Source organism: Anopheles ziemanni, chromosome 2 (genome assembly GCF_943734765.1).
Source record: "Anopheles ziemanni chromosome 2, idAnoZiCoDA_A2_x.2, whole genome shotgun sequence".
In the NCBI taxonomy this organism is placed as follows: domain Eukaryota; kingdom Metazoa; phylum Arthropoda; class Insecta; order Diptera; family Culicidae; genus Anopheles; species Anopheles ziemanni.
In genome coordinates this window covers 39,387,201-39,643,482 of record NC_080705.1, presented here as the reverse complement: position 1 = coordinate 39,643,482, position 256,282 = coordinate 39,387,201, and the positions used below count along the sequence as shown (strand labels likewise).

Sequence of the window (256,282 nt, the reverse complement as noted above, 5' to 3'; positions counted from 1 at the left end):
TATAATACTTTGCATTGCACTAAGCTGTTATTTTACGAATTTTTTGATAAAAATATTCGGTATTCAAAAGACTCAATAACTAATTAGATTAAAATGTAACACATTAAATTATTCATCAATTTTGTTAATAGAAAATACTATTTGTGAAAAATGATTCTCTTGGATAGTTCGCAAATATGGTTTGGCGTGAAATATGATTTTGAAAACAAGGCTTTTAGCATTTAAAACATGGGATAATATTGAGGAAAATGTTAGTTTGTAATGTAGTTGAAATATAATGTTGAATGGTGAATGCAATGTTTGCTTGTGGGGCCTTCAACTTGTAGCTGCTTGAGGCCTCTAGAACACTGAATCCGCCTCTGCACACATGCCATATGACACCATCAGACGCCACGTGTACCACCGGCAGGCACCACGCGCAGATAGAAGACGCCGACTCAGCGGAACCACCGGGACGCGCACCACGGGTTGCCAGGGCCAGTTAGGGAATAAGTAGTTCAGTTTAAGCAACTCCTGAGATAGGACGTAGTCAAGTAAGAAATAAAGATTATTATCTTTTGTTTTTAATTGAATTCCTCGTTCATAAATCATAATATATATCTCTCCGAGACCTAACTTTGATACTGCAAAGATCAAAAACGACCTCGAAAATCTTTGTACTAGACTACAAACACCCTTTTATATCTTAGGCGATTTAAACGTCTCAATCATCATGACCTGTGTGATAAGTTCAGACTATCCATGCTCAAAACCGGGGAACATACGAGAACAACATCACCCACGGTTCCAGGTAGTGCCCTAGGTATATCCGTATGCCCTGGACACTCAATTGAAGGTCTCCAAGACCAATTCGGCAGCGAATTTGGAGGTCATTTAAGATTGCAATGCCGAAGGCTTCCCATCCAACCAATCCGACACTAATGACTCTCGGCCTAACATAAAAGATAGACTGGGTCAAATGCGATAAACTTATGACCGAAAAGTTCAGTATCGCGTCTCCAAACTCCTCCCTAGCGGAAGATTGTAGATCCTTTGGAATAGTTGTAAACGTATGTGCAATTGCATTTCAAACAATTGAACAATCAACAAAAAATAATTTAACAATACCTTCTAACTCCCCGGTGGGACCTAGAGTAAGGAGATATTCTCAGCTAAAAATAGCTACTGGTCAAAAAGCTCCACATAAAAAGAACGGTTTGTTTTAGCTGTGAACGACTTATGATTTCTTATAAGGAGCACATTTTAAACACTGGCTATAATTACTTATGGATTATATATTGAAGTAGCTTTAAGTTGGATTAATAAAGCAATGGTTCCAACCAAACGAACTCCACATAATCATATATAGAGAAATAATCCGTGGATATCATGACACCCACGAAGAACATACCTGCTGTGCCTGCAACGGTTGTTGGTCCTGCTCTTGTTGCTCCTGGTGTGCTTGCAACAGTCGCTGGGTTTGCTCTTCTATTTGCTGCTGTTGTTGCTGAATCTGCTGCCATAGTAGCGTATGAGCCTTCTACTGGATGCTGCGTTCTTGGAGTAGTTGTTCAATTTGGTGTTGTTTTTGAGCAACTTGTTGCAGCAGCTCTTGTTTTGTCAGCCGATGAGCCTTTTGCTCTTCCAAAAGTTTCTGCTGCAGTATTTCCATTTGTTTCTCCTTTTCAGAAAGTTGTTTCTCTATCATTTTTATTTGTTTCTACTGCTGTTCTTCTTTAGTGAGGCAGTGAAGCTGCTGCTTTTTAGTAGGCGAAGCCCCTTGTGCGGCCGAAGTGGGCACTCGCTTCTGCTGTACATTGGGAATTTGTGGAGACATATTTTCTGAAAAGTAAAAAACATCATCAGAAATCCGCAAAGTGTCAAAACGTAAATTTAACAAGATAAATTTTAAGATGAAGCAACCTCGGGGGCTTAACAGATTTATGAAAAAAATTAAGGAAGCATTACCACATCCAGATTAATAGTCAGTAAGTGTTAATGAGTGTGTAGAAGTTTTTAACAACACTAACGTAGGCTTATAGCTCATTTCACTAAATTATTCATCTCGAGGGGTTTTCATTCCATTTTTCCCTCATACTACCCAAAGAATGAATTTAAAAATATTATGTACCCAAGTAATTTTTATGTTTTATCATGGTTCTAAAGATGCCGAATCACTTAGTATAATTTTAAGAGTAAACATTCTTATTAAAAGCTGTGATAAAACCTTTATAAATTGACCAAATATGGTTATTGATCCGATACAGAATAAGGAACCTGACATCACCATAAAACTTAAAAAGGTTTTTCACACTTTAGTTGGTGCAAATCGGCCCTAAAATGTTAAAAATGAAAAAAAAACAAACGGAGAACCTTATTTACCACAGAAAAACTCTTTAGTATACGAATTTAACTAATTCGTTTCTCGGTTTAGTACTTACAAACGACTTCCACGATTTGTCTCGTCGGTGGTCAACTAGAGTCGACGCGGTCTTAGCTTTAAAACCCGGGTTTGGAGAAATCAAAAATGCATTGCTTAAAATTTGTAACGCTAAAGATGAAAAAGCAATAACAATAGATGAAACAAACACGCTTCTCCATCAAATGAATAAATATGAGGTTGTTTTAATGGCCGTAATTTGGAACACGCTGCTTCAGAAAATAAATGCTACAAGCAAGACGCCTCAAACAGTTGAATGTGAGCTATTGCAAGGATCAGTGTTCATCCAGAGTTTTCCCGCAGATTTTGCAAATGTAGGAGTAACAGCTAATGATTCATCTTATAGTTCAGTTATTTCAGAAAAAAATCGTGTGCGTAAGCGAGACGAACACAAATTTTCTATCAATTAGGAATTTGTAATTAATACATTCTATGTCATTTGTGATAATGTAAAATCTCTAACATTACACCGGGCTAAGAAACCATTTAAATATTATATAGAATCTGTCCTTTGATGATAGAAAGAAAATGTTAAAACTTTTGACTTAAATTTATAAAATGTCATTAATCACAGCATGCTTTTCATTGCAAAATATAACAATAATATAATCATACAGTAGATATTTAATGCTGGTTAATATAATGTTATATATTAAGGTACCTTGTAAATTATACTACACAGGATGGGCAGCATGAACCAATGAGTTTGGCCGCAAAAATGAGTTTGAAACGGCGGCGCGCCCGCATCGAGCGCAGCGAGCGGACTGCGCTAGGTCTGCGGTTGTTGTTCGAGTTGCTGCTTATGCAATTGATGTCATTGCAGTTGCTTCTGTTGCTTTTGTTGCTGCTGTTGTGTTTGTTGATGCTGTTCCTGATAAAAAAAGAAAAACAAATTAAACTTAATGTAAACCACCATTTTCAATGAGAAATCAAACTTAAATTAAACTACAATTTTCCTTAATGCGCGATTTTCAAAGCCTTATTGCATGCGAAACCATCAATACCTTTCCAAGAGAATCAATTTCCTCATAAATTCAAGTTAGTGCATCAATCTTCATCAATTCAATTTATTCAATGCAGATAAGTTGGACTACTCTCGCAATTTTAATATTCTTCATAGACGAGTATTTGTTGGAAAGTGCCGAATAAAAGTGTTCGATAAAAATAAAAAAATAGAAAAACTTAATAATAAAACAAATTAAAAACTAATAAGTTGATATTTTACTAGCACAAAAGTATTCATCTAAATTTACCGCCTTCCTTTGGACTTTTCTGAATCTAATTGATGGCAGATTGCACATGTGACATATTTCAATTTGAATGAAATCTAGTATACCACGGCCCACGGGAAATAGCGGAACCGACAGAGCCGTTTTTGTTGGGAAACCAGGTCCCAATGGGACCGACAGTACTTTTGTTAAGGAGGCGTCGGGACATGAACAAAAAATTGACAAAAAAAGGCATTATTTTACCACTTTTTTGCATTGTTCTGGAAAACGGAAACAAGGAATGTTTGAACATGCAAGCACTGCTCACTATCTACCGTCGATGGTCTATGACGAATTAACGACTTAACGGAAAGTAGTGAAAATGAACGGAGCGCTTAATGTGTTAACTCGGAATGTCCAGTTAGTTCACATCATAGATCGAAAGGCGTTAGAGACAACCTTTGAAGAGAAAAACGAATCGTTCGATTGCATGATGTATGCAAGTCTACCAATGAGATAGCAAAACTTGTGACCAGACCTCGTTTTAAAGCTCAATCGACAATTGATCGATCAAAAACATTCGACAATAAGTAACGAAAAAGTCGGCCACGAACTTTAACCATATAAAAATTGTAAAACTGTAATGCAAACAAAGAACTTGGCTCCAGCGATGAAATATGGTGATGGTTCTGATTTGGTGTGGAGGTGCATGAGTGCAGCAGCATTGGGGCAGTTGCACTTCATTACATTCAAATTTTGAAAGACAATGGCAAAAAAGGCTCTAAGAATTTCGTACTTGAAGAAAGATTCACAACTCGATTTGCGGAGATGATTCTATTCGTAAACGGACAATCTCTAACAAGGATGAATTAAAACACGCAATGCAAGAAGAATGGAACAGAATACAACCCACCGGTACGGCAAATTAGGTCAATTCCATGCAAAATAAATTTTCCTCTACAGGGATACTATGTGGACTCACTGTACTTTCATTCACAAACGAACGAACGAAATTTCACAAACTCATCACGCTTGCCATCATCACGGGCAAAAGGACCTCGGGTCCCAGGGATTGCTCCTCGGGAGCTGCCACAAGCAAACTGCTTACCGTATGAATCCCCTCTGCCTCCGACTGGATAGTGAACTTTTTAATTTTTTCTCGGGACATTATCTAAAAACAATAATAAACACAATAAGTAAACTCTCACTCCTCCGTGAAGGTGCTACGCAAAAGGACACCAACCGGGATTGATCCAATTAACTTTAACTTTAAACTTAAAAAGGCACGGTGACGCAATCGTTTTTCAACAAATTGTTGTTCTATCAAACAGCAACAAATGTATACCGGAAACACCGTTTCGGTGTAATAATGCAAGCATTTGTTTGAAAAAAAAGTCGGTGGAGGAAAGTTTCATACTCGGTGAGAGTGTGTGCGTGGAAACTGAAAATTCGTTGAAGAAAGCTGAAATATTTCGAAATTTGTCATTGCCACGCAACAAAATGTTTCCGCCTTGTGGCACTGTCCATAATTGCAAATTCTCGCATAACTTGCTAGTTTTTGAACCGATTTTAACAATTGACCCCTCAAATGAAAGGTCTTGCAAAGACAAACATCTTGTATCAACAAAGATTCCACCTTTGAAGAAACGAGGTTTTTGAAATAAACTTTTGAATGGGACGAAGGTACCTAGATACCTTGGTTCGTATTTTCTGCTGAAATAACAAATTTGTTAATAACTTTACAACTGCTGAACCGATTTGTACATGTGACCCCTTAAAAGAAAGGTCTGCTCAAGACACGCAACTTTGTGTAACAATAGATCACTCTATATTTTCTAGTTTTTGAGAATATTTATTTTTCGAAAAGCTTCGGAAATCTATCGGTTCCGGTGGAACAAGGTACTCAATACTTCGAATAGTCATTTAGGCAAAAAATTGCCAAATTGTTAATAACTTTTGATTCTTTGTACCGGTTTTCACGATTGACCCCTCAAATGAAAGGTCTGCTCAAGACACACAACTTTAACGATAGTTAGATTTTCCAGACTACTTAGTTTTTGCGAAATGATTTTGTATGGGAAAATGGCCGAAAACAGCCAATGTGCCAATAACTTTTGATTCTGTTGACCGATTTTTACGACAGACCCCTCAAACGAAAGGTCTTTTGCAGACCAACAAGTTTGCAATCCCAGGAAAACAGAGTTCGAAAGGTCCCGATGCGCAATCTCTCTCTTCGAAAGAGAGATTTGGCGATGTTGCGAGAGCATTTTCAATGCTCTTTTCTCTCTCAAATTGTGCGCATAGTGGTGAGTAGTTTCTTCGGAACTGAAATGAAACAGCTCCCCCTGGGAGCGGATAGTGATAGCGATCCAGATGGTCCTGGGGACCATTCACAAGCTCGATTTAGCCTTTGGATCAATTCAACCATTGATTGTACAATTGTTAAAGTAACACATCATATGAAAAATCGGTAAAATTGGTAGGCACGCATGATATGATGGATTGGGACTCGGATTCGAAGATCCGGATCTCAGAATGGATTTGAATCGAAAGATTCGAATCCCACAGGGATTCAGTTTTTCCATCACTAATTCAAACTTTATGACAGTTATCCAGGCGGATTCATTTTTTCCAGCTGACGTTAGATATTGACAGTTAACTAAACTTCAGAAGTGAAGTTGAACTGTTGATAAATAACTATACCTCCGATAAATAATTCTTTTTATACGCTTTTTCCAAGGTGTATAAATTAGAAGGTGAAGTCGTCCAGTGTAAAATGACATTTCATGACTTGACATAACACTTCTGGGGTATTCATATGGATTTTGAGGGGGGTATCGGAAAAGGATTGGGCTTTTGACATAACTCTTCTCAAATATGGCACCCCTTCTAAAGCGACATAAAGTCACCTTCTATATTTATACACCTTGCGCTTTTTCTACACTTCTTTCAATTCCCTTTTTCATTAATGTAATGATTTTGTAATTTTGAAAAGTCTATGACAACCAAGTTCAAGGTTGTTAGTTATTGTGTTTGTTTGCACACTACTCCTATATGAATCTTGGGTAATGTCGTGATTTGTCAAAGCGTATCTAGCGTACAAAGTTCAAGTGAAAATATAGGGGTTCAATAATTGTGCAGCAAAACATCGTAGGAAATTGAGGGATTTGTGTGACTTTTTAGACAACCCAGATCTTGGGAAAGCCGTGACCATGGTTTCCAATTTCCGCAACCCAACACTCAACGAGGAAAGGATATTTGGCAATCCCAATATGATAAGTACACCATCAGGTATGATTCCGACGAGCCATCCACCACCCTTACCACCTAGACCACAGTTCCTCGGTGGTGGGGGTGATACCATGTTTGGCAATCGGTACGGCTTCGCTGGAACATCCGGATATCAGGGATACAGTCCCTACGGTGGATATTCTTCTATGGACTATTATGGGCACAGAGGCTACGGAGGATACATGGGACAGGGCTATGGTGGCTACGGAAATCCGGGAGGGTTTCCGTATCCCGAGCAGAGGTATGCACGATGTTTATGTTTGAAAAAAAGTGTTTGATGTTTTTCGTTTTTGAAAACCAATCCATAATTGCTTTTGCAGATTTATTCAACTAGCTGAAGAAAGTTCTCGACCAGCATTCCAAATTCTCGAGTCGTTGGTTGGTGCAGTTGGAAATGTAGCCACGATGCTAGATTCAACGTTCTTTGCCGTAACCAGCTCGTTCCGTGCTATTTTGAGCGTTGCAGCTAACTTGGCGCACCTGAAAGGCACATTTGCACAATTCTGGTCTTCTCTGGCAATTGTACGAGCAGCTGTGTGGTTGTACAAAAAGTAAGTATAACGAAATATGTTTATTTTTTCTTTTGGATGTTTATAAGCTACCACATTTTTTTATAGATTGCTGTATAAATTACGGATAACTAAAACAGACCCAACAATGGAAGCTTTCAAGGAGGCTTTCCACCTATCAAGCAGTAATGATCCTGCAGCCATTTCTAGTGGAAAACGTTCATCATCGCTGGTAGCTGCACTTTTCATGGGTTTCATGCTATCAGTTCCTTATATGTTAATCAAGCTTTTCGCTCCTAAATTGAAAGAAGACAAAGGTAAGACACGATGGCGTAGGCCAACATTGAAATCCCTTTGCTATAGGTTCTTTCTCTTTCATTAGAATTAGCAAACGCCAGCTTGTGGAGTAACCCACTGGAGGTGCAGGTGCTACACAACTTCGAAGCGTCCAATGCACAGGAATTGTCGATCCGAGCTGGACAAATGGTCCTCCTGGCACCTAAGCAAATACAGACAGATAAGCAACTTCTGAATACCGGCTGGGTGTTGGCGGCAACGATGGATCGAAAAACATCCGGAATCATTCCACTAAACTATGTGCAGGCTATAAAACAACCTTTAGAAACACAATAACCTCCATATCCTGTTGGTTCGGTATAATTTTATGGGTAAAAATAAACGACAAAAGTAATCTACATATCCTTCTTGTAAATTTGATGAATTTGTTAGGTTAAACAATTCTGATGGAATCATTCCGCTTTATCTACATTCAGAGCTATCCTCAAGGGATGGTTAAAAATTGACTTAATTACCGATCCAGCGTGTTATCTGCAAACCCAACATCAGACGCGCTTATCAGATACAGGATAAATTTATTAGACACAGTCGTCATTGTCATTTGCAAAGTTTGTCGAGTGGAAGTGTAGTTTTATCTTAATTAAACAAATTGTTTCCTAAAGCCAGTAAAAGGCACGGGCACGTGAGTTGTTTTTAAATCTTCGTCGAACATTTTCTTCTCAAAAGTTGCAAAGGCTTTATTTGGGACATTTTTGTGTTTATCGTTGCTAGAATAATTTGGTACTTTTGGCAACACTGGTTCGCAAAAAAAAGTCGACAAATGTGACAGTAACCGCTGGTAAAGCGAGAGAGAGAGAAAGTTTATTCGTATAGAGTGCAAGCTAAACAGAGACGGCACTATTTTATCAATGTTATTATATATTTACCGTTCCGTAAGGCAGAGATTGCTAGGATGGTTAACGCGTTATTTTAATGATTTTTTTGTAAAACTACTCAACTTATCAGAGAAAAGTGACACGGGGATTGAAAACGGAATCGCTAATCGTACGGTGAACTAGAAGATGTCCATGCAAACTAATGCAACGGCCGAAGGCTTTACACTGTGTTCACTGCTAGCAAGTGCCGACAAGTACCATCCGGATACGCTGGATCTTAATCAGGATCTTGAAGCAAAGCACTACTGGTTCGGGTGTTTCACCAACATGGTAATGAAGTTTGAACGACAAGCATTGGCTAGCCAACCCAAGGATAACACCGCTAAAGAGCGTGCACAGGCTTTCCGGGAAAGTTGCATCGATGAATTTCACCAACTGCAAAATAACCAAAGGTGATAACAAGTCTCCTATCCTACGGCAAATCCAATCAATGAAGAAATCATACTTCGTTTTCAGTGGGTCCACCTCGTTAGGAATCAGAAATCTTTTGGAAGTGATGGAAAGCTCTTTGCGAAGGTATGGATTCGATGATCCGTGGAAAGAGCAAAAGACGATTGAGAACAAGGCATCGGTTGGTTTGCTAAAGCAACGACTATTGCAGCTAGATACCATATCCAACGATCGGGAAAAATGGATTGAGGTCGTCCGAGGAGTTCTAGCTGGTAAATCGATAAATTTTTCTGAGCTATGATGTAAACTTAATGTATTTTACCATACTTTTCGCATTTATTTCCAGGAAATATGTTCGATTGGGGTGCCCAGGCTGTGACAAAGATTTTAGAAACGAACAATGGCTTTGGACTACAGCAGGCACTGGAACGAATACAGAAAAGACCGTGGCTTATAGATGATTTGGACTTGTGGCTAAAAAGAATAGAAGTGTGTAGTCGATTTTGCATTTTAAAAGTGAAGCCTATGTTCAATGTTTATCTTGTTTTACCATTTTAGAATGCGCCACATCAGTGTGCTATCATTTTTACCGATAACGCTGGTATAGACTTTGTGCTAGGCATTGTGCCACTGGTTCGGGAGCTTTTGAAGAGAAACACTAAAGTGCTGCTGTGTGCCACAGTTAATCCTGCAATAAACGATATCACCTACGCCGAATTATTCACCGCTATCGAGGACTGCTGTAAGCAGTGTGATATTCTGCGAAAGGCTTACCATGTGGAACAGCGGTTGTTACTACTTGGTAACGACCAGATTGGACCGTGCTTGGACTTCCGGATGCTCTCGAGAGGTGAGCCAAATACATGGGCTAAAAATCGGTTTTGAGTGGAAAGTAAAACTTGATTCATTTTATAATTCTAGATTTGTACGACGCAATACAGCAGAATAACGTAGACCTTTTGATCATTGTTGGGATGGCCCGTGCGCTGCATACCAATCTCTACGCAAAGTTTACGTGTGAGGCATTGAAATTAGCCGTTGTGAAAAACGAATGGTTGGCCAAACGATTGGGTGGAGAAACATTTTCAGTTGTTTGTAAATACGAAAGGTAATAACGGTTCCCCGAAGTAAACTAAATAGATAACAGAATAGCTACGCTGTAACATAAGAAATTCAGAACAAACTATAAATAAATATTAGACACGTTGTTTATATTTTAACTTGCATATTTTAAAGCTACATTTTCAAACAGGTCTAGTCCAACTTAACTGCAAACGAAGCACCACAAGAACAGCCTTGTTCTGCCTTTGGATTATTGATCACCCGAAATCCGGAACGTATGAGCTCCGTATGATAATCGATCGTTGCACCGCTCAGAAAATCGATCGATGCGTTATCGATAGCCACCTGTACCCCATCCCGCCGTAGAACGGTGTCGTCTTCGGTAAGTTGCTTATCAATTGAGAATTTGTATTGAAATCCCGAACATCCGCCTCCTTCGACCGACACCCGCAGAAACGCATCATTTTTGCAGATTTCCTTTAAACGGCTGATGCAGGTGTTGCTAAGCTGTATTTGATTGGCTATGGCTGCAGCTTCAGCGGCTTTACTTGAAAACATTCGCCGAAAGCCTTGCCTCGCGACAAATGTACCTAGGCTAGAGAAAAGAAAAAGTTATTCTGTTGCTATTGCCGTAGCGTTTGTTGTCATTTCTGTACATACCACCGCTGTGCTAGAGCGTTCATCATGCTTCGACTATTCGACAATGATCACGGGATAAAACTAACAATTTTAGATCATATCATGGCAAAATTGCATAAGTTGGCCAATTCGGCAAGTGCACCGATTATTGTTTACTACGCCGCAATTGTGTTATGACAGAAGTCAAGGTCTGTTAACATAAGGCTTGGTTATAACTTGTTGTCGAAGTCGATTGTCAAACCTTAGATTTATTGTTCACAGCCGGTTCTTTCATCATTTTTTTCATTTCCGTTATATTAGAATAATTGGATTGTGAAAAACATGCAAATGGTTTGTAATATAATAGAAAACTTGGAATAGAGCTGACCCAATTGAACACAAACAAGCAAATAAAGCATACCATGGGAACCGTGCAGCGCGCTTAAGCAGCCTCCAGTACAAATTTTCATGCCTTGTCGACTGCAAGCCAATTTGTATTGCAATTCAATTTTTTTGTTTACAGAAGGAGTTGGTTCCTTCTTTATCAAAACCTACCATCTGCTTAACATCAGCAATGGTGTAGCAGTAGGAAGTAAAATAATGCACCATTCTTCTCCGCGAATTAGCTGTTTCTATGCAATACACTGTCGGATAAGTGCAATAATTTTATTAAAAAATGTTAACGAAAACGAAAACACGCATACCTGGTGTTTCGTATAATCAAAAATTCCAGTTCTTTTTTACAAAAATCTTAATATGTTATCAACCTGCCAAATCTTTACGAAGTCGAACAAAAAGTGCTTACAATAGAGCAGGGGTAGGTAAAGTCCGGTCCGTAATAAAATTTTAGTGTTTCATTCAAAAACTCTAACCTAATAATCTAAAAATTTTATAAGATTTGTCCACGATGTCAGGTTTGTTTTCCAAAAAATGAAGATTGATATTTTTCAACGAGGTGGTCCTGTTATATGTTGAAAACACATCAAAATGCAACGAAAATAAGAATGAAAATGTTTAAAAAAGTTTAATGATAAAATTTCAAATATGTTATCTTACCACTTTTTATGTAACTTTACTATTTAGAAAGATGATACTCCATAAACAAGGGTACTACTTTAAAAACATTAAGTCATTGTTTAAGGTAGCCGGCCCGTGGTATCGGTTTTGTATTAATCATCTGTCCCTTTTTAAGAAATGTATGCCGATCCCTGCTGTAGAGAGTTAGAAAAATTAATTATTGCTTTGGATTGAAATACCTTTTGAAGTTGATAATCAATAAAAGTGCGATACGTTAGATCTGTTACTTCCTAAAAAAAACGTTAGGTTTCCTGAGGCGTTACATTTAAAAGGCACCTGGCGTCTCCATCAATACTCATCGCCGTCCTTAGTCAGTGTAATTTTTATATGGATGATAAACGATTATTTAAAATGCTTGAAATGTGCAATGGTAAGGTAATACATGAGATCACTGTGATCAATAATTATTTTGGTGGCAAGGATAGCTACGATGCAAAAAATGTGTAATTTTAGGACAACTAATGTGAAATAACGGCAAAATCAATTGGTCCGTTACTAGCCGCCCGCGGTAGGCGGCAATCAGTGCTGGTACGACAAGCCGATCAAAACTGCCTTAAATGTTCTTCCACATCCAAAAAAACGACACCGATCCGGCCCTTGTACATAGCAGTTATATTTATAAAGTAACGGTTTGGTGACGCATGCGCACCGATCCCGAGTCCCTCCGTAAACTTAGGTCACTAGAGACATTCCGGTGGTCGGTCGGTGGTTCGGGATTGTTAGAAAATTTCGCTCGTTTATTTTGACCAGTAACAAAGTTATGTAAGTTTTGTCCGCTAAAAAAACCCACCCATACCGTAAACTGTTGCGCTGCCGTAGGTAAATTCGTTGACATTGGCCGCGTTTGGTGGCGGACAGTTGTTGATCTGGTACATGTTTCGGGGCTGCCTTCAGCCCCAGATTGGACCGTCGTTCACCGTACCCGCGGGTGCAGAGTCACCATCGGAAAAGGCTGGTCCCCGTTGATCATTGTTTGCTGCTGGTAATTGGTGTTTTTTTTTGCCGCTCCTTCTTCTACGTCTCTTCCTCTCTCTGTCCGTCGTTCGAGTGTGCTGGCCATCAGGGCTCGGCAAAATGCGATCGGTTGACGCTGGAACGCCTTGTTGCATATATTTTCAACTGTTGCAGGTGCGAGTGTGCCAGATGCAAATAATTAATGCTGCAACACGGGCTGAAACGTGATAAAACCCCCACCATATCAACAGTCTTTTGACATTTCACAAAGTCTCTCACTTTTGTGCGTTTCCTCTGCACGGTTGGTACGGTGTTAGTATCAGTTCTGACACTCTGATTCATCGCCAAAATCCATTATTTTTCGTGCGACTGATAACCGTGATATTTTGCATAAAGTGCACAAATGTGTCGTTTGGTTTCGCTTGCGAATCGTTTCGTTAATGAAATTCTGTGTTTGGAAAACTAAAATACGATGCAGAAAAAACATAACAAGCCCACTTTTCTCGTATCGTTACAGCAAAGATATCAAGCTGGCGCATCAGTTTTGGTTCTCCTTTCCGCCACCAGGGGCTGCTGGTGGAAGTTCTTCAAGTAAGTTCTTTCGCAGCCTACCCGGTTTTGGCCGGATTTGCAACAAATCTAGCACGGCAACTTTCCCGTCGAATGAAACACGTGAAAAACCCAAGATAGAAACTAACTGGCTACATTTGTTTTTCTTCTGAAACAACATTTTCTCCCTCATGTGTACCATTTTGGGACACTTTGCAAGCAGGGCAAGCCGATGAGGAGAAGCAGAAAGAACGGGCGAAAAATGAGTCCTCCGATCGAGAGCAACACCACAAGCAACAGAAGCTCGACGCCGCCAATTGCAAGGTTTGCAACGGTAGCAAGGTGCTGCCTTGGTCTACCATTTTTGACCGCTTTTCCTCGTTCTCCTGTTGCCCTCTTTCTTTCTCGTTCTCCCTGCAGCGTGAAGCAAGGGAAATAAGGCAGCTTGATAACGAGCTGCTGAACCAGCGGCGGGCCCAGGAGAGGGAACGTCAGGCCCAGCTCGGGTCGGAACGACAGGCCGCCGCCCTAGCGGCTACAACGTCCGCCGTGACGGTCCTAGCCACCTCACCACCGCCCTCAAGCAGCTCGAGTGAACGGACGTTGCGACAAACTGGCGATTCTTACTACTCCGATGGCAGCACCGTAACGATCCCAGGGCGGATGCCACCGAGCACAAGCAGTACGGAGGAAAAATCACCGCTGGTCATCGGTGGCAAGTCGCCGCTACTAGAGGAGACGGTGTTCGGTGGGCAGACGCTGACGCTGACGGAAAACTTACACTGCAGCACGGCGGTTACACCGAAGGAGGTAAATGATGGGGGACGCCGTGTCGTAAATATCGCTGCGCTCCTACAGGTGCACATGCACACCTGTTGGTATACGGGTTGCAAGGTCGTCCTGTACGGAAGTTCTGACCGCGGAGTTTCACCCCTGGTATGCTGAATGCCAGTTCTGCATACCATACTTTGCAGGAACACACTTGGAATCGATTGTCTGACCGTCGTTTGTATAAATTACACCTTGACTAACCTGTTCCATTGCCTACTCACGACACATTCCGGCAGTCGAGTGTCCTGGTGGGCATACAGTACGCAGCCAGTCGGCTGGTGAGGAGCTGTTTTAGTCCACGCTATCCATTGTGAATGAGTGTACTGCATGTTGATGGAGTAGACCGCATGTTTGCTTAAAGTGGGCAGCCTGCCAGACCGATGCTCAATTATGGATTCCAGTGGTGGCGTTTCGGATGGCGCACAGCAAAGTGAAAGCAAGAGTTGTACTAGAGGTTTTGTTAAGCACTTATGTATCGTACGGTTGGTACGGCTTCATGTTTTGCTATCGATTTACATTAGCAAAGGACCTCTTGACAAACACTAAAATAAAACAATGTTTGTTTTATTTTCATACGTTCCTTTTTATTTTAAATACCTTCCCATATCTGCATACTAGTCTAATTTTTTATCATCAAAATTAATCGGAAAATGTTTAATGCTTTGAACACAATCATTGCATAACTTTTCCGTTATTTGTAAATACTTTTTATACTTGAAATGCAGCCAAATCCTGTTAGTTTTAACTTTAAAAAAATCTTGTAAGCTTTTCAGTATGCTTATGAATTTAAGTTACAGCTGCCAATTTGAAGTATTTAATATACAAGGTTCAGATACAAAAAACAAAGTGTCTTGGTAAATTTGAAATGCACAGTTACTAAAAAGTATACGATTTGAATTCGTTTAAGGAAAAATAATGGTATTTTAGAGGTTTCCATGAGAGGCACCAGGCGCCTCCATCAGGCAGCTTTTGTGTCTAGGGGAACAATTCATTTTTGGTCATGAAGCAAACGCTTCGATCTAAAAACTACCATTTGTTTGTATAAACTAAATAACAATACAGTCGGAGTTTACATATAAAATATAGAAAACTGTTTGAATTATTGGTTAACATATACGAACACTGACACCCAGCAAACTACTGCTACTATTTTACTAAAAATTTTATCGAAAGGTTTTACTTTTCATTGTGCATTGCAGTACACATTTATTTTATATTAACTTATGTCATAATTAACAACAGAAGGACAAACAAATCGCATCCCGCGCTCTATTGGGAAGTGGGATGAGACATAGGAGTTGGGCATAAAGATGTTGTACGCAAACAGGTGATACAAATAGTTGAAGGTGGACAGTGCACCAAGAAACGGAACATTAGTATCAAAACGAGGGATTTTAAGCTATAAGTGCAAATAATATTATTATATGTTAAATATCTATAGTTTAATTTTAAAGTTTTGAACGAATGAAGTGTGTGTAGAATTTCTATCCAGCATCTTCAGGTAAAAATCTAAAAACAAAGCTAATACAATGGAAGGTGTAGCTTAAGGCAAAGAATAGTAGAAATGAGAAAACTAAACTGTATCATAACTACAACATTATACTCAGAACAATCATCCTAGCTAAATTATTGGATTGAACCGCCAATCTGGGCATTTCACCCATCTAATCCTCAGAGCCGAAAAAACTACCTTCAATTTTGTACCTTTTTTTGTGTTCTTTCAGGAAGAGCAACGTATCGCTTGCTTGGCGGCAGCTGCATTGCATAAAGTGCAGCAGGAAAAAGGCTTTCAAGAAGCGACACGGTTGCAAGAATTTCCCAAGGGACGACAAGACTCAACGGAAAGCGAAATATCGACAATATACTCCCAGTCCCAGTCGGACGCCTGCCATAAAATGCTGTAGGTTCAAAGTTTTACATACATTTTGCACCGGTGAACATTTTCAATATCGTATTAATCGGGTTTAAAAGTGTCGAATGGAAAGTATGAGCCACGATTATCAAAACCAAGTATTGGATCTTGGGAGGTTCATTTGAAAACTAAGCCCCAAGATCTTTGTGATTAAGGAAATATTGCTAAAAGAATTCTTTTGGCTAAATTGGCGTCTGAATGTTCATGGTTCAATTTAAATGTTCTTCTCAGTGCGGAATTTTTGTATGTGTTTTGTTTGTTTTAATTTAACAGCTTTAAATTTAATAATTTCCCTGCTGTGCGCCTTAAGGTGTTCATTTCAATCAATTCTTCCTTGCTTTCTTGCACATCAACGACACGTTTTCCTTTCCCGCTTTCCTATCTCTTTCTCTCTATCTCTCTTTATTGTTTTACCGGAGTTTCGGGACATTTTCTCTCGCCAGAAAAGCTCCAACGCAAACTGACGTTTTGGAACCGTGCATTAGTTGTGATTTTCAGTGGAAAACTCGCTACATTCTCGGCGCTCGCCCGAGCGATGTCCTCGGATCGGTTCTTGCTCTTTGTTTGCTTTCGGCAAAACGGCAGCACTTTTCCGGCGCTCTCCAGAAGGTCTCCAGTGGCACTGGACGCTACCCGCAGGACACCCGACCATGGCGAGAGCTAGAGAGCGGGAGCGAAAAATACCGAGGGTGGAATAAACATGATGGAGCCGCTAAAAAGTCAATGCGTTTGCAGCCGTCCGTACTGCCGCAACTTTCGCGTGTTCGCTTCCGTCTTCACAGTGTGTTATGTAAAGCTTTAATTTATCATTTGTTCCGTTCCGGTTTGGTGTCTAGTCGTCAATTAAATCGTGCGAACAGTGCTGTACACGTGCGAACACGGTGTTTCTGGCCCCGGTACAAGAAGCACGGTTCCCGATCGAGTCAAGTGTGTGCGGAAGAATAAGAAAATAACATCGTCCTGGATACGTCCTTGTTCTGGTGTAGTGCAAGCGTGTGTATCTCGAAATGTCTATGTGATAATGTAGTGGCATGTACCGAGAGGCAGAAAAGGAAAATGTGGCCAATACATTGGCGTACGGTGTGATGTAAAACGGGAATGCTAGCGATCGAAAGGAATATCGAACACCTCCGCCAGCTATTATCCTTTGTTGTTACATAAGCATAATTACATCGAGTTATTATTCATTAATCATCGCCAGAGTGAGACACCTACGCGTGGGAATCGGTACGGTGTGGGCTGCGTGATACGATGCGGTGGTTTTCGCACTTCCCGGGACTAGTTTAAAAAAGTTCAGACTTCCTTTGTCACTGGCGCAGTGCGAAATTAACAAGAGAAAAAACAAACTTTTTTTCCAGAGTGTCGTTTGCGCAGTGAACGCTCGTGGTTCGTACTATCATTAGGCCAATAAAATAAAGTGCACAAGAAAATGTTCAACCGTTTGAAAAAAGTGTGGCACATTGGATAATAACACAATACAACACAAAAAAACCCTCGTGTCATGGCTAAGTAGATCGGAAATATTGTCTAAAGTGTTTGCAGCTCTTTTCTAGTGTAGCTGCCGTAAGAAATGCAAAAGAACAAAAATCTTGTGTCCAATATTGCCGCAGAATCGAGGGAAGGGAAAACGATGAAAAAGAAAATATTTCTGAATGACAACGGAATAATGTACTTATCACAAAAGCATACCACGTTTCACACCTGGCCCACTCTTTGTCTCACTTTATCCACCAGTGTGCTGTCCTGTCAAGATACACTAAAACGTGCCTTTTACTACTCGCTCCCACTTATCTGCATCCCTTTCGCTTCCTTCGTCTTCCGTTTTTCAACTCCTTTATCTCGTTTCCATTCCTTGTATTCCTCCATTATGTCAGTGTTATTATCTCTCACGATACTGTTTGACTCTCTTTGATCTATTTCCTCTGCCAACTCCTTTTTCCTTTTCCTCTTGTGTTTGTTGTTATACTTTTCTCTTCAACCTTTCATCGCATTCACAACTCGCACAATTCTCTCCGCACAGCAGCGTCCATTTTTTTTAATTTTTGACTTGTTTGTCCGAATTGTATTCGCTCTCTCTCTCTCAGCATCGTCTCACGTCCGTGCACGCAGTGTAGTGTAGTGCACTAAGTGTGTCACACTCTTGCTCCTATAGCGCGGTCCAACAACTATACAGCAAGCATGCGGTCTGGGATCGGTTCTCGGTTCCAAGCGGAACCGTTTGCCGCGGTTCGGAAAGTAGTGCAGTTTTACTCGTATGCGACATTTCGGGTCTCCACCCCGGCGGTCCTGCAGTGATGCTCCTGCTCCTGGGAACTACTCCTATCCAGCATGCGAGCAGATCCGATAGATCAGTGCCCGCGTCAGAGTGCTCGGTTTCACACACATGTGTATGTGTTCATGTGATTAAAGGTGTTTTGTTATTTTTTTTTTATTCTAATTGAGCACAGTGGATAAGTGGACAGTTTGAATATTTCCTTAAAGGCGACGGGTGCTCGAAAAACTACACTTTTATCACAACAACAACAACGACACTGTAGTCATAGATATTTATACATTTTCCTCTTCCTAGTGAACACCTCCGGATAGTGCTAACAAAAAAAAAATAACGAAAAGAAGTGGTGAAACAGGAATTGAGTAGCCCATAAAAAGGACGTTTCCGGTATGTCGATCGTGTTATGTAATGTTGCTTCAAAAACTAATAACGACAATAACGTTAACAATGACAATATTAGTGAAGATTCCAATCCGGTTACGATCTACAGGTACAAACTCCGACGGAATGGATGTCCGATGTGGTGCTGCGGGAACCAACTCTTCCAGCAATGCCACGTTTTACATATCGCGTTTATTTCAGACGGAAATAGATAGTGTGGGTCAAGTGCAAATTCATCAATAGGCTCTGATGGGAAAAATACGTCACTCGTAATTTCTTCAGAAACAAACGAAATAAATAAAATAAATTGAAGTGTTTGAAATAAGCCCAAAATTAAAGAGCCATGATATTCTCCTTCTATTTGGGATCCATTTAGGTTAGAATTCTTTTTTTTCTCATCAAGCACGATTGTTGTGTGTTCGTTGACGACAATTCTCCGCGTTGACAAACAGTTTTTGGGGTTGAATGCTCATCATTTGTGCTACCTTCGGTGTTATAATTAGACCTTCCTAGCCCGGCACGGCACGGCACCGCACGCGAATGGCATCGGTATGGTTAATATTAGCCGGTGCAAGAAGCCGTTGGGTTTCTTTCCGTTTTTCAATGCTTCGAACGAACCGCACATTGGTTGGCAACATTGTTGTTCGTTGGTGAACCAGAAGCGTCGATGTTTCAATCGATACTGACCACCCGAGTTTGAGGTATTTCTTGAAGATGGAGCTAACATTGAAACGATAAAGTTTGAAAGGGCCAGGAAAGCTAGTGCCATTCTTATTGTTTATTTCTGCCAGGATATTTTATTTTTGAAAGTGTAACGGCACTTGCGCAGCAAGTTTAAAAACTTTATGAGCTCTTCAAAAAGAATGTGTTGAAGTGGGAAAAAATCATAAATTTTTGCATGTGTAAACGATATTAAATTCACTGATAGAAATCCACTTGACAAAGTCGTTCATGATGTTTAAAAAAAAAACAAAAAACGTTACACAACGCTGGCTTTGATTTTCCTCTGTGTGTTCGATGCACCTCGCGCACGATCTCCTGAAGGCTTGCGAACAAACACATCCGCCACTTGCAAACGGGAACAGCATGATTTAGTGTTTTCATAATCAAAAATCGATCGGCGTGTCCAATCTGGACTACATTTGTAGGTCAGCCGCTGGCCAGCGCAGTCTGTAGATGTTTGCCGCCAGTTGGCACTGGGCTTTTTCCATCCATTCGCACTTTTATTACGATCTTGGTGTGCTCTCACCGTACCTCACTTAATTATATGACCAGTGGCAGTAATTAATTGGATTCCTCTTTGCCGCCCGCTCTTATTCCCAAGGTGCCGTGCTCCCATAGCTTCTCTGGATTGCATGGAGGAATTCAGTGGTACGACCGCTCAACTTGATTTCGGTAAGTAGTCTGACCCGAAAAACTCTCCTACCACCTCCCTGGGGTTGATGGAAGTTTCGTAAGCACTTGGACGGCGTGAGTGTTTTTTTTTTGGAACCACGTTGGTGTAAATATGATTATGTAACAAAATTGTATCGGAATTTAAAGAAAAGTTTGACCTTTGTTCTACCATCAGGTGGGAACTAAATTACTCTACTTCCTTCGGATCTGTCGATTGTTTTACCGATACACCGAGAATGAATATGTTGCTTGCTCATCCGGTTTCAGGTCGCTCCACGAGCCTCGGGTCGAATCCAGGCATTCAGATACGCACCCATGCCACCACGACGCCCGGGCTGCGTTACAAGAACCTCGGCAAGAGTGGGCTACGTGTGTCCAACGTTGGCCTTGGCACATGGCCCATCTTCTCGCCGGGCGTTTCGGAGGAGCAGGCTGAGGCGATCCTCCGGTTAGCGGTGGACAGCGGCATCAACCTGTTTGATCTCTCCGAAGCGCATTCAGGTAGGTGCCGTGAGTTGGGCCCTGGGGCAGAGACAAAAACCAGACACGAGCTAACCGCCTTTCTACCTCCATTCCCCATCCATTCGTTGCAGGCACGCGGGCGGAAATCGAGCTGGGGAAGATCATTCAGAAGGCCGGATGGAAGCGAACCAGCTTCGTCATAACAACAAAAATATATTGGAGCACCAAGTAAGCGAACCGTGCAACCGTGGGGCCGCGAATACCGCGCTGCAGATGGTTGCGTGCATGGAGATCTATTTTTAATGTTTTTCGCCACCCGTTACACTCTTGCCGCCAGGTCCGAGGAGCGCGGATTATCGAGAAAACACATCATCGAAAGTGTCCAAGCGAGCCTTCAGCGGTTGCAGCTGCCGTACATCGACGTCATACTGGTACACAAGGCGGACTCGATGTGTCCGATGGAAGGTAAGCTGTTCAACATCAATATGTTACACATTTTTCTTATGCAACAATTGATCTGCGATTACAAAGCATGTGTTGTTGCCGGGTTTATAAGCCTTAACCATAAATGTTTGAGAGGTTCAAAAGCATTGGTTTATTAAAATTATTTTTAATTGTGGTAATTTTGACGACAAGGTATTTATTGTGGGATAAATACGAAATTAAAGTCAACTATAATATGACATTCCAATCTGATGTCTTCCACAATTGTTTCAGTTTGGAAAATATCCCTCCCCAACGAAAGTATTTATCACACTACAAGAACGCTTCTCATCTTACTTGCAGAAATTGTCCGAGCAATGAACTACGTCATATCGCAAGGATGGTCGATGTATTGGGGAACAGCCAGGTGGTCGCCAGTTGAGGTGAGTTGTCTGTTTTACTCAATGCTCCACTATTTCAACTAACCATGGACGCTCGTTTTATTGGCCCTGAGCCAGATTATGGAGGCCTACACCAACTGTCGCCAGTTCAACTGCGTCACACCGATCGTGGAGCAGTCGGAGTACCATATGTTCTGCCGCGAGAAGGCCGAGCTGTATCTGCCGGAGATGTACAACAAAATCGGCGTCGGCTTCATGGCTTGGGGACCATTGTCGATGTGCCTGGGCGATGCGCAAGGCGGCGACAAGCTCTGGATTCCGAAGGGTTCGCTGAAGAGTAAAAGTCAGTCCTACTCCTGGATCGAGGATGAAGTAACCCGAGAGGTGAGTCCAGTAGATGCGCGATTGCGTTGCAGCTGTGCCGTATATATTAATTCCCTTCACTCTACTACTGGAACATTATTACTCCGCAGGATGAAGTGCGTCGGTTGTATGACAAAGCACGGGACATTAGCAATCTGGCGGAAAAGTTAGGCTGCAACACGATCCAGCTGTCTATTGCATGGTCCCTCAAGCATGAACCAGTCCAGTGTCTGCTGCTCGGTGCAACGTCTCCAGAACAGCTGCATCAAAGCTTGCAGGCGCTGCAGGTATGTGTCCCATGTAGGAAAATAGTAGACATTGACTAATATTAAAACTCGGAAATTTTGAAAAAGAACTCTACGACGAGATTAACGATATTATGATGAAAAACGAGTATATTGTTACGGAAGCTTATAATGGAGGACAACTCATGTCGTTCGTTTCAATGTTGAAGATCCGTCAAGGGGATGTAGTTGACATCCATCAGTTTAGTTTGGAATATAGTTCCATCCGATCCCTTATCGTACTGCATCAACTGTTGCTTTCCGTCATCGACACAAACCGGGACAATAAGTCTTCCGCCTGGTTTCAGCTGATTGATAAGCTGAAAATTACCCAGAAGAAAAGGACTTGCCCGTACTGAAGATACCAATTGATGTTAAACTGCAGCCTTACTGACCTCTTGTGGTGTTTCGGGTGCAGCCGCTCCAACGTGGATGCAGTCGTACGGTGCGTGCTGTTGGTATCCCTGACGACCGTCGCCTTCTGCGCAGGAGAACACACAAATTTAGTAAACAAGCAAAATCGACTATTATCGCCCGACCTACCGACGAGAATCACCTTCCCGGTTTCGATCAACGATTGATCATCTTTTCCAATATTCTTGCGTCCCAGCTCCACCAAACGTGGATGGTGTTCGATACCGACCACGAATCCAGTAGCGGCTGGCTTTTGATGAATGTATCGTGCCATGCAAGCGGTGAGGTAACCGGACCCGGAGCCCACATCCAATACTTTACTATTCGGGGTCAAATTCAGTCGGAGAAGTTCCATTGCATAGGCATGCTTTGGGCGATATTGGGAAACATATAGTGAAACGATTGAAAAGAACGCAGATTTTCTACACTTTCACATACCATGTGCGGTGCACTAATAGTAGCGCCATAGCCAATGAGTTGTGGCGAATCCAGATACGCCTTCGAGCGCTCCGGAACGTAATATTTGCGATCAGTTTTCTTCATTGCTTGAGCCACCAACTTGGATCTGATAAACCTATTTTCTATTAACGTAAAGAGTGCCCTGTAAATTAAAATTCAGAAATCGAAAATCTCCTGTGTAGAAGAAAACCAATGTACCTTGAAGTTGTCTAATGAGGTCAGCGTTATTCACTCCTTGCGATCTCCAAGCCATGTTTCCATATAATTGAAGGATCCGATGGTTAGCACACTATAGATTGCACAATATAAGTTTCAAAACGTTAGACACTCTAAGCTTGCTTTTCTGTTAAACAAGCCATGGCTACTTTGTAATTATTAAAATTTAAAACTTGCAGAAATGCAAACAATTCTAGTATTTGGGACATAAATTGTCTTTAGTCTGCTAGACTTATTAGTTCGGAAAATATTTGTTTTTGAGAAATGTTGTTTTGGAGAAGTTTGGCTCCAAAGGCAAATAAATTCGGGTTTCATGATATAATCACCCAGTTTACCTGTTTTTTTCTGGTCTGGGTAAAACTTAAGCAAACAAAACTTATTATACATGCTTTTTTACCTATAACTTCTAAAGTAATCTTAGTACGCTTAAAGCGTTTTAGAAAGTAGTACTTGAATATCTTATTTAAGAGCTCGTTTAAAAACTTCGCTTCTGGGACTCTTGGGTCATCAAATATTCTTTCCAGTCAATTGTTTTCATCCTCTTAAAATATTACTGTTTGCGAGTCTTGGGTTTTGTGCGAATAAGATATAATTTAAGAATTTGTTTGTACTTTATTCACTCGTTAAGAGTGAAAATATTTGTGGTTGAAAAATGGCTTTCGATAAATCTGTAAAATTTATCTTTTTCATGTGTAAGTAAGTTTAGATATTCACGTCCGTTTTTTGGTTCATGTTCTTCCAGCTACTGCCACGGTTATCGACCGGTGTGATGCTGGAAATAGAGCGTATCCTCGAAAACAAACCAGTGCGTCCACCGCCGATATCCACACTTGCCCTACGGTGACAATCAGCCTGCCCTCCGGGGCCTCTTAGCGAAAGCGGAGTGCCTTGTGGGGCAGAATCACCCAAGGAGGAAGACATCAGCATGGGTGAGGAGCAGAAAGAATCGCAAAAGATTAGCTTCTGCGAAATTCAGTGACAAAACGAGAATTTAGTAACCAGTAACCAATTTGTAAACGTCGCCACTAGTGTTACGGAACGTGGCTCAGCACTAGCGCTGCACGGCTGCTTGCAAACGCCGTCGCAGCATCAGAAGCAGCACAAGCAACAGCAGCAGCAGCATCAGCAGCAGAGACAGCAGAAACAGCAACCGTCGTATCCAGCTGGTCAGGCTCAGCCCCAACAGCAGCAGCAACAGCAGCAGCAGCAGCAGCACAAGCAGCTGGTGAAGCTGAAGAATGCACACTCTAAGCCGTGCAAGCAGCAGAAGCAATCGCGTCGAGGCATGTTGCAACCGAACCTGCTGCATCTCAAGTCGCTGAGCGTCAGCTTGGAAAGTCTGCTGTTCGAGCAGGCAGCTTTAGATAGCAAATTTAACAATTCCGCCACGGCAACCGGTACGCTCCAGTCGACGAGCAGCACAGTCAGCACCACCAGCGGGCTGGCGAACCCTCCCCAACCCGGCACCGGTGGCGAGATCCAGGCACAGCAATTAGTGAACTGTCTGAAGTCAATTGACACCACGCTGTTGGGCGAGAAGAAGTTTAGATATAGGATTTCCTGCAGTTTCCGGGCGTTCGACAGCAACTGCAAGTCGCTGTTTAACTTTCTGCGCGGCAAAGGAACGACCAACGGTGTGGCACCGGCCAAACCGCTGACCGTGGCGAGCTCTGCTAAACCGAGCTCCGCTGGTCAGCAGCCGCAGCAGCAGCCGCAGTCGCAGCAGCAGAAACAGCAGCAGAATCAGGAAGTTCAAGAGCAGAAGCCCCACCATGGCTTCCGCATGCTGCTGAACCGGAAGCCGCTGATGAACGACAGCGGGGACAGCGTGCCGTTGGCGGCGAATCAGAGTGCCGTGGAAGTGGTCGATGCGTGAATCCAACTGTCACAAGGTAATCTCCACCCCCGATGTGACTGGCTCAATCCTTGAAAGCAATGGGAAACGTAGCAAAACCCTGTTGCGGAACAGAACGAACCGTTTCCGTTAGAAATAATTCCGTTTTGCATCTGTTCTGCCACTTTTCTGCTTCAAAAGCTCTGACCAACGTTATCACCAAACCGTCAGCGTCAAATGCTTCACAGTGAAACGATTGGCATTTATAGCGGTCTTACAGTAGCAACAAGTATCAATCTTATGTTAGTTTTGCCGTCCTCCCATCGGGAAGGGAAGAGTTTCTTGTATTGGCCAAGAGAGACCGTTTATACAAACGCAACCGGTAGCGCAAATCAAGTAGCGAACACGCAATATACAGTCATAATTTTTATGAACAGAGACACCTTTCCAAACAAAAAAAAAACAAGTTTCTACGTAACTCTTAAGCAACAATTATACTCGGTGCAAAGCGGTAACTATCTCACAGAACAAAAAAAAAAACACTCGACGTACCGCTACTCTACTTCGCTTCTGGTTCTGCTACGAAAGGCTCGTGATTGATAACAAAAAAAATGTATGTATATTAAAACTACACAATTAAAGCATAACTATGGTGAAACAAGCAAGAAACAAATAAAACACAGGCGCTCTTCGGCAGCTCTCTTTCTCTTTCGGGATTTCAAGAGCACCACAAAAAACCAAACCAATAAAGATGCGTATTAAAAATAAAATACCTAGGTTTAAAGTCTAGCCAATACACTAACCACAATCACTCAGATCGCGATCGGGGCGGTGAAGAGAATGGCGTATAAACTTTCTATTTTTCAACTAGTAAAACTATTCAAAGCAATTTAAAGTGCGCAGCATATCATCAATAGCTAGGTGGAGATGGCAACGGGGATGGAAACGGTCTGGGTTCGGGCCCCCCCGGCTTCCCGTTCGTCAGCGAAGACGTTTTTATCATAGCAATTTATTGGAAACTATATTTGCATAGTTTATTTACTTCTTTAGAACCGTTAGTGGTTGAGTTTCACAACTCGATTGTTCGCAAGGAGATCATAAGCGGATCGGGGTTGAATTGAGAGGAGACTTTAAGGAACACAAACTTATCGATGGCGTGCAGCGACCCACATGCCAGTGGGGTGAATGTGTGTGCGTGTGGGTGTGGATAAAACATAACTCACTCGACCCCTACAAACAAGCAAACAATGGCACGCGATGATATTGTTGTGTACCTACGGGCAGGAGAAGTAACACAACTCAAGTTAAGCTCATGGATCGCTAATCTCTATAACTCTACACTATGCTTGCGGAAACTTGAAGCAAAAAATCGAAAAACGAAAAAAAAAGATTTAAACGTTTATAACGGGTAAGCACACTTACCAGCAACTGGCGGTGATAACAGCTAATAGAAACACAGAATCAAACATTAAACGAAATCGAAACCGTTTTGCCAATCGGATTAGCCGAGCAGCCTCAAGTGATTTTTACCAGCATCAAGCTAACCTACATATATATACATACATATATATATATATAGATATATTACCGATTAGTTAGGTAACGATGGACATTTAAGGGGTAAGGCGCTAGGAAATGAAACATGCTGGTGATACTAATCGTTGCGTTGATTTACTAATTTTGATCGTCTTACTTAGTTCTCTTGAACGTTCTCTTCTTCGCGAACGTTACCCGTTGCAATCATTGCCATTATTGTTAAGACACTTATTTTTGTCGGAAGGAATTGGACACGTAGAGCACAAAGGGTTAAAGTGAGAGTGGAATAAAAGTAAAACATATTTTGGCCACCTTGAAGCGCCGATTGACGTGGAACACTTTGTAATGGTAGAAAGGTAAAACGGTGTACGCCAAAAAGGGGCGCAAACGTGCTAACGCCCCGTTCGTAAGGCACGGATGTGGACCACAGTTGGAGTCGAAGCCAGGTTGCAACTGGAGCAGGGCGGTGAAAAATGGCTGCATTTCAACTATTTTCGAGCAAGCCTATTTTCAGAATCTTTCCTGCAACCTGCAACGAAGAAAACGAACGCTCTTGAATGGATGTGCACGAAAGTGCAGGCAAATGAATAAGCAAAAAAAGAAAAAGCATTCGTTAACTTGAAACATAAAATTGAAAAACTATTCCATCCTCAGCGAGCATTTTGCTCGTTCAAATCGGCGGGTCCACGGTAGCGCCCCGCGGATGCAATCTCTTCACTGTTCATAGAAAGTGCACCTGAAATTTTTATTATATTTGAATAATTCATGTAGACATTTAATGGAAACGTCGGCACGGCGGCATCACACCTTAACGTAACGGAAGCAAAGTACTCAAGTACAACCACAAAAAAACAACAACAACAACAACAAACGAAAAACTCAAAAACAACATTAAAGAAGCAAAACGCTCACAGCTACCAACGTAGCATTTGCCGTCTCTAAAAACGTTTAAACTACTAGAAAGAGAAAAGCGAAAAAATACTACAATCTCGTACGTTGAGCGTGACAAACAAATGTATTGTACGAATCGAAGGGCGCCTTCGGCGGGCATGTAGATAATTTAGCAATATCAATCTTACAGCAATGTAGTACGGTTAAGTTTCAAGTTTTCCCTCGTCTTCGATATTTCGTAAACCAGCAAACGCTCGTCTGCTGCGACACGACAAAGCCGCATTCAGCTGGGTAACATATACACATGGAAACAACATTTAAGCAAACAAACAATAATTTACTATCTTCTGCTCTGCCAAAAGTGCATCTTTTAGAATAAATATAAATCAAATCAAACCAAAGGAACATATTGCATTGTGAACGAAGACGCGGTAGAAGCGAACGTTCTTAGTACCGAACCTACAAAATCGAAGCAATGTTGCATAGCAGAACAAAAAACAAAAAATGCTCGTACTTACAAATGAAACCAAAAACAAACAAAAAAAAAGAAAAAAGAAATACTCTAGTAGATACCTTAAGCAGCACACATTTACACAGACGTATGGCGGACTAGCGGCGTATGAAAACAAACAAGTAAACAATAAACGATGAAAATTCATCTCTCTTATGAATGATTCACTAGTATTTGGTAATTTCAAGAAGAAAGCAAATAATACTCAAATCAAGCTAAACCACGATTGCGACTTGCAATTTGTTATCGTTTTCAAAGTTCAATCGTCAAAACTCAAATATAATAAGAACCACAAGACATCCGTGTCCTTTTAAGTTAAAGGAGGCATTAGGGGTAAGGCAACCGGAAGGCCAGTTTGCGATACGGTGGATGCAAAACATATAAGATATATATACTGCTGCAAAAAAAAAATCACAATCCTAATTCGGGACGCTAGCGAGCACGGAAGCAAACGCTAGAAAACATAAAAATTAGCAAACATATTAGCAGTAGAGGCAAATAAGCAAAACAAAACTAACGACACCAATCGTAGCAATTCGAAGTGTTCGAACACGTTTGAGAAACCAAAAATGAAAATTGATAGAGCGAAATAAAGAAATACTGAAACCAAATGTATTGTAACTGAACAGCGCTAAAAGCAGAAAAAATATCTTTAGAAAGCTCTTTCAGCGAAAGGCTTTACGGAAAATCAGAACATTTTAAACTAATTTACTAATGTTTTGAGTATGTGCGGCTGAAGGATAGTTAGCTTGTCTCTAGATAGCATAGGTTTTATTTACTCACGCTACACTCAGTTAGGAGATAGGGCAAGGCAAATATTGCGTGAATCATCATTAGGATATATTTTCGTTAGCAGCTACTGGCCTGTCTTCGCGTACAGTGGAACAAAAAAATAAACACGATAGCGGAGCGAGGAAAGCTCATTTTCATGTAATGGGAGTAAAAGTGAGAGGAAACATAAGTTACTGCTAGAAAGTGAAATAATAATACCAATAATATTTAAAAGAAATCACTAACAAAATTAAAACCAAACTAAGTGAAGCATCTAGTTACATGCCATTTCAAATTTTATAACCATTCTCTGATGTAAGAGGGTTTAAATCTATGCAAATGCGTAATAATAAAACATTTAACAATTGTGATAAAGAAACAAAAAAGAAACACTACAAACTTGCTTGTACATCGTAAAATAATGTTTATGCACACCAAGATTCAAACCAAATGATAACGAAAAGCGAATCAATTTTCATAGCAAACATTATTGCTAACAGCAAGAAGTTTTAATTGTTTTATTTCTTTTGTTCCCTTCGGTGCTTTGAAAACTACGTTTGACGTCCATCAAGAATATGTTTTAGAATGAGAAGCTGGAATTTAATGAACGAAGAAGTAATGCAGGCTGCTTAAGGGAAAATACTTTTATTATTAGGAAATATCTTGTAATGGTGGCATGTGTAAGCATGCATACTTCCAGTTGACCAATGGTAAGAATCTGCTGCTGTGAAATACACATACACACGCTATTTGGAAAAGGTTATTATCACAAACAATAAAAAGTAAAAAATAAATCAACAGGAAAATGACTTTATGTCCTTTCAAGACCGCCTACCCCAAGCACTCAATCGATGGAAACTATCATTTTTAATAGGTTTAGGATTTATTTTCTACGAAATGAATAAATCAGAAAAACACAGTCGTTTAACTGTACTCCATCGGGCGTCATGTGCCCGAAGCAGGAAGTTAATGCTAAGTTAAGTTCAGTAGAGTGATCAAATCAAACAGAAGTTTATTTAAGTACCAGCAAAATCAAGCTAGAGTATTTATCTATCAAAGAATATTTATACGCACATGAATATATACGTGTATAAATTGTTGTATTTGTATATATTCATGTGTGTAAAGAACTAGGAAGTTTCTTCTTGACTCCAAGTTTTCTAAGTTAAAACAGAAAATTTAGACTATTACAATTATGACATCCTACTACTGCTTTAAACTTGTTGAGAATAATAAAAAAAATCACCTGGAAAATGCTATCGTGTCACATATTCTTATTATTTTTTTCAAACAGGGTTCGTTGATTTGAATGAATTGAAAGTCAAATGAAAAGAACACTGCGTCATTAGAAGGTTCTTCTTCTTCTTCTCCTTGGCGTAACGACCTTGTTGGTCAGGCCTGCCCCAATAAGGGCTTACGAGACTTTTACTCTGTGTGTAAGTGGATAGTCAGTCCTCTCATACAGGGGAGGGTCCGGTCTTGGTTGGGATTCGAACCCACGTCGTCGAGGTGGCGAGCCCCGGCGCTCATGCCCCAATTTTGTACATATATTGCTTTTCAATTAAAAAAAAATACGCTTTTTGCTGATTCGTTTCTGATCCTACAACAAACCGTTTCCCTTCAGATCTGTTAGTCTTTTGAAAACTGAAACTGAGGTACATTATAACATTTTGTAACTCAGACTGACCATTCGACATTCGATTTAAAAACAATCTTTAGTATACAATTAATCCTGCTTTTCTATTTTTGTCCCTGATGTATAATACTAACATTTACTAGTGTGCATGTTGTATGTTCAAACTAAATTTTATATTTAATGCGATTCTACATATTCAAATGAAAATATTCTGGTTCAAGAGTCGAAATTACATTTTTTTGAATGTAATGTAATGAAAATATTAAAATTGAGATTTGCTTCGGCTTCATGTTAAATACAGTGAGGCGCTGAAATTGTTCCGGCACTGTACGGCGTGTTTGCGATCAGCTGTGAAAAAGATGCGCGCGTGGAAAACACGGTACACCGTTTTCACACGAGTCACACGAGCTTATGTTAACGCTTATTTTTAACTCGCATGTGTTTCCGTCGTCGACGTCATCGATTTCGCCTAGCAGGGGTCGAGGACGAATTCATTCATACAAAACCAACATCCGTTCGTGCAGACGACGACCTGTGCAAAGCTAATCAATGTGAAATGCGTTCATTTGCCGCATCAATGAAATTATCAATCGTAGCAGTCGGGTAGGCAACGCTTTCTTGGGATGTTTTGTGAAAAACCTTACCGCTACAACGAAACGACTTCACCAGTGTTTTTACTTTTGCACCTGTGTGTGGTGGGAGATCCTGTTAGTGGTTCTTCGCTCGCATGATCGATGTCGTGCCAAAAACGTAATTTTCAATGTCTACGTTCAAGAACATAGCGATTTTGCTGCTCGTGTAGTACGGTTTCGTCTGTCGTTTGTTGCATTTGGACACGCGCGGGAAGAATACCAGGACGTTTTATCTGATAGTTTGAATCACAGAAAGAAAGCGAGAACGAAGTCTCTGTGTTGCGTACAGTAAGCGGAAGTAGATAGTCTTCCAGTGCGGTTCAAATTAAAGTTCAAATGATATCTCGTTCACTGCAATGGATAAAACGATATCCCGTTGTAAGGGGCATGATTACGTATAGTCTTCTATGGCCGACGGGATGTTTCATACAGCAGAAACTTGCCGGCAAAAAGATGAGTGAGTTCAAAGTGACTCCGGTTTTTTAAATCATTTATTCACATGTTTCCGTTATGTTTAAACTGTACAGACGAAATCGACTGGAAAAAATGTTGCAGATTCCTCGTTTACGGTGGATTCATAGTTGCACCTTCGCTATATTGTTGGATTCGCGTTGCCTCCATCATGTGGCCAAGACAAGATTTGCGATCAGCCATTGCGAAGGTAATTTTCGATTCAATCCATAGGAACTCCAACTGATACGCGTAGCTCAATTTGTTTCTACATTTAAACTCGCAGGCCTTGACGGAGCAAATTAGCTATACACCGATGGCAATGACGGCATTTTACTTTAGCATGAGTTTATTAGAATCAAAAACCGTTAAAGAGTCATTGAACGAAGTCCAAGTAAAATTCCTTCCGACTTACAAGGTAAGCTGAAGTTTTGATTTCGTAAACAGAAATTCCAAATAAGACCTTCCACATATACTACTATATATGGCATTTGTTCATGAGATGCAAAGTCATTTGTACGAAATTATAACAAATATCGTATTGTTATTTCTTGTAACAGGTGGCGCTTTGTATTTGGCCCTTGATACAAACCTTCAACTTTTCTGTAGTACCCGAAAAGAACCGTGTTCCATTCGTCAGCATGTGCAGCTTACTTTGGACAATATTTCTAGCCTACATGAAACAGAAAGAGCAAAAAGATTTGGAACGTGGAATACTAGTAAAATAATGTTACGTGAACAGCTTTAGGCAGCAAAAGACACAAACAACAAAATAAAAAACAAACATACCAGAGAGTTTCATTTCATGGAACTTGTAGTTCGATGTTGAATCCGTAGTAATTGTACCAAAAACGATACTTTTTTCTTTTCGGACTGTAGTTCATCAGTTTTAGTATATAATACTAATAGTTTTTCTTACTTTTTATCACAAATGTAATAAAACAAACAGATTTAACCGTTCAACCGAATGAGCCACCTACAATTCTGCCGGAAGTATCGTCCGAACTGTCAATTTGGCTAGGGGTGCGATTGGATCCGATTTTGCGGAACTATTTTACGAGGAACTGGCATTGGAGCCGTACTCAAGGCCATTAAAATTAAATTAGATGGAGTAAATCTTAAAAATCGTTCAATGAGATATGTTGTTAAATTTTTATCTTTTAATGTAATTATAATAAGTGAAGAGGAAACAATGTAACGTGTATCTGTAGCTTTTGCCCTGGATTCGATAAGAACGCCACTGGGAATCAGCGTTAACTCCCGAACCCATTGGGTGCACATAGCAACGTCCAACACTACCCTCCATCATTTCCGGCAACTGTCAATGCTTCTGTCTTCTGCTCTCTCTTTCCGGCATCTTTACGCCCGAGTGTGAACACACTTTTGATAGTGTTCAATAATTTTGATTCCGACGCGTCTTAGAACTTTCCAAAATGCCGCCAAAGTTCGACCCGAACGAGGTTAAGCAGGGTAGGTTTCCTGGAGTGAAAATTTGTGGCGTAAAACAATCCACACGGGCCGTTCAAAGTCGTGTTTTGCACCACTGTTGGCCCTTCAGTGCAGTTCCACGTATTTGTAGATTCCGTCCCGGGCATGTCCGTTTATCATGCATTTATGGGAATTTATGAAAAAGATCGACGTTGAAACATGTGAACATGTGCTATGCAGTTAGTTTTACATTAATGTTATTCCGTTTCTGTTTGTTTGCAGTGTACCTGCGATGCGTCGGTGGTGAAGTCGGTGCTACCTCTTCCCTCGCCCCGAAGATCGGTCCCCTCGGTCTGGTAAGTGCGCATACGAATGCTCATTTGTGCAATGGGCATGTAAACAAAAGGAACCAGCATTGATTTCATTACTCTCTCCATCATTTACAGTCTCCGAAGAAGGTTGGTGATGATATTGCCAAGGCTACCGGCGACTGGAAGGGCCTGAAGATCACTGTCTGCCTGACGATCCAGAACCGACAGGCCACTATCTCGGTTGTACCGTCAGCAGCATCCCTGATCGTGAAAGCCCTCAAGGAACCGCCACGAGACCGCAAGAAGGTGAAGAACAGTAAGTGATTAGTTGCAGCAAGCAACCGCAGCAGCAGGGTGTATCCGAGAGTGATGAATGTTATTAACTCACTGTGTACTGTGTGTGTCTGTTTATCCATCGTTTTTGCTACAGTTAAGCACAATGGTAACATCACCTTCGACGAAGTGATCAGCATTGCGCGTGTTATGCGACCCCGATCCATGGCCCGCGAGCTGGCTGGAACCTGCAAGGAGGTGCTTGGTACGGCGCACAGCGTCGGATGCACCATTGATGGACGAGCACCCCACGAGGTCATCGAAGATATCTCGAGCGGAGCCATTGAAGTCCCGTCGGAATAAGCCAGAACAACCCCATCGGCTGCGGTGCCGAGCAATGTTCGTTTCCTCGTTACATCTAAAGGCGAACGTATTAAATAAACATTGCTGTAAAGAACGCTAATAACACACGGTGTCCGTTGTTTTCGTGGTTTGGCATAATGTTGCCCGTTTTATTAGAATGATACACTTGATTTATCAACACACAAGCCGGTAGGAGATGTATCGTCCAGCAGTTTCCGAGGGTCGAATGATTTTTACCACCTGTCCACGTTTCAATCCGAAGTAGCGTGCCACCGGATCGCCAGCCTGTATCCTCATCAACATGTTCTCCTTCAGTTTGTATCTTGCAAGTAGTTCCTGTTTCTCTTCCGGTGTCATAACCACATGCTCCGGCACAAGTTCGTGCTCGGTAATGTTGATGAGCAGCTCAGACTCGAGGAATTGTTCCAAAATATACTTCGGAGCCATGTCCACTAAAGATTGCTTTGCCGACGGTGTCATGCCGGCCTGTACCACTACGATGGCCCGGTGAATGTTTTCCTCTTGCATGCGGGTACAGTATGTTTTGATTGTTTTGATTCCAATCTTCGGTTCATCCGGAAAGAACACGAACATCTGATCCGTAGGATCATCGTTGTGTGCCACCAGGACGATAAGGTCAGAGCGTGCTGGTCGCTTTTCGCTGCAAGTAAAAGTGCGTTTAAAACTCAAACCCAGATCCAACATTCTTTTATTGTGGAGAACCTACCTAGGTTTATCACCAAATTGTTCCTTAAACTGTTCCAACGTTTGATCCAGTTCATCTTGCGTTACGAGGTAGCCCCGGTCGTGACTAAGCTGCATCACGGTCTTGCGAATGCGCCAAAGTTTGTAGGTTTCCGCATCATCATCCATGTTTAGGAATTCTATAAGTATTTCTTTACAAAACTTTTAAATTAATTCAGTCACGTTTGTCTTCTCAGCGGCTTCCAAAATAATAAAGCGCTTTGTTGTATTGACAGAACGTGTAAAACAGTGTTGGCAGAATTGCGATTCGGTAGATTCGGAAGGGTCGACCGATGACGGATTCTAATCAATTGTATTTCGTTTATTCGGAATGGGATAAGATCGGAATGGGACATGAATCAGATTTGGTTCGTTTAGGACTAGATTCAATTCGATTTTGACTTCGCCAAAATCAGCTTAATACGAAGTACACGTGTGATATGACCGTGCGGGATTCGGATTCGGAGATCGGAAACTCAGAACGGATTTGAATCGAAATATTCCAATCCCTCAGGGATTTGGTTTTCCCACCACTAGTGTAAAATTAAGTCGACCCTAGACAGGCAGTGTTGCCAGGAAAGATTTTTTAAATCACATGATTTTTAATATTATTGTTGTTGTAGATGCATACCCATTTTAACATAATAATACTGATTTTTGTTTCTTTACAGATTCAATAATTCCGGTTTGTCAATATAAACGTGTTCAACGTCCTGGTTCAGCCGAAATAAATAATAAGCATAGCGTAGGGTTGTACAATAGTCCATACCGAAGAAGTTGTCAATTTTTTTCCATTACTTGTCAGCCCTGCACCTTTCAGCTTGATTCTTCAGTCCTTCGAAACGCTGTTTGTTTTTGATGGTTTGCTGATTGAAAGTGAACAAATTCGCGCCTTCGACGGACGGTACCTGTGGTATTTTCATTTTAATAGCTCGCAGCAAACAGATCCGCGTCTGCCGTGCGCTGAGGCATTACATTCGTCCTGGGAACATAATTATTACCGAAGTAAATCGCGCACTTGCCGCGAAGTGCGTCCTTAGCTGTATGTGCTCTTAGTGGAGACAAATGAAGATGTCGAGCCAACAGCAATATTCGCTAAGATGGAACGATTATACCACATACATTACGGGTGCGTTCGATGCGCTGCGCTACGAGGAAGATCTTGTAGATGTGACACTGTTTTGTGAGGGGCGCAAAATACGCGCCCACAAGGTGCTGCTTTCTGCCTGCAGTTCCTACTTTAAGGACATCTTCAAGGAAAACCCTTGTCAACATCCCGTTATCATATTTAAGAATGTAAAGTATGCCGACCTGCTTTCGCTGGTGGAGTTCATGTACCAGGGCGAGGTAAGCGTATCGCAGGAAGCTTTACCTTCGTTTCTGCACACGGCAGAGTTGCTGTCCATACGTGGCCTAGCCGATACTAACAACGACCAGCAGCATACCGCCATTCCGGATCAACCGACGTCCTCGCTAGCGCAGCAGATACTGCAAACGCAGGCGCAAACATTGGCCCCAACTGCTACGATCACGACAGAACCGGTGTACTTTACTCTTCCCTCCAACTCGTCTATCGTGCCGCAGATAAAGGTGGAATCACAGCAGCCCGGTACCACTATTCAGTCAGGACCACAAGATTTCAAGTTCATCAACAAAATTACCCTGAAACCCGCTGATCTGGCCAGTGCCCTTTCCGTACCGCTCGGGCAGCAAACGCTACAAGGGCAGCAGCTACAGCAGGTGCAGCAAGTTCAACAGGTACAGCATGTGCAAGTGCAGCAAACGCAACAGCAACAGCAACAGCAGCAACAGCAACAACAACAGCAACAACAACAGCAACAGCAACAGCAACAACAACAGCAGCAACAGCAGCAGCAAGTTGTGCATTCGCAAAAGATCATGATAAAACCTGTGCAACCTGTAGCGGGAACCATAGTCCAGCGAACCGTGCAGAGTCAGACCACTGCGAATCAAGCGAACCAGTCGGCTAATGCGTTGCAGGAACTGGTGGAAAGTGTCGTCTCAGCAGCCCGTCCTAAGCCAAAACCGAAGCGCATCGTAAAGATAACCAAAACGCCAACCAAGCAGCCATCGGAGGAAGGTAGCAGCACCAGTGACAAATCGACCACAAACTACACCACCCTGAACTCGGCCAACACTTCCGTTCAGTCGGACAACGGTATGGGACTGTACGGGCAGACGCAGCAGGAACACGAGCAGGTAGCGGTTTACGGGGATTCGGTCAACGCGGAGAACAACGACGTGAAACTGCAAATGACAGAGTACATCAACGTAGGGGAACCGATCAATCCGACCAGCGGTGATAGCGGCACCTACACGCAACAGGAAGGGTTTGAGCTGGTCGACGAAAACATATCCGACCGACAGGACACTGACGAGCATATGGGACAGAACAGCTTCGAGATGGAGATTGTCGATATGGACGTGAATGGCATGTTTCCGGAAGATACCAATGAGCAGCAGCAACAGCCGCAGCAGCAGCAGCAGCAGCAGCAGCAGCAGGACTCGAAGGCGGAAATTCTCGAAAGCAGCGCGCGGGCCATGAAGGACGTGGTGAAAAAGTACAAGTGCAAACAGTGCGAAAAGAGCTTTGCTACCTGGAAATCGTTGGCCATGCACCGTCACATCCACAGTGGCCGCACCAAGTGTAATATCTGCGGTGCGGTACTGTCGCGCACGGCCAACCTTAAGCGGCACATGAAGTTGAAGCATGGTTGAGGTGTGCTGCTTTCGGCAACGCAACATCAGGACGCCGCGTAAGAGCAAATCTTCAACGGCAACATGGTCACGTTATCATTATACATTTTTGAATTCAATGAATTCAAACGCAATTTAAAATTCGCAACTGAAACGTTTATTCCGCGCGTTTACTGTAGTCTCTTGGGTGTTTATGTATTGTGTTTTTATTTTTACGCCTGAGTATGTGACGAAAAACAAACAACAATGTCTTAGAATTAGGTAATTTTCGCATTAGCATAAAAAAATAAAATTATATTTTGTTAGGGAAGACAGAGGTAGATCATACCAAGGTACAGTAAAGCTAGTGCACGACGCTAAAAAAAAACGCTACACCATCCTTACATATGCGACTGTAAAAGATTTATAATTCTCAAAATTTTGTAACTGAACACTAAAGTACATTGAAATGTATACACAAAAAAAGAACCCTTGTAGAACGTCTCGTTCAGTTCAGCAACTCCCATGAGTATGTTTTTGAAACCCAACATAATTTTAACAAACGGAAAAGTTAGCCATAAGATATTTACAAGCGATTGCGTTTGTCACATAAAAGAAAAATAAATTGAATAATTGTATAGACGAAAGATTGCAGTAATATCTCACGAACATTTAGCACTTGAGTAAGAAAATAGTTTTAAACCAGATTGTTTCCTGCGAATATTATACAAATACTATAGTTGAATAAACTGAAGATTAAAAATGTGTGTTCGTGATAAACAGTTCTAATCATGCTACATTTCTTTGTTATGTCGTGAATTGGAGAAAACCTTTTCCTTTTTCCTGCAATCGTATTTTTCTGTGTATAACGACCCCCAAAAAAAAAATATTCAATGTTTATGAAAAAAATGAAAATATGTTGTATTTGACGGATGCTTTTGGCGGGCTTGAATTATAGTTAACGTAGTACGTTCAATTCTAGTTATGTGTTAACTTAAAAACCATTTGTTATTTACGATGGATGACTCGACTAAAACTGCAGCAAAACATCCAGGCAGGGTGTATGTGAGGCCAGTAAAAATATTGACCAGGATTCCGCGCTAACCATGTCAATCGAAAACGCTGTAGACGCCGATTTGATATCTGATTTTGATGAGTGGCCCAATTTCTGCGACCAGTTTGAGGACGTGAGTAAGCAAAAGGACGCCCGTGAAACGGATATCTAACTAGTATTGAGTGGCTTACGTTTTAGGAATGTCAGCAATACACATTAGACCTAACTAAATGGCAACGGTGCAAAGTGTTGACCGTAGAACGGTGCGCAAATCACAAATTGCTAGTACTTTTGGAGCATAAAAGATCAAAGGAAAAGGCGAAATGTTTTCTTGCTTCTCCATGGTAAGTTCACATTGTTCCAACTGTACATTGCAACAAATGATTTGACTGAAGACTACGACTGAAACCGGAGTTATCTTTGCTTCAGGAACACGCTAGAACACATTACGCCGGATCTTACCGTTTCCGTGCAGACCGTTAAGGACGAATCTAATTCCGGTCATTTTATCGTCAACAGCACCGATGGGTTTTTCGTCACCAATCCAGACCAGCTCATATCAGGAACAACAGTACTAGGAGCGATGTTTTGCCGGCGTCGTGGGGTCCTGCAGGAAATGTTTCGTGCAGTTGATGAGGCTAATCAGCTGGTCAGTTTTTGTGGAAACGGTGTGTTAAAGAAGCATACATCATTTTGAATTCTTCACCGTCGTAGATGCACATCGGAACTTTGGCGCATGAAATTTTCCAGCAGTGCCTCACGGACGAGCAGTGTACTTCTCTCGAGCATGTGCGTGAAAAAGCTGATAGTTGGCTCACATCAAGCAAAATGGTATCTACACTGTACGCCTTTAAGCTAAACACTGCCGAAGCATTCGACATACTCGAACCGTACATCAAAGAGATTGCAATGTTTTTGGCGAAACATGTTCATGGTAGGGAAAGACGCACCCCGTTTGCTCAAGAAGGTGGAAAACGGGAACAAAACGATACGCTTACGATAGTGAGGATAAATGATATCGAAGAAAACATTTGGTGTCACCAGCTGGGGATTAAGGGTCGAATCTATGCGACTGTTTCGGTTACGAATCGCGAACCGCGCACCGATCCGACGGCCGAGGTGGTACAGTAGTTATTATAGGCTATGCGTTTAGCTATGTTACCCGCCGGCCAGTCCCTATCCCACCAGGGCTTAGGCGTCCTCTTGAAGGATTTCGGAATATGTGTACGACCTTTTTGTGCCTTAAGGGCGCACTCGACTACACAAGCAGCAAAGTTCGAGTAATCTTCAAAGATGACGCCTGATCCGGTTCTCGGGTGAGCCAAGCGGTATATTTTCCCCAGTCTATGTTTAAAGTAAGGTCTCCTTTAAAAACATCCCATGCCGTGGTTCCAGTTGGTTCCAAGAGTGTAATGAGGATAGACAAATGATCGCTGTCCAGTTTGTCGGCTATTACCTTCCATTTGATGTCTTGTCGCATAGTTGACGTGCATAGCGAGAGGAATAGAGCGATTGGACTAAACATGGGAGTTTGAATTTTCGTCGCTTCTCCAGAGTTTAAAATTTTCAATTCCTGGTTATCCACGCAGTTTAATAATGTGAGACAGGGCATCATCCCTATTTCCTCCCCAGTCATAGCTGTGCGAGTTAAAATACCCTAGTATGAAAAACGGTGGGGGGAGGGATTTTGCCAAATTTACATTTGTTCAGAACATTGGATTTTGCTCTCTTTCTATTATTTCCAGTCTGGTTCGGCTAACGGTAGAAAACTGCGGGACATAGACCGAAGAAATAGCAATATCTTGATCTTCTATCCTTATTCTCACGGCTACTGCTTCTATTTTTCCATTGCTTGTAATAAGGATCCGGGAGAAGGTCTGGTTTATTTTTATTCCAATCAGTACGCCTCCTCCCCATGAGCTTCGGTCCTGACGTATAATGTAACCTGCGAATCTGAGTGTAGTTTCCGGTGTTAACCATGTCTCACAAAGTGCGAATACATCGCACTAGTGCTCATTCAATAGGGCCTTGAAGAGGTCTATCTTGCCAAGGAGGCTCCTGCAGTTCTATTGGACAATGTTTGCCGTATCAAACATCGGTCCGTACAATCCTGCTTATGCATGGCCATTATATCAGCCACTGATGTAACACACCCCTTCGGGCAAAGCGCAGGCTGCCAGTCCCGACAGGGGTGGAGGGAGATTGAGAATCCAGTAACGTCTGAATGATGTCAGTAAGGAATGGAGCAGGGTTATTGGCGATCGAGCCAGGCTCTCTAGCAGAGGGGCCAGGTTTGTTGGTATACGATGAGGTGCTAGGAGCAGCGGGTGGGATGGTCTGTCTAGGTGTGGATCGGGGAACGGAAGGTTTTGATTGTTCTGATCTGGCGCCGGGCCGGTAGCTACCGGCTTTGAGAGTTTGTTATGCTTCTTCTGTGCTACCTTCTTCTTTGAAATTACTTTTTTTTTCGCAAGCTTGTACCGTATCGCAAAGCTTGTAATTGTTTCCTGTTATTACCTGCCCGGGGGGACGTGGTAGGAACATTCTCAACAACATCATTCTCTAGACCCTGTTCCAAGATGTCGAATTGGTTTAACAGGGTCTGAGATTGGGAGTCGGGTGACTTTTGGAGCGCTTGGGCGTAGTCTTTTTCTGCTGCTTTTGCAGCTTGCGGTAGACGGGGCACTCGGAGGGAATGTGCCACTCGTTCCTGCAGTGCGAGCATTTTTGCTGCGTCGAGTAACAATCCACTGTTCGGTGGGCGCCTTTACATTTACCGCAACACGTGTCGTTTGAGCAAAACGGATCCGAGTGCCCAATTCTGCTGCATTTGTTGCAGATTGCCACCTTTGGAATGAAAGGTCGACCAATCGGGACTCTTAGTCCGTCCAAAATAAGGTATTTTGGTAGAACAGTACCTTCAAACACGACTTTCGTCCAGTTTGTTTGTATTCCTTCTTTCCGTCAACAGTTATGCCAGCGAACAAATTTGTAACCTCCAGCACCTTTACTCTGCCTCGACCGAGCTACCGGGGATATATGCTCGATAATATTCGGATAGATCAGGATCAGCCGCAATTACGTTGGCTTGCGTCCGATCTTTTGCGGTGACCTTAACTTTGTTCGGACGCAGACGGGCCACGTCCGATACTCCTGGGTACTTTTTAAATAGTATCCCGGAGATACCTCGCAAGTCCAGAGGCTTGGTTTTATGCATGATACATACCACCGGTTTCCCCTCTCATCCCGGTGGGTACATCTTCAACCGGGGTTCTAGGTCCAGCGACTTTAACAGCGCTGAGGACAAAGCCTCGCACCCACACAAGATGACGCGTTTAGAAAACTGGATCTTTATCGCACACCGACGGTTTGAACCTCTATCCTATCCGTGAGAGCTCGTCTCACATGCACCTGGCATCCGCCTAGCCTGAGCTTGGCCGTGTCTGACCGATCGTCTCTTTTCTCTTCTCCAATAATCCTTTGTCTTCGCCCACTCGTTACGATCGAGCCGTTAGATTTAGCGATAGCCGAAATCGGACCTGCGTCCTCTCAGATCGATGATTGGAAGCAGAATGGTGTGTCGTACCATCGTATTAGGAGAAAACTCGTGTACCATTAGAGGCACTTGTACTGTTGGAAAACAATTCTCTTAATTCGTTGTGAGCTACATTTGAATAATGAAGAAGCAAGGCAAACTATCTCTTTCAAATTAATTTCATTTTATTGCATCTTGAATGTTTCAATAGCTTAGTAGTTTGTCTTCCTCGCTTGGTTAAATGGCAAGTTTAAATGATTTACCACTACGCAAGTTTACGACTGCCGTACTTTGTTCGCACGATTTGATAATATTACACATTTGTTTCCTTTCTTTCAATCACTTCCACTCAAACCCGTTTGTTTTATTTTTAGATTGTGCATACCCACACGTTTATGATATATTTATGCATGCATATCTTTGTTTTTTTTTTTTCGTTCAAATTATTTTATACTTCTCATTTTCCTCTCTATTTGTCTTGTCTCGTGCAGATTCACGTTAGCTGTCTTTGCCAGACTTCGCCTCATCTTCGCTCACACACCTTTTTTTGTTATCTTATCTGCATCCCTGTCTACGAGATGCGATTAGTTTACTAGTTTGTTAATTTACCAGTCCTGAGATTTCGTTATACCCTGGAGTCCAAGTCGCAAATCTCATTCCATGGGATGTGTTTTGTTGTATTGCTCTAACACTGGCGCAATGGGAATCAATCTTTGTAACTTGCGTTTGCATGCACGCTGAACTGTTTCTTCTCGTACTATAATGATAGAACCATGCGTTTGTTGTTATTATAGCTGTGATTAGGCTTTATCATTTGTCATTATCATAAGCATATTATTTGTATTACTAACATTATTTTTTTTTATTTATCATCTTATTTAGCTATCAATAGCACTAATGTTTCTGTAGCGATAGTAGTTTAGCTTTGATGGTAATCATACAGCTCTGTATGTCCTTTGGAACCTGGTTAACTGATAATTGTTAGAACGGAGCAAGCCCAAGCCCGAACCGAAGCCTGGGACGGGAGACTATGTTGTTAACAATCGTTGGCATGTCTCAAAAATGCTAGGTCCGTTCGCATTACAACCCTATGATAATCGATACAGAGAGTACAATGGATGGCAAACTAGAGATGGTTTTTCTTTACTATTGTTACACGATATTGTAGAGTTGAGATCGGCAAAAGTCGCCCCATCCTTTTGTGATCCATCTGAACTATATTAACCTGCCCTTCATTTCTGTCTGCTTGTTTCTTAAACGCTGGATGTGGAAATCTTCGGATCGGTTGCTCTAATGACAGAAGACATGTACAACAAAACTACGCGAACAAAATCGAATCATCATACGTACAAAACCGAAATTAGGCTACCTAAACTGCTAGCTGATAAATCGATTACAATATTTTCTTCAGCCCACGTACCCTCTTGTCTTGATAATACTGATAAAACACGTTGCTGGGAAGTTTCCTTTCCAGTGTTCCGACGAGTCCTGGTGTCGTCGTGTGGTCCTTTGAATAAAGAAACACCATGCTCAAACAAGGCCAGTTCTACATTTGATTGCAATCCAATGTCAAGTGAAAAGACCGTCTATTTTCGTTTTATGGCAGTGGATATCGAAAGTGCGACACTTCTTTTTTACAATGATCACTAAAACTTGTATTTAAATTTGTTTTTCAGTCCGATCCTACACAGATCCAGGACAACGCCATGCACCGTTGTTTAGAAAAACGGGTACTTCTTCGCATCTATTTAGCAGACGAGTTTAATGTTGTTCTGTATTTAACTAAAATAGGTATGCTTAATGCGTATGTCGTTACTCGATAAGTAAGCCTGTATAACTAAGAGGTAGATATAAAGTAACAAAAAGGAAAAAAAAACGGTACAATAATATAAACTAAGAACCATTCAAAGTACGTAGCCTGAAAACCAGAACGGTTCTGTGCACAACAACATCATTAATCTTTTTAATCTCACTGTTTCCGACCTGATTTGCTTTTCACTTCGGGGGGTGGGGACCTGACAATTACTTCGTGGGATGCTTAGTGGCACGTAAAATAAATGCGATTATACATGTCCTCACCGATTATGCTTTCCATGCGAATTGGGTTTTACTTTCGCCGAAGCGGTTTGCTAGACATTTCATTTTCTAAAGGACTTTTAACGCGGATGTGGAGTATTAAGTGTTGTGTAACGATGTTGCTTCATTTTTAAATTATACATATATTTATATATATATATTTATAGAGGGCGGCAATACATCCCGTGGCTGGGCTGCCTTTTGTCTATTTTTGATGGTTTTTAGTTTTATTTTTCATTTGGTTTTTTGGCAATCCTGTTTCGATAAATTATTTGCTATTCATTTCTTTATCTTTTATCGGGTTTTTTTTATAAATTACCTAATGATTGGCATGATCATCGTTCTTTCACTCGCTACGGTCACTACATATCTCGCACTGAGTAATTATCTATTTCTTTGTATTAATATTTTGGGATGAAACGTATGGTTGCATATTGGAACCTGGCGCCGCGTACTACAGCGTCGGTCAATGACGCTGGTAGTTCCTCCATCCGGAACAAAAGAACCTGAACTGCACTGAAAATTAATGAAAAGTGGATGCATTTTGACTGCCACTTGATAATGTTTATCGAAACACTGAGATCAATTCCTAGTAAAATGTATTACGGTGTAGTATGGTAGTGGGTATGTATGAAAATCAATGTATATATCTCGCTTGCATCGGTTATTAGGCAACAAGAACCGGGAAATAATGATTCCGAAATACATTCAACAGAGAGCCTTGAAAAGGCTCTGAAAGAGCCGGAGTAAAAAGAGAGAGATAAAAGGAAAGCACTGGCCGCAAAAAAAATAGTGCACAAAACACGTGCCGAACTGTGCTGTGCAGAGTTCGATTTCGAATAAACTTGTTCTAAATAACAATCAAATGAACAGAAAATAGATCAAAAAAGTCACAAACGAAACAGTAAAACAGTAAAAGCGTAAGAGGAAATGAATCATACTACATAACGTTATAATACTGCTACACTTAATTTTTACAATTCTTTTCTACTTCCTTACGAAATCATTATATGTTTTGCTTTATGTCCAACCTCAAAATCAATAGATAGTGGAAAATGTATTTGTCGCGGAAAATTTTCACTTCAGTAAAAGGTAAACATGTTGTTATGTTTTACGGAAAACTAGTGAAAGTGGCAATAAATGCCTCGGAATTAGTTATTCTAGCTAATACTTAAATCACTGAATTTGTGAAGGAAATTGTAAACCGACCGTTGCGTCTCTTGCAACCGGAGATTAAGCCGAATTGCTCTTTACATGCTGAAAGGATTGATAAGGGTTGTTCATACGAACTGAAAACGCTGCCGCACTTGGCGCACGAGCTTCTTTTTGCCTTTGTACGCGATTGTTATGTTCTCGATGAGGCGCGAGAAGTGGGCCGGACCGTCACGTGCCAGCATAAAGGTGTCGCGCGCTTTGCTGAGAAAATCGATAAAATCACTGTAATGGCGCGGCGAGATGTGAGAGAGCCTGGGAAGGAAAAAAAAACGAGAGGGAAAAATTCAAGATATAAAATAAAGAACAGTACCATGATTTAAAAACAGTCAGACGCGCCATTACCTTGAATGTGTCGTGTTGACGTAAGCCGAAACAGCCGCTTCAAGCAATTGATTTAGCGGTTCCCGATCGTAGCTCAGCTTAATGCACTGTCTCAGATTGTTACCTGTAATGGTATGAACAGAAAACATTTCTTCTATTAGTTCCATTTGCAAAGCACAGGTCGCACAGCAATTGCAGTTGTGGCCTTGATCGTCGCTACCTCTACCGTGTGTTCCAAAGTTGTGCAGTCCAGGCGTCGGCACGCTGCACCGCCGAAGGATGTCCGACAGGACCGTCGCGCACTGAACGTTCTTGATCACCAGTGGGATCATCTTCGACAGTTCCGCCTTGCCGAGCGAATGGGACAAAGCGCATGCCCAATGGATATCGTTGATGGCCGGATGGGTGTCCTGGTTGTAGGCCAGCTGAACATTCTTCATTGCCAGCATGGCCAGATTGTAGGCACGTGCCGGATAACCTCGGTGCTCCATGTAGCTGCATTGAAAAAACGGTAAATAGATTGTTGTTATCCAATCATCTGGAAGTCAGAGATAAAAACAACATACCGAGCGATCGTAAAGAGCTGGCTAGAGGTCATGATGTGAGTGGCCGCATCGATTACAATATGGTATGCCGTTTCGAAAGCCATTGCGTCGTTCTCGCACAACGTGAGCGCATTCAGGGCACAGTTTGGTGGATCTTTTGTGGCGCACTGGAGGGCCAGCGTGCGGGCACAGTTGGACAGCTCATCCTGCTGGCGAAAGTTTAAGTTCAGTCTCATGATAGTCGAGTGTGACATGATGGTCGTCGCAACCGGGCCCGTCGCTTCCGTTGGAGTAAACAGATGGTACCTTTAAAGATAAAAAAAGACAACATACAATATTAAAGCCGGAGGGAACATAGAATATAGGCAGAACATCCCATCGATACGTACCAATTCTGCATGATGGACATCAGTGCATCTATACCGACGTGCGAGGCACAAGTTACTAGCCATCGGACCATTTCACGGCGACGCCAGTTCAAGCAGGTTAAAGTCATTCGCATTACCTGCAGGCCCAATTCGAAGGCCACACCGAGAAGTGTCTGGCTGCGTGGGCCATTTTCGGGCGTTGCAAATCGAAAAGCATCTTGTGCGAGCTAAAAAAAGAACGGACCGATCAATTAAAATTACAGTCAAACATGTTTAATTTCATTTAATTTAATAGGTACATCAGGAAAAATATTTAACTAAAAAATGTTAAATATACAAACAAGAGTAGTTTGTTAATTAGAACCAACATTTTTCAAAGTAATGGATCAATTTTCATTATATATTATAATATTGCCAAACTTGTTTTGATCACATAAGAATTGTTATTCTTGATTATGCTTTCAAAAGGAAGCTCTTTAGAATTTATTTTTTCGCAAAAAATAATCGCTGAAATTTGTCTTGTGTCACTTTTTTATGCGAACTATTAGGAGATTAACCGACCGATTCCAACTCAATTGGAATGCGGTAAATGAACCAGATTTTGAAATTATTGTCCCTAAAGTTTGATATATTGCGTTATTTTTGTATCGAAATCTGTGTTTCTAACTTACCCTGAACAGATGCGACGAGCTGTGAATATTCCGGCGTGCATTCTGCAACACGGCCGACAATCGCTTTGTATCGCCCTTGGCCGCGCTCAGCATCGTCGAGCTGAGCGAGCACTGCTGCGTCTCCAAGTGGCCCAGCGTCCACCAGCGTGGATACGGCGAGTGCATGAAGTTGTTGTGCTGCAGCTCGATGCCGTTCACCGATCCTTCGTTAATGTTCTCCAGTATCGGGAAGCGCATCGCGCGCAGTCCTATCTCGAACGCCAGATCGGGATACTGGTTCAGCAGCGAGGCGAAGAGGAACCGAGCGAGCGTATGCATCGGCACCGACTCGGGATGGATCATTTCACCGAGCCCACTGGTAGGACCACCGTCGAGCAGTTGCAAACTCAGCATTCGCAACACGCTCACCAGCATGGTGTCCAGATCAATACTGCGCAGTCGCTGTATCAACTGATCTTGCTGCTTGCAGATTACGTGCTGTGCGTAGAGACCATGGGGCATGATGCGTTGCTTGCTAAGTGCTAGGATTGCCGCTTCAAATGCCAGCGTCAGGTAGGTTTCCTGCCGATCGGCCGAGTCTGCAATCGGTAGGTGCCGGTACTTCGGTGCAATGATGTTGACGTCTTCGGGAGCGGCCGCTCCATTGCCGTTGCTGCCACCGCCAGCACCACCGGCACCCCCAGCACCTCCATTGCCAGCGTCGTACGCTATACGACTCATTTCGTTCATCTGAACCGTGACGGCTTCCGGTATCAGCGATGCCTCCGTAAGACAATCGAATATGCACGCAATGGCGTCGAGCGGAAACTCCACCTCACATCCGACGCTGCAATCGATGCACTTGGAGAGGCAGTTGGGTTTCCGATTAACCTTGATCGGTTCAAGAAAAGCGGTCGAAGTCGATGCAGCATTCGTGTCGACTGCGGATGTGGATCGGTTTGAAGAACCACAAACGTTACCACCACTATTTGAAAAGGAACTTCCATGAGCCTTTGCCTTTCCGAAGGCCATAGGACAATCGTCTTTATGTTGATTCGGCTGCCCCATCATATCGCAATCGGTAGCATTGAACGAGTTCATTCCCGCAGACCGGTCGAAAGGCTTCGAGCTCGAGCAGGAAGGCATGCTGGAGGAAAGTGAGGATGATGGACCTCCATACAGACCACCGTAAATCGCTCCTGGCGGTGGTGGTGGTCCTGCATGTAAAGCACAACCACCGCATGGTGCCATCGTTGCAGATGCTGGAGGGGCATAGGAAGTCGGAAGATGTTGATGCTTGTGGTGTTGTACAGGCATCGCAAGAGAGCAACAGATAGGTTTGACACAGCACGATACCGTGCCAATGGAGGATGAACCTACTCCATCGATCGTGTTGCACGGAGGGGGTGGTGGAGGAACTGGAGCTCCTAGTGCTACCGATGATGAATGCCCAGAGGAGGATGATGCGGCCGATTGTTCTTCCTTGTGAATGGGGCAATTGCACTTTGGTTGGAAGGAAGATGTCGATGTCGATGCCGACGCAGCGGCCGATGAGGGAGCCAACGAAGAACTGGACGTTGATGAGCCGGTGGCGGACACTCCTCCCCCGCAGCTGGTTGATGGAGCTGGAGGTAGGTTTACCGCAGAGGAACCAGCCGTTGTTGTCGTCGTAGAAGCGGTCGATTGTGTGGAAGACGTTGCTGGCAGCGGGGGTGGACCAGCAACGATTTGTCCGATTTGCGCACGCGAAGTCGAAGGTGTTGGTTGCTGCACCGGTCCCGAAGGTTGTGGATGACGCATGCCACTAACTGGAACGATCATCGGTTTACCCCGCACAAAGGCAAGTTTCATGTAAGGATAATCTCGACTGCAGTGCGGTTGCTGCTGCTGCTGTTGGCCGCTACCTGATGGTTGTGGCATTTGCTGGGAAGCTGCCGACGGGCAGTGCATCATTTTACGATACATTTCCGGCGCCTGCTGTGGTGGCACACCACATCCAACCGATCCACTCGATCCACCCGCAACGAATGGACCACATTTTGAGGAGTTACACATAATACCACCAGCGCTCGAGCTACGGTGGATACGTTGCTGCTGTCCCGAAGTCGACGGCATGGGCATTACTCCTTGGGGTGGCTGCGGGGGCGGTGGTGGTGGAGGTGGTGCCGGTGGACCCATCGGATGGTGATTGTGATGAATTGCGGCACCTTGCGCCATCTGAGAAGGGCCAGGACCACCGCCACCACCACAGCCTCCCGGTGCCAGATTGTTGTGCTTCGTCGAGGAGGAGGAGGAACTGGAACCAACCATTTCGTAGTAGCATTTTATTTGTAGACACTTCGAACAATCCTTCTTTATTGTCGACGGCATGGGAGCGATGGCCGCGTGATGGTCCGGCAGCATGGGTCCGGAAGGAAACATCGGTGGTGGAGGCTGATGCTGATGCTGATGATGTTGATGCTGATGCTGGTGACGGTGCAGTTGACATTGGCATCCTGATTTTCCTTCTGATGAAGTCGATGGATGTGGTTGTTGTTGTTGGTGATGCTGCTGGTGGTGGTGATGGTGTTGATGATGATCTGGCAGCATGCCCGGTGCCTGAGCTCCCGAGGGAAAGCTAACCGGAGGATGATGTTGCTGACGGTGCGTCTGACACTGGCAGCTGGATTTTGCCTCGGATGATGTCGATGGTTGCGGATGATTGTGGTGATGGTGGTGCTGGTGCTGGGGGTGGTGTTGTTGATGCCCATAATGTTGCTGAGCCACGGAGGAAGACGGCCCGGAAGATGATGGCAGTGACATTGATGCTGTTTGCTTTGATGATGAGGGTTCCGTAAGCTGCAAACCCTTTGAAATGCAGTTACATCGCTGACCAGAGGATGTACTGCTGCTACTGCTGCTTCCTGAACCCACGGTGCTTGTCGAAGGTTCGCTAGAGGAAGACGCTCCGCCCTGTTGCTGCTGCGGCTGCTGGGGCACCTTAGGTTTGTGACGCAACCAAAGGGCCTGCGCTTCGCGCTGTATTTCGCGCATCGTACGTACAACACTTACGGAAAGCCGAAGGGCAGCTTCCATGTGTCCGTGGGAACGCAACGAGTCGATCCGTGCCGCAGTCATTGAAATTTTCTCGTGCCACAACGGTTGCCCATTGGCGTTGAAGTTTGATTTTGCACTCGGGTGATTTGCGACTGGCGCCTTGCTGGAACCGGCAATCTGTACCGAGTTGCGGCTCGATAGCTTGTAGCTGTCTGACTCAAGGATTCGCTTTAGGTGCTCATTGTCCCACGACATGCTAACCGCGTCCAGTGCCTTGTGAAAGATGGTGCGTGGAGCTTTGTTGTTGTTTTTGCTCACCCACGAGCCATTGTTTAGCTTAAGGCGCTTGCAAGGTCTCCCGCCCGTCCCCGCGTTACCACCCCCATCACCAACGTTAACCAGTTTTGCACGACCACTTCCACCGGCAGCCACCGCTGATGGAACATTTGCGCCTGCCGGGCCGGCTGCCGAGGCTCCCCCCTCTGTGCTGGCTCGTCGCGAACTTGGACCTGCGTCTGGATCGAGACCGGCAGCTTCTGGATCAAGTTCGTCCTTTTGCGCATCCTTTTTCTGCTTTTCGATGCAGAATGAGGAAATTCCGCTAGGACCTGGGACTTCAGCATCGTTCGGTTTGTCGCAAGGCGGCTTATTTTTTTCGTCTTCGTCACAATCTTCATCGCAATCCTCATGACCGCCGCCGACTGGAGCGGAGGAAGTGGAGGGTCTGGCGCCATCATCCGCGATTGACAACCGACGATGCCTGTTCAAGCCGGATGGACCAGGTTTTTCAAAATCAAGCTCCTCCACCCGGTGATGCGTCGAAGACGAGGAAGATGAAGATGACGAGGATGAGGAAGAAGAAGAGGATGGTCCAGCAATGGCTTCAATAGCTTCATCACTTGCGCGCCGCTTCGAAGTCGTGGCTGATGATAGTTCTCCGGCGATTACCTCCGACTCACTCTCTTTCGCGAGTCCAATGCACTCCTGATTGGCATCTTCGCTAACGTCAAAATTGGGCACAACGGACCCGGATTCCGTTACCATACTCGTTCCAGCAGAGCTGCTTCCTGCACCACCACTGCTGCTACCCCCACCGACCGCTGCCGCCGCGACACAGTCGAAAAATTTCTTCGGCTTGATGTCATCCAAAAACACCGGTCGATTGCACTCGCACTTGTTTTCTCCGCAGATGCAAGGACTCTGGAAGAATCCTACGCCACCGGAGGCCCCTTTCGGACCTGTTCGGCCAGGTCCAGCGCCATCGACAACACTCACGGAACTCCCACTCACGGGGCCACCAATCATCCCGGGCTCATCGACATCCATCGATTCCCGCGAACTGTCGTCATTTTCCGGCAGCATCTCCGGCAAGCGATGCTCTTCTTCCGGCACGTTCAAAAGATTCAAGTTCATAAACTCCCTGACCTCGCCGTCTTCGTCGTGGTGGGCTCTCCTGCTGCCATCCACTCTCTCAGCCTGCTCGACTCCATCGACGAAGTTTATGTCCTGCAGAATGTTGTGCACCTGATCGACGACGTCCTCTTCCATGCCGTCGTCTCCACGGCGTCCGCCAGCACGAACAACGTCATCCTCGTGATGATCCTCTTCGTCGTCACCCAGGCGGCGCCTGTGGCCGTTAATGTTTCCTCCCTCGTTCTCATTCTCGTTCTCGTTGCCCTCTTCCTCATCTTCTTGTCCATTGCCCCCGCCCCCACCCTCTTCGATAGCTTCGTCCATCTCTTCGTCCGAATCCGAGTCCGTCTCGGAGCTGTCGTACTGTTCGTTCAGATGATGGTTGTTTCCACCACGATTCCCATTCCCGTCTCCGCCGAGCCGGTTTCGCATCACACCACCATGGCGATGGTTGTACTGCATCCGGTACGGATTGTCTTGCAAATGGCCCAGACACGCACCACCACCGTTCGCGTGATTGTTATGTAGCGCTGGCTGATGCTGCTGTTGCTGCTGATGCTGCTGCTGCTGTTGGTGATGATGATTGTAGTGCATCATATTGCGTAGGTTGTTTTCCCGGAAGAACCGATTCCTGTCGCGCTCCCGTTCACGGTTCGAGCGATCACGAACACTCTCCCGATTGGACGAGGAAGGCGAGGTGCGCAGATCCGGATCCTCTTGGGGGCACACATCGCTCTTGGACCATTTCTCGAGCAGTGTCTTCCAGTGCATCCGTTCGGCATGCGTCGACTTCGGGTTCAACACAATGCACACCCACAGCGCACCGAGTTGGTCCCACAGCTGGCGACACTTTTCCGTCATGGGGGTCCCGTGGTTCTTCCACAGTACCAACCGCGGATCGTTTAGGAACTGCTCCGTGATGAGGGTCAGCATGCGCGCACCGTTCGAGTCTTGGGCTCGTAGCATTTCCCGCACTTTTCCGAACAGCGAGTTCAGGTGCTTGCTGCTGTAGTAATAGCTGCCCTGGCCGAGGTATGTTTTGACCGCCTCGCAAACCTGCGTCTCGTCCAGATGCCACGAGTGGTCGTCATCCTTCGATGCGCCAGCCGTTGGATCGGGCGCACCGCAGATGGAGTTGATTTCCGACCGTTGCTGCAATATTTCGTCCGCCAGACGCTGCGCGGTCGGTAGCACTTCCGTGTGATGCTCGGCGATGAGATATTGGATGAATTTTTGCAACTGCTGCCGGTTCATCTGCAACAGCGTCTCGGATATAGGAACTCGTAGTTTCACCGTCTCGGCATTGCGTATCCGGTAGAGGGCCAGCGCGACGACGTGATGACACCAGAAAATGTCCTTCGTATCACAGCTACACGTTACCGATGTAATCTTACATCTGTAGGAGGAATGAAAAACAGGAATGAACTTTTTTCTCTATTTTAAACGTACAGAGCTAGAGTGGAAAAAGTAAACGCTAATTATATTCGATTCGCTATCGATATTAAACATAAATTAACATTAAATAATGAAAGATTGTAAAAAATATCTAAAATGTCGTTATGCTACTTAGTATACGGTTATTATTTTGCTTGCAACAGTGAGTTATGTGACCATTTAGTTTTAATATCTCAAAATTACTATAATCATCAATGTATTGTATAGTTAAGGTTGTTTTTTGTTTTTTTTTTAATTGATACACAACACTATTTTAATAATCAAAATTGTGGACAAATGAGATGAAAATCATTTTTGGATTATGAAAGATCCAAAATTCGATCACCGATATTTATTACGTCAGCTTTAAAAAATTGATATATTGACCTTATGTTTCTTTCGTATTAATAGGTTTTGAACATATGCATAAATAAAGTTTAATAAGTGGATAATTTGTAAATTATATTGAAACAAATCTTTAGTAAACGATCAAGCAGGAGCGCTACAATAAAATATTACGTGTGAGCACAATCTACTACTGTGTCCAAAAAGTAAGGTGACTTTGGTGCTCAAATTGAGCGCGTCAAAGGTATTGGTGGATTGTTATTTTTTTATTGTTGCTATATGTGTTTTTGATTTTTACAGCAAATTTCATGTAAAAATATTCATCTGGATAGGAGATATGATTTTTTTTGTGGCCTACTACACGTATGACCCTCGTTTGGCTAGTTTTTTGGTGCTGGCTTATTCCTGGCACGGTATTTATACGATTGATTGATTGTTTTACAGTCTGGAGCATAGTTACAAGTCTCGTCTACAGTAATAATGCACTTCGTCTTGTCAATTTAGTCGGATAGCGCTGTTTCACCCACTTCAACGCAACACCTTTTTTCAAAAAAATTCAACGATTTTGGTACCAGTCGAGTTCCAGGCCCAAAACCTCCTCTAAAATGGTATTTACTGATACTTTCGATATTTCAATATCATCGGTGAAGTCTCTAATCATCAATCGACGATTATTTAACATTGATTCCTTAAAATTTTGAACGTAAGCTTTGTCGAATGACGAATCGTTGAGGATGATGTGTCCCATGACGCCTTTTTGGCCATTGTGGCCATGGCGGCCATTTTGGAATTCACTAAACCCCTCGTAAACATTTTTTTTCGACATTACTGCATCGCCAAAAGCTATTTCAACGAATCCGCAGCTAAAAATTAGTTACGCATACAAAATTTTAAGCAAATTCTTTGCTCCCCAAATGTGCCCAGGGTCGGGTCAACGAGGGTCATACGTGTAGTAGGCCACAAAAAAAATCATATCTCCTATCCTGATGAATATTTTTACATGAAATTTGCTGAAGAATTCAAAAACACATATTTCAACAATTAAAAAATAACAATCCGCCAATATCTTGGACGCGCACAGTTTGCGTACCAAAGTCACCTTACTTTTTGGACACAGTAGTATGTGTTGCTTACTTTATATCCTCATCTAGTTTCAAGTAGTTTATACAGTAGGGCTTATTCCGAAAGAAGTCGTCAACGCTAATCGATCGTATAGCAAATAGACGGTCGTCTAATAAACGGCTCGAAAAAGGTATCCCGAACGAATTTCATGAACGATCGTTAATATGATATACGATCGATAATACAATAAGCTCGAGCAATTTTAATTCCCCTCAATGCTCACACATAGCTTTTTGGCGACTGTGCTGCAACTAGAATAGCGACTATTTCATCTCCTCTCTTCTCGCCGGGCCGTGGAACATCCAACACTGGGCAAAAATATCGGTTAGCACTAGTGTGTAATCTTTACACGCTTTCCAGACTGCACCGTCGCGTAACGCGACGTCGCCTGACAGGCGCTGAACTCCATGCAAAAAAAACCTAGCGCGATTCGCGCGACATCGCGCAAGGTTTTTTTTTATATGGAGTTCAGCTCCTGTCAGGCGACGTCGCGCTGTAGTGTGGACCCCGAGTTAGATTCATCGTCGCGCTATTGAACATGTTCGTCGTGGGTAGATCAATGATCAAATCGGACGCTTTCTCATGGACAGGTTGGCGTTATCGACTGCTCTTTAGTCATCGACAACTAAACGGTCGTCATTGCTGTAGATTAAGCTTATGTGATACCTATAACGATCGTTAACTCAACTGCTCGACAAATTTACTCACAGATGGCAAAGCTCAAAGGATTTTATTGACGATTATTTCGACGATCGTTTGTTTGAACGGATGTGATAGGTTTGCAACCGATTTTACTCAAAACGATCGTTTATTTTTAGATTAACGATAGTTTACCTTTGACGATTTCGTTCGGAATAGGCCCTAGTGCTTTTGAAGGATTTATTACATTCACACAGTGAAAAAAACTACATAAAAATATATCACTTACCGATCAAAGCTCACGGACACCTTGAATTTCTTATTTTCGTCCAATCCACTACCTCCACCACCACCACTACCTCCGGAAACTGACCCAGCGATGGCAAGGTTGTTAAATGCATCGCCCCGATGATGGTCGATATTTCCCGCATTATACGGTTGCCCATTCGGTTGTATCGGTCCGGGACCGATCGCTGGCGGCACCAGCACATGTCCGGGCGGGAAACCGGCGGCAGCTGCGGCCACCTGAGCACCACCGGCGCCTTGTGGTTGCCCCAGCGCGGCCACTGGCGGCGGAGGAGAGATGGGTGGCGCATGATGATTGTGAGGAAGTTGTTGCTGATGATGATTGTGATGAGGATGGTGTTGTTGTTGCTGTTGTTGTTGCTGCTGTTGCTGCTGCTGTTGTTGCTGATGCGGCTGATGATGATGCTGGTTGTGATGGTGATGGTGATGGTGATGATGGTGATGATGTGCCTGCTGCTGTTGCTGATGCTGATGATGATGATGATAGTTGTTGTTCAGCAGGTTTTGGTTTGGTGGAAGTAGGTAGCCTATGATTTCATTATTACGGCTTCCGGAAGACGAGCCTGCATGGTTGCCGCTGCCATGGCTGTGGCGTTCGCTTTGGTTCGGTGGATGCGACCACACGATTCCACTCAGGTGGAAGCCAACCTGAAGGACGTTCTCAACGCATCCCGTTTCCACTAGCTTGAGCCCGGTGCAGAAACTAAGGCTTTGTGATTCCACCGAGTTGATCGAGGAAACCCTTTAAAAAACAAACGCACGCATAATTAATTACACTCTCATCTTCGCAACCCCAGTTAAATCTATTCGCTTACGAGTATATGGTGAATGACTTAGCTATAAAACTTACCTTGATAAGGAACTGTACATACAGATGTCCTTCTCATTGCGCGGAAAGGACCAAAATACGATCCGCCGTTGTACCGGCTCCGGTATTCGATCGTACCGTTCCTCAATCTTCTGAAACGGCTCATTTTGCGCAACAATTCGGGCAGTGATGTCCAGCAGGGAGTAGGGTTGATGGTATGGTCCATGAGCTTTCGCAGATGTACTACTACTTTTGCTACAGTTCGATGCCTTCGCCGGGTCTCTGTTGCAGTGGAACATCCTTACACTGCTGCTTCCGTCAGGAGGACGGAATGGGGTAATGTTTTTATTGCGACACCACTTGGCCCCCTCCTTCGACCCAGGCCTGGTACAAAAAGCGGGATTTTCTACATACGATAGCCAAGGCGCTGCATTTCAGCAATAGTTGTAATCACTGTTTTGCCAAAAACAGTTAATTTTTAGTAATTAGCTCCATAGGTTTGCCACTATCATGGTTGTGAGCTGGAAATGAAAAGCATAAAAACGTCTTGTTGCTTAGTCATGTCAACCTTAAAAGCAAAAAGTGGGTGATACAGCAAATTACGCTACTAAATTTAACGGTTTTCTTTTTTAATGTAGCGTTATCCATTTTGGATAAAATTGCTACTTTAAGCGTACAAAATGCATACAAAATATTGTATCATTTATTTAACTTTCAAGGTAGGGACACAATGCAGTTGAATTGAAATTCGGAGCTGACAGTTTACTGGACTTTACTTGTTTACTTGTATCTATTTAACACCTGGTCTGCTATGGCTATCATGAGTTCTAGAATGTTGCTTCACCGAATTAAATACATGTGTAAAGAAACATAAAAGCTGTAGTAATATCGAAACTTGGGAATGATTAGGGAAGCTAAGTTTTTGCTTGGCTTTCTAAAACCGTTGGATTCGGTAAACCGAATAAATTTTGTGAACAATTTAAAAAAAAAATATACTAAAAAGGAATAGTAGAAACAGGTTAGCAGTTAAGTTTTTAATTAATTTTTTTTCATGGTAAAATATTAAAATTGAACAGTTTTGGGACCTTTTACGGCAATACGCACAAGAAGCTATGCATTTCTTGTCTCTTGAGTAATACTTTCGGAAAAGACTTTAAAACTATAATTTAAAAAATGTAGAAAAAAACATTTTTAAATAACAATACAATTTTTTAATGTTGGCAGCATATTAAAAATTACCCTACAATCAGGAATGGACCTTAATATATTTGATAATGTTTGAAAAATATTTTGAAATGTGTGTCTTGTTTGATTATAGACATCTCGTGTTCGTAATAGATTGTGAAACATTCTTTCCAACAACCAACCAATCGTTTGCACACAGATAAGAATTTTTCTGGTGGCGTGGTAAAATCGATCTACTAAAAATCTACCCACCGCCCCCTCCCGTTAACACTACTAAGTGGGAGAAATTGAACACCGAGATATGATTATCTTTTCCCTGTGCGTACTCCACCCGACACGAGTGCCAAGCCGTAATCCCATTCCATGGCTCATGGCCTCCCCCCCGAGGCGGTCCGATTCCGTTCGGCATTTGCGTCGTTCGACGGGCTCTATCTGTCCGGAATGTCGTTGCCGGACGGAGGTAAAAAGCCACCGCAAACAACTTGTACTCCTTTTCTTCCCTGTTCGATCCTTGTGCGGTGGTGGTCCCCCACACGGCCTGGTGGGTGGTTGGTGGTTTTCAAATTTTATTGATGACCATACTGCGCACGATTTCCATCTGGGTTCACTCCAATCCACTCTGGAGTGCCCCTGGAAACTGGTGTGTCGGCGTGTGTGTGGCGAGAGTTAGTATTATAGTGTACCCCCCGCGTGCCGTTGGTTCGATTTGGCCGCGCGCATGTAATACTATTATTTTTTAATAGTAATAAACCACCTACGTACTTCGACGGCTTTTCTCTGAGCCGAGGCCCGTGCCTGGGTCGGTCGGTTCGAATGCCACAAGATACATGCTCCTCTGCCCTTCGCGCTCTGGACGTCCATCCGGTCACAGGTCGACTAGGAGAACGAACCGAAGGGGGCAAAACAAGAAAAGTTTTTTGTGCAAGAACGTACCACCAGCGCCGAGAGAAACATCCTCCTCTTGCTATGCGGACACACACACACATACACACCCAGGTACACGCGTCGTAAAGATGAAGCCCCGTGTGAGCCATAATCGTCGATGGCGCGGGGGCCCACCCCGTTCCCCGTGCCAGATCCTACAAAAATAATAATCCCGGTCGCTCCGGTCCGTCGGTTGTTCGCCGTCGTAGCCGTCGTCCTACAAAACACACCTAAGCAGTCATCGTCATCGGCGTCCAGTGGTGGTCGCATTCCGTCTCGGTCGCTCTCACCGGGTTTCCCCGAAAGTGCTTTGATTATTCCCCGACACAGATGAGTCTCAGTCTCCGTCATCGTCATCGTCGTTTTGGGCTGGTTTTTTTTCGTTATTGAGTTCGGTCGATTCAATTTCCACTTGCACGCGTGCTCGTGTAGTTGTGTGCGACAATGCGCCGTCGAGCAAAGTAGGCATCGTCATCGTCATCGTCGTCGTCGTCGCCGTCGCCATCATCATCCTTTTGCATTCAGGACGCGTGTGGTAACACACAGGATCATTAGAAAGAATCCCCTTCCGTTGAATGTGTGTGCACTTTTGGCACCGCACCGGGGACGCGCACACTATTGGCAGGCAGTGCAGCAGCCGCTGGAAGGCATATTACTTTTTATGAGCACATGGTGGTAAAGAAGCCGTGTGCCAAAGGCCAGCATCGTGCTGCTGGTAAAACGGTTCCTTGCACACCGAGTAGGCGGCGACGTGAGCATATGAGAAAAAGCATTGGTCGCACGCTCTTCGCTTGCCCTTTTCCATGGGGGGGAAACACGTGGGAAGAAGGGAACCAAGAGGATAGGAAGAATATTGGATTCTGAGAGCATTAGCAGTCGGTTCAAATTGCATTGCGACGGCGCAGTCGATGTTTACACGGGAAACTTTTACAGAAAACAAGCGCGGTTTTGGTTAAGCGCTCTCTAGTGGGGAGAAAACGAGCGAGTGACGAAAACGGGCACGATGAAATAAAACCCATTTAAGCCAACAAACGGCTAATGAGTAATCGATGAAACTTAAGGCTCAATTGTCATTTGAGATTGATTTTTACAATACTTTGATTAAAAGTTGCTCATTTTTTCGATATTTTTAAAAACAATAATGGGTAGGATTACAAAAAAGTTAAGTGCTTAGGTTTTCCAGGAAAATTAATCTTCTCGGGTGTATAAATTTACTTTCAAGATAATAAATGCAACGTAATTTTAGGCTTGAACCACAGACCGGGACTGATACGGACACAAGATCGCATACCATACTGAATCGAAAGAAACAGACGGATAATCAAAATGGATTCGGGATCCCCATCGGTCCAAACAAAAAAGGAACGGAGAGAATAACCTATCATCATCAACTTCATCTACGTCTCCTATCCAGGATCATGCTGGGCCTTTTTTTCGATTCTCTCCAGCGATCAATCCTCCGCTGTCGGCTGTTGGCATGGATTCCGTTCCTGGCATCGTAAACACATGTTCTCATCCGTGCCCTGCTGTTCAATCATTCGTTTGTATTTGTTTTTCTCCATCTCTTTCCTTCAGTAAACATGAGCGCAAGAGAGTGAAGCAGCGGCACGTTGAATGCGGGAGCGAAACGGCAAACGAAACGCCATCGCAGACATTGCTTTAGCTAAACAATCAACGCCGCATACACACTCAGAAAGGTTGAAGCAAGGGAAAGTAGAATAAAAAACCATTTGTGTATGTCAAAGATTAAAAGCTATCATTTGATCACATTCGTAAAGGAGTGTGAGACCGGATGGACGATAGTGCCGTACTGTTTCACCTCCGGTTCTATTGCTACAGGCACGTTTAAAACGCCACTTTCAAGCTGGCTTCAAAACCAGAACGACGGCGACGACATCGGTAGATATTCGTCCACCGCGATGACGATGATGGTTCGACGAAACTCAATTTTGGTTCGATCCTAGCACGCCAAGTTGCCCGTTCTCTCCTTTTTTCGTGGTCGCAAACACGTTTATTTATGTGCGCCATTAAACCTAACGACAGCGGAAAAAGCGGGCGAGAGAGACGGTCGGACAATGGACCACATTGGCCCTGCCGGCAGCCTGAGGACGAACAAGGACGGAATCCACCCCACGGACTCGCATACATCGAGCAAAGAACCCCGACCCGGCGGCAAAGGAGCCGCCGACCCCCCAAGGGATTGCCTTGCAGGAAAGGTACACTCGTTGCCGCTTACCCGGCCGCTTTCGACTCTTAAACCGTTCTTCACAGATGGCACACAACATCAGTGTGCGGACCGGTGCGGTCGGTAGTTTCGGTTGTGTTGGTTGCAGGATGCCTCATCCGCAAACAAATTTAATTTCCTCTTGCACCACACACTATCACCTGCAGCCGGGGAGTGAGTGTTGTGTTGTGGGCCTTTTTTCGGGCGCAGGTGGCTTCCGCCGACCGTGCGCTTCTTCGAGAGCGGCTGGAGCGCAGCACCGATCGTTATTCTGTAAATTTATCTCAATCATTGCACGAAATGGGCAGGTCCCGCAGTAGGAGAAAAAGGTCGGTAGATTTTTTAGGAGCATTGAGGATCATTAAATTAATGTTCCGTATATTATGAAAGGAAAAAAAACATTCAGACGGTCGTCTCATTCGTTCGGTTGAAATAACGGCACGAACGAAAGAAAACAAAATTCACAAAATGACACGAGGAAGCTCATTTTTCCCTTTTTAAGATATTCCACTAATATCCATATTGCGATTGTCGTTTCCTTTTCCTGATCCACTGGCGATAGCTTAAACAGAGGGTACACCGGGCTAGGATGGAAGCGCGCAGTAAAGGAGAAGTATCCCCAGACACGCCTAGGAAAGCATACATAATTGAATTTGAAATTTTGAATTCAATTTATCCTCTATTGTTGGCCGACTTCAAAGCAATTAATATCTGTCAAGACTGGTATTATTTGGGCATGCGCACTACTGGCCCTGCAAACCTTTATTGGACATAATAACACGGTTGCTGCCGTTGCTGTCGGGGCCCGTGTTCGTGCTTTGGAGAAGGAAGAAAAATGGGTTGATAACGAGAAGGGAACTTTTTGCGCCTAGAAAACCTCATTCGGGGCGGCCGAACTGTAGGCCAGATTTGGCCAGTCTGGCCTTTGCGGGGCACAGGGCTACGAAGAGCTTAATCATTGATAAACAACAAATGAAAACAACAGGACAGTTGACAGACAATCGACAAAAATGACATTTGAGCTCCATAAGTTCGCATGCGAGGAAAAGAGATGGAACCGAGGAATGGATAAAGTTCGGTAAGAAAATTCATATTTCATTCGTGTTTGCTAGTGTGAGTACGTAAAAACACCGTCTCGTTTTACACACTTGCTCTATTGTTGAGTGCTGCTCCTTTCTCGCTCGACCGATGATTCTGTCATTCCATTAGCAAGTCGGTGTATTTTACTACCCTCAGTCACGCATTCAATACTACCACACGCCGCGCGTGGTGCAGAGCATCTCTTTCACGCAGCACAATGCAAACAGACCTTGTGTTTATATCACCTACACCACTACAAGCAAGAGGGATTCAAAAGAAGATTATAGTCCATTGCACAGTGGGAAACTGCGAGCAAACAAAGGGATAAAATAACTTCTGATTATTTCCCATTGCGACTGAGGAGCACTCGATATGAATGTTCACGCGTACGTACGATAAAACAAAGACCGATAGTGCAGGACACACCCAGATGACGTGAAATATGTTACATACATAATAAATAATATATAATAAAGCAAAGCAACCACACCACTTGGACGGCGTGGGTTCAAATCTCAAGCGAAACCTGACCATCCCCTGTACGAGAGGACTGGCTATCCACGATGGTCGATACGACAAGAAAGAAAAAGCGAAGCAAATGATAAAACTAGTGTGACACATTTATAACCATTGCGGACATTTCGTACAAAAAGTATTTCCTTTTTGTAATATTTTCTCTAACTTGCATACTATCTGCAGTTGCATGCCTTTTTTTCTAGCACATAGAACACAATCGGATTTTTCCGGAACGCCAAAATAGGATTTGTTTAGCTTGAATTATTATTATTTTTAAGGTCGGGTGCAGGTTTACCATCTAACAACCAAACTTTCACGACCAATCCTCTAAAGATTCTTATAGGGGTGGATGGGGTAATACGCACCCCTTAAGAAAAACTATAAAATTTTCTATTAAGTTGGCTCTTGATTGTTGATTTTATCACTGAATAGGATTCATAAAGGTTCAAACTAGTTACCAGTTCAAGAATGTTTGCTTTTTTAGCTAAGAAAATCGTATTTTTTTCAGTTTTGAAAAAGTTCAATTTTTGATCGATCTGTATCTGGTTGAGGCAAAACGCACCTGTGCTAGGGGTAATACGCACCCCAACAAAGGGGCAATACGCACCACAACAAAGGGGCAATACGCACCATAACAAAGAGGCAATACGCACCACAACAAAGAGGCAACATCCAACGTCAAATAAAGATAGTTTGTTTACAAACTGGTGCATTTTACCCCGACATACTGGGTGCATATTGCCCCCATTCATAGTTGAACACATTTTCAACTAAAATATGAGTATATCTGCATTTTTCCAGAAATTTTCATGAACAGTCTCAAGCACTGATTCTCAATTCACTAAATTTCGTATTCCTCGTGGGTAAATATAGGTTTTTGCACTTAATATTCCTTAGCGGAATGGTACGTCACATTATAACAAAAACTGTCTGAGCTGAGAATGATTTTGTTTTGCGTTTATTTCGCGTTTCTGTTGATGTAGAGCTGCCAAACTCACAGGGTGACCATATTTTAGATTGATCTTACAGGGTGACTACTTTTTACGCGTTAAAAACTCGTCTTTCAAGGGAAATTGGAAGGGGTGCGTATTGCCCCAGGGGTGCGTATTACCCCAGCCACCCCTACCAAGTTTTATTTATTTAGTTATAAATTACATCCATCGGACAGTTTCTGTTAGGTGGCAAGGTAGCTTAGAAGCTTGAGAAATGATAAATCAGATATATTAAAATCAAAAAGGTCTGCTACGTCGTTAAAAGCCAATATCATAACATTTTAAAAACCGTCCAAAACTGGTGAGGTAAAATTGCGTTGAGATGTCGAGTCCTAAGAGATCTGAAGTGAATTGATATATTAATCTGTGCTAATAACGTAGCTTTTTGAAAAACTATATTGCAATTCACGATGGTTGTTCCTAATAGGAAATACAATGCTAAGTGTAGCTACAATTTTATGCTTTTTCGCAAATTAGTTGCATATGAAACCTTCGATCGCACGAACCTTACGTGCAAGTTGCATTGTTTGAAGTTTGTAGAAATTTGTCGGTATACGTGACACAAAAATTAATGTTCTAACGTAGATCCCATCAAATGCCCACTGTGCAGTGGCGTGGTGCTCATAAAACCTCCTTTTTATACACACAAGTTTACCTGCGAAGGAGCAAGTGAAACCAAAACACCACATCAAAGCAATCGAGCTCGCACTCACACCTTCAGCCCAGCTTTGAAACGTGCAATAAAGAATTATTTACATAAATTAAAAAATAAAACACTGATCAAATAATCATAAATTTTTTCCCCTATTTCGCCCTCCGTTTGCTCAAACTTTCAGGGGATCTATTCAAAAAAAAAAGATGATTTGAACAGGGTAGAGAAAAGTGGAAACCAGTGGGAGAACATAATAATGAACGGAAAGACGAGTTTTTCTCCTCTGTAAAAAGAAAATGCATTTAACAAATTCTTCACGTTCGCTAGTGGAAACAATCGTTGTTTCAACAGGAGCGAAGGCAAAATAGAATATCAATTGGCTCTGGTGATTGGCCAGTGGGGAAAAGTTTTCAACCTCAACCACACTGCATTCATTAGCCAGCAGGAAGAGATGGTTTTCGTTACCTTCTTTATTCTGCACCAAAAGCAGTTGTGTCCTCATTCTGGAGCGACCGACCGGGGGGAGGTGGATTTTATGAGACTACGATGCCATTTATTAACAGTTTTTATGGGTAGCAGGTATGTTTCGCTGTGGCGTAGAACTTTACGGGGTTAGATTTTCCTGTCCGCGATTGGAAATACACCTACCTGTTCTGATTGTAGCATTGAGTGCTCGTGAAAAAATATATCGCCTGACCAGTTGTATCAATTTCCTCGAAATATAAGGCTTCTTTTCCGCAGCACTTAAGAATCATTCGCATCGTGCTTTTACCAGCGATCAGGAGAAGCGCTCCATGACATAATCAATAGCATTTTTCTTTCCAATCCCATTAATCGTCGGAGTACTTAAATTGCTGCGATTAATCTTTTCCGGATGAATACTGCACCGACAGCACCGTTTGTTGTTGTCGTTTTTTTCACTACCTATTTCATCACTCCGTATAGCTTGCTCTCACTCATTCTTCAACTTTGTGATTGCGGCATACATATTCTCAACAAACACCACATACTTGCAGCGGGCTGTGTGAAATCACTCCGGAAATGATTCTTGAACAATCATAAATTTGTCACCGCACACTACTCACAGTAATCACTTTTTAGGTAAAAACTTTACTAGCCAACCCCTCATCGATGACTGTGCCACCCGTTTGGGGTTCAATTTTCAATTCTTTTCCGCACACCGCAACGGTATATTGGTAGCTCTAACGCTCAAGTGTCGGTCTCCAGAGAGATCTCGATATTATTCTACTTACTTCCTACTGTAATCTTGAAACGACACTGCTCCTCGCGACATGAACGGGCGGCTCCTTAAGCTCCAAGTAGCGCCGTTGAAGTTCAACAAATAACTGAAATAGTGTTGGCAGAATCGGGATTGGGAAGATTTGAAGATTCGAAGATTCGAGGGATTCCAAAGATTCGAATCCCATTTGACGGATTCTAAAGATTCGAATCCCATCTGACAGATCCTAAAGGTTTGAATCCCATTTGACGGATTCTAACGATTTGATTCGATTAGGATTCGAATCAGATTTGATTGGTTTGGGACTCGATTTGATTCGATTCTGACTTGTTCCTAAACTGTTTGAATCGATTCACAATGATTTGAGTCAAATTAGTCACATAAATAGTCGATCTAGAGATTTCCTGACTGGTCGATCTAAAGAGAGAAAAATTCCTGGAACCTATTTTTTACCAAGAAATACAGTAGAATGTCCATTATTCGAGTTGTTCTACCCAACCAAACCCATTTCATCAGGACCAGACCATTTTTACCGAATTCTGAATCGGATTCTGGGGATTCAGATTAGGATACACAATTTTCAGACCGATATTGATTACCCCTACATAGGTTTGAGAGGGACGAAAGTATCTTGAGATATTAAATATAAATCATCAAACGAGAGGGGGCATTGGGGCAATACTCTCCAGAACAATCGCATCCAACTCTGCTGCCATTCATACAACGGTCGCCATCGATTGCACAAGGGGGTACATCTTAGATTTCCCAACAAGCAAAAGGAGACCACTTTCCGGAGTAGGGCAGGTATTTTCGCACAGTTTTGGTTAACACCGCCAGCTATCAATGGTTGATAGTGTGGAGAAATCCACCAGTACTACTTAAAGGATCTCATCTTGTTCCTTCCATATAACGGCCCCGAGCAATCACCTCGAAAGGTAAATCGCCGAGTCCCCCAGGGTTAACGGGGCACCACTTTCCGGAGTGTAAGAGGATATTTCTGCTCTGTTTGTAGTTCCCCCCGCCAATTACCATTGGTTGATAATGTGGTGCCACAATCAAGAACAGAAAGGGACCCAACTACAGCGAGATGTGTAGATACTATTAGTTCTTTTCGTACAGCCATTACCACCAATTGTCCTCATTTACGCGCGCGTGTCTCAAAACTATGTAGACTCATTCATTCTATTAAGTTAAATTACAACATTTACTAAATACATTGCAAGCACAGCATCAGACTACCCGCTTTACGAATACGGCGCATAGGCGTTTGAACTCCCTAAGATTTCACGCTTGTTTAATCTCTCTCGGCATCCTGTTGTACCATTGTACTCCTTTGCAAAACAACGAATTTCGGGCGTTTCCAGACCTTAGCCGGGAAGTCTTGGCTCACCGGCATTAGGACTGTGAGTCCTAACTACTATCCTTTCCCCCAAATACGCTGTTACGAGGCGTTTCAAAATTTTGTACACAAAGACCACAGTTCCAAAGGAACACTATCCACTGCTTGGACTGTTCCAACTGTTTCTTGGATTGGGATTCGGATTTGGGGATTTGGTTTACCCACCACTACGAAGGAAGCTGCGCGCCAAACTTTGTGCAACAAGCTTGGAAAACCATCTAATTTCTCTATAACTTTTTAGTGGCTTGGCCAATTTTAGCGCCAGACCCCTCAAATGAAAGGTTTTTTGAAGACTGTAACTCTGTGCAACAAAGACTCTTCCGTAATTCTTAGTTTATGAAATTCTGAGGCGTAGGTGCAGAAACCTTGGTTGGTATTTTCTGCTGAAATAACTATTTTGAGAATAACTTTACAATTGCTGATCCGATTTGTACATGTGACCCCTTAAATGAAAGGTCTGTTCAAGATACACAACTTTGTCTTACAATAGATCCATTCATATTTTCTAGTTTTTGAGAAAACTAATTGTGTGGAAAAGAGACAGCAATCCACCGGGATCAAGGTTGATAAACCTCGATTACGGAAACGCAAAAAATTGCCAATTTGTTAATAACTATTGATTCTCTTAACCGATTTTCACGATTGACCCCTCAAATAAAAAGTTTTTTCAAGACGCGCAACTGCGTTGTAGGTAGATGTTACCGTACTCTCTTGTTTTTGATAAAAAACACACCTGGAATGTTTTCGCCCGAGGGGGCGAAAAGGTAAATCAGGTTGATTGTCAATTTAGGTTAAAAAAGCCAATTCTCGCTTGTTACACGCTTTCCAGACTGCACCGTCGCGTAACGCGACGTCGCCTGACAGGCGCAGAACTCCATGCAAAAAAAACCTAGCGCGATTCGCGCGAATCGCGCAAGGTTTTTTTTATATGGAGTTCAGCTCCTGTCAGGCGACGTCGCGCTGTAGTGTGGACCACGAGTTAGCTCTTTAACCGATTTCCACAAATGACCCCTCAAATGAAAGGTCTTGTCAAGACGCGTAATTTTGTCTCAAGGAACATATTACATTTTGTCCATCTTTTCTAGTTATTCTACCAGCTCACGTCGAGAGAAAAGAGGAAATTTCCTCTCGCGGAGACCAAATTTGGTCACGTACACATTTGCATTTGTTGCACCAACACATGCGCGCCGCGTGTACAGACACAACGTGTCGCCCGAACCGGTTTACCGATTCAGCGTTTAGAGGTCATTTGCTAGAACAAATTCTGAATAAGATTGTTGATTTTTGAAACATTTTCGTCCGCTTTTGAAGCTGTGGGGAGCCCAGAACGAGGTTGACCTCTGTTTCACTTGGCCATCTCACAAAATCGCCGAAAACACTAAAACCGTTACAATGAAAAAATTCTCAAAGACTAGCGGATGCACTCACAGAAATTAAACTTTGCATACTGATCAAGAACATGTTAAGCTTTAAAAAAAAAAAAGATTGAACCCGATCCCCTTTTCCCCCTCTTCTCCCTACAACCCGATTCCCGTTACTTTTGGGTCCCCCCACGTATCAGCCATGTCTGAGGCGCTATTTGTGAAGAATGTTATCAGAACCTCAAACATGTTCGTTCCGCGATAAAGTACCCGCCGAGGAAGTGCGGAAAAACATCAAAACGACTTGCTTCACTGTTTCAGTGACCCACGATGGATTCAATTTGAATGATAACGCTGTCATAATTGTTTTTAAAACATAATAAATGCTACTCTTCTTGGAAAGAACTCGGGTAAATCAGTTAGTCTGCATATTCCCAAATAGGACTAAATTGGTCGTGTTGTTTGAATACAATTAGAAGAATAATGTCAACTATATTGATATTCCTACATAAATCATTCATTGAATTAAACACATGATATGAAAAATCGGCATTAGATGAGCATGTATGATATGACGGATTGGGATTCGGATTCGAAGATCCGGATCTCAGAATGGATTTGAATCGAAAGATTCGAATCCCTGTAGGGATTCAGTTTTCCCATCACTAAACTGAAAGCAGAAGTCTAGGAGCAGAGCAAAGCACTAGTCAAAGAGGTGGTGTCTATAGTGCTAACTTTTTGACAGCTCTTAATTTTGACAATCGTCGGGAAAGTTTGCTTCATTTGACGTTGATAATCACACATTTAAATCGGATAAATTAAGTTTAGTGCTTAAGAAATTGAATATCTTCATAAGTAGTAAGATGGGAGAGTATTTCGTTTAAATATAATGCGTTGCTGCAGTAGTGGTGGTTTTTATAAAAGAAGCTCACCAAATGGAACATGTACGTCATCTTGCGATTGACAACAGATATGATAGCAGGTTACTACAACCCTGAAATTGTGTTGTTGTCATTTCTACATTTTCATTTCGTTTGTGATTATCGAGACGAATGAAAAATTGTATCGTTTTGTAGCTCTCGTGGAAATTCCCGTGCTCCACGAGAATCGCTTGTCCGATGTCGATAAGAAACAAGTGCAGTGTTTTACGTTATCTGCGCTACCCCCCACACTAGGATACGGGGGCTCGATCGTCGTAGTCCTCGTAGTTTTGTATGCCCCCGTAGTTTTGTGTGTCCCCGCAATCAGCTTCCACTTCTAGGATGTACTTCTCTATTGGATGGCCGCGGGTGCTCAATAGTGGGCCACACGGCAACATTCAGAAGGTGGTATGCGATCGCGTAAAGATTCTGTTTGCGGTGCTTACGGATGATGCGATTGCCATTTGGTACTCGAAGGTATGCATAGGTGGAGGTGGAGTAAAAGGAGCTTGGTGACCCATTTATCTAACCGTATTTCGATTCGCTTTCTAGCCCTGCGTACCGATAACATCCAAAATTAGGAGTGCAGAATGTCTATCAAAGTACGGAGCTAACACGAACGTGGAATGGAAACCGGACTCAAGTATGCTGCTGGTGGTAACCAGAGGCACCGAGCACGGCGATGGCACGTTGTTTATGTACACGCTGATCGTGAACGATACTCCAAAGGGTGTCTACAATCAGAATGATTCTCCGTTTGCCAACCTGCGCAGGGACAGTGCCGAGCTGTTCCTGAAGGAAGCTATTCCTTGTTTGAAACTATCTCTGGTAGGAGGAGGAAAAGTGTGGAGGTTTTGCCAACTTTGTGTTACTAACTGTTGCCTTCAATTGCAGACGCACCGGATATGCCTGTACGTTCCGATTTGCTGCGTGTCCTGTATTAATGTGAATCAAATTGTTATTGCCACCCAAGAGGGCCGTATAGTTCGTTTAAACTGGGAGGGTGTAGAGGAACGTGACTATGCACTCGACCTGAAGCGAATCCCATTTAGTATTAACCAGCAAGTAAGCTATGGTAAGAGCATTTCAGTTTGAGTATATCATAATTTCGATGCATCCGGCATCTGATTCTATTACATTCTCCATCTCGCAGCCGTCCCTATTTTGGAGAAAAATGTATATGTTGCATCGATAGATTACTCCCCACTTTTGTGCGGGTTCGGTATAACGTTGAGCGATGGCCGAGCCGCATTTCTCACCGCAAACAATACAAAGTTTGATCCAAACGTAAGTGGCTTTACATTACAATCGATTACAACGGTAAATTAATGATCACTCTCACTTGATGATCCCAATAAATCATTAGCAAGTACAAGGAATCTGGTGCCAAAACGTGGATGATGCGACGTGTACCGTCATCAATCACAAGTACCGCCTGATAGCGTTCGGGCGGAAGAATTCGCAAACGAATATGTACGTCATCGATGACCTAACCGGTGGGCTGGAACTGTCGCATCGGTTGTCGCTGAGTGCAAAAGACTTTCCCGGTTCACCGGGTTACGTGCGCGATATGAAATGGACCCCGGACGGTTGCGCTATCATTGTGGCTTGGGCTAACGGTGGAATATCGCTGTGGAGCACGTTCGGTTCTCTTCTGCTCTGCTCACTCGCCTGGGACTATGGGCTCCATGTGGATCTGGCTAAAAACGATCCTTTCAATGTGATCAGCATGGTATGTATTCCGACCAGCTTGGTGGGAAGTTCCTGTTGTGAATTTGGACAACACACTTTTGATTGTTTGTTTATTTGCAGGACTGGTCCACTGAAGGATACCAGTTGCTAATGGTACGCAAAACGAACGAAAAAGTTCCTTCCCCGACGAGCATGGAAAAAGATGAAAAACCCGTTGGGAATGCGTCGGATGCTACTGGCGAAACATTACACGAAGAACAATATTTACAGAACACTGTACTGGTGCAATTGGACTTTGTTAAGAGTATTTTAACCATCAACCCTTGCATGGTATGTTAAGTGCACAAACCACAAACCTATATTCATAGAATGATAAAAATATTGTATTTTCATTATTTACAGAGCAACAATTCGTTTTTGCTTCTCCAAGGGGACGATAAACTTTACATAAACCATGGTGATGTGTTGCAGAACATTTATCCCTCCCTCAAAGCAACCTATGATTCCACCAACGAAAATGATTCTTCATATTCGGGAAAAACGGATGATTTCAACAAGGGTAAGCGATAGCTGTGTACGAATGGGCTTCCTTGTTCCTACAATCCTACATGATTTTTTTTAGATCCCGCATACATAGCATCCGGTGAACCAGATCCCGTGAACGTTAACGGTGATAGTTATCTGAAGTTCAACAGTGTGCTATCGGAAAGCAAACATTGGGTCGTTCTGAATCTTCCTACCGCTTACATCTCTTCCAATTGGCCTATAAGGGTAAGGAAGCTTAGTAGTATTTTTTAGTTAAACAAACTTCCTTACAAGATTTTTTCTAACGATACGTATTAACAGTACAGTGCAATTGATCACTCCGGAACCAATGTTGCCGTGGCTGGACGCACTGGTGTGGCTCTATACGCCTTCAATACTCGGAAATGGAAACTCTTCGGTAATGAAACTCAGGAGAAAGATTTTGTCATTACTGGTGGTTTGCTGTGGTGGAAAGAATTCATCATAATGGGTAAGTTTTACTTATGACTTCAATCCAAAGAGCAGTCATTTTGACCGCTACTACACTTTCGTTTTTGCAAAACTGGCTCTCGAAAATGGTTAAATATTCTTTTGAAAAAATTGAAGCTTTTGTTTAAAATCAACGTTTCATTGAAGGAAAAAATCAGATTTTGCCGTTCAACCATTTCCGAGTTCAAAATTTTACACTCTTTTACTTCGTCAGTTTTGAAGACGTTTCTACCAAAACCGTAAAAAGATAGTCCGGTAGATAGTCCATAGAATATCCTATGTTCATAATTTTTATTTACAATACAAACAACCAACCCTAACCAACCTGCATTAGTTTAGACCATGAAAATTGTGACTCGGGCAAAACTGTCGAAGGTTTAATGACTTTATCATGAAATACAATTGGTAATAATATAGCTAATTATCTTGTGTCTGTGTCTGTATTGTAGGTTGTTACTCACTAATAGGCTTTCACGATGAGTTACGGATTTACTCAAAAGAAACCAAATTGGATAACCGATTTGCGGTAATTACGAAGAGTGCCAGTCCGGTGATGTTGATAAATCTTTTCCGCGATCAATTGGTAAGACGGACACCGTTACTGTTGCTTTAAGAATTATTTGCTAATCTTATTAACGGGTTTTTTTTCGATGGCTAGGTTGTCTTCACTTCCGATGGACATGTGTCAGTGTTTGCCCTAAAACAAACTGAGGAAGCGTACGATGGAAATGATCAGCACCGGGTAGAACTGGTCAAGATGCACATCTACGACATCAAGAATGTATGCATACACCCAGCGTGCGTCATTTCGGTGCTCATGACGAGCCTGAAGCACGAGGGCATCGGTTCCGGTAGTATGATGAAACAGAGCAACAGCAGCTACGAGAATTCACTCTCGGAAACGCTGATCATGAACGTCTCAGGACGTGTGTTGATGGTACAGACGGATCACCATCATCATCATCATCACCACGGCAGCGGCGGTGTCAATAGTCAGCTTACGTCCACCTGCCTGGCCTCGTCGGTCGAGTGCATCTGGGTGTCGGAGTCGAGCAAGACGCACATTAAAGAATCTCTGTGGCTGTACTGCGGCGGGTATGGTATGCGCGTTTGGCTCCCGGTGTTCCCGCGCACCGGTGAGACCGGTTCGCGCAGCCTGCGTCATACGTTCATGAGCAAACGAATTATGTTGTCGTTCACGCTGAAGATCTACCCGCTGGTGATATTGTTCGAGGACGCAATCATACTCGGGGCGGAAAACGACACACTGCTCTATACAAGCGATCCGACGGTTTACTTTTCGTTGCCGTACAATGCACTCAAACGGACGGTAGGGAACCGGCTAGAAGGTGTTTCAAAGTAGATTGTTTTAACGTTTTGGTTGTTTATGTTTTCATTTTAGAGCCAAGTATACCTGCATCAAATACTCCGTCAACTCATACGCCGCAATCTCGGCTACAACGCGTGGGAAATTGCACGATGCTGCACCGATCTTCCCTACTTTCCACATTCCCTGGAACTGCTTCTGCACGAGGTGCTCGAGGAGGAGGCGACCAGCAAGGAGCCGATCCCGGATGCGTTGCTCCCGAGCGTACTCGAATTCATTCAGGAGTTTCCGGTCTATCTGCAAACGGTGGTGCAGTGCGCCCGCAAAACGGAGATCGCCCTCTGGCCGTACCTGTTCTCGAGCGCTGGCAAACCGAAGGAACTGTTCCAAAAGTGTATGGCCGCGAGGCAACTGCACACAGCCGCCAGCTACTTGATCATCCTGCAGAATCTTGAACCATCGTCGGTCAGCCGGCAGTACGCGACACTGCTGCTGGACACCGCGCTCGAGCTGCGCGATTGGCCGCTCGCCAAGGACCTGGTGCGGTTTCTGCGCGCCATCGATCCGAACGATGTTGAGTCACCTCGGTCGTCGTACGTTTTTGGCAACAAGTTTGGTGGGCTGATCGCGGCCGGACCGCCAACACCGAACGCCGAGGACCTCAGTCTCATCCTGGGTAGCAGCATGGCGAGGGGTCGTAGCTTTTCGACCACCGTTCCGTACCCGAAACCGACCGACGGTGCCGCCACGGTAGTGAACAAGGAGAAGAACATAATGTTCAACTCGCCGGCACCGGCGGTGGCGCTGCAGCAGGGAGGCTCCGGGCTGAGCGCGAACAATGAATCGGCGGTGAACGGGCAAGTGCTGCGAAGGAAGAAAAGTGTGCCAAATACACAGAAGGAGCGGTAAGTTTTTCAGTACCTGGTTTTATCCATGGAACTTTTCTGTTTGACTATACCATATTTCTTATTTTTATTCTAGTGATTCGTCATCTGCCGAAGAGTTCTTCATCGATGTGGTACTCCAGCGTCATGCACGACGTTTTCTGCAGCTGCGCAAGCTAGAGGACCTTGGCTACATGAGCGCTACGCTGGACTTCCATCTCGTTGGTTGGCTGAACCGCGAGAAAGATCGTGCTGCAAGGATCGAGGATTTTGTGACTGCTCTCAAAAACCTGCACGACGAGCTCGATTGGCCAAAGCCATGCCTCGATTTGACGCTGCTAGTGAATCCACTAAGTCCACCGCCAACGCATCCGGAATCGTCACCATCGCCGTCCTCGAATCAATCGAACAAATCGCCCCTCTCGGAGCTCGCAACCCGCCGTACGGTCGATTCGGGGTACAACAGTCTATCGTTCGTGCGACCGGGCGATGGTACAGTTTCGGGAACCGTGACTGGTGCGTTGCAGGAACACCCGGCGTCGAAAGAAGCCAAACAACTATCGGCGCAACAGGACAAGGAGCAGGTTAACGGCGCGTCGATCGTAGACGAATCTTCGACAGCCGAGGCAAACCTCATGCCACTGAACGACGCGGCCAGCGTAAGGTCTGAAACCGCGCAACCGAACTGGCCGGACGATATGCCAACGGTTTGCGGGACCAGTGGTGGCCCCATGGCCAGCCTGACGCTTGGTGATCAAAGCTTCAACCAGGCGCTGGAGAAAAACATTTCCAAGCAGAGCAAAACGAACCGCCGCAAGGAGCACAAGCTCGAAATTCGGATGCGCTATCTGCTGCAGATTTTCACCGAAGCGAACTGCTACGAGTTTTCGCTTCTCCTTTCCGTCCTCCTGCTCGACGTGGCGTCCGTTGGTCGGATAACGAATGCAGCAATACGCTCGAAGTCGCTGGTAGTGTGCCGCCAGCTGCGCAACGGACTGAAAGACATGACGCGCTGGAGTTTTAACGAATGTCTCGCCTATCGGCCGTTTATGATCGCCTTGCAGCCACAGCTGGCCGTGTTGGATAAGTTTGTCATACAGCAGGAATCGATACCGTCGCTCATACACCCGACCGGGGCCGCCGCTGCCCTATCGCCACTCGCCACGGTCAACCACATGCATTCCTACCGGCATGGTACAGATTCGATGGGTAGCGGCGGTGGTCCGGTGGGCGGAGGGCCAAGTGCCATTGGTGATCCTCGCGGATCGGGACAGCACGACCGAGAGCTGGGTAAAGCCTGTGCCGGTACGAGCCTACATGGAAGCGTTCAGCGCCAGAACTCTGGTACTCTCCCGGGTGGGACTGGCAGCAGTCTGGCCGGCACGAGCCAGCGTAGTAACGTCCAGCGCGATATACAAGGACCGAGGTACACCATGCCACCGCATACTTTCGCCCGGTCGGTATCGGACCTGGAGGTTGCCAATATAAGGAAGATCGCGCAAGGAAAACCTGTGGCAGATAACCGCTCGGTTGCTTCCGCTGTTATTACGGAAGAACCGGAAAGAACATGCAGTGTCATGTAAAATGTAGCAGAATGGGGGATGGTCAAACGGGAACATACGACCGTAAAGTGGCAAACCAGGATGGTTTATGTATTGGTCTGTGGAGCAGATTTAATTTAATATACTAATAGCCCAATTTAAAGTATCGTAGATATAATCATTGTTACTGATACCGGGTTCCGTCCGCCGACGGTGCTATTTGAAATTCTCGTACTGTTTTTTCGTACTAACTAGGGAAAATTAACTTAAATAAAAGACAACCTGCTTTACACCGGGTGTCATCCACATATGGTAGTCATAGACTAAATCACATTTTAAAATTTTTGAACTGGATGGTTTTTCTTTTCTTCATTTGATGACAAACTGATACATGTTTCCCTTACCGTTACTTATTTTAACAAAGAACGATTATGTGTTATTTGTACATGCGGCATGGCGGTTTTGGTTGTCCTAAATCACTGTCCAGCGTTGCTTTCATCGAGCATGTCTCGATCGATGGTCAGGAGGGGCCTTGTTAAGCGGTATTGCTTGATTGCATTCTGAGAGACAGTAACATAAAATAAAAAGTTCCGTAAAGTATTACGCAGACAATGGACGAACAATAAAAAGTCCTACCTTCCATTGTGTCCAGTTTAGCGACAGAATAGCTTGAATATTATCATCGCTGCTCTTGCTTTGCTTCTTCTCGAGGTCGGTGGTGGGTCGGGCACGTAAGACGTTTCCGACCGTTTCCAAAGCGACGGCACCATCGCGAATAAGAAAAGAGATCTGAAATGCAGTATCCACAGTGCACATGTAGTCAGTCGGGTCCGTCACAAGCTCGAAGTATGGAATGGATGAGCCTCTTTCTTCGTAGATCTGAGAAACAGAAATCGTGAGCGTAAAATATGTGATGTGTTTGAAGTTGCCAAATATGTTTGGACTGAATGTTACGTTTTTCAATTGCTCCATTATGTCTTGCAGTTTTCGTGCATCCGCCTCCTCTTGGTTTAGCTTATGAACCGTTTCCGGTTTGCGGGCTTCTCCCAGCTCTTGGCGTTGTCGTCGGCGACGTTCTTTCACTACTTTTTCCATCGGAACCGACTGAAAATTAAATGTACCGAGAAGGCAGGGGGAATGTTTCGACATGCGGAAGGCTGTTATTCCTCCCTCGCCGATCGCTTCCCATCCTTCCTGGCTATCGGTGCTACCGACATAGGTCATCTGCAAGGTAAAGAAATAATTTAATACTAAGGGTCGGGGATCGTGATGAACTCATCCTCACAGAAGACCTACTATGGCGGCAGCGAATTCTTCATCGCAGAACTGAGAGCTTTCGTTCTGTTGTAGAGCAGCTCCAACCAGGTCGTGGCTCATTTTTACGACCTGAACGTTCATACACACTTCGGACGCATTATCCATCCGCTCATGTTCTATGCCCTGCTGCATGAGACTGTTGGTTTGCATGAGAATCGACGAAACGCCCTGAAATATGTCGATGGCTTTCTGGGTTTGCGTCCTCAGGGCTGGGGGCAAAATTAGTCATGATAATGGATACCAATCGATCAGGTTTTGTTTCCGCAGTATTTACCTAAGTCATGCCCTTGATCTATCAGCTCCTGGTAACGTTTTCGACGCTCCAACGAGTTCATCGTTCGCCTGTTTGATGCTGTGGTCTGCTGCATGATGGAATTCAAATTAAACTGATGCTGTTTTGTTGATGTTTAGTTTAGTTTTGTGTCGGCAGAATTGTGATTAGGAAGATCCAAAGATTCGATCTCTTGACGGATTCTAAAGGATTGGATCAGATTTGATTTGCTTGGGATGTGAATCAGGTTTGATTTGTTTGGGATCGATTTTATTCGATTCAGACTTTGATAAAATCGGCAAGCTACGATGTGCACGCATAATATGGTGGGTTAAGATTCGGATTCTGATATCTGGATCTCACAACGGATTTAAACTCAAAGATTCGAATCTCTGTAGGGATTTGATTTACCCACCACTAGTTCAGTTTATCCCGCCTTTTTTGTTATCATTTTCCATTTAGCAGAAGCGAGGTGTCTATATAAAACGTTTCACAATGGGCAAAGTACAGTCTTTCCCCGACTAACGCGAATAATGCGTGCCGGAGGCATTCGCGTAAGTCGAGTTTTCGCGTAAGTCGAGTTCCGCTTGACACTTGGTTTATACCTGGTGTTAAGAGATCGAGTATTTAATATCATCATTCAAAACATATTCAAAATAATACGAATACGTTAAGTTCCTCTTTTTATTAAGTTTATTCGAATTGTATTCTATACCAAATTCATTGTTAATATTTTTTAATTTACAAAGTTATAACAAAATTGTCCAACGTCAACTGTTTTGCAGTTTTTTTTTTGTCATACGTCATTGTTTACGTCATAAACTCAATGAACTGTCAAAATTTGAACATTCGCGTAAGTCGAATTCGCGTAACTCGAGTGTCGCGTAACTCGGGGAAAGACTGTAGTATTATTCCCAAAATGAAAAACGGTCGGTGTATTGTAAATATTGTGATTGTTTTTGTAAATGATAAACGATTAGAATTCTAGTTGTATGTTTTTGAATTCATCACATAGTTTTCAGCCATTTTGAATATGTACGATTCTACCTACCATTTGTTTACTTTGCAGATCCTTGTGCAACATGTTTGTGTATCAAAAACACCGGCACTGCATCGCCGGACCGGTGAACAAACATCGTTTGTAAACCTTTCTCATTGTAAGATTTTCATTCAGTTGTGCTGATCGTTCAAAGTTTCAATTATGTCGAATGTAAAGGATACTCCAGAGGCAAGTAGTAACCAGTGAGAAGCACATGATCGATTTGACGCATAGAATTGTAAATGGGTTTTTGGTGTTTGATTTCTATTTCCCTGTCTGCAATTTAGCACATTCAAGCCCAGAACATCATAGTGATTCACCCGGGATCCCACTATCTGCGTATAGGTCGAGCATCCGATGTGGATCCGGTACGGATACTACATGCAATCGCACGTCGACGCAAACCCGGTGGAGCCGTCCATCGGGACTGTGTTTTACCACGGGTCGCCGAGAAAAGTCCCGAGTTGCTTCAGGAGCTAGAAGACTGTCGTTTACAGATAACGCACACGTTGCTGTCCTGCGTGCAATCAAACGGTCAGCGTCGTTACGCTACTCCACCTCAGCAAATAGCAGCATACAATAAGCGGTCTCAGCCGGAAGTGATACCGGACAGTGCTACCGAGTGGCAGGATGCGTCCTTTAGCGACGTCGTGATAGGTGAGGAGGTGCTTCAGCTGAATCCGAATGGAGAGTACAACGTCCATTTTCCGATTCGTCGAGGTGAACTCAATCTCCACGACGGTGTCGGTGGCTCTCTATTCGGTGTCCTATCGGATTTGCAGGCCATCTGGGGGCACGTACTGCAGACGAAGCTGCATATCTCACCTAAAAAAATGGCCCAGTACAGGGCGGTGTTGGTGATTCCGGACATTTACAATCGGGCACATTTGTGTGAGTTTATGACACTTCTGCTAAGGCAGCTAGGTTTTGGCTGCTGTTTTCTAGTGCAGGACCACGTGGCAGCAACGTTCGGCGCCGGACTGGGGTACGCTTGCGTCGTAGACGTGGGTGATCAAAAGACGTCCGTATCGTGCGTCGAGGACGGCATATCCCATCCCAACACGCGCGTACGGTTCGATTATGGCGGTGGCGATGTCACGCAGGTACTGTATTGGTTGTTGCAAAAGTGTGCCTTTCCGTACCGCGAGTGTAACGAAGCACACCCGCTCGACGCCATTCTGTTGCACCGGTTGAAGGAGGAGGTAGGCCACGTAAATCTCGATGTTTGTGGCTCGGTGGAGAAGGCCTTTACCGTCCACCAGCCACAGATGCCGAGAAGAAACTACACGCTGCAAGTGGGGGACGAAGTCATGGTGGCCCCCCTAAGCATATTCCATACGGAGCTTCTAGTACTCACGGGGGCAAACAAGGCACCTCCCAAAACACAAAAGTCACGCTCACTACAACCACATCCCGAGGATTGCTTTGATGCAGAATATCTGAGAGAAACGGGGGTAAGTTCTCACACGGTTTGCGAATGGGCTAAGTTACTTTCAATAATTGGCGATTTTGTCTGTCGTTCTTTGTAGCGGCGTAACAAGGAAAATTTGGAACAATCAGCGATGGAGAGCGGGACGATACAGAGCACGGAAAATCCCGAGGATGATTTGGTCGTAGACGGGTTGGATCCGGAAAAGGAGGCCAAAAATAATGATCGAGATTATTTTCTTCCCGGCGGACAGTTGGTTGGTCTCGATCATGCCATCGTTCAAAGTATCGAACGTTGCTGTGAGTATCAGAGCGATGCGATATCCGTTTGAAGAAATCATTTTCGCGACAGTTTGTTTAATTCACAGCAAACGATGAACTGAAGCGGAAGATGTATGGATGCATTTTGATCGTTGGTGGTGGAATGAAGTTTGCCGGCATTGGCAGCTGGCTGCAGAATCAAGTCGCACGAAAGATTCCGGCCATGTATCGCTCCGAGCATAGTATTGTTTCCAGCCCGAAGGACATGGATCCGGAAATTACTAGCTGGAAGGGTGCCGCCGTTATGTCCTGCCTCGAAAGTGCGGTTGAGCTATGGCTTACCGAATCCGAATGGACCAGGTATGGTTTACGTATTCTAAGAGAAAAAGCTGTTTTTATGTGGTAAAAATAACTGAAGTAGCCGTCTGGGTGCAGTATAAAGAATAAAATAACATATAAAATCAGTTCGTGTTGAATAGTGCCTATTTTTATATAATTTTATTTGAAAAAGGATTCAAATGATGATGTATATTACTAACCTTCCTACGGTATACAACCTAACCTTGTCGTATGTATATAATTTGATATAGAAAAAAATGATTTCAAAAATAACTAACCGGATTGGTTGCCAATGTGTTAACGCGTTCCTGCATCCTTATACATAAGTTTTATAAGACATAAGACTAGCCCGCGACAGCCGAGCGGTAGCGCCGGTTAGAAAATCGGCCCATGAGCGCCGGGGCTCCCCTGTTACGCCAAGAAAGAAGAAGAAGAAGACTAGCATATAACTATTATGAATTTAATTATTTATTCATTAATAGTTTTTCACAAATGTGGAAGCATTGCAATCAACAGAATGGATACAGTATTCCTTTTATAGGTTCTACTACTTGGATGAGGTCGGAGGCGCGTTTCTAGCACAGTTTTGGCGAGATACCAGTACCAGCTTCATTTATAAATATGGCGACAGTTGTTGCTTCTCAATTCTTTCCTCAAGCTGTTTGCTTTGGCAGCAGATTGCAGAGCATAATGGTGTAACAAAGAACGCAGCAAAGAAACATGAGCCGATCCATAAACGTAGCTACTAGGGTAGCATTCGCCACGATCGTACTGCCCGATCGGGGCTCACTCTCCGGTCCATCGACGACCAGGTTGACGGTGTCTCCATCCGCACTGCTAGCACCCGTGTTGTCCTCAACGCCACCAGTTTCGCTCGAAGCAGCTTTTGTAGCGTCCTGGTTGGCCTGGAGCAGTACACGTCCCAAGCTGGTGGATGCCACCTTGACCGCTAGCCTATCGATGGCACGTTCAGTTTGGTCGACTCCCGTTCGCGTGTGCCGCAGGATGATAGTGAAGGCCAAAATTAGCACGCTTATGATCAGGGAGTCACGGAAGAAGATCACTACGATCAAAAGGGATTACATATAATAAAAAGAACTGTTTAGTACCCCAAGGGTCGTCGGTTTGGATTCAGTTTAATGGCGTTGCCTTACTCATTTTTGGCACCTGATCGCCGTGATACGGTACGCGCCAGTACAAGTACTCCAAATAGGTGAAGTGGCCCATGCAGGTTGCGCAAAGAATGTACAGCCGCTCGTTGTTGCCATTGTTCATCCAGAGTACTACCAGATTGATGGCTAGCAACACTGTACGAGACGAATACCAGTAAGAAAGAAGAGTAATTGTTGACCAAGATAAAAGATGAGGTAATTATATCAAACCCACCGAACCCTGGTGTTAAAACGACGCCATAGATCGCGGTATGACGTTCCAAGAGGAAAGTGTACATGAGCGAAGGATAGGTGGCATTTTCCGGTATTGAGACACGTTTTACCGTAGCACCGAGAAACTTCCAGTCCCCATCCGGTACGGTCACGTCGTCTATCACCTGGGAGTTTTCCGTGAAGAAAATTTTGTCCACATTGTTCACCCACATGCCCATGTGTAGCGTGCAGTTCAGGATATCGAACGGCCATTCGTGCGTGTTACTCTGACAGAGCGCCTTGTAGTTGCACGGCGGAACGCAGCTGACAGCGCCAGATCGCCTCAATTCGCACTTGTGCGATGTACAGGCAGTTGCAGGATCGTCGTTGTCGAGGCTGGAACAGCGAGGAAAATGGAGGGGTTTGAACGGATTGAACAGACTTTGCGAGCGATCGCAGCAGTGCTGCATACTTGGAGAACGGGACGATGGTTGGCCTCCACAGTTCACTCGAATCAACGATGAGTTTTTCCATGTCGTACTCCGTCCGCTCCCAGTGGAGAAGCTCGTCTTTCCACTCGAAGGTCATCCAGACGTACAAGTTGAGCTGCAGTCGGGATTCGTACTAGAGGGTGGACAAGTCGTGTTCGGTGCAATCAGGGCATCACCAAGGCAAAATACATACAAACACTTACTAAGTCATAGTTCTGGATGTGCATGGACATGGTCACGTTCACCGACGAGGTGTGGTTTTTGACCGGTCGTTCCGTTTTATCGTAATCGTAGCAAAACAGCTTCTTCATCAACTTCCCCTCGGTGGAGGATGGTTCGCCATCGCAGTTGACCGCGGCTAAAAGGATTTCGGAACAGGGCACAGGAGTTGGGTAAGCGCCCATTTGTGTGGTTCCCAAAGCTTACAAACACATACCACTGCCTTTACAGTACCACATCAAGAGCAAACACCACAGCACATTCTTTGCGCAAGCCATTAGCCGGGACTAACTGTTGGAGGGCGATCGAGTTGTGTCTCTTCACCGAGCCGCACTTGCCGTGAAACTGAACCCGTCTGGTTCGTTTTGGGTGGGTAAATCAACTATCTTTACAGCAGAGAGACTCATCGCACTCTTAGGACGTCACAGACGCCCACTTTTGCCTGGATACAGTTGGAAATTCGATAAGGAGCCACTCTCCGGCACGATAATGTTGACCGCCATCGGTAGCGAACAGACGATCGGTTTGCTGCGCCGTGCAGGACTGATTTAGAGCAGGGGTCGGCTTGCATTCCCTAAAAAGGGTCAGATGAATAAAAAAGAAACCGAAAGCGCGGGCCGGATACCTTAACCGATGATTTAATGTTTTCAAAGTAGGGTAACACTGAATGGAGTATCAACGTTCTAAATAGTAAAGTTACATAACAATGTGGTAAAAGATAAAATGTTTCTTTTCGTTACACTTTTTTAAACTTTTTCAACATTTATTTTAATTGAATTTGTTTTTTTTCTACTTAAAAATTTTGGTTTGTTGTGCTGTTAACTCTCTCTTTTAATTGTATCTTGGATTTACTGCCGTACTCTCAGTTACTAAAATAACTTAGCTTCGAGAAGTTTTCAGTAAAGTGCGCCTTATTTTATTTCGTAATAGATATTGAAATTGAATTCCTTGAATGTAGCTATTTTGAATGCAAAGTAAACGAGTTATTGCCGCCGGAATTCGGACGAGACTCACGAAACTAGGAAATTTTAGAACCATGAATAATGCAAATACGATAGAAGAAGTTGAACAAAAAGTATACGAGGAAGTCACCTGGTATTGAAAAATGGTTATCTTTATTTTTGGGAAGAAAACAAAACTGACATCGTGAACAAATCCAATAGAAATTATGATGGGTTATTTGTATGAAGCATCTAATTTTTTTACGGGCCGGATAAAATCTGTTGATGGACCGGACTTTGCCAACCCCTGATTTAGAGCATGAGCATCTTCTGGGAAATAGTTGTTGCGTCAATCGTGTTATATTTATTTACAACATTTTTAAAAATTGAAGAATTTCTGGGGAATACCAACAACCAGATAATTAAAAATATCGTTAAATTAGTAAACTTCATATTTGCGAAACGATTTTATTTAGAAAAATTCAAATTTGAAATTTTTTATGTTCTTCTTTGTCTCTATATAATTGTCGAACGCACTTCATAATAAGTGATTATGGTTTTAAATCCTTTCGTTGAATATTCTTACAGTAAAATTGTTCCTTTATCATTTTAAGATTTATATATGCAATAAAATGCACCGTTTCGCCTTATCCACATTTCTGGTTGCAAAACGATTATACTTATGTAAGTACAGCGTTTCATTCCATGTGTTACCGTATATTTGTTACAAGAGTTATATTTCGGACTAAAAACGAATTCTTATGTAATGTTTACGAATTCTTACAATAAAAGTTATCTTATACTATCTTGCATTAATATATTTTAAAGATTTCAAATCTCTTGCTTAATGGAAAAGAACATATTCAATCTCGCATCTCGTATCAAACAAAATGTTAAAGATCGCTAGGAATTAAACTTACTAGCCTAATATGAGTTGAGGTTTAGACTATCATCAATGTTCTAAACTACTAAAAATTAGAACCTATTTTTTTCGACCAATGGGCACAGAAGCGCGAATGCTTAACGTAGACACTGGCACAAGCACGGGAAATTATCACTGGATCACGTATTCGCCTACCCTCGTAGTATTTCCTTTCATCACATCGTGTCGGAACTGTTGGTGCTGTCCGACGAAGAGCGCAGGAACAGATCATGGTCGGAGTGGGGAGTGGAGTCGTACGTCGAGTAGAGCTGCTCGTAGAACGGATCGAGCAGGTCTCCTGGCGCGAAGGACTGCGCATCGTCGAACGGATATCCGATCGTTTGGTTCGTGTAGTCCGACGACTGATCGTAGCCTAGATCGGTCTGCAGGAAGCAATCGGTGCCGTTTCCATTCCGACTCGTGACGTTCGTATCGAAAGTGGGCTGGAACGGAAGGAATTGGCCGATATCTTTCGCGGGACATGTTTCCTGCACAAACGTTGCCAGCTCTGGTACGGGGTCGTTCTGCACCACCGGAGGAATTGATTGTAATGCTCCGTGGGGCGTTTGCTGAGGTACGTGGACGTGTTGTTGTGCATGAGGAAAACTAATCCCATGCGTCGGTTGAGCTTGAGTTCTCTGAGGAGGTACTGTAGCCGGTTGGTATTTGGCAAACGATCCCTGTAGGTCGTTGAGTTGGAGATTTTGAACTTCAAAATCACTGCAATGTTGAAAAGAAGATGGGAGAATGATGACAAGCTTCAAGGTGCATGTGCTTCTCTGTACCTACCTCAAGACATAGTTAACGCTGACGACGCAATGGGGGCGTGAGGATCGCGTGTTGTGTACTAGCGTAGCGTGGGACTGCATCCATCGCCAGCCTCCACCTTTGGTGAGAAACCGGTAGTATCTGGTTGTTACCTGCCCTTTGTGTAGCACTGGAAATTGAAAGTAAGAAAAGGATATAGGACACCATTTGTAGAACTTAACGCCAGATGCGCACTTACATGTTTGATGGGCCTGCCGGATGTGCCCGATATCCGCCGAATGAACGTGTTGATAGAGCGTTTTCTCGATAAGATCCTGCGGCTCGTAACCGGTTAGCTGTGAAACTCTAGAGACAGTAGAAAAAAGATGACCGATGTAAGTCCCTTATTGCTCTCTAGGAAACGGCTTTTAGCAACTTGACTTACTTTGCGTCGAGAAAGATAAGCTTCAGATCGAGGCTGGAGCGGAACATGAACATGTTCTGCTGCAGTTTCACCTCTGTTGCGGCCGAAGGGGACAGTGCGTGACCGACGGCGACTAGGCCGAGATTTTGCACGCAGCAGTACCCAGGTACGTCGGGTGAATCGTGGGGAAAGACACGAGCCTTTAGATATCCGGAACAGTTGATGACCTGATGAAGAATGATTGGGGATGGGATGGGAAACACGTTTATGAGTTGAAGTCAATAGTTACTAAACGTTCTGAATAAATTGAGGTGTGTTCTAAATGTAGCCTTACATTTGTGGTATAGGTATCTTCAATTCTACGTTTGATCCCTTTGCTTTGGAAGTGGAAAGTTTGATTTGAAAAACACGTGATAGTAACAATCAAAACATGAATGTGACCAATTATTGAAACGCTACAGGAATTAGTGGAGTCTAAAATTGTGTAAAAGAAAACAGTATACCCATTTGGTGCTTCACTTTGAATTAACAAGCTGAAAGTGTACCCTTCCAATCTTTGGATTTGTATTCTTGTAAGTATTGCAAAGAAAAGAACTGCAAATAATGAATTGAGAAAATACAAAACAGTTGCTGCACAATAACAGTAAACTAGAACTAGCCAATATGTTAAAGCAATTGAACGAGGATGCAAGTTCCTTTTGAAGTAGATAAATTGTTGGGAATATTTGATATTGAACAAAGTTTACTGAATGACTTATTCGTTTGTGTTTGTTGATGCTTATATTCGTACGCTTTTATATTGAAAACCGATATGATGTGTTTATCCGCTACTTTATCCATGGAGACCTTGGCACGTAGTAAGAGTTGGTAGCTGTTGTTACCACTAGGATTGCTCTCTTACCTTGTAGCCGGCGGTAGTAAGGCCAGCATTTCGCTTGGCAAGCACACACCTCATACGCAAGAAGAAGGTTCGCTCCATCTCGATGACGTGCGATCGTTGCTGCTGGCTGAAGGTGTGTCTGTGTTCTCCCGTCGGGGGAAACGCTGGAGCCGCACAGTTGGGTAGCGTTTGCTGGAAACATGGTTGCGCCGACATCGGAGGACTGGTAGGAACGTTTCCATTGAAACCCTGCCCAGAATGATGTCCAAAGGAAGATGCGGATGGCGATGGATAGTGGGGTTGGATCGGTTCGTTGGATGCCGCACAAGAAGACGGTTGCATCGTCAGGATGGTGGCCATCTCCTCTTGGTCGTACGCGTGGATGTACTCGTAGATAGAGTTGCCCGTCAGCTCGACCTGGCTCAGCCCAAGGTGTACCGAGGCAGTTTCGGAGATGTACATCAGCTTACCATCCGGTGCCACGACAAAGATGAACCCATCGAGTGTTTGCAGCAGGTGCGATCCGAGTTCTTTGATGCTTGCCGTTGCCGGTTCCCGTTGATTCGCTCCCCAGGCCGTCCCCAATCCTTCGCCGAAACGGGAAACAAAGAAATCCGTCAACATCCAGTAGGAGGTAGAAGAAAGGATCGGCCAGCAATTAACTTACCGTCGGGGAAAATCTGGCGCATCTTGAGATAGGACGTCGTCAACCGAATGATCGAGGCTTTGTCGAGCTGGGACGTGATGGCGATCGGAAGAGGCAACAGTTTGGCAAGCTCGAGAAACTCCACATTTTCCTTCTCCCGGCGCGACCGGGCCGCGTTTTTACTCTTTTCCTTCATGGCACAGCGCGCGGACAGACCTGGAGACCGTGCAAAAATTCAAGAAGATGGATATACGAGGGTTAGAATGAATCAAAATCCACCAGAAAACACGCAATCAGGGACATTTCTCTGCATGTTTAGGATCTGACAATTCACCCTTGATAGTCGAACACGATTGATGTCGATCTTTCGCGGACTTTAAAGGATCAGCAAACGGTCAATTAGAAGGGAAAATCGTCTACAACACCATTCCTGCGCCGGCTGTAATCTAACACTTCCCGACACTAATCACTTGAACGAACAAAGCTACCGACGCCAACAGAAAGCCGTTTTAGGCAAATTTCTCCTTGCGGCTTGCTTCCGTCAATTTACACCTTCTCGTTCGATCTCGCTCTATTGCGTGTGAGTGTGTGTTTTATTCTTCCTCACGCCTTGAAACGCAGCGCGCGGCCATCTTTGATCGATTTGTGTACGATCATCTCGCGCCATCTCGCGCTCGCAGTCAGCTTCCTTTCTTTATCCTACCACCGCGGCCAAGATGGACCCCATCAGTTTCAGTGTTTCTCAGTGCCCACGCTTCCAGATTCCCGAAACACGTACGGCGAGTGATCGCTACGTGATCAAGACACGAACCGCGCTACTAGAGAACGAAGAAAGCAAATCACAAACTTACCCAAAATGTTTTGGTTGGAGTCGGCACACGGCTTCCGTAGGACTTTCATGGTGGGATCGGTGAAAACTGTTGTTTGGCTGCTAATGGGTACGGGGTAAACAGCTACCATCTGTCCTATCGGGGCCTATCGCAGGAGAGTTGAAGGTGCTATTTGAGAAATGTAGACACTTGGCCCGACACTTGGCTCTCCCAGTTCCAGTACACCTTGCTCGGCCAGTGGCCAACGTATTATTGTTATCACCCTCGACACAGGTCCTGTGGAAAGCCACGCCGTACAGGTGTGTTCCACGATCCGTCGATCGCCGATCTTTTTCACCTTTTTTGCCTGGTTTTCCTGCCATCCCATTCGAGCCCGTCGATGGCGGTCTAAATTAGGGGCGGGTCGAGAGGACCGCACGAACGAAGGGAAATAGTGGAGGAAAAGGATGGGAAAATGGCACCAACGGTTCTCTGGCGGTTCGTTTTCTTCGCACAATTCCTTTTCGTGTACTTAGTTCGTTTTCCGTAAAATGATCGTGGGCGTTTTTGTGGATGAAGCTGCCATTTTCCAACCATCACCTTGTTTAACCTTACGGAACGCGTATTTTTCTTAAAAATCACGGTAAAAATACTAACGAAATGTCAAAACTAACCCCCGGCCTGTACGTTGACCTGTTTCCCGAGCTAATGGCTATTGTTTCCGCCACTTCGGGCCGAGGATTGTTTTAACCGGCCAAAAACAAACAAATTAATCCCGGCTGGACAAAACCAAACCCAAATGCTAAACAGGTTGCCGAAACCATGTGTTCGCCAGACGCTTCGAGAGGCATTAGAGCCCGTTACCAAAGCAAACAGTTCGGGGTCCTTGCCGGATCCTTGGTCAGGCCTTCGGTGCGCACTTTACGGCTGTTTTGCATAAATTTGTTCACACCATTTTTCCACCGGCTCCGTCTCCGGTTCCGGCCCCGGGTACGTGCGAAACGTGAGAATCAAGTAGCATGTTCCGGGAGTGCCGGTGCGGGAAAATCCGTGCCAGCGTTCATTCATTCCCACGCTTTTGATGGGCTGATTTCTTTGCTTCCCACCCAACAGAACGAGCGCTCCCTACCTGTGGCACCTTTTTATGGTGGGGACACTAAACATCGCTCGTTATACCGCCGTTCCTGGGGTTCCCTAACCTTTGGGCGATCAGCGGGTGATCGGGCCGTTGCAGGGATGGCACCTCTTCAAGTACGCAGGACATGCGAAATGCAGATCAAGCATTATACATTGAAGTTGGCCATAAAAGGAAGAAAAACTATTTACGATATTAATCCTTTCCACATGTTTAGCTTGTTGTTCGAAGACGTAATCGATTGTTTCACTTTATAATTTGAATTTCAAATCATTGGATACGTCAACATACGTAATTTAGTTATTACAATATTTTTTTTTAGCATTTACACCAGGGATTTAATGACACTATTGTTCGTTTTTGGTTATATATGAAACTATAATATTTCTCTGTGTTACACAGATTCCTTGGTCGGAGAAAGCGTAAACCTGACGTTGGTAAACCTTTTAAGTATAAGGTATTTTACAAAGATGTGAAAATCATTTCGGAAGATAATGTATTAATGTTATGAATTTAAAACTTTTTTTATATTCATGTTCATATTTGTATTTCAATTTTGAATTTTTGAAAGTAAAAAAAATCAATATGAAAATGTAAACATTCTGTATTGCCCGTTAAATTTATTTCGAATATTTAAAATGTGGATTGAATACGTTTGTTGATGGCAAATACTTCATAATACCGAAAAATATGTAAATGAAAGAAGTCTATCGATTGAAAAATATGTTATTTTGTCTAGTTGTACTGTTAAATTTTTTTAAAATAAATAAAATAAACACTATAACAACGATACGTCGAGGATTTCGATCTATAATCAACTAAACATGATCATTTGATCATTTGAACCTTTTCTAGAAACATGTCACGTTCATCATTAGTATCATTTAAAATATTTTTTTCATTCTCGTTTTTCCGGCCGACGTTTTTCCGTCTCAATCAGATTATTGCGAACAATTTAGACAGAGAGGGGTTATTGCTTTCGGGTGTTTCATCAAGGTGTGTATTTAAGATCAAATAGTAAATACTGAAAATTTCAATTCTCATTCAAAATCATTCAAAACGTCATGCGGCGACACCGGTAACTAAAAACAAAAAAATATTATAGATGAAGACACACAAGTGTTTCTTTCCTTAGCAGTGAACATTAATAAAAAAAATCTTGAAAAAAGACAAAAAGCCTACGGAAATTTTGAACAACACCCTTTACTGTTAACCTAAATGGTTTGATATGCTGAGGAAGGATCCTTTATTACACTGCATTTTAAAGTTGAAAATCGATGCGTTTAAATAAAAAAAAATCCAATTGTTGCATTAAAATCTAATATATAAATTGACCTTCTTTTTGGGTGCATATCAATCTAGGGACAGTGCATATAAATCTAGGGACCGGTCAAAAGCAAGATTGTTATTTTACCGAATTGTAACATCAATTTATCAATCCTATTCAGCGTTCTTACATCTACAGAAAAACGGTAAATTCACGTTCCTGACATGCTTGTCTCGTAAAATGTAACCCTCACAGAGGTGCTGTTTATGTATTTATACAAAAAATGGGAATGGCAGTCAACGCCCTACGCAATTGATGGATGATCGGTACTTATCTGACCTAGCAAAAAAAAAAAACAGAAAAACACACCACTCAGTACGATTGTTTGAGGAGCTTGAGCTTGTACCCGGTAGAATAATATTCGTCACTCTCTTGACCGTAACGAGGACACAAGTTATTATCGGCGGTTATCGTATCTGGTAGGAGGATTATTTGACCGTTTTACGCCTACCAAAAACCATTGGAAGCAGTCGCAACATCGAAACCGTTCGAGGTCGATCCATCCATCATTCGTCGATCGTGTAAGCGCGCCAGAACATGTCCGCCGGCCGTTTCGTTCCATCGATGACGTTCGTCCTGCTGGGCTCGGCAGTAGTATTGCTGCTAAATCACGTACTACCAGCGGGTATGTATGAAAAAGGAACACGAACTGACCCGTACGTGACATTCCAGCGTGTCGGTGCTCCGCAGTTCGATTTTCCTCTGGCATTTTTCTTATTTACCTCTTCCCAGCACCACTCGATTGCAGCACGGACTCGGCGAACGTGGAGAACCGGCTCAAGAAGTCGCTGCTCTGCAATGGCTACCGGGCCGACACACGCCCAAGGAAGGACCGGTCGGAAACGGTCAACGTGACGGCTTCCTACCTCGTCCTCAGTTACGAATTCGTGCGTATTGGTACTTCCTCCGCCCAGGAGTTTGTTTTCATTTGCTTCCACTTCCGTTTTCATCTCGCTTCTTTTCTTTTCTTCCCTTTGTTTGGTGTATGCTTTCTTTCCATCCAGGACGACGTGGACGATATGCTGGAAATGAACGTGATGTTGAACATGGTAAGCTGTCAGCCTGCCTTCGATCACGTTTATGTAATTAGCCCTTGGCTGTGGATTGGCCTTTTTCACAAGCTCTGCTTCTTCGTCTCCTTCGAACGAAAACTCAGCACTGGTACGACGACTACATCCGCTGGAACAGCTCCGCCTGGGGCAACATCGATCGCGTGGCGATCAACGCGGACGAGCTGTGGCTGCCGGACTTTCGCCACTTTTCGTCGTTCCTAAACCCGGTATCGCTCCCGGAGTGCACCAATCCGCAGTGTCTGGTTCGGTCGGATGGGCTGGTGACGTGCGGGCCGGTCTGCAGCCTGAACACCAAGTGCCACGCCGACTACTCCCGGTGGCCGTTCGATATGCACGATTGTGGCATGTGGTACGGAATGTGGGCTCACTCGATGGACGAGGTGGATGTGCACGGGCGGAACATCTGCCTGGCGCATGGCGACATCATCGTCAGCCCCAAGTGGCAGGTGGTTTCGCTGGAGCAGGACCGCGAAACCTTGAAGTCGGGGCACAACTTTGAGTACTCGGTGCTGTACTTCCGGCTGACGGTGCAACGGCGATCTAGCTTCGAGACCGTGGCCGTCCTCAGCCCGATTCTGGGTAGGAAGTTGGTTCGCTTCGCCAGAGTCAGCTCTAAAGTGTCAGTCTTTTGCCTTCTACAGTGCTCGCGCTGCTCAATCTGTACACCGTGTGGCTCCGCTCGGACAGTCTCGAAAGGAAGGCGCTGCTGGTCGTGTCTATCTACTGTCACTTTAGCTTCCTCCAGTTGATGGAATGGGCGCTTCCGAACAATCGCGGTTCGCTTCCAGGATGCAGTAAGGATCCTCCACCGTAAAACCCTTACAAGATCATCGTTCTAACTCTTGATTTTTGTTCTCCCCAGTGATATTCTTCACCAACTCCCTTGTCCTGACCGGACTGATACTGTTGCTCACGCTGTTCAACTGCTGGATCCGATCGGGACTAAACGGAAACGCCATGCTGAACCGGTTGACGGGATCTTTATCCGATAATCGCGTCGCCGAGCTCATTCTAGCGGCCGACTATCTTGGGCTAAATTACAAGGTACCGAAAGAAATGCCTTCGCCAACAAACACTGATTCTTGTTGTGTTTTCCAGGTTACCAAAAATGAAACCGAAAACGGTTGGGAAAAGCGAGCGACGTTGTTCGATCGTATGCTGGCGGTAATGAGTTTGCTGTTCTATTTGGCACTTTGTTTCATGTATCTTACGTTTAACCACAGACCGGTGGTAGATGATGGTATGTGTATTCAACAGCGTACGAACTAGAAGGAAACTGCGGGGACAAAAACTATCTTAAAACAGGTGACAAGTCTAGTGTAGGCAATATGAGATTTAAAAATAAAATGAACCCCCAAACATTTGTTGAACAGTTTTTCGGAATTTTCGTATGGTTTAATTTATTTTGCAGTATAAATAAAAAAAAACCAATGTTCTCAGTTCCAGCATTACATGCCCTGGCAGTTTATGCATACATGGAGCCATAGCTCCATGTAATAACATATGTCATGTTCAAATCTCTATAATGATTAAAACATCTCTAATCAACCAAAGTATCGTTTTTAAGCATATGTAAACAATATCTTACGTTAAAACAATCATGATTTTCATTCAGTATTTGTTTGCTCAGATTTATTTCGTCATATTTCAATAGAATGAAAAAAAAATATGTAAAACTCAAGGTATTGCTTTTGATTGTGCAAACGAACGCGTAGAACAAATGAATAATCCGAAATGTGCGTTCTATCGAGGATGTTGTTGGAACACGTTTTCAAAACTCCATTACATAACATGTAAAAACGAAGATGAACGAATTCAAAGACAGCATTCTTCGAATTGATTTATTACCGATTGTCCAGTAAGTTTAACACGTTCCGTACCGCGTCACCCAAATATGGGTGACAGCATTTCTAGTTCTAAAAAGTTTTTGACCCATAAATAAATGAAAATGCAACATAAAAATTATTGTAATATTTTATATAAATTTTTGGGAAGCTAAGTTATTGCTTGGCCTTCGAAAACAATCGGTTAAACAAATTTTAATTTGAAAAATTGTACTAAAAATTGTGCTAAAACGCTTGGTACGCAACGTGTTAATCGACATTCATTTTTTGTAGAAAAGTATATTTCGTAATGGTTGTGATTTTTTATGTGATGTTTTTTATATATATATTTGGACGGCCAGGTCGTTTTATACTTAATGTACCAAAACTTTACATTTTTCTTAGCCTAAGGCTAACCATAGCTGTAACCTTATCTCGGGTTAATGTTGGCGGGTTGTGCTGTGGTCTGCGCGTGCGGTCTGTGTGTTGGGTCTTGTGGTGGGGTTGGTATGATGGTCCATTGGTTGGTATGGTTGGAGATCGCATGTGTGGTGCTCGGCAGACGCAAGCGTTGCAATCCTCTACCAAACGCTATCCCCTCCTCGAGGTCGATTGCATTCGTACCTACACATTCATGTATACAACAAAAAAGAAGACAGTGAGTCAATTTTGAGTTGCGAATATTAGAAGTGTATAAATTTCCGGCTGCAAGTCTTTGTAGCGAAAATCTTCTACAATTTCTTCTTTTCATTCTTCCTTTCCTATTCCTTCCATGCCTATTTCTACATTTTTTTGGTTTTGTTTTGCAAAATGTAACCAGGGTAGAGAAAGGTCTGAACAATACTACAACTTTAACCGCTGTTGCATTAAGGGTTGACAAGGAGGTACAATTATGTAGCTGCGTGTTGCATACATTTTGGCGCAGCTAACGTAACGCATGTTTGTTCCGGTAACTGTTGGTTTGTTCCAGCTGTTTTATGCAGTTAATTTTACCAATTTATTTTACAAATTAGTCTTCGCATGCAAAAAAAGGTGTGCTTGATGCTGAACCACTTTATTTGTATAATATTTATTTGCCTTTAACGGTACAACAAGTGCCAATGCAGTCAATTGTGTTAGGGGTGGATGTATGTTAAGAATTGCAGGGTTATCTTTATAGACAGAATCCTGGACCGTTCGGGGGTTGTGCCGGAATGCCCCGATGGTTCATGCGGCAAGTGTGCTCCTCCAGCCGCCGGGCAGCCTCGTCCGCATTGTTGACCGCGGCGGACGACCAAAGCTTCTCGGCGGTGGCCGAAACGCGCGGGAAGATACGAGGCAGTATGTTGTGACCGTTTACCACCTCGGACCACATGCACGCTTCACCGCCCAGCACCAGCGACTTCTGCGCTCCAGTACCGACAAAATCGTGCGGATCACAGTTGTAAAACTTGCGCCAGTCTCCGCCGGTGCTGAGGTGATCCAGGTACCAGCAGGAAGACAGCAGAGCCGGTAATCCATCGCGTGTGATCTAACGAGTAGGTGAATCAGAAGTGCAATACTTAGTATGTATGGACAGCAACCGAGTTGTCTTTGTACTAACCCGGCTTAGCAGATCCTGTCGATTGCCCGTCCAAACGTGCACGACCGTTCCGTTGGGCAGGCGAACCCCGTTGACGTACACCTCCTGCCAGACGAGTGAGCTACGGTTTAGCGCGTCGATTTGGTCCACGATGCGCTGGATGAACTTCTCCTCCAGCATCTCGAACGAGTACAGCCGGTTCTGCTTCATGTACTCCAGTATGTTCGGGTTGCTGGCCCAACACTCGAAGCCGACCTCATCGCCACCGAGATGGACGTACTGATCAGGGAACACCTGGATCACCTCCCGGAACAGGTTCTCGAGGAAAGTGTACGTCGATTCGCGCGTCGGATCCATCGGTCCGAGTTTTCCTTGGTACTGATCGTAGCACTCTGTCAGCAGCTCCGGATGCGACACGCCCCAGGATCGTGTGTGCCCTGGCGTATCGAATTCGGACATCACACGGATTCCACGCAGTCTGGCCTCTTCGACGATCATCGCTACGTCGGCTTGCGTATACACCATCGACGGGTGATACGCACCCTGTTTGCTCAATTCTGGGAAGGTGGAACTTTCGTACGGAAAACTATGGTCGTCCACGATGTGCCAGTGGAACACGTTCAGCTTGTTGTACGCCATTCCGTCGAGGATCTGCACGAGCGTGCGGGTGTCGATAAAGTGTCGCGAAGTGTCCACCAGTAAACCCCGGTGTGAGAACCGTGGACCGTCGTCGATGGAAGTTGCATTGATAAGTAACTGCAAGGGAAAACAAAATCTCTTTCAATAGTGGCTCTTCTAACGGATTCCTACCTACGTACCGTGCTGCCATCGTCGGCAAGGACGACCATCTGTGCAAACGATTCCAACGCCCGAAGCATGCCCCAAATGGAGAACGAAGACAGTAGGGCCTTTTGTTCATCGATCACAATGGTATCTGTTGAAACCGAGAAAGTGGACAGATTTAATTTATGTTATCACGGCTTGTGCATAAAAGAACATTCCAACTTACAATCCTCATCCATGGCGAGATGCGGTAGAGTTTCGCATGGTGCGTTGAGAGACACCGAAGCGACATCCAGGTATCCCTTTAGAACAAACATATGTTCAAAAGGGTAAGTAAAAATACATTTGAGACATAATACTTAAAACTTACATTGAAATTCGCATTCGAACGCCACGATCGGTGATTTCTGGCGCGATGAACTGAGTTTACTTCAGGCCTCACCGGGAATGCTTGGCTGGCTCTCGCTCGCCGTGTGTTGTTCCCGATGGCAACCACAATCTTTTGGTAGCGCTCAAGGGCTTTGCTCAAGATGTCACAAGTGTAATTGGTGGACTGCAAGAGGTTAAACCAGTTATTTGAATTTTTACATAATACTTTTGACCAGTACTCAGACAGCAAAGAAAATCCCTCTTAAAAGAACGTCAACCCATAAGAATTCTTTCAATAAACTATAACGGTCGCATTAAATTAAATAAGATAAAAATACATGAAACAAAACAAAACATTTGTTTCTGTATCAAATTTCCTGATCGCAATATTCATCAACAACGAATTAAAATATCCGCACCATCTATATAAAATTGAAGTTCAACTTTCGCTATCTGTTTGATAAGATAATTACATTTAAATGTTAAGGCATAATCTTATTTAAAAAAAAGTTCTCTTTATTTTTTATAGGATACACAATTAAATGAAGTAAACTACGATTTTGTAAACAAAAAATCACATTACAAAATTAAAAGGCAATTACCTAATTATCTTTATTTGTTCTCTGGACATAGCTGTAACTTAATTTCTGTTTCATGTTAAATAAAAAATAAAGAGGCTGTGTTTGAACTAAAAATGTTTTTTGTAGGGCTTTTGAGATTAAAACATCAACGCCAACAAAGAAAAATACTAGTAGAAGTACTCTTGAACCCATTATTTGCGATCGAAACACTTGAAATTCAAATATTAAACGGCCATTCTTCTCGTGGCTTTTGATTGTAAATAAGCTTGATTAATTCAAGGTATTAAAGTATGGCCGTTTACATTCTTCTCGTGGATTTAGTTTGTAAATAAGTTTCATTAAGACGCTAGATTGGCCAGAAGGTTGATCCGCACTAATACCACTTGGTAGAGTGTTGGGAATTGATACGAGTCAGCCAATTAGACGAACACTTGTACTCCTCAAGTGATTCTTATCACTCCGTGGCAGTTTAAATTACATGGTTGGTCCCCTGATTGGAGATTTCGTAACCCAATGTATTAAGCCCTAATGTTTAATTGTTTAAGCATTTCACGAAGCCATTATAGTTTCACGGTTGATCTGAGAGATGTCAGTTATCATTCTCAAAACAATTAGAAACCTTGAAAATTTTAAAGCTCAAATTCAAATCTTTTATGGTAAAGTCATGCTCAAATGCATCGCGAATGTTTAAAATGCATAATTCTGGCAATAAAAGCGACTCCCAAAATCGACTCCAACCAATCTAAAGCATAACGCACACTTCACCACACGAGATCGCATAACACCGCCGCTTAGCCTATTACCTGAAACTGGAACGTCCCCGGCTTGATTGCGCTGAACTGGTTACTCGTGACTTGTTTCCTCGCTTTCGGCCATAGTTCCCCTGGAGCGAAAGGGAATCAAAAAAGTGAGGATCACTATCATCGCGATCACAAAAAGAAACAGCGTCTGCCGCGGTCAATGGCATCTGAATGTCTACTCCAGCTTCTCTCCAGCTCCCGCTAGTGTACCTTTGGTGGCCTTCACGACCGGACCCGGATCGACGATGTAGCTTTCCGTCGGTGTAATCCTGCCCGCGAAAAAGGCAACACACACCAAACACCACCACACCAGCCAAGAGAAAGCTTTCATTTTCACCTAGAATGCACCGAACTCCGACAAGCAGGATCCACACAACTCAGGCTCCACACTTCTATTCCGGTCGATCGACCGAAACGCACTGAACCCGAGCGGGCTTGCGCACGCTCATCGATCGCATCTCGGCGACATCTTCGCCATCCAGAAACGGGGATCTTTTTGTATTTGACGTATTCTTCTGTCTTGTAATCTTGCTTCACTAGGTTGCTGCTTCTCACTTTCGCTCGATCGAGGAAAGCGCTGCCCCGACGTCTTGCCCTGACCTTCTCGTTCTCACTCTCTCAATGGCGAGGGGGGGGGGGGGGGGGAGAGAGGGGAGAGAGAGTGTGGGTTTAACTTCTTGTCGTGCGTTGCTCCGTCATTGATGTTCTTTAATCGTTCGTCTACAGGCGATTTCATTGTAGTTACAAGGCATTATCACACCAAACCGTGAACAGGTTGTTCCGGCTATCTCAACAATGTTTACGCTGCACTGCTGTTTTGCTCATGGGTTCCCACAAGCTGTCCGATTGGGTTAGATTTGTAGATCTTACTAATTAATTACAAAGTGTCATGTTTGCATAGTTTTTTGAATAACCCGGTTCGGTGGTGAAATTGGGAAGATAAACCATAAATGAGTATGCATTTAAATAACTTTATTTATTTAAACCATTTGGCTTTGGTTTAACAGAAGGTGCTTAAAATATGTCATGAAACTAAAGTTTTACATTTTATACACATTTCTTTGAAAACTTGTGCTGTGCTTCATTATTTCAATTTTTGGTCAAATTAATTAGTTTTGTTCACATTTCTGTTTACAAATAATAATTATTTTGTTAAAACATGTTAGGTGACCAGCTGAAAATGTAAAAAAAAACAAATATTTCTGAAATAGAACCATTCAACAACCTTTGAAATTGAGGATGGGTTATTATAAAGGAAGAGACAAAAGCAACCTTCTTTAAGCTAGAAATGCGCGAGTAAAACCAATTTGTCATTTAGGAGTTTTATGAACCCTACGAGAGTTTGACAATGTGCTTCTAATTTTGTTAATTTTTCAGATAATTTACCTTTGCTCGTGGGCAAAGATTATCCAATTTATCATCATTATTTCGAATGAATGAACAAGAGATTTCTGACCATGATACTCTTGTTTGAACTAAAGACCTTAAAGGCTCTAAGGGAAACATTTCAAAATCCACCAAACGAAACATAGAGCGTTGTATATTAGGAGTTGGGAAGGTCATTTTTATATTTGAGGACGATTATCAGCCTCAGCACGGACTTCGATTGAATTAATGCGATCGTATCGAGCTGTCAATTTTCATGCATATCACGTCGAAGAAACAGCACCTTTGGTAAACTCTTATTCGGTCCAATCGATAAGGCCTGGCCGGTTAATCCAAACATAAAAATCTTGTTATACATAAGTAACAACAACATTTTTGTTATTCTTTCGTTATTTGTTTCTCGTGTTCGAATGAACTATAAATTACTAATCGTACAGGATCGAGAACGTATCATGAGTATCACACTGATGTGATCGATATTTGTTTAAACTTAATTTGATAAATAATATGAGCTAAAAATTACTTAATCTACCAAAGAATACCAAAGCACAAAAAAGATACGCGCAAACAGGATCTCAATTTTTTAACAGTTATTTCAAAATGATTTGAATGCTACATTACACGTATAACTAAAGAGTTTTCATCATCACATTTTAGAGCAAACGTAAGAGCACACTTTGGAACAATGGAAAACTGATTTAATGTTTCGATTCATTATTTTGTATGTTCATATGGTTTTAGTTTTGGCGTTTTGCCACAATCAATAGGAAAAACATATGTGAAAAAATATAAATATTAATAGACTATAGATCTTTAAAAGACGAACAGTTTGTAGAAAAAGGTAAACTTTATTAAATCATTATAAGTTCCTCGCATTGTTGAGTAAATTTTCATTAAACTAAGGCCCAGCGAGCCTATCATTGACGGTCAGAACGGGACCGTCCATCTCAACGGTCACACATGCCTACCCGTTGACCGCTGGGAACGATTATTTAAATATCAAAATTCTGTAATATCGCGCGCGAGATCGGATAACAATTCCATAAACATCTCCGATTGCGAATCGTCGACGTTGTGCCCTGGTTTCTTTGCATGGCCTTTTTTATGTAAAACTCGATTGATGACGGCAGAAACGCGGTCAAGTGTGGGCTAAAATGGAAAATGTGAAATAGAAAGATGGTTTAGTGCATGAACGAGCAATTTATGCTTCTCACTCACCTTTGGCCACTCCTCATTGAATATCGCGACAAACTGTTCATTTAACAAACTGATCGTTATCAGCTGTGCGTTTAGTAATCCCGTGATAAACTCAGCGTAAGAGTTATAGTTTGCGCTAGGATCGGTATTCTCTTCCAACATTCTTATAATTCGATTACTAACCAGGTGAGAAAAAATGTAATCTGCGTCTGCAAAAAAAAAAAACCAAAGAAGGAATGCAAATACCGCATAGTTAATATTAACAATTACATAACCTAGCCTTCCAACTAATTACCTTGTTGCCTTTGCTTTTGGCGGAATTGTTCGATTTGTGCAGGATACCCGAACGACCGTTCGTGCGATGGTGAAACTGGTAAGGTTGATGTCTCCTCCGGTTCGGCTAACGGGGGTGAACAGTGCTTTGCCATCTTGGGATGTTTCCAAACGGTAATGGCAGCTTGAAGTAGCTCAGGTACGCTCAAATCACAGCGCGATTTTACTGAAAGCAATTCAGACGACATTAATGGCTTGAACGGTGAGAACAAAACAAAACTTACCTAACAGTACAAACAATTGGAGCAACATATAAGCTAACATGCGGTTCATCGCTGGTGTCATGGTGTGCCCCGGTTCATCAAGAAAAGCTAGCGTTTCGGCAAGCAACTGGGAAAGCTCGTCCAAGGTAAGCAGCGTCGGTTTGCATGACGCATAATTTACGAGTAGCTGCAGTTTTCCGTACAGTACGGACGGTACTATGGTACTATTTGCCGATATCGAGAGGCCGATTTCATTGCCGACGGTGCCGGATGCTGCCTTTTCCGCCGGTTGCTGCTGTTCCCTGTTCTGTTGCGTTCGACTGGCCATAATACTGTCCGCTTCACTTTGCACGCTGCTTCGGCAAAATAGTTCTGAAAAGGAAAGCTTCCGGGTATAGCAACCAACTCCGTACACATTTCTCCAGCATACGTACCTAAATCCGACATGTACGACTGGCGCCATTCGTTCGTTTTTTGCAGACTTTTGTCCAGGGCAATGTTTTTACACATCGTCCGCACGCTGGCGATGGTTTCCGCCGGGAGCAATGCGTCAAGCGAGTCCTAGAACAGCGAAGGAATCTTTTATTCGTCATGTTTAGCGTTGGGGAATTTGGGACCACTTACCGAGATTCGTTTGCTTAGCATTTTCGGCACGTTGCCCTCCCAGGTGCCGTTAACGCTAGCGAGTGCCTCGCTGCAGATGTTGTAGATCTGTTGCCTCACATAGTGCACGTTACCCGTGCGTACCGTCGCTATCTGGTCGGTGACCGCTTTCTTCTTAGGCAGGAGATGCATCATCTGGAAGTCCTTTATGACGGCCGAAGTCGTCCGTTCGACGATGAATTCGACGGTTCGGCGTACGGAATGGCTTTGCGACTGCAGGAACGCTTCGATCAGCCGTTGCTGGACGTTCGCCGGTCCCGACTTGGAATGATTGTGTCCGGACTGGCCGAAGCTTTTCGACGATAGGTTGGCGGTGCTCGTTTCCAGTGGTGGTGTTGGTAACGCTTCGCTGGCCGTCGCTGCCTGAGGTGTCACAACTCCGGAATAACGCGTCGTGATGTGGCGATAGCGACCGGTCCGGGACACGGCCTTTTCCACCTTGGACGGCATCACGGAAACGCGAAAGTCGGCTAAAAACGGACAGGCAGCGCTGAGTACGGCTTCCAGCAGCGGATTGAATACGACTTCGGGGATCGTTGGGTCGTTTGGTTTGATGCTTTTCCGATTGGCAATGGGTGCTACGTTTGCGGACGATTCGGTGAGATGTTCCACCGTACCGTACCGTTCCATGGCCAACTGTTCTACGTGCATGGATGGCTCGTCGGACGACTCGGAAGAGTTAAAATACTCCTCGGGAACGTTGGACTGATCGAACAACCAGTCGAGACAGGAGCGCACGATGAACTTGGAGGTAGGAATGATGAACAGTTGGCGATTCGCGGACAAGCCGCACATGGCCGTCGCCTGGTAGATATCGCGCAGCATGTGGAACAGTTCTTCGTAGTAGCGCAGCCGGAGGGTAACTGCATCCAGCATGCTCAAATACTGCACGAGCCAGGGAACGGTGATGACCAGCTTTCGATCCACGACCGAACGTAATAGGATGGGCTTCACGTCGAACAGTGGTAGTAGCTGCAAGGAAAGCAAAAGATTCAGATTAGTGGATGATGAATGAAAACTACATTTTGCTCAGGTTAATATTGCATACCCAACTGCAGAAATAAGTTTGAATAAAACAATTAAGCGAGGCTCATTGCGCAACACTTTCGACTAACAGAAAGATAAAAGTAATGTCGGAATGGAAATCGCCAATCCAGAAGAACTTAGCCTCAACCGAAACTAATATACACTTACTCCAACCGATATACTAATGGCGAACACTTTTATTAAAACGTTTTTATGTTTTTTATTCGATTGACTCAATTCAAAAATGATTGTCTTTCATGAAACTTTTCAGAACTTCGTCAAATTTGCAAGTGGCTAATGTTTACTAATAATGGCGAGAAAATATACAATTTTTAAATGATAGGTATTGATAGGTAGCGTTTAGCACTTCAACTTCTTTTCCTAAATGAAAAATTTCCAAATGGCAGCGTCATACAGTTTGGAGTTGCTCTCCTCTGTGGTGAGAGTTTCAAAAGGTCTAAGTCTAAGATAAAATCTGTCCGGTGACTTATTTTTTAAAATTTTACAATAAATTTAACCAAAATATACAAATTAAACCAAAATATATTCGTATCATCGCTTCAAATTGATGGAAAATTCAATGTTATTTCACAAATTAGAAAGATTATATATTCTAGTTTTTTTATTTGAAATTATCGAGCGTACTTTCGAGTTAGTGTGGAATGACGTGCGAATCAACCTTGGATTTATCTTTACGACCGTACATACTGAAAACAAGGTACAGGAGACACATCTCACTACGAGATTGATCCCTTCGAATAACGTTTTCGTAGTTTAACTTCCATGGTGCCGTCTGCCGCCCACGATTTTCTACATTTAATCGATATGAAGCGTGAATTTTCTTTGTGCCGGAAAAAAGGGAATGCCCTCCCGGTTGGATTTTTCGAAAACAAAAATAACATTCGCAATAATAACAAAACCAACGTCATCGCCTACAGGGAAGACGGCTCAAGGATGTTTCCCGAGAGCAAAAACTTGTTCGTCCCTTTTCGTCGAGTAAACCTCCAGATCACCGCATCCATTGGAAGGGGGAGGGTGAGCGGATTGAATCCAATCGGAGAGGTCGGCCGATGTTCGGCGTGCCCGGAAAAATTACCGTAATGGTATCTTCTTACGATAATGGTTCTCGTAAGACATGCAACAGCTTTCACATCGGCGCCATCCTCCCCCCCGCGTATGTCGAGCTTTATCTCCCTGTCCCCCTCCTTCTCTTCCGTTCCCCTTCATCCACCCCTCGAGTGCCCCTTCACTGGGACCAACGCAGACAGCCATAAACAAATGCAAACGCACCCATCACCCCATCTCGACCAGGCGCGTCCACCATCAATCGGGATGATGGAAGCGAGCGCCTAAGACAGAGGAAGTAGACGTACGTCCCGGAAAATGGCAAGAAACATTATAACCCGTCTTGCTCGCGCAGACAAAGGCTATCGGACGTATCTGTGTATGCGTCTATCACAACACCGAGCCCTGGCTTTACTTTCCACTCCTGCGGGGCACGTTTGTCCTTTTCGTGCCGAAGACAACCGTTTCCCTTCGTCGGCCCGTAACCGATTCCCGGAGGAAAAAGAAGACATAGCGGAAAAGTAGCACATTCTGCGGCTTAGCAGTTGTTGTTAATGACGGGAGGGAAAGGAAATGGAACGCTACGAAGGGGGCTTTTCTTTGCGACAGGTTGAAATTGAATATCCTCTTCCGATCCACCCGTTGTATATTTAATGGGAGGAAGCGATTTGAAAGCTGTGTGCGCGCATATAAGCCTCGTGGCTCGAGGCGTGAAAATGAAAAATCAACAGTTGTGTTGCCACGGACGCACAGGAGCGGCTCCGAAACCTGACCCGAAGGGGACAGCTCCAAGCGGCAGGCGAGGAAAACAATAAAATCCGCCCTCCATATTACCGGCGTGCTGGCACTAGCAGCGCTGGCCGTTAAATAAAACAGTGAAGTGCTTCATCTTCAAAGAGGTGCCGTCGCAAGATTGAACAGCAGCGGTGTCCTCGCTTTTCGCCGTTGATATACGAACCCGGCGTATGTCATTCGGCGGAGTGACACTCAAAAAATGCAATAAAAATGTTGCTTTGAAAATGTGCCTCGTGTCCGTCCGTTCTCGTCGTCGCCGTTGGTTGCCGGTGAACCGGGGTTTTCCCAACCACGCAATCTGTCAGTCACATGGATTTGCCAACAAAGAATGAATGTCGCTTCAATGCCCACGCAGTGGAAATCCGTTGGCTCTCGGAGGCTTCTGCAGAGGCAAAGTTTTGCGCGGTGGATGCGTACGCCTGGTGAGGACACTTTGAGCAAGGCTCACAAACACATTCCCAAGCCCCTTACCATCGACTAACTGTTGCGGCTGACACAGGGATGGAAGGTGTTTAAATGTGCACAACACACCCCGCAGCTCGCACGCACCGAAACCACAGCGCAAACCCAGCTTCGGCCGGGATCAGGACCTTACGAACACCACCCCGGAGTGAAGATGAACGATTAGGACTGGACTAAAATAAAAAAAAGGTGGTTCGAATAAAATAACAAATAAAAAGACAAAGAAAGAGCTGCACACATACACCGAGCCTCTAATTCGTCCTGTAAAGGCACGTGAACCATACTGCCGATGGACAAAGGGGGATGACAGTGGAAGAATTTTCATTCTCATCTTTCATTCACAAGGAGATTTCCTAATGTGCTCAAATTTTCTGCTTTGTGTGTATTGATTTTTTAAAATGCAATTTATATTCGAATTTTAAAACCAAAAACTGCTAGATTAAATTTGGAATTAAATAATTACTTTTGAACAACTTTGAAAACAACAAATCTTGATTGAAATAAATGAACAGACAACTAAACCACGATTAATTTTCGATACCACAATGATACTGCGGCACTACAGACAGTTCTAAAACATATTATAGAAGTTTTTTTAAAGAAACAACTAAAAACTTATGGATCGTGGTTATTTGATTTAATATGCAGATGTCGTATTTCAATTCATGAAATTTTTACATTTTTGTTCTCGATTTTGCTCTTCATACAGTATCATCAAGTAGTAGAAGAAAATCTACTTAATGAATTTTATAAAAGGACGAAACGATATCAATTGTTTTTGTTTTTCATGCTCTATTTCTGCGGATGGGGGTGTTCATGGTGCAGTGGTAGCGCGAGGAAACACCACGCCACAGGTGTGGGATCGAATCTCGAGTCTGGCACCCCCCCTGGTATTACGAACGGCTGTCCACCGATCTATATAATATACCGTCTTTTCGGTCACCGAAAAATTCTCTTCGGAGAGAGAGAGGCCTTGGGGATGTCGTGCCACACAAAAACAATTATGCGGAATGTTTGATATAAGTTTCCAAAGCATTTCTAAAACAAAAATACAAATCTTTTCAGTAACCCGTAGACATTAAAATGAGAAAACTGTAATTTAAAATGTTTTTTACTTTAGCACAATAATCTTTCCCAACATTGTTATATTAGAACTGCACTTAGTTGAAATCTGCTAAATGTTTGTACATTTTAGTAAAAGTGACGTTGAGGAACATAATAGTTTGCCTGAAACATGCTTGTTTTATGAAGGAAAACATAATTTTTAGATATTGAAAATAATTCATTGGAAAACCTGTGTTCTTGCAGGAGTTGAATTTCTCTTGTTAGAAAATGGAAAGAGAGACAGCTGGGCTTTAAAAACCCACGGATTCAAATGCACAAATCAAAATTCAGCATGTGACTGGGTGAATTGTTCGCGCCCTATCATCATTTAATAAAAAGCCCAAACAAAGAGGCACCTCGTGCGCTTGGAGCCATGCAGTGGAAATGGGACCGGCGAAATTGAAATCAATTGCAAAACCGGGCCAAACGAAAGGGGCTGGGAGCAGGAAGAAGCCCGTGGCATCGGCTGGGAGCATCGGCCATTCCGTAGTCGGCCCATCACCAACACAACCGTACCGCGGGGCACACTTGTGCTAATAACGCACAGCGGCGCAGAAGTGCGCGGAGAACGCTGCCGCCGTTCGTGGCATTCCGGAATCGCACTCCCAGGAAGCTGAATGGGGTGAGCGGGATGGCCTCCAAAACAAACAGTAGTGGAGGGGTGCGGCGTGGCAACAGTTTACCGCTCTCCCCACGCGCCCGCCGTGCCCCACGTACCAAGCGATTATGCGCAACAAGCAGCAGCGTCCCGGCGAACCGGGCCGATACGTATGTATGTATGTGTTGGACTTGTTGGAAGTGCCGTCCTGGAAGTGAGTGTGGAAAATGTGCTCGTGCGTTGCTGCTTCCGGCAACGGCAAGAAAAACAAAACCCCGCAAAGCGACCGAACCGAAGCGTCGAGAGAATCCGCATTCGAGAGCGCATCCCGAGGTGATTCTCCCGGAGACGGGACACGGCGTGGAATGCGACACGGAAAGCCCATCCGACTGGCGCTCCATTTTCCCCCACAAAACGGGCCAACAGCTCGGGCTTCGGGCTCCCGCGCGTGGTTCTCACCAATACACACGCCCACCAGGGCCGGACGCGGCACTTTCTGCGCATGGTGGCATGAGCAGGCAATTTTCTTTGTTTTCACACTCGGCCCGGATCGGATCGGGCAACAAGGCCACCGAGCTAGACCATTCCGGCCAGCAGCCAGCTCGTGCATCGGCGGTCCCTACGTCCTGTTGCCCGCGTGACGTTTCACCAGAGAAGATGGAGAAAGTTCCATCGCTCAAAACTCGAACCAGACGGAGGTTGGACTCCTCCACCCCGCTCACGCTAGGCACCGATCCGGAAGGTTCCCAATGCGTCATACGGTCTCCGGCCTTGCACGACGGTTACCAGGATGATAGAAGAAGTGGATGATGCTCGAACCGGGTCCATAAAGCGACCAGCGGGTCCTCCGCTGGGTCATGGTTTATTATCACAGCAGTCGGGCATGAATGGCGGGATGAAATCAAAGGACCCCGCCATGCCCCCGTTGGCCACCTGCCGTTACTAATAATCCGGTATGTGCCCACTCTGCCTACAGTGAAAATGGGCAATAAATAATCGAAGCAACCAACCGGCCACCTACTCACCGTATTACGCAGCTCGATTTGTCGGTTTTCCACGATGGTGCTGCGACATCCTTCGTACTGGAATGGGCGCGCGATGATGAAACCGATGAATTTCGCCAGCACACGCATCGTTGCGATTGTTTCCGGGCGAACCTAGCAGGTGGGAGAAGGGAGAGAAACAAACAGACAATGTTTATGCAGAGAAAATTGAATGATTCATACCGACGGAAGGAATTTAGATGAGCGATTCATTCTAAAGCGAAAAATGTACTTTTATTCTAAAAAGAAACTTTGCCGCTGCATGATACGAGCCGGTCTCGTGTGCCGAGATAGCTCGATGGAGACAGATGTTTGAGGCGATTCGATGGAGACGCATGGTGTTTTATAACCTTATTCAGGGCGCTATTCACAAAACATGGGTAACTTTTCTATACGTTCTCAGTTGCATACGATAATACGTAGAAAAACTAAATTAAGCTTCGGTTTTCAAAGAAAGCTTGTTATAAAGTCCTGTCTAAACGCAATCCTCAAATTTCAAAATGATGTTATATGAAAAGCCATAGTACTTTACTAAAACTCAAACGGTAATTGAAAAAAAATTACATTTTCAAGACACAAAAGAGCTGAAAATTGAAAAAAGTCTGAATTGTAAAATAGAAGCATAACTAACTAATAAATACATATATGACCGAGTACCTTGAAAAGGCTGCGGAAACTGAAAAAATAAAGCTGTCTTTTAAATTCCTTGATTCATCATGAATACCTCCGAAAGATGTTTAATAACAAACAATAGTTATGACTGCAATCATAATTTCGTTACAAAGGGCTGATCAATTAACGAAAGTGGTTATGTCATGGAATTAAATTAATTTAGAATATTCTATGGCATTCTCACTGAGGTTGCCTTTTCAAGCAAATATGTTTATATTAGCTGGAATTTATTAATTATTTCACATGAGCACAAAAACATGAGTCTTGTCAAATGCGAGCTATTTGATATTTTTGCTAATAACTCATTCACTCACATAGATTAGATATTTGAATTGAACTTGTAACAATACAAATGTTTTATAAGTCGAATAAAAGATGAAAGAACTTTCGTTTACTTTTGCAAGTGTGTTAATTTAAAAAAAATTAAACTCGTTTTCAGTGAATACATCGCATTACGACGATTTGAATCGAGATAAATTGAATTGTAAAACCCTAAGCGACTTTATGCAGATTTGACTAGAGCCGTTGCTTATATCCGCAACACCCGTGTCACGCACAGTGAGAAGAGTCCGTAAAACCATCGCCCTTTTTGCGTTGTTAGAATTTCATGGCGAAGCGAATCAAGGGGTTCATTGAACTCTTCCCGCCATCGGTGCCACATCCGTGCTGCCCGGGTAAGGCCAGAACTCGTGAGGCTGTAATGGCGAACACAAGGTGGCATCACTGGTGTGTCCCGCTAACAGAAAGCCTCCAGCCAGTGCAAAATCCCTGCATTCCATTTCCGCCGCTTGCTGAGCGCCTGCCTCCACCGGCGAGGGTGTATTGAGAGAGCGGGCTTTGTTGCGCACAACAACGGCCGGCGGATGTTTATCGATCGGTTTCTGCTGCCACGTACCTGCACGCAGACACGTACAATTATAATTTCAATCGAGGGGTGCCGTCCCTTCCATGGTGTTTGATGAAAAATATTGCGCGCAATACCGAATGGCGAGTGGGTAAAATTTGGTGAACCCGTGTTTGTGGCGCAATCGGCTGAATATCCATCAAAGTAGTTTAAGGAAAAGGGATGCGCGTACGGCACTTCAAAGACATTTTAAAACGGAGCCTAAAATGTCGGTTCATTACGAGCGACGCAGTGCTTTTACTGCCTTCCGTTCGAACGTTTCAGCGTGTCGGTTACAGTTTTCTCTGTTTGTAGTCGCACGATGCGTTGTTTGTACACCAGACCACCCTCTTAAATAGGGAAACCATCGTGAACATCCGTCGTGCATCACCGGGGTGCGGTGATAACGAAGTTTTATCAATATTTGCCCCAAACACGCCCGTCGTTCGGTTGCGGTACACGCGTGTGGAGAGGGAAACCCAGTTTTCCAGCCCCATTTCCCACCGCCGGGGCGGATCGGGTACGTACCACATATTCGATGCGGTTTTTGTTCGTCGCGTCGGCGATGCTGAAAATGTCGTACGATGAGCCGTTCATCTGCAGCAGCTCGTGGATGAGGACCGCCTTCAGCTGCTCGATAAACATCGCATGCTTTTCGCTGGCCACGATGAAATCACGGAAGAACGTCTGGCTCCCCGGGAACAGGTACTGCGTGGAGAAGATGCTCGGGGCCACCAGCCGCTGCCGGAGCTTGGACAGCTTGGTCAGATCTATGCTCGGCAGTACCATCTGCAGCTCGCTGGCCGAGTTCTACAAGGAGAGCGAGAAAATGTGGGGAAGGAAGTTATCGTGCGGGTTCATAAAACGCACCGTTAAACGGGCCGCATGGATCCCCCGGCCCGGGGACGGTTTTTCTCCGTGTACTCACGTCAAAGTTGAACGATATTATCAGCTGGGCACTGAACAGTTTCGCCAAATGGGCCATGTTGATGGGATGCTGCAGAATGTCCAGCATGGCCCGCACCTTCGGGCCGAGCTTCGCCTCGAACTCCCAGCTCGGGCTGAGGTGCTCGCTTTCCCAGATTCTGCAACACGAAATTAGGTGGAACGATAAAGCAAAAACAAAAAAGGAAGGGGATGTTAATCACGAGAGAATATAGATTACAATTTAGCGACGTGTTGGGTAGCGGAGATTTGCCACGATTATGATGACTAACTGCGCCAATGATGCCATAACAAAGGCCCATTTGGGCGTAATTTGCAATTAGAGCGGGCGAATTTGATTAAAAAAGTACACTCGATTATCCGCAACTGATAGTACATTCGCTTGAATAAACAATGTACTAACCGTTTTATCTGAAAATGAGGTTCAAGAAATTAACTGGAAAAGCCATAAGATTTAATCAATATTTGATTTTAACACAAGCTAAATTGTAAAGTTTTAGTTTTATGTCTTAAAATTCATTTAGATTCGATGGAATTAGTCAGGTTGCAAAAAACGCCAAAAGCTAATACGTGACAATAATGTTACGCTGTAAAACAGTAAGAAGTAAACTTCTAAAGGGTTTATGATGAAAAATCCTCTTATGTTGTGATTGTGTTGTTTCGGTAAAAGTAAAATTCATCATTCATTTGGAAGTAGCTTTAACTTGGGAGGTGATAATTGACTAGAAGAGATGATGTTATGCACGGGAATAAGTCATACTGCATTATTTTTCTGGGCCAATTTCTGTGTTCGTGTCATTTAAAACATATCTTTTCCTTTTGTAAAATGTTAAAGAATTTAACTTCTTTTCATCCTAAACGAGGAACGAGAGAGTTGCAAACAATTCAAAATGGTATCAAAACCATGTGGGAACTGAAATTTGTTTTTTGTAATTCCCAATAAACAAAATTGGGTTATTGATAATTTGTGATGAAAGTGGCATAAATAAGCACAATACAGGCATTGAAATCTGAATATGCTTCTAGTAGTGATAAAATTCTACAATATCTGTTGTGTATATCGTAAGACTATGGAATCTCGAATCCCTGGAATTACGAACGGCTGACCACCGATCTATAATAAATACACAATAAAATACAATTTTACAGCACACAATTTCCAAACAGTACAAATTATTTCACAACTTTCTTTTTTACTTAGATGTAAAATATTTTACCCAGTCTCAAAGGAAATGACAATAAATTAAATTAAAAAAAGTTAAAATAATAAAGGATATACGCATAGAGGAAAGAAAAATATAAACCCTGGAGGCACAGGCATGTTACATACTTTAAAAATATGCATATGAAAAAAAAGTAGTTAATCCTAAATAGCACTTCAAAATGTGAAGGTATGTTTACCTGAGGATGGTGTAGAAAGAGTCCCGTTGCTTGTTGAACGCACCGAACTCCTTCACGGAAGGAAAGTGATCCTTCGTATCGTTTTCCTGCTGGTAGAACACGTTCGTGATGCTGCTGTTCGCCACCAGATCGCTGCTGTTGGCCGCCTGCTGGAGCGCAGCCGTCTCGAGTTTCACCTTTTGTGCCAGCGCTTCCCCCAGGAAGCCGTTCAACTTCGCCTGGAGGGCCGCCAGCTGCTCGTTCTCGACCACAACCCGCAGCGAGGTGCTGTCGAGCAGGGCGAGCAGCATCCGCTGCCGGTATAGGACTTCCGCTGCGAAGTAGACGCAATTGTGCGGGCAGCGCAGGACGCCGGTGAGATCGGTATCGGCGGGCGGGGGCTCGACCGGCGCGAACCGTTCCGTGCTGACCAGATTGATGAGGTACGCCAGCTCGTTGAGCACGTTCGGTACGAGGTTGAGATCCATCAGCAGGGCAAAGACGGCCACCAGGCGATCGATGGTGGCTTTCTGCGTGACCTTGGCGAATTCGATCACCAGTAGGTTCCTCGAGCTGGTGTCTGTGTGGCTTTCGTTGCCACAGGTCGGTCGGTCAGCCGCGGGTGGTTCTACGAGCGGGCTGATGGCTTCGAGCTGCCCGAACGATGACTGCAACGACTGCTTGGCACGCACCGCCCGTCGCTGTTGGGCCTGTTCCGCTTCGAAATCGGTTCGGATCTCATCCTTCAGCCGGCGCAACATTCCGCGAGGATCTTCGACGGTGGGCTCCTGTTCCGTGCTGGCGATCGACACGAGATTGTTTTCCGACTTGAGCGACGACGAGGTGAAATCGTGCCTGGCGGACACGGTCCTGCTGACCGTGGTGGGTGCGATGCGTCTTCCGCGGGTCACTTTCTTCCCCGTCGACGTGGCTTCCGAAGGCTCGGATCGTTGCAGGATGGAAACACGTCGCTTCTGGTCCTCCTCGATGGGATCCTTCTTCGGCGTGGATGTGACCGAGGCCATACTTAGCTGCGGGAAATCTTGCTCCTGAAACAGCGAGCTGTTGTGGCTCTGAGTCGAGGGTGATGCCAGCCCCTGGCCACACAGTTCGGCGCTGAGATTGGCCCCGGTTAGCGGCGACCGGCGGTGGCTTTTCTGTGACTTCATCGAGTGCGTGACGATGAAGTCGCCCAGGCAAGGTGAGCCGGTTTTGCTACGTCGTCCTCCTCCACCACCACCACCACCACCATCGCTGACCCCGCTGACCTCTGTGCAACGCTGCGATCCGTTAGTCGCGCTCGGTGAAGGTTGCGAGACCTCCAGACTTCCGTTGCGCGACGCTCCGTACTGTGCCGTTGGTTTCCCACGGCCGCCACCGGAGTGCTGGATGGGAGTGCTGGTGTAGGACGTCATCAGGTTGCTTCCTCGCGAGACATCCGAACCGGTTGGAGGTGGTGGAGTGGAGCAGATCCCGGCCACCCTCTGGAGGCTGGTTCGGGGCGTGGAGCATCCGTTGGCCGGCGGTCCTTGGGCCAACGGACAGCGTTTCGGTGTGGTGCCGGTCGCGCCAACCCACTGCCGCTCGTCCTCGCCGGCGTTCGATGGACCACCGCCGTGCTGTTCGAAGAGTTTGCGCGCTATCAAGTGTCCTCCTTCCCGGCTTCCGGCGGTGTCGGGTTCGCCCAGTGCCCGACCTTTGGCGACCGGGGTTGAGGTGTGCGATACACCGGACGCTGCGTAACCGGAGCCGTCGATGATTGACGATTTCCGCAGCGAACCCATCGATTCGCCCTCGAACGCGGTGGGCACCTTTCTCGGCGTGTCGCATTTCGCCGGCGGAGCGTACCGGGACAGGCTGGAACGAACGAAAGGAAAAGGCAACCGATAATTAGGCCACGGGGAAACGCAAGAGTACGTGAGATGAATCGAACGCGGGAGCGCACGATGGAGCGAAGCCGGGATAAAAATCAAAAATTCATTTTTGGATTTAAGAAAAATGACATATGTTTTCTTAAACTACAAGATGAAACTAAGAAATGACCCAAAAACTAGAGCCCCTGTTCTTCCAGGTTCTGAGAAACAGCCCGTCAAAGTCAAGATTTGTGAAAATATTGCGTGAAAAATTGAAAAAAATCCATCAACTTTGAAGGTTTGTAACTCCTATAATAATGGTCGGAATCGAATTTCAAGTACAGTTTTGGAAAGCTATATTATCAAGCTTTAAAATTGTTGACAGTTTAAGTAATTTGAAATTGAAAGTCACAAAATATTAAGCATTGTTTCGCAAAACTCCTGGAAATTTTTTCAATTTTCTGTCTTTAACCTTACGCCATCGCTAAGGATTGTGAAAGATTGTAATATGATGCATACCCACTTATAGTCTAGAATGTTTTGTAACAATAAATGATAGTTTTTTTTGCGCATACGCGCGCATCTTTACGTTATTCTGTACTTTATATGTGAAGCTTATAGTTTATCACCTACTAGGCGTCTCCATCATGCCATATGCAACATCATGTGTGGTAAGAAATATATGAAATTCTCATTCAATCAAATATAGGTCGATGATCGTATCATAAAAATGTGAAGCAGGGTAGTGGTTGAACATCACGTAAAAGGGGAAAGACAAGCCAAGTCAATGGCAAAGAATGAAATTTGGTTTGGTTTGCTTTGAATGTATTAGGTCGCTTTTTCTTGTTCTACAGCTCACAAACCCATCTTTTTATACCCACAATTCCTATTAATAATGTACCCTACACTAACATTCTGTTCTGTTTGTACCCTTACCTGTAAAAGTTGAAGTTAATCTTCAAGAGTTGGTGAATCACACTGCGTGTAGAATAATTGAAATGCAAAAAGTAGAAATCTTGCTGCACTTTTCATCTTCTTTGTGTGATTCACTAAGCGTCGTATTATTGCGCTCGTGGGGCATTGACGGATCTAGTGGACACAGCATTTACAATCAACTGATTCATGGTTCCGGAGAAAATACTGCATCAGACAGTGATTTACTAGTATATCTAGTACTAGTAACTCCTATCCGTCTTTCATTTATTAGTGACAATTCAGATATCATCTGGATAAACTTGATGCCCCAAAGTGTTAGGTTTTGCAGGCTAATTGTGATCAAGTTTGCGAAAGATTCAAAAGAAAAAGTTATACAAACAGTAGATGAAATCAAACGCCAAGTAACCAGGTTAGTTCCTTTTACAATTCAGCTTAATGAAACAAGTTATGTGACGGTAAATTATTCATTTTACATGAGTTGAATTGAAGGAAAAATTTTGGCATATTTAACCGACACTATGTATACGCAAACATGTTGTATATATGGTGCAAAACCAACAGAAATGAACAGTGTAAAGCACTTATAAAATGGATTTAATCAAAATCCTGAGAATTTATCTTATGACTTATATTCTACTACACTGCACTGTTGGATGAGATTTTTCGAATGCTTGCCTCATACTTCGTACAGAATTGAATTTAAAAAACGGAAGGTAACTTAAAAATTATAAAAACATGCACAATCATCGAAAAAAATTGTATTGGAAAAGATGTACAAGGAATTTGGTGTTAAAGTAGATGAACCAAATATTTGTCGTCGGGCTTTTTCAAACATAGAAAAATTGAGCGATATATTGCAAATAGAAACAGAACTTATAGAAAGGTTTCTAAATATTTTAATAGCCATCAACTGTTCACAGCCTTCAAATCCAAAAACTATTAGTATATATTACAAAGACACATACATGTTTTACATACATCATTACAGTTGGTACAAAATGCCTTCTACTGTCCACAAAGTTCTTGCGCATGTAAATGTCCCAGCAAAATTGGGATCCTTAGGAGAGGAAGCAGCAGAAGGTAGAAATAAATAATGAAGAAGGTATAGAAGAGAACACATCCGTCAAATGTAACGAGAATTCAATATTAAAGACATTTTTATGAGAGCATTACAATCATCCGATCCATACATTTCAACAATATCTCTGGCTAAATCGTTAAAAAATTAAAAATAAATCCCATACCCAGACGCAGTAAAACCCTTTTTCGTAGATTACAGATCCTCAAATAGTAATAGTCCCTTGCCAATTCAAAACCAAGAAGATAATGGTACAAGTTCAGAATATTCAAATAGTAGCTCTTCGTTAGGAGACGTTATGTCCACGTTAGATGCTTTGAATATCAATTATATTCCAAATGACAATATTTTGAATGAAAGTTTTTAGTAAATTTAGTTTGTTTTGTATCAAACTTAAAAAAATCTTTAAGTTAATATAAAAAAGAAAATTGAAAAAAAAATGCACCCAAAGAAAATTCCAAAAATTTGTGGTTTTTGCAGCGCCACCTGGCGGGATTGTCCTGAAACATCATAATTTCATGTAATATAATAGTATTACACGATATTACAATGAAAAAATTGCAAAACATTTGATTCCGAATTTTATCCCGGCAATTTGCTCTTTTTGCTCCATAGTGGAGCGGTCGGAAGAAATATGCTGACAAGTAATGCTAGTGTAAATAAAGGAATAGCTTAAATATAAGGACCTTCCTGAAGGATGTTTGTAATGTAAGTCTCAAAGAGTTTGTTTTAAAACAAATTTGATCGAAGTATGATAGAGTATTACGGTGAAAATTAAAAAAAAATGAAATATGCACCAGACATATGAATACAAAACAGAAGAATTTAATTAACAAGAACGAAGTTATTTCTTTTGAGAGATTTAAGTTAAAGTTATTATCTGATGAAATAATGTTTATTAATTTTAATTAGGTTTGAAAGCATGAAATACTCATTAATATATTTGACGAAATTGGAAAAAATTAGAATAAAATACGATGAAACGCAATTGAAGTTGAACCAAAAGGTTTATTCTGAAAAAAAAAATCGTTTAAAATTTCTACAAAAAGAATTGCCATGTATTTAGTAGCACCCCAATCGTTTCAATAAAAAAATGGAATAAAAAGGATTTTATGCTCTGCAAAGTAACTTAGAATACGAAAAGTAAACTAAAACCACAGATATCCAATGGATAGTGTTTTTTTTTTAAATTGGATAACATAGCAACATATTTGACTATCATAGAACTTATGTTTGTATCTCTTTTGCTACGGATCGAATTGAGCTTAGTTGATACATCTTTTTTTTAAAGATAGTCTTACACAGCATGCAATCGTCCCTGCTGCTTTTGAAATAGACCTGAATTTAATTTAAAATCCATAAAACTTCTATTGACATTCAGTTTATCGGATTGACATGCGTTTTGTAGATCGATAATAAAGCTAGAACTTACAGATAATCGTCTCCCGGTGTGCACACAATAATAAAAACACGCAGCTCCAAGCAACAAGTTGAGTCCACGTGTTGTTCTTAAGACACGGCGAGGCGGGAAGGGCTGAGAGTAGCCACCCATCAGTCTTCAGCGTGTCAAAAGTTATGCTGATTATGTGTACGCACATTCTCACGGGATCAAAACAAAGACGAGGTAAGCGAACGGAAAAAACGTGCTCAAACCGGCCGAACGGCGGTACGACGAACTCATTAAGATTAGGTCGCCGCGATAATGACATAAAAAGGGGCCACGGGCAAAAGCTTCCCTCCTCGCCCACCTTGCGTGTAATTAAACCCCCGAAGACCCAACACTTCCGTAACGATCAACGCAACGATCGGCGTTTGTTGTCGGCACAGGTTGTAAAGTTATTGCTGATTTTTTTTTCTTCTGACTCAACTTTATTCTGCCTCTTTACTGTTTCGATCTGCTTTGTCTCCCGGTGGGGTGGTTTCCCCCCTAGGTTCCCCTTTTTCTTTCTATTTGCTTACGAGATTGGTGCTGCCTCGATGCCTCTCTACCTCTCTCGCTCTTTCTGTCTCTCTCTACCTCTCTCTCTGTGGGCTCTTCGGTTTTCTTTTTCCTTTCCGTTCCGTTTAATCACGAGGCTTAAAATAGAAATGGTTCGCGCACCAGCGCGCACAAGAAAGTTCAAGGTCGAGCAAAAAAGCTCTTCTCACCGTATGACAGGGTGGCCCGGTCCGGTCGCTGCCTCCAGCTCTGTATGCTCCCCCCCCCCCCCCCCCCGCCACCCCGTTAACTTCCGCCACCCTCGTATCATCATCCCTCGCCGGTCGCACCGGCAGATCGTATCGGTGGAGGGAGGTTCGCAACACGCAGCATACTTTAGCGGTGTGTGCACATCTCACAAGAATGGCAAAGAAGTCGTTGAACGCGCGGCTGAAGAACGCTAAGCGCTACATACATTGCGATCCTCGCTTTTAATCCTCGTTATCGAACGTTGCTTGCCCCTCGGACAGGATGATCCGGCTTCCTTCACAATAAGTGAGTTTCTTCTTCGTCCGCACCTTCGTTCTGTCGATGACCTAGCTTTTTTCTCCACCAATGCCGAATTACACGGATTGGATAATTGATACATTCCAACGATAATGGCAATCTAGCCACCTTAGACCTGAATTTGCCTTCGGCCCGAAACTTACGAGATTAATTATTCGAGTTTTGAATTAGCCAACACGTGTGAGCTTTATTGGATTTTTTAAAAGTTTATATAACTTTTAAATAAGAAAGGGTACCAATTATTAGTTAGTATTTAATGTGAAAATCGTTTTCACGATAAGACGTCAGTAATTCCTAGGATGAGAATACAATAGAAACAACAACCAAGAAAATCTATAGAGGGAAACCCGTTTTTCTTACTTTTACAAAAGAGGTTGCTCTCAAGGTAAATTACATTTGAAACGTTCGTAACTCTACCCAGAAAAGGTATGGAATGCACATCTATTAACAAGATAAAGTCATTCTTTCTTTAAATCCTTGGATTTCGAAGGTCTTTTGTCTTATCGATTACTACACGAAGTCGCAATTTTAACCATCTTGGCGAGAAACGATTCCTTTCTGAAAATGATAGAGTCAATCCATCTCGCAGGGAAACTGATTCAGGAGGAATTGTCGCAATTTTTAAGAGACATCCATTTAAAAAAAAACTATCTCAGGGAGAAAGTTAAATGCCAATTGAAATTGTTTCCGCCGTATGTAGCCATTTGCATCTCTAAAGTTACCTAGGTTACCCAATACTTATAGGAAAATCACAGGAAAATACGTTGGAAGCAAGCCTGGAAGAATGGTGGTGAGATTTAAAAAAATATGTTGTATCGAAAACTCTAATAACTGGTGTAAATCAAGATTATTAACTACTATGTAAAGATAAATTTTGTATCACTTTGATAAACGGAGTACAAAAGTTTTAATTTTAAATTCACTCATCTTGCTCTCGTACGCATATTTGTACGATCTCCAAAACTATAAGAATAGGAGTTTTCAGTTCTTCTCTTACTGCGAAGCAGCGATGTGGTAAGTACTGAAAGACAAATCTGAATTTCTTTATTTAATTCATAACAAGCACATGTGAAATTTAACTTATATAGAGTTTTAAATAAATTTATAAAAAGAATCGTGAAAGATACGCGAACAGTTGGTTTTAAATGAAATTCAATTAAATCATCAGCCAAAACATGGGATGAAAGAAACATAAAAGCTCGGTTTTAAAGTCCGTATATGTGAGTGCTTCAATGTTGCACAAAAGGCCCACGGGACGGAACAGTAAGGCATTACGGTGCGCGGGAAACATTTGCCGCACTTAAAAAGTCAACGTTCTGCAAACCATCCAGCAACCTCGCATCGGAAGAGGAAAATGAATGGCTCGAAATGGCACCGCAATTCGGTGGAATATGTAACGGGCAAAGGCCTAGGCACCCCAACCCGTCCCGCCTATGGCCCCTTGGCATCGGGCCTGCAGTGGTTCTTCTGCACGTTGCCAGCGCATAACAACGGCCGCCTGCTTCGCCTCATGGTCACGGCCGCCGCCCCCAGCACAGCTCAGAACACCCTGCGTTCCTTTCCACTCTCCGCTGTCGCACGGCATCGTCTCCCGCTCGGTCGCACTTTGTCCGCGTTTGCATGGGGCTTCCTAAAGGCCCATTGGGTGAACGCAACGAAGCGACTAACGTCGTCGTCGCACTATAGTGTGTGCGCTGCCGCCCCATCCAACCCGGCTAGGCGAGGTTGTAGTAATCGCGCCGGAAACTTGTTACTCGCGGCGCGACGACGCAACCCGTGTGAATCCGGTGATCAGTCAAGTTCAAGTTCGAGATCGTTTCCTTGTACGGGAGAAGGGGGGGCGAGACGAGCGGAGGCGGTGGGCCGCGGTTCACAAGAGGCCAAAGAACTTTCGTTTTTATGCGGGCAGCACACCCGGTTCCCGGCGGCATTTTGCTTGCAGCATGTTGCTAGGTTCTCTTGCGGAATATAGCAAGTGCATTTCATTAATTTTATTTGGAGAATTTTTCGAAAGTCTCCAAAGTGTGAACAAAAACGAGTTAAAATAGCTAGGAGTTGTTTATAAACAAAAACTCTGATAATTGCGCCACACCTCTTGTAAAGCATATAACAAATCAAGAACATTCCGATAGTAACAATTATCAGCCAAAAAAAAAAACATTATTGTCGAATTGCACGTAACAAGTACAACACATTCAACATAATTCAGACAGCTTGAGACTTGTAGTAAATTTTTGAATCAAAAGAGACTTAAACATTTCCAGAGTATACATTCTGGGTATACATTTTCGAAGTGTTTCTAGGTTAATGTAAGATAGGATGTCATTCTAGTAAAATTTAAGAAATAGAGCCTGATCGATAGGATTTCAATTGTCCGTAGGTTCTAGCAATACGTTTACTAAACAAATTTATAGAAATTTCTTTGATGGTTTTTTATTTAAAAAATATTTAATTAATGTTCACGTAGGTTAGTTTTATGATCTACAAAACTACGATTAGGAGTTCAAAAATAAAGATTTCAGTAAATCAAAAAGTTTTGAATTCTACCTGAAGAATACTAACAATTTCTATCTTCTGTTCAAATACGGCTTACCGCAGATCTAAAGAGAGTTAAATATGTCATAAATGCTGTTTCTTACAACGTTATATCCGGCACAATCTTTATTTTTTAGCAATAATATTGAGAGATCAATCTGACATTTATCCAAAAAAGAAATATGAATATGAAATATTGTGTAATGATATGATGCGTGTACTTACTCTTCCGTTTGCGCGCGTATAAACCCGATGAAATAGTTGGCGAATGACTCGATACTGTGCTGTTGTGGTTCATGGTTCTGCTCCACCGAAAAGATCGTCGATCGCCGGCATCCGTCAGTCGTGATCGGGCGAATGAAGAAACATGAGAAGAAAGAGAAAAAAATAGAACGAAAAAACATTAGGGAAATGGCGGTAAGGAACATCAAAACCGGCGATTTCTAAAGCGATCATTATTATTGGCTGGAAGCGCGCGTGTGATCGGGAAGGTGGTGGTTTTTTGCGTTCCACGCAAAATTCTGCTGCCTCACCCTACTCTGCAGCAGAGCGGAGCTATCGAAGCAAACATTCTCCAAGTACGTCCGGAGTTCGTTCGTCCGCTCGGGGACCTGTTCCCGATCACGATTACCTTCGGATTCGCGCGAATGTGGCGTTCATTGACACGCGGGCTGAAGATCAAGATCAACCGTCAAGAGCCTTCGTCATCATCGCCATCGGCAGCAGGTCCAGCAGCAATTGGACCGGTTAGTGTGCGAATCGGCTGACCGAAGCTGACCGAGCCATCGATCGAGCCGTATTGGCAATAATTTGTGCTTTGTATTACCGCCTTTTTAGCGGGCCACCTTGCTTTGTGAGTTGCTGGCTGTATGTCGAGGACTTCCCTTTCCCAGAAGTGACCCTCCCGGACCTCGTCCTCCAACCGGACGGCCTTCCTTTCTCGGGGCCGATGGATTCCGAAATATCGCAACTACTGTCACATTTGCGCCCGCCGAGGAACTTGATCTTGTTGACACACATGTGCAGACACACATGGCAGCCTTCGCGCTTTTTCATTGCCTCACACGATTCCGGGGGTACCATCGCGAGTTGAAGATTCTTCTTCTTTCCTATTTTTCTTATCTTACGTTCGTCTACGGACCGGTGTTGAACTTGTTGCTGTGTATTGTCACCGGTCCGCATGGTTAACCCTTGAGGGATCCCACTTTCAATTTTCCTCCTTTTTCGTCTTTAAAGAAACAACTTTTCATTTATTAGGTACAAATAGTTTGAATGTGCAGTAAAATTTTTAAGATAATAGTTTTTAGATTGTATAGAATTATAAAATGCATGTGATTATAAAATGACGCTTAAATAATGACATTTTTAATCTTATTTGAGGTCCCTGTATTTGGTAGCTACAAATAAACTGATAAATTCATATTGTAAAATATTTGTCATATTTTCGATGACCAACTATTTTAAGACGGTCTGTAAAACTAGGAATATTGTTTGAAGATTTACGGAACGCTAAAAATAAATGCGATCATATGTTCGACAAAAAAAAACATAACACAATTAACAACATACGAGAAAAACTAGGAACAAACAAACACTGATAAAAAACTAGACGAAATTCTGCAAATGGTAGCGTTTAGCTGTTCAAAAGCAACAAAAATATAATTTGGGAGAGCGTTTAAAAAAGGAGAATATAAAGGCAAAACGCTTAAACCTATCTTATTTGATGTGAAACAACTGTGAAATTGGCACCCCACGAAAAAAAAGTAGGGAAAAAAGTCTAGGCAAAACAAACGCTGATAAAACACTAGCCGAAATACTGCAAATGATTGCATGCAACTGTTTAACAGCAGCAAAAATATAGTTCGGGATTGTGTTTAAAAAAGGAAAACACAAACGCAAAGTGCTTAACGCGGTCTTATTTGTTGTAAAACAAATGCACGAGACAAAATATATAAACGAATCAAACGGCCGTTGAAAAACAAAGGAAAACAAGTGTTCATGACGTTGCAGGGGATTTTGGCACGCAATATCGACAAACCTTCTTTCAGCGTGATTGTAAAATTGAAGATTGAAAGATTCCTAAGCTCTCTTCGCAAAACAAGCTGCAAAATTCGGTTGGACCACGATGTTAAGGGTTAGCCGGTCAATGAAACCGAAAGCATGCGGTTGCGGTAGCGCCCATCCGAACAGCAGCGAGTAGCGTGGCCCTGGAAGCTGACGATCGACGGTGACAGAGTGGCATACTAAGCACCCCCTAGACAGCGTTCCCACCGATCAAGAAAAGCAACTGAACGTGCTCACCAAGCAAACTCATCGGCCCATCGCTGATCAAGTTGTGGCGGCAGTCGTCAAATTCTCCTAATTGCGCCCAACCCCCGTGTGTAGTTTGGGTTCCTGCCCACCAGCCAAGACCAACGGCGAAGTCGAGCCATCTCCAGGAACCTCGCGAGGATGGTGGAAGGCGCAGAAAGAGGCGGAAGAAGAAACCTTGAACTAGCATTAACCTCCAATTTGAAACGGAGGAAGTCGGCCGTCTGCAAAACGGCGGTGCGCTGGCATCCCTCGTGGCGAAATATCGTTTCCTGACCCGGGGATATCCTGCCTAGAACGTGAGATGGCAGGGACTCTGGTGTGGTCGTCCGATCGATTCCGGAGGGGATCTTCAGCTGTGGTATTCGGCTATCGAGCTATCAACAGTGCGTGTGTCGATCCGTAAGATATTCCTCGCACCTAGCAGCATGTGGTCAACAGAGCCCTCTTTGGAATTCACAAGAGGATGTGTAGTCTTCCCTAGCTCTTAGGAGGCACGGACTAGAAGGCGACGAAAGCAAGAGTGGTTTATCATTCCACGGGCTCGAGCAGTCGATCGAGAGGAAGGTGGTACCGCCATCAGGTTGTAACTTTGGTCTTCAAACACATCTCTCTCGATCACCAAACCTATTCTTCGCGTTCGTTGGCCTCGCGATGGAACGGAAGTCCCCGATTTATGTCTTCTTCAGCCGCTTTAGCGGCTTCTTCAGCTCCAACAGCTCATCCGAACCTCACTTTTTTTTACCGGTCGTCCGCTTCGTGTCGCCCCCCCCCCCCCGCCCTTCTTCCCGCCCTCGCCACCCCTCCGCCACGTACGTGATCGTTTTGTTCGGACAACTTCCGCCCGGACACAGAGCCTACAGCGACCGGAGAGCAAGCAACAGCGCTGCCCGGTTTAGAATGTTTTTCGTTTTGTCTTTCGCCAGTTTCCCATCCATGCTAATTCATGTGCGGTTTTTAAGGTACTTGTAAATCTTCGCTCCTTCAGCCATTCGCACGCTCCGCCGTGGTTCAATGGCCTTCCCCCTCCCCAAGTCCGCAAGCGCCAACACTTCGTGTGCTGCTCTCTTTCAAGTTCGAGAGACTTGCCTGAAGATCAAGGTCTCTGCGTCCCTCACGCGCGCGCGCCACCGTTTTCGCCTCCGTTGTCCATTCACGTACGGCGGTTTCCTCTCCTCCACTCCCCGAGCCGACCGTTCGGGGTGGTTCTGCCCTTTCTACTTCTTCACCTCGCCTCCCATCACCCACAGCGGGTGTCGAATGGCCGGTAATGGCTGTTCTGCACGTTTTAACAAGTTTCGCGCAAGGCGGCAAGCTTCTCGCACGGTTGGCAAGGCAGGAGGCCCTTGGGCCCCCGAGGGCCGTCTTTGGCAGCACAGCAAGGGTTTTAATTACTTTCGCCGTTTCGAAGAATCGGAAGGAAACAGCAACGAGCTCGGTGATCATGTTACGTCCACATTGAGTGCCAAGAGAGGCACGTTTGATTGTTGGCTTTTGGTGTGAATTATGTTTATTCCGCATAAGCCTAAGCCAGTTTCGACTGATGATCATCTTTTGACGAGGAACTACTTTGATGGGTTATCCGATAAAGCTCCAATGAGAGAAAGTATGTCCAAGTTTGCTATCGGTCAAAAATGGAAAGATACACGGTGTCACAGGAACAGTTAAATTGATAAATGATGTAAAGTAAGAAAAAAAAAATCAAATAAAATGATTTAACAAGAACCATACCAAGAATTAGGATTTTTTTAAACATTTTGAGTCCATCGTGAATCGATTCCTTCGCCAAATTTTCACTAATTGTTAAATCTGCCTTCGTTTCAAACATAAACTAATCTAGTTAAATAAAATTTACAAAATTAATGAAATCAAAATTGGTCTAAATTAAAATCTTTTAACACATCAAAGATCATGCTTTTGTTTTAAGTTTTTGTAAATGTCAATATTATCAAAGATAAACCCGCTTTAAAAATAGGCGAAAACCTAAGTAGAGTTTTGGAAGAAGGTTATCTTATTTCTTCTGATTTTTTAGTGATTTCGTACGTTGTTCGTACCATGTTATAGTTTCGGCACATGCAATAAATAAAAATCTGTGTTATTTAAACCTGTTTAACATTAACTTCACTTCGGTTTCAAATAAAATAAAACCGAAAAACAAGTCTGTAAGAGACATGAAGCAATGTTCCCATTTGCTAAACTAAAATGCATTTACAAACGGAACCGTGTACTGTTGCATCGGAGGTGCATACGTTCAACCTACTTTTTTAACAGTAATAATAGTTACAATAAAACACCGCAAAACTGCCCCTTGCTTCCGTCGCTTACCATTCCGCCCCGCTGGTAAGGTGTCAAAATGTTTACCACTTCACAACCGCGCGCGCCTTCGTGTCCGAATGGGGATCTGGGGAATCGTTCCTTATCGTTATGTCGTTCCATGGGTGTGAACACACACACACTGCACTTGGCCGTTTTGATCGAAAAACGACAGAAAAACGCGGCATGTTTTGCGTGTCTAGAGCGCGCGAGCGAACGACAAACGACACACAGCATATCACCTTCGCCACCCTCCGGTTGCGTTACGGAGGAAAGCAGGCAAACCACAAGCAAAACAACAGAAAGCGAACCTTCTTGGGGGCGATGTGCAGGGAAACAAAACATAACACCGACACCGCACGTTGTTGCGTCCTGCCAGCGATTGCGAGGCGTGCTGCCCACGGCGTTACACAACGAGCGCTAGAAAAATCGCGGTCCGCAAAAGAAAACGGAGCCACATTTAAAGGCACGCGGCATAAGAATGGGCAAAAAGGCAACTGGAAACGCAAAAGGACCGCTAACGATTAACCTATAACTAAGCGGCGGTCGGTTGCAGCGCGGTTTGCTCTAATTTTTGGCCTCACTTCCTCGGTCGGGCGTAAATGTAAATAAACAATTTGTTGGGTGCAGCATACGGGAAAAGAAACAATAAAAAAAACTGTCGCAATCGACCGCATTCGAAAATAATATTTTATACCGGTTGTCGGTTCGACAAACCGATTAAAAGTGTTACATGTTTGATAATGCAAGATGTGTGGTATCGGTATACAAAAAATAATTTACCACCGTACGCAATTGAGGTATTTTTATTGCCGATCGACAAAATTGGTTTATTTTCCAAAAGCGAACAATTGTTAATCAGTTCATCAAATTGTTTCCGTTTAAATAAAAAAAGAATGTTTTTGTCGTATCATCCTCAAAACCGGTGGTAAGCCTTTGCAATGTGTTTCAAAGTCACTTTAGTCAAATGTTAATTACTGATTTGTGTTGTAAATTACTTGAGCATGCAATTTAGGAAAGGTATTTTTGGTCGTTTGTAATTTAAAGTATGAAATAAGATATTGTTTTCCTCTGGCAGCTATTAAAACTGAGCTAGTAAAATGGAGACAATCGATTTATTTTTTCTTCGCAATAACCATTTTGATTGATGGGAAGGCATAAACACAAACATTATTCCAAAATCAAGGTTGTAGAATACTTTTACATACTTCTCAAGCAATGGTAAGATTTGATGGTCTGATTTTCAAATATGCGTAATATAAAACAATATTAGCCATGAAAGTAAAGTCTCTCCGTTTTTTTCAACACACACATCTAATTCTGATGATCATTTTATATCGTACAATATAACAGTTAGGACGCTTCTTGTGCCAGATGTGGACGATTTAAATTTAAATAAAATTAGATTTTGCTTTCATCTATTCAAAAGCAATTTGAACTTAATACGTTTTCTTCAGAATTTTCCTAATATTCTGCACAGGAAAGCCTCGGGCACACCAATTACAGTAGCATTGATCTACTTCGCAGTCCGCAGATGTTTCCTTTTAAAAATCCATTCAAATTGCACAAACCGCGGCGACGAAATGTGACTGGCACTTCCGCCCGGCTGGCGTGCCTCGCCTTCCATCCCTACCCTTGAGCGCCATTTTGCAGCACACACTTCAAGGTCCCACCTATTTGGAAAGCCACCGTTCGCCGCCGAAAGGGAACGTGTTCCGAAAAATGAGTACCGCACAAAGTACGAATTAATGGCACGATCATCACGTGCAGCCCCCGCTGCCCGATCGCTAAGAAAATCCTTCGGTTCGATCACCAAACGCCATGCCCTGCATCGCCACCCCACACTCTCGCTTCGATATCGGAAACCCATTCCGATGGCCAAAAAACACCCGCGCACCGTCGTTCCATGCCAGCAACACCGGTAATCCATTTCGGTGCGGGTGCATTTCGTAATGCCAATCGCAATCGAGCACGCGGAGCCCCCGCTCGCGAACCACCCATCTCGCACCCTCGTACCCACCCCCCCACCCATACAGCCGATCGCGACCAATCGTGCATATGCACTCGCCGCGTGTATGTTTGCTGCTGCTGCTGACCGGCACTCGATACGCAATGCAACATATCGCGGGGTTTTGTTTTACCAGCCGTTTTCTATGTTCGATCGCCCATTTCCCTGCCCATTCTGTACTCGCGTTCTCTCCCTTTCGCTTTTGCTCAAAGAAACACCCAGCCAAGGTAAGTGCAGCCCGCAATAATCAGTCCGCGCGGGGGCTCCAAATTTCGTTACTATCCCGTACGGCGCTGGCCTTAAACAAGGCCCAGCGTCGAGTGTGCAATCGGTGTTTGGGGGCCACGATACGTTTCCGTCACACGCCCACCACATGTTGGAGGAAGGATGTTTTTCCTATTTTCTTACGCTACGATTAGCCCAGGCAAGCGTTACTCTTTGATGTAGTGCAGTAAGTCCCTTTGATGTTCTGTTTTGTTTTCCGTTTATTTTGCAAAAGAATACAGCTATAACCGCTGGATGTGATGATAACAGAGTAAACAGTGATGGGAAATAATATTGTGTTGGGAGGGTTTGCTTTTCTTAGCCATCAATACGATCTGGAATGGTAAAGAATTCGAACACCGGTTAAAAGTAAAAAATAAGTATTTATTGTAATGTCGTATATTCTTATTTGTAAAACAGTTGTATGATTTTGTTAAAGTAAAAATTCAGCACGGCAACTGACTCGGTAAACGAAATATGCACCTTTTGATGGCACAGAAAAATGTAATAATTCATCATGTATTTTAATACAGTACAATAACAAGAGTATAGTAAACTCGTAGTCCCAGAAACTTTCAAACTTTAAAATTGCAACTTAGCAACTTTTGGTTTTGAAGAATGAACTTAGATGTTTTAGAAAAAGCAAAATGTTTTTAGTAAAATGTATTTGATTCAACATTTTACAGCAGATATTTTAAATATTATTAAATATCTCTGACCGCATAATGTAGAAATCGAAAAGTTTTTAAAATAAATATATAAAAAAGAAAATTTGAAGTATTTGCTCAGTGTTATACTGAAGCAGAAAAAAGAAACAGAAATTTATAAATGTAGGTTTGTGTAATGTAAAGAATGGTTTATTTTCCATCGATGTTCGTAAAGAGTAATCTATCATGTACAAATAGTTGTCTTTTATTCAATTAAGTTTTATAATCTTACCTATAAGATTGACAATAGTTTTGCTACTGCCTTTCCAATTCTTACGGACTATTTCGGACCAATGGAAAAATTAAAACGCTCAACACCGGGCGAATTAAGAATAAATTATTTATTTGCGAAATTTTCATGTAGGATAATACAAATAATACATATGTTGCTACGTTAAAAAAGGATAACCCTTTCTTCTCGCTTTAGTAGGTAGATAATTAGTGTCAGTACAAAAATTAATCGATTTTCCCCGCATGCCTCACATTCCGTGCATCGTTTTCCGGCTGGTTACGTTTCTTTTTTCTATCGTTTTTTTTGCCATCGCGATTTGCAACGCGTGAAGATATATCGATTTTTCGCTCCATGATCAAGAGTTATGTCACTCTCATCGTTAGCTTCGTATCGTATTTGCATCGAGTACGGCTTTCGTTTTCCTTATTTCCTTCTTTGATCAGGTTGGCTTACGTTCTCCTTTGGTTTTATATTTCTCTTACTTCTTGCTTGCGTTTTACACTTTGCGCCTCTTTACAGCATTATCAAAACGTTCATTTCAAACTACCTTGTTTTTTTTCTCATTTAAAAACTGTTAAACATAACAATAAAAATATTGAAGTGAGTCAAAAGTAAATAGGTGCAAAACATTTCCCGAGCCCGAGAGGGATTTGCTATTCTTCTGAATATGCGTGTTGTTGTTGTGTAAAAAAAAAGGATAAAAACGACCGTTTAACAAACCACAATATTGTTCATTCTTCTTATGACTTTTTTTAAAGAATATGACTAGCTTCTTACATGTGCCTTGGTTAAGGGTGTTGTGTGTATTTCTAGCGGCTTCGCTCAACCCTTCGACCCTGGTATATTGCGATGCAGGGAAAACAATTAAATTATGTTTATAAAATTATCTTAAGACAGCATTAATCATCAGTAGCTCTTTCTCTCCCGTATAAAGTACGCCCTCGGGGTCAGATAGTAGATATTTTTTTTGTTCTTCTTTGTAACCGTCAACTGCCTACTGCGTTCAAACACAATTGCGAGCTAATGGAAAACTAAAACACTCATGTAGTAAACAGTGTACGTAAAAAACGGTAAAACAATATCCATGTGTATCAAGAATGTCGATAGTAGATAGTAAAACGTATCTTATATAGTATTTCAATAATCAGTCACAAATAGTAATATGTAAGCCATGTTGTTGCCGATCACCCATACGCTGAAACAGATCGACCGACCAGGAAACATCGTCGGCATGCCGGCTCAATCTTAACTAATCTTACGAACGAGTAAAGAACAATCGGAAATGAGTCAGTCATCGGCACCGGGGGTAGCAGGGGAGGGCTATATGGGGTTCCTTAGTTCTTTCCCCGTCACCCTACCCCTCCCTTCCCCGCTGACACTGGCCGAGGCTGTCCTTTCCGTACACACTAACACACATTTTAACCTATGCCCTTCTTCGTCCGTCAGTTCCGAAAGGAAGAAATATATTTTTTGTTTTATCAATAGTGTATTTTTTTTTTCGTTCGAAAGCAATTCTTCTCAACCCAAAACCCAACCGGTGTGGTAACGCCGCTTCCCTCCCCGTCGTTCTACGCCCTTTGCCAGCGCTTGTAACAACTCTCAAAAGACGGACTTACACAGTAAAGGTAGCGCTTAGTTACGAGTCGATTCTTCATTTTCATTTCTATTTTCACCCTTCCTCTACTTCAATGTACGCGTCCCTCAAATCACCCTCCCAGTTTTGTGCATATGCAGTTCTCCTGCTCCGGGGGGTGGTTTTGCTATTCCCTTGCATTTCCGTTGCACAACCTTCGGTCTTCGTTCCTGTTGCATATTTATCCACCTTTCCTACAGTGCAGTGTGTAGGGCAAAGCGGAGCAGAAGCCAGTTAGAACATTTGAAACCATTCTCAGTGTAAATATGCTGCACCGTTCAAAGGAAGCGCTGCACAAAATCAAATCAAATACGGTAGGTTTACATTCTATGGGCAACTTGAAAGAAAGTAAAAACCCCTACCAAGAACAAAGAGCAGAACCGAGGACAACTGGCTCAGCGAGATCGATGAACGCGATAGTGCTACTTTTGGGAAAAAACTAAAATGTCACATGTTTTTTTCATTTGACTAAAATATTGTTAAAAAATTATGCGTGTTTCGTTCAGTGCTAAAATTGATGAATTGGGTGGAAGTGACTGGTGGTTAAACATTTAATTTTTAATCAGACAAACATAACGTATCCCTATGTTCACATACACACAATCGCCATTAGAACACGTTGGGTAACGCGCATTAGGTGTGTGTAGCTTATGGACATGCGTTTCGCTACATTTCAACACTTAAAAGCACTATTGCTGATGCGACGGAAGGGTTTGTCTCGGTTGTTTTTCTAGTCGGACGCAAGAAGCAATTTTTTGTTTTTTCTTCTCATTTTACATAAAATCAAAATTTTGCTTGAGGAGCAAATAAGAATGCACATATTTTTTCACTGCCCCTGCAATCCACTACTAGTCTTTTTGTTTGCTTATTCCAATGACAAAGATCGTCGGTTCGATGCGCGTCCCTTGCCTACCTTTCGTGTACTACTTTTTCCCCCCCAACAATCCACCCGGAAGCATTCTTTTGTCCTGCTTCACGTTTTATCCCCACAACTGCTGATTGTTTAGCGATTACAAGTGTACACAGAAAATAGTCAACAGTATAAAAAGATTTTTAACATGTTTCGTGATTTTTTTTTCCTTTTTTTTTGTTTTGCTTTTCTGGTTGATTTCCTTTTCCTTTGCGTATGTGTGTACTGGGCACGTGTAGTACGACGGAAAGAGTGCCAAAAATGAGTCCCACTTTCGTCCCACAGCTCTCACACACCGCGCATTTTCAGATCCTTTCACAAGTTGCAGCATGCAGTAAATAATTGATTCCCATAGTTGCAGCACAGTGCTTTCCTCACTCGCTATCCGTCACATTTTCCTTTTTCTCTCTCGGTCGCACATACGTTGCACTTCCTTTTTCATTTTCCAACCTCGTTTCCCTACCTTTACTGGTTTAGTTTAGAATGTTATGACCCATCTTGAAGCCTTTCCACTTCCACCTTCGAATTTATGTTCATCTTCATCACCCATCGTCATCGTCATCACCATACTCAGCGTTAGCAAGGGTTGTTTGCTTCCGGTTCATTTTTACATTTATCATCTACGCACACACTCTCACTACGATCACTAAGAGCATTGTTTTAACCACTAAAAACCTTCAAACATTCCGAGATGGTGTAAAAAGATCAAGTAACAGTGATGATTTGCTTATACGAGTTTTTCTTTTTTTTTTGTTGTTGTTTCATTTATTGATTTACTTTACCATTATAGTTTACTTATTATTGTTGCAGTTGATGATTATTCTTGATTTGAAAGATTTATCCCTTTTTCAGAAAACCCCGTGTCTACCGTTCTTCTCATCCCTTGTCTCTTGTGTGTCTCTACTTTTCTTTCAATTTTCTTACGTTTGCTTGTCGTTCGCATTACCGTAGTTGAGTGTTGATTTACTTATGAGTTTTTCTTTTTCTCTTTTGTCCATTCAAGAATGAAATGTATTCTTCAACTTGACTTGAGTTCTTTCTTTTCTAGTTTTTGTTCCTTTTTCCTGTTTGCATAATTCACTACGACAACATTTCATTTTGCTATGTAAATTCAATTCAACTTCAGTGGGACCAGTAAAATACTTCGTTCCACAGTATGTTTATAGTTTTTTTTTTGTTATTTTAGTTTTCCCTTGCTCATTTGTTCTTATCGAAAAAGATATCCAAACGAAACGACTCACTACGCGATAAACGGTGCAAATTGGAACAGATTGGTTAGAAACTTTGTTTTTGGTCCATTTTGTATGCTCATCACCAAGAGAGATAGAGGGAGAGGGGGAGAGACACAGTGCGAGTTCATGGTAAATTTATGTAACTGGCAAGCAACTTATTTCTCTAAGTATATGGTTTAGTTGTGGGTGACGATGCTAGTAGTAGCGATAATACTTGCGCGACAAACTTTCCAAGCTATCATATGCATTTCATTTCAGTTACGTATTATCTTTCCCTTGCGTCGAAGGATTAAACACATTTTCAATAGTACTAATAAACACGCATTAGAAAGTTGGGTGTTTATGAAAATTTCCACCGGTTACGAATTTGGTTAAATAAATTTCTCTATCGATCACTGCGTCAAATTTTAAATTAACTTTATTTTTGGCTAGCACAACACGAGAAAGGTGCCTAGAGTGCCGGTCTAGAAAATCCCAGCACTCAAAACACAAGTAAGAAAAACAGTTCCATTCTTTCGAAGAACGCACCCGTTCTGAACGGGTGTTTGCTGATTGATTGATCCACTTGCAAATCTCGGTGGAGATCTGTTCGGAAGCCGGTGGCAGGCAAACGGAAAATTAGCAGCCCTATCCACGGTGGGCTTCCTGCCGTGGCCCCAGGTGATTAACTTTAGGAAAAACCGTACAAAAAATAGTCTTGTCCTCTTTGTCCTCTCCTATTTCCCTCTGGCAACGGTTGCTCTTCAGTGCACTATAGGTTCAGGCAAATAGAAGATTATCGGGAGGAGAAGGAGGGAGCATGTTTATGGTGTGTTCTCATTGTTGTGTATATATTTTAAATATTAGTTCCTACAATAATTCCCTAGTTCACTCCCCGTTACGACATCGATAAATGTCTAGCATGGCTTTTGTTTATTAATTGACAGTTCACTGTTGCAACACACTTATCTTTAGTTATCAAAGTAGTTTCCATCTTACACGATAGTATTATTTATCAAGTTGCGTATGTAATGTTTCTTTTTTTTTTTTGGTTTCTCCGCATCGTTGCAGATGCAGACACAGGAAATGATACAAAAAATGCAGTTATATTGATAATGCAGTGTCCTAGCAAGGAGAGCCGCTCTATGCTGGGTTACAATTGTCTCCGCTATTCGCGCTTGTCTGTTTTGATAAGGAAAAAAGCACACATATCCTACAAATCTTTCAATAGCGGCTTTCCTTTGACGATAGTTTTAGCACAACTGTTACACCTCTAAGTTCATAGACGGGAAAAGAAATGCCAAATAATTGCAGTTGCTGTTAGGTCTACCAGAGTCTAATGCCTACGTTTCAACCATGTTACAATACAACGGACTATAACATACTTTAATACTATTTCGCCCCGGTCCGGTTAACTGTGCTCTGGTGGAGTTTATGCTTTGGATGGCGGACCAGTTCTCGTCACCATCAGCGACCAAATTAAGCTTATCGAGAATGATTATATTCACCATTCAAACGGCAACATCGACAAAACAAATAATATTCTGCCAGAAACGCTTGAAAAGACATGTTTTCTGTCACGTCGTGGAAAAACCATCCCGATTAAAACTGTGGCTAGATAAAGGGTGAGAAAACACACATGAAACAACACGTTTTCGTGTCCTTTCTCGTGCAAACCTGTAACGTGTGTGTGTTTTCCTTTCTTTGGGGTTTTGGGCAACTACAATAACGACTTGGCAACGTAGAACGCAGTACACGGTGCAAATTTTCCATTTTCTCTTATCGCAATACACTGGTAGCTGATAACACGTCCTTGCATCAACGGCTACAGTTTTTATTTTCCCCTTTCACCTTTACCTTCACACGATCGCACAGTTAGTTCAGTTCACAGATTGATTAGGTTTTCCTGTGTAATTTCCCTTCCCATGTACATCATTTTCGACAAATCCCTAATGACTTTTCATCGTTAATTTTGCTGTCTTTCGTAAAAAATTGTTCCCAGACAAGAAATACTACTCAATAATCATTAATATTATTAGGTAAATACAATTTTTAACAATTCATTTCGTAGTTTCAATATTAATTCAAATACCATCATTGTTTTCAATTTAGGGACAGTGTATAACATGTTTTTTTTTCAATCCATTTCTCCTTTTCTTGAAGCTGATTGATGTGTTTGGTTTTAGATTTCATTTGTGCCTGCGCACTTGTTTGATTTATAATTCTTGCTGCGCCAAGAGATAGTACAGTTCAGATCGGATCTAAAGCTACGTTTGCTACGGCTTTGGATCATGTGTTATAAAAATTGTGTTTTTTTCTTGCCTTTGTTTTGGTTTTAATTTTATGCCAGAATGTTTATCCACTCACCACGAAACTACCACAACGCATATTTTCACAATTGGTTTCGCCTATCGTTAATACACTTCTTTTTATTATAGAGTTGCTTGTTATTGGTTTTTTAGCAAATCTCCTGCCAATCATGGACCAACGTCTAGCAAGGTGATGTGGAGATCTGGCAACAAGGTTTCTTCAGTTATAATTGTTGATCACCGTGGAAGTACGAAACGGGAAGTCACGCGGAATTGTTACATTTGCAATTAGGTTAAAACAAGTTTGTGTTATGTTGTGTGCGATTGCACTTTCTGCTGCACTTTTGCATCGTGAAAACGACCTGTTTGAAATCGTTCATTGGCGGGTTTCGGTGTTCAAATAATTGAAAAAAGGTGGTTCGTCACCAGTTTGTTGTTTCGATTTATCGATGGGCTGCGGTTTGTGTGCTTTCTTGCGTTTGTTCACCTCAAGGCGTTCTATCCTAGACAATACTTGCACTTGGCGTAAAACGCGCCCCAACAGGAGAGCGAAACAACAGTATGGGTGACAACATGTTTTGTGACGTTAAAGTTCTTGAGATCGAAAGGGGAACCGAAAGCCACGAGCGTCAAGACGAGCGTCTTGGATCGAGTAAAAACAAGTTAAACAGAGTTTACGATCGAGCTGTGTATTGTTTCGGTGGTTAAAGTGTCGCACTATCCCAGAGAGCGATAAGTATGGTCATGTTGCTGTTTTCATGTTTTCTGTCCCTTAAAAATCATCACTATCCCCCCAAAAGAGTTCGTTCTGTGTCGATCTACATTGCTTAGGAGTGTGTGTAAAGTTTTTATTGTGCCATTAATAGTTTTCTTACCCAACCATTAAGCATATTACATCACTACGTTCATCAAACAACAACAATCGATGTGTTCAATTTCCAACCACTCTTTGGTTCGATCCTTTAATTTCTCCTGGTGTAGCGCACATTCTCACAATGATCACCGGTACATGCATATGTTACTCGCCAAATTGTTCAACTTTGCCCTACATTAGCCGATCGTCAGTTTGCCTGAACTAGCCTGTTTTCGTTTGATTTTGTGGTGTGATTTTTTATTCTGTGTCTCCCAACCTTTCCTTTTTGCTTAATGTTATTAACAACATGAATGTAAATGTTCAACAAGTGATTCACAAGATATGTATTTTAGTTTACCAGCTTATACTTTTCGATTTACTTTTGTTTCAGTTTCAAAATTTAACAGTACTATTTTACAAAGAGTTATTGATTGATTGTATAAGTTTGAATGAAGAGGCGCCCGAAATAGAGCGGCGGGGAAGGGAGACTCGTTTTCCGAAAAACGACGATTAAAATTTGAAGCTAATCTTCGATTCGTCTTACCACCGATCCTGGGACCTGGTTTTTCCCTCCCCAATTTTCCGGAAGCTGCTTTGGCCTCGGCGTTGTGTTGTGCAGTTTGGTCTACCACTCTCGCAATGTAAACGATGATGCTCTGCGAGTTTGCGCAGCATAATCGTATGTAACACCCGAAGCATTTTTTTTCTTAAGTTTTCCATCTATTTCTCAACGATGAGCAAACCACGACTATAGTGTTCAAGCTAGGTATGTTTGTTATGCAGATTTTCTTATTTGTTGTCTGGTTGTTCTATTTCTACGTAGTTTTGTTTTCCTTGATTTCACTGCATACTTATCGCATTTTAGAACAGCACCCCATACTTAATCAGTTTTGATGTATACATGTTGGTTAGGATCAATCCTAAAGCTTCCGGTTGTATGCGTTTATATTATTTATGTGGTTTGTTTGCTTGCTCCCACTTCACTTGCATTTTGGAGTTTTAAAACATCTCTAGAGTAAATATAATTGACCATCGGAATTACATGTTGATTTACCTTAGGAAGTGTTTTCGCAGACACGGCGATGTTCATTCTCCCGTACTCACATCCCTTTTACTACATCCCCCGTTTTTCTGACTTGATCGATCGTTCTCGGGTATTCCCCAAGTTTGCGTTACTTCCAAAAACTTCCTCCCGCATTCCCACGCAAATGCTGTTGTTTGGAAGAGTTTTCCCTCTCCCCCATTTTCTTATGTTTCCTCTTAATATGGTTTCAAAATGTTTTGTCCTCAACTACACTAAGTCCACCTGATAAAAGCAACGCGAGAAAAGACCGTTTTACTCATCGAGAGACGACGCGGTGCGACGAAAATGTTTGGTGTTGTGAGTTTCGTTTGATTTTCTTCTGTCGGTGTCCATTGTTTTACCGTATTGGTGTGTTGCACGCATTTCTGTGTTTTGTGTTTCAAGTGCAGTGTACATCTTTTGGATACGTTTGGGTTCAACATAACATGGTTTGATTTTATTCCTGGCACACTTTTACCAATTTTAAACTATGAATATGTTTCAATGTGGTTTTTAAATTCATGTCCGTTGTTGAAATCATGTCCATGAGATTTATGTGAAAAAAATACAAAGCGAATAATATGCAACGTTTGTTGGTTTCAATCCGCATTTCTTTTGGTACGAAACGATCTAGACGGAAAATATGTTAGAATAAGTTCATAGCATTGGCATGTACGAAAATACATTTAAACATGCCACTTAAACTACGTTCAATATTTGAAGTGTTGAGATGATCGATCGATCGATGATTTTACTTTTTTCGCGAACCTCGCAACCATTTGCAATTTTTCCAAGCAATCGATATTCCTTACACTCCCTGGAATAGCCATCAAACATCTTTGTCCACATTGTCCGCTTAGCACCCCAACAGACCTAATTATTAAACCGCAAAACCATTATCAAGCGCATCGGTCCCGGCGCTGGCAGGCGTGCAGCACTTGGTGGTTCGGATACATGCTACCCACCCCATACACCGCTAGAGGGCCATGTCGCGGCAGCATTAGTAGCACGTTATGGCCAAAAATAGAAAATATTCCATTCCATGTGGAAAGTACATTTCGATGCCAGTGGATTTGTTTTTTTTCTGCTTCATTTTATTTCAGTTTTGCCTTCTCGCCTTGCGGTGGTGCGTACCAAGATGTTGCTATAGATCCTTTTCCCTTCCTCGCTTTCTATGTTTTTGGTGGGAGCTCTGCTTCTGACTCATTCACTCGCCATCGGTTCCTGCTAGCGCGCGCGATAATGCGCAGTACATATATCCATAATTAACTCCCGGTTTTTGGCCTCCTGCCGCGTTCCGTTCACAGGAAACAAGCAGGCATAGCCGAACAGAACCGCTTTCCACCACGAAACCAGCGAAAGGGAAATTGTTGAACCGAAGGAAAAGTGAGCGAGATGTTGCGGTGCCTTAGCCCTTCTTGGGCAGACGATTTGAGGCCCGCGACCAAGCGAAGTTGATTTTTCGAGAGTTTCAAATTCGATGCACTTCGCTGCTTTGATTTATTACGTCTGTGTGTGTGTGTGTGTTTGGTTACCTTAAACACGCATCAAAAAGGTTGATCACTATGATGCTTTCCTCCCCAGGCCGCAGCGATCGTTTCGGGAAGCTCTCATCGGGTTGGTAAAATTTTGGTAAATCCAGAACATTCTTCCTGCGCGGCGCTGCTGACACGTTATTCTATTGGGCAAGGGAATTCATCTTCAGTATTTTTGTTTCTAGTTCTCTCTCATCATCTTCCCCACCATCATCATCCGCTGGAACGCACCGCCGACATGCGATACCACAGCATGTGAAAGCAGGAAACCGGGCGCGCGAGATGGGCGCGAGCGAGAAATGGTTGGAATGTATTCCATCAAAATTTACACTCCATCATTCTTTGTCCGGTGGGAAGGAAACCATGATGGGGTTGAACAGTGCCCGGGGAGGCCGGCAGCGCGGAAGCGCGGATGAGTGCGCGCGCGATGAGTAACGATCATCGACGGGGTGCGGGGTGGGAAGGCGGGCTAAACCGGCCAGCGACCGAAGTCGTTAGCCACATAAAAAGGAAATAGACGGTCACTCTCCACACAGAGGATGATACAAAATCCCATCCGCATCACGGGAAGCGAGCGAATGAGAAGCGAGTTAGAATGTATGGAGTGCGAGCGGGATGGAAGGTGCTTCCCGGTTCTCCCCAAGCGTCATGGTCTCAGGCCAGAAGCGATGTAAAGCAGGCCACGGTGTGGCGTTGAGTTGGCTTGCATCGACACACAGCTAAACCGAACACACATACTTGCCCGGGGGGAGCACGGGATATGAGACGCGTTTAGAAGCTCCAAACAGATTGCCGCGAGCGACGCGAGAACACGCGGTCACTTTAAACAAGGCCTGCGGGGAAGTGGGGATAAAACACGTTGCCCCACGTTCGCTCCATTTGTTACCACAGTGCGATGATCTTTCCAACGCGTCCGCACCGACGGTTGAAACCGGAGATGAGATGAGAATGAGATGAGCATGGCGCGGTTGACGGGCAAGATCAGCACGCAATGAGACTTACTCGCGATCGCGCCCCGCGCAAGGAGAAGTGGCTGGAAAATCATTCAAAACATGCACCTCACCACGTCCCCAGCAAACTGTGTCGCGACGAGCGCTCTTCCGCATCGGATTTTCTGTCGACCAGAACAAGCGCGGCGATCGTGCGAGTGAGATCAGCTGAACTATGTGCGATGCCGGATGGACGGACCTCGATGGCTTGATGCAGGTCAGCGACACGACGCGCTGAATCGAAGGTGAATGATTCGATATACATACATACGGATGGGACGGGGAGCAGTCGCCAGGGGCGAGCGGTTTCCGCGGAGTGGAGTGGGGGCCGGCTGCTGCCCCATGGAGCACGACAAGTACCACCACAACGCAGGGCACTGGCGAGTGTATAGCGAACGCTTCCGAAGGCTGCCGGAGGTCAACAGCGTACACCGCGTGGCCTGCCAAATATCTCACCGTCAACTCCAGATTCCAATCCGATCCGGGCGGGCCGCCAAGCTGTGGGGACATGATGAAAACGGCAAACGGCTGCCCATGCATGGCAGTCTCCGGGGACGACTGCGGTCAATCGCATTTCGCAAGCCGACCACAGCCGCAGGAGAGGAAGGAAGGAAAAACGGCTGTTTGTGCAAACACAAGGTGACAACAATCGAAACCGGGTGACCGTGGTGAGCGCGGACCGACCATCGCGGATTTGCAATACAACGGACAGGGTGCGTGTGAGTGTGTGAGCGTGTACGTTGCCACGCTATAGCGAACTTACGAGCCACGCGGTTCCTTTCTTCCGAACCCAAATGAAGGACCTTATAAACGAACAAAGTATGGGCTTGATAGAATCTTTTTTTTTTTCAATATGGCACGCTTAGCACTTTGGATCTCGGCCATCACAATTATAAGAACACATATTTTCTAAACTGCTACGAACTAAAATTCAGCTTAAGCTGTTTTTTACCACTAGATCGTGACGGACATTTAAGTCCTTCCCGCTGCGAAACTGTATTTGGTAGATGGTTATTACAATGGATACTGCTACCAATGAACTTCATCATTTCATATTCAAGCATGGAAAAAGCTGATGAAAATGTAAAACTACAAATTTTAGTTTGGGAGTGACGATTGCGTCCGTGTAATGGAGCCTTAACGACACGCCGCCGAGTAGTAGGCAGCGCACGAGACTTTCGAACGATTAAGCAACCAACACAGCGCAGACTGTCGTACGATGACGGCATGCTGTGATAGTGCCCTTTTTTGTGTAATGTTCAACACGTTCGTTGCTGGTATGTTTGAAGAAGCACATGGCACATGGCATCACTAGAACTGCAGACGTAAAGGTGTTCATCGACGCGCAGCACGCGGTACTACACCGTGCCGCATTTGGCGCTTTGGGGAGCGGGACATTGGGTGGAAAAAAGAATAAATAAAAAAAATGCGCGCGCACCCATAAGCGGAAATCGGCGTCCGCGTCGGACACGCGTGCAAAACGGAACGGCAAACTGTTTGAACGCGCCAACGACCCAATGTAAACCGCTAGTTCAAGTTCACGCCACGACAGGACTGGTTTTGGAGGATCTTTTTTTAAACACTATTTTATTAGTTCCCTCCCTCAGATCCGAGAGTACGATCGATGATCTATTGTTCGATCGAGTGTTTTTTTTTCTCCACACCGTCACCAGCGTTTGAGTGTGTATGTGCTTTTTTTTTTTAAATAATTGGTTTTTAAGGAAGTATCTGTTTCGATCAAGACGCTGATTTAATGATTTCGTTTCACAGCTTTACTCTCGTTGATGATGCCGTAACTCGTCAAATAAATGACAATTAGCGTCTTCCCCAAAATTCCCCAACAAACATTTAACTATTAGATGTGTGCAATGGGAAAACAAAACGTAAGGACGATAACGAAAACATTATTAACTTGTTCTCGCCCGAGAACCGGTTCCGTGGAGCGCATTCTCACTCTTGTTCATCATTGCTCCTTCCCTTCGTTTTGCTCATTCTCTTCTCAGGCCCTTCAGGTCGAAAGGAAATGATGAAAACTCAGCTGATCCCCATCGTCGCGACGGGTTACTTTCCTGTACTATCGGGTCGCCTTTATCAATGGGATGCTTGCCATGAAATTTGATGGAGATTTACGTTTCCGCCAAAAACAGGGAAAACGCAGAAACGAAAAACGTAGAAATTCTTTAGAACAGCATAGCCCGTACTTCGTTTTGCCATAGTTAAGTCTCTCGGGGGAACCGTGAGTAGGTGGCAGTTTCATTCAAAACTAACACCGTTCCTCTCTATAGCCTCTATTCGTCTCAGTTGTCCTTCCTCTTTTCCTCTTCCTTTCAGACTAGCGTCCATTTTTCATATTTAACGCCGCCCGTTACGCAGGCGTTAAGCAGCTGCTGCAGAAACGTAAGCGCAGAAAAGCCATGACTCAGTACGTGACCCAACGATCGAATCAGCGCAAAAATAATACACACTTACGTTAAAGCTAACGAAAGGGTGGAAAAAAGCACGACTAACGCTAGACGGACCACGGAAACGTGCAACCTGAAGTGATGGAGAGGGTCGCAGGAGGAAAAAAAATTTAGTTAAAACCCCATTCCTTGTGATCACGGAATGAAAAGAACGACATCGCGGAAAAGAAAAGCACGGGAGGGTTTAAGTTCCCCGGGCAGGAGGTTTGCAACATTGCAGCACACACAAACAGTCTTTCTGAGTGTCCCGTTCTCGTCTCATTTCGCATAAATTCGATAAAACGATCGCGTGGCTTGCCCTGGTGGGTCGGGCTTTGGTGTCTAGCACCCTTCTTCTTCTTCCCGTGCACACCACACATTGCATATCCCACGCGGACGTCGGGCACAAAAGCGCAGACATCGGCAAGACTTGACCAGTGAAACGAAGGTGAAAGGGTATGGAAAGGTACCGCGGGCTCAGAAAATCAACATGCCACCGGAGCCACCGCACGTCATTGCCGCCCGCGAATCCGCGTGTGTCCGCGGGGCGTGTGTCGGGTTAGTGTCTCGTGTGCAAATAATAATCCAAAATGCGCGACAATCCCGTGTACACGTACACTGTGTGTTTGGCAACTCGCGTACGTACGTAATCTCGGTACGTTTCGTTTCCGCGGCCCGGGAGGCGTTTTTTGTCGTTTGTTTAATTTCCTCGGCGTTGATTTGATACCCGAGGCTGGTTCGGAGAAAAAGACAACAAAAAATACCCTCGAGTATCCCAAACCCTCGGGTGTATCCTTCAGCACCAGACACGCGCCTGGTAACAGATTTCGTGCGGTTCTTCCGTTCGACAAGACCGAACCAGAAAACGAGAAAACGAGGGCTACGGTACGGTCTGTTGATGGCGCAAAAATTGTCGCTGAAGATGGAAACAAAAAAACCCGATCGCGAGAAACTTGGGCTCACAACCCTTGCCTACTGATTGCTGATTGGGCCGATTTTTTGCTTTCGCCCGAACTGTAGGTATTAAATCGACACCGAAATTAAAAGGGGCCTCTAAGGGAATCTAAACTGCGCTTGGCCCGAGAGTGAGAACGCGGTTTCGGAAGCCAACGAAACACAACAACCATTCTCGACCCCGATACCAATTCGTGGCTGTAGTTTTCCTTCCAGACGCAGGCAACGAAGCTTCTTATCTTTTCCCCGATGGTGACCATGGAGGCCGCCCTTAGAAAGCAGAGAAAAAAAACTTCGCCTCAATGACCCTCCACCAAAACGGCGCAAATGTTCGAGAACACGGTTGAGAATAAAAACCTACAAACCGAACCCAAATGAATCTCAACATAATGGCCAGAATTTTGGAGCAACGAACGGGCGCCCAACATCAGCGGAGGGTGATAAATTCTAGCCCTTCGGGGAAAGCCGAGATGACGGCTGACGGCTGGCCGCACCGGAAAGGGATGAAGGAACAAAAGCACAAGAGAGCAACATCGAAAACAAAAGTAAACAAACCACCACCACACACGTGTTGGGGCACCCAGCGCGGGAAGAAAGCAGACGAGAAGAAAGTGAAATGCACACAAATCCCCATCATCAGCGTCATCATCTTCACCTTCGGTGGTGGCCGTCAAAAGAATGAAGAAAACGGGAGGAGAAGAGACAGAAAGAATGGAACATAAAAAATAAAAATAAAATAAAAGCTCAACGAGCCAGTTCCTTTCCAGGAACGGGGAAGGCGGTTGGTGGAGTGGAAAGTAGTTTAACTTGTTGCAGGCTCCACTGTGGCCGCTGGCTGCTGCTTGCTGCCGGCTGGCCCCGATTTCTGTAGGAGGGCGAGAAAACGGTCGGATAGGCAGTGGAGAGACAGACGAAACCGAAAGGTTCTGGGTCTGCGCCAGCACAACAGTATGAATGGAAAGAAAGCGAAAAAAGTTATCAAAGAGGAAACAAATGATGAGGACGCACGGAGAAAGTGAACAAGAAAGAGAGGATGGTAAACAAGACAGCAAAAGGAAGGAATACAAAGATATGGAAAGCTTCAAGCACCACCCGAGTGGGTTGATAAGTTAAGTCAAAGTGGTGGTTATTTATTGGTGGACGATAACAAGTAGGCTTTAGCAAATCAATGTCGATCGATTGAGATAAAGGTTTATCAATATAGTATCAATCACATCAAGCGGCTGAATGCAATAAAAAATGGGGCACGCGCCGTCAAATTAAAAACCCTTAAAATTTAAATTAAATTCAATGTAAATAGCTTCTAAGGAAAAAAACCAACTCATAGTACTCAAAGGTTTTGATAAAAGGTTATGATCAATATTGCAATTTTTTTTCAATGAAAAGTTAGTGAATTTATTATGAAAATGTAAAATTGATTAGAAATTATATAGTACGCCCTACAATTTAAAACAACGTTCCCAACAAATACGACTTTTGGTGGGAGACTTAAAAAGTTGGATTAACATCTTATATTCTTACTGTCTTTATCTTGATCGGGAATCGAACCCAGGAGCGCACTGGAATGTGTCTGACGTAGGTACCGGCGATTGCGTTCGGCTATAACCCACCTGCAACAGATTGGGTTTGAATTGTGTGTTTGTTCATTGATTGCTGATACAAAAGTGAGATGTAGTGATTTTTCTCGTTACTTTCAGTGATACCAAATACTTATCGAACAAAAGTCGAGTCATATAAAAAGATGCGCAAACGATACTGCAGACAGAAACTATTGCCGCTGATGTTGGGAGGCTGGAGCGGTGGGAGTTACAGTAACAACGACGCAACTGGCGGTCGTCGAGCGTGCCAAAGAAAGTCGGGAGAAAGGCACATGCGAGAGAACTCGAGAAAAGCCAAGGAAAGTGATATCATGACACACATATCGGCCGCCCCGGGCGCGATGTGTGCACTGGCTTTCTTTGGCCAACACGGGATCGCTCCCTCCCTTCCCCCTCGTTCGCCTCTTATGCTGGACACCAAACCCTGATGTGGGCTCATGCAATCCAGGCACCGGCCATTACATAACGTTACGAGAGAAGTCGTACCGGTCGGTCAGCCGGGCTGACAGACACACACACACACACACACATAAACAGGGGGGGAGGCAGATGAAATCGAAAGCTCGCGCACGCACGTCTCGTGGATGGCCTCCTCCCGCCAATGTGGGGGTGGGCTTGGTTGGGGCGTGAGATATGCGCGGAAAATGCACTTAAATAATCATGCATGTGGTGTGTGCAAGCACGATGCTCATATTTCACGCCAATGCTGCGGGGCGGTGCGCCAATGTGGTGCGTTTTTGGTAGTGGTGGAATACTTTTCGACAGAAATCGTATCTAACGTGAATTTGAAGCTTCCCCAAAAGGTAGCGTGTAAGTTATTTTGATACTTTAGTTGTTCAGAAAAAAAAGTTGATTATTTGCCATTCGAACTGGAACCCTTGGAATCGTGTGTGAATGTGTTTGTAAATCTGTGTGTGAATGTCTCCTCGTATGTGTGAGTGTGTGCTGTACTGCAAACTGCAGCGAATTGATCGATTGTATGTTTGCTTCCTCTTTCGGTGAGTGGTATCTATTTGATTCGATATTCCCTACGCTTATTAGCTTAGTAAAGTAGTTTAATTCCCTAAACACGTTATCAGCGCTATCATTTTGTTCGATTTCGTTTCCTTCTCCATCAATGTCCAATCGGTTGATCGATCTTCACTACGTTGAGCAGAAACGATAAGAGAAGAGAAACCCGAAACTGAAATTCCCAAAAGCACCTATTTCAAATGCTTTAACACACAGATGGTATAGCATCAAGATCTGCGTTGCAATAATTCTATTGCAGATAAAAGAAATCGCATCTTAAGCATGGCGGAGAACTGCATTTAGATTTATGCTATAGTTATTCCTTTTCTTTTCTTGTGCATACAATAAGTATTTACCTCGCTAACCTTATCTTTCCCTCTTGATGATCTGCTTTCTCTATGCAAGCGAGTGGAATGAAAATTATTGTATAAACAATAAACCAACTGCATCGGTGTCGATTCAGCATCCTTTTGCCACTTCCGGATGCGGCCAAGACATGACAGCCGCAACTTCTACGGTGTATAATAAATGGTTCCACTGTGTTTTTTTTAACTGTTTGGCGTACACACACGCAGAAAAGAAATGGGAGATCAGATTAAATTGTTTTTTTTTTTCGATTTAATTCACTCCATTTTGCCTCCCATTTCGTTTCGTCTTCATTTTTGAAATCTTGAATACAAAAATATATGTATATTGTATATATATATAATGTAATATATGTTTTATGTGTTTTTAGTATTATGTTTCCCACCAATCGAACGTTCTCTCACATCCCCGTTCCTCTCACTCGTCTTCCTCCTTTGCGCACATCTAGGAACCTAATTTTGTTTGTGCCTGCAACCGTTCCTAGTGTTTCTCCTATCAAAACCCCTCATCTCGTGGTGCAAAACCATACCTCAATCCAACGAGAAAAACGGTTGTCAGAGTGTTGTGTTGTGCACTTGCGTTCCACCTACATTCAATCGTCGTTCATTTCTGTGTGTATGTTTGTTTTCTATTTTATAGCTTCGAATTAACACTTTCTGCCAACAAGAATCCCTACTTCTTGGACCATCTGTTCTCGGTTAGTTGTGGTTGATTTCTTATTTTTTATCATTATAAATACTGTTTTATTTTCAATATTGTGATTGTTTCTCATGTGGTATTTGCCTTCAGCTCGGCCCGTCCGTATCGAACGCGTCAATCTACAAGCTACTAATAAACTGACCAAAGCAGGACACGCCGAAACCGAAAGCTGGCACCGAAAGAGCGTCCCCTTCCGCCCCTGGAAAAAGCCGCTAACCGAACTCATACCGTGCGCGATGCATCGCCTTTTGCTAGTGGGTTGCTGCTGACGCGCACATAACATATTGCCAAATATGCTGGCTGGATGGAGGTGTTTTATGCATGTATATATTCATCAACATCACGACGGGAGCCGTCGGAGGAGGATCTAACAGAATCAACTCGAGCATGTGCGGCTTCCCGGTGTCATTCTAAGTCTCCGGGGTTCAGCCCGGATCATTTACTCTTGGATACAAAACCGAACGACAACGGGGATTGATCGAAATCATCTGAGTAGGTGGTCAGTTTAAATCTTACTCGTAAAAAAAATGATGTACATGCTAAAAAACTGCTTTTCGCGCGTGTTGGACCTTCGTCTCTTAAGTTTCCATAAAACTGTTTTACGCCGATAAAAGCAAGAATTGCGTGCGTTTTATGCCTCAAGCTGATCCCTTCATTTACTCCCGCAAATGGACCGGCGATTCTAGTCTCCTCGGTAGACCTAACATGGGTTAATTTTCATACAATAATACAACACAGCGACAGAACGGGGAAAGACCGGTGGTAAGTTACGTTAGCGCCTACGTTCTTCAACCAACAACATTTTTAAGAGTGAGTGCATCTTCAAAGGCGATGGGAAACAAACCAACAGTAACGACGAGGACGACCGATTTCAGAAATTGGGCGCTTTTCTAAGCATTACCGCTATGCCGGAATGAAGAAAATCGAAAAAAAATTGAACGATCGTAACAGTGATTTACAAGTTTTCCTTTATTTGTTGTCTTTTTCCCATGCCAATTGGAAAACTGGTTCAAGGTAACAGAGAGCCAAACCGATGAAGTGATGATTATGTGATGCCAATGAATGCGGAGGTGGGATGATCGAAAAAAATAAAATGAGTGGCGCACGAGTAACTAAAACAAACTGAAATATGGTAACAAACATGTTGGAAACATATCGTTTTCCTCCATCCTCTCCCCCCTTCTATACCCGCACACTAACTCTAAATAGCTGCACTGGAATGTGGGTGGAACAAATGTAATTACAACAACGCTACAACGTGGCGCTAATCATCGCCGATGTACGATGAGGAAGGGTGGGGGTGAGTATGTGTGTGTGTGTGTATGATGCCAAATTTATTACTACCAACAACGATGCATTTTCGAATGAGGGGTGTGTTGTGCGGAGGAATGTGCAAAATGTATGCGATGACTGTGTAATGTGGGGATGATCCTTATGCTGTGAAATAACGATAATGAGCGGTCGAACGATGATGGTTATGATAATGACGACTACTGAGAGTGAAGCGCGATGTGATAGGGTGATGAAGATGATGATACTTCTTTATTACAGACCATACATACTCGGACATGGTATCCATCGGATGATGATTCTAAGACTAGATTGGTTAATATGTGTTTGCTTTACATCCCGAAACAAAACATTACGTGGTATAAAATTTCCCTCTGGCTTGCGCCACCTTCCCTACTCAAGTCTTATGATCGTGTGTTTTTGTGTATGTTTATATGGTTTTTTGTTTGTTTCTCTCCCTTCAGCTCGTTCCCTCGCTTTCTTCGTTTAATTTTAGGTTTCGTTTGCGAAAAAGAAAACCCTAACAAAAATAGATATTATAAACGACTGCCGATAAAATGTCACTACTTAAACTGTTTCACCATATATGTTAACCGCCACCGAATCGGTCCTGCACTAATCTTGTTCAATTTCGTAACGATTGTTGCTTCAATTGAGTGATTTACTTTGGTTTGCTTTAATTACTTTTTTTTGTTATTTAACAGTAACGCACACGGGATTTCTAGCTTTCGTAAAAAAGACGCAAACGAACAAATGGCCCCTCCACCGCTCTCGTCCCGTTAAATGTTCCCGCCCTTTTTGCTGGCGGAATTTTACGCGGGAAGGGTGGAACGGTTCAAATTGCATCCGTGCAATAATATTCATTACCCATAATAATTGTTTTAATAATAATATCAATAGTAGTTATAATAATAATATTCATAATATCGTTCATCCAAAAAACGAGAAAATTGTTATGATTGTGATTATGTTTTGTTATTTTCCGTTTAACGTGTTGCTCTACTCCCTTCCGTTCTACTGGTCCTACTCCTTGTTACAACCCCCAACATGCTGCCTCTCTAAGTGCTTTCGGTTGCAGAAATTTGGCATTGGTTTTTTTTGGTTTCTTTACTTTAATTATTTCAACATTAGGGATTCTTTTTTCTTGTGCAAATACTCCTTCCCGTCGTCCCCATTCTTCTCCAGCGTTGTGTTTTTTTGCAGGAGAGTGTCGAGAAAAGCGCCTCCCGGTAACGATAGTGTACGTTCGATATATTTATAGGTGTTTGATCCCCGCTTACGGACGAAATAGAATGTTTTTTTTTTAGCACAAATATGTAGCGCCAGTTGACATGAGTTCACATCTGTTTATGCTCTGGTGGCCCAATTGATTATTTATTTTCTTTTTTCTTTTTTTCGTTTTTTTTTTTGCTATGTTGGGCCAGGGCCAGAGCGCGTTCCCTTCTTTGCCATCACTACTGTGAAGTCAGCAAACACTAAAGCCTATCATTCCGGGGCTCCGAATTTCTTACCCCTCTCTCCTTCAGGGCTCACATTATCGCATTACGCCGTAAGTAACGCCACTTGGAACGACTTTTAAAATAAGATCTGCCAAAGAGCGGAAAAAAGCACACACGCACACGTCGCACTACTACCGCAAACAAACATTCTACACACCCTTATCGGCCCTCTTGCTACGTCGAACCGTTTATAGAAACATATTCGTAAGAAAAACCCCGCTCTTATCTTCACACTCCGGGATCCGTAGCAACCCCCCCACCGGGCAGCTTGTGGCCATCATATGTGCGTTGATTTGCGTTGTTTTTTCGTTTATGCGCTTGTCGTGTGTGCACCAGTGTGTACTTTTAGCCATCATCTGTTTCGTCATCCTCTTAAACTCCTCCTGCACAAGCCCTGTGTCCCTGTAGTAGAACGTTTCCCGCACCTTCCACAATTGGCGTCCTTTTATTAACGGCATCGATAGAAAATAAATATACACATATGTGTGCCTGTGTGATGTTGCAAAAGTGTGCATACGTGTGTGGTTTCCCTTGATGCGTTTGGTGTGTTTTTATCCACATTGTTGTATATATTTCCAAAATATGACATCCTGGAATCACCGGTACATCCTCCTCCTCTATCGGCCCGGTGCGTGTTTGTGTTTGGATACCTTCACGCACAGTTTTCATAATACAAGAACTGCATGGTCGCCCCCATAATTTCCCATTCCTTGCACACATTACACATCCTGCTAACGAGCCTGCCTCGCAAAATAAGTAAGTTCCCACCCGTACACCCTAATTGCTAAATGCTTCAAACAGTACAAAGAATGACAGTCTTATTAGTAGAGTATTTGCATCCCTTCGTTAATGTGTGTTTTTATTCCCTTTTAATGTCTTTTAATGTACGCTAGTAGAATGATTATTTCACCACCAACCGGGTGGCAACCGGCCGGAGCAACAGCACCGAAGGCTGGTACACTCCGGCCGTTTTCTTTCACCTATTTTCCCTTCCCTCACTTTAAATAGCTATAAGAGTGTGTCTCTAAGAGATGATGGAATAATTTAGTCTAATACCTCCAAGGGCGAGCGCGTTCAAAAAAGCGTAATAAAACAAATCGTTATAAATATACAGACAAGAGCAAGCACAGCACAGTACAATAGTATAGTATTTATATATAGTATAAATATGACCGTAAAGAATTGTGTATAATACCTATTCGATAATGCTTCCGGAACAGCACCTTTCCAGTGGCATTTCCGTTGGTTGCAAGCAATGATACTAAATAGATGCAGCTGTGTGCTTTCCTGCTCCCGGAGAGGACTACGGGTAGCCGTTAGGCAAACGATGTTGCAACAACGCTATCTTTTCCGGTTACGAACGTACGATACATGGGTTAATGAAGCATTTAATGTGGACGAATAACCATCACATCGGTAGATTTTTTTTAACATGCATTAGTTTGTTAAAAATAGTATGAATAAAAGAGATAATACTGCATGCAAAAATATTAGTGCGAGAAAACAATAAATTTATCGTAGAGCGAATTCGTTGGTGCCGTATCGATCTTTGAACTTTAAAAAAATATGCCTGAACATTGTAGTTAGATTATAGGGTGTCATTTGAAATCGATGTTTTAGTTTTTGAGAATGAGAAGTTAGTCGTTTTGTTAGGGAAATGAGTAGCTAGTTAGTGTTGAGAAAAGATTAAATAAAGAAGAGTGAAAAACACATAACGATAGTGTACTTTTAACACATCCTTACGTGGAAATGATAAGCAAAGGAAAAGAGAAAGAAAAATAAACAAAACAAACATTGAAATTTCACTAAACAACACTTTTATTTACTTTTTAAATTACCGTATAAATCGTCAAAAAAGGTATTCTTAAAAAAATAATAATAATTACGAATATAACTTCCTAACAGTAGCTTTTCTTCCATTCGCTGTGTATGTATACGAACGACATTGCGAGATGCGAGTAGTCAACGAAACAACGAAACGAGTTCGAAGTGATCCTGTATAGTGTTTTTGTTTCCATTTCTGATGCGTTTCTTTTTCTTCTCTCGGGATTTATGTTTTTGTCTTTGAGAAACGCATTTATAATTCGCACTCAGATACTATTGGCTATCTATTGCTCGGCTAGCATCCTTTTCAGTCATTTGCACTTGGGGGCACGTGCGCGCTAAGTGACTCGGTTTGTGAATGTGAATTGTCTGTAGCAGTGTTTGTATGATTTGCGTTTGCGATTTTTTTTTATCAAAAGAAAATCTGAAATGCATCTGCACATCGTTTGCGGTGCGGTGCGGAGATGTAAAGTTTCCTAGAGCGCACGATCCTGCACACTATATAAGCAAACTCGTCAAACTCAAAAACTTAAGCATAATAATTTAACAACACAAAGATCAACATAACCAACAAACTTCCGTTATACAATTCCTACGTACAAATATCTTATAAAAGAGAAAGGATACGATTCTTTCATCGATACATTCCGTTTTTAAATGCAATAAGTAGACGTCTGGTTCGCTAAAACATAATACAGTTGAAATGCTAGACAAATAAAACTAACACAAATACTCTACCGGAGGATATGTAAGACCATGAAAATTACAGAGAAAAAAACAAACATGAAAACAGCACTTGCCCGCAGCGTAGCGAGAGGTTCCTTACAATGTATATCATTATTTTTCCGATAAAATATAGGTCTGGGAAGTGGCTGTGGCGTATCTTACACTAATAACTAGATGTGTAATGTGTATAAAAAATACTGAATTAAGCACACGAAAAGATAAAAAAAAATATGTATATATAACGTAACAAACGAACATTCGACAAGCGTATGTGGTTCTTTTTCTTCAATCCTACACAAAAACAACAGGTCAAAAAATGTAATACAAGAGAAGTACCGTAAACTGACAATATTTTGAAGACAAAACGAGGAGAAAAAATCGTACATTAATACTGCATAGTATCTGAATAGGAGTGGTCGAATTAAATATGATCTTATCTGACGTAGAATTACGATATACTATACGAATACAATTTCGCTTGAGCTACTCGTTTTCGTTTTATTTGGTGGTACACCAAACAAAACCGTACACAACGGTTTGTCGTTTAGAGCTGTGATAGTTTTTAGGTTAAAAAAAACACCCCTTTGCTAGCATTACTCTGGTTGCAGAGCAGAGGTGCTGTGTGCAGACCGTTAATGTGAAACATTTGTTTCTTGATTCCGAGCTTTGAGAGAATTCTTGATACACTTTGTTGTACTCAAACCGTAACAAAGGGGGGGCAGCCAGAGAGCACACCGAATGTACTGATACACGTGCAAGTGATTAAGTTACAAAAAAGAGAGCAAACATTATAAATAATAGACTTAGAATGGGATAAAACAATGCACTTAAGTTCAAAATAAAAGCTAAACATTAATTTAAAAAAAAACTACCGATGTTATAAATCCACGCTTCATAACGTGCATTTATCTACTTCGTTCCGTTTTGCATAACATATTCTGGATGACTTATCCAGAACTGTTTTTTCACAACGCAGTTGTTTTTTAAGATTGTTTTTGAGATACCCTCCTCTTCCATCGTATGTGTCATTATCTTTAATGCAAACGTCGCTTCCCGGTGCAAGCGAGGAAAAGATAACAGCGAGGGAAAACTATGCTGTGCACACATTCACACACACACAATTTCCCTCTTAGTAACGGTACGTGGGTGTGTTAAGAAGACGCCGATCCCGAGTGACGAATAATGGTTCTTTTGTATGTTTTTTGTTTTTGTTTTTAAAGAGGAAAAACCGATTTAACAATTTACCTAAACATTTCATTTTAAATATATCTACTAACGTCGTAAGTTACGAGTTCAATGTTGATCCACCGTTTTCAGCTAGTTTGTTCTAGTTTTGTTTCGCAAGCAATCAATTCGTTTAAGTTCATTTCCAATCGAGCCTCGACCGCTTGGAGGGGTGAGGGAGGATGAAGTTCAATTTCTTAGTGTATATCCGCGTTTTCTGCCAGATGAAAGTTTTGGCTTTTGTTTTGTTCAAACCACGTTCAATTAATTTAATCAAAACAAAAATAAAACATACCAGTTGAAAGTTCGAAGTTTGCATTTCGTTTACGCCCGTATGTTTCAGGTTATCTTCCCTTTCTTATAAGCCAACCAAACAGGGCGATGATCGTATAAAACATGTTTTCAAAAGTTGCTGTTGGAGATTTCGTTGTTTTTTCTTCAAGCGCAACTATGAAAAGCTAGAACAAATACAAATTAGCACATCCAACAAATAAAAAAAAACATAGTATACTTAATAGTGGTTAAGTTCAACTTTGCTGGAATAATTCCTAGAAGTAATTTTGGTCAATTTTTATCTTTGTTTAAGTCTCTTGATGTTAGAATGAAAGGAAGAAGCTCCTATCTGTATAGAAGCGGCCCGCTTTAAGTTGATGTTTGCTTTTGGGACACCCCACTTTACATTTCGCTCCGGAACACGATAAGACGAAAACTATCTTCTAATTGCTACTCCGCCAGTAACGATATTCAATTGTGTAATCAATTATTTGTCATAGCTTTTGCATCTTGATCGCAATTGTAAAGTTGCTTCTCTTTTTTCTTCTTTATCTTCTAACGAAATGAAACGGGAAATGACGAAGATTTCGCTTTCGCTATTTCTTCCTCCTTACAGACTCGGAAGAATAATTACAACACTAAGTGGATTCATCTGCCACGTACGATTGCTTTACTTCTACCTGTCACCCTCGACCGGAGGGGAGGTTGGGTTGGCTTCCCCACCGCAAAAGAGGGTGATAGAGAAGAAAAAAAAACCAACATAGACACCGTGAGTTTTAAAGGTTAAAAATAAACACATTTATCGAGGAACACGTCAAACTAGAGAGACTATATATATTAATATAATACGATATAAGCAAGGACTAAAAAACATTTCAACAATAGTCTTCTGCGCGGGGCAATTCAGTCAAATTGAAATAAGCTTACGTGCGGGGGGCTAAAGTTAAAGCCTACATACCCACGCAGACCCGCATGGTCACACATACACACATACACACATACACACTTTCGCTGCTCTTCAATCGAACTTGTGCTCTGGACCACCAGGTTTCAGCTCAGTCTATCGTTTACCGGTGTCTATCTTCTACAACAGGTCGCTTTTCTTCGAGCAACTTATCCTAGGCTGCTTTCTGTTTGAACTGATTTGTGTGTATGTGGGCGTGTGGGGGAGTGTTTGTGGGGGGCTGGTGGGTGGATGGGTAAGTGTTCTGAGCCTATACACAGGGGTGTGGTGCAGCGTTGCGCGTTCGATCCTCGCCCTGTATTCGTGCTTCACTGCAAGGAAGCGGTACAACGCGGCGCAACGTTCACTTATTACAGCTTTACAATTTTTTTTTTCGTCAAACCGCCTTCAAACTTTGTGTGTCGCACACAGTCACGGATCGTAACGATAATAATAAAAATAATAATAGTCATTAAAAAAAGAAAACAAACAAAACTTAAAAGTAGTTCGTACTCGTATCGAAAAAGAAAACATTCGCTACGGCATCCTGCATGATGGTGGTGGGGTTTGGGTGGGATCTAATCAACAGGAAAAACAAACATCTTACTTGCCGGATCCTACGCAAGACCCTTACGTGACCCTCCTCTTCCTCTCTTCACTGTCGGGTGTGGTGTACGTGTGTGTTTAGGGGGTCTGTGTGAGCCCAGCACATCCACAACAGCACCTGAATCTAGCGTCATCCTGCACATAAAGGACGATGGGTCCCAATGCTGCACCACTTTCTGCTGCTTCCGCTGATGTTGATGCGTGTCTCTGCGTGGCAGCAAAAATCGGGCGTGACTTTGGGAGCCTTCTGGAGGATCGTCCCATCTTCCCTCGTGCCTCTGCATCGGGCCCGTTTGATGGCCGTCGTGTGCCGTGTCCTTCTCCTCCTACTCCGTGGTTGTAGCAGCAGCACAGCTGGCACACAAAGTTTGTGCTAAATTCGATATGTCAACAACAATCTTTTCGCTAATAGGAAGCACACGTGCACGCATTCACGATCGGTCACCGTTTAATCAGGACGCGATCGTCGTCTCTGCGTTCGTGCACGTTTCTACCAGTCACATACTTTACACACTGTTCTTCTTATGCTCGAGAATAAGAACCTTAAATGTAATGTCACTAAAACAATCTTTTCGTTTACGGGGTTGACTGTTTGTTTTTTTTCGATTTGTTTTGGAGATCTGAAAATGTTAACAAACGAAAACGAAAAACCGAATTAATTAATTGTATTTCAGCTTAAGCAATGCATTGCCTCCTAGCTAGCCTTTTACCAACCAACTCAAAATATCTCGAGGAAAGCTAAATTACAACTTCGTTTGACTATGGAAATTTCTGAACTAATCTTAGTCTCATCAGAGGGAAGTAAATCTTCTTTTTTAAACATATTCTTGTGAGTGCAATATTGATAGTAAATCATCAGCAACTTTCATCAACAGTGATGACATGGACACAAAGAAAATTCAGTAAAGTCTTTTTTAATTTCGTCTACGGCACGCGGGTAATTACTAATACTATAATTGCTGATCGTTCAACGAATAAAAGCATCTAAAATAAAATTCCTTCCTCCTATACTAGCTTTTTGCATTCTCAACTTAACATTAGGGAAAAGACTAGAAGTCGCATTTATTTACCTGTTTGATTCAGTTCAAGTCTGATTGTTCGATGCATATCCTTCTGAGCATTTGCGTGGAACTCCTTACGGTTACGTAAACACACTAGCATGCACACACACATACACACACATACATATATATACACACACACATATGTATATGCACATAGGTCCCATCAAAAATGTTGGTTTGGCTGCGTCGTCCTTGTTTCACTTTCTTGTTCTCTGCACTTCATTCATTCATCCATGTTTGCTTTTTATAAATCTTTCGCCAGAGTGTTTAATCCCTCTGGGAAGTGACACTGCGGTGTACACACTTCACTTCCTCTACGCGGTTTGTGGTCCTCCGGCGCTGCTTTAGTGACTGGGGGGGTTTAGACGTTGTGTGGCACTATCACAAGAAAAAGTCCCGGCGACTCCCCTAGCTCTCGTTCGAAAGATGATTGTATCGGGACGTTGGTTCGGGATATTGAACACCCTGCGCTGCAAGAGACGGCGCGAGCGCTGTACAACTTTTGTGTGCAGCAACCATGCACGGGATTATGTGGAGATGGGGCATACGTATTTACAGTACTATCTTGGGAGGCCACATTGTCGCACGCGCGTTCTACCAACTGGAAGACCACCACCGTCGTTGACGCCGGGGCACACGGGGTTGGGCCGATGCGCTTACAGACCGATCGGAGGAACCTGCACGTATCGGTAGATGTAGAGCCGGTAGTCCTTGCTCGCCAGCACCACACTACCGTCGTCCATGAGCGCCACGTCGAAGCACTGGGCGTGCTTGACCTTGCTCTCGAGCGCGGACACCAGCTGTCCGTCCTGCGTGAAGATGGTCAGGTTGAAGTTGTTGTGATTGTCCGCGATCAGAATCTCACCGCTGGCGTTGATGCCGACGCCGATCGGATAGTTGGTGACGCCCTCGCCGCCGATCTGGCGCAGGAACTGGCCCTCGTAGTTGAACACCTTCACGCAGTGCGCCCGGTTGTCGCTGATGAAGATCTCCTGCTTGTCGTTGACGACGACGCCGTTCGGGAACTCCAGGTGCTTGCTGCAGCCAAACTTCTGCAGCACGTTGCCCGACTGATCGAAGATGATGACGCGCATCACCTTGCACTCGACGACCACGATCCGGCCCTTGCTGTCGACGGTGACGCCGCGCGGATGCTGCAGAATGTTCGCGCCGAACTTGCGCACGAACTGGCCGTACTGGTTGTAGATCTGGATCTGGTGCGTCGGCGACCGCTCGGTCACGATAATGTCGCCGGACGTGCGCACCACCGCCACCCGGTTCGGGTAGAGCAGCTGGCCGTCACGCTTGCCGCACTCGCCGAACTGGAACTTGAAGCGGCCCTCCTTGTCGAAGATCTGTATCCGGTGGTTATTGGTATCCGCGACGATGATGTCGTTTTGGGCGTTCACTGCCACCCCGCTCGGCTCCGTGAACTGACCCTCCATCACGCCGAACTCACCGAACTTGCAGTGGTAGATCATCTTCTGCCGCTTGATCTGGCTCTTCGGCGGGAACATCGTGGTCGACATGAGCTTCGCCGACAGATCGATCATGGCCGCCGCCGTCGACGAGTCCTGCTGTCCGCTGCCACCGCCTCCTCCACCACCACCGCCACCACCGCCTCCGCCGCCACCACCTCCGCCTCCACCGATCGGGTTCAGCGGGATCGTGTACTGGTCGGCGAGGTTGTTGAACAGATCGGTGCCGGTGCCTCCGTTGCTCCACTTCTCGTACGGATTGCCGATCGGTTGCCCAAGCGGGCCCGCGTCTCCGACGAACGGGCCGAGACTATTGGCGCTGTTGAAGCGCTTGGAGATGATGGTGCTGGTCGTATCGAAGGCGCCCCCGAGTCCATTGACCAGGCTGAGGGGCGATGTCGACAGGCCAACGCCGTTGTTACTGTGGCCGTTCACAGCTGAACCAGCGCCGCCGTACGAACGCTGATGTTGTTGCTGCTGCTGGTGTTGCTGGTGGTGCTGTTGCTGCTGCTGATGCTGATGCTGCTGTTGATGCTGCTGGTGCTGTTGTTGGTGCGCGTTCTGTGGCACCTGATGGTGGTCGAGCAGGTGTGGGCCACCGCCGTTCATCAACAGATTCGAACCGCCACCGTTCGAGTGATGGTGATGGTGCAACAGGTTCAAGCTGCCGGTGCTGCTGTTGGACGGACTGGAGCTCCGATTGCCTCCAATCAGCGAACCTCCCCCGCCGTTCGTGGTGGATGTGGGACGTGCGATCGGTGGCTGCTTGGTGGTGGTGCTCGTGAGGTCTGAGTTCGCCCGGATGTAGCCGTACGTGTTGCGCACGCCGATCTGGATCGCCTGATAGTTCGAGACGAACTCGAGCTCGTACGATGCCTGCAGATCGTTGCTGATGGCCGGAAACAGTAGCCGTTTGTTCTCGAGAAACTTGCGCAGCATGTTCAGCTCGGACAGGCCGGCACACTTGGTCAGCCGCTCGACGAACTCGCAGCTCTGCAGCACCTTGTCGACCTGGTCCTGGCTGCGGTTCAGCAGCACCGACTGCGACATCGACTTCGCGTTGTAGAAGCTCTCCAGCTCCTTCTGCAGCTCGGCCTTGCGCTCGTCCACCATCGACCGGTAGAACTGGTGCGTATCGTTGATCTCGTTCTGCGCCTTGTGGTACTGCAGCTGGATGCGCTGGCTGCTGTGCTCGACGTTCTTGATCAGCGAGCGCAGCTCCTGCGCCTTCGCCCGCACCTCCGAGACCGTGTGCAGCAGCGACTCGATCTGCTTCGGCGTGGTATCGCTGTTGTGCTCGCACTCGTGCACACCGCTCGGATGCTCCAGCAGCATGCAGTCCTTGCACACCGGCACGTTGCACGTGCGGCAGAAGAACTTCAGCAGCTCGCTCTGGTGACGCTTGCAGAAGTAGTTCGTCTTGCTGCCAGTGCCACCGTTGCCCCCTAGCAGGCCACCGAGACCGCCGCCACCACCGAGGCCGTTCGAGAGCAGCAACTCGGTGCTGCCAAGCATGGACGTTGGCTGCATCACGTTCGACAGCTGGCTGTTGAGATGGTTCAGCAGGCTGCTGCTTCCGTTGCTACCATTGCTGCTGCTGTTACTGCTGGTGCTACTGGTGCTGCTGCTGCTCCCGCCACACCCACCGTTGCCACTGCCCGGGGCACCAATGCCGCCGCCGCCACCACCTCCAGTGCCGTTCGAGGTCGGCGGTGTTATGACATTGTTCATGATTGACTTCACCAGACTGCAGGCGTCGTCCTTGATGGTCAGATTGAGCGAGCTGAGGCGTGGATGGGACGACTCGAAACCACCACCACCGTTCAGCATCTTTCCGCCGTCGGTGCCGTTCAGGATGCTGCTGGCCAGCAAACCCGGTGGACCCTCCAAGCCCGACCCACCGAGCAGCCCACCGAGCGTGGGCGTTGTTGGGGCGTTGCCGTTCGTGGACATGGAGCCCCCGAGCGGGAGGCCGAGCGAGACGATCGGTCCGAGCGGACCGCCACCACTGCCACCGGTGCCGGCAATCCGGAACACCGAGTGGCCATCGAAGCAGTGCATGAACTGGTGCGCCGTGACGCAGTTGGCGCACAGGAAGTTAACGCAGTCGATGCATTTGGCGACCGCGTCCGACTGCTTGCTCTTGCAGCCGGTGCAGCGCGGGAAGAGCGACTCCGATGAGCCGTTGTTCGACTGGGCCGACTCGATGCTGGACGAGGTCGCGAAGTCGTCGCAGATGGCGGAGTCGCTGGCCGGCGGAGACGAGCCGGACGTGGTGCCGGAGCCGCCGCTCAGCGTGGTCAGGGGCGAGTCGGACAGGTAGTCCGCCGGTTCGCCGAACGAACCGATCGAGTTTGATGCACCCGGCAGTGAGTCTAAGGATGGTGTCGGTGACGAGGCCATCCTACATCGATCATTAGTGTCCTTGTGTAGCCGCGCCTTGCTATCCTTCGTTTGTTTTATCCGATCAATTTGTTTGTTTTCCAATTCACTTGATGCACGCACCTCTCCTTTAACAATGACACTGTCACTTTCTCACGCTTCGAAATCAACAACTGCTAAAATTGACGTTTTTAGCGCTTCACACACAATCGCAAACCATTGACGGAGGAGCGAAATTCACACATCGAAAGAACGCGCGTTCTTCCACAAACCAATAGAGCAGAAAGCACACGCACGCACGAACGCACGTACGCACTCTACACGACCGCTGGTCGCCTTGACGACGACCGACAACGTCCGTGTGTGGGTTTTTTTTTTATTTTTGGAACTCTCCGTTGTGTTTGGATGATGATGCGTGTGGGGTGCTACTGCTTCCTATTCTTTCGTTGCTGCTTTATTTTTTCCCCCTTTTCCTTCGTGTATATACGCTTGGATTCCGGCTGCGTCACGTCTGCCTTGCGGATGCACTTCTTCTCCCTTCTTCTTCGTCGTCGTTGTTGTCGCGCGGGCGTGAACTAGTATTTCCGGTTGTATCACAATTTTCTTGCACTCTTGCACGAGTTTCGTTCTACACTATTCACACACCAGGCAACGTGGATTCGACTTAAGCGTTGCGTTAAGTGTTTGTTTTCCGTATTTCTTTTTATTTTTTAATTCTTGTCACTTTGTTTTCACGGAAACAAATCCGTCAATCTAATTGAGAGTCGCAAATATAGAATGGTTAATAATAAGGTTTCGAAACAACCTACGGTGGGGTTGACATTGTAGAATTACAGAAAATGGAGACAAATCACGATATTCTCGCTTTTTAAAGAGATTAAAATATTTCAAAATAATCCCGATACACTATTCAAACACAAAACCTTGTAAAGGTCGTATGTTTGATGCTGTACAGAGTCCAAGTGTGTTGGATTTTATATTTTAAAGAAGAAATCAATACTAAATCCGGGAATTGAACACAAGTTCAACGGGTTCAGCAAGGATATCGTAGGAAACATCACACTGCTGTGCATCCTGCAAAATAATAGTCACAAACACCACAGTAGACACACACACTCACACATGAGTGTATTGTAAAAACCAGTCACGAACACACAGCATCAATAAATTTACTGCTTGAGGTTCGAAACGGCGGTCAAGAAAGTTATTTTCCCTCGGCTTCTTGAGACCTTCTTGTTGCATATCCAGGCAGAGACGTTCGACGACCGTCACTCATCTTGGCACCTTCCTTCTCTCACTCTCATCACACAGGTATGCTTTGTAAGTTCAGTCAGAACCCGAATGTCCTTACTAGCTAACCAGAACCAACTAGATTTGTTGCTGGCCGTGCGGTTGGAGAACAGCTTCGGGGGGTTAGGCAAATTGATTTAAAACACCGCCTGAGTCGATACAAGAAGCAGACCAACATCATTTATCCAGATTGGGCGAGGAATTTTATCTGTGTTTTATCCTACGCTCGTATGTGTGTTGAATTTCACAAAGGTATCGCTCACAACACATCACTCTTTACTCCCCTCGGCAGCGGCCGTTTTTTCTACTGCTTCCTGTTGCGCTCTCATTCAAGGATACACAGCAGGACAAAAGCTGGCGTTTCTACGTGGGCACAGTGTGTACGTGTGTATGTGATGAACCAAGTATCCTTCACACAAGGTAAAACGTCCTGTTTTTTTTGCACTTTTTGTCCCTTTGTTTCACGGCGTGGATGGCGTAGCGAAACCCTGGATAGCTCGTTGAACTTGTGGCCGATATGGTTTTTTCACAGTTGAAAAAAAAACTAACAATTGCAGTACCATATGGTTTAATGATTATCTGCCGACGCAGCACATAGTGCATGGGTAGTGTGGTGGTGTTTCAGAAGAGCTGCAGAAAAAAACATTTACTTTGGCGTTTTTTTTCGTCACTTTTAACTGTCCATTTTTATGTCGAGGATGAGGAAGTTCTCCACCAAGAAGTCTAAACTAACAAACAGTTCCACGATATCACACTATCATCATGCAATGGGTGCAAACTTCCAATGCGAACCCATCCGATTTGTACGCACTACGCTGGTTTATTTTGCACACATCAAGTCACCGTTGCAAAATTTCATCCGAACAGCACGTTACACGTCCCAGTCCCTGGGTTTTTACACATTCTACGGGTTTACCACCAATCGTCCATTTCCGAGAATGGAGTAGTATATAGTAGTAGCTTTCATGCGGTTCTGCTTTCTTCGCACACAGAAAGAAATTTCATCGTTCACCGTTCGAAAAAAAAAAAAATGGTTGTTCGCGAGTTGGTTCTGGCTCGCTACACACACCCCTTTGGCGAATGGCCCGGAAGCCGGAACGCCCAATGTGACGCGCAAACACACCGTCCGAAACTCTAACCGGAACCCTGGAGCACCGGGGATGTCGAAAACTGCATCTCCCCGGCCCACTACTACTGACTGGAATGGCCGAAAACGAAAACGGCATTCAATAATGCGTGACTCGCATCGCCTCCGAGACTCGACGGGAAACGCGGTTGTCCACCGCCCTGTGTGTTCGCTTCCTGTTCGCTTCCTACGCGCGGAGGCAACGAAAGACACCCGGCAGGGCAGGGGAGAGGGAATGTGTGTTCTGCTTGCTTCCTTGTGAACCGAACGCGAAGCAATCCAGCAGAGACGTAGCGCGCTAAAAAACTCACTCTTGCCGCCGTCAGTTCTGCAGTACGACTGACCGTAGCGATCCAAGCGAAAAGCGAAAAACCCCACACACAAGGTGTGAAGCTCCAGCAGCGGCGCCCTTGCACGCACACAAAGCCCGCGTTCGTTCTCAGAGAGAGAGTGCGAGACAGAGAAAGGGAGCGAAAGAAACGCGCGCCGCAGCGTTTGGTTATACATGCGGGTCGAGTTCGCGGCTGCCATCTGCCAGATGTGCGTGTTCCCGTGCGCGCTAGTGTGCGTTGGGATCGACGGTGCTGCTGCGCAAGCTTTGTTCAGGCGTCCGAACAAATAGCCGTCAACATCGTGGGGGCACCCTCGCATCTTCCACGCGTGGAAGGTTTTCCCTGTGGACAGAAAGTTCTGAAGTTCTATTTCCCTATCCCATCCCTGCCACCACCACGCGCCCCTAGCAAGGACCGACATTCCAAGCCGGTTCCGTAAACGAGGCCGCAGCTGTGTTTGTTAGCGCCATCGCCCGTCACTGCGCATCTTTTTTTCTCTTTCTCTCCTCTCTCTGCCTTGCTCTTTCTGCTCGTTGTTTGTTTATCGCTTGTGTGCTTAAAGCAAGAATGAAAAGCAGAGGTACACACACGCACACCAAGCAACGCTCCATACTGCGGCGGGGTAACGAACGCGCGTCTGTTCTTATTGGATCTCTCGCTTACTCCTCCGCTGGCATCCTCACCGCTCGCGCTCTTTCATCCGCTCCAACAAAAAAAGCGGAGAGCGTGCGGTATAGAACGAGAATCGAAACCAACACACATAAATGTATCGTGTCAACGGCACACACACACAACCATTCGCATGCGCCATGCAGGGTTCAAAAACATTTCCGCTTAACGAAGACGCGCGGCGGTGTTAAACAAAGAATTTCCCAAATAAAACACTCCTCGTCCCCAGACTGGCTTGCAACACACCTCCACCAGTTATGGTGCGCGCCCCCTGCGCCCCCTTCCCGTACTCGAAACCCATCCCCTCGGGGGTTTGCGGCAACGAAACACAACCAAAACAAAAAGAAACACAAGAAAACATGTCCAAGGCAACGCGCGATGAATGGCGTGTGTAGCAACAAAAGAAAGAAAAAAATAAACACACATTGGGGTTGGACTTTTATCTCTATTGCTCAATTGGGGGTACCGCGCACAAATTGTGCAATTTTACCAACAAAATCATAGACAAACATAAAGGGAAGAAATGCCGGATTCGAACAACGTTTGCAAAATTCGTACCCGGGGATCTTCCGAAGCGAATATCCTTTTTCGCTCGTTTTTCCTCTTGCGCCTTCCAGAAAAAAAAACACCCTCACGACTTGCGGGACTGTCTGCCGTTCGACCGTTACCTTGAAGACGCTGCCATTCATAGCCCCTTCCGGGAAACGATTTTCAATTATTTTTCCTCCGTCCGACTCCATTTCGTCGCCAACTCCACCCAATCGTGCACCGCGCCCGGCTGCGCCAAAACGAAATGGCGGCGCCCGGCGAAGGACACTCTCTCCACCTGAGTCCTGAAAGCGCACCGTCAAATCAAGGACCTCCAGGAGTCGACCGTTTTGATGTACACGGCGGGGAGGTAGCTGAAGGAAAAAAAGCCGGCAAAAACGAACACATACGTTCGCACATTCGCTTACCACATACACACACACACACAAATCATGGCGGCGCGCATAGCAACCGGCAGCAACATGATGTCGCTCGGTCAACTATGACTGGGGGAGTTGCTCGGAGTTGGCTTTGGTACGAATATCCTTTTTTCCGTTGGGCTTATGCCGCTCCACTAGACTGTGCTTAACTGTGCTCCTTTTGCCTGCTTTCTCCGTAGCTATCTATACTTTCTCGTCCTTTTCTGTATTTCCATTTCATTCGTGCCAAAGCTTTGAATTGACTCTATTTGGGAATACATTATTCATTTGAATGGATTACGCTTCCATTCTCCCCCCGGGCTTATGCTTCCTTTCCTTGAAGGACTCGGTGGAAACCGCCAACACCGGGCGGTGGAAAACCCAGCAAAAGCGTACCCCAACCAGGCGCACCAGCAGGCGTCATCATACACACACTTTTTTGCTTTCATCCCCTTCAATATTTGCTCGAGACGGAATAAGGGAAAAAAAACCTCGAACATTGTGGCACTGGCTGCGTACCTCCTCGACGAATGTGCACCCCTCGCTCGCAGGGGGAAATTGTGTGTGATGGAGTGATTTGACTACCCCATGTTTGTGTGAGTGTCCGAATATGCTGCTGCTGATGGGGAGGATAAAGAATGCCCAAACTACCCTTAACCGAGCGGTTTGGGTTACCGTTACCGAAACCGAACCCGAGCAACGCACGCACACACAAACACACACACACACATACACTCGTCTCGGCCAGGATCACCGGCATCGCATCCATGCCTTTGCCGGGTTTCATAGCGAGCGCCCCCTCGAGATATGCCGGCAGACGACAGCAGCATATGTCCCGGGATCGTTTCAACCCTTTTCCTTTTGCGAACCGACCACGACGAACTGTCAAACGAAGCCATCGCGCAAAAACACATGCCATGAATTGACTATGGCTGTAGCACACACCCAAATCGAACCAAGTGTCGCCCGAAACGTTCAAAAATACACCCATCTCGATAGCCTATCAGGATGCTAGAAAACATTTCCAAAACACTTCCGGAGCATTTACCAGAGACCTGAGGTTAGCACAAGAGTTCTGGGAAGTGTAAGGTATATGGCGGACATATGCACCTCTAAATGTAACAACTACCCCAAAACACTGACTGGCCCGGGTGTACGGTGCTGAGCAGGACTTACGAAAATGAAGAAAATTTGAGGTAGGCACCAAGTTCCTGAAATTACCGAGTGATTCACGCTTATGCTACCTCCTTACGATGTAGCCCTTGCATGGATAATAGTACTTGTATACTTTCATACAAACTGAACTCTGGTGTTTTGATACAAACTAAACTAAATTTTGGTGATTACTTATCCTAATTCCAATGCATCTTCCAGAAGGAACGAAAGTAAAGGACCGTCGTACCGAACCTGTTAGCATAAAAGGTATATCCGCAATTCTATGATCTGATATTTTTGTTGTCCCTCCAAAATTGTTTCTTGCGAAATGGCAATAAGACTTACAATTAGTTCAATTCATTAAATCAAGTTTTTCTAGATATGATTGTGTTTTTGCTTTTCAGAATAGACACAATAGAGCAAACCACATACAATTAATGAGTTTCGATTTCCATGAGCATTTTGTGAAAAATATCTCCAAAGAATAAGGAATTAATGACGGTAATTTGTAAGACAAAAAGTAAAGCGAAGAGTAAAGCTACAATTTTACTTCTCATTCGCCATGTTGAAGGATTTTCCTACTGTATCCGATAGGTTAGAATGATGATCAAATATCAAAAGTCTAGAGACGACAGATACACCATGTCGACGGTGTCAGGTTGGGAAATAATTGCTTCAGATTACATTCAACAAGAGAGGCTGGAGAATTTCAATTAAATTCTCGAACCGTTCACAATTCGTTACGTAGTTGAGAGTTATTTTTGGAACTAAGAGATCCATCTTGCCTATCTAATACAAGACTAACTGATGACGTATGATGACGGGAAATGAAGGAGCATGTGACCTGATGTTTCTAATACGATTTACAGATCCCAACATTGTGAAGATTTTGAGCCTTCTAGAAGCGTATTTGATTTAAATTAGAGCTTTTCTATAAATATTTCTAAGAAATGAAAGAGTAAGAACGTGACATGATGTAACATGGTTACGCCAGCGCAATCAGAATATCCGGAATCCTTGCGAATATGCTCTAGTTAAATTGATGACACATCCTGCGATGTTGATGAGTTTCTAGGAAATATTTACGACACACTTGTCCAATCGTTGAACATTTGGTTGCTGCTCGCTTCTTCTAGGGGCCAAATAATAAATTTATTTCCCCAAATTGCGTGTTCGAAAATGGATACATATCTCTCACCACATCGACAAGAGTAGGCATTCGAAAACCAGCTCATAACGGCAATACCAACTGCTGCTGCTCGCACACGCAGTTGGATGGACTCGCCCCGAACCCTAAGCCACCACCGATTCCACCGGTTCCGCGCCATCAAGTTCCTCGAACAAACGGCAGCAGGCCCCGAGATCCTGTTCATGAATCCTTGAGCGCAGCATCTGTCGATGCCATCATCTCGGGCACGTGTGGTCGTCGGCATTATTGGGCACCCGGTCTGGTGAGCGCGTGCGGCCCCGAGAGCACACGCGTGTGAGTGGTAGTGGTGGTGGTGGTGGTGTGGAAACGGCCGATCGGAATGGTATCATTAAAAGCGGCTCGTGTCTCGCGCCGTTCGTCGACAGGCAAGCTGCTTACGGGAAGCTGCTGTCGATATAATTTCAGCTGCTGCTGCTGCTGCTGATGTCGCATTATGGAGGCAGCATCTTTCATTTGGAAGTGAGGAATTGGGCACTCTCGCCTCGTACCGCGGCATTGTGGGTATATAGCCCCTTTTCCTCGGCAGCCATATTTTTCTTCCAAAAGCCAGCGAAATTCAATCGTATCTGGTAAACAAACGGTAAGTGGGAGCGAAAGGGCCGGGGGGAGTAGTGGAAGAGAAAAACAAAATGTACGGCCGGATTGAAAGTGAATCGAACGCCCATGGAATAGCCTTCCCCCATCGTCGCGGTCGGTGTGGAGCATCAAAAAACATGGAAACATCTGTTATGCGACACGTACCGGCGTACCGACAAAAAAAAAATAAAGTAAAAATAAAACCAAGATACTGGCGAGTCCCTTGCCGGCAACAGGAGTTTTCTTGCTACGTTGGGGAGAGCACGGAGACCCACGCACACAAACCCGACGCCCATTAATGGTGCAATGTGGTCGTCGTCGTTCCATCAAAACCCGAGAAGAAAAGAAAACACAAGTCCCCGGACTGGATAATTTTAATTCGAACTCACTGGCGAGATATGCGGTGGAGTTAAAGCAGAAGTAGTGAAGAGTGCTTGAAAAAGCGAAAGGCTATTTATTTGATTAAAACCATTGGTAATTGACCGTTCGCAGGCTGAAGAACAATTTACGCCAATCTACGGTGGAGCCCATGGTTTCGGGCGTAATTGTTTCGCACAGCTTCGAGGCGGGCACGAGTTATTAGGAACTCCAAATCATACTTAATAACCCACCATTCCGAAGCCGCTCGTCCTCTTATGCGATAGTAGAGCAGAGAGTTCGATTCGACCGGAAAAGTCCTTGACGGAGGAAGCCTCTTAATCTATGGTAATTGGGGAGCCCATTCGGATTGGAGTATGCCTTCCGCCCTGGTGCTATTTTGGTAGGCATACGATTATTGCATTCCCAGGGCCTACACGAACGATGTTGATGATGATGTGACTCCATTTGTTGGCCGCAGGAGTCGGCATTTGGCATTTGGCACCCAGCAATGATTGGATGCTGTCATCGTCGTCGTCGTTGTCCTCGCATTATCATAAGCTTTTTCAAAACACGTCCCAAGGATTGGCCAAGGAAATGCTGGAATGAATGGAAGCAAGTCCGCTAATTCATTAAGACAAATGGATAAATAAGCTGCTTTGCAATGCTGTTCGGTCGCTTTCGCTGCGACAACAAAATAGCGCGCTGATAACGGAACGGAAACAAAAAATAAAAGGACCAGGAGAAAATCTCGGCAGGATACGCCTCGACAGTCAGCGAGGCGATTCGAAAACAAAACGGGGATAATTTTTCCCACCCTCTGGGTTGGGATTTGTGGGGGGGAGGGGATGGAATGGAAAATCACCGACATCAGCAGGTTTCGGAAGCAACGTGCCCTCGCGGCCTGGGGCCAGCGGGAGTTTAGGATTCAATTACGCGGTGGCTCGAAGCCTCCAGTTCAGTTGGTCCGCCGAGAGTTCGGTCGGTCGGTCGGACATTCCGCTCACGCCAGACGCGCGTGTCCTTTCTTCTTTTTTCCTCCCCGGCAGCAGATTCGAACTAGCGATTCCCTACGAATTTTGTGCGAATCACGATTTTTGCCGGGGAGTCACCCTCCAGCATTCTCCAGCCAGAGGGAAACGACCGGCATTCCGTCCCCCAATGCGAAACCCACCCCTCCAACGTGTACGTGGTTGTGTGTGTGCGTTTGAGTCGCATCCTTCGTTAGGGGTGTTGCTTCCCGGGTCGATATGGATGAGTTTTAGCTGGAAGCCGCATACAATCAGGAAGAATGGAAGGCAAAGAGCAAGTCGCTTCTGCCCGTGCCAGGATACGGCCACCGGAGGGATGTCTGTGTGCCGTTCTCGGGACGTTCTCAGCCTCCACCTTCAATACATAAATATATATCTACCCTGCAAGCCACCCTTCGAGGCGTGCGCCACGCCACCCCTAAAAGGTCGGGGGATGGAAAAATAAAAGGAAAACAAACCCTTGCGGGACACGGCGGGATCGAGAGACTCGAGAACCGAGAACGACACGACCAATTCCGAGTCAATGTGTGCGTGTGTGTGTGTGTGTGTGTCGGTGGTGGTTGCGTCCAGACAAAGAACAATTCGCACGGGCAAAAAACGTTCCCAACCGTTCGTTTCACCCGGCATCGGAACCGGCAGCCAGGGTCCAGGTCCAGTCCATGCACCCCCTCAGTCCCTGCGCAGCATCCCCCCCATCCCACCACCACGCCCACCACGGAGCAGGATGCAGGAAAAACCGCCTTCGTCCCTCGGCGAGCTGAACCGGGGAGATGAGTTAGCTGCTCGCCTTGTTTCGAAATGGTGCGCGATGCTCTGCGCTTCGTCTGCTGCTGTTGCTTCGGCGTCTTCGGGCCGGGGCGAGGGTTCAGTGAACTTTCCGTCAACCCGACCTGCCATAGCTCCCCCTCTCGTCCTTCGTCGAAACGGAACGGTTTCGCCTTGGGGGCAGCAGAACTTGGCAAGCGAAGAAGCAAGCGAACACGAGCGCGAAACGAGCGAGAATTCCAGCTCGCGGACGAGCGAATTGTTCTTTTTGCGTCCCCCCCACCCAGCCCCATCGTTTTTTTTGCTTCGTGTATGCTCGCCCAAGCTGAAGGGGGAGGGGGGTGGTTGCGAATTTCACGATCACCACATTCACATACACACATAGCCAAAGCGCGAGGCAAAAGGTATGGCTTACGGGTGAATATTGTTTTTGTTTTGAGCAATCACAAATGGACAGGACAACCAATTGCGGCGAAGCTAGACGACGAACTCTACTGTTCATGATTTTTCGAAGAAGCCTTTTTTCATTTCAAAACACCACTAAGAAGCGTAAGGCATCGGATCCGAGGCCGTGAACTAAAATTTATAGCACTAAAATGAGTAAACAAGGATCAAACACTCGTAAACATGGAATTAAAAACACGACATGAAAAAAAAATTAATAACTGTCGTTAAAAGTTTAAAACATGGATGGAATTGATTACAATAATAAAATCAGAAGCAGGGATTTTTTAAAAGTCTATTATGTTTTATTTAAGAGTTCATATGGTCCCTCTTTCCCTTATTGAAGAACAAAAAAATGCCCGCGATTGTCAATATAAATGATTGTACGAAAACCAAAGAAATCCCAAATAAGATTGGTAAAAATCCAGCACACAAACCCAAAACAGTCCATTTAATCTATATTTACACAAGTTTATTTTCCAATCGATGTGCAAACTTGCAAACAAATTTGAAATTATCTACTCTTCACCAAAAACGAAAAAAAAAACATCCTACATCACAGTTCGCACACAGTAAACAACGGCAACGCGTATCGTTAGGGAAAACAACACACTCCAGTCGTTATACCGTGCAAACAGGGACTCGGAGAGTCAAACGAGCCTCTTGTCCCGGATGCCGGTTGTACGTTTGTGTGCGTGTGTGCGACTGTTTGAAGCTGATGGCAAGGATACGATACGATTCAGAGCTGGAAGGATAACAAAAAAAAAACCTCCCGTCGACGGAGGATTCGATTCAACGACCGAAACGGCTACGCAACGGTAAAATGCGCCATGTTGGTTGGTTGGTTGGTTTGGAAAAGGATCACGGGCCGTTTTTCTTTTCGTTTCGGTGTTTTTTCTTGCTTCCTTTCTGCCGCTGGTTGCTCTCCCATCGACACTTCCAGGGTGCAAGGACCAAACCACTTGAATCGGTTCGGTGAGCAAATGGAAATGGAAACGAACGGCCGAACCGAAACGCAGCGGGGAAAAATAATACGCTAGACAGGAAATTAGCGGCAAGAAGAAGCAGTGGTAGAACCGGGCGAAGGGTGTAGAAGAAATCAACCTCCGGGAGGGTAGGGGTAGGGAAGAACCCTGGTTTCGGTTTGTTTTTGTCTCACTTGTGAGTCCCCGATGAGCCGAACCGTTCGTCACGTACGGAGCAAGAAACACTTTTCACCGCGACGGGAGACGGGAAAATCGTATTAAGAACTCCATTTAAATGTCCTTTTACCGTGCGCCGTGTGTTGGTGGTGGTAGTCAGGCTTTTCCTTCCGGGCTTTAAGCTAACGGTTCGCTGTGCTGAGGGAGCGGGAAACTCACCTCGGGATACATCAATGTTGCGCCCGGTAGGGATATTTTTAGACACAGGAAACCGGATGCGCAGAGAGGATGATTTGTACAGATTAATTTATAACTTGTATGTCCTCCCGGGTGAGTGAAAAGCCGACGAAAACACTCGGATGATGATGTTTGTTTTGATCCGCTTCGAGCAATTGGCGCAAATGGGAAAAAAGCCCATAGGATTGATTGCACTGAAAAATTAGTAAGGCGTTGATTTCCTCCCACGTTATAAGCGCGCCGTTATTTCATAAGACAATATTGTTGAAAATTTAAATAATATACAATACTCGAAGATTCTGTCCCTTAGATTGATTTAGTAAATAAGGCAAAACACGAGATAAAAATTAAAATGAGAGATATTTAAGCACGTCAAATGAATCAAACAAATTGACAATCCTAAAACAAATTCAAAAGCCAAAACAAAACGTAAGTAAAGAATCAAACAAAACATATGATCTCAATGCCATAATTGAATTGAATTGAAGATTAACCAATACTCCAGTGCGTCAAACCAGAAATGGTTCATAAACCATAAGAAAATCATGCTAAACGACTGCTGAGGGCGGTTGTTTGTCAAACCATCTCCCGGGCAGTGAATGGTGGTTGAAAATAGAATGGCATCCAGTGCATCCCACCAACAGTTCTCGGAACTCGACCGAAACCGACCGGCTCCGTCGAGTCGAAGAAAACACACCCAAAGGAAAGAACAAACGGACCGAACGGCGAAAGAAAACTCCCGAAGAAAACGAAGCTCCCAGGGCAAAACAAAAACAAACCATGGTTTATTTTCCTGCCCTCCTCCTCCGTGGGACCCCTACGCGCAGGGCATAGGGTTGTGTGTCTGTGTGTGTGTGTGTGTATGTGTGTAAACATGATCACCTTAGGCCACAACTACGCGCAAGTTAGACTGCGGGTTGGAAATACTGCGAGGTAAGAGAGAATCCGATGGAAAACTACCCTGGACGCGGGTCGTTGGACACCGGCGGATCAGATTAGGCCGGGCTTAGCAGGTCCATTGCCCTTTTCACGATCTCGTACTTTCATGCTAATTTTCTTCGTCCGCAGAAGATTCTGAGCGGGCTGTTAGTTACAAGATTACAAGAGTAAAATTGTCCTACTCGGCAAAGGAATACATGTATTTATGAAAATAGAAAACAATGATCCAATAGTAGAAGCGGCCTTTTTTCAAGCTCTACAATGAGCATATGGTGTTCGATTTGAAAATAGAACATAAAATTTGAAATTTGATGGATTGACAAAGAAAGGAAGAATAGAAATAATGTATCTGATTCTTCTAAATAGATAAACTAGACAGTTGATATTTCTTCCGTTTAGGTTCATATTGGATGATTTACTTTACTACATTCTGTTCTATTTTTGCATACTCCACCAGTTTACTCTACCGTTGTTTACGATTTTCATGTCAGTAATCACTCAAAACTTACAAATCTTTGCTTTACGTTTTGACAAGATTATTTTTGCGCACTTTCAATAACATTTTCTAGTTAGTTCAATAAAATCCCAAAAAACTGTCCACATCCCTTGGATACAATTTTCAATTTTACATCGATCGCTTGGCGCCCCGAAACATAGAACTGGACCTGTTCCACATGGCCAAAGCTGTTTGCAAAAATCGTTCAATCGTTCCAGTCGTAGGCGATGTAGAAGTGTTGGATCCATTATCTTCAAAATGCGCGTTTGCGACGAAATGCTCCGAAGATATCCCAACAAAAGAGCAAATTCTCGGTGCTTCTGCTTCCTTCTTTAGCTAGGCTTTTCCCCGTGTTTTCCATTTTCTTCACCTGAGCACGCACAAGACGCGTTTGTTGTATTGCCGTTGCGCACAACAAACCATTTCGAGTGCGGTTTCTTCCATTTGTTTCCAACTGCATTTGTCTTCTTCGGTTTGCGTGCCACCGCCGTTCGTTCGTTTGCCTCTCTTCCACAATTTTTAACTTGCTTTCGCCTTCGAAACATTCTTCATTGCTTCTCCCTTTTGCGTTTCGTCTTTTTCTCGTCGTTTTCTAATTGCTCCCTGTCGTTCGGTGCCCACCGTTCGCCGTTTGTGCGTTTGTTCCTTTGTTTACGCAGAGTGTCGTTTGCTTCTGCTTCGTTGCCCTGTTCCTGTTCGCTGTTTTTTCTGATCCTCTTTCTCTCGTTACCGGTGTTGTATTTATGATCGCGGTCCAGTTGCATTGCGTTTCGCTTTTTCCTGTTCTAAACTTTACTTCTTCTTGTTGCACTATTTTTCTCCTCACCTTTCCTCGTTCTCTTCTTTCGGTTTTGCTTTTCCTCTTTCCGTTTGCGTTACTTGCATTTTTCCCTCGTTCTCTTTACTTTTCCTCTCTAAACCATACTTACTCTTTCTTTTCCTATCTTCACGTTATGAAATGGTGTACGACGCTGCACGTGTGTGTTAGTGCAAATTGTTGTACGCTTTTTTCCCTAGAAATTTAGTACCTTCCCTTTCACAACAATGTGTGTGTGTGTGTGTGTTGATCAATTGGTGTGTACAACATTCTGAGCTTGGTTTTCCCGTCCTTGCCTTGCTTAGAATCTTTGGGCCGGGTGGACACTTTCCACCTCCCGCTGACGCTGCATGGCTGATACACAATTCGTTCCCCGCCCTGTGCTTTTCCGCTGCATCCGGCATCATTCTTTCCGCTTTTTTTCGTAAACCGGTGCGCGCTCGCGGAAAAGCGAGACGATGAATAATTGTTTAATCGATGTTTTCTTTCATTTTAATCTTCTTCGAGGCACGCGGAGTCGTGATGAGTTTTGTTTTATGTTTCCGTTCACGGGTTTGCCCGGTTTAAATCATCGTCTGCGACGCGGCGATCGCTGGGACATAGAACACACCGGAGGTCTTCCCAAGGGTGTGTGTAGTGTTATTTGTTTGCGTGTGTTTGTGTGCAAGCGTGTTTGTGTGTGGCCATGGACACGGGGGACTGCAGCGCAGCCTGCTTCAAAGCAAAGTCTGGCATGGCATAAGAGGGACAACAGATGCAACCCACCGGAGAGAAAATGAACGTATAAATGAAATTCTTCCCCGTGCAACCAGAACCCGGCGGGCTGGCATCGGCAAAACCCCTTTTTCCAGGGGTTCTTCCCGAGCTGCCATACGAAAGGAGGGAGAGCACATGCACATTCAAACGCACTATAAATTGCATCCTGCATGCAAGCGCTTGTATGTCTGCGTGTGTTTTGTGTGCCGAGGATGCTTCGGGATCGGACGGTCGTGCCACACAAACACACCCGACACACGGTTGCACAAAACCAAAACAAGGGGAAAAAGCAGTGTCAGGGTTCCCGGTTGAAGGTCCCGGGCTGGATTTTATGTCTCATTTTTCCAGTCATTTTCCTGCTTGTCCCGGCGCTAGCCGGCTTCATATCAATATTATTGGAGATGGAAAACTCCAGACAAAACACACTGCAGCGCAAAGCGAAGAAGGAAACATGTTTCCATTAATCCAAAATAGCTCCGCTCTTTCTCTCCCTATCTGTTTGAAATGTGTAAAAGGAGAAAGGATGGTTGAATGTGCTGGGGTTTAGACCTGGAACATGTTGGCAGCGGAGCACAGGAGTAATTTTGTCCCCCAGCAGGATAACATATGGGCACGAACAATTTGCCGCACGCCACCAAACGATATTGTTAATGTTATTGAATACTTCGTGTTTATGTTCATTTAGCGGAAGTCCATCTAGTGATGGCTGATGCTGCTATTTATTGTCAGCGATAATTCATTTCGAAAAAACAAGTTTTAAGATATTATTGAATTTAGTTCGTTTGAAACAGGAACGTACCAAAACTAGCAACTTTTGTTTAGTGGATTGAATTTATGGCTAGTGGATAAATTATTCGTAGATTCAAGTCAATCATTTTTACTTCTTCTGTACAAAAATTGGAAATATTTCGCAAACGATTATCCTTCGATAGATTGCAATAAGACGTATTCTGACAAATTGAGCTTTTACCATGAAGCATGCAAATAATCTTACAATTTGTTGGTATACTTTTACGGTATTTCAGCGAATCGGCTTTTGCATAGACTATTAAAGTTTTTTCTAACAAATAGTACATTATTTGTTCCAATTTAAACATCTACATTGTCCTATTTTGTTGAACCAATTTGATTGATGTTTGTTTTATTTAACATTTGTTTTGTGCATTTGGACTTCTTCTTGCAGCAGTTCCGGTTTATTAAAGTTTTTTCTTACAAATAGTACATTATTTGTTCCAATTTAAATATCTACATTGTCCTCTTTTGTTGAACCAATTTGATTGACGTTTGTTATATTTAACATTTGTTGTGTGCATTTGGACTTCTTCTTGCAGCAGTTCCGGTTTATACGCAAATGACATTTTCAAATAATTAAAGTCTAGCCGGTGAATCCCTTTCCCAAATTACAAAGCAGTTTCTACTTCCGACGACCGGAATCTCCCCAAAAACATTGTTGTCAAATGCTTTTTGCACCGAAATTCTGCACTAACTCTAGACAGCATAACTCTTCCATCGATCGATCGGGACGGGATGTAAATACGCCGCCGTCTGGCCCCAGCCCCGGCACATTTGCACTGTCTGGAACAACATTCTGGCCATTCCGAGCGCGTTCGCTTCCCTCGTGCGCCGAAAAAACAACATCCAATCCTCTCCCTCTACCTTACCTGTCTGTCTGGCTGGCTGGCTAGCTGGCTGGTTGAGGTCCTGGGTTCCGTGATCCCCCATCCGCAACCCACTTCCCGTCTAATGGATGCAACCCCCAAAAAGATCCAACCAAGCGATCGATGCAGCATCGCATCGCATGAGGTTTGAGTTCTTTGTGTCCGCACTGGAACTGGTTTGGGAGTGTGCGTTTTTGTCGCAGCTGGTGTTGGCATGGCGACCGCATGGTCGCCAGCTTCCGGACCCGGCAAAACCCTCTTCCCACAAGTCAGCCGGGGGAGGATTGAAGTGCAAAGTGCAGACAAGTGAGTCACCGCCACAGCAACCGAACGCCGAACGGAGGCCGGGGTGTGAGTTTTCCCCATCCGGGTCGCGACGACGACCTATCGGAACCGCCCTAGGCAACGCTAACTTTGTACTTTGTGTTTTTAGTTTTGCCAAAAGGAAGTTTATGCTTGCAGAGGAAGTTTATGCTTGCCTTATGCTTTCCACTTGGTCTGCAGCGCGTTCAAGACGGCCGAAAAATGTGTTCGCGGGATAGGAATTAGCTACACGTGCACCGTTCTGAGATCAAACGAACGAAAAGTGCACCGGTCGGAGCTGACCCGGGTCTGGGGAAAAAACAAAAACATTAAAAGACAACCCTATCTTTTGCGATGATGAGAAGATCAATTGCAAAACCGAACCATAAATACTGAACTGTAGCACCGAAGGAAGATGAAAGGAAACATTTGAAGCCTTATGTCGATGCTCCGGACAAACATCTTGCTAGGAGCCGATTCTGCTCCCGACATGTTTCGCACCTTGCGCATCACACCGCAACACATTCTTCCCACGTGGTTCGGAGATTTGGATTTGGGGCTGGCAGGTTCTGTTTTCTTTGTTTGCCTCGCCTCGCGCACTGTTTTGGATTACTGCACGCGCGGCCTCCGCCGCAGACAACAAAAGCCGCATCGTAGACCGGCCGGCATGGAGCGGCGAGCAAGAAAATGAAGAGGAAAAACAAAACGCCGATCGCGACAAGCATCGCAGACGAACCCGCGAGCTCGTTGGGGGGGAAAGATTAAGCCGCAAGGAGGAGCACGGTGGGCAGCATTCGCAAAAACGCACACCCACACCGATGGACGTGCGCTAGGGCACACATACACTGTCGAACGTCGAGAGGTTGCCGGTAAAATATAGGGCGTTCCTCGCAGCATGCAGGGCAATGGCGGTGGAAATTCGCATCGAGGACGAAACTAAGGACCCTTTTGCTTCAAGCCTTTGTTATAAATTCATATCCAGACAAGTTTTGAACTTTTTTTGTCGTGTGCACCAAATGCAACATTAAAGTATACTTCGAATTGAATCTTTTGATCTTATAAGTAAATATTAGGATGGTTTTTGCCTTAGAAGCGGCACATGTAAATAACAATAGTAATAAACAAACAACTTATGTATAGATTTCATAGATTATTTTTCAAACTTTTTGATCAGGAAGAATAAAATTAGCAATTGGAAAGACAATATTTTTTATATTACTTTCCAAAAAAATACTAAAAATTTGTTAAGAATATTTCCAAGTTATTATTTCAATTGTGAGCGAGGGTTTTGTAATGATATACGAACAAAACTACTACCTGTGATGCAGCATAACTGCAACCATTTTTACGGTTTCAACGTTACTACAACAAGTGAAGACAGAAATTGAAGACATTAAAAATGATAGTAGTATTAAAAATAACAAACAATACAATAGATAGAACAATAATTTAACGATTTAAGTCAGGGAAAATAAACAAGATAATTACCCTACTGCTGAAGAATTACGAAAAACTGCACAAATCATGCTGAACATTAGATAAAGTAGCAAGCCAGCTCAAAATTGCATGCCCTTGGCAACAAATTAAATAGCCATTGATCCATCCTTGATTTGCTCCAAATTTTACTGCTGCAATTTATAATTTTAATTTAGTTTTTCAATGTCATTGCTAACTGGTTGTTTGTCCTGTTTCACTTGGTTGTGGGCGTAGATGTAAGAATATTCGCTAAAATTTGGTTCTAACTAGAGAGAGATAAAGAGATATAACTGGTTTAAGTTTAATAAGATTAATTTGGAAGGCTTGTTACTAATTTCAATTTCAAGTTTCTTAGAACTAAAAAGAACAAATATGCAAAGAGAACATTCAGCAAAACACAATATCAAAATGCACCTGTAAGTACATTTATAAACTGTCTTATATTAATAGACTCATACTTAAAAATTCCCCATTCCTCTTAATATGCCTTCGGATCCTCATTCAAAATGCAGAAGTATCATCTGGCTGGGATTTTGCACTGACAACTCATCCAGTCAAGTGCAGCAACTAAGAGTGAATAATAAACCGTATCATGGCCGTTTCGTACACTTTAAAACACACACCTTCTCATCGGGGGCTCGTTGTTCGGTCGAAAACAAAAAAAAAAAAAAACAACTAAAAGCTATATTTCCATTTGATGGTCGTCGGCGGCGGAAATATATGCTCATCTTGGGAGCAACCTCCTTTCGGTCCTTTGGTCGGTACTAGTTTGAAATTAAATTTTGACACAATGAAAACACATTCCACATCCTGCCCGTTGGTTCCATCCATTCGCCGACTCTTGACCCTGGGAAAGCTCATCGATCTTCCAGTTCTTCCTTCGAGCATCGTGTCCCTCGCTCGTCCCATCTTTCCCTCCCCGCCGCCCCGTCGAACCCCCAAAATCCTCGACGGTTCTCGTAATTGTACCCGCCGTTCACGACGCGGTTTCGCACACGAGAGATGGCGCGTTTTGCTACTCCGGGGTGGCGCGAATCGTTTCGGTATCTGCTTCGAACCATCGTTCGCCGGTTTACGCCGTCTCGACGGCCGGCAACGGATTGAAAAGTTTCCGGAAGGGGGTCGAGAGTTACCGGTGTTGACGAGGTTTTTTTTTATTTTTTGCGATGTAACACAGCAAAGTCGCAAGATTGTTGGAAAGTCCGAAGCATGAATAAACGGTTCATAAATTAGGGAAAATTAAATTTTATAAAGCACAACGGGCGGTGTTCTAAAGCCAGATCGGTTCGGTTCTCACCGAAGTGGAAAAGTCAGCCACTAGATGAGATGGTGCCGCTGGGCAAAAGGAAATACAAGTCACAACTGGTACGAAGGAACTGAACTTCCAGCGTATAAAAAGGTGGAAACGAACCGCATTGCTCCGTCGTATCAATAGAACAGCTCCCCCTCGACACCTCGTCCACGAACAATTCGCGACCGGCACGCGGTGGTCAGTGGCGTAAACGAAAACAAAAAAAAAAAAAAACGAACCGACAACGGACGCGATGTTAGTCATCTCGACCGGGGTGCAAAGACCGACCATCGGGCGGGCGCTGGAGCAGCAAAAAAGCAAACTCTACATACTGGAGAATAATAAAATAATCTTTGAACAAAAAAGCACGACACAACCAGCGCCACTGAAACAACACGAATAAAGGATAAGCGAAACTGCTCGAACCCGGGTGGGAGACAATGAACTTTCCGGAATGTAATGCGTATTATCTGGCCGGCTCCGGGGTGGAGTTGATGTTGGGTTGTTGTAACATGTTGCTAAGGTTCCACCATCGCTACACTCATGCACACAAACACATAGACACTGAAACCCACCCAGAGTTAAACGTCAAATTCGTTAGAATTTAAATTATTTGATTATTTCATTTAGCTTAAGATATGCGAAGCTTTCCCGACGCACAACATATGGGGCATGCTTGCATTTATTACCGAATATTTTAACCGACCAAAACCAGCATCTGGAACTGTTAACGCGTAACGCGTGTTGTTTGCCATCGGTGGTAAATATGAGGTGGGAATAATTTTAAAACGCACCACAACTACATTGTTGTAAATTACAATCAAGCATAACTTAAAAGAATCTGAATGTCAGTATTATGAATATTTATTTACGTAAACAAATCTGGCTTCATTAAATACAAAAAACAAGGCTCGATTAACAAAAAGGATCGAAGGGATTGATTTTCTTTTCTTTTTCATTTTAGGATGAAAGATATTTTAGATTGTTGTTCTAATGTTTTGTTCTGCTTGGCGTAACGACCGTCTTTGTCATATGCCTGCCTTTAAGGGCTTGCTAGACTTTTTACCTTTTTGTGTGTGTGATTTTACCTTTATAAAATCAAATTAGTCAAATCTCAACAAGACATTTTATTATAAAATATTGTTTCCTACAACATTTTCAGTTTTTGCTTTGGTTTTATTTTCTTCCTAAATTTCGTTCCAGAAATCGCATATAATGTCATTGTCAAATGTCATTTCTGTTTTAGTACTACAATGTATTTTTTCTATAGTTTATATTGTATCACTTTTCTACTTTCAGCGTTGAAACTAAAGATTATTCTTCCCTCAAAGGAACTGAACTCTTTCTAAATTTCGTTCTACAAATCGCATATAATGTCGTTGTCAGATGTCATTCCCATTTTAGTGCTTCAATGTATTTATCCTAAAGTTTATTTTGTAACATTTTTCTCCTATATCAGATCTCATTCCCGTTTCAGTTCTGCAATGTATTTTTCCTGAAGTTTATTTTGTACCACTTTTCAACTTTTAGCGTTAAAACCAAAGTTTATTCTTCCCTCAAAGGAACTGAACTGTTCAGTTACTCTTTTGAAATTTCGTTCTAAAAATCGCATATAATGTCATTGTCAGATATTATTCCCATTTTAATGCTTCAATGTATTTTTCCTAAAGTTTATTTTGTACCACTTTTCAACTTTTAGCGTTAAAACCAAAGTTTATTCTTCCCTCAAAGGAACTGAACGGTTTACTTCTCCCATCCCACCAAAACCTTAAGAACGGTTGGATTCTGAACTCCAATGGGAAGCAGTAAATCTTCCTCCAGACATCCGTCCAGAGTGACAACGCAGTCACATTTGAGTGGTTCTGTCTGGAGCGACCGGAGGAGGATCGTCAAAATTTTCAATTTAAATTCCCGACACAGGATAATACATTTTTTCGCCCGCGGAACGTTTTTAGTGCGCTGCCAACGGCAACATCCGGTAATTATGCTCTTGCTGCTGCCGCTGCTGTCGAAGCCACGGGGCCATAAAATCGACACCAGTCGATGGAGAAACGTTGACGGGCACGTAAATCCTTCAGGGTCTCCGCGAAGAAGCCTGCGGGCGCGACGCGCTGCGGACTGCAAATGGGATTTCGGCTGCCTCCCGCCTCATTGATTGTTATTCTTTTCCCGTTTTTTTTTACATTTTCGTTTGCTCTGCTTCTGCGTCTCGCATGTTTCCAGTCGCATTCGCATGCCTGCCGATCGGATCGGCCATGCTTCAGATTATCACATGTTTTCGCGGGCGAGCGCAAAAAAACCCCGCACATATGATTGATGGGCCACTAACGCAAATGGTGCCTCGCTCCGGTGACAGCACGGCGCACACATGGCCCATGGCCCACGGAGCGCTTGTCCTCGTCCGGCGGAACGAGGGGAAACTGCTGCGACGAGCAGATATGCCGGTTATTTGCCGGCGTTGCCATCCCGACCGAAACTACTCCTTGTCATCCTTGTGGTGATGGTGTTGGTGCCGTTGCTACGGGACGAGACATCGATGCAGGACGGGAGGACCTCGCACCAGGACCAGGACCAGACCCTGGAGAGCCACGGCGTGGCTCCAGGGGACCTTTTTCCGAAGGTTCGCTCCTGCACTCAAGTGCACATCTGCCGTTTGCATTCACTTTTATGCTGAGTACGATGCGACAACTGCTGCCCTATGTATAGCATCGGTTTTTCCTTGCTCATTACTCTCACTCTCTCTCTCTCTCTCTTTCTCCCTCTCGCACGCTCATTATAGCGTTCTTCTTGCGCAATCGGAAAAGGGGGTGCCCAACAGGAGGAAGCATAATGATCGGTCACCGCCTTTTCAAAGGGGTGTGCGCCGGTTTCATGCTTGTTGATGGTGGATTGATAAGTGTGAGTAATTAAGTTTTGTTTGAATCAATGTGGATACCAAAAACTAAATGTTGGTTTTCAATGGAAGAAACTAACTTCATTAAAAAAAAAAATGCGACATGAGAATACTCTCTAAAAGTGTTAATTCTATGGTATTAGTTGCAAAGGTAGTGTAAGTAGTTGTAATTGCTTGTTGATAAAATAAATGTTTTCCTTTCCAATGTTTTCAACGGGAGGCACATTATAAAAACAATGTAGTTCAAAGGTAGATACATTCCTAGGGCAAGCAGCATTGCAATGGTTTCGATAATTGCACGGTTCAGAAACCGAAATTTGATAATATTTGCTCCTCAATTTAATCATTATTATTTTAAGGGTGATGACAAAATATGTGGGAGAAAAGAAAATCATTTCAACATTTTTTGTCGCAAACATTATATGTGTGAGAAAATGAAATCATTTGTGCAGTTTGTGCAAACATGAGGGCAACATACATTAGCCAAGCAAAATAATAAATTCAAATAAAAATATCAATTTTTTTTTGCTTCTTTTTATTTATAACATGAAGGTTGATCGAAATATTTTATACAAAGCAATCAACATTGATTTTATTCTAGTAAAATAAATGATTGAGTGTGTTGTCTTCGCAAGTATATACTTTTTGTCATAAAATCAGCTATTTTAATTTGTTTCAAATAGTACTGGAAATCAGCTTGAAGTTTCCAAAATTAAGAATGTCGTCAATAGAAGAAATAGATTTGCTTTAAAGTTATGAATTTTTTGGGGTAATTCGGCTCGCAATTCGAAAACCATTGTCCATAGAAAACAGGCTAGGGTCCCACATTGAAAGCTTTGGAAATCATTGATCCCACTCTACAAACTCCAACTTTAACTTAGCGACTTAGTTTGCTAGGAACTTATCATTCGCCTTCGGATGCAAGTTTTGATAGTTGAAAGCTGATGTTGGCGTATTCCATAAATTACAGCGCTCCCCTTAAACTTAAATACACATACACACACATGCAGAAAACAATCTATCCCTTTCATATCATCGACATACCCCCTCTATCATACGACATTGATGAATCACATCGAACCCTCCTGCCATTGTGATCGTTGTGCGTTTGTTGCGTGCATTTACGCATGGCAGGAACCCGACCAAAAAAAGCCTCCTGTACGCTTGCAATTGTACGGCGTAGATAGCGGGATATTTAATGTCCCTGAATTTCCATCCTTGCAGCAGGAGAAGCAGGACCGCCAGCCTCGGCAACGCTCCGGGTTTGCCCTCGGTTTTTGCTGAAAAGTATTATTTTTGGATTACCCTCTGGTTCATTGACTACGGGTGTAGTTTTCCCCCTAATGCGACAGTTTGACGCATGGCACAGTATGGAGGACTTCGTTCCGGGAGTTGTAACGGTAGGCAGAAGCAGCAAGCACTTCCGGACCCGGAGCTACGACCGTGCAGGCGAAAATAGTTCTCCGTTTCCAATTATCACCACACGACTGGAGGGTCTCGGATTAATAATCTTTCGATTACACTAGGAAACCTCACTGGGCTTGAAATGGGAGCCCTTTAAAATAGTGGCGTGTGTTGGTACGAAAGGGAGAAAACCGACAGCTATGAGGCGCGGAACTAGAAAGAAAGAAAACCCTGATTCCCACATAATTTACAGTTTAATTGAATGATTGTAATGTTGGAAAAATAGATTGATTGGTCTGTTAGCAACCATTACAGTCTTCGAACCGGCGTGTCATCTTCCATCCCAAAGATCGAGAAATTGATCACCCAGAAGAGGTACCCGAGAAACAAAAGGTATGTCTTGAAATTCTTTCCCTCGAAAGCGGAAAACCATGGGTCCAGACACAAGCACCGAGATTAGAATCCTTCGGGAGAATTTCTTTGGGCAGGCTTGTATTGGTCCCGCATCCCGTCAGCAGTCGGCGCAGGTACATTTGTGGAATCCACAGTGTGCCCTGTCCTTGGACGCAGATATCAATCAATCCGCACCGACACGTTCTAAATGAGGCCTTCTCTTCGATGCGTTCTGGATGAAACCTTTGCCTTCGGATGGTTTTCAAAAGCATCAAGCAGCCATAAACCAGAGGAAGAAAACACTCGGCCCCGAAACCGTTTCCAGGCCGAAAATGAAGCCGTATCCTTCAATGGAGTGGCGAACAAAACCGAGGAGGAGAGAAAAAAAAACCAAGCCGGACTAAACGAAACAAAAAACAAAAACCCGGGACATGAAACTTAAGACGCACCGCAATCGAACACAATGTGCGCCCGGGGGTTTGCTGGCCGATCTGCCGGGAGGAAAGGGCCGAAAGTTTAGGGTGTTTTAGGAGGATTTTCTTGGTTGTTATTTTTCGCCTCATTCCTATTATTATTTTGACAGCCAGTGCCGCGCAGCCAGAGAAGCCGGTGCAAATATTAATTCCACGAAGTGCACAGCAAACGCCGGAACGAACGGTACACCGGATTGGAAACGATAGAAAACCGGTGGAAAAATAATAATGTTAACCGGGCGCACAGTGGGGTGACGTTGAGGAAATGGACGGACAGTTGGCTTTTTTTTTTCAAGAAAAAAGCTGTCAATTTTTGCTAAGTTTCAACTGATATTAAAACACGAAAAAGAGTGATTTCTTTGATTGATTTAGTAGGGTTAGTATATTGACTAAATTCAGATACTAAACACGTAATGGTAGTAGTATTTTATTAGTTTTCTTTGATTGTAAAATACTGTTTTGTTCATTTATTTAATTTATTCATAACAAAAGCCCGTCTAATAATTGGCCATATAAAAACTTATTTGTTTTCTGCAAAAAACAGTTTCTTCAATGCCATTTCTTATGAATATTTTAAAGCGAATTTATATTTTGTTGATTTTCCATTCACACACATAAAGACCATCCAGAATTCAAGTTTGATGTGCATTAATTTTAAAGTATATAAGTCTATTTTTTATATGGAACAACATCTCCTAGTGGGACAAAGCCTCTCTTCGAACTCCGTAATACTGGGAGTTGCCAGATTCGAGATTCGAAGCTGCACTTGTGGCATGGTGTTTCCTCGCGCTACCGCTGGGCCATGGGCAAGTCTATTTTAAATTCAGCTAAAATAACAATAGTTAGCTTTTTTCTCTAGTTTTAATTTTTTTAAATATAAAGCAATATTTTGGTTAATTTTTAGTAACCTCTGAAACCTGTTTATGAAATATTAAGGGTACTGTAAACGAAGCGTAATCACTGCTGTATTCGTGAATTAGCCACTGTATGTCAAAAACAATTTTGGCTTTCAAATGGTAAATTTCCATTATAGTTAAAAAACTTCTGGTTTCATCTACAAACTCCACCCCTTATTCCACAGTGCGGTATGAAGAAACACAGGCACAGGCTCACAGAAAACAAAGAAAACCAAATCGAGACCATGTTAGATGATACTATGGCAGTCGTTAGTATGGTGGTCGATTTATTCTTCGAAGGCAGAAGGCTACGAAACCGAACCAAATGGGAACCATCTGCCCTGTGATCGTCGTGCCTCTCGTAAGCCATCGGGCGAGAGCGCAGGACGATTCGGTGCGGTCTGTAGACGACAGCCACGGGAAGAGTCTGCAATCCTTGGTTTGGTTCCCTTGTGGCGCGCGAGACACAGAACGGATTGAAGTCAATTTTACTGCCCCAAACCGATGCAATGATGCTGCGCGCCGGAGCAAAGGATGGGCGATTTTAACGAGCGCAAGGCGCATTCGCAGACCTCAAGGTTTTTGTGAACCCGCGGGCTTAACGCATCCTTTGCTTTGAGCTGCTGTTGCTGTTGAATCGGTGTGCCGAGACGGGAAGTCACGCCAAACACACAGCGTCGCGCCACATGGAAGTCGGTCTGGAAGTCATGTGAATCGGAGTACAGGAAACCACAACATCTGCAAGGCGTACGCAAGATGGAGCCCGCAAAAGGCGCCTCACGGGATCATTCGATCATCCTATCCTGATCCACCCTGCGCAATGCATTTCCTGATCCGTTCGGGATTTTCGAGTGGAGTTATTTTCTGGCGGGGGGAGGGGGCGTTTTTAATCGTTTTCCGCGAACACCAAGCGAGATCCCAAGACGATGGTGTTGCCAAGGGAGCACACATAATAAACCGTACCCTCGCCGACGGGAGATGGTTGCATATTCATATCGGTTTCCGTTTACAACCCGAGCGGGGATCACCGAAAGACGCACTAAAAACGGAAACATTTTTACAGACCAAGCGCGGCTTGGACATGCGCTTTTCGTTCATCAGCTCAAACCTGGTGTTGGCTCATAAAAGTGTGCGATTTCGAAAAACACAACCAGAATCGAAAACGGGCGAAAGAACGCGATGCAGCCCAAAACCTGTCGTCGTCCGAAGGAGATGAGACATGCGGGACAAAGCCAAACGGAACCGAACCGAAAGGGAGACCCGCCAGGTAAGGAGGGAACAATATAGCAGCGACTTACAATTTCTCGGGTCAGCACCGTGGATTTATTGGTCTAATTAGGGCCGGCAAATTTATGGCCACCCAGAAACGGTCAATTGCCAGAGCAGAGAGGATAGCCATGGGCGCAGGTAGGTACAGTTTGGAGGGATGTTTTTGCTTCACCTTTTTCGCCGCCGCTGATTTCGGAACAGTTTCCAAGGATCAATCGAGGTGTCCTTAAAGAAAGGAGACTGTCAGAAGGCGATCAGGAACAAAAAGCGGTTGATGGCTTTTTTTTTTGTTTCTCGAACGATGACTTGTCAGTTGGACCGTATGGAAAAAGGATCATATTTCCCGTGCTTGGTGGGCAAGAACTTTCCACCACTAAGCTGCCAGAACGGGTCCCCCACGACTGACGAAGGATAGCTCCGTGCAAATGTGCGTATGTGTGTTTGTGTTTGGGAGGGCGCATAAAAATTCATTATTTAAATATTTAAAACCATACCCGGAAGGCTCAAAACCCCCAAGGGTACTCTTCTCGCACGTATGGCCAGGACAAGAGCGGGAAGCGAAACAATTGGACGGGTATGCCGGGCGGGTTCGTGGATGATCCTATCGATGGGAAGCAACGGAGGCAAAGGAAGCGACAGAGGAGTGGCGAAAAGTTTCCCCCTACCCCTGCATACCGATGGATGCACGTGAGGTCAGCAGCCTCCGAAAAGTTTCCACTTGCCACCTTAAGAAGGTCGACGTCTACTGTCGGGTTCGATACTGGAAAAAGGGATCGTTGCCAAGCGTGAAGAATGCGAAAAAGGTAATCACAATTAATAAGTAATGATAGCGAAAGCTAGGAAGGAAGGGCGTTCCGGTATCGAAATTGAATGGAATGGGATCAAACCTAGAAACCGCATTCGATTTAAAGAGGAAGCAACCGGAACAGTCCTTTAAACAAATAAAAACAAAATGAAGAAATAGGAATCAGGTGTTGTTACGATTTATAAAGGTTGGTAATTATCTTAACCCTTAATGGCATCAAAGACATAACCCTTAAAGGTGGTTCAAAAAGTACATAATTCACATGATTGGGATTTTATTTTCTAACGCAAAAATGTTTGAGATAGAAGTGTATGAAAATGATTGATGTATTTTTCATTTCATTGTATAAATGCTAGGACTAAAGAACTTGGATTCAATTGCTCATTTTCTAAAGTGACAAACTCAATAAAGAGATTTAAAAATTCAAATAGACAACGCAAAAGCGAATCGAACAGTTATTTCAACAAAAACCATTTGTGGATTCATGAACTTCAGCTTTAAAAAACTGCGCCCAAAGTCTAGGAAAATACACCACCAAAATAATAACTTTCACTAAATGTAGCGTTGCTGATAGCTCAGTACGAGGCCATACTTAACATATTACTCATAAATTTCAATGCCTTTATCTGAACCATATGTGTCTCGCCGTCATCGGCTCGCCATTCGTGGCGGGATTCCGTGCAGAAAGTTTGCATTCCAAGAATACACCATGACTTCACACGCGAATAATTTAAATGGAATCGTGTTCACGGCAGCCCGGAATCTGCCTCCTAAAAACCGTGAGAAAAGACGCACATGCGAAGCCTCCGTGCGCCTCCGTTCGTATGAGTCAAACAGGCGAAACAACCAGCGAGAACCAAAGTTTGGTCAAGGAAAGGCATCAGAAGCTAGTCGGGTATGTTTTTCTATTCGTTTTTTATCGCCCGATCGAAGCCTGTCTTGTTATCGCGGCGTGTGTGTCAACAGACGACACAATTCTGTTCGATATTAAAAGATTTTTGATTCTACCCAACGCCCAGAGACGTCATGGGTTCCTGCTCCAGCCTGTGTGTGTGTGCTGTTTTTTTTTTGTCGATTGTCGGTGATCTTCACCAGAAATTACTGTCAACTATCATATCGAACTTCGGGAACTGTGTCAACTGCCGTTGGGTTGTTATCAGGGAGCGAAGAAAGTTTAATGTATTGCGAACGATGAACTGTGTCAAGGAGAAACCGGAAGATTCGTGAACACGTTTGGATCACCAAACATTGGCTTCTTATCGATTTCTTCGAGGTCGCTCTGTATCTCAAACGTGTAACTGACAATCTTTGAGAAATAACGCCGTGTTTCGGCGCTTGCAGGTAGTGGTGTAAGCTACCTCGACGAACAAAGAGACCAGTGCCGTCGGATGATCCTGCCTCAAGCACAGAAGGTCAAGCACACGCATCGGGAGAGCCTACGGTCAGCCTTGGATTTCTCGTCCAGAAGTCACCGGTTCAAAGCCCGCAAACGCTCTTTACGGATGCAGCACCTTCTTCTGGGCGGCTGAAAAACTAGAGCCTCGTGAACCAGAACCACCGCTCCACTCCGCCCTTGAGAAACCTTTCCATTCCTTGCCAAGTACTGGAAGTCGTGCAACACTCTCTTCCCTCCCCAACTCGTGGCGATCTTCCCAAGGATCGCGAGCTCGGCCGGAACAACGAACGAACGTCGTGCCATTGCACTCCCACGATCCCCATTCATAGCACCGAGATTTTATCCTTTTACGCGCTCTCCCCCCCTAGGTTTCACCATCCCCATCAAAGTCTTGGAGGTTTGAGTTCGCGCATTCCTTCTTCTGGCCGGCTTCGGAAGGAAAGTTCTTACCCTCACCGGATGCCACCGAGTGATGATGCACGATTGCTCCCTCTCTCTCTCTCTCTTTTGCTGTCCCGTGGCAAGGAACCGCGGAAGAATTTCAAGCCCCAGAGCCCCCTCGCCCGCATCTATCGTCCCAAAAACCGGTTCTGGTGTGAGTAGTTCTGGCTCGAAATCGGGCAGAAAAACGACAAGCAAAACACACCACGTCGGAATCAATATGCTGCCGTGCTTTTCCGTTGATGCTTATTTTTGCCATACTGCCGGACTGCCGTCTGTCTGCGAGGCGCGCGTACCGAATGCCCACCACGGCCTCTCCGGGTGGATCTTCCTACCTGGATGCTATTCTGCCTGCGTTCCGGTGGCCTCGCAAGACCTCATAGCCCGTGATCGTGCGGGTATGAAGCGTTCCGACGCAAGGGCTTATTGGCGAGGGCGGTGGTGGATCCTTTGCGAACGATGTAGAGGGTCGGGCAGAATGGGTTTAGAACGGAAAACATGGCATGCGGTACAGTGTGGTCCCGTTTTTGACCGGTCGTTTAGCACGGCGGGATGAATCATGCAACCAAAAGAAGAATTCGAGTTCCAAATTGGAAAAGATGACAAGTCGAGTTCCAAACTAGGCTCACCGATCTTGTCGCACACTGGACAACATGTGAAGCAAAATCTCCTTGAACAACTAAGTTGTCTCACTCCTTAAACTACTAATAATTTAGTAGTCGTCTGCTAATAATCTGCTCTATGCTAAGCCGTTGAATTACTAGTTAGATCTTAAACATGGGGCAGTCTTGGAGAAGATGACAAAGTTCCAGAATGACATATGACAACTTTTCCTTTTCGAGCGAAAGTAAAATAATGAAGTTGTGATTCTAATTGGTAGACTGGATTGAAACTTCTAACCCACGACAAGCTTCACGCGTCAGGAGAATATGGGGGTGCTCTTTATTTACTTCAAAAACTGATCGTAGGCGATGGAGATACTTGCGTTATCCAAGCCTCAAAGGAACAACTACTATACGTCAATCCAGGAGTACTAGAACATCACACTTTTTGGTAAAAAACCACCACAGGTAGTAACACCGATGGATTTACTAGGGTTCTGGCAGCCAACGTTTCATGTGTAGAACTCATGCACACCTCTAAGGTATAAAATTAGTACAAAACTGATGAGAGTTTGATGTGCTCGACGATGCTCCACAGTTATTTCTACTCCATATGTGAGGTGTAAGAGTAGCTATAAAGGTGATACTTAGGTGATCCGCTAAAAGAGTTCAAAAGTTCTGAATAACCCAAGATAGGGAAGGGCAAAAGAAGAACCAGTAAAGTTAGGACCAACTGGATATAGACCTCTTTTCTCTTTTTTTTTCTTTTCAATCTTATCACCAACAGCAACGCGCCCTGTGAAATTTTTTTACTTTCCACTGGTTATTAGTTTACATCCAGTAGTCTGTGGAGCGTGTCTGGTGAAAGCGTTGACAGCACACCAAAATGATGTGATCGGATGCAAACTGAAACGGAGCCATTACATCTATAGATGTACCCGGCCGTCAGAGTGTTAATAAGGATGAGAAAATTTTAACATTCTTAAAGCTGAAGAATAAAATCAGGCACCCACTGTCGAACGAGTAGCTCGGGTCGGACGGGAAATGCAACAGCGGTGCAGCAGTCTCGCATAAAAGTTCGCCCCCCAAACGATGATGGGGTCGTTTCACGTTTCGTTCCTTCAGCACCGGAGAGGACCGCAGATCGACACGAGGCTTGGTACGATCATCAGCCGCCCGGACGACGACTGCTTCGCTGGCGGTATGCAGTCCTCTGTGGGTACATTGCACTTGCAAAGCGGCGTCCATCGCCATCGCCGTCTTCGCGGGATGTGTGTCTGCCGTTGCAAACTTTTACTACCATCTTTTGTTGTTTCCCTTTTTTCTCCTCTTGCTGTCTTGCCATTCTCGGGAGGTTCTACCGCTCCCCGTTCCACCGCGCCCTGCCATCCCATCGACCGAAGAACATTTGATGTGCGATTTCGTCGAACGGAGTCTCGCCGTCCGCGAGTGAACGGGACGCTCCTTTTCGCACTCGTTCTCGCAGCGTTCGGGGAGCCACGGCCAACCCGCGACGTTCGCCAAACATATTTCGCATAGCCCCCGAGGGCGGCGGTTCTGCCAGCCCACCCGCTCAGCCCCGCGGCCTCCCAGCGCCTCTCCCACGGCAGGGTGGAAAATTGTGAGCGGTGCACATTAATCTTGCCAGTTCTTGGAAGTGCGTCGTTTTGGCGTCGTCGTCGTCGTCGTCGTCGCCGGACGCCAGTCGCCGGTCGCCCGTCTGCTCGCGCCGGCTTTCGCGAGGAAGAAGCGACTCTGACGGGCCACTTCCGTTGATTAGCGGTAGCGCGCGCTTTGTGCATGGCACGCTATATCCCGCCAGTCTCCCGCAATCGTTTCGCGATCGGCGGCAAAGGAAAGGGCCTTTTGCGACCGTCCGCAAGGATGATGATGAAGATGGTGTAAGCGAAAAGGAGCCTCTGCTGCTGGGGTTGGGCCTTGTTTGTTCCCATTGTCGTCAACGTTTAAGTGTGAGGCCCCTCGAGGGAACCTCATCAGCGGTACCGAAATCGCACCATTGCGTGACCCCCTCGGTTGCAGCCGACGATGGATGCGATCGGTGGCATTGACGGCGTGTTTTTTTTTATTTTTCCCTCTGAAGCCCGGCCAGGATTAGGCGATCGTCGTCAACGCTTCATAAAGGCACGTTGAAAAGGAATGAAATCGGATATGTCTGAACCTTCAGACGCTTTTGTCAAGCGGTACTCATCGGGTGGATTTTTTTTCAAATTTTCGGTGGCAATCAATACGGAAAGAAAAAGAAATCCACAAACAGTTCGTTGCATCTTCACCGAATTTCTCATGCTTTATCTTTTGCCAGCATCCCAATCACCATTGCAGATCTGAAAAACAAGCCACACTTTGTTGTCCATCATATATTATACGGCAATGACATCGTCATTCATGGTTCATTGAAAACTGAACTCTTCTTCGACCCATAGATCATTGTGTTTGTGGCCTTAAATGTGTGTAAATATTCATCACTTGACAATTAAGCCAACCAATTTCAGATAAAGAGGGATCGGCTCTTGATTCATATAAATTACATGACAAAAGAATTAAGAAAAATGCTCCTAGAAACATGTTTCACTAAAATGAAACACTAAACGATCTTAATTAGTGTTGTGTTTAATGAATCTTTAGGTGAGATTCATTCATATTATTCTTTCAACTAAGATTCATTCAGATTGATTCATGAATCTTGTGGGATTCGAATCTTCAAAAGTTGATGAATTTTACGAAACCCTAATGAATCTTCATGTATCTTTTATGGATCTTGCACGAATCTTGATGGTTCCTCCAATGGCACGGATCATGTGACCAAAAGCACAAAAAGGGGTCTCTCTACCCATTTTGAGGTCTCTACTTTCTGTTATTTTAACAATCTTTTGGATTCAAGAATCTCTCATTAAAAGTTTCATGAATTTTGAAAATGATGCAAAGAATTATTCAGATTGATGAATCTGTATAGGAATTATACAATTTCAATCTTAATAAATTCCAAAGCATACACGTTTGATCATGTTTTGTATTATGTGTTGTACCAATGCTATAAGTGGAGGATCCAAACGAGGATTCAGGGGCCAAAAGACGTCGAGGGGTTTTAGCCGGTAAAATCCGGCACTATCCGTGGACCCATGACAGGCGGGGACCGGATGTCTACTAAGATTTCCTCTCTCACAAAAAAAAAATATTATAAGTGGATAAATTTCCTAAATATTTATGATTCATGTCTAAAAGACCATTTGTTTCACAAATTATATTACGAGTTAATGTGAAATGCATAAAATTATTACTTTGCTTCAGTAACGGGGCCCCCCTCGTACCGCACCACTAGGATGATTGCGTGGTCGAATTTTCATATAGTCATGAAAGTAATGCATCATCAAGTTCATGTGGTCCATCCTGTCTAGTATAACCATGATCCTCAATTTAAATAGATATCCAATTCAAACGGTTCGCACAACGGTATTTATATCACTCATTTTGCATACTTTTAGGTACATCCTCTCACATGTGGTGTAACTTCGACGGTGATTTCGGCTGGGAGTGGCTCATTTAAGATTTTACAATGTACTAAAAAAAGGGAAATCCTGACAGATTCATAGAATCATAAGGAAAGTAAATAAATCACTATAAGTTTTAAGTAATTAGCAATTCAAACTCGTTTGAAATTTGAAGGGGAACATTTCTAATTTGTCTCATTATTCTAACAGTGAAATCTTATTGATACGTACTAAATTTGTGCCATACAATTTCGCATTTATCAGAAGCACAGAAGCACAAGCAGATGACGTTATTCCAAAGAGATACGTTATACGTGCATACACATAAAAAATAATCTTTCCAAACTTGTTCCAGTCTGAGATCTACCCGAAAACCTCCCGCTGCTGAGAATTCGGCGCTCGTATTACAAACCGGGGCGGACCTCCCAGTGGCGAGGCGATTCGCTAACGCGGAGTGTGGAAAACAGGCGAATAAAAATCTTGCCACATTGTTCCACCGTTAGGTTGGGTTTATAATGGACGCCCATTTGTCCGGCTGTCTAGAACATTTCCTGCCAACGTACCCGGGGAGCGGGGTGATGGTGGAAGGGATTGGACCGATCGGGGCCCATTTTCCGTTCGATGCACCGAACAAAAGTTCTCACCACGAGGCTGTGTGGCCTCCTGTGCGATAATCCTGGGAAGGGGGGATGGTGGCAGAAACATATTACCGTCCGTGTTGTGGGCGAGCGAGTAAATGTCCGGTCCCGGGAAATGAAACAACAAAATCTGAGAAAGATGAGCAGCAACAGGATCCTTCAATATCGGAAGCTTTTCTGTCGTGCGAACAACCCGCGTTAGGGTGGAGTTCGGAACGAGGACAAGAGCGCCCGGTGGAGGGGGAAAGATGATGGGTTTTCCTTCAGAATGCGTCCAATTTATTTTCCCTCCGTGTCGGGCCGTCGCCAGGTCCATGCCATCATCAACCCAGCATGACACACCGGGAGTGAGCGCCCAATGAGTCATATCCTGATGTTAGCAAAAGCAATAAACACCGTTTCCGACGGAGCGAGGCGGTTCCAAGTGTGCGGGGCTTTTCATCGGACCGGTACGGATTTTCCACTGAGTCTTCCCTTCCGCCGTGGAAGGGCCGGCCACCTTCGATGAACTTTGCTGGAAAGTATTTTTCCACCCAATGACGAGCTGCTCGTAAATTGGGCTAAGTCCTTTCGAATGAAAAAAAAAAAGAAGGAAACAAACGGCATCGGAGGCAATCTTGGGTTGGAGCCTTGCCCCGGTCGCTCCCAGTGCTCCCTTTGCTGGAAATTGTTGATGAATGAACATGGGCGAACAACGTTAAAATGTGACCGAATGAAATGCAAAGCGAAGCGGAACCATTAGGAAACTTCCACCCTCGCACCCGGGAGCGTTAGGGGCAGAAGCGCCGTACAAGCTTCCAATATTAAATTGTGATCGTTGTCCCGGTTTGCGCCGAGTCCTGTCCCTTTTTGTCCGCTTTTTCCTCCACCTGATCGCTTCCCGGGGCGGCCGGACCGGAAATGAAGGCAGCGATAGGAGAGAGAAGAAGAAGCACACAGGAGAAATAAACACCAGAGCAGGAAAAAGGGGACCAGGAATCGGTAAAGTTTACAGCCACAGAAAGTAGCGGAATGCGGGGCAATATCCCCAAACTTACGTTTACTTATGTTCAGAACGAATAAGAAATTTGTTTCTTTGTTACATATAAGAAACAAATCAGAATGGAATTCCAATTCTTTCCGGTAAATAGTTTGCTCCCTACAAGAATTCACTAAATTGTCTCTTAAAAACCTTTTCGAATCATAAGTTTGTAAACATATAGTATTTTTAAGAGACCAAACTAACTTGTTTTTCATCGGAGGAGTAACGAAACGAAGAAAAGGTCATATAAATTACTAGCTTGACGCCCCGGCGATGCACGATGCAGAAAAGTTTGAGAAAAGAAAGGTGTTTTTAGAACGTATTTGAACCATATTTGAAATGGTTGATATTTCATCATTTTCCCGTGTTGTATAAACCTTGTAGAATAATGTTGATGGATACATCTTGACATATGTGTACATGCTATTTTGTTTGATTGATTAAAACTGAGTTTTTATGGTAAAATTTCGATGATTTTATTAAAAAAAAGTGATCAAAAAAATCTTCAACAACATCTGTAGTTCTTAAACTTAATGCGTGGAAAGTTTCAGAATCGACAGTTCGGTATTGGTCGAGTTTTTAGTGTACACAAAACTTCATACGTAAAAACAGCAAAAATATGTAATAGATTAAATTAAACACAAATTATCGTATTGCTTATATCATATATTGAATTTGTCACCATTATGGATTTTTAAATGAACAATAAATTACGAATTGATAAATTACAAATAGATAAAAACATATGAATAGCCGTTTGGCTCAACAATTTGATGCCTCATTTCAATATTGTATTAAACTGTCGCTCAAACCTGTTTTTGTTCAAAATATCATTTTTAAAACAAAATTTCAAAAGTTTTAATTTTAGCAAGGCTTGAGACGTGAACAAATCCATCATCTTTATCCACCGTTAAAATTTTTTTGAATATCTGTGTATGTTCACTCATCTATGGGTTCAGCACAACACCTTTTCAAAATGCTTGCGTTGTAATTTAAAATCATGTTTTATTTAAATCCGTGAAATCGATAACTTTCCTTCTTTCTCTCATTTCAAGCTCTCCATTCTAGGATGAAGATGTAGCTTCTGCCATGCCAGTATGTTTTTTTGAATAGGAAAATTTGCTTCCCCTATTTGTATTTTTGTACACTCGAAAAATACTACGAAAAAAATTACATGGTTCTCGAAAATAAACAAAACCAAAAACGATCCGTACTTTTGAAAACTAACTTGAAAGCCTGAAAGAAAGGCCCAGTTGGGTATATTACCCCATGCTCCCCTTTCGCACATACTTATGTAAAATCCATCTTTCGCTCATTCTTCCAACACAGAGACAACGGAGTCCCTCGGATGCCGGTGTCGTCCCCCGCTTGGTGTTGCGTTTCGTTGTTTGCAGGGGTGGCTTTCAGAGAGTGGAAAAACCCTCTACTAATACCGGACCGAACGCTCAGTCGAAGGGTGCGAGCCATTACTGCGGTATCCGTGCCGCACACATTCAGGCCCGTCAAGGATGTGCGCGCGTGTGGTGATGTGAGGAAAACGTTACCGAAAATCCTCGTTCAAAAGCGGAACCACTTTTGGGGTGGACCGACTCTGTGTACCGACTTCGTGGTCGGCCTACAACGGGCCCGGGGACTCCCTTCGAGTCATCAGCACACCAGCCCTCGCTGGCGGAAGAAAGGTGAACAACCTTTTTGCGACTCCCCCATTTTTCCGCCTCACTCGCAAGTGAAGGCAATTTCGATACCGAGGGCCGAGCGGATGGGGGAACGCGTGCCCAAGCACAACAACCCGGGTGAGTCGCCCCGAACGAGGGGTGCGAAAAAGAGACCCACCGGAGACCGGGGCGCCATCTTCTTCCGCAGTTTTGGGCCGGGGGATATCGTGTTTACCGGCAGGATCGGGGAATCCACAACTGCGGCGCACCGATATTCCCTGGCTTAGCCAGAGGCGAATGGCACAACGGGTCGGGGATGGACGACTTTTCCCAACTGCGGCGGAGACGGTGGCGGCGGTGGCAGGCGAGAGTATCGTCAACAGTTGTTAATTACTGCAGGACATATTTAGCAGCAAAAGTTATGAGTCTGCGATGCCATGCCCGTTTAAATGTAGCGCTCCCTTCCAGCGACGAAGCGATTCCATCTTTCGCAACTTTCAATCATAAATAGCAGCACGTGCAGTGGTAGGGGGGGGGGGGGGGGGGATGTGGCGTGTCCTGTGGGGAGGGGTATGCACGTTACTAGGTACTATTTATTTCCGTGAAAGTCGGTAGAACTTATTATTCCAGACAGTGCCGAAGGACGGGATCCAATGGGGAGCGCGTTCGTACGCCCGAAGGAAGGGAAACCAAGCAACGGCGTTTAATGTTATTTGTTTTCGTTGTGCAGTGATTTTCAATGTACGCTAAATGTTCGTTTCACTGGGAGATATAAAAATGTTGCAGTATATTTCCATACCTTTCATACTGGAACATTATTTAGGAGGAATCATTGGAAGGAAATATTCCTTCCACAGAGGACTTTACCTAACGAGAAATACAAACTGTGCAAAGTACTTGATATGGGGTTCGTAACTCGCTGGAAAAAAAACAAACAAGCAATACTCTGTCAATGAAGACTGTGTTTTCAATTATTTTTGGACGGCATCAACGGAAACGCAACACGAACTGAAAATATGGTTTAAATTTCATAACACAATCAGTGCTACTATCTTTTTACAAGAAAATTTAAGTTCTTGTTTACTTAAAATACTTAAATAATCGTTATATAATTTCATTCACTTCACTCATTTGTAAACATTTTAGTTAGCATCCTTAAATGAACGTATCGACAAATTTTTAAGCCGATAAATTATTTTGCTTTGTTCATTCTTACAATTAAAATACGCTTGGTACAAAATGCAGTTTTTTATTAAGATAAAGTAAATTCAACACAGTTTAGGACCATGTACAATTGTAACAATAAAGAAGTAGTCAATCACGTTCAAGACTATGGACAACTAACGTTATCCAACATTTTGGTCATTACGAGTTTACAAACCAAATTATTTTTTCAATGTTATGCTTAACAATTCACGGTTATATTCCCGATTTACAAGATCAGCAAAATCTTTTATTTCAATCCTTACAAACATATGCTCCAAAATTACTGTTTCAAAATTACTATTAAATTACTGTTCTTCTACCATATCCTCTTCAAAAATTACATTTTTAATGGTTCTGCACACAATTTATCCATATTTTGCAAAGGATTTAAATGTGGATTCAAGAATGTTCCATTATTTATTCTAGTAACACAAATTTAAAAACATTTAGTTCTTATCTTATCTTAACTGTGAACCACTTTGTGTCATGCTCTATATTTTTACTCGTTTTGCGTGGTTAACGAATCTATCTAAACAAATTATCTCAAAAAGGCTAGCGAATCTGAAAAAAATCATCAATTTGAGTAACTGATACGATGAACTGATATTGGTGCGAATTGCTGATAGGATCCATATCCTGACTAAAGATATTGATGAACAATTATCGTACTTCTGCAAACTGCTCATTCTTATGGTGTTTTCAATGTTGGAGAACCAGGTTACGAACACCAGGTCCAGGAGAGGGAATCTTCACTTGTCATTCGTTACGTACAAAATTCCTGTTCCCCGCTGTTATCCATTGATTTACGTCTGTCCAAGAAGCACGACTACACGGATTAATTTTTCTCAGTTCGAAGCCAATTACTGAGCCCGTTTTGCAATGTTAAATAATCCGTGCCCCAATACGAGCTAAATTGGAGTGATAAAACACCGTACATCACCGAAAGCTCATTACGGGTACACATCTTCACAGTCCAACGGTATTAAAAGATGATTACCCGGCTCAGGGTCAAACAACGGCGAGCATGGGTTTGTGTTTTGTAACCTTAGTTTTAATCATTCCCGTTGTTCAATAAACCTTCGAGTGCAGTAATAAAGGCGCAAGTTACAAAACGCATCCCAATCAATAAATATCCCGATATCCCGAAAGGGGCAGAAGAAAGGAGCATAAGGTTCCGCACGGTGTGTGTGTGTGTGTACATCCATCCGACCGGTGAGACATGTAGACATTTTACGACATCTCGGTGCACCGACGATGTTCAGTTTGGTTTAAAATGATTTTGAAAATGCAAAGCGAAACATCAACCGCTTGCGTACGTGAGAGACCCCCCCCCAGCCCGGTGTGTGTCTGTGTGCACTAAAAACATTAATCAATATTGTAAACCAGGGGTTTGGTGGTTCGGGCTAACCACAAACCGAGACTACTACTCCCCCCGATACCCCTCTTTCTCCGGGTGAGGCGAATTGGCGAAACGTTAATTTATTTCAAGGACTTTTTCCACGGCCCGGGCCCGACTTTATGGAAAGCGATCCCGGCTTTATGGCACCCCGGCCCGGGAGTTCGTGGGAGCGAGTGTGTGCTGGGTCAATTTGGCCCCGGGGGAGGCGTCGGTTGGCCAATTTCTTCTTCCCGTGGCCATCTCATCGTTTGTGCTGCGGCGTGCACCGGCACTCACTTACTTGCACCTACACTTTGCGCAACCGAGCGTGGCCAATCGAAAGCCACCTTCACGGAAGACAACATCCTCGTTTACGTGGTCTCTCTTGCATATACGACGTCTCGGGTCGGAAGAGTCCCACCCACCTCGTTCCTCCTGGCCACCGCGCTCCCGGCGACTGCTCACCGGGTGGATTGTTTTGCATTTTTGCATACATAATTTCCATCCAGCCGGGGGGGGTTCTCTGTACGTTTGCATGTAACGCAATTCGGCCGACGCTTCTCTCGCTTCATTCGGGGGCGCACTAACTGAAACAAACACCGCACTGATGATCAATAAATCACTTCCGGTGCCTTCGCCCGGGATGCGTCAGTCTGTACGTGTGTGTGTTTTTGTGGAGCGCCTCCAGGCGGCAGACGGTGACATTAATGCACTACGCAGGCTGCTGTGAGTCAGACATAGAACGACTTCGGCACCGAGCTCCGGAAACCGGAAGAGGTCGGGGAGGAACTGCAACCCTCCCTCCCAGGGGAAATTGGTTAACAAATCGAAATAGAAAGAGAAAGGAGAGAGGGAGAGAAGGAGAGAGTGAGAAAATCCGATCAGAGGATGTGGTCGCACGGAAGAGAAATCGGATGCATCCCGGGCGTTCTCTGCCCAAGGTTCGGGTTCTGCCGCTGTGGTTTCGGCGAAAGTTCCAAGGGAACCCAGTCGCTGGTTGGGGTTTGGGTTTGGGGCCGTTCACGAATTACCGGCACACAGACGACCGTCGTCACTATAACCACGGCCGAAGCGTTGGAGCGATGGAGGCCACCAGACTGCGCCGTTGGTCAGCGGAATTTCCGGAATGAGTGAGTTCTTGCTCTCTCGCCGGGTCCCCGGTCATGCCTTTCTCTAGAATAACAAATAAATTAAACTTTCATTCAGATACTTTGTCGCACCGCTTTGGGACGGGTTCCGGGTTGTTAGATGTGTAGCCCGGAGTGTGTTCGAGCTGCGGCCACATCACCATCAGCCACATAAAAAACACACGTCCGTGTGACGGCGGCGGCCTTGAGCGGATGCTTGACGGTGGATGACGCTGCACCAGAAGAAAAAAAAAATGCATGTGCAGCACGTCTCGTCACGCCCGGGATCGTGGTCGACCACCCTAGACGTTGCACCATTCGCGACGCACTCTCAGAATTGCGTTCCGGTTCTCAGCGAGGAGTTCCTTCTGCAAAGAGAACTGGCTGCTCCGTGGCGACAGCAACTCGTTAGATGCATTCGATTCCGGCATTCGTCTGGTCTGGTTTTTGGTTCGGACAAAGGACTTCTGCTTCCAGCTTATGCTTCTTCATCTCACACCACAGGTGAACGGATGAGGCGCGTTCGAGATGGGATGAAATGCATTTAGGAAGGTGATGTTTTCGAACAGACTACAAAAAAGGGGCAATCTTCATCGTTCGGTAAAAGGCGACATTAGCGGCAGCAATGAAAAGGAGTTTCGGTGACTTTTTTTCTTATAAAATATTGGGCGCATTTTTTTTTTCCTTTAGTGTTGTTGACACTGCTTTCATCACCGCCGTGGGTACGCCACTCCACTTAACAATTTCTGCACAGGGTCAAAAAAAGGCACCCACAAGCGCTGCCGGTTAGATCGGCCTTCGCGCTTTGTACACCACTCGGAACGGAACCGTCTTCCGAGCTCAGCGTTTTTTGCCGTCCCGGCGCTGCTGATGGTGCGGAAATGCAGTCTGGGGCTTGGCGTTCCGGGGGACTCCGGGTCCCGGGAACCGGGAGACTGCACCGTTCTCTGCACCGATACACGCTGGTGTTGGTGTCGGTGAGCCAGCCCGCTTTGTTTCCCCCGGCGAAAAAGTGTGTGTATGGGTCGTGCAGCAACAGTGAGCAGACAAAACGCCGGCCGTGCGCGTCGTTGCACATGCGTCCTTGCATTCTCGCCAGACAGCGAGTGTTGGTGCGCTTGAGGGGGGTGGTTGGGAAGTGGTGGCGGGTTTGGCTGGCAGCGTGACTGGGTGCATAATAATAAAAGCAAAAGCGCACAGACACTCCCGTGCGGGTGGACGGGAGGTGAGGAGAACCGATGGTAATCATTTCTCCTTCCGATGCAATCTGCCGTTCCAGTAGGGCAGGCGATACCAATAAAATAAAAAAAAAAAAAAATGGAGAGAAAAACACAAACATGGAAGAGTTTTCGGAGCATCTGCTTCTCGTCTGGCGTGAGCCGCTGTAAGCCTCTATGAGGCCGAGCCCGGGTTTTGGTTTCCAATTGCCGATGCAAAAATGACGAAAGCCTCACTGGCGCGAAATGCTAGCGACTCATTAAACCCATTGAATCCACTTAAGGCGGACAATCTGGGGTTTGTTTGTCACAATTAAAACACATCACAAGCAGTAGACAAAGCGACATTATCGGCAGAAATGCAAGAACGTGCTCATCCGGCTGTGGTGCAGTATTGTGAGATTTTGAGAGTTTTATTATGATGTGGGGAATGTAGGTACAAACATTTTGTTTCATTATAATTCCCCCGCAAATGGTTTATTTTTTCCGACAAAATGACTGAAAAATACTAGAGGGAAAGGGTGAATCGCGGGGTGTTAGGTAAGTTCGTATACGAATATGATGGACTGAGTTTTTTATGCGAAACAAATGCTACAAGAAAATATATAAGGACAAATTGACAGAAAATATATAAGCTAATGAGTATTGTAAAAATATTTCATTTATCGGTGACAGAATATAATAACATTTTCATTTGTTGTTTTCATACCATAATTAGCTGATTTTTCATTATGCATACAATACAATTGATTTTGAACAAATTATTTTGATACATAAATAATTATCTAAATAAATTTAGTTTCCCAAAAAAATTTTTTGGATATTTCAAGAATATTTTATGCATTCCTTTTTGTCCAGCACTGTATTGACAGTGTAAACGGTGCTAAACAAATAGCGGGTATGACAAACCCATGTTGTGCTAGTGATGGAAAGAATGAGTCCTACACGAAAGGAACGGACCAAAGTAGCTGGGTTACTCGTTTAAATACAATGCCCAACCCACAAAACACAACAGGTGCACAAAAAGGGTATGCTAAGCATTTTGTTAATATTTTCACAAACATTTTGCAAACGCTTCTGCCGTATTTTTGGTTGTTTTGATTTCAAAAACCAAACCTGATGGGAACCTTTCTGGGAACTGGTTCCTATTCGAGGAACGGCTCAAACATATGTCGGATCACTCGACACTGTTTTGATGGCGAATGTTTGTTTACAATGCGATGTACGTCGATGTAGCACATTTTGCTAACATATCCCAACTATTTTGAATTAAACGGGGCACTTACCTTGAAGTAGTGGAGAAACCACTCAATGAAATCATTAGATTTAGGAATCTCTGCCGCAATCATCTCTCGCAGGATCGCTTCATTCATCTTGTTGCTTCGCGATATCAATCGCCAACAAACAGGGAAAGTTCAATTACCGTATCCACACAAACACAGCACACACGACCCGCACAAAAGCACTCGCGTTTTGTTTGTTTCACTGCACTACGATTTTTCACACGCGCGAAGAATTAATATTTCGAAGTTTGTTAGCCGTATTTTGTCCATTCACATCTAAAGTCCTTGTTTTGGTGTAAAACCCGCGCTGATTTCCACCGCGTTCAACAAAACAATCCTCGATGTAATGAAATCTCCCGGATAGTAGTGATGGCCAGGCACAACTGTCAACAATCATACTGGGTATTTGACAACGCGCGGGATGGCAGTTAAATGTTTACTAACTGTCAAGTTTATTCTGCCATGACATAAATTTTTAATTTTGTTGAAATTTTCTCTTATCCGGAATGAAATATGTTATATGGTTTATGAAAAAGCCTCTATTAACATGAATAAATCGTCAAATCTATGGTGATATTTGTTATTAGCTCTTTGCTAACATTTTGACATTACGTCCTTTGCGCGGGAAAATATTTTGTGGTACCACGTGCAGCGAGTATAATTTTACAGGCTTTCTCGTTTTAGTTACATTTGCCCGGTGTCATGATATGAGTAGAACAAAAGGTACTTATTATGTTTATAGTTTTTTCATACAGAATTTAAATCCAGTTGTGTAGACGTTATTTTTTAATAAAATTTAGTTTTATTTCAACACGCCGTAGTTGACTAGAGTTTTATGTAGTTAATATGAAAAATGGAGGCAATCTTCAAATCCTTTTAAATGTTGATTTTACCATTTTCTATGGCTTATTCTAATGAAATCGAATCTGATGATGATCGTTTCCGGCAAAGAAAGTGGATATCGACATGATTATTTCGTTGCTTGCACATCGCCACTATGACCAGCGGACGAACAAAGGAAGCACAGTAGTGAAATACAGCTAGTGTTAGTCCGATTGTGGAGCTAAACAGCGGATACTTGGGCACCACGTTCGGTTCGGAGAGTATCTCCAACAGCAACGATCCGTACAGCCGTTGGGCCGTAAACACGATGTACGAGATCGACAGAAAGATGGACAGCTTAAGGGCGAACGCCACATTCTCATCGATTTCGTCGGGCTGTGCGAACCGTTTGCCTCGGTAGAACTTGACCACCATCTGGACGGTCGTTATCAACAGGGCTACGGTCGGCAGGATGATGCGTATGAGGATGACCATGAGGCTCACGAGGCGATGATTGGTGACGGTGTTCACCAGCACGGTGCAGTGTTGCGTCTGATTGCCCACATCATTGCCAGCCAGTGGCGTGGGTGCCACTACGATGTCAGAGAACAAGAACAAAGGCAGCGACTCGGAGATGGCGATAAACCACACGAGAAGAATCGGAAACTGCACCGAAATTCGCGTTTTCTTGTACCGATAGTCGATGGTGAGGGATCGCTTCTGGGACACCGCATCCGTGGCCACTTCGTAACTGTTTTCCTCGGCTATGCTTTCGGGTTCGTTGGAGGCGATAGTACCGCTTTTCACCACATCCACGGCCAGGTTGTACGTCGAGATGGAGTGAAAGTTGAGCCCGACGATGAAGTACGCGATCGCGACACTGGTAAGCGATTCGAGCCCACTATACAGCGTACACTGTTCCACCGGGAGCGTCCAAGTGCGCGTAAGGTGATAGTAAAGCTCCCAATCGCTTGTGAGAAGCGTCAACACATCAACGATCGCTATCTGTAGCACAAACAGCAAGGCGTCTAGGAGATGGAAGGAACAAACCAGGAAGTCAACTTCAGTCGATTGTCAAGGATCAAAGAGTCTTGCTTACCGGTAGACTTGGCACAAGCGATTCCTCGTATAAGCACAAGATTCAGGATAATCCCCACCGCCACTATGACGGCGTTGTAGGAGTAGAAGAATATCAGCTGTTCCAGTGGCTCTGTTCGGGTCACATCCTCCCGAAGGGTCGGGGTACTGGGCAGAGGGTCATCGAAATCACTCGTCTTCGTCACGTAAACCTCATTGCTCAGATAATCTTCAATCGATGTGTAGTCGTCTTCCATCGTTGCAGTGTTCATCATGCCGGCAGTAATAAAATCTACTGAACCTCAACAGAACCTCTTCTAGAAGCGATTAGAATTTCACTTGCGGCGCGTGTAAACCGATTCCGCGAAGATTTTGACTTCGGTCCGCACGGTGGCGCATTTGAACGGAAACTAACTGAGCGCAGCGTACCGCAGACAACTGTTTACCATAAAGTCACGGTGTCGCTATCGCTCGCCGCTGATCGGATGGCTAGAATCATTCTCGGAGAGTCGTAAAGAGCTCCACGGTCGTCGATCCGGGACGTTCCCGTGGGCCTGCTGATCTTCATCGCTTCGCGCAACAAGCAGAAGGCGCCTCAATGGAGCTGGTTTCCTTCCCTGCGTTCTGTCTTTCACGGACCCGGATCCTCTTCGCGACTCCATCACACGAACCACGAAATGCTATGCTTCAATTAAGCATAAACATACATTTGTCACACATTTATTTTTAACCTCTCTTCTTCGTGCCGTACGATGTAGGTGTTAAGACGGTTGGGGCGATGAGAGGTTCTGCTGGAGAGGCATAAGGGAATGGCCGGGTTTGGACGATGAAGCGTACATATGTCGAGGAGGATGAAGAAAACAGAAGTGAGGACTTATGCTCACCGCGATCGACTGTCACGCACTCTCGTCCCGATGTTCCTCCGCCACCGGATGCAGTTACATATAGTGCGTGTCTATATAGGCAGAACCTCTGAAACGTGATCTTGTTGGCAGAGAGCTCGCGTTTGGCGGCGTCTCTCGGATGATTTTGCTGCGATGCGATTGTATTTCTCTCTCTGTGCGACTGAAACACCCTTTTCACGCCGCGAAAACAAAGAGCCTCTTCGTCATGGACATGCAAAAACGAAGGCACCAACTCGCACACCCTTAGCCGGTAAGGGCGCTCGATGCACACACCACAACGTTCGGCGGACAATGCGCACTATAAGTTTGAGGAATGCACCAAGATCGGCATCGGATCCGTTCTTCTTCTGCGGGTGGCTAACGATCTCATGCTCTTCTGTTTGCCAAACACTTTCCATTTCATCGCAAGTCATCACAACCGGATCGGGTTGCCGTTTGCCGTCTTATTAAGTCTTCCCTCGCGAACCGCGAACGGCATCTTTCCAGTCCGCGTGGGACAAAGAAAAAGTGCAACCACGCTGGGGAAGAACGAGCGAATCGATTAACGCGACTAATGAAGATGAAATCCTTCTAGATGGGTATCTGTTATTGTACGCCAAAGCAAGGAATGACCTCTAACAGGAAGCATACGATCTTTGTTTCATTCCTCCATGGTGCCTCGGCGGTGCTACGTTAATCCTCCAGTTAGATTTTGATATTCTCTCTCCATTTGAAATATAGTTGAACGATGAAAGTAATTTAACTTTTTCAACGGTGGAAAACCAACTGATTTGTGTAATAAAAGCATGGTAATCAGTGAAAAATTATGGATTTTGATATAAATTTTAAATTTGTTAATTATTATATAAATTTTACTTAATTTTATGTATCGAATGGACAAATTCGAGGAAATATTGTGCTATGCTTTTTAGTTTTTTATTTTGAAACATGTTATGGCTCTAACTACAAAAATAAAAAAGTGGCGCATTGTAGAAAAATGCTTATGTTATTTAATTGTTCCAATATTTCCGGTGTCGTATTTCTTATTACATACTTTTTCTAATAAACTATGCGTATGTTCGACTTACGGCGTTATGTTTTTAAATAGTTTGATTAAAAAAATCTTTTTTGGTAGTGAACTTAAACAATAAATAAAGAAAAAACGGATTAAGCAAAACAAAAGTAATAATTTAAAGCCGAAGTTTATAGTAAATATTTCTTTTTTTGTCAGCTTCTTCCCCACTTTACCTTATGTTTTGAATCACATGTTATGTCAATATTAGATGCTCATTTATCTAACATAGAGAACGGGGTAGAGTAATGCCCTCAAGTTATTGGAAAAAAGATATTGTAGCTGTTAGTAGTGCACCATACACATTACACTGCAAAGTTATAATTTTTGGTTTATATTTGTAACTTTGTTACAAAAACAAAAATTTCTATATTTTATTCAGTGAGAAACTGGTAAACCAATTTTCGCTTGAAATGGTATATGAGACAAAATGTTTGTGCATTTAATTGAGAACAGTAGCAAACCAATTTTTTCGTGCGAAACGTTGTTCATTCAAATTGAGTGTTTCGCATATTTTTTTTTGTGCAAAAACTAACGTCATTTGATAAATTATGTTTTATTATGTTGCACATTTGCTTAACACCAACAGATACTGAAAAAGGGCAGGAGAAGCAAATTTGAAAACACATGGATGTAAAGTGTCTGTCTGATTATCCCTAATAAGATGCAAGCGTGTCATCTAACTGCGTTATCATTTGATTCGAAAATTATAAAAACTATTTAAACGAACCAAATCATTCGTCGACCATGGAATTAGAAATGTTTATTTCTGATGCCACATGCCGGTTTGCAGACAGTTGGCGTGAAAAGTGCAGATGTTAAAGCGGAGCACAGCTGTTTGACTGTGTCCCTATCTGCTACTAATTAGAAAATTGCCAGGTCAAGGAGCGTGCCCGGGAAGAGTCCGGTGGGTGCGGATGGTGTCACAGCAACATACTGCACTTGACACGCGCCACGATACCGTCATCCAGTCCCGGCATGCAAATGGGATGCAATTACGATAAGCCGATGGTGCCACCCTAACGGCAGCACCTGATCTTCTCCTGCTGTCGATCCTACGCCCGAAAAAAATCGACACCTTCGCGGGCACCCGCATTGCAAATGGAACAGTTTGAAATCATCCAACTGCTATTCCGCACAATCGTAAGTGCACTCTGTACAAATACTCGCACATGTTCTCTCTTTCTCTCTGGGTATTATTTTTTGTGACTTTGCAGATGAATTTCGATTCTTTCTTTTACTGTCCTGTGCACTTCCTCCATGTTTACGTTTGTTTTTCTCCCCGACTTATTCCGGTGCGCGGAGTTGTTGTGCCACTGATCCCATTTACCATGGTCCCGTCCGGTGGCCGCTGGTCGTTAAAATTGCGTCACTCGCGTGCAGAATTCACAAACGCCCCGAAAGCCATTTAAAACCACCGGACGGGCGGCATTTCTCCGACAGTTTCATCCAGGTGTCGCCAGCGGACGGTTCGCACGCCTCCAGTGTTCGGGAGTTAGTGAAAAAGGGTGCTCGAAAGTTGTTCGAAAATGTTACACACTTGTGGCGTCACCGTCGGCGTCCTAGTGGCCCTGACCGTCGGCACGATCGTGCCGGGCCTTTCCGGTGAACCATCGGATCCGAAACAGCTGTTCGTCGGTCGGTTGGGGTCCGCGGAACGGTTGCAGTATTTTGGCAGCGAGAGCGAAAGTGACTGGCCCTACTTTGAGCTGGTCGATGTCGATGTACGCCATCCGGACGGATCCGGACATCGGGACGTGCCGGACTTCAATCTGAGTTTCTCCTTCCGCAATGATCCGATCGTGCTGCGACTCCAACCGAACCGCGCACTAAACGCCACCAATGTTCCGGTGACGGTGCTTACGGCGGGCCAGGAACGTGTCACGAAGGTGCTGGAAGGGACACCGCGGCCCAGTAACTTTGTGGCGCACTTTGTGCACAACGATGGCAACACTACAGCGGCTCTTTCGACCAACGGTGATGACAAATTTGTACGTACAGAATGGTGGGAACATCGAGAAGTACCAGTTATATCGTTTTGTCCGGTGTGTGCGTTTGGCCCGTGAAGAAAGATCTGCTCATTGGAGGAACTTTCGCCAAATGAAGTGCTAAATGGTGGTGCTAATTGAAATGGGAAACGTTGGAAGTTGGTTTTGCAAAAGAGTCACAAACAACACAAAAGACAAGATAATCTATCATATGGCTAATGAAAAACAGAAGAAAGAAGATTGCTTTCTTGGTTTTGTTTAAAAAGTGAAAAATCAGAACTATTATACAATGCAGCGAGTGAAGTGACACTGCGACTGAGAAACATCTTTCAATCTTGTCTCTGACATTTGCGTATTTACTAGAAGAAGCTGATAAAAGGTTGACTGACTGTAATTAAAGCAGCAAATAGTGCCATATTAAAATTTCATATTTTCCTACAAGTTTTCTTTTATATATTATTGAAACATTAAAGGATATTTTAGTATTTGATTATGTGCGTTGCGTTCAAAATTCGTGTCCTGGCAACAAATTTTAACTGTGCTTAATATCTGCCTAAGGTAGTTCCTGTACAGGACACTATTGTAGCACAAACTAAGGCGTGAAAAGAAAAAATGTTCGTTGCGTTAGACGAGTACCTTTCTTCTGCGCGTATTGAAGTCATGTGTATGTAGGTGCTAAATCGATTTTGTTGAACGGTGCTGTTATTTAACAGCAAAAGTAAGAAATCCATTTGCTACTTTAAGTGTTTAGTATACATTTGTTTGTGGTACATTTGTTTGTTCGACTGTAGCCTAGGTTGTTGCGTGTCAATGAACCCTTTGGACAAGCAGTAGAAATGTGAATAGATTTTATAATTAGCGGAAATGACACAACCGGGGAAGGTTATGTTTATAATTTAGATGCTAATTAGTAATGTTGCGATTGTTGTTTGAACTGGCGAATATTTTCTTCTATTTAGAATATTGCTAGATTCTCTTCTTCTTGGCGCAACGAGCTCTTGGTCATGCCTACCCGTTAAGGGCTTACGAGACTTGCTTCCCTGTTGTACGTGGATAGTCAGTCCTCTCGTACAGGGGAGGGTCCGGTCTCGGTTGGGATTCGAACCCACGCCGTCGAGGTGGTGAGCCCCGGCGCTCATGGGCCGATTTTCTGTCCAGCGCAACCGCTCGGCTGTCGCGGACCCCCATGTTGCTAGATTGTCACCATTAATAACTTAATAACGATGCATATTTAATATCAATCCATCATAAACATGATCGGATATTTTTTAAAGAAAGGTAAATAATGTTTCCATGAATTAAATTAGTTGTAATAATATTTTCAGAGTGGAATAATTTTTCACACTTCGGGACCTCTAGAAATAACACCATTGGATGTGGGATTGCTAGACCGTCAAACGTCATCAGTCTTCCGCCGTCCACATTTGGTCAAAGACCTGCGGCCGCAAACAACCTCCGACGTATCGTACGAGCTACTGCGACGTCGAACGCAATCCGAAATTCACCTGCTCGGAGACACACTTGGTCAGAAGAACTATTCCTCCACCGAGCTGGAAGAGCTTGACGCCCGGGATGGACGTAATCGGAGTGCTCCGACGCGATACGGTCGGCCGAAGCTAGAATTGGCCGTGTTTTTCGATGAAGCAGCCTACAACACGTTCGCCCCCTATCTGGACCACAACGATGCTGCCCTCCGGGACTTCCTGCTGGCGTACATCAACGGCATACAGGCGCTCTACCATCATCCCTCGCTGGGCCAAGGCGTGGACGTTACGCTAGTGTACCTCGAGCTGATGCGCACGCAGCCACCGGAAATGCCGCACTACGATGGCGAACGTAACTTACTGCTCGACTCCTTTTGCGCCTACCAGAGCGCCCTCAACCAGGGCCGGTGGGATATGGGACTGTACCTGTCCGGGTTGGATTTCTACTCCATCGACAACGGACGGCGCAACGGAGGCACAATGGGGCTGGCTACGGTCGGTGGTGTTTGTTTGAGTGATTACGCGTGTGTCATTGCCGAGTTCGGAGCGAGGAACATCTTCGGCAAACCGTATCCTTCGTCGGGCTTTACGTCCGTGTTTATTGCGGCGCACGAGATCGGTCACAAGTATGTTTGGATCACAGTTGGACCAAATTAAAACGTTCCAAAACGATTAATTCGCTGTTTTTGCAGCCTTGGCATGCATCACGATTCGGTGGGAAACGGATGCCCGAAAGACGGTTTTGTGATGTCACCGTCGAGAGGAACCCAAGGCGAAACCACGTGGTCTACCTGTAGCGCCGATGTTATCTCTCAGTTAAAGTACGTCGCATCGAGGAATTTTTTAAAAGGAACAACATTTTCCTTAATTCTAAAAAACATGTTTTTCAGTTGGGCCGGTTGTTTGTTCGAAACTGCCGCTAACCCGAAGGAGGAATACGATACATCGAAGTTCTACGATCACCCGGGACAGGCATGGACCGCTAAAAGGCAGTGTGAGGTATTACTAACGTACGTATACTGTTTTGATTTCAATAGAAGACGTGACAGAGTAATAGATTATAATGCTTTTTCTAAATTATTTAAAAAACAGGGATAAGGATGCAATTTTAGCATCGGCTGTACAACCAGACATCTGTCAGAATCTTAGATGTCGCACACCACATCGGACCGGATTCTACTTTGCTGGACCTGCATTGGAAGGAACCGATTGTGGTGATAGTAAGGTAAATTCTTCTACAATACTCTATAATTTTGTATAAAAGCATATGTATTTACAATACAGATTAATAATTATTCTCTTTAAGCACATGTTTATTTCGCATATCCATTAAAATTCTTGTTAAATAAGATTTAATCTACTGGCGCTCTTGTGTTTTCCTGCCATTTTACATTCAAAATATTGGAACCAAAACAAACAACAAAATTCAAGCTAAAAAACCTTCAAAAGAAGTTCTCGTTAAGGAAAAAAAGGTTTTTTAATTCAAACAACTTTGCCCAACAAATGTGTTCCCATACTTTTTAGATTTAAAAAAATTCTTTGAATTTAACGCCGAAATAGGCCATTTTTCATTAACTTTTCAATTAGGGTATTGATTTTTTCATTTTTCCTGTTGGAGTAAAATCTTTTAATTTTTGTTGTTTTTAAATAACCTGTGTCCCAAAAATATAACATTACGTTAAAATGCCAAAGAAATCCGTTATAAAGCTAAAGAAATGTATGTGAACAAAAGATAAAATTGTTATTAATGTTTAAGTCCCTTCACCGATTTTGACAATTACACCCGAATGAGTGGCCTGTTTAAAGCAAACAGCTTTGTATAAAGTGAGATTTTTTCATCTTTTCTAGTTTATGATAAATGTTGATACATCTTGCAGATGTTTTCCGAGTTTGTCGGAACCAAATTACCGGTTCGTCAGCACGCTCATTTTACCGCCTAAAAGTATGCAATGCTCCGTTTTTAGGTTGAAGCGTTTCAAACGGTTTTTGAAATGTGTTCGTTACATTACCGCATTCTATTTGCGTTAACAATTATGAACTTTTCGTTCTGGTTTGATCTACCTTTTCCAGTGGTGCAATGGAGGAAAGTGTATAAAGCAGAAGAAAAAACCCACAAACTCCACTCCCGGCGGCTGGGGAGGGTGGATGGACGACGAGTGCATTTCGGGATGCTTGGAGCAATCACGAGGTTACAAACGTCGCACCCGTCGTTGTGACAATCCGCCACCGGTTAATACCGACCAGGGGTGCGAGGGAGTCGCGGTGGATGTGACCGTCTGCGACGATCAACAACTGTGCCACTCGAACCGAGAGCCCGTCCAGTTCTACGCCAGTCGGCGTTGCAGAGAATTTAGCCAGCTTCTTCCCCGGCTCGATCCCGTCGGTCGAGGCATTCAGGGTCCGTACGATTCGAAACGCCTATGGATGAGTTGTGCGATCTACTGCAAGCGTGCCGACAACGACGCGTACTACGCGCCACGGTTCGATCTGAACGACCTGGGAGTCGACTCGTACTTCCCTGATGGAACGCTGTGCCATCAGGAATCGGGAACTAACTACTACTGCCAGCAGCACCACTGTTTGCCAGAGGTAGGCAACCCATGGTTGTCTAATGTCGCCGGATGTACTAACAATCGTTCTCTTCACTTCTAGAACTTCAAGACATCGAAGATATCCATCTGGTCGATCACCGAAGACATACCAGTGGCCGGAAATGCACTACCCATGACCTCGCACTTCCTTGACAGTGCGATACTGAGCTACCTATCGCTGGACCGAAACATCACACCGTTGACTAGTACTTGGGCCCTCAAACCGGACCAACTTCCAAACGACGATCAATGGGTCGATCAAGACTATCTGGATCTGACAGGGAGTTTCAAAACGGATGTCGATAAGCCCTTAGAAGGTGCAACAACATGAATGCATGCTTAGTAGGTTAAACTCTTTGATAAGTAATTTATTTTAATGCTTGTAATTCTGGTTTAAAGTTTCTGGTAATAAGATTTATAAGAATCTGATAAAATGTTAGTTTCGCATTTAGACTAAGAAACATAAAAAATATATATTTCATTTTTCCGAAATTTTCTAATAAAAATATCATAGTATCCATTTTTTTTCATTTCGATTGGATGCAAACAAAAACCAAACCGTACCGATTATATTTCATCAAAGTAAAATGATAAATTGGGTCATCTGAGAGATAACGCAACGAAGGAAATTACCTTGGCGGAGGTTCAGAAATAGACCTTCCAGAAGCCTATCGTTCGGCACGATCGGCGTTCAAAGAAGGGTTTTATTAGTTACATCTCAATTCTTATCGCTCGTTCGATATCATGCGCTCGCCGTTTTTCGATCCGTCGAAACGGTGCTAACAATGAGCGTCCTTTTAGGAAGCAAAAAGAAGCAATAAAAATGGGCGAGCGACTGTGCATTAGTACGATTGTGATAATCGAAACGACGTATGAATCAATCATCTGTCACACCTATCATCGCGAAACGTGGTGCTGCTGGAAGATGGCATATGAATATTCGTTTGATAGAAGACTTTCGGCCATAGAATATGCAAACTCTTTCTTTTTTCAAATAATGGCACAACAAGTCCCTTGAATCAATTGTTCTTATTCTTTGATTGTTTGTTTGCAAAACAGTCTCGTGATAGCGAGGAAATCCGAGGATCTTAAGAACCACATTTAATTGTTTTCCCCAAGTACACGAAGCGCCTTGTCAAAAGCTAAGGTATGTTTGATATGATAAAATACCTTCTTCAGATAACGCTCGCAAGATAGAGCCTGCGCAAGGAGAAGCAAACAACGAAACTTGTGCGTAGGTGGATGGACGGATGCCTTCGGGCTTGTATTTACCCGATGCTGACTCTTTTCTTCACTCTCTGCTACGGCGAAATATTGTATGTTTTTGATAAGAACTCATGGTGACGTACTTGGATGTCGTTGTTTTTCTGTTTTCTTATCCGGTTCGTTGTTTACTTCTCGTCCTCCTCCGGTCAATGCTAAGATTTTCTATGCAAACAATGTCTGTTTGTTTGTTTCATCGTACATTAACAAGATATTGATGAATTTATTCACCTCGAATGCGTTTGTGCTCACTATCGGGGTGTTCGAAAAACGTGACAACTCTGTTTATAGTGTTCCTTTTATACCTCGCCGCTGCAATACATGTTAATCAACTTAGAAGCTGTTCTGTTAGATGAAAAATAAAAGAAACCTGTTAACTTGACCACGGGTCCCATGGCCACCGTTCGTGTGTTTGAGTACGATAAAAAAGCATGGCGGCCGACGTCAGCTGAACCTTCGAATGTACGCTAATCAGACCGTGCTAGCTTCTTCACGATCCTCCCCTTGGGTGGCAAGCGAAACGGGCGACCAAATATTTGGCTTTCAAAGCAGCAAGTTCTGCGCTGATCGAGAATGCGCATGTTGACTGGTGTTGCTTCACGGAGGGAACATTCGCGGGCCGAAAATGCGAAAAAACCGGGTTAGTGCTGATAACTCGTCGTCTGGTCGGATCGTCACGTGGTTTGGCGAACTAATCCCGATTTCGATGGTGGCGATAAATAATCCGATTGTCTCGGAATCGATTCAACCGATTATACTCTTTGAAGGGCTTAAAGGGATTTATTTATGGCCAAACATTTTTTTTTCGTCATTCATGCTTATCGGTATATGAGCCTACGCCGGCGATACAACATCGATCAATTCTAGGTTTCATTGTATCGGAACAAGGTTTCTGTACACGACTGTTCAAGGTAAATTACAGGTATCAAAGAAATGTGAGCTAATTCTATAATGTTATGATAATTTTCAATGATTATTTTTGAACATTCCAGCATAACATCAACCGTGTGTATTTGCAAATTTTGGGTTTGCTAATGATAATGATGTCAGAATAAAATTGGCTACATTTTTGCAAAAAAATAAATGAGAAAAAGAAAGCTAATATGCAACAAATGACCAAACAACCTCCTGACACATCTGTAACATATTGCACATCTAATATTCTAACGTCTAAACAGATAATTAAATTTAATCTAATAAATATATTGAGAAGAAATTTTGTAAAAATGCTATATAAATTTTAGATCGTACTGCAAAATCTTATACTTATTGAATAAAATTATTGAAAATTGAATTTGAACGAAACTAATCCATCTGATTATTGGGTCTCTTCCAATTTATTGTTTCATTGGATCTTGATTATGCATTTCATTTTACACACGTGCACTATCTCTTGCTCTTATCATAATTCCCACAATTTCGCGTATGCAAATTCACCACACTTAATTAATTAAGCACGTGCCGCTGTATTTTGGGCGTGATTTAATGTTGTTTTTATAGCCTATTAAACACTCCATAAAACTAACTTTTGGAAACCCATAAAACCGGTGGGAAGCGACCCGAGAGAGAGAGAGAAAAAAGTCAAAATACAAAACAAACCAACTAACCAGGCGGTCCCGGCGTGGAAATGTTTACATCCGTCGCAAAATGGACCAAATTGGACGGAATGGACGATCGTTAAACCTGAAACCAGCCAACTCTCTTCGCAGCACGCCACGGATCGTGCTTTTCTCGCGAAGCATATCGCAATGTTTTGATTACGTTAGCGCGGGAGAAGAAGAACGAAAACTTCTTTGTATTTCGATCGGAAGTCGATGGGTTAATTTAAGTGTTTATATGATATGATTGAACGGTGCATTTTGACAAACACAGCAAAAAGTGCAGTGAGTTAATAATAAGCATTTTAATTCGTCAACCCAAGAACTTTATGACTCCTCCATTCTTCATAGCATACAATCGAAAGCACGGTAATTTTATGTACTACGTAGAACTGCAATCTTCATTGATTTTGAAAAATGATTCAAACAATAATTTTAACTTATATTTATAACCTCTACGTTTGTGGCATAATTTGCATCTTCATTCATTCGTTTGATTATTTCGTTGCTTGTCTGTATGTAATTCTCTTCAAATAATTTTTCACACCTCTTCCAGATTGCCCGATAAAAGCTGGTATTGCAGAAGCAATCGTCAAAAATAAACAAACTTCACTCTGCTTGGTTTTCATATCTTGAGGCTTAAGTGCCTGTGAAATATCTGGGAAATTCTCTTCTCACGGTCGCTTAGTAAAATAAATCCTTTCACGATACATCAAAATGTGTATTTAAAGAAAATGATGAGTAAAGTCATGATTCTTTTATTGGAAATTGTTTTGTTCTAGAGCAGAGATTGAGATACATTTCTAGAAAAGTGTTAAATTGTCAAAAAACTGCCGACACCGAGGGCCGAATGTAACAATGGATGCTTCAAGTTTCGTGATACTAAAGATTCTAATTTCGGAAACCGGAAAATGATATAAAGAAGTGATATTAAGACCAGTTCTTCTGAATTGATTTTTTACAATTAAATTTATATTTATACGACGTGCGTAATAAACAAATGGACTAACCTTCGTCGGGAAGAGGAAAAAGAATACAATGGAAGACAAATGCATAAAGTAAATTTAATCGTGAAGCGATATCAGTTTAGTTAGAAGGTAAATCAGTTTTGTTGCAGTTTTGTTGATGTAGATCAGTTTAAAAGTGGTCTTTATTATGTTTTTTGATTATGTTTTAAGTGCTATATACATCTCCAGTGCTTCAGCGTTAGCCCTGAAGCAAAACCAGCGGCTTTCCCATTTCCTTCCAGCTGATTGTTCGCCATAAAAGGACCTGCTTTAGAAACTTGTTGGCGATATATTTGATAAATATCATTAACATGCTTCGTTGGGCACGTAACGTAACTGAGTACGATATAACATCCAGGATGGGCAAGTCGTCTCGGTTTTCTTAAAACTCGTTTTCAGTTAAGTTTTGAGCCATGGAGTTTTTTTTTATGTCGGTCAACGCTTCCGCATAATAATGCCCATAGTTTTTTTTTCTTTTCTAAGTCTTAGCTGAAGCGAACATCTGATGGACTGTTTAAATATTTTGAGTTTTCTCTTTTTTAAACTGTTTGTGACTCACTTTGGCGCATAAATAGACGTTGCTGCTGTTTAAAAGACATATCGATGTTTTTACAAAGAATAGTGCCCAGAAAACAATGATGTTTCTAAAAGTGAAACGTCACCCTGCGCTTAAATATTGTCGTCTTGACAGTGATTGTTTGCCTTTGCAAGCGAGTCAATTAAATTTCGCAATTGTTCGAGGTGATTTAGACGAAAATACTTTCCTCAATTACCGCCAACACTCCAGACACGCTTAGAGCGACCCGGGCGACACTAATCATCATTCCCAACCCGTCCGCATTCTTAGCCCCTGCACCGGAGTTGCAGTTGCAGCGTCACACAATGTCGACTGCGCAGTCAGTGCACTACCACACCCCTAGTCGATGGAACGAAAACAGCCCTGCGCCATCCCGATCGCTCGATCGTACTCGATCGCGCCCAGCCGCCCTTCAGCGGCTCAAAGCGCGAGCGAACGAGATGGCGACTTTCGAGCGAAAGAAACGTCACGCGGGTGAGTTTCCATTAATTTTCCTTCATTCTCCACGCGAGTACAGTGCGGAGTGTTTGTGGTGTGGAAGGCCCCTGCAGGAGGAGGTGGTGAGGTCTGGTGCGATGCAACGTGCCCATCGCGTGGATGCATGTGTGGTGGTGGTGGTGGTGGCGGTAGTGCGCGGTTCACACTGCGGTCCGTATATATATGAACGGCGCGCGCTGGAGTGGGCTCTCCAGATGAGTAAACGAACGTACAGCTCTGTCTCCGCCATTCAGTACCAGTGTGTCGATTGAACGAAACAGGTCGTGTTCGTCACCGTCGCCGTCCCGTGCGTTGCGTTTTTAGCGTATCTTTCTTTCCCTCCAACGCGGGGTTTTCCGCCACGGTTCCGTCTATTGGTCCATCGTCAAGTCTGTTGACACGCGGCTGCGGTTCGTTTGTTGCCATTCGTTCAGTCGAACAACGCTCGATCCCTCGAACGGTCGTGGTTATCACCAGCTGCAGGTATAGGTGCTGGGCACGGACAGAAAGTTGCAATATTTGTTGCAAATCGTCGCTGGAGGCGCCTCGGGCTCGAAGGTTTTGTTTACGCGTCCCCCCTCTTCGTCAGGCGAGGAGAGAGAAAACCACCACAGAAACAAGGTGGTGGAGCCCAACTTCACCGTCTCGAGTGAAATTACCGATACGCACGATCGGTTACGCATACCTCATACGGTTGGAGCGTGTGTGTCCCGTTGATAAGTGACTAGGAGTGCGCGCCTGTGGTGGTCGTTGTGCCAAACGATCGAACAGTGGGCGAGTGAGTGAGCGAGGTGCCGTGGTAAACAAAGAGTGACCGAGAGCGAGCGAGAGTCGTGATTAGAGCGCGCGCTATCATCCAGCAGCAGCAGCAGCAACCGTCAGGAGGCTGCTTTCGTCGTCGGAGATTGTTGATCTTGCTGGCAGTTGAAATCTCGGTGCGCTCGCGAGAAGGTGTCTTTCCGATCTACCAGCAACAAGGCAGCTAGTAAACCAAAAACCGCTTATCACAATGTCCGTCTCTTGGGGCTACACACAGCAAAACGGTAAGTTAACGCCGGCAATCCCGTGTCGATCATCCGAGTCGATGTTATTTTATCTCGCCCTTGCTACTTGAGCCTAACACACTTGTACCGTGCTACCGATTGGCAAAATCGATCTCCATTGATTGATCTCGCAAAAACCACCCCAAATGGCGCGTGGTAGACGGCACTTATCAATCGTGACATACCAGGTACTTCACTTCGGAGGGTCATTAAATCAATCACGCACCTGTTATCAGTGACTTTGTGAGTTGCGTTCACCTTCAATGTAAAAGCAAAAAAAGAAAAACAGCATGTTGTTTTGTGCCCCGGAAAGCCTACATTGATGGGGTCGCGATAAACGACAACTTCGTGCGGATGGGTTTTTTGGGCGGTGTTTTTGTGTGTACGTCTTGGCTTGTGTTTCTCGAAGCTTCCAATGCCAAACTGTGCGATGAGTCTGTTCAATTGAAAATGGTGGGAAAAAAAGGTACGATCAACACAACCCGAAAGCCATATCCGATTTGCTCGTTTTCTTACAAAAACAAATAAGGTAATTCAACAAACACGTGACGCAATGCCGTTCAGTTTGAATATAGCCCACGTCTTTTAAAGTTTGCCAAACCGTGTGGGAAGTGAAGATCGACAGTTTTGTGTATTTGGTAGTTACAAAAAGCTTTCTCTGGTTATTCGCCATAACCGTTTGTTTTCAGGAAAAAAATCTCATCTTTTAAATTTTTACCGAAGTTTGCATTGTAAATTAATTTTTTAAACACATTTCAATCATTTGAGGGAGCGGCGATTTTTTTTATCTTCCGTTTCCTTTATTTGATCCGTAAAAGGCAAATTATACTTTTAAAAAGAGGAAAAGCATTTAGCAATTCATTACCGGTTCAGTAGAATTGCTCTAAGTCGTAATGTTCTATATTAGTATCAATACTGTAATAGTAAACAATTAGAAAAATAAACCATTAAAAGAGTACATTTTTTGAGGTTTCAAATCATGCTTAAAACCCAAAACTAGTATCCGTTGTATGGAATAATTTCACATTGCCTTTACTACGTAATCCAAATTATTCTATCAACTAATTAAAGAATATATAAAACAGAAAGCTATCATGTGATCAAATGCTTGAAAAGTGATCACGTGTGGCAACAGAAACGAGCATTAATTAGCAAAAAGGAAGTTTTATATAATTTCACTGACTCATGATACTATCAAAATTTAATTTTTAAATTTATGGTAGCTCGTGAACAAGAATTTATTACAGTTTGTAACGATAACAAGAAGTCAAAACTATGATCATAATAAGTCGAGACGGGTTCAAAAAGGTTAAAGTGAAACCTTTATGTCAAACGTTTATGCGCACGCGGAATATGCCCATTAAAATTTCAAGGTAGCTCATTGGCTTCTATCAAAATGTAAGATACGAGTTAATCTACAAAGTAACCGTAAAAATATAGGCCAACTCGTCCAAACTGTGCGAACACATGGTTCAAATATTCGAAAAGTGAAGTGATTGCAAAATCACACGGCAATAAAGTTGATAACCCTCGTGCGCTGCAGATGGCATTAAATGGCTCGGACAGTCGGGCAACTCCGGCATCGGCAAAGTAATAAGAACGGTTCAAATTGGTTGCGATAATACCGAACTTGCGAGAGTTTTCAACAAACCACTTAAAACGTGTGCCCGCATCCTAACCTCGGCCGGTTACTGATTGCCACAATTGACCGGGACAAGGGAGGAGGCACGTGATCGCACCCGACGCGACGAGGTACGACTTCTGGTTCTGGGTGTGCAAATCAACACCCCGCGGGGGCCATGTGAAGCCGGAGGCTGAATTTGGAGTTGCGAAAACGCAACGCAGATCCAGTGGCTCGACATTTAACGAACGCTGATAGCAGCACGTTTCGAATTGCGTTTCGTTTCGCAGATCGATGCTGTTTGATTCCGATGATTAGTGTGGCAATTGTTTGCCGGAACCTGCTAGAAGGGCGTCAGTGAAATCGTAATGGTTATTTTCCCAACCATAGGGAAGGCAAAACCGCACACCGGGAAGCACTAATGGGTTTTTCGACATTGTAGTCTCGTTACGTAAAGTATGCAAATTAGGTGTCCGGGCGATAGGAAAATTCTTTCCACGAACGTGAGAACTTTTGCGATCGTGCCGTATTCGTTGAGTACTTTCGGAAAGGTGGTAGTTTTCGTGAACGTGATTATGATTAATAGTGGAAGGGTTATGATTCTAACGAAAAGGGTGTTTCGAACGAAAATTCTAAGTTTGTTTCTCGAAGAAACAATCGCCTTGATCTGTTCTTCAAATATTTTGGTTTTATTTTTTATTGAAATTGCGGCCCCTGCTCATTTATTATTTTCGTTTTTGCCGTTCCAAAGACCTTCAGTCGAGATAAACTTTTTACTAAAGGCGGATGTTGTCCGCTGCTCGTTTGAGAAGATAAATCTTCAGATTTTATTTCGCAGCGATCGATGCAAATTTTTGTATCTCGTTACCTTCAATGCCTTCGTCGAATGCGCAAGAACGTCGCTGTGTTGCTTTGTTTACTTTACTGTCTGCAAGCTCCGAGCATATCGAACAAAGTCAATCAATCGGTGCGCGTGTTGCAAACTTTCTAATTGCTGCAATTAGAGCCGCCAAGTGAATGTCTTGTCGGGGGCTCCCTTGAGCGGGCGTTGGGTTTTAGGCTTCAGAAGCTAGGTAATCTCAGCGCGAAAAACAAAAACCCATCCGTCGCGATCGTGCAGGTGTGTTGGTGTCGATGAATCGATGTCGCCCGCGGAACCGGCCTGCCGTAAGAAAAGAAAACAAAAAACCACAACATAAACAGAAAAGATCGAACTCAAATCGGAGTCACCGGCCAGGATCTGGAAAGCCCACGGCCAGCTCCCGTTGGTCGGGAAGGCGGAAGTGTGTGGAGTGTGCGGTAAACCGGTTCGCGTAAATTCCGCTCCGCCGACGACCGCGGTGTGTGCAGGCTACAGGCTCCATTTCTTCCCTCGGAGCGCCGTGTCGAACACGGCTGGAACCGGTTTCTTCGTCTTCGACGCGCTCAGTCACGTGATAAGGAATTTGCGAGAAGCAGAGATTGGGGCGCGAGGGGATTTTTCTACACGACGGGAAAAGCTCATGCTCCGAGGAAGCACACTTTGCAGCACGTGCACTCCGTACCGCCCTCCGTTACCACCGCAACAGCAAGTGCCCGCGCGATCGAGGGTTCGTTACGGCATTTGGCTTTTGAAAGATCGCACACGAACTTCGCAGACTGTGTGCTTGTGTGTGTATGTGTGCAGCACCTGGTTGGACGGAACAACCGGATGTGTGTTGGGTGAGCGGAGGATTGAAACCGGAATAGGCCACTGACTGGTAGTCAAGGTTTGCAGGGCATTGAGTCGAGCTGCAGGGATTTGTGAGGCGAGTCACAGCTGTGACATTTGCAAACGGTTAGTTTTTCCCTTCCCCTGATGCAATAGAACCACTTTGCGCTGTTATTTACAAAGGTGAGGCACCGGAGCAGATCCATTTTGAAATGCAAGGCAATTTGTCTCACTGGTCTTCATTATTAGTAACAATAGTTCTCGTTAACTGTGTAATGGGTGTTTTGATAAAAATCCCACGATAATTTCATAGAAATAATTTAGCAAATTAGAATATTTTTTTATGTTTTTAAAAATTTAAATATTTCTTCTTCTTCTTGGCGTAACGACCTTGTTGGTCATGCCTGTCCGAAAAGGGCTTACGAGACTTTTTAAAATATTTCTGTGTGTTACGCGACCAGTTTTAGGAATATGCGCTATTTTCTTTATTCTTCTTTTAATCTTTACTTTTATTTTTTTAAAGTATGTGTATCTTTTCAAAGAGTTTAGATTAATAGACGTTTAGATAATTTTATTTTAAAATATGGTTTTCTATAAGTTGGTTTCGCTTTTTTATGTGATTTTTTTTTAAGTCGAGTTTATGTTGTCACAGCTGACCAAGCACCATGTACATGTGCGTACCCTTTATTTCTTTACTACAAAATTGGTCATCCCCTGTAATCATTCTTTTGACATTACAACCATTTGATCATAACAAATTGCTCAGCACACACATCAAGCGCAACAACTGATGACAGTCCGATGACGCATTCATACTGCTGTGTGCGCACTGATTCGTGTAAAAAACAGGGGGAAAATCAGTGCCCAGCTCCAGCAAAATTATAGTGTACTTATCTGCGTACGATGAGTGTGATAAACGGAAATTACAACGCACATGTGCCCTGGCAGCCTTGACAACGGTTAGAAGTGAGAAGTGAGTCTCGTGAAACAACCAAAACATGTTTGCGAGATAGCCATTACTCATCACAGCTGATCGTAGGTTCTCTGGCGTCGGGTGTTTGTTGTGTGGCGGGAGTCCAAAGGGGGCGGCACGTGATAAGAATTTTAACAAGATCCAAAAAACACACGCGAGGGTTCACGCGAGGAAAGTTAAAGTCCCCGGAGATTTGCACGATACGACAAGTGCTTATCGTTTTCGCGATTCGCGTTTCAAGTGGTAGATTCAAAGTTTTATTGCAATCTGTTTGCAAATTGATAAGAAACGAATTAGTCAATCTCAGGGGCTAAAATCTTGCGATGCTGCATTGATTTGCTTATACAATAAGAACCATGTTTGATCTATAAATAGGTCGTAGTAAAACAATAAATAAAAGATAGGTATTCTGTGAAAGATATTTAAAACCTTTTCTTTTTATGTTTAAATTCTTCACTTTCGGTTTTGCGAAGTACTCCAAACATGCAATTAAAAAATCGCCATGCTTGAATTTTGAAATATTGGTATGAATGATCCATTCTCTTTTCAATATTTTTTCAACTTTTGAATGCCATTGAGATTTCGTTTATTTTAATTGAAGAAATATATCAACATATCAGTTCAAAAAATACCAAAATGGTTCAGCTCGGGGGTTGGAAACAGCATTGATTTTTTCTGTCTTCCTCTGAACGACGACGGACGTCGTGGACGTATCTTTTTTGCAACGTCCGCCCTGCCAAGCACAACAAGTGGCTCATTTGCGTACGGCCTATTAGAATTTCAACTGGAAGATGATTGACGTCAGTATCGCTGGCTCATCGAGACGGTTGTTTTTCTACCTTGATCGACCGTCCGTCCGGTGTGTGGCGAGATTGATCGTCCCGCAGAGTGACCGCCCGTCAAAACAATCCGAACGGATCTTCGATATTTCACCGACCACGTGTCAATCGCGATGATGAAACGATCACAAAGCTTAAATTTTGTAGGAATGAAAATATTTATGGAGAGAAATAATCTTACCAGAGTCGACTGAGATGGCGAATAGGGTCATGACTAGCTCCTTGCTCCATTTAAAGTCTTTTGTAGGACGTTAACTATGTTGTAAAAAGTGTAATTATCTCGTGCCTATATGGCGTATACGTGGGCCGCTTATCACACTTTATAGCGCCAATCATCTGGTGCTGGAGACTTCCGGAAAATTCCTCCTCAAGCGCCAGAACGTTGCCAAGTGGCTCTCTCGGGCGATAAAGAGTATGACGTCGAGTGATGTAATGCAGCCCTGCCCCAGTGCAGTTTGAAGCATAAAAGAGGCAAAACTAACATACAGCTTCCGGCAGTCATAAGAGGCATTAGAGGCGAGTTCCTCTTCGTTAAGTCGGTCGGCACAATCGGTCACGACCGCATTTGGATGCACCGGGTCCTATCCCTGCTTCCCCGGATGCATCGTGACTGGTGGCAGCTAATCGTTCCTCTTCGTTTGACACGATTTTGAAGAGGCCTCACTCTTTTTTGCTGCATCTCGGAAGTGTTGCCGTCCATGCCCATCCTCATTTCCGAGAACGTTAGCCTGGATCGTGCTGAAGTGTTGCTCGTAATTAATTGCGATTTATTTCCCGCAATAGGTCAATCATTTCATTTAAGTTGCATTTAAAGGGAACTGTTTTATATCTTACATCTTGTCCGTTACCGTAAATTAACACATAGTCCAGCCATCAGTAAGGTACAGCGTGTCCTATATATTTCCTGACCAATTAAAATACCAATTATTTCTTAGCAATTGGTCAATTATTTTCATTTTAAGGTAATTTTATATAGATCAATTACAGCATATGTTTTACACAAACTGAACTAGGCCAAAGTTGGCACATTTTGCTCATTTATTATTCTTGTTCATTGATAGCTACTCAAAACAATCCCTTTTTGATTATAATATGAAATAATCCATCTGGAGAACTGAAAAATTGATTTTGGCTAAAAAGTATGTTGCATTCGTTGGTTATCATTTCGTCAATGCTTCGTCCTGTTTGAGCACGTATCCTTGTTTTCTAAGTTTTACTTCACATAAGAGGTCATTATACTTTTAAAACAACTGATTATTTTTCGGTTCGCTCCTTGTTGGTTCTAATAACATGTTCAGGGTTAACTGAACGTCAAATCAGCAAATACAAGCCAGTGATGACCATTGTATTTTCTATGGCCGAAACGAAAACCAGAAAATAACACTAAGAAAATTCCTCTTTCTTAAATTGTATTTTTCTCTCATCCCGAAACATGTATCTTTTATTACAGAACAGAAAATTCAACTACTTGTGTAAGCACAATGGAATATTTGAAAATTATGTAGAAAATGTATGAACATAAAATGTATCCACTCCGTCTTGATGAAAATTGTGTATGAAAATATATTGGACATGGTGTAGACCGGCCTAAAATATCGTATTCTTATTCCACCCCAGTTTATCTTGCTTGATGGAATTTTGCTATCGTTTGTTTTTCCGTTGTTATAATTATTACTCGATCAACGGTGTTTATTATCTTCATTGGACCATTTAGTAGATTGACTCTAGTTCATTAGATCGATTGGAACCAAATGAAAACAAAATTAATTACATTAATTTTGAATGAGCTCCGTATGAATGTCCCTCTTGGGACTTGTAACACATGCCCATGGTTTGTCACAACAAACAGACATGAACACTTGTCATTATTATTACCACACTGTTTTTTTAGTCAAGCGTACGGAGAACGTTGTCCGCTAGCGATAAGGATGATTTATGAAACAATTTCGTTGTGTCAATTGAATAACATCTTATTCATGGTCGAATTCCCATTGCGCGTCATTCATTAACAACACTGTTTTCTTTTGCAGGTCCCCAGAAATGGCCGGAAATGTTCCCGCAGGCTCGTGGCCAGCGCCAGTCGCCGGTCGATATCACGACCTCGAAAACGCAGAACTCGGGCGACCTGCAGGAGAACCCGCTCAAGTGGACCTACGTTCCGGAGAACACGCGCAGCCTGGTCAACCCGGGCTACTGCTGGCGGGTGGACGTCAACGGCAAGGGCTCGCTGCTCACCGGAGGACCGCTGCAGAAGGAGGAGTTCATCCTTGAGCAGTTCCACTGCCACTGGGGTTGCTCGGATTCGCGCGGCTCGGAGCACACGGTGGACGGCGAGTCGTTCGCCGGCGAGCTACATCTCGTCCACTGGAACCAGAGCAAGTACAAGAGCTTCGCCGAGGCCGCCGGTCACCCGGACGGGTTGGCCGTGTTGGGCGTCTTTTTGAAGGTGAGGCGGACCGCAAGCGTGCAATGTAATGTGCGGGTAATGAACGTTGACAGTATGGCGGACGGTGATGCGATTCTAATGGCGAGGATAAATGTTGCCATGCGGTTAGGTATATCGAAAAGAAACTATTTATACTGAGCAGTTGCACAACCTTCACTGGAAGGTTGGCTCACCCGCGCTACCACCTATTGGCCACTCAGCGGTCTAATCCAATTACGCCCTACGCAAACGCCAAGCTGTTGGTTACACCTGACATTAGCACGCGTCATCCGCTTCGATCGATTTTCTTCCCCTTCTTGCCTACGGCTTGGGGCACAATTTGGCTTCTGGAAGATGCCTGCCCTGTCCGTCCACCACATCATAGACGCATCCGATTATGGAACCAATTATCAATTCTCGAGCCGACAGACCCTAATGCAAGGTGAAGGCGGTCAACTATTTAAATACGGCATACTGGACGAGACAGCGCCGACATGGCGGATCCAATTTAATCATTACCCTCGATAACATTTAAACCAGTTGCCCGAGAAGACCTCAGTTACGGACGCCCTTCACGCTTATTTGCGTTGCGTGTCGAAGGCAACAAGTGAAACTTTGCAATCGGGATATTATCTCGCCTCGTTGGGGTTTGCTGCAATTGAGATGACTTGAGAACAGTTCTCAACTCCGAATACAGATCAACTATGATGGAACTTTTGATTTGTTTTTCATTTCGCTTTATGGCGATGCATCGAGAACAGGATTGCGTTTGACTTGAAATTAAGATTCATTGTCCGCGTTGCGACATGTTGCCGGGGCCATCAAAAGCTGATGGAGGGCTGATTTTGTTTTATATAAGTAAATTGAAACAGTAAATTACGTCTGCCGTCCAAGTTAATTGTATTCTTACCAAAGACAATCAACAGACAGGTCGGGTCAAAGCTGTTTTTTGCTCCGCCATTGTTATGACAGTTGGTTAAAAAAGTGTTTACAAAAATTTCCAGCATACTTGTGGGAGATCTCCGCAAAAATCTTCGCGAAATAGGTATTTGGTCATTCTAGATCACAGTATCCATGGTTTTGCGGATAGAAACTGCTCTTCTGTGTGAAATCATGGGATATGGATCCTTTTGCTCGCCGTGATTGCCGAAATTAAGTGTGTGGGTCTGCCTTATACGGAGCCTTCCTCCAGAACATATTTCGAACGCCTCAACTCTTTGTTCTGTTGATAATACATACCAAATTTGCAGTTTTACCCCACTTTCTTCGCTGTTTCTGAGTTGTAAACAAAATTTTAACCAACTGTCAAAAATTTTCCCACGGTTTTCGGGTCGTTACATGGTATGCTGCGACCTGTCTATTAATTGTCTTTGATTCTTACCTAGTTTCACAACCACTTCTAGATGAACCACTTTTCAGCTATAAAATTCAATGCAGTATTTCTTCGATGAAAGAGAATTGTATAATTAATTTATTGAAAGAGCGATAACCTCTGTAGTACCAATTTAATTTACATCGCTGTCGAACATATGGTTAGTTAATTTTAACCTGTTAATTTTCATTATTTTTAAAAAACTTTGTTGGATCTTATCAATTGAATTAAAAGGTGAAGATACTTTAGCTTTATACAGTTATCTATTCTTATAGATCGTCGCTTCGCTAATTGCTTATTTGTGATTTATTATAATCAAATAAGTTTCAATTGCTGGTCTATTAAGCTTTAGAACAATGGAATCTAATTCTATTAGAATGCATTGCGTGCATCATAAAAATCTTAAAAGGAGTCCAATAACACACCGGATATTCCAATGCATCGCAGAGTGCATTGAAATAGTTTAGCCCTACGCAAACAAGTTGCATCGAAGTGCGCGGAACGAATAATGTATTATTTTTTGCATTCTCAGGTCGGCAAGCCTCATCCAGAGCTGGACATCATCGCTCGTCTGCTTCCGTTCATCACCCACAAGGGCGATCGCGTAAGTACCTATCCTGATAGAATCTCAATTTCTCACTGTTCAGTCCGGGATGCATCGCTTCCGGTTTGATGAAGAGGTGGAATAAAATAATCATATTCTACTAATGGTGAACTTACGTGACACAATTCTAGCAAAAATAATCCGACTAATACCGGCCTCGTACGTTCCAGAGGTTCGTTTGCGGGAACGACGGGTGCGAAGGCCATAGTGAATTCTTTTAGTTGAATTGCACCGGCTCGTTTGTCAACAGTTTTGTCATGGCAGGCGTTGGGGTGGCAATAACTCAATAGACAACCCACTCTCTGGGGTTATTCCTCGTTACTCCGGGTTGTCGTAGTTCAATCAAGCTAAAAACTTACCATCCACCGGTACACTCAGGAGCACTATGATGCATCCTACTTTCAGCAACATGGAGGTTCACGTGCGATAAGCAACGACAAGCGTGTTGAGTAAACAATCGCTAGTTGAGTTGAGTTGAATTTTCCATTTCTTTTACCTCCACTCGTCCGTCTTTTCCTCCCGGGCGTGAGCAGATTCGTAAAGGCAAGGACAACACGATATGATCCGCTGGCCGCGCGATCCGCCGTCCGATTACGATGAGGTGGTGCACCTCTAGATGGCCGGCCGGCGATAGATGGGTCAAGTGGTATGGGGGCCGATTGCGTGGACCCGCCGTCTGCCGGCGTCACAAGTACCACCGACGGAACAATCGTGCTATTTACCGGCCTCATCCGTGTTTGCACAAGTGTTGATCAACAATCTCGCTGCAAAGTGGTGAGGTTAAATTGTGCTGTTAATCGGGGGAAAAGTACTTCTGCCCGGCGGAATCCAGTTAGGGCTCACGAGCGAAGGACCGGCATGTTTTCGCACACGTGTGGTTACTTGAATTAAGAGAAAGTTAATTTCAATCACTCGCAGGCTGTCGAAGCCCACCTATTACATTAATTCATCACAATTAAAGAGTTTTAAAATATGCCTCACGAATATGCCGGCGAAAAATCTGTCGAGTTTAACTTGGCTTTACAAGACATATACATATTTCAATTTCAAAAAAATTATTTGTATTCTGATAAAGATGATTGATTGAATATTTAATTGAATATTACATACAGTTGGATACAAAATAAAATCAAACAGGTCAATGATCACAGTTTGAACAGAAAATCGAATTGAAATATGAAATTTTCACTACAATTTGTTTTTCTTTTGGAAAAGATGAACTTTGTTTGTGCATGGTCCGTTCTTTTTAGACAAAAATGAACGATTTGGACAAAATTTTCCAAAATCAACTGATATATCGATTGCAAGGTTAGTGTTTCATAATGTCGCAACTCTTGCTATGAAGAAACTTAAAATGAGAAGAAACAACATATTTCTGCACAAAAATAATCTAAAAAAATATTATATAGTTATTGTTTCCGTTAACGTAAACTGTTAATGACTGTTGAAGGACAAATAAATTTACGCAAATGGGAAAAAATGCCTTATGCCTCATCGCATTATTTCGTAAATCCTTAATGCAGTTATCCCAATTATCCAACTGTTTACAAATTGTCTCATGCTAATGGCCCGCGGTGCCGACGTCAACGGTACTTGAGATTGGTATTTGATTTGTAGTTAATTTTTATTGTTAAGTGGTTGTGACCTTACTCTCGTTGAGTGGATGAAACACATATTGTTCCTTATTGGTGTTCTGTTTTTGCGTTTTATTTCGTACGTTCCCAACACTTATCAATCATTCTATTGTGTTTTCGCTTGTAGCACCCAATTCATTGCCGGTGTTACTCCGCCGACATTGACACTAACAACCGTTTCGATTCAAAAGCACGGCCGCTTTATCCATCTTTTCCATCTAGGGCCGTGGCGGATTGTTCTGCCTCTCCAACGCCCCCCTTCTGATGTTGTAGCCTTGGTACGGGGAGAAACGAGAGTGTGTGTTTGTGAATGTTTGTGCGATCAAAGGCCCACAATGAGGATTTATGTGCTGCAAAAAAAACTGCGAAACGGAAAAGTGCACCGTACACTGCACCCGGGCGCTTTCGGATGAATTCATTCTTCCAACTCGCATTTGCTCACCGACGCGCCGGATCGGATGATGACTGTCCATGAACTCGCGATCCGGTTCGAATCGGATGAAGAGATCCAGCGTCAACGAGTCTGTCGTGTGTTGTGATGCTGCGACGGAACCTGGGTTGGCTCTAGACGGACGAAGCTTGATTCGTTTGTTGATTCTTATTTGCCTGTCTTTAATAATGGCTCCGCTCGGGCATGAGTTTGAATGAGTTCAATTGGTCGCTCGTGAAGAATCAATGGCTAATGAACAATTAAACACGTCGTAGGAGACCGGTTATACTAATGATTTCATTTTATTAACGTTTTGTTGTTGATTCGATGTGACTGTCATATGTCTTATTACACTGATTTTAAAAATAATAAATTGTACTGGAGGAGATGCATTCATTTTGCTGTTCTCGATAGTTTTCACATTAAAACTTAAATAAAAATTGAGTTCTTTACTTCAGGCATTCTGTTTTTTAATAGCTTGATTGGTATCTGTTTTATTTTGTGGCATTTACAGTTTATTTCAAGAATCATGGAATACTTTAATATTAAATCAGAATGTGTAGTAAACAAACAGTTACATTTCAGTCAAGTGACTTTTATTAGTGATTAATTTCTTTTTCCCACTTATCCGACATATTGATTAATCAATTTAATTTACTTTCGTACGTAGGTAACACTCAACAAACCACTTGATCCAGCTCGCCTCTTGCCGGAGGGTAAGGCTTACTGGACCTACCTGGGATCACTGACGACGCCGCCGTGCTCCGAGTCCGTCACCTGGATTCTGTTCAAGGAGCCGATCGAGGTGTCCCACGAGCAGCTGGAGCTGTTCCGCGAGATGCGTTGCTACGATGCGGCCGAGGAGTGTCCCTGCGATGCAACCATCAATAAGCAGTTCGAGTACGGCAAGGTCATCAACAACTACCGTCCACCGCTGGAGCTCGGCAACCGGCAGCTCCGTGAGGTCAACAGCTACTAGGCCCCCAGCGTCGGCCATGTGTTTGGTCCCTGCCTGGAGTTTGGTTTTTTTAATTCGCATGGTACAGTTTAATATGTCTCGAACGGGTCGATCTGTGACCGACCCAGTAGTGCCAATGGCAACGACGCACCGGTCGAGGTTCGCGCGCTCGTATGGTAATCGTGTTTTAAATTAGATTCATTTGCTCAGCGCGCACGACGGTGTGGGCATATACGAATGGCGTCGCCACAGGAAATCCTCAATTCAAACTACTACGTTTTGTTTCTTTTGCGCCATGAAAGTGAGCTGGAAATATGTCACAGGAACCGGTAGACAATAGGGTGACCGAGCAGATGGAATGGAAAGGAAACCACGACACAGACACGTGTGCATGTGCAAACGACAGATAAGGGACAATTGAAAGCAATACTTGTTAAATGTTTACTATTTTGTGAGAAAGACGTAGAATGAAGAGGATTTATATTCAGCATAATATATTAAATCGTTAGCAAACCCCATGAGGAAACCCATGTATTCAAGAGCAGAGTGTCCGGACAGTGAAGTGGAAACGTTTGGACATCAAACCGATAACAAATGTTTGGACATTACACACTGGCAAGCATTGAATTGTTGATTAATATTTAAAGGCGATGAAGGGTAGATATGCTATGGTTGCCTTTATCTACGGAAAGGCTTTTAGTATCGGAAAGAAGTGTCTTAATTAATAGTGAGTATAAAATAACCGTTTGAAAGGTAAAACACGACGACAATATCCCTAATAAGAAAGTCATCCAGTTAACATACGAAAACAAACCTTCAAGTTGCACCTTCAGGTCCGGCATGTAAATGAGCCTCTTGCTGGCGGATTTTATCAGGGTTGAATTATTACACGACAGAGTAGAATTGTTATTTGCGATCGCGAGATAGTCGCAACTGGTAACTAATGCTAGCATGTGCATTAGGAAGTAGCATTGTTTGAAGTAGATGGGAATGCATGGTAATAAAATTATAGATGCAACAGCGAAGTTGAAGAGTATTGAATATTATTTGTTTGCATCCGAACTGTAAAGCCAAAATAATTTGGAAACTGCAGACCAGGTTCCTATTTCAATTTTTAAAAATTTTCATTATATTTTGCATAATATGTTCAGGTCAAATTATCTACCACGGCACATTACTGAACAACTTTTCGGTCTTTAGTGTATGTACATTAATAAATTTTGAATTTATTAATACTACCAACATTTTCCTGCAAGCAAGATAAAATTATTTTTTTGAATTTGTAATTGAACATGCTATACACTATGCGGTTTATTTTTCTATCGATATTTTGAAATGCCTTTTTATGTCTTGTTGCAAAATTTTCTATCTAGTTAAAGGATTTTTTTTTATTGATTTTCAACGATTGCTGAATAATTGATTTTACAGACTCTTTCTTAACGTTAAACATTTAATTTTTCGTCACAATTCTATTGTTTATATTGAATTTATAAATTAGTTCGTTTAGTCTATTTCAAACCACATGCGCTTCGACCACGTGACATGTTCGAAAATCGATTGAACTTCTCGACTAAGGTGTATGAACGTGGCGATTCGAACAATTCGAACAATTCGCACCAAGGTTTCCTTATCTCTTTCATTTTTCTTTTTCAATTTTTAGTAAAATGTATAAGTACGAAAAATTCCACTTGTTTTAAGTGATTTGTTTTGAAAAGACTTCTCATTTGAGGGTTTAATCGTGCAAATCGGTTTGAAAACTGAAAAAATATTTTAAAAAACAAGCTTTTTCAGTCACAACTTGCACTACCCTTTCTCCAGTCACCTTGGTCAAAAGGTAAATATTTTGTAGACGTCTATTTGACACTTCGGCACGTGTGTTTGGACCGGCGAACGACTCCGGTCTGTTAATTTTTGTGTGTAATTTGTGGTCCTCCTGCATCCGGGAGCTCTAAAAATCATGGGTAAGGCCAAGAAACCAAGGCTTCACAAAAACCAACCAGCCCCCACCGGGTTGATGGACGTAAATGGGCTAATCGAGCAAGGGCTGGCCGGTAGTGCAAAATCCGGGACCCCCATCGATGCGATCGTAGAGCAGCTGGAATCGTCCGTAACGGAGGAGAAAATCTGCGGGTTGCAATCACTGGCCACTATCGGCCAGGGTGAGGTAAATCTGGCCGAAGTTGTCGCAAGTAACATCATACGGATAGCGGCGTCGCTGTTGGTGCATCCGGATTCAAGCGTGCGTCATGCCACTGCTGGAGCACTTCGAAACCTCTCGGTTGGCAGCGTGGAGCTGTGCGAGTTTATGGTCGATCAGGATGTGCTTACGCCGCTGCTGGCATTGTTGAATCGCTACACAAGCGCCACTCAGTGGAAGCCAACGTTCGATAAGAGCATGCAGGACCAAATGGACGAGCACTCCGACACGTTCCTGCAGGGGGTTAATTTGTTGTGGAACCTGTGCGAAAGTACATCTGACGCGTTGACCGCTTTCAATCAAGCACAGTTACTGCAGCCTTTTGTTTACTTTTTGAATTGTAACGTGTATGGAAAACAGATCGGTAAGTGTATCTTTGGTCTCCTGCTGGATGAACCTTTTAATTATCTAATTTTCTTCCGTTCATGCCATAGCAATTGCTGTAGCACAATGTCTATTGGTGGTGTCTGAAGAAAACACATCGTCTTGGCGAGTGCTAGCCAACCATGGTTTAGAATTGTCAACACTTCTTGCCCTCGACGGTACGGACAATGCCACGATGATGCTGCGTGTCCTTGCCGCAGGAATAATTTGCAACGTCCCGGTATTGCTAAGCAGCCATATGAGCCAAATTTTGCAAACCATTGCTAAGACGATGGAAGCGAACCATCGGGTTGCGTTGGGAAACCTTACCAGCATCCTTCCGTTAACGGCCCAGAAGGAGGTAGTCGATCTGGAGGTGACCGATGACGTACAGATTGACGAAGAAACCGAGGCAGAGTCACACCAGCGTCGCCGGAAAGCGGACCTGCCGTCCGACGGTGAGCTGGAAGTACGTGACGTAGGTTGGATGCTGCAGGCGCAACGGATAGCGGCCGAAATACTCACAAACATCTGCTCCACCGACGATGACGATTGGCAGAGCGAGGGAAATGAGAACGTCGAGAATAACGGCGCCGGTTCGGACGCCGAAAGTGTTTACGATTACGATACGAACGAGCTAAACGGAAGCGTGGAGAACACGGACAAGGTTCCAGTGGAGGTTCTGGAAGCTATTAAATCGTTAGCGCTGGTCGAGAAGCTCTGGCAGAAGGCTCAACCGATGGCGGAGAACGTGCACCAAATCTTGGCCGAGTCTGAGAAGGGCACACTGAAGAAGCTTGACTCGCTGCGGATTTCTGCCATGCTGTGTCTTCACAATCTGTGCAATAACATCACGACCGAGGATCTCGGAGGACCGGCTGCGGTGTACAACGTGTGGATCGATCTCGGCCAGCAAGTGTTCCAGGGCCAGGGCAATGTGAAGCTTCTGGAAGCCTCGACGTCGCTGATGCGTGCCACCCTGGAGCACCTGCGCAAGAGCCCGGAGCTGTTCAAACAGATGACCGAAAGCGATCTGCAGCTGATGCTGAACGGTGTGGTCGGCTGCGAGGACGCGGAGATCCGAGCCAACTGGCTGCGAATGTTGGGCATGCTCGGATGCCTGCTGCCGGAACCGCTGGTGAAGCTGATCGTCGATTTCGTGCTCAACACTTGCGCCAACGAGACGGACGTTTGGGTGCTGGCGGAAGCGCTAGACTCGATGATGGACATTTTCGCTGATAACGATTGGTACGCGATCGTGCACGAGGTAGGAATGGTCGCGAAATGCAAACAGCTCGATCGTGTTATGCGCGAAAAGCTGAAGCGAGACAAGCGGCAGCTCGGCGATCGCTTTCCGGCAGTCAGTACGGTGCGCACCAACCTGGGACGGTTTTGTAACTACCTGGAAACGGAAATGAAAAATTACAAACCGAACATGGAATCGTAACTTCCAGGATGTTGTTGGCGCCACCTGTGAAAAGCCGTTCGAAAGATATACAACGATTGCAATAGGTTAAGAAATGGGATACGTTGACACGTAATCCTCAAAACTTATGGAATTATTTCAGAAAATAAAACTAAAGCTTCTATCTTGTGCTGATAGGAAAACGATGCGATAATCTTTTTACTTCATTGACTAAATCAGTTATCAGTACGACATCGTATAAATTGATCATACATAATTGATTGTAATAGATCATAACAACAATTCATATGAATTAGAACAGGATTGACCATTAAAATATTATTTAGTATCATTTCAACCATTCTTAGTATGGTGTTGAATTATGTATTGTCATGTTTTATGGCTAAAAATAATCGGTTTTTAGCATGATTTTAATAATCGGTCTTTAGCAACATTTTCCAAACGCATTTTTGGACCTGGCCGTACTACCCCCTTTAACTCGTCTAACAATTAGAAAACCAATATGCAACCATTAATGTATCAATCATATAGATATCAACTGAATTGAATCACCATCTCTCAATTGAACGCGAATAATAAATGTTATTCATTTTGATTTCATATAAATAGTTTCAGTTACACATACACTCTTCTTGCTTGAGATATTGATTAAAAATTGAGTGAAACTAAAATAAAAAATTGAGTGTTTCCCCAATGTTTTTTCGCCAATCTTCCATCGAATAATCAAACTCGGGTTTGTTTTGGTTCTATAAATAATATACAACAAAACACAAATTTTATTCTATGTTTATGGATAAGCACAGTCACACCAAAATGTTTTAACTATTAAAATAGCGATGAAGTGCAGAAACATTACTGCAAACAAGCAGCACTACACGACTAGGAAGGGGCATTTTCTGCCAACCGGGACTGTTCGCCAGCTCCCGTCACACTTTCCACCATTACGCGCTTCGGCTTCGGCAGAGGATTCCAATCGATGCAATCTTGAAACTGATCGTCCGCCTGCGCAATGATGACCGTTTTGGTTGGGCTCTTTTTCACCCGATGCCCAGACGACGCGTACATGTTGTTCATGTCGTCCAGGTTGTCGTTCAGGTTATCGTCCGGTAGGTTATCGTAATATGAACCCCGCCCGGAAGGAACCGGCATCTCAGCACCGCCACCTGGTCCACCTGCAGCACCGTAGCGACTATCGATGTCATGCAGCAAGTTTTGGATCTCCTTCTCGCGCTCGTTCAGCTCGCGGATGTTCCGGGTCATGCTGTCGGTGGACTGCGTTTCGTGCAAACCCTGCTGCTCGAGGTTCACCTTGAGCATGCTCTGGCTCTTGTTGATCGACTCTATGATGTCTTTCACCGAACGGCGCCGTTCGGTCGTACCGTTTTCCGTCGCACTCGTCGGTATGTTGCCGGTGGACTCGCTGATCTTGAGCCGGGCGTTTTCTATTTTGGTATTGATTTCCGTGTGAATCGGCGCGACCTTTAGCTTGTAGTGCAAATTGTCCACAATGATCGTTGTCGTTGGACCCTCGTCATCGTCCTGCTGGCCTTCGGTAGGATGGTTTGGAATCTTCGGTTCGGGATTAGCGATGATGGGTTGGCTTGCCGGTGGAGCTTGCTCCGTTATGTATCGTTCGCGATTCGATCGTCTCGACGGGACGGGCGTTTCCGGGAGGGCGAGATTTTCAAAGTCAATATCCACTTTTTGGACCGTTTCGGTTTCTAACGCAGCGTTGTTTTGGTGTTTCTCTGACTTCTTCCTTGGCACGGGAGTAGGACTGGTGCCTGCCGTTTCCGTTGCCGTATCCGTCGCCGTTTCCTCAACCGTTGGCGCTGGAACTGATTGATTATTTTGGGGTTTTGCTTCTGCCTCTGATACGTTGTGCGATTCAATAACTTGCTGTTCGCTAGTAACTTTAACAGTGCTTACAGCCGGTTCCTTCTGTATGCTCTCCGCAACGTGGTGTTCCTGTACAACTTCATTCTCCATCGACGCAACCGTTGTCGGTATGTCCACACGGGCATTATTATTATTAACATCGAACGTTTGCTCTGTTCTTGTCTCGACGGTGATGGTGCTGGTCTGAGTCAAGGATTCGGTTTTTGCCGCCTCATCCTCATTAGCTGATGACACAAAGCTAGCAATTTCGGCTGTTAAATTACGAAGGTCCTCGCTTTGACTTTCGTTAACTTCCGTTTCCTGTTCTGGGTGTTTTGCAAGTTCCTGAAAAAAATTAAACAAATATTCAATTTCCATCATTTTCCATTTTCCAAGTCCTGACAGGAGTAAGATAAACTTAGGTCAACTAAAATAGTCAACTTAAAATTCAAGACCCCGGCCGTATCAATATATAAATATCTAAATATTGTTCAAATAACTTTTAAAAACACAAATACGCATCAATAAGGAAACCTCTTCAAGATTTCAAATAACATAAATAAATAAACTTTATATATTTAAAGACACAACGCGTTTTTACAGCAGTTACTTACTCTCAGCAGTTTGTAAAAAACCCATAAGCATCACTTTCTAATGTATTAGAAAAAATTCTAACTTTTAAGTTACATTGAGAATAACTGCCCCAGAATGATTTCTTCGTCTGAACATACCTGTTTTTTTGTTAGCAGATTGCATGTAATTAAATGACATGCATATCAAAAGGGAAAATAGGATGCATCTATCAATTGGGATATTCATTTTTAGTGAAACAATAGGAAAATAAGATTGTCTTTACCAGGTGTAATTTTGTGATGAAAACAAAATCTTGCTCTATTGGTTTTCTCGTGGAAATTAAAATACGTTTAATTTTAGCTAAAATTGCCGGTGAAATAAGAGTTTCACAAAACAGAACTAGTGAAGAGTAAAAACTCTCCCTACTTCCCATTGTACTTACAACAGTTACCGGCGGCGGCGGAGGTGCTCGTCGTTTGGTACGAGTTCTGGTGCCGGACGTGCGCGATCTGAGAGTGCTGCTGTAGCTATCGTCCATGCTGATCGTGGACAGCGTGTCCCCGTCCGCTTCCACGTCGTCATCGAACGGATTGCTGTTGTTGTGTTGCTGCGGGACTCTTGAGGTGGTGCTTTGAATGAGAAAATCAAACGGAACAGATGAGAACATTTTTCTTGTACAACATCAATCGGGCGCTTTAGTGCCATACCCGTAAGGTTGAGGTGGTGCCTGCTTCTTTTGCGGTGTGGACGTCACCATTCCGTTGTTGTACGTGGCGTAACCATTCTGAATCGTGCTGCGATACCGATTGTTCCGAGTGAATCCAGAATCGTCGCTTTCCTGAGGGGGACCAGTAGGGGTTATCAATATGTTTACGCAGTCAACAAGGGTAGTGCACCGACACTGTCGATGCGCTCAAACAACCTACCTGTGACCGAGGTTGGAAGGAACTACGGTATCGCGTCTGTCGTTCGAACAACGGCGTAGTGGTGTAGGAACGACTCTCACGAACAGTGCCATAGCCAGACCCGTTGACCGTGTTTCTGTGGCCAGTATAGGAAGTGCTTCCGTAATCTTCATCGTATGGATCCCTTCGCAGCGGTGGTGGACTCTCGGAGGTTTTGTTGATTCCCAGTGTTGACGATCGTTTCTTCCCGAAACGTAGCGTTGAGTATTGCCTGTCGGCGAGGAAAAGGTAATAAATTGGTAAGGTTAGTCCCAGACGTCCTTTGCCCACAAGTCGAGAAACATCTTCCCAGACGTTCCGATGGACTTGGTTAATTTATTGATTGATGTGCACGATCGCGTTTCGATTCCGGCGGGGAGATATTTATTAAACCAGCTTAAATGTCGTGTACAGCGCACGGAGCCGGGTGGCTTTGGTGGCGACGATGTCAATTACTCTGCACCCTGGACGGAGCCTCGTAAGCGGTTCAATTAAAAATTTACCTCCCTCAAACCCACACCAACACAGCCGCACAAGACTAGCCACTTCTCATGGACCGATGGATGGATGCGTGAACTTGATGGGCTGGGAAGGTTCTGTCTTGTCGGGAGTAGCGTGAAGGCATATATGACCGGACAAACCGAATGGAGGTCGCATTTCAATTAGTCGAGAACGCTACAAACACATACCAGTGCCGGGGGTGCACTTATTGACGAAGGTCCGGTAGCCACTCGAGTCGGCACTAGAGTGCATGCTCCCGATCATGGTCCGGATCTAGTGGTGATCGAGCGAAGTCTATGCGCCCGGACGAGTTACTTTATCTTCATTATCACACAATAGATCGATTTGACTAGTTTCTCAGGAAGCACATTTGCAGATGTTTGCTATATGTCAACGAAAGGCCTCGTTCTAAACATTCAAACTTTAGCTCGATCTCTTAAATCCACCCTGAACAAGGCAATAGATTGATCCCATTCGGAACAATCTTCCAAATGAAAAACACTGATATTTTAACCCACATCTACCCTTAAAGAGCATCGATGTTTCTGCTGCAAACCAGCTTGGGTTCCAGTTGCTACGTAATACCTTTCAATGGCACTTAAACCCAGAAGATGGGATCCGGTGCAGAGCTCAAATGCACGGTGATTTATGTGTCCTCGTTCGTTCACTGCTCGACAAAGCCCTTGCAATGGTACGGCTTTAAAATGCACTTAAATTATATTCTTGATTGAAGCGAAAAATGATACGAACAAGACGGCGTTGCGTCTGCGGAGACAGGGAAGCTCTGGAACGATCGGCATTATCTGCACGCAAGCGGCTTTCATCCAGAAATGGAGCAAAATTGAGCGAAATTGAAAGAATTATTACTTTGTCTTACCGCACAGTGAGGTATTGCTCAGGAAGATGTAACATTTAAACCGAAGTATAATTTATCAACAGTTTATGAACTGTAGATGAAGTGTGGTTCCATACTTATTTTGAATTTTATTTGATTTCATCCAAGATTCAGACATTTTTAGGTTTTTGGTTTTTATGCTGAAACAAAATTTAATGGTTCATGGAAACGAACGAGGTTTAAAAGATGTAACATCTCATAAGAAATATTAATTATACAAACAAAAAACTTCATTGCATAACAAATTAAAAGCAAGGCGGCCCAGATAGATTATAAAATTCGTCCACATGCGTTTTAAAAATCATCTGTAGTGTATATTTTATGACGGCTCACAAGAAAAATAATACAACACAATTTATGCCTCGCTCGGCAGCACGAATCAAGGTCAACGAATTTTGACACGGTGAGGTCACTACGGTTTCGCAAATCATGTCACAAGTGTGGGTACGCGCACACGTTCGAAAAACTCATAACTATCGACCTACTTCAAATGAGCTTAGTGCGGATGGATCAACACTTTGAGATAGTAAATTTAATTTTATGAAACACTGATGCCACACTGTCAAGCTGGGCGCTGAGCGCGGGAGGAGGAACTGCAGGAAGCGCTAAAATTAGAAGTGATCCCTGCCATGATCTCAGCCACAGATCTTTTGATGGCGGTTGACTTTGGGCTGCTCCCAGTAGACTTTGGGTGCGTGAAAGTGTTGTCGTTTTGTATGTAAATTAAACGTTCTGAAATCCCACACAGCTCGAAATTAGGAGCGAAGTCAACCCACGCAGCTGAATCGATCTTTTACATTCTCTGCTCGACTAGATTTCGTTTAGGAATTTTATTAGATAGCAGATATGAAACTTAAACTTGTTATATATCATCCCCGGAGTTTATGATTTATTCTTCTCGGAAGGGATTCTTCTCGAAAAGAATTGAAACAAATAAAGACTTCGCAGAACAATCGCACACTACGCACAAAAGAACGTTTTTAGTGTGTGGCTAACAATAAAGTGTGGCCTACAGGAAGTTCGTTAGCATTCAATTTAAGATTTTAGCACATTGCTTTGCAGAATGTGTTCATAACATCTCTATCTACTCGGCAGGTCCGCTGGAGAACAGCAAAAGGCAGATACTAATTGGAAGCGAGCAGACAAGAACCGACTTATCCAAATAAAGACGACCACAATAGTTCTTGCGATGTTTGTAGTTTTTATAAGCATCGTACTGTACAAAGACGGACTTGTTTGAGCTTTTATAAAGGATAGCTTATCGATTTGAAGTACCTTGAATGAAGCTCGTATATTTGTTTACAAAGGTCTCGAAGATCTACTTCGTCTCGAAGACCCAAATTTTTTCTTTAGATTTCTGGCATCGGTTTGAAAATGAATTGGTGATTCCTTGTACAGAAACTACACAAGAATTTGTGAACCGTAGTTGAACAGTCGATCGTAGACCTTAACAATCGGAGTCGTCACAACCTGAGCACAAACGGCGCGTCGATAATCAGTGGAAACTAATCAATGCAGCTGATACCCGGTGTAGCTACCGACCTCAACCTTTGAATCTAACCTATCTACCGCATGTGTTTGATTGGCGGCGAATGCCAGAGAACTCAAGCAATCGACATTGCGCTGGGGGTTCTTCTTTCATATGCAACTTTTAGGTAACATACAACATTTCCTGAGAAACAAAACGCTTGTATTTCCACGGAAAGAAACAAATCTTTTTTACCACCCAAAATTACGTAAATGTTGCCCTAGATCATCGCAAGCTCAGAAATCTAGATTCCCTGCTCTTCATAGTAGAGACCGGCGTACCGTAGAAAGTTATTCCCCAACGGAACTCCACGGTTTCTGCTGAGTGTGGAGGCCTGACTTCTCCCGTTACGTCGAGAGGTATCACCATAAGACGACCGAGTAAGTGTGGGCCCGTGCCCGAAAATGGCTCTATACCCTCCGATGGAGCGAATCGAATGAATTCCATTTTCCGCCAACAAACGGAGTTTGGATTCGAGAGGTATTTTGTCCATTTGACGATGATGTAATGTGCAAAGCGGCTTGGAACCGCGCTAAAACCAACACAGAACAATAGCATTGCGTAGGTGTGTTCGTTTCCGGAGCAGTGATGCCGTAGCGCTCCGATACTTGGCCGAGACGTGTCGCAAAATTATCATATTCCCAAGTGGCCCCTATAAATAAGCTAATGAGGAGCGCCGGAGCTGATGTGCATGTGGCACCAACTTACCAGAGCTCCCGAAATCCATCCCGTATGCTAGATAAGCTGCCCCGACGTTGCGATTTGCACGTTGACGGCTTGTGGTTCCAGAAGCGCAGTCGCTTGTGGTTTTCGTCCTGGTAGAACGGATTCAGATGTTCCGGATAGTCGTAGATGGTGGACGAGGGTTGTCCGTTGTCGGTGCTGTGCCGCGGACGGTGCTGCGATAGCTCCGCCATTCTCCTCGCACGCTACTCTGGAACCACCGGGATCAGACGATCTGCCGCTGCTATTTTGCCCGCCGCACTTGTTGGTTGCTTTTTCGGCGTAGGTGATGTCATACACGCCTATCGCCACTCGCAATGCAGGTTGTTCGTTTGCAAAGCGTTTCGTTTCCTTATATTTTACTTTTTCTTTGACACTTATTAGCTTTCGTGGTTGTTCACTTCACATGCCACCCTTGGTGATGAGTGGTGGGTAACATTCGTCCACAAGTATGACGCCACCCCCCTCTTGTTTTCTGGTGGGATTCACTTCGGGAGTTAGATCACTTTTAAAACACTTGCACCCAAACAGCTCATCAGCGGAACCTGGTAGCCTGGCCGGACGGAGAATACGTATAGAACGGTTTGTTACTACTGCGGACAGTTTCTAGAGTAGCGCGTTTTATCAGCAAACCCGCCTCAGTTATCTTATCACTGCGTCACTGGGCTGAAGGTTCGTAAAGGTAGAGCGTGCACAACGGTCTCTACGGGAACTTCGAGATATCAGGCAATGTTTTGGAGAGGAAAAAACCTAAACTGGGTAGGGTTTTGAAGAACCGCACATTGGCAACACTCGCTTGTGATCAAGCTGCACTCGTTGAGGTGCTCCTCTCGACGTGGTTACGAAAGGCGCGACTTACACACCTATCTGGCGGATCGGATCGGGTTTGTTTTTGCGTTTGGTTTAATATATTTTTTTTAAAACTGGCCTCTGAACCGTACAGCACCGACTCATCATCATCTCTGATGGACGGAGGCTATCGGAACTATTACCATTGCACCTTTGCCACTATGCGCGGAGTCACGTTCGGTGATCATTAGCAAATTACCGCACCGATGGTAAAAAAGAAAAGGAGAGATGAAGAGAAACCCCCCATGCGGGTTGCCGAGGCTATACGTGTGAGAAGTTTTGTTGCTTTTCTACGCTACTCACGGTAGGTCTGCTGCTGCTAAGTGTCCGACAGTCGTGTATTCGAATCGGCTCTGTTTGCGTACCGCGAGCCACCTGAATCGCTGCAGAAGCTCCGACTGATAAGACGGTGATAGCGGTGGTACTAAGGCATTAATGAAAGTACATGTTTTTCGTTTTTTTCGCATGAAAATGACTGATGTTGTTTCAAAGTGAAACATGTTAGATAGTTTTTAGCTGCTTCAAGTATTTTATGCTATTTAATATTAAAACAATCTCAAAATCGGCTTTACTTTTCCATTTGTTTCGATGATATATCAATATCAAATAACATAGCAAATTTTCAATTACAGTAAAGTCACAAGATGTACTTATTAGATGCTGTTTATTTTTCTGTTCCTCATCGAATCTTTATGTGTCACGGACCGGTTGCTTGATGACACCGGTTGACCTATTTTGCAGCCTTTCTGGCGTAAGAAATAAATTCCTCTGAAGTCGTCTCACATGACTCATGTGTTCGGATGATAAGCCTGTGCTGAAATAATTATAATAATAATGTCGGCATGGGAACCCCGTCTTATGTAATCCGGTCACATTGTCGAGAAAGTTGGATGGCTGTAGTTTTCAACAAAAGAACAGCAAACTTGTAAGTCTTGGAAGGCTATTTAGGGATAGCACCAGTGAGGCACGAAACCATATTCGAAATGGTAAGGTACTTGAAAATATAATTATACCGATGAGACATCTTCCAGTTAAGCATCTTCCGAAAGAAAGCACAAGACTGGCTTCAGAACTTCTACGTGCAGTAGAAGCGGTACCAAAAACTGGTCCAAGTACATTCGTTTTGAATTGAATGAAGACACTTCACCGAAATTCAGCTTCGGAGTCAGCCCTTAAATGCAGTCTATCGCTGCCCTTTTCGCAGGTCAATCCCAACCGGACCTGATACGGCTAGGTCATTACCAGGGTAATTCACCGAACAGCTGACGAGGGTTCCGCGACGATATCAGCGCATGACGCGAGTGTAGGTGTGAGCCATGATCGCTTGTAGGCCACGCCGCAAACCCGCGTTGCTCTCCTCTACAGGCAAATGCAGTCGTCGTAGGTGCTTGCGTTGTGTGTTGGAGAAATTTCTCCCTAGCTTAGCCAAGCCAAGGTGTAGCTCGGTCATCGGGGGCTGAGAAAGACGAATGGGCCTACGCCGAGAAGATCTAACAACCGTACTTTCTTGTGAAACGGTTGTTGTTATTTTGTTTCAAGTTGTTTCTTCGTACGCTTGCCCACACACATGGCTCAACCCGCTCGGGGTGTTTTTCGAGAAACGGCCTAACATTCGAGTACCGTTGGGAATGTTTTTGATTTCTTTCCCTCCTTTCTCTAACGCGTCTAACACTCTACACTTCGCCTTCCCCCATAGGGGGAGAGTTGATTGTTATTATTTTTTCCCGATTTTTTGTGGCGATCCCGGGCAAACAATTGCGCTTCTTGGTAGCTTTGTTCGAGAATATCACAAAAGATTGCTGGTGAACTGCATCACACTAAGGGATTGCTTGTGAGTCACTCGCCTTCGTTTCCCAACCGATCGGTACACAGCTTCAGCAGGAGGGTTTTCATTTGAATATCGATCGCCAACGTGGAGATCGCTGCATCGGTGGAAAACATTTTAGACCTTCTTTTTCCACGCCTTTAGCAACGGCTGGCTCGTCTTTCCCAGCATTACTCCCAACCATGGCATATGGAACACATGCACCACACTCGCCCAAACATCACTCTTATCCGCGCATTGCTCTCTTCTAGCAGCAAGTGTAAAGCGCAATGTGTGTTGCGTCTATTTATAGCGATACGAAATATTTATTTAGCTCCGCGTTGGGCGGTTTTTTCCACCCGAAAAAATGGCACCGAAATTTTTCCAACCGTGTCTAGCCGCGTGATAATCGATCGAGTTGACAGACCCGATCGGAACCCCAAGGTGGAGGCAAACAAAAGTCCGCAGACAGTTTGTCATTTGATCGGTTGCAACGCCAAGATCATCGCAATTTTTTTTAACAACTTTTGCCACCGTACACTGAACCAGGGGTATGACCATGCTGTAAATATCGCTTGCGCATGCGAACTTCCCTTGATCACTCGCGACTGTATGCCGCCGTTACGTAGTGTTTGATTCGAAAAATATGGAGATCGAGCCGATAAAGAGCCCTTTTCACTTGTGGAAATATCTACCTTTCATACAATTTTCCATTCAGTTGCACTATTGCTCACTTTACGCCGCCACTCGCGCGTCTTGCAACGACCCGACCAGACTTCGATCCACTTGCTTGAATCACCCGTTCGAGACTGCGATGTTCGAGGGCCGCGCAAGTGTACGCCAGTGTGCCGATAGTCGACTAAAGCACCAACACTCACTTACGGTCCACCGGCTTGGAGGTGGTAGTAGACCGCGATCACTCGCGGCGATGATCGCGTGGTAGTGATCGCGTTGTGCTTTCGTTGTACTCGACTTGAACAATGCGTGACGTCAAACGGACGACGACGTGAGTCGCGTGTGAAGTTAGGCGCCAGGGGGTATTGTTCGGAAGGGTGGCGGAAGTAGGGTGGAAGAGAACGATATAAATTGATTGATCAGCAAATAAACGCATTTTTACTAAGTTCATAGATTGAAACAAAATCGACGGCTGCGTGTAGGAATCGTGATGCAGTTATTTTGTTTCTGGCGTCAAACTACATATGTTTGTGGTAAAATAATATTGTTTTAATTTTACAGATCACTTTAAATATTCATGCAATTGAAAACTTTTTGTTCATTATGCTGTTATTTTAAAATAAAAAGTGCATTCAAAGTCATACGGTTTGTTTCAAAAACTCAATGTAATGAAGACTGATTTTATGTAGCTTTGTTTCATTAAAGTAAAAAAACAGTATTACAGATACAATCTTCCTGAATTATTTACATAATCATGCCATTCCTAAAAACCTGTAACACCAGTATAGAAACTATTAAAAAAGCTCTGTAGGCGTTTTATCTAAGAAATTGGCTTATTTATATAAATTCATTATAAAGAAAAGTTCGCGTTTTTTTCAGTTTGTATCCTTCATTAGTTTTGCATGTTGTGGGGATTGTTTAAGGAAAGCAGCTAGCAGTTTGTTCGGTCGAATAAACTTTATTTGTCGTTTAATATATAGTAAATGGTTTCCAGAGTATGATGCTATATGTAACAATGGCAAATGCGCAATTGTGAATATTAGAAATAGCGAATCATAAATTTTTAGTGATAATCCTCCTACGAATAAAACAAAGCCTTATTTATTCATCAATCTCAATTCGTGATTGTAAAACTTATTGTGTTATTTACAGTCTAGGTCAGGGGTCGGCAAAGTGCGGCCCGCGGGCCAAATCCGGCCCGCCAAATGATTTTAACCGGCCCGTAAGAATATTTTAGTGCTTCATACAAAAAACCCATCCTATTTTTTATCGGATTTGCCAGGTTTGTTTTCTTCGCAAAAATGAAGATGAAAATTGTTTAACGAGGTGTTCCTGTTATATGTTTATCGATAACATTTTAAATACTTTATCTTTTTCCAGTTTTTATGTAACTTTGCCATTTAGAAAGTTCCTCTCTCCATTACAAAGGGAACATTTACTCCATACATTAGAAAACATTAAAGCATCGTTTAAAGTATCCGGCCCGCGCCTTCGGTTTCTCTTAAATCATCTGGCCCTTTTTGGAAAACGTGTGCCAATCCCTGGTTTAAGGTATCCGGCCCGCGGTTTCAGTTTCCTTTTAACCATCTGGCCCTTTAGGGAAATGTATGCCGACCCCTGGTCTAGGTATTCGCGTACATGGTCAAAGGTATGACTAAAGCTTTTAAATTGTATTAGAATATTTTAACTTCTGACCACAACATCATTTAATAACCTGAATTGTACAGTACACATTTCAGGATATTGTTGCATCTGGTTTCTCTTGTAAAAACTATTTCTGATCAATTGAAGATATTATTTCATTTGGATTCAAAGCATCTGTATATATTGGGCCAAATTGATCGTAGCTAAAAAATCCGCACAATTCATTAATCTATACCCAGTTACACAAATCAGGTTTATTGAAAAAAAAAACAAAACTATATTACAGGTTGTATAGTGTTATGATGATTATATTTCTAATACCAGCAATTTATGATCCATTGTTGGACATTCACATGTAGTCATGAAGAATGTGAAACGAATTAAAGCAAGAAGGCAAAAACGAATTATATACATATATATATTTTGTTAAGCACCCTGGTTAATGATAATGAACGTAGAACAAACTTTTGGGTAAGAACTTTTCATATGAGTAGTAGTGATTAATCCATTTTTTTTAAATTATCAAAATTTACTTTCAAGTCTGAAGTTTCAGATTATCCATAAAAACACTGTACAATTATGAGCTTTCAAGCGTACAAGAGGGAAGCTTTCAATGATTGATCTTGTTCCTCAGATATGGTGTTTCATAGATAAGCTTTGAAAGATTGTAAACATAAACTTATTACAACAAATCTTAAATTTAATGATAACATTAGAAGGAATGCTAGTTTTTCATTCAAATATCTTGGTGTACCAAATATTTCTGTGTAATGTGATTAAAATAATTGTGTTTTAGTTTTTCACTGGTATGTTTTCTATTGTTTTCTACTTTCAAATGGTGAAGGCTCCTTTGCACTCCTGTTAGTGCAAATACCTTTTTTCAATCATGTTCAAAATGTTCCATATTCACGCCTGGTTTAAAGTTCCCTTTAAAAAAAAACAACCGCCAGCACAGGAACACGGCAGAATGTGTCAATTATTCAAATCCGTTCGGTGTATTTTCGTGATGGATTTTTCCTTTTTTTTGCGCACTCAGTAGTACCACACACCGGTGTACATGTGTTGCGCTTGTTTATTGAAGTTTGCAAATTAAAATTTGTTTAATCCACTCGACTTTTTTTTGCCTTCGTAACAATCCGAGATACGTGCGGCTGTGTTCTGCCTACTGGTTTCTATAGCAGCTTTAGTTATTTTAATCTGCTTTAGCCAGTCTTTCTGGAATGCGAATATTTTGATGTTGGTCTATAAATAGTATATGTATCGATTTAGAGTTTTTGGTTGATGAATGAAGGATAAGGTTCTTTTAAAAAATGCAAACGTTCAGTTATTGTGTTTTGTGTTCTTTGGTTTATCGGTAAATATTCGTGCTGATTTCAATTGTTTTGGGGGAAGGGTGAGAAACGATGAAAATAAATGACATGAATAAATTAATAAGGCTGCTATTTAATGCAATTACCTTCCCTGGGGTCGATTGTATGATTGGTTCTGTGAATAACCTTCAAGAATCATGGAAAAGGATGTCATAAAATCATATTTCATAGAACGGCGGATGAACGAAAGTTATTGAATATGTTATATTATTATATAATTGTTTAATTTTTTCAGTGTTCAAACTATAATTTCTATGCATATTTCAAGTAACCTCAAATAAAAGAAATTTTATTCTTAAAACAATTCCAATGTTCCTTAAATGTGGTACTTATGATTTGCTTATTTCTCATGCTCTATTTTGTCTCGTTCTCTAAACAAAACAAACCAAAACATATTCTGCTGGGCAAAGTATCTTTGGTTATTGAAGAGTTTTCAGGGCATTATGATCACGTGGGATGAAAATATTGCCATCTTGTATGCTTTCCATGCGGACCTTTCGGTACAACGTACCCAACGTTGGTAGTACGAACCGTAATGAAGCAGATAGTGAAGAGATTCACACTCGTCCCGGTGAGTGAGCTCTGCTGTCGGGCGATATAAATAAGGGCCCACTTAGTGCAGCCCGAAAAAGCACCGAAATCTGATTATTTTCGCTATGTGAAACGTTATGCTTTTTGTTTTCTTCGTTTTTCCTTCTGGCTGATGCTTTCTCCGTTTGTCCCTTACGCGTCATCCCTTATCTGTCCGTTTCTGGACCGAGAAGCAGTTTTAATTATCATTATTAAGTTGGTGGCTCACCTAGCAGGGAACCGGCACTAGGTGACCGGGAAGGTAGAGGGGGGTACGAGTTGATGACCCGTCCTCGATGTGTCCTGCGATGATGGAACGACGCCGGGCTGAAGGACGAAGCAGAGCTGTTTGTGGCACTCGCGACGCCGAAGCCGTTCGGGCGGATCAAGTTACCTGCGTCTGGCAGGCACTCCGGACCGGTGAAGTCCAGCTCCCACAGGGCTGCGGCTTTTTCCACATAGCTGGAACACAACTTGTCCGGCCGGTCAGCGCAGTCATGTTATGCCAGCCCCGGCATCGGTGCCGGGAGCTGTGGAAAAGTTTATTAAATTTATTAATTCCATGTTTTTCCTGCTACCGTGCGGTGTGTCCGGCTTCAGGTGTGTTAATTTCGTTGCTTGTTTGGTCTGCTGTGTTCCGCAGGGAAGTGTTTTCGTAGCACAACTTCAGGATCGCTGCATTGGAATGCTGGTGGCTCTTTGGTGTGGTGTATCGATTGCACACGTGGAGCACCAGAATGCTATTTGTACTTGTTGAAGAATTTGGAGATGTTTTGGTGCACGTAGCCTTGGTGAGTAAATTTGAGGTAAGTAGAAAAAACCATAGAATAAACTTTTAACGATATTGTAACACATACCATTACTATTAAATATAATTCCATGGCGTACCATACACGACGTTAAGTAAATAATTGCTAGGCATGGTAATTTATTGTTTGATGATCCCTTTTCCATTCATTTGCAAAGCAGTGGAACTTAGGAAAGAATATTCAATAATTTATTTTTTAATTAAACACACTTCTACTGCTATGAAAATTATCTAAATAAGTGTCCTGTTTCAGTGTAATGTGTGAAAATTTATATGATTAAACCAAATTTCGTCGGGGAGCATTAACTTCTATGAGTAAAAAGAATATTCATTGATAAAAAAATGTGAAGATAATCAAAGTTATGTTGTTTTGGTTGAATCAGAATCAGAAAAAAATTGTTAAATAAAATAAAAATTTGTTCATTCGGATATCAAGAGTCTGTTTGATACAAAGAACGAAAACCTATAAACTTATTTCTTGTAATTTATCCCCAAACTATTTTCTACGGAATTGTCTTTTCAAATGTATGAAATATCGAATTCCATTTCAAGCTTTCATCATCAAATCGATGAAAATGGATAGACTTATTATTAAGTAAGTAAGTAACTTTTGATTTGTCTTGGAAGCGTGTTGTAAAATAGAGTTAGTTACATAATTGCAGATTTTCTATAAATCAATCTAATTATGAAATACGCATATACATACATATCTCATGGAGTTTTTTTTATAGAGGGTAAGAACAAAGACATCAATTCTTCAATATACTACAATACTGCCTTCATTAAGTTTAAGTCTGGAATAATTCTATACTAGAGTTGTGTAATTCCGATTAAGATTTATCACTCTGAATTACTCTTTGCTGCGTTTTTTAGATTGATGAAGCTTTTAACAAGAGATTCGTTAATCACAACGGTTCATAAATGTTAAAAGAACAGAAAAGTAAAGCTCGGAAAAGTGAACAGAAAACATGGGAAGGGAGGTTTTTTTTTGTCGCTTGATCCACGGCAATGAAATATTCGTGAAAGATTCATGACGGTTCCCAAAGCTTCATCGACGTTTTAAGATTCGAATCTCAAAAGATTCATGAATCAATCTGAATGAATGATAGATGAAAGATTTATATGAATGAATCTCGTCTAAAGATTTTTAAAGCATGTAGTGTTGTGTTTTATACTAATAAATAAATACATCGTTATACATTCTGGGTGAAACAAACATTTTATTCCATATTTTCATGTTTGAGAAGTGTAATACTACTTTGAGTATATAAGCGAGGGCTCACTTTATCATTTCAAGTGAGTTGATACTTGTCGTTAAGAAAATGCATTTGCCTTCGGTGGTGCATTGTTCTGATTCCATAGCCGACCCAGCACGTCCCAGCAGCACACGGGGCTTCGTAGAAGCAATCAATCGTCCAACAGCCTAGCGTCGTCCGACGTGAACTAGCAAAATATGGGCCTTCCGTGCTGGCTGCGTCCTTAATGAACGTAATCGCTGTCCGCAGGAGCTGCACACGTTTCTTCAGGGCCGGATCGTACACAAATTACAACCGCCTCCTTCTTCTCCTCATCCTCCTCCTACTTCTCGCCGCCCAGTCTCTCCGCCCAACATCGATGCCTAATTCCGGCATGTCGTAATCCCATAATTTTGTTTGCCTTTGCCGAACAACCCGCGCCAGAAGGAAACAGGATCAGTTCGGTTTGTGTGCTCGGTGTGGCTTCGGTGGAAAGCCCAAACTCCAGCCACCATCGACCGGACCGACTTTTTAAGATTCGCTTTCCCGTAGCAGATGGCACTTGCGGTTGGGAGATGAGTGAAAGATGTACTTCTCGAGTGAGTTGACTCTGCAGATCGGATGCTGTGCGACGCGCCATTGCATGTTCTTACGCTAGTCTAGCGTCGCCTGGTGGTGGGCCTCTTTTTGGCCACCATTTTTATCCCCACACTCCCCACTTTGCCATGTGTGAACAAACACCCCCACCCGAAGCGTTCTGTTGGTGTTTGAGGGCGTACGTGAAGTTAGTCCGAAGTTTCCGAGCGTTAATATCTTTTTAATTAAATTTAAATTCTCACTCACTCGAAAACTATTTAACCGAAAGTTGTTGGCTGAACGGTTGGTGGCGGGGTGGAGGCGTTGTCCCCTCCCCTCCCAATCTTCACCGCTATGATGTTCCGGAAAAACCCATCTTCCGCTTCACAACTCCCTCCTCCAGGCGGAAATTTTATAATCACTACCGAGAAAATCCACTCCGGTTCGAGGCGGGCGTCAGGGCTTGGCTGTTAGTGTGCATGTTAACATATCCACTCGGAAGTGCCTACGCAATTTCCAATACATGGATGGGTGTATTTGTGCGTGTGCATGTATCCTCGTGTATTGGACGAAGGGTTTCCAGGGATGACCTGCTCTTGGCGGGTTCAGGTTATTTCCGCATCGGTATGTAGTGTGCATTTTTTTTTTTTGTATCGTTTTTATTTACGAACTGTCCTCCACGATTTTCGGTGACAACCGAGTCCGAACGGTCGAGAAGGCGAGACTTCCGTTTGGTGGTGTTTTTCTCCTCCCGGGTTTTTTTTTGTTTTAGTTTTAATTTCAATTGTCAGGAACAAATGTTGCAGATGTAATTTATGATTCTCTGTGGCATTGCGCCCTCAGCCTCCGTGCCTTTGATGGCGCCCGGTGGTTCCGGTGAAGCTGTGTGCAGCAGCAGGTTGGTGTGCTTTTTTCATCCCCCTCATGTTTGTGCCCTTGGTGCACGGGGTAATGCTACTGGGAATGGCCGTCGTAAAATTTGATGTTTACCAGGCGACATTTGTAGATAATTCCACTGGATGAAGTTTTTGCATTAACTGCCGGAGGGAAAGGTAAAGAGGAAGGGAGAAGGAGGCGGGAGTATGTGGCATTGCTGTGGTCACGCTTTGGAGTGCCGAGAGAGGCGTGTTTGGTTTTGCTCGCCCGTTTCGTGCACCTATTAGAGTTGTGCAATGAATATATTAGCAGCCGAATCTGCATTCATCGTTTTAATTAGTTCATATCGAACTTATGCCATATTCTCGCGCAAAAATCGATTTCGGTTTGTTTCCGCTATTTGCAGTTGTAAGAGAAATTACTAGTAAATTTGCAATTGTTTTTTTTTCTCGGAGGCAAACAGTTCCATAATTTGAATTTCCTATTTGAATACAACAATCGGAATTCTGAGGCTGTTGAAACGAATATGGAATGGAATACAGTTAGACATGGTGAGGTATTGTTTTTATAGAAACACATTTTTAACAAATCAGTCTGTCTGCATTTATCACATATCTAGAGGAGGATTTCTTTAATATAACTCAATTTTTACAAATAACAAATTCACATTTTGTGCAATGATTTTTTTGAAAAATAACAAATTTTAAGACATGATTACATTACAAAATGATTAAATTTATACAATATAATTAAACAATACAACAACAGAATGGTATCTATATCTAGCTAAAAATGAATGTTGAAAATGAAAATAATTAAAAACAAGGTTGCGTAAACAACTCCGCGTCTTCTTCTTCACTATCCGCTAGTTTCGGTTACCAGCCTTGGAAATTAGAGAAATCATGTTTTTTTTATATTTTAACCCCACGTGAGGTTTTATTTGATTTTCTAACTTCCCAACACATCTATTTTCTCATAGCCAAATGCTGTTGAGTCCCGACCTATGTTAGCAGTCGACCCCATCCTCATTAGATACTCTGTCCAGAACATCGTCGATTGCAGTTTCCTTTTCTTCATCCATCTCTTCTACATTATCTTCGACAAAGTTTTCGAAAACCTTGTCTGATGCTCTGTCCAGAACGTCATCGATAGCAGTTTCCTTTTCTTCAACCAGCTCTTCCATATTGCCTTTCTATTCGCGCTCTTCCATCTCCTTCTGGCTCCTATAACAACAAAATAATAAAAAATCTCATCTCATTGTGAATTTAGTTTTATGTTTTATAAATTGTTTATATTAAAAAATTATCAACAACAATACAATATTAATTGAACCCAGAAATACAGAGAAAACTTTTGGATGAATATTTGCTGAGTGTACAGAAACATGATAGATGACAGTTCAAGTTTTTGGCTGAATTAGTAAAAGAAAGATGCTTGTTTCTCCATCAAAGTGAAATGAACCCCTATCGTCCGAAATCGTGTTTAATGTAGCCGTGAACACGATTGTCTCAAATAATCCTGGCGATGCCTCGAATACTGAAGATAATATAGTACCGCACCAGCCTTGTTGAGGTAAAATGCACCTACGAAAACCAGTTCGAACTTAAAACGAAAAAACGTGAAACAGTAAACATATTTAAACAATTTTGCGCTGTTTGTTAGAAAACATGGCGACAGTCATGTCACTTGCAAACAGTCATCCAGATTGAATAGCTCACGAATGTGGTAATTATGATTATTAACAATACCTCCATTGTTATTTTTTCAATTCACCAGACGTGGTGGTGAAAGAAACAATATGCACAAGACGGATCTGTTCTTTAGAAAAAGTCATAAATCGCATGGCTTTCTTTCGTCACTACAAATGAGAAGCCCAATCGGTCGAACAATTCTTTTCTCTTCAAGCCTCTCGACAGAGGCGGTTCATAGGGTAAGTAATCTAAGCAGCTGCTTGGTGTCCCGAGCTTTCGAGGACTGAGTTTTTCAGGCCATAATTATTTGAAATTTCAATGTTGGGTTTATTTTTAATGTTTATTTTGCAACAAATGCATGATTAGTTAGTGAATTCGTTTTTGAACGAAAGCAAATGAATAAAATGAAAATGTAAGACTGATCCAACTTATTTCAATTATTTTTTTATGCAGAAAAGGCGCAGTGTTTTTGGATAAAAGTATGAGATTGATACACTAACATGAATTAAAGAGATGTACCAAGATTTCAATAAAGAAGAATAGTTTTCAGAACATAGAACATTTTCAGAATAGTTTGAGGATAATGGGCATGGGTTAGCAAAACCAATTTCCTGCACATTTCCAAGTACAGTAGTTTAATTGTAATACTTAACATTATTCTTATTCTTTTTCTTTTTCAAAAAAATGTTCAATAAACTCCTTCACAGTTTTGCCCGTGCCTGGAAGGAATTTGAACTGCTTTGCCCTAGCTTGGGCAGTTTTCTCGTTTGCAGTCGATCGTTTTGTTTTTGTTGCGCGTTGTTTGTTTCAAGTGCACCTGCTTCGAAAACACGTTCTTATGTGTTTGTAAACTTTTTTTAATATGTTTGACAATAATAGATGCAATTGAACTATTTTTTTATTATCTGAAAATTATTGCTATTCACAATCACAAATAATACATATGGAAACTGACCATAACTTGATCAGTACAATCCTAAAAATTTTAGGAAAATATATGTTTTTCCTCGGTCAACTTGGTAGAACTGTGCAGGAGTTAACCCCTTTAAAAAGTAAAGTTAAAGTAAAACAAAAACACTCGTTATTTTCTTGGAATGGTTTCGCGTAAAATAAGGCTTTGGCAATGAAAACGTCTCAATTGAATAATATTAAGAAAAATTGTAATTTTATCTGAAATAGATTTCTTTTGAAATATGTGTGATTTAATCTAAATGAAGATTTAATGATATTTTTGATAAAAAATAGAATTGTAAATGTATTGCATATTTTTGGGGCCTACAACTTATACCTTTTGCAAAACTGTAAGTTGAATCGTTTGTTATGTTTAGGACTTAATATTTTAGAAGGTGTGAGCATAGTGTTTGAAACAGCTGAAAGAAAATACAAAAAAGACAGTTGCATGTAAAAAAGCCATCAAATATTTTTAAAACCTTGACGTTGGTAAAACGAATAACAAAAAAACAAATCATGAACGATACATTATCAGGTTATGTATGTTTCAGTACTCGTGGAAAAGATCGAGCGTAAAGTTAAATTGGAAACAATCTAGATCCTACGGCTACGACTCGAGCCGAACCTGCCTCCCATTGAAGGTGATTTCATGCATTACTTATTGCCCAGCACGCATGGCACGGAGCCACGAGGCCACCCTGGCAGTGGAGCCCTGGCATGTCACCGGGAGCAGGAAGCCGGCGACAACCCGAGAGGCGTCACTTTGTTCGCAACACATCGTGACACCTTGCCAACGCGGATACACGGCACGACGCGGACGACGCCTCCGGTGATCATTAGGAAAAGTTGAGGAAAAGTTTGTCACCGCGCGAAGCTTTCTCGAACAACATTAAAGAGTCTCCAATAACACGCCGCCGTGCGCATGCCTTGACTTTTCCCTGACGCTGGGAGATGACAGTTTGTGGCAAGGACAAGCGCTGTGGCTGTGTGAGTGCGTGCGAGAGAGTGAGAGAGCGTGAGAGGGAAAAATATCCTCGAAAGGACAATCATGGAGTTAATCGGAGTGTGGGAGAGTTAATGACACGAGGAAGCTGAGATGCGAAGTGTGTGAGTGTGCGTAAAGTCATCTGCATCCAGCCGCCAGACGCTGAGAGCCTCTCTCACGCCTCACTATCCGCAGGATCAACGTCAGCTAGGCAGCATCTCGCCACCGTTGAAGGCGTTGTGTCAAAAAGCGTGGGGCTAACTGGAGTTGTTGTTTGTTTCGTGGTCGCTGCTGCGTAGTGTTTGTTTTTTGTACGTCCCAAAGTGTTCTATCGTGAAAAGGCTGAGTCCAAGGGAGGAAATATCAGCAGGACTCTCAGGGAAGAGATGTGAAACTCTCCGCGGTTCACTCTCTTCTCGCTTGCGGCTGTGGAGCTGGATTCCATCGCTCCAAGGGACCTGGAGGAGGTTTCGTGATGTTGATTGCTGAGCCTCCGATGGAGACGAACGAACCCTGCGCTCAGTTCGGTTCAGCTTTTCACGCCATTCGGTTGGGTTAGTAGAATACGACGAAACGGTCCGTCTGTTGGGAAGTGACATAAAACGTTGACGTCCATCAAGGGTAAAGCAGAAAAAAGGCAACGGTGAAAGGAGAGGACAAAGAAAAAAATGTCTCAAGGGTTGGCGGGGGTGGTTTAAAAGTCTGGGTGCTTCGTCCCCCCTTGAAGTTAGTGAAACCAAGGAAAAAAAATAACGGAAACCGGGGCGCCAATCAATCATCGTCGACGGCCTTTGTGATGGGGGGACGCATTTCTTTTTTTTCGCTGGTGTGTTTCCACCCTCCACCCTGGTGGATGATTTTCGAAGACTGGGACGAACCAGGCATAGTGGGAACGTGTGTGTGTGTTTGTGTAGCGGTTGGCTCTGGGATGCGTCCAGAAAACATTTATTCCATCGATCCGTGCCATCGCAACCGATGGGGAGGTGTCCTTTTTCTTCCGTTGTGTCTGTGTGTGTGTGAGTGTGTGTACCGTACAACTGATGCTGTCAGTTTGTGGCGTGTGTCTGTGTGGTGGTAGTGGAGCAGTTTGTCGCTCGCAAACGACGCAAATTGGCGCTGAAGATAAGGATAAAAACAAGAAACGAAAACACACGGGCTCAAAACAAGAAAAATAAACCAACCAACCGATGCTTTTTCGGTGCCAAAGGAAGCTTCCTCGGGCTGTGCCTATGGATGTGTTTGTGTACATTTGTGTGTGTGTTCAATTTAACTGTGCACGTGTGGCTGCTGAGTGTGACGGGAGTCCAACGGACGAGGGCCGTGATGATTGGAATCTATTTTGGTTTTGCCCCGCTCAGATCTCTCGGTGGGAATTTCACGACAAGATAAAATGCATACCCAACCGGAACGAAGGGACCAGCGGTTGCTAGTGGAACCAATCGGTGGAAGAGCAGGGACGTTACGTTGGGTGTCCTGCAAGGAAACGACATCGATCGTGCGGATGCGATGTGTATAACCCTCGACTTCCTTTCGGGAGCCCCCAAACAAAAACCGATGAAGGTGTTCTGCTGGTTATTGTTTGACCGTGTGCAGTAATTCCGCAACGGAAAAGCGTCATATCCTTACGGCTTTAGGGACGGCCCATTGTGGAAGCTGTTTTTTGCGGACTGTGACCGACCGAGACCGACGGAGATGGATTGGGAGAGCCTGTGCGGTCGCGGGACCAAAGCTGAACCCGATTCGTTCCCGGAGAAAAATACCTCCAGGCAAGCGACAACATGGAAGCTGGCACCGAAAAAGGATCATCGGGTGACATAAAAGCCCCGAAAAAAGCACCGAGCGCACAAAAGGCCGAAAGGATGGCCCCGGGGGGTTGGCGTGGGCCAGCTCTTCCGTCCAACTTCTGAAGAATCCCGAAAGATATTTCCCAACACCGAACGCCAAAAGGCGGCCGAGATTTCGGCTTCCTCCAAAGCGATCCAAATAAAGCGGAATGAGGCGGAGCAGTGACGGGGGGGGATGGGGCGAAGATTTTCAGCAGCATTTTTGCGTAAGAATTCCAAACCCGCCTCGTCGGGCGCTCATTTGAAGCTGTTCCGGGGGTTTCGGAATGAGGAACGGAGATTTTTCCGGTAATTTTCCCCGCGCCGCAAGACGCTACAAAGACAAAGTTTTCTTTCGCAACATTTCACCATGCTCGATGTTGATGGTGGAGCCACACCTGGTTGGAAAAGTCGATACTCGGAT

At 43.7% G+C, this 256,282-nt stretch overlaps 22 protein-coding genes across 22 annotated transcripts; 11 read left to right on the top strand and 11 right to left on the bottom strand.

Moving 5' to 3' along the window:
* Positions 1-6,766: 6,766 nt before the first annotated feature.
* LOC131281025 (peroxisomal membrane protein PEX13) lies at positions 6,767-8,117 on the top strand. The gene is made up of 4 exons (XM_058310277.1): positions 6,767-7,159; positions 7,239-7,469; positions 7,536-7,744; positions 7,810-8,117. Exons 1-4 carry the CDS (start codon positions 6,840-6,842, stop codon positions 8,058-8,060), a joined length of 1,011 nt encoding a protein of 336 aa, XP_058166260.1. The 5' UTR covers positions 6,767-6,839; the 3' UTR covers positions 8,061-8,117.
* A 554-nt stretch (positions 8,118-8,671) lies between these two features.
* Positions 8,672-10,161, top strand: LOC131280955 (4'-phosphopantetheine phosphatase). Its single transcript, XM_058310201.1, has 5 exons — positions 8,672-9,051; positions 9,116-9,321; positions 9,396-9,538; positions 9,608-9,899; positions 9,971-10,161. The coding sequence occupies exons 1-5, from the start codon at positions 8,786-8,788 to the stop codon at positions 10,159-10,161; spliced, it is 1,098 nt and encodes a 365-aa protein (XP_058166184.1). The 5' UTR covers positions 8,672-8,785.
* An 84-nt stretch (positions 10,162-10,245) lies between these two features.
* On the bottom strand, positions 10,246-10,797 carry LOC131293547 (iron-sulfur cluster assembly 2 homolog, mitochondrial). The gene is made up of 2 exons (XM_058321623.1): positions 10,772-10,797; positions 10,246-10,706 (listed from the first exon to the last, which is right to left on the bottom strand). Exons 1-2 carry the CDS (start codon positions 10,795-10,797, stop codon positions 10,304-10,306), a joined length of 429 nt encoding a protein of 142 aa, XP_058177606.1. The 3' UTR covers positions 10,246-10,303.
* Positions 10,798-12,447: 1,650 nt separating this feature from the next.
* LOC131293546 (uncharacterized) lies at positions 12,448-23,966 on the top strand. Its single transcript, XM_058321622.1, is given in 13 exon segments — positions 12,448-12,572; positions 13,278-13,351; positions 13,533-13,633; positions 13,730-14,119; positions 15,865-16,040; positions 20,030-20,100; positions 20,368-20,601; positions 20,694-20,790; positions 20,900-21,027; positions 21,349-21,428; positions 21,504-21,779; positions 21,860-22,036; positions 23,865-23,966. Coding segments are annotated over 13 exon segments (2,031 nt in total).
* Positions 23,967-32,696: 8,730 nt separating this feature from the next.
* LOC131282876 (large ribosomal subunit protein uL11) lies at positions 32,697-33,855 on the top strand. The gene is made up of 4 exons (XM_058312420.1): positions 32,697-32,853; positions 33,094-33,167; positions 33,258-33,438; positions 33,553-33,855. The coding sequence occupies exons 1-4, from the start codon at positions 32,817-32,819 to the stop codon at positions 33,756-33,758; spliced, it is 498 nt and encodes a 165-aa protein (XP_058168403.1). The 5' UTR covers positions 32,697-32,816; the 3' UTR covers positions 33,759-33,855.
* Positions 33,856-33,929: 74 nt separating this feature from the next.
* LOC131281193 (DNA-directed RNA polymerases I, II, and III subunit RPABC1) lies at positions 33,930-34,719 on the bottom strand. Its single transcript, XM_058310453.1, has 2 exons — positions 34,486-34,719; positions 33,930-34,419 (listed from the first exon to the last, which is right to left on the bottom strand). The coding sequence occupies exons 1-2, from the start codon at positions 34,629-34,631 to the stop codon at positions 33,933-33,935; spliced, it is 633 nt and encodes a 210-aa protein (XP_058166436.1). The 5' UTR covers positions 34,632-34,719; the 3' UTR covers positions 33,930-33,932.
* A 725-nt stretch (positions 34,720-35,444) lies between these two features.
* On the top strand, positions 35,445-37,945 carry LOC131282928 (GATA zinc finger domain-containing protein 10-like). The gene has a single exon (XM_058312473.1). It carries the CDS (start codon positions 35,568-35,570, stop codon positions 37,239-37,241), a length of 1,674 nt encoding a protein of 557 aa, XP_058168456.1. The 5' UTR covers positions 35,445-35,567; the 3' UTR covers positions 37,242-37,945.
* Positions 37,946-44,673: 6,728 nt separating this feature from the next.
* On the bottom strand, positions 44,674-56,579 carry LOC131293545 (uncharacterized). Its single transcript, XM_058321620.1, has 9 exons — positions 56,109-56,579; positions 55,242-56,000; positions 49,586-52,808; positions 46,985-49,510; positions 46,335-46,540; positions 45,967-46,251; positions 45,621-45,895; positions 45,422-45,524; positions 44,674-45,331 (listed from the first exon to the last, which is right to left on the bottom strand). Exons 1-9 carry the CDS (start codon positions 56,363-56,365, stop codon positions 45,145-45,147), a joined length of 7,821 nt encoding a protein of 2,606 aa, XP_058177603.1. The 5' UTR covers positions 56,366-56,579; the 3' UTR covers positions 44,674-45,144.
* A 12,194-nt stretch (positions 56,580-68,773) lies between these two features.
* Positions 68,774-75,335, top strand: LOC131282500 (guanine nucleotide exchange factor subunit Rich). Its single transcript, XM_058311983.1, has 13 exons — positions 68,774-69,036; positions 69,112-69,387; positions 69,454-69,634; positions 69,713-69,846; positions 69,926-70,291; positions 70,372-70,581; positions 70,654-70,810; positions 70,874-71,022; positions 71,098-71,266; positions 71,715-71,848; positions 71,924-72,595; positions 72,668-73,497; positions 73,574-75,335. Exons 1-13 carry the CDS (start codon positions 68,902-68,904, stop codon positions 75,057-75,059), a joined length of 4,899 nt encoding a protein of 1,632 aa, XP_058167966.1. The 5' UTR covers positions 68,774-68,901; the 3' UTR covers positions 75,060-75,335.
* LOC131282501 (EP300-interacting inhibitor of differentiation 3) lies at positions 75,228-76,734 on the bottom strand. The gene is made up of 5 exons (XM_058311984.1): positions 76,609-76,734; positions 76,314-76,543; positions 75,972-76,241; positions 75,654-75,896; positions 75,228-75,577 (listed from the first exon to the last, which is right to left on the bottom strand). The coding sequence occupies exons 1-5, from the start codon at positions 76,700-76,702 to the stop codon at positions 75,494-75,496; spliced, it is 921 nt and encodes a 306-aa protein (XP_058167967.1). The 5' UTR covers positions 76,703-76,734; the 3' UTR covers positions 75,228-75,493.
* Positions 76,735-77,806: 1,072 nt separating this feature from the next.
* Positions 77,807-79,786, top strand: LOC131281732 (actin-related protein 8). The gene is made up of 4 exons (XM_058311078.1): positions 77,807-77,833; positions 77,932-79,098; positions 79,174-79,372; positions 79,441-79,786. The coding sequence occupies exons 1-4, from the start codon at positions 77,807-77,809 to the stop codon at positions 79,737-79,739; spliced, it is 1,692 nt and encodes a 563-aa protein (XP_058167061.1). The 3' UTR covers positions 79,740-79,786.
* Positions 79,787-80,325: 539 nt separating this feature from the next.
* LOC131293544 (neuronal acetylcholine receptor subunit alpha-5-like) lies at positions 80,326-81,985 on the bottom strand. The gene is made up of 6 exons (XM_058321619.1): positions 81,964-81,985; positions 81,731-81,885; positions 81,509-81,660; positions 81,059-81,432; positions 80,827-80,979; positions 80,326-80,735 (listed from the first exon to the last, which is right to left on the bottom strand). Exons 1-6 carry the CDS (start codon positions 81,983-81,985, stop codon positions 80,326-80,328), a joined length of 1,266 nt encoding a protein of 421 aa, XP_058177602.1.
* A 1,800-nt stretch (positions 81,986-83,785) lies between these two features.
* On the bottom strand, positions 83,786-87,206 carry LOC131293543 (protein single-minded-like). Its single transcript, XM_058321618.1, has 8 exons — positions 87,158-87,206; positions 86,328-86,522; positions 85,987-86,247; positions 85,682-85,824; positions 84,802-85,007; positions 84,616-84,722; positions 84,399-84,546; positions 83,786-84,329 (listed from the first exon to the last, which is right to left on the bottom strand). Exons 1-8 carry the CDS (start codon positions 87,204-87,206, stop codon positions 83,786-83,788), a joined length of 1,653 nt encoding a protein of 550 aa, XP_058177601.1.
* A 2,908-nt stretch (positions 87,207-90,114) lies between these two features.
* LOC131293541 (neuronal acetylcholine receptor subunit alpha-10-like) lies at positions 90,115-91,954 on the top strand. The gene is made up of 7 exons (XM_058321617.1): positions 90,115-90,202; positions 90,310-90,464; positions 90,582-90,626; positions 90,734-91,229; positions 91,292-91,444; positions 91,513-91,694; positions 91,749-91,954. Exons 1-7 carry the CDS (start codon positions 90,115-90,117, stop codon positions 91,917-91,919), a joined length of 1,290 nt encoding a protein of 429 aa, XP_058177600.1. The 3' UTR covers positions 91,920-91,954.
* A 1,658-nt stretch (positions 91,955-93,612) lies between these two features.
* On the bottom strand, positions 93,613-96,898 carry LOC131289264 (beta-hexosaminidase subunit beta-like). Its single transcript, XM_058318484.1, has 7 exons — positions 96,778-96,898; positions 96,571-96,650; positions 95,188-95,370; positions 95,044-95,119; positions 94,853-94,968; positions 94,056-94,790; positions 93,613-93,983 (listed from the first exon to the last, which is right to left on the bottom strand). Exons 1-7 carry the CDS (start codon positions 96,896-96,898, stop codon positions 93,627-93,629), a joined length of 1,668 nt encoding a protein of 555 aa, XP_058174467.1. The 3' UTR covers positions 93,613-93,626.
* A 2,054-nt stretch (positions 96,899-98,952) lies between these two features.
* Positions 98,953-200,634, bottom strand: LOC131293540 (protein disks lost). The gene is made up of 14 exons (XM_058321616.1): positions 200,548-200,634; positions 164,288-164,296; positions 139,323-139,342; positions 119,435-119,488; positions 110,344-112,179; positions 108,926-109,082; positions 108,526-108,807; positions 106,425-106,556; positions 100,311-101,321; positions 100,093-100,247; positions 99,708-100,039; positions 99,446-99,649; positions 99,172-99,359; positions 98,953-99,102 (listed from the first exon to the last, which is right to left on the bottom strand). The coding sequence occupies exons 1-14, from the start codon at positions 200,632-200,634 to the stop codon at positions 98,953-98,955; spliced, it is 4,617 nt and encodes a 1,538-aa protein (XP_058177599.1).
* Positions 154,712-160,582, bottom strand: LOC131289813 (brain tumor protein). The gene is made up of 3 exons (XM_058319149.1): positions 160,284-160,582; positions 156,113-158,677; positions 154,712-156,058 (listed from the first exon to the last, which is right to left on the bottom strand). The coding sequence occupies exons 2-3, from the start codon at positions 157,943-157,945 to the stop codon at positions 154,721-154,723; spliced, it is 3,171 nt and encodes a 1,056-aa protein (XP_058175132.1). The 5' UTR covers positions 157,946-158,677; positions 160,284-160,582; the 3' UTR covers positions 154,712-154,720.
* Positions 200,635-201,450: 816 nt separating the features above from the next.
* Positions 201,451-202,700, bottom strand: LOC131282151 (uncharacterized). The gene is made up of 2 exons (XM_058311553.1): positions 202,466-202,700; positions 201,451-202,394 (listed from the first exon to the last, which is right to left on the bottom strand). Exons 1-2 carry the CDS (start codon positions 202,698-202,700, stop codon positions 201,451-201,453), a joined length of 1,179 nt encoding a protein of 392 aa, XP_058167536.1.
* Positions 202,701-205,928: 3,228 nt separating this feature from the next.
* LOC131293539 (A disintegrin and metalloproteinase with thrombospondin motifs adt-2-like) lies at positions 205,929-210,793 on the top strand. Its single transcript, XM_058321615.1, has 7 exons — positions 205,929-206,390; positions 207,713-208,497; positions 208,564-208,692; positions 208,762-208,881; positions 208,964-209,096; positions 209,942-210,460; positions 210,524-210,793. Exons 1-7 carry the CDS (start codon positions 205,929-205,931, stop codon positions 210,791-210,793), a joined length of 2,418 nt encoding a protein of 805 aa, XP_058177598.1.
* A 5,600-nt stretch (positions 210,794-216,393) lies between these two features.
* On the top strand, positions 216,394-229,973 carry LOC131286081 (carbonic anhydrase 2). The gene is made up of 4 exons (XM_058314949.1): positions 216,394-216,427; positions 223,581-223,996; positions 225,880-225,951; positions 228,686-229,973. Exons 1-4 carry the CDS (start codon positions 216,394-216,396, stop codon positions 228,992-228,994), a joined length of 831 nt encoding a protein of 276 aa, XP_058170932.1. The 3' UTR covers positions 228,995-229,973.
* An 869-nt stretch (positions 229,974-230,842) lies between these two features.
* On the top strand, positions 230,843-233,138 carry LOC131283115 (HEAT repeat-containing protein 3). The gene is made up of 2 exons (XM_058312688.1): positions 230,843-231,534; positions 231,605-233,138. The coding sequence occupies exons 1-2, from the start codon at positions 230,931-230,933 to the stop codon at positions 232,978-232,980; spliced, it is 1,980 nt and encodes a 659-aa protein (XP_058168671.1). The 5' UTR covers positions 230,843-230,930; the 3' UTR covers positions 232,981-233,138.
* Positions 233,139-233,746: 608 nt separating this feature from the next.
* LOC131281863 (uncharacterized) lies at positions 233,747-240,195 on the bottom strand. Its single transcript, XM_058311220.1, has 5 exons — positions 239,987-240,195; positions 236,337-236,586; positions 236,118-236,248; positions 235,853-236,039; positions 233,747-235,182 (listed from the first exon to the last, which is right to left on the bottom strand). Exons 1-5 carry the CDS (start codon positions 240,193-240,195, stop codon positions 233,839-233,841), a joined length of 2,121 nt encoding a protein of 706 aa, XP_058167203.1. The 3' UTR covers positions 233,747-233,838.
* Positions 240,196-256,282: the final 16,087 nt, after the last annotated feature.

Coding starts and splice junctions, on each gene's coding strand:
- LOC131281025 (XM_058310277.1), top strand. CDS start 6,840: ATGGTTTCCAATTTCCGCAACCCAACACTCAACGAGGAAAGGATATTT. Junction 7,160..7,238: donor TTTCCGTATCCCGAGCAGAG/GTATGCACGATG, acceptor TTGCTTTTGCAG/ATTTATTCAACTAGCTGAAG. Junction 7,470..7,535: donor GCTGTGTGGTTGTACAAAAA/GTAAGTATAACG, acceptor ATTTTTTTATAG/ATTGCTGTATAAATTACGGA.
- LOC131280955 (XM_058310201.1), top strand. CDS start 8,786: ATGTCCATGCAAACTAATGCAACGGCCGAAGGCTTTACACTGTGTTCA. Junction 9,052..9,115: donor CAACTGCAAAATAACCAAAG/GTGATAACAAGT, acceptor CTTCGTTTTCAG/TGGGTCCACCTCGTTAGGAA. Junction 9,322..9,395: donor CGTCCGAGGAGTTCTAGCTG/GTAAATCGATAA, acceptor ATTTATTTCCAG/GAAATATGTTCGATTGGGGT.
- LOC131293547 (XM_058321623.1), bottom strand. CDS start 10,797: ATGATGAACGCTCTAGCACAGCGGTG. Junction 10,707..10,771: donor AACGCTCTAGCACAGCGGTG/GTATGTACAGAA, acceptor TCTTTTCTCTAG/CCTAGGTACATTTGTCGCGA.
- LOC131282876 (XM_058312420.1), top strand. CDS start 32,817: ATGCCGCCAAAGTTCGACCCGAACGAGGTTAAGCAGG. Junction 33,168..33,257: donor AGATCGGTCCCCTCGGTCTG/GTAAGTGCGCAT, acceptor CATCATTTACAG/TCTCCGAAGAAGGTTGGTGA. Junction 33,439..33,552: donor CCGCAAGAAGGTGAAGAACA/GTAAGTGATTAG, acceptor TTTTTGCTACAG/TTAAGCACAATGGTAACATC.
- LOC131281193 (XM_058310453.1), bottom strand. CDS start 34,631: ATGGATGATGATGCGGAAACCTACAAACTTTGGCGCATTCGCAAGACC. Junction 34,420..34,485: donor CAATTTGGTGATAAACCTAG/GTAGGTTCTCCA, acceptor TTTTACTTGCAG/CGAAAAGCGACCAGCACGCT.
- LOC131282928 (XM_058312473.1), top strand. CDS start 35,568: ATGAAGATGTCGAGCCAACAGCAATATTCGCTAAGATGGAACGATTAT.
- LOC131293545 (XM_058321620.1), bottom strand. CDS start 56,365: ATGTTCCACTGCAACAGAGACCCGGCGAAGGCATCGAACTGTAGCAAA. Junction 56,001..56,108: donor ATGTACAGTTCCTTATCAAG/GTAAGTTTTATA, acceptor TGTTTTTTAAAG/GGTTTCCTCGATCAACTCGG. Junction 45,896..45,966: donor CAGCTCTTTACGATCGCTCG/GTATGTTGTTTT, acceptor TTTTCAATGCAG/CTACATGGAGCACCGAGGTT.
- LOC131282500 (XM_058311983.1), top strand. CDS start 68,902: ATGTACTTCTCTATTGGATGGCCGCGGGTGCTCAATAGTGGGCCACAC. Junction 69,388..69,453: donor CTTGTTTGAAACTATCTCTG/GTAGGAGGAGGA, acceptor CTTCAATTGCAG/ACGCACCGGATATGCCTGTA. Junction 70,582..70,653: donor TAACCATCAACCCTTGCATG/GTATGTTAAGTG, acceptor CATTATTTACAG/AGCAACAATTCGTTTTTGCT.
- LOC131282501 (XM_058311984.1), bottom strand. CDS start 76,702: ATGCAGCAGACCACAGCATCAAACAGGCGAACGATGAACTCGTTGGAG. Junction 76,242..76,313: donor AAGAATTCGCTGCCGCCATA/GTAGGTCTTCTG, acceptor TTTACCTTGCAG/ATGACCTATGTCGGTAGCAC. Junction 75,578..75,653: donor TAAACTGGACACAATGGAAG/GTAGGACTTTTT, acceptor ACTGTCTCTCAG/AATGCAATCAAGCAATACCG.
- LOC131281732 (XM_058311078.1), top strand. CDS start 77,807: ATGTCGAATGTAAAGGATACTCCAGAG. Junction 77,834..77,931: donor ATGTAAAGGATACTCCAGAG/GCAAGTAGTAAC, acceptor TCTGCAATTTAG/CACATTCAAGCCCAGAACAT. Junction 79,099..79,173: donor AATATCTGAGAGAAACGGGG/GTAAGTTCTCAC, acceptor CGTTCTTTGTAG/CGGCGTAACAAGGAAAATTT.
- LOC131293544 (XM_058321619.1), bottom strand. CDS start 81,985: ATGTGGTACTGTAAAGGCAGTG. Junction 81,886..81,963: donor GTGGTACTGTAAAGGCAGTG/GTATGTGTTTGT, acceptor AAATCCTTTTAG/CCGCGGTCAACTGCGATGGC. Junction 80,736..80,826: donor CGATCAGGTGCCAAAAATGA/GTAAGGCAACGC, acceptor TTTTGATCGTAG/TGATCTTCTTCCGTGACTCC.
- LOC131293543 (XM_058321618.1), bottom strand. CDS start 87,206: ATGAAAGTCCTACGGAAGCCGTGTGCCGACTCCAACCAAAACATTTTG. Junction 85,008..85,681: donor TTACTACCGCCGGCTACAAG/GTAAGAGAGCAA, acceptor ATTCTTCATCAG/GTCATCAACTGTTCCGGATA. Junction 84,330..84,398: donor AGCGTTAACTATGTCTTGAG/GTAGGTACAGAG, acceptor TCAACATTGCAG/TGATTTTGAAGTTCAAAATC.
- LOC131293541 (XM_058321617.1), top strand. CDS start 90,115: ATGTCCGCCGGCCGTTTCGTTCCATCGATGACGTTCGTCCTGCTGGGC. Junction 90,627..90,733: donor TGAACGTGATGTTGAACATG/GTAAGCTGTCAG, acceptor ACGAAAACTCAG/CACTGGTACGACGACTACAT. Junction 91,695..91,748: donor ATCTTGGGCTAAATTACAAG/GTACCGAAAGAA, acceptor TGTGTTTTCCAG/GTTACCAAAAATGAAACCGA.
- LOC131289264 (XM_058318484.1), bottom strand. CDS start 96,898: ATGAAAGCTTTCTCTTGGCTGGTGTGGTGGTGTTTGGTGTGTGTTGCC. Junction 95,120..95,187: donor GTTCGAATGCGAATTTCAAT/GTAAGTTTTAAG, acceptor TTTGTTCTAAAG/GGATACCTGGATGTCGCTTC. Junction 93,984..94,055: donor GACAGGATCTGCTAAGCCGG/GTTAGTACAAAG, acceptor CCTACTCGTTAG/ATCACACGCGATGGATTACC.
- LOC131289813 (XM_058319149.1), bottom strand. CDS start 157,945: ATGGCCTCGTCACCGACACCATCCTTAGACTCACTGCCGGGTGCATCA. Junction 156,059..156,112: donor ACCTGCTCGACCACCATCAG/GTGCCACAGAAC, acceptor CAGCAGCATCAG/CATCAGCAGCAGCAACAGCA.
- LOC131293540 (XM_058321616.1), bottom strand. CDS start 200,634: ATGAATGAAGCGATCCTGCGAGAGATGATTGCGGCAGAGATTCCTAAA. Junction 119,489..139,322: donor TTACGGCATCATCAACGAGA/GTAAAGCTGTGA, acceptor ACAACAGCACAG/TATCGAGTCATTCGCCAACT. Junction 112,180..119,434: donor ATACGCGCGCAAACGGAAGA/GTAAGTACACGC, acceptor CGTTCGTTCCAG/CCTGTCCCGGTACGCTCCGC.
- LOC131282151 (XM_058311553.1), bottom strand. CDS start 202,700: ATGGAAGACGACTACACATCGATTGAAGATTATCTGAGCAATGAGGTT. Junction 202,395..202,465: donor CGCTTGTGCCAAGTCTACCG/GTAAGCAAGACT, acceptor TCCATCTCCTAG/ACGCCTTGCTGTTTGTGCTA.
- LOC131293539 (XM_058321615.1), top strand. CDS start 205,929: ATGTTACACACTTGTGGCGTCACCGTCGGCGTCCTAGTGGCCCTGACC. Junction 209,097..209,941: donor CCGATTGTGGTGATAGTAAG/GTAAATTCTTCT, acceptor TACCTTTTCCAG/TGGTGCAATGGAGGAAAGTG. Junction 210,461..210,523: donor AGCACCACTGTTTGCCAGAG/GTAGGCAACCCA, acceptor CTTCACTTCTAG/AACTTCAAGACATCGAAGAT.
- LOC131286081 (XM_058314949.1), top strand. CDS start 216,394: ATGTCCGTCTCTTGGGGCTACACACAGCAAAACG. Junction 216,428..223,580: donor GGGCTACACACAGCAAAACG/GTAAGTTAACGC, acceptor TTTCTTTTGCAG/GTCCCCAGAAATGGCCGGAA. Junction 223,997..225,879: donor TGTTGGGCGTCTTTTTGAAG/GTGAGGCGGACC, acceptor TTGCATTCTCAG/GTCGGCAAGCCTCATCCAGA.
- LOC131283115 (XM_058312688.1), top strand. CDS start 230,931: ATGGGTAAGGCCAAGAAACCAAGGCTTCACAAAAACCAACCAGCCCCC. Junction 231,535..231,604: donor CGTGTATGGAAAACAGATCG/GTAAGTGTATCT, acceptor TTCATGCCATAG/CAATTGCTGTAGCACAATGT.
- LOC131281863 (XM_058311220.1), bottom strand. CDS start 240,195: ATGGCGGAGCTATCGCAGCACCGTCCGCGGCACAGCACCGACAACGGA. Junction 236,040..236,117: donor GCACCACCTCAACCTTACGG/GTATGGCACTAA, acceptor TCTCATTCAAAG/CACCACCTCAAGAGTCCCGC. Junction 235,183..235,852: donor CGCCGCCGCCGGTAACTGTT/GTAAGTACAATG, acceptor AATTTTTTTCAG/GAACTTGCAAAACACCCAGA.